The 253,304-nt window shown below is 36.9% G+C and overlaps 7 protein-coding genes across 14 annotated transcripts; 3 read left to right on the top strand and 4 right to left on the bottom strand.

Annotated features, from left to right (window-relative positions):
* Nucleotides 1-13,237: 13,237 nt before the first annotated feature.
* On the bottom strand, nt 13,238-33,526 carry LOC117339308 (ligand-dependent nuclear receptor corepressor-like protein). The gene is made up of 6 exons (XM_033900833.1): nt 33,404-33,526; nt 23,916-23,984; nt 22,819-22,898; nt 22,337-22,397; nt 19,067-19,253; nt 13,238-18,603 (listed from the first exon to the last, which is right to left on the bottom strand). The coding sequence occupies exons 1-6, from the start codon at nt 33,495-33,497 to the stop codon at nt 17,082-17,084; spliced, it is 2,013 nt and encodes a 670-aa protein (XP_033756724.1). The 5' UTR covers nt 33,498-33,526; the 3' UTR covers nt 13,238-17,081.
* Nucleotides 33,527-33,544: 18 nt separating this feature from the next.
* LOC117339310 (MORN repeat-containing protein 4-like) lies at nt 33,545-45,308 on the top strand. The gene is made up of 4 exons (XM_033900834.1): nt 33,545-33,708; nt 40,574-40,790; nt 41,660-41,769; nt 42,795-45,308. Exons 2-4 carry the CDS (start codon nt 40,615-40,617, stop codon nt 42,941-42,943), a joined length of 435 nt encoding a protein of 144 aa, XP_033756725.1. The 5' UTR covers nt 33,545-33,708; nt 40,574-40,614; the 3' UTR covers nt 42,944-45,308.
* On the bottom strand, nt 44,882-78,787 carry LOC117339307 (helicase POLQ-like). Of its 2 annotated transcripts, none has more exons than XM_033900831.1 (19): nt 78,505-78,787; nt 68,612-69,284; nt 66,718-67,717; nt 65,970-66,148; nt 65,234-65,434; nt 64,493-64,568; nt 63,425-63,522; nt 62,938-63,045; nt 61,476-61,630; nt 60,045-60,284; nt 58,453-58,594; nt 57,080-57,184; nt 56,514-56,736; nt 54,937-55,094; nt 54,445-54,543; nt 53,853-54,026; nt 52,271-52,384; nt 50,018-50,152; nt 44,882-47,304 (listed from the first exon to the last, which is right to left on the bottom strand). In XM_033900831.1, the coding sequence occupies exons 2-19, from the start codon at nt 69,218-69,220 to the stop codon at nt 47,146-47,148; spliced, it is 3,975 nt and encodes a 1,324-aa protein (XP_033756722.1). In that variant the 5' UTR covers nt 69,221-69,284; nt 78,505-78,787; the 3' UTR covers nt 44,882-47,145. The 2 variants fall into 2 exon arrangements, with proteins under 2 accessions (XP_033756722.1, XP_033756723.1); XM_033900832.1 differs by having other exon boundaries at nt 66,718-67,714.
* Nucleotides 78,788-79,002: 215 nt separating this feature from the next.
* On the top strand, nt 79,003-94,574 carry LOC117339362 (heparanase-like). Of its 2 annotated transcripts, XR_004535179.1 has the most exons (11): nt 79,003-79,276; nt 80,768-81,012; nt 81,607-81,780; nt 83,548-83,719; nt 85,122-85,172; nt 85,967-86,167; nt 87,110-87,224; nt 87,667-87,773; nt 88,750-88,887; nt 90,367-90,588; nt 92,591-94,574. XR_004535179.1 is itself a non-coding variant. In XM_033900905.1 (10 exons), the coding sequence occupies exons 1-10, from the start codon at nt 79,657-79,659 to the stop codon at nt 90,515-90,517; spliced, it is 1,407 nt and encodes a 468-aa protein (XP_033756796.1). In that variant the 5' UTR covers nt 79,577-79,656; the 3' UTR covers nt 90,518-90,572. The 2 variants fall into 2 exon arrangements, 1 of the variants encoding a protein (XP_033756796.1); XM_033900905.1 differs by lacking the exons at nt 79,003-79,276; nt 92,591-94,574 and adding an exon at nt 79,577-79,709 and having other exon boundaries at nt 90,367-90,572.
* A 5,212-nt stretch (nt 94,575-99,786) lies between these two features.
* LOC117339197 (leucine-rich repeat-containing protein 27-like) lies at nt 99,787-140,378 on the bottom strand. Of its 6 annotated transcripts, XM_033900652.1 has the most exons (14): nt 139,946-140,378; nt 137,025-137,217; nt 136,367-136,522; nt 134,444-134,696; nt 131,545-131,646; nt 125,657-125,815; nt 125,300-125,388; nt 123,081-123,163; nt 122,890-122,966; nt 121,779-121,905; nt 120,895-120,955; nt 118,421-118,447; nt 110,971-111,047; nt 101,220-101,454 (listed from the first exon to the last, which is right to left on the bottom strand). In XM_033900652.1, the coding sequence occupies exons 1-13, from the start codon at nt 140,240-140,242 to the stop codon at nt 110,989-110,991; spliced, it is 1,683 nt and encodes a 560-aa protein (XP_033756543.1). In that variant the 5' UTR covers nt 140,243-140,378; the 3' UTR covers nt 101,220-101,454; nt 110,971-110,988. The 6 variants fall into 6 exon arrangements, with proteins under 6 accessions (XP_033756544.1, XP_033756548.1, XP_033756543.1 ...); XM_033900654.1 differs by lacking the exon at nt 118,421-118,447; XM_033900658.1 differs by lacking the exon at nt 131,545-131,646.
* Nucleotides 140,379-225,730: 85,352 nt separating this feature from the next.
* Nucleotides 225,731-233,134, top strand: LOC117338961. Its single transcript, XM_033900325.1, has 7 exons — nt 225,731-225,748; nt 226,019-226,444; nt 226,786-227,430; nt 227,733-228,260; nt 228,537-229,067; nt 229,324-229,965; nt 233,099-233,134. Exons 1-7 carry the CDS (start codon nt 225,731-225,733, stop codon nt 233,132-233,134), a joined length of 2,826 nt encoding a protein of 941 aa, XP_033756216.1.
* Nucleotides 233,135-234,483: 1,349 nt separating this feature from the next.
* Nucleotides 234,484-239,919, bottom strand: LOC117339443 (zwei Ig domain protein zig-3-like). The gene is made up of 9 exons (XM_033901023.1): nt 239,768-239,919; nt 239,440-239,533; nt 238,356-238,395; nt 238,016-238,173; nt 237,236-237,434; nt 236,567-236,623; nt 236,181-236,341; nt 235,788-235,904; nt 234,484-235,483 (listed from the first exon to the last, which is right to left on the bottom strand). The coding sequence occupies exons 1-9, from the start codon at nt 239,902-239,904 to the stop codon at nt 235,475-235,477; spliced, it is 972 nt and encodes a 323-aa protein (XP_033756914.1). The 5' UTR covers nt 239,905-239,919; the 3' UTR covers nt 234,484-235,474.
* Nucleotides 239,920-253,304: the final 13,385 nt, after the last annotated feature.

Genomic DNA, 253,304 nt, shown 5'->3' with positions numbered 1-253,304 from the left:
GTCATCTAATCTTTTTTATCCATAGTCGACTCAATCTCTATAAATAAATGTGTTACTGCAGATGCAAAATTCATTTTCTGTTCAATTTTGCTGTAGTTATTGACAACTGGTCATTATTATTTTCTCTAATTATTCCACTCCTATATGGTGAAGTATATTTTTTAAGGAGATAAATTCAACATGTTTAAATCCACCAAATACTTTTGTACCAAATGTACTTGGTCAAGACAGGTTATGTATTAGGTATCAGTTATTTTCTGTATATAATATAATCAATTAAATATCCATGAATTTATATATAAATGTATCTATAGTGTGACTTGTTTAACTTAATTTGTATGACTTGACCTTTAGTACACTGGTAAATGACCAAGGGAAAACGTATTCGTGTAAAATTATTTAAATGGAATCTATTAAGAAATAAGCAAATTCGTAGGAATAATGTAGCCAAAATACAACTATTGACTAAGAAGAAGTACGTAAAACAACGGATAATTGAGCTTGTTTGGGAGAAGAAAAAAAAGTATCTGAACTGTATTCTTGTTAATCCCTGAATGGAATGTGATTAATAGTATGATTTTCCCCAGCCATTCGGTGTCTTTATAAGGTCTAATATTGTTTATTTTAACATTTTTAGTCTACCTGTTATTATTGATCACGTGTTATATTACTATACTAACCTTATCAATGGTGTATAAGTTGATGGATGATCCATAACATAAAATGTATAAAAAGTGTTTCACTTTGACATGTTTTTGTAGTGATTCTACTTTACTACTATGTTATAAAATATTGCATTATTTTAATTTAATGTGTTTTAGTTTTTGACCGAGAAAATGACAAAAATCGAATTAAATTAATTTAATTAAAAAGTGGAAACAATCTGACTATATATAAATAGCTTATGGTATATGCAAATCACCTATTGGACAAAGCAACATTCGCCCATGAATTTTTGAGTTTTAACTATAACTATTGAATATGATTATGCAATTAAGAAATGCATAAACATGTAGTTTATTGTCTTTTTGAACATCTTTAAAGACAAATAGTAATTGTGAGATCTTAGCGCTTGACTTTTGTAACTAAAAGACCAAATTATGCATGTTTCTTCTGAATATATATGTTGAAATTTGTTTATTTTTTCCATCTTTAGAATTAACTTTTGAATAAACCGAATGCTACTTAGAATCAGTGACTTAACTTTCAATGAAATGTTATAGATCGGAAGTAAATTTTGGTTGGTGTGATAATCAACAAAAGTCTAGTTTGGAGATTAAAATTTAATATTTCTTTTATTATTTTCCATACTAATACATTTTTGTTATCATTATGAACTAATCATTATCTGAATTGATTTTTGTGCATATCTTTGGACTGACCTATGTGATGATGACCTATGCTGTGCAATGGTTAATGAAAATGTGTCTTGTTCATTGATATTTTTCAGTGGAGATTTGTGGATAAATTAATCTCCTGATTGTTATTGAATTTGTACATATCTTTGGACTGACCTATGTGATGATGACCTATGCTGTGCAATGGTTAATGAAAATGTGTCTTGTTCAATGATAGTTTTTCAGTGGAGATTTGTGGAGAAATTGTACATATCTTTGGACTGACATATGTGATGATGACCTATGCTGTGCAATGGTTAATGAAAATGTGTCACGTTCAATTGCATTCCTTCTTCGAGATGTTAATTGTACTTTGTATATTATTATTGTACTAGATTACTCATATACACAATAGATCCGGATATTTGATTTTCTAAAATGTATGTGTGACAAAAAATAGACTCTTTCAAAGAACATAAAACATGATAATAATAATTGCAGGTAACAAATTCAGCAGAAAACAGAAAGATCATACTTTTCTTGAGCAGTGTGCGAAACAATTGCTTTCAAAATGTCAATTTCAATAGCAAGTAACGTTAAATTACATATATATGTACTCAAATCATTTTATATATTTGCTTGTATACTGGCTATTTTGCTTTTTCGACATAACCAGTTATGAAATCTTGCATCCAATAAAAGTTGGGTAGAACTTTTCTATTGTATCATTTTGATATTCCCAGTTTTCGCAGATTGTGATATTTGTTACAAATTCCCTGGTGGAAATATTTTTAATCTTACTCATATTTTTGTATTTGTAAAAAAAATAATTTTTTCTTCTGTTTCCATGAATACTGTTTTGTGCTCGTTTATTTTGAATGAAGCAATTTGAAACTTTAATATTACTGTTATAGTGTATATTTGCTGACAAATCAATTTCAAAATTATATTAAAAAAATTCAACGAACAAAATTATTGATATCACATTCACAACTAGCCGTACCGCGTGAACTTTTCTTCAGATATGACAATTTTAAGAATAAAGAAATATACAGAGTCGCCATTCTGTAATTACATGTATAATTTTTTTCTTTATAAATCTTCAAAACAAGGGGAAACCGGTGTTGTTGAGAATCACCATTTCAGCAGAAATGGTTAAATTATTATTTAGTTATTACAATTATCAGATGATTCCAACATTAGCAAAAATTCATGCCGAGATCAGGTGAGTTGTTGACTCTTGGGATGTATGTTCCTTTTAATGTTATGATCTCATTTTAGATTTTCTTGATTAATGAACAACCAAAACTGAGATCCAATGTTTCATTCTATGAAATTATCTGTTACAATTTTGGATACCTTTTGCAATAAAACTTCATTTCTAGATTTGGTGTCATTCTATATTTCAATAAATCTGTTAAAAGGAGTCTTTAGGTCTGCACATTGATAACACCCTTAGATGAAAATGAGATGCATACAATGTTGCCCATATAAGAACATCGTGAGCTATACTCTATTTGATTACATTCTCGAACAATTCACTCTTTAATGTAGAGGGAGGTGACCAAATCGTCACATATGGAATTCAAAACTGACTGTTATATACGGACTTTTTTTAATCACAAACATACTAACTTGAAAAAATATCAACCAATTAGGTCGATACATACATTTTGGTCAATGATAAGGTTATAATCGTCACAATATTAGCTGAGGTCGGGATATTAAACTATATTTTTTAGAAGGGTGAGTGTATGCCGAGGTGCAACGTCAATCGTCGGTCGCATCCGGCGTGAACTGTTCCCTTTAAACAACTTCAGCTCAATAACCGAGAGGCATATATACCTATTATTGGGTCTGAAGCATGGTCGGGAAAGGGCTAATGGGTTTATTTAAATAAATTACCATAGAATAAATTGACTCGTATCTATAGCAGATTCTTCTCAATAACCAAAAAACCCAAGATAACCTATATTGGACCTATAGCATGCTAAGGTAAAGGCTACAAATTGAATTCAGATCCTACATTAAGGTCATAGGGTCAAGTATGTAAAAATCTTTAAACAACTAATCAATAATCAAGAAGCCCAGGGACCAGACATGTGCATAAATGATCCAAATCAACTCTATGAAAAACATATTTATCACATTACTCACAAGTTCTGTCATGTCATAGAGTCGTAAGTATAGCAATACTGTTGAAAATACGCAAAACCAGTGAAATTTTAAATAGATGTTCGAAAAATTCCAAAATCAGTAAGGAATATTTTTCTTGAGATAAAATATCATTATCTGATGAAGAGATAACTGCATCCTGTTTTATTATAAACATTCTACTAATATCCTTAATGATATAAAATGGGGCAGTCCTCCCAACAGACAATGTTATCATCAATTCAATCCTTAAAAAAATAATTCCGATATAATAAAAAGAAAATTCCAATCCTAACCAAATATCGATAAAATGGGTGGCAAGATGTAAAACAAAATGTAGATTTGTCGTGAAAAATCGTGATAATTGGGACGAATCCTTGAATATCGAAGATAGGGGAAGTGGAGGATCGGATGTTGCTAGATGAAATTGGAAAAGCTACAAATACTTTGTTGTAAAATAACTAGATACTGTTGGTGTAGCACGTATCTGCCAGAAATTTGGCGAAATACATGACAAAGTCAAATAAATATCATAATTACAAAGTTTTTCACTTTATTCATTCAGAAAATCAACATCCGATAGCTATGAATGAATCGCAAATTATGTGAGCCCCTTAAACTAAACCTAGCTTCAACCTGGTACATGTAATTGCGGCAATGATTTCAGTTTAAAATCTGTAAAACATCAATTTCACTGACAATACAGCATTGATGGTTGACCCTACTAGAACCTTCATACAAAATAACAGCATCACATCACCATTAACTAAGAAAAGCCAAACTCTGCAAAACATCTTAGGGCCGCGATAGCTCAGTCAGGTATAGAGCGTCGGATACGTTTTCCCAGGTAAAAATCAGAGGTGTGTGGTTCGATAATCCTTATCCGTGTCTGCGTTTCTCGAGAGGCTGAGAAACGGGCCGGTCACTGTCGTGGTTGTGTCTTTGGGCAAGACTCTTTACCCTTATTGCTCTGGATGGCATGCGACGGGCCTACCGTATGTTAATTGTTCTAGGAGGCCCCGCCTCAAAGAAACACACGTCTGAAGGCTTTTTGTAATAGATGAACTAATTGCAATTATAAATGCTTCCGACTGATTGTTGAATGGAACATAAAAATTGAAATGCAAATGATCACAATTGCTTCTTAATATTAAGATGTAACATACAAGCCGACGGTCCTACTTATTATAACAACAATAGTTATTTAAGAAATTTACTCAGCTATCAATATCAAAGTGCCAAGTGACTCAGAGATGTTTCACACAAAAGAAATGAATGAATAAATTGATATCAACATCAGTCATGCACATTGGATATCGTTTGTTAAAAGATCAACTTGACCTTGATATCTGAATCTTCAGCTTCAATTTTATAAGTTATTTTATTCAAATAATTTGCAATTAATCATATCGTGACAAAACATATGTATCGGTCATATAGCTAGAAATTAGATTGACTTTGTCCCCTGAAAAATAGTCTTGCATAATATACCCAAATATTTCATTTCTATCATATTGTCATATCCAAATAATTACAAGTAAAACTTTAGAATAGTTGACTTTTGATCATTTGACGTCAACATTTAATGAAGTGAATTTCATGGAAATTTGATCAATTTCACTCTTTTAGAAAAGAAAATATTTACCAGTGAAGAGATTCTCAGAGAAAATTTGTAATTGAGCTAGACCTTACATTTTGATTAGACTTTTTCTATCTAATGACTTGAAGCAGTTCACAGGTTTATAAGAAGTTGCCTGGACAAAATTCCCCCTCACCCAAAAAAACAAAGTATAGTGACCTGGTTACTATGGTAACCACAAAATTACAACATGATATAGATTATGCACATCTACAATGTATAAGGGTTATTGTCATAAAGTTTCGTTGAAATTCCCTCAGTAGTTTAGGAGGAGTAGCCGGTACATCTTGGTGTCTACAGACGGACAACCTGATTCCAGTATACCCACCTAGCTTAGTTGTGGGGGGTATAATAACACACTTCTACAAATTTTATCATGTGCCATAACAGTTGTGAAACAAGCGTAGTTATGGGATAAAAACTATTCAAAAAGTGCAGTACATGTATTATACCTAACCAAAATCTGGCTGAGGGTGTACAACTTAGAACAACGGATGTTGATATAGCCAATCGTCAAAATAAACATTGTTGCCTAAAAGGTTAGCATCTTCCAGTTTATTTTTTTATTTTGAAATATTCATAGGGAAGCAACAAAGAATAGCAACTAAACAAAGTAATTATAAAGAAAACTCCAACAAGGATAGTAACAATACCATATTTAATGGATACATAAGCAATAGAATCCGTGTCACAGGTCAAATCTCAAAGGCACTTCATGCATATACACAGTACCCATTAAAACTGTAGCGCACATTGATAAATACCCTAGCGTACAATGGACAGGTTACATGGTACAATAAATAAAAGTTATATTTATATATATATCTCCTTTTGGACATTGTACAAACATAACAAAACATACTGGATCACTCCAAGGCAACTAAAAATTCTATATTGAGAAGTAATTCATACCCACTACAGTTCAGTCTGTAACAGATGACAAGAGTTTTTTTTAATTAACTATCCCTATTTCCCTACCACAGTTATCAATAGTCCATAGATATCCTAAATAAACAAACTCAATATTTCGCAGGAATCATAAAATCATATTTGTGTCTGTGAAAAAAGTGAGCAAACACGTTGCCATTTTTGCAGGAAGCCATCTTGCTGTAAGTATATTGCAGATGTAATTTTCAATTTTTCAATATTGGAAACAAGTAAGCTTAAAGGATTAGCTTGTTACATTTCCTCTAAATCCCTTTGGAATAGTCTGCATTATTCAACCTAATAAACACACCTTCCTAAACCTAATTCTGCGTTGAAGCTTATCATTGTAACTGATTTTGTAAGTGGAGTGCTCTTATAAGAATATTAATTACTTACAATTTCATTTTACATAATTTGAAAATTTGTGCATTGTCGAGTTTGGAGCCTTGATAGATGTTCAGTTTAGGTCTGATTTAGTGGCTTTTCTGCAAATATTGTGAACTGACATGACCCAAGAAATACCATTTACTCCGGAATATTCAACTTATTCATTTTTCTGAATTCAAAAAACCAATAGCTCTATCACTTAATCCTTGAGCTATGTAAGTTTAACACAAATAAATAAATAAACTAAACAATTCTGCAAATTAGTCCCCCACTGGATGTGAAATCATATTCACAGAATACATAGATGATAAATTTCTAATAAACAAGCTTGTTCCAAGAGATGTAGGTCAAAAGTCAAAATGTAGGTCAGAGTTACCTACATGTGACATGTCACCTCACCTCAGTGAACTCAAGCCACATGAAGGAAGTTCAAGTGTCAAGTAGTGTAGGAGACAAAGACTGGACAATTATTTTTTATGTAGGTTAATGGTCAAAATGTAAGTCAGAATAACCTAATTTAGACACATGACACACCGCCTCACCTAGGTAAATCCATGAAGTATGAATTGCCAGTGTCAAGTTGTGTAGAAGATAGAACCTGGACAATCATTTTCTTTGATGTAGGTTAAATGTCAAAATGTAGGTCAGAGTGACAAAATTTTGACATATGACACATGTGTATGTGTAGGAGATAAATAGAGCCCAGACAAAATGATGTGTAGAAGTACAGAAGGACGGATGGACACAACGCAAAACTATAGTCCTCCTAGATCCCAGTGAGGGACTAATTATCAAACAATTAGTAATAGTATATCTAGTTGGACAATTTTGCTTGTAAATGAATCATTAACTGAACAAATCTGTGATGAAAATGATTGCCTATCAGTCGATTACAAGTTACAACATAAATCATTCCCATCCCTAAAATTAATTTCTCTTCTGCTGTACACCATTACCAAGTATCAACAAACAAAATCTAAAACACAAGTTTCTGGAATACCACTTATAAGAGTAAATGTACAAAAATATAACAAACAAAAAAAATGCAACAAAAATATCAACAAGAGAAAATGGAATGCTACATGAATCAACTGAAAACAATATCCACAATTAAAATATATAAAATAATAGAAATCTCTTAATTAGAAAAAATCTTACATAGATAGCCAGGAAACTCTGAAGTAATATTGCACCTTCTAAAAATTATATATACAAAACTATACATAGCCAGGAAACTCTGAAGTAATATTGCACCTTCGCAAAATATATACACTGTATATACATTGTACATACATTTGATATTCAATTACAAAGACTTTCATCTTTCACAAAAGTTTAAACCTGAATTTCTTAGCTAATGTGAATGATTTTTTTTTTCTTTACATACTTTTTATACTTTGTTTATCCAACATGCCACCTGATGTCATTTTCCAAATGTGGAAAATTGGTTGCATTTCAGGAGTGTGTGTCAATGGTATACTGAACTGTCAAATTCTGAGTTGTTGTCAATCGTATACTGAACTGTCTAATTCTGAGTTGTAATTTTGTTGCGGAATCTAAACTCCTATGGTTGTAATATAAATAGGCTTCACCTTTAACCTTCCGAAGGACAATCCTTTACGAACACTTTCAATAAAAAGCGCTGTTCAAGTTTTATTGTGCCAAGGTAGAAATCAAATGGAATAACCAGAGAACACCAACTAGGATTCGTCAATCTAATCAAAATCCGGTCTCTCAGTGCACTTCCATTTTTGTATTTTGTAACCTGGAGATCTGACAGAGCCCAAATTCGATGACATTTCATAATTAGCAAAGGTTATCAATTATTGGCCAAGAGGGCTTAGATTATGAATTAGTGACCAATCAGACTTTCTCTCCAACTCTTAGGTTATGAATTACTCGGTGTTTATAAAATTTAACCAGCTTATACATACATTTTCTTAGAAATATCTATTTCTGGTGCTGAAGTTCGTCACATTAGCTTCACTAACTACGTGTATATGCCTTTAACAACTTTGTTCAATCAATGCTTTTTGAAGTAATTTCAAAATCCTACTGTCTGAAATCCAGGAGTGCAAATTTGATTGGTTGGTGAATATTTAGCCTTAGGTGATCAGAATGGCAATGTCATCAGGACTTCTTCAGATCTCCTTGTGAAATACGATAAAGCATTGGAATGTGAGATAAGATTTTAACTGAATGTAGCAGTTATTGGAGTTCTGACTGAAAATTATGGGAAGCAATAAAGGTTAAAAAAAAACCTTGTAGTTTGACTGGAACCATTTTGTTATGCTGTTTACAACAAAATCATGGTCTGGCATGTCCTAAAAATATATTTAGGATTAACATACAAAACAGAATGAGAGGCTATCAAACACAGGACATTGACAGAAGTGAGCTATATTTGTTCACAACAAACAAAACTCTAACAAAATCTTTGTATTATAGTAAAATAATGTAAGTTGTAATGAAGACGTATAGATATGACAGAAAGAACTGCAATAGAAGATTCGGCAGTTTGTCATCCTTTGTGGTAAAAAATAGGAAGTTAAGAAGATGAAGAGCAATTAACCCTTGGAATTACTTATATCATTAAATAAGATGAAAGCTGATCTGCATGCATATGTAAACATGACATAATTCCTCCTTGTACAGAACTCTATATAATAAATATACCAGGTTTAAATTAGGGACACATATTGATCAGGTCATTAGCTGCAGAGTTATCTCCCTTACATAGATTAAACATACTTTTAATTTCAACTTTTCTAGACAGGGGATGTCTATTACAGAAGCATATATCCTTGGGTTTTAACAATCAATGAAAAAAGAGGACAAACCATGTACATGATTGACACATATACAATCATAAAGTTCTTTTAAGAATTACATTTTCCTTCTATTTTTTTTTTCATTTGAGGATGTTGCTAATAAAAGCAAATTAAAGTTTTATCTGTTCACTATTTTTCTTCAATGTTTACTTATTTTGAAACAGAAATATTTTGCACGTTCTAATGACATCACCTTCAACAACTTTTTCAAAAAAATACTTCAGTTAACGGCAACTTAATATGGTGATTGTAAAATATTATCTAGCACATAACTTTGTTGACCAATGCCATATCCTTGCCATTATACATTCTAAAAAAGACTTGAACAAGGTGAATATTTTCATTTAAAAAAACACAGAAATATCCTATATATGCATGAGGATTTAAAAAGACCATCAGAAAAAAAATAACTTCAGTATTATGGAGTTTTTAAAAAGTTTTGATCCACAGAACCCAGAATATTTTTCAATGAGATCTATCACACACAAACGCACATATATATCAAAACAATTCAACATTTACATAAAAACACCTATAACTGGACAATAACTACTCGAAACCTTAAAACCCACAAACTTTTCACCCAATTAGGAAAACAATGACACACTAATAAAGAGGACGGCTTTCTGAAGCATTTTCAAGACACCACATTGTACACATATGTAAACACCACACTATAACATTAACAGCTGTAACTCCAGTTCACCACAAGAATTACATTTCAATGTAAACACCATCTAGCTCATGCATTGTCATGAGTAACTAGGGTTGTTATTTTCTCCTAAAAACAGCTGGTATTTTTCATAGTGGTTATTATTAGATTGTTGCCAAATTAAATAAATATTTGGATCAAGGTGTTAATTTATCCCACATGAAAATTATAGTTATTTCAACATATTTCAAAATGAAATAAAATGCAGTTATCTTTTTATAATATATGTGATTTGAAAAAAAAAGAAAAGAAAAAACTATGACGATTTCATGTTGTTATTCAGTATAACATATTACTTTATGATACACTATGAATACAAATGTCTGGTACAGATATTTATGTCATGTGTTATCTCACATATTTTCCATTTTCTTTATGTAATTATGATTCTGTTTTAAGACTTAAATCACAAAACTTAGACATACCGTATTTGACCTAATAAGGGCGCAGGGCGCGGGTAATTGACAGTGGGGGCGCCCTTATTAAGATTAGTTATTCTGAAGTTTTATGAAACAGACTATACCTTATAGCAGAATACCCAAGGTTGTGGAAACGGTTAAATATTCAGTCATAAAAATATTCCAGATGAAGATATCTATTCATTATCATATATCACTTGAATACTCCTGTAAACTTGTAAACCATGCCAGCTGATCTTTAGACCAGAGAACGTGTGTTCCACCATTTATGTTCAAATGGAACTCTTTTGTGTTCTATTTATAGAAACAGGTGATTTCCCACATCATATTAGACATCGTTTTCTTTGATGAATTTTAGTAATTTTATCTTCATTCATGAGCAGTACGTCAAATTTGTGTAAAGCATAAGACTGACAGGCCAGTCATGAATATGCCAGTAAATACAAATATCCCAGAAATACAGAGAAAATTAAAATTCAATTATGCTATGTTTTGTTTATCATTTAGTAGCAGATCATATTTCCATACATATCTTCCAAAGTATTTAAAATGGTCTTAAAAATAAGTATGTATAAATCATGAGAAAAAGTTCATATTATACTGTATACTTTCCGAAGAGAATAGAAATTTAAACAAGTGATTATATTCTCATACCCTTAAAGACTGATACAAAAGATTTAAGTATTTGCAATTTGCTCTATCAAAATTATAATGACACTTTCAGGAAGAGAAAAAAAAATCTCTCTCCAACAACAGGAGGCAGCTATGTGAGACTTAATTTGTTATTATCTCAGACGGTGTAAATCATGTTTGAGTTAAAAATATTGATGCTAATTATCAATGTATGAATTATATATACATGCATTTAAAGAATGCTGTACAAATACATAAAATGTCTATCTGCAGTTTGACCAGAAGTTGCAAAATTTATAGAGATAATTCTGGCAGCGAAAAATTACATCTTCAACAAGGCGGGCACCCATGACTAGATATTTGTATAAGAATCATACAGTACTGGTCACATTGCACAATAATTAGACTCCATAAAACATCACTATTTTACACCTGCACATCTAGTAAGTAGTAAAAAATAAAAAATAGAACTGCATCGTATGTCAAGGTGACATTAAAGCTGTAGTTAATCTTTATTCTACCTAGAATGATTAGAGTTTGGAACTGGTTTATTCATGGTTTATATACATGTGTAGGTATTTGGTAATGGGGAGGAATATTTTAGACATTCAACACTTATTCATTTGAAATTTTAATATATATAGCAAATATAAAACTATCAATTAATTGTCTCTGCATAATATCAAAGGAATCAAACAAGGTCTGGGGTTAAAAAGGCAACTCCTATCATAATATTCAGGAGAGAAAACACCCAGAGAAACTTAAATTTCAAATATTAAGACATTATCTAAATCCTATTATATTATCATTATTATTAAGTGCTATAAAAAATGGATCTTTCTTTACTAATTCCTTAACTAATTTATATAGTTATTTTTTAACAATAAATAAGACCTCGTCCCCAAGTTTCCAGGGGTTACAGCAATGCTTTCACAAGTAATGTAAGTATAATTCTCAAGTCCCTAGAGGGGTGCTGATGTAACAGTGCGTATGATCAATTCAATTAAGTGCCACTGCGAGGGACTGAACCCTCGAATGCTTGATTACATGTCTTATGTTAAACCAATCAAGATTAAAGTAAGTCTCTCTAGCCAGTAGATGTATATTGTGGCCATAGTATTAGGGAGAAATATATCAAAACATTCATTTTCACTTTGTAGCAAAATTAATACCCCCACAAATGTTACCAACTATGCTGTATTACAATGAACTTGCTTGTGTTGTGACTGTATTACACTGAACTTGCTTGTGTTGTGACTGTATTACACTGAACTTGCTTGTATCCGTGACTGTATTACACTGAACTTGCTTGTGTCTGTAATGTATTACACTGAACTTGCTTGTATCCGTGACTGTATTATACTGAACTTGCTTGTGTCTGTTATGTATTACACTGAACTTGCTTGTGTCTGTTATGTATTACACTGAACTTGCTTGTGTCTGTTATGTATTACACTGAACTTGCTTGTGTTGTGACTGTATTACACTGAACTTGCTTGTGTCTGCAATGTATTACACTGAACTTGCTTGTGTCTGTTATGTATTACACTGAACTTGCTTGTGTCGTGACTGTATTACACTGAACTTGCTTGTGTCGTGACTGTATTACACTGAACTTGCTTGTGTCGTGACTGTATTACACTGAACTTGCTTGTGTCGTGACTGTATTACACTGAACTTGCTTGTGTCTGTTATGTATTACACTGAACTTGCATGTGTCTGTAATGTATTACACTGAACTTGCTTGTGTCGTGACTGTATTACACTGAACTTGCTTGTGTCGTGACTGTATTACACTGAACTTGCTTGTGTCTGTAATGTATTACACTGAACTTACTTGTGTCTGTTATGTATTACACTGAACTTGCTTGTGTCTGTTATGTATTACACTGAACTTGCTTGTGTTGTGACTGTATTACACTGAACTTACTTGTGTCTGTTATGTATTACACTGAACTTGCTTGTGTCTGTTATGTATTACACTGAACTTGCTTGTGTCGTGACTGTATTACACTGAACTTGCTTGTGTCGTGACTGACTGTATTACACTGAACTTGCTTGTGTCGTGACTGACTGTATTACACTGAACTTGCTTGTGTCGTGACTGACTGTATTACAATGAACTTGCTTGTGTCGTGACTGTATTACACTGAACTTGCTTGTATCCGTGACTGTATTACAATGAACTTGCTTGTGTTGTGACTGTATTACAATGAACTTGCTTGTGTCGTGACTGTATTACACTGAACTTGCTTGTGTTGTGACTGTATTACAATGAACTTGCTTGTATCCGTGACTGTATTACACTGAACTTGCTTGTGTCTTATGTATTACACTGAACTTGCTTGTGTCATGACTGTATTACACTGAACTTGCTTGTATCTGTTATGGCTGTATTATACAGAATGATGAAATGTTTGTGTGGTTGATAAAGAATAATAATAAAAAAAAACCTGCAAATTTAGGTGAAATGTTAAAACTACTGTTCCCTTTTATGAGTATAAGCAAAATGTTTATAATAAATGTTATCACTCTCTGAATTTTTCAATTCCAAAAAATTACATCAAGTTGTCAAGATTGATAGCAACTTTAAAATCCTATCAATTAGCACTATTACAAATTTAAAAGTAAACATAATACATAGAGATCCTTAAATATAATTAAATACTTGAGTAGAAATAAATACTTAAAGGTAGAATGAACCAGTTAAGAGACTAGAATGTAGTATTGCACAGGAAAATGATATAATAAATAAAAACATTAAAAAATCAATGTCAATCGGAATGTCAACTAAAAGTAATGTTGATAACGAAGATGTTTTAAAAACATGTAAATAGATTATAATTCATAATTTTAGTTCATTTCTCGGATTATAAATTTTGTATCTGATACAAACTCTCATGGGAATATATTGGTCTGCTTATCATAGTGCCTTAAATGTCTCTACATACTGTACACACAATCTCATAGAGATTATAATATACAAAACGTTAACATAAAAACAATATCCATCAAATACATAAATGTATAACATCTAAATTTAAGACGTCTGTAACAATTATGTCCTTCAAAGGAAAATATCTTGAAAATGTATCAATAAATAATACAAGCTTACAATTGTAACGGGTTGTAATACAGAAAATTATCATTCATTACTTCATGATGAGACATTCTGTCCAATAATTGAACACACATATACATAACAATCACAAATATATATATCCACATAAACCATGGATTTCTGTTAACATGTGCTGAAAAAACCGCAAAACACAATTCAGGATAATTATTGTTGGGAGGAATATCTTCTAACAAGAAATTGCTTAATCTTTCGCCTCTCTCCATTTTTGTGTGTGTGTTATTTCCCTAACATTTCTGGCAGAAATCCCAACTCACTGCCCCAACAACATCACTGGAGGAATTATCTCCCCTACACCACCTTACAAAATATATGTAGCACATATGGTTACTGCTAGTTGTCCTGATGAAAATTCAATTATATCACAATAAAAACCATTAATGAAGCGAGACACTGAACAAATATTTCAAAAAAACATCATAACATTCTAAATGTTGGCAAAGCAGTCTTATCGGTAATTTTCTTGTAAACCATATGTTGGACAGAAAGTATGGAATCAGGACTGTGTTACACCATGTACAACAAATACAATGTAGTAAGTACCGCATACATAGAACAAATTTTGTATTGTGTATCATAGTTCAGAGCTGTGCTGTACACGTACACTGTATATATAACATGTTGTATTTTTTGTGGTGTTTATTTTTAGAGACAGTACAATTATGAGTGGAAATCCATATCTTTAACCTTCGGATCAACAACACATAGTGTATATGATACATTGTGTTAATAATTGGATATATTACATAGTAACACAAATGACGAAGCGAGATAATTTTTTTTTTGATTACTTGTGTCCTGGTTATCTGGCCTTAAACAAATTTGCCTGAATAGCAAGAAATATTGACAGCTGTTACCACTGCTACAAGTCAAACATCCCTAAAATGTTTCAATGTTGCAGTGATAACCAGATATTTCTGACCACATTAATTGTCTATCAGATGATTTGAACATCTAGATCGCAATGTTTATTTTTTGGTACAATAATTACACAGAACTTTGTTGTACATGTATTACATTCCACATCGCTGTACCGTTGCACAGAACAGTATTCAACATCGCTGTACTGTTACACAGAGTTGTATTCAACATCGCTGTACTGTTACAGAGCTGTATTCAACATCGCTGTACTGTTACACAGAGCTGTATTCAACATAGCTGTACTGTTACACAGAGCTGTATTCAACATCGCTGTACTGTTACACAAAACAGTATTCAACATTGATGTTCTGTCACACAGAGCTGTATTCAACTTTGATGCATTGTTACAGAGCTGTATTCAACTTTGATGTATTGTTAAACAGAACAGTATTCAACTTTGATGTCTTGTTACACAGAACAGTATTCAACTTTGATGTCTTGTTACACAGAACAGTATTCAACTTTGATGTCTTGTTACACAGAAGTGTATTCAACGTTTATGTATTATATATATATATATATTATTACACAGAACAGTATTCAACTTTGATGTCTTGTTACACAGAGCTGTATTCAACTTTTATGTATTATATATATATATATATTATTTCACAGAGCTGTATTCAACTTTTATGTCTTGTTACAAAGAACAATATTTAAACTACATTCCACTTTGTTGTACATGTTACTAACAGAAAGGGACCATAATCATTATAAATTAAATCAATACAGCAGAAATCACACACAATGTAATTTCTCTGTAAACTGTGCTACATACCAAAATAACCAATAAACAAACTCCCATAAATGATAATTTCATAAAATAGTTAAACTCCCATAAATGATAATTTCATAAAATAGTTTTTATTAAGAACACAAACCTACCTGCTGCTACTAGAACATTTTCAACAGTTATGAATGCCTAGCATCCTAAAGAGATGCTAAAACATATCTCTGTATTAATATTTAATAATTTAAATCTTTGAGCATTGATAGGCAAGGTACACATATACAGCTGAAGGCTGATATTCCTGTAGACAGGTGATTGGACATGTCTTTACCAGTCAGTCACTTCCTTATTGATAATTAAGGAGTGTGAATGTCGGCAACCTTGATATCATTTCATCGTAACAAAAAAAAAAAATTCATATTGATATGACTCTGTAATGATTTAGGTGATGCAGTACTCCAGTTAATGTCATAACTACATACAAGATTTTATCTTCTCACATACTTCACAGGGTTACCTCGTGGTTGCTAGGGAAAAAATAAATTAATCTCCCACAGGGGGTTAAAGACAGCCGGCACGTGCTATATGATGCTGCTCACAATAACATAAAGTCATCATTTAACGTTGAGTAACCATGTCTTAAATGATGACGTCATTAATTTTGATGCACATCCCAAGGAGCATTGTAGATGGCGCAATAAAAATCTTTCAGGAAAGCTTAATTACATTTGCTTGCAAGTATGTGAGAAAAACGATCAAACATGGGTCTGTTCCGCCAACAAGAAAATCTCAATCCTCGTATAAGAGTTTGGCTGGCCAGCACTAGGCTTGTCAAGGGAACAGACCCATGTTAAATTCTGTTAGTCTCTCACTGTGATCTGCAGTACTAAAAAATCAGCTATGATGAACAGAACAAGGATCACTGATGTTAATATGGCCGACTTGTTTTTGAAGCTCATTAATTTACAGCAGTAGAACCTTGTTCTACATATATTTCGGTGTTCTGTACTTTCCAAGTAACCTTAAGTCAAAAATTGTAACAAATCATGTATCTCATAATCTATTATATCACCTGATGAAATGATATCAGACTACTGATTTCACACTGCTCCTGGAGAGAGATCAGGATCAATGCTAAGATAATTCATGATAAAAACTGACTAGAAAAGCACTCCATCATTGATTTTGGTGCTTGCGACAACTGGAAAAGACAAGTTCAAGGAGAGGATTAGCAGGATCTGAACAAATCTGCTTAATTGATAAAGAAGAAGCCTTCCCCTAGAGCTCCAACCCCTCTCTTACTGTAATTACTATCCTCAGGATAAGTATCTGACTTGCTCTGAACTTTGTGTTGAAGCTTACGCAGCAACTCTGAGGCGGGCGTGTTTAAGGCAAATCCTGAGGGGAATCCCAGCCCAGGGGAGGCATCCAAGTGAGAGGCACCCACTAAATATGAAGTGTACCAAGTTGGACAGCTTCCTTCTGATTTTTCTGGAGTTTCATGTTTTTTTGACACTTCCCCCTTGCTGTGAGTTGCTTTGCTGCCCTGTCCACCCCCTCTACTATTGGAGCTACCAGTGACTCCCACATCCGTAGAGGCAGAGGTCTTCTTCGTGGTGGTTGCTGCTGTCGCGGACGCTGCTTCCTTCTGCTGTTGTTGCTCCTTGATCTTCTTCTGACGCAAAAGGTGTCGTTCTTTCACCTTGTATTCCAGAGTGGAGTGTGGCACACCATAGTAGCTCCCTGCACGGTGCACACTCATCTCCCCTCGCTGTACAGCCTTCACTGCTTCCATAAGCAGCTGGCTGTTATACTTACGGTACTGGCCTCTTTTTGGGCGCGTCTTTTTGGCAGGAGTTCCTGTAGAATCCCCCAGTCCCTTCTTCTTGTCATTATCTTCTTTCTTTATTTGCTTGGCAGGAGAGGCACCGTTTGGCTGGAATGATGTCTGATGATGGCTCTTTCGTAAAACTAGGTCACCATGACCTAAGTCGCCTACTTGGTGGGACTTACATTTTACTTTTTCACTTATTGTTTTCATAATAATTTCTTTCAATGTATCACCAATAGAAGAGTTTTCCAACTTGTCAAGTGAACTAGTGAAGGCATGTTCCTGCTTGATCGGACTCCTAGTTGACTTGTAGGACGGAATGATGATATCATGGAAAGTTGGTGTGGGAGGTTCTGATCCTTCGTCAGTCCTCCCAGATGAAGGCCGCTTGATGCTACTTAATCCTTCAAGTTTGATCTCATCATGCCTCAAATCTCTCACCCTAGAGGCATTTCTCTCCATTTCTAATCTTTCCTCAGCTAGTTTGCGTATAATATCTTTCAAAATGGGCATTTTTAATTCATGTTCATACATCTCATAATACAGTTCTTCTCTCCCTGACAGATTATGTTTTTTACGGATGTTGTCTAATTTCCTTTCAGTATTATCATCTGTCTCACTTTTCTTGACCTCGTTCAAATCACATGTGGGTGGAGGAAGCTGAGGGAGAGCCAAGGGTAAAATATTGCCTTGTATAAGCTCTGACCATTTTATACCAGACTCCTGGCTATCTTCATCATCCAAAGCATCCTCATGTAATAATGTCAGTTTGTCTGCATCCATTTTGAATATTTTATTACGGAGCGTTGAGCGAGGAATCCCGTAGAGAGCAGAGGCCCGTCTAGTTCCTAATTTGCCATTTTGTATCTCAGATACAGCCTCTGTAAGTTCATCATCGGTGTAGTTCTTCTTACAGTTAGGAATGTTTTCTTTCTTGTGTTTGCTGGAAATTATAGAAAATATTATTAGTCATGTGAGAGGCCTATGAACCTGAATGGAGTAAAATTCAAAATAATGTATGAACTGAAGAGCTTAATCAAATTTTTAATGAATAAAAGCTCAGTGTTCCTAAATGTGACGTATATCAATGATTAAAGAAAGAGTTATTTATATCAAGCAAGACATCACAGATGATTATAATCCCCTCACTTATAAACTAATAATGTAATGCGTATTAAATACAAAATCAGTAGAACAAGGACATGCAAACTTTATTGAATTCTTCACCTCTTCACCTCATTTCCGCAGCATTTTAATGTAAACTTAATTTGTTTTGTTTTGTTTTTAATTTAAAAAAAGGTGTTTTGAAACTTTGTCTCAGGAGATTTAAAATAAAATCATTTAGATTTTATATTGTAGAAATAACAGCGATAACTGTCACAATAATCTTAAATTGACGCACTAACCTTGCTTGTGTCACCACATGCGGGATCTTTAGCTCTACCAGTGATGGCTGCTGTGGCACATTGGTGTCTGGTTCTGTGTTCTCTACATTCTGTGCTGATGATTTTAACTCTGCCAGAAGTTCTCGTCCCATGTTCTGGGTGTAAAACTGGGGACAGTACGGTAATATCTCTTGCAGATACCGCATACCTGTGAAGCAGAAAGATGACCATTATAATTACATATAATTAAGAACATGATGTATCACACTAGATGTAATTTAGAGAAGAGACCTGCCTCAATACCTTACTTCCACTCTGTCTATTTCTTAGATCCTTTCCAATTCAACGTTATCCACCTAATCATTTAATCAAATTTAATGGATATAAATGGACGCAGGCTTAAAGCATCCGAGTCCATATCAAGAAATATTTCACAAACACATAAACATAATTATATAACAGAATATCAATATTCGTATATTACATCCTTGAAGTGATCATCCACTAGTTTTTCAAACAGAACAATTGATTGAGAATTTACAACATGTATTGGGAGACTATTCCATGTATCAACCACTCTATATGTGAAAAAGTTTCGCCTCAGTTCTGCATTGCAGTAGGTTTTTTTACATCTTAGAATTGTTGCCCATAGTTCAATGGTTGATGTCGAAAGTTAATTAATTTGAGTTTACTGTTTTCAAAATTTTTAAATAATTGTTATCAAGTCCCCTCGCATCCTCCTGTACTTCATGATCAGTGTAGGGAGGTTTAACTTCTGTAATTGTTTTCTGTAGGATAGTTCCTTTAGCCCTCGTACAAGTTTTGTAGCTATACATTACACATTTTCTATCATATTTATAATTAATATCCTTCTGTTTGTAAGGGTTACATGCACACACCTGGTATTCCAAATATGGTCCGGCTAATGTGTCAATCAGTTGTTTAAACATGAATTCATAATTCATAATTTCGAATAATTCGAACAGGTTCGTCAATATTCATTTAATTTTGTTCGAACTAACCGGAGGTTTACCGTAATTTATTTCCTCCACCTCCAAAACCTGGCACGTCCTTAAATGACCCTGGCTGTTAATAGGACATTAAACAAAAAACAAACAAAAACAAACAAAATTCATATTCCTGGTGGCCAGAGCCTTTTACTGTTTTAGGTAGAGTACTTTACATTTGTTGGGATGAAATTTAAAATAACCAATCATCCAACCATTTCTGAAGTTAAATCCGTTTGAAGAGTGCTCACATTGTTGCCATCTATGATTTTGCGTTATAATTTTGTGTCATCTGCGAATAAAGGACACAGTGATATTGTATTCTCTAGCATATCGTTAATGTACAGAATAAAAAGAATGGGCTCTATTGTCACTTCCTCGTAGAATTCCGCTGAGCACGTCTGCGATTTCAATGTGAATCTATTAACTATGACTCTTTGGTGTCTATTACTCGGGATTTTCTATCCACTTAACAGTTTTATGACTGATTCCAAATTTGTACAACTTGTGTATGAGGCAACGATGGGGTACCTTGTCAAAAGCCTCCATAAAGTCCCTCTAAATTACATGTATTTCTCCTCCCGTATCCAGCATCTGTGTCCATTAATCCAGAACTAGTACTGTTAACATTTGAAGTGTTGTTGATCACCCTGGCAGAAACCCAAATTGATAGTTACTAAATAAGTTATTTATTTGCATATACAAATGTATATGTTGTACAATTCTGTCTTGAAGAGTGTTTCCATTGATTTAGCTACGATACTTTGAGACTGACTGGGCAGTAACTTCCTGGTTTGGACTTAGGACATTTCTTTTTGTAGATGGCTGTGATGTTTGCATCCTTCCAAGATTCTATCTCCAAGGATTTATAAATATTATCGATAATGGCTGTTTCAAAACATCTCTGAGTTCTTTTAATGCTTTTGGGTGAATTTTCATCTGGACTGCATAATTTGTTACTGTTCAATTTCAACAGAAGCTTCAGAATATTTTCTTCAGTGCAAGATTTATCCTGGAATAGTTGGCTAACTGTCCTCTGCTTGAGATTTGGTATTTCATTTGGTGGTTCCTTGATGTATCCTGGAATAGTTGGCTAACTGTCCTCTGCTTGAGATTTGGTATTTCACTTGGTGGTTCCTTGGTGTATTCTGGAATAGTTGGCTAACTGTCCTCTGCTTGAGATTTGGTATTTCACTTGGTGGTTCCTTGGTGAAAACGCTAGTAAAGAAATTTACAAGTACACCTGCCTTCTCTGCATCACCTGAAGCACTTTGTGCTGGGTCGCCATTTATTAACAATAGATGGGTGTTATTTAACTCCCAAGGCATGAAATAATCATTACAACTGTTGAACATTCAGTTTATACCAAACAAAGAATAAACTCTAAATGCATTTTGATTGGTTGACAGGGTGACCTTTGACCAGGACTATTTTTCAATAACGTGGTTAAATGCTTTTTGATTGGCTAATGCTTTAAGGCCTATTCACAAGGTCCCAGAAATGATAATGCACAAGATGCAGTTCGCATTTGTTTTTTTCATCATATTTCAAAAAATTTAAATAGATTTCTATCAATTTATTGCTTTTAAAATAATAAACTTGCTTATTACTTGTAATGATTTGTAATAAATTGTAATATGTCCACACATTTTCAAAATTATCTGTTTTGTATATAAGTTGGCGGCATTTCCCCTTAGGTCATATCCTTACACCACACCTGATATTGTGAAATGAAAACATGACATAAAACAGGTTAATTCATCCTCAAAATAGCTTTTCTGCTGTGGTCGAAAAAAGTCACATAAACTCGTTGTTGTATATGGTATTTCTTTTACCCGGAGTCTCATTAGTTATTTCTCCAAAGTTACAAAAAACGAGCTTTATAGCGAGTGTTTTTTGTAACTTTGGAGAAATAATTAATGAGACTCGAGTGAAAGAAATACCATGTACAATGACCACTTGTGTAACCTATGTATAACTTTTATAAAAATAAATATCAAGGTTATACATTTGACCTCTTAGCTTCAATTATCCTTATCTAATTAAACATTAGACCCAATTTGGTCCTTCTGTTCAAATTATAGGAAGGGTGGACATGGATGCCACTGAATAAGATTACACACTTTGTCCAATGGAGGCTTATGGTCTGTTCCAGGTAAGTTTGTCCAAATTGTGTGGAGATCAGGATTTTTTTGGGACGATATCAAGTTAATGCAATAGTAAGATAAAACTCTGGGAACTTCAGTCAGAATGGCCCATAGCACTGCCATAGATGATAACTCACTTGCATTGTCCTGGACCCCTTTTCCATTTTTTGCCTCATCAATAAGTTGTTCTACGGCTTCCTGTAATATAAAGGTAAAACATACCATCAAGTTATCTTTACCACTGGCACTTTCAAGGGGGATTTGCCAGCAGACACCTACTGGTAACACAATTGTCCTAATTCTAATAAATCTAATACACAATTGTCCTAATTCTAATAAATCTAAGTATACATTGCAAGTTTACAAAAGGAGGTTTATAAATGCATTTTTCTGAAACTTTCTAGTTTAAAAGTGTGTAACAACCTACATGGAAATTACAAAAAGTTGACAACTGTACATGTACACTGGCTACAAGAGCTGTAAGACTATACATGTAAATTTTCTCTCTGTACCACACTTCCATCTAAGCCAGAAACATGATTACCAATTATATGTAGTTGATCTGAAAATTGCTGCAAATCAAACAAAGTTTTAAACACTACTTTATAAATGTACTTACAAAGACAAGTTGTACCCTGCTTTCACAGAATGAACATTTTCTGTCCGGATCCCAGTCCTCTATTTCATTAGTTTCCAAGTCTGCAAAGATGTAAAGTTATAATATATCAATTAATAGAGACTGACATTGATCCATTTATCCTTGCACAATGGGCAACTGCAAGAGACCTAATGGGCCTGTATCACTCTCCTGCTTCTAAATCTAATGCAGCTTTGCTTACTATCAGCTGATCACGGCATTGTTCAAAATATGAGCATTGAGATATAACAGTATAATTGTTACTATATCAGCAATTTTTTTAAAGTGGGGTGACAGGTTGGCCTGTTGTCAGTATATATTGAGTGGGTGAGGTGTCCTGCTGGGTTTCTTCGGCAGTATACTTCAGTGAGATAGCACTATAAAGTTGACACTAAGTTCATGATGCTATTGCAAGAAGACAAACATGAACATACTGCAGTTTCCAAACACATCCACATACATCGCATCTTGCATACAGGGGAGGCTGTCCTTAAATGACCATAACTGTCGAAGGATGTTAAACAATACCAAAAGATTTTATTACATTTGACCCCTATGACATTCAAAGTACTTATGTCAAAGAAATTTCATCCAAGCATGCTAAAGGCCCAATATAATGTCTCTGGGCCCCTTAATGGTTATTGAGAAGAAGCTGTGTGTTTAGAGGGGAAAATTGACACCGGATGTATGTCAACCAGATGTCTGGATCACTGCTACACCGAAGCATAAAGAAAAGTTAATGCTACATGGATGATGTGATGCCATACTATAATACAACTAAACTTCTTCAAAACTCAACTGATAACTCAAAACCTCAACTTGACTCTAAGTGAAAATTCTTGGGGGTGGGAACCATATAATTTACAATTTTATTCATTTTTGGCCCAAGAATGGTTTCTGCAAAATTTCATAAAAATTGGTTCAGTGTGAAATGTGACCAAAAACTTTTTGATCATTGTCAACTGCAATCAACCACATACCTTTTCATCATAATCGATTGACTTAAAAGTTGTTTTCGACTATCTGAATATATCATGGGTGTGATCACTACTGGTATATGTAGGGAGTTAGGGACTTACCATTAAATGGCAATAACAACTCCTTGATATGAGTCTGGCCTCCCAATTCTTCTGCAATTCTTTCTAGACCTGAAAACACAAATTAAAACTATTAAAATGACACTATTTTTTCGATGAACTAAATTTTGTCTTTTTAAGATTAAATAGTAACAAAGCGTCGAGGATAGAGACACCAGATTTATATATATATATATATATAGAGATTGACAGGAATGAACAAGAGATCCAAGAAGGATCTTGGTGCCCTGTGTACTATTGAAAAATCTTTATGGTTCTTCCAAAGACTGATTTTTCTCTACTTTAATGATTCGATAACAAGGAGTTCTACCCTACATATGATATCTAAGAACTTTCTGTGAATTACAAATAGTGATACTTATTGGCGTACCGATGGATTAAAATTGAAAATTAATTTATTTGAAAAAATTACGGCGTTAATCAATTACGAGATTTCCGTAATTGATTCCAGATTTTCTGTCATCGCTGTTTGCTTATGATCAGTTGTGTACATGTGTTTAAACTTCAAATCATTATCAGACAACGCTTTGGCCATGTGCTTCAAAAATGGTGGAGGAGGTCAAGCTTCTCTGTACGGCCACCCAGGGTAAAAAAAGTCTGTCATTTGGTGATACTTTGCCTTCACTAAATGAAAGATGGACTGGCGATGTAAGAAAATTTTGACATGTCTAAAGCAGTATGGTGCTTATGCAGAAAAGTGTATGTAAACAAAAATAATTCCTTTTAAATGATAATTGAAGTCAGAAGTGCTAAACTGTTGAAAGCAAAAGTACAATCTTCACTTTTGTGTTGCTATTTAGGCCGAGGTGTTAGTGACAATGACTATGCTGGTGTCAGTTTGCATTCCATTTTTGTTCAGTTTAGCAAAATTTTACAATATTTCAGTATGGCAGGTTACTCAACGTCATTACAGCTGGTATATATATACTCCTGCACTTGGTAATGCAACACTAGCTGACGTCAAACCATTAACAATCTGTTTTCATCAAATATATAGATTTGACAGTGTACATGTTGAATGACACTGATTTGTGTAATGTCACATAAAGTTAGCTTTGTGTCTGTTAATTAACTGGATGTGAAATTTCGTGTGCAATTTCACAGTAATTCAAAGTTATATGAAAAAGGAAATTCTAAATACAGTCGAATCGGTCCAAACGACCATCTCTATTTAGCGACCCTCTGTTCTAAGCGACCATTTCAATTCCTCCCGAGCGTTTTCGCTATATATTTTAACTCTATTAAGCGACCCTCTCTTTACGCGACCAGCGACCACAATTTTTCGTTCCCGTGATAAAAAGAACTCTCCAATAAGCGACCAGAAGTCTCCAAAATGCCTTACATAACCATTTTCGCCTTAATAAAACCCAAGTATTTTTACTTTTCGTTCAAAAGGACGGGAGATGAGGCGAAGTGACCGTCTGGAATTCTGACGATTTTCAGACGTTTTATATACGATATATCAATTTGCATGCGAAATATAACAATGAAGGAATGCATAAACAGTTAACTTACTGTTAAATCGTGATTTGTTATCTTTTTTGAGACATTAAAACAGATATTTGCCAGTGAAAAAGTCGCCGTTTTTAAAGTAGGAAATGCAGGAACGTAAATAATAATCGGAGCGGAAATCCAGACCAAGATTTCAGGAATTAAAAAAATATATATAAATAATTTGAAAGTAATCTAATTAACCAATGAAATATATTTCTCATGTTAAATCGATGTATTTTGCTATGCTGAAAGAATTTCAAAAAATACATCAAGTGATGAAAAATTAGCACAGTAATAATTATTAAAAAAAAATACACAAAAAAAAAAAAAAAAAATTGTTTTATTCAAAGTGGTGGTTCATTTTTCATATATATTATAAATCATTATTGCCAATTATAAAGCGAATAAAAAGCTTATGAACATTTAATAAATTTAAGATACCATCTCTATTAAGAGACCACTCTCCATTAAGAGACCGTTTTTCAACTTCCCTTTAGTGGTCGCTTAATACAGATTCGACTGTATTTTGTACAAGCTTAAGTAATGCTGAATCAAAACGTACTCAAGGCTACCTCAAGGCTTTGTTGAACTTACTAATTCTCCAACAGACAACACTAGTAGTACTACAAACCTAATGTCACACTTAACTACTGGTCACAACAACACGATCGTGAAAGAAAAGTGTGGTAACCATGCACTAAAAGGCTCTAGTGAAGACTAAAATAACACTGTTCAGTGATGTTAATACCAAACCTTACATCACTCAGTAAAGAGTACAGTGAAGAACTAAATCTTATAAGATTATGCAGATTCTGGTTGTTTAAATGTTACCATTATGCTTGGTGGATAGCCTCGAGCTCTAATTCAGGGACCTTTAGTTGAGATTACAGGTAAAATCAATTTTACCTTAACTCATATAATCTGAGGTTGGTAAATTATAGTTTTTTCACATTTGACTATTCATTATATATAGCTAGCTATATATACATATAGGTACAAATTAAATTAAAGTGTCTTAAGCAGAACGACAATATAATCCATGTTAGATCAATTAAAGGGAAGAGTATCAGGAAATAATCTCAAAGCCACAATTGTCCTGTAACACGTGATATGGCTAGACCAGTATTGCCTGGAAGTTATCAAACTGTAACGGTGCAGTTCATTACCAAAAGACTGGGAAAACAAATCGGCTGTTCTGGAAACAAAAACAAACAAGAGGCCCAAAGGGCCTTAACGGTCACCTGAGATTTGAAATATTTCGGCCAACTAAATTGACCCTTTTTGGCCCCACCCATCAGTCCTAATAGGGGTCAGTCTATGAAGAGTATTTGATTCTAACATATAGTAGATAAGAAGATTTTTGAAATTTCACTCAATTTGACCCTTTTTGGCCCCGCCCACCAGCCCCTGGGGGTCAACCAGGGCCAACATGTACATAACATCAAACTGTAATCCCATGCTGATAATTTGAACCAAGTTAGAATGAATTCCAATACAAATCCAACAAATAATAGTCAAAAATGTGATTTCCTTATATAAACTATAGTAAAGTTTACCCCCTCCCCAGGGGCAAACGTGAGACCCCAGGGTCATGAAATTCACAATTTTGGTAAAGCACCTGAAGAGCCTTCCATCTATGAAGAGTATTTGATTCTACCATATCTGAGAGTAGGGAAGAAGATTTTTGAAATTTTAGTCAATTTGACCCTTTTTGTCCCCGCCCACCAGCCCCTGGGGGTCAACTAGGGCCAACATGTACATACCATCAAACTGTCATCCCATGCTGATAATTTGAACCAAGTTAGAATGAATTCCAATACAAATCCAACAAATAATAGTCAAAAATGTGATTTCCCTATATAAACTATAGTAAAGTTTACCCCCTACCCAGGGGCAAACGTGAGACCCCAGGGTCATGAAATTCACAATTTTGGTAAAGCACCTGAAGAGCCTTCCATCTATGAAGAGTATTTGATTCTAACATATCTGAGAGTAGAGAAGAAGATTTTTGAAATTTCAGTCAATTTGACCCTTTTTGTCCCCGCCCACCAGCCCCTGGGGGTCAACCAGGGCCAACATGTACATACCATCAAACTGTCATCCCATGCTGATAATTTGAACCAAGTTAGAATGAATTCCAATACAAATCCAACAAATAATAGTCAAAAATGTGATTTCCCTATATAAACTATAGTAAAGTTTACCCCCTCCCCAGGGGCAAACGTGAGACCCCAGGGTCATGCAATTCACAATTTTGGTAAAGCACCACAAGACCCTTTCATCTATAAAGAGTGTTTGACTCCACCATATCTGAGAGTAGAGAAGAAGATTTTTGAAGTTTTAGTCAATTTGACCCTTTTTGGCCCCACCCCTCAGGCCCCTGGGGGGTGGGGACCATATAATTCACAATTTTGGTTGACCTTCAGCCATAGAAACTTTCTGCCAAATTTCATTGAATTTTGTTACGTGGTTTTGGAGAAGAAGTCGAAAATGTAAAAAGTTTACGGACGCACGACGCACGACGACGGACAAAAGGCGATTAGAATAGGTCACTTGAGACTTCGTCTCAGGTGACCTAAAAATCTGAAGAGTCACACACAGCAGAGGCCATTACAGAAGCCTTAAAGCTTAGAGAAACTAAAACTACATGGCATTGCTAGTTTCAACAGCCACAATTAACTGACAACATAGCCAGTGAAAAAAAAAGCATTTGATATTCTTAAATGGCAGTGTTTTGGCTACTAATGGATATAGGATTAATTAATGTGTTAAAAACAGCCTTGGGTATTCCTGAATTATCGAAGATACTGCCTAAAGGAGAAAATTGGGACATTCTTTCAACAGTCAACTTGTGCATCTGATCTTCTCATGATCAGGGCACATCAGCTTAGTCAGTTAAACTTTAATGTTGCCCAAAAACTAATACAGGATTACCGAAAAGGATGAAACAGCACTGACTCTCTCTAAGCTAGAAAGACTCCTAGAACTGACCCCTGCCATTATGGCTGTTGTACATGATCCTAAAGCTGGGAAGGCCACAGCAGTAGCTATAAACATCTATTCCAATAAGTTTGAGCTACAGCAAGGGATTGGTTGAAAAAGTAACAGCAATTCTCAAGCCATTTGAAATTGCCACAAACATACTTTGTGCTGAGGATGTTCATACCCCAAATTGGGAATTCAAGATGAGGGTTGTTCACCGATACAAAAATTAAAATTTCTTCTTGCTGATCAGATTGAGAGATGTAGTCAAGACATGGATCTCATTCTTCTTGCCAATGCCCTGAATCCTTGTACTGTACAAAAGACATGGGATCAGTGAGATCTTGGTGTCCACCATTGAATAATCTTAATTGGTTCTATGCCAGACTCTGAACTTCTCTCTACTTTTCATTCTTTCTTGTTTAATTTTTGCTCTTAATAATCTGATAACACGATTGAGTAGAACCTATATTTGAAGGTTGAGAAACATCTATCCAGTACTTTTCAAGAAATAGTGATAACAAACTTCAATTCTCATAATCCATGCTGTCGGCAATTTTGTTTTTCTGATCAAAATTCTTAATTAAATTGGCACAATAAGGGACCAAGGGGAACCTACACATATAGTTTTGAGGAATATCTCTCCAGTACTTTTCAAAAAAGAGTGATAACAAACTTCAATTATCAAAATCCAAGATGGCCACCTGTCGGCCATTTTGTTTTTCTGATCAAAAATATTAATCGAATTGCCACAACTTAGACCAAGAGGAACATACAAATGAAATTTGAGGAATATCCCTCTGGTACTTTTCAAGGAATAGCGATAACAATTTTCCAATCTCAAAATTCAAGATGGCTACCTGTCCGCCATTTTGTTTTTATGATCAAGTCTAAATTAAATTGGTAAAACAAGTATAGGGACCAAGGGGAACCTAGACATGAAGTTTGAAGAATATTTCTCCAGTATTTTCAAGAAACAACAGAGATAACAAGAATTGTTTATGGATTGATGGACATATGACAGATGGATAACGGACCACAGACGCAGGGTGACTTGAATAGCTCACCGGTCTAATGATGAAGAACAGGATCAAGTAAACAGAGGACACACGTCCAGTATAGTTCAGTTACTGGTAAGAAGGAGAAAGACCAAGGTGATCTTGAAATAACACAACCACAGCCTGGTGAAGTTAGGGAACCTTCTCTCCTACAAATGATACCCATAGCAAATAATCTGAAACCACAGTTAAAAGTCTAACCTCAACATTGATATGGAATCTTGGTTGGATGATGTGATATTTACAGGGCAGAGTAAATGTCACAAGGTCTAGTGTTAGAATAAGAATGGTCAAACTTTGCTTCATCTCCAAAGGATCATCTACTATGCTGGACAAATGGAAAAGAAATTAACTTTTTTCCTAGATTGAATGTACAAGCAAGAAAAAGTCTAGCCATTGTAGACTGCCTCATCTGTACCCTCTGAAATGGTCTTCAGTCTGGCTGGAAGACTAGTTAACTGGAAAAAATAGGCAAGAATGTCCCCAGAAAATATTGACACACCATTTCTTAATAAAAACATGAAGAACTGTTCATGATTAGCTAGTAGTTATGAATTACATGTCCAGTTCAGAGAGGAAATGCTCCCGAATCTAAAGAATTGTTTCTGTTGTTATTGTTGTGAGTTTATTAACACTATAGCAGTGCGAGTTCTAAGTCCAATTCTGTTAGTAATTATGCTCTTTAGTTTTGATAGTTGAAATTAGCCATTTTCTGTAATAGTTTTGCCATTTCAAGTTCATTTAACATTTTGATCGAGTTAAAGTAGAAAATGTGTGTAAGACATAAATGTCCCCTCCCTGCTGCCATAATTCATGACGGGGGCATAAAAATCGTAATTGTTTCCTGCATTGATACAACTTACAACTGGTATGAAAATACAGAAGGTACAACAACATTATTTTGCATCTTTACTTAATGAAATAGCTAAACAATCTGATTATAATCAATAATCGATCGGAAGAACACATCTGATTATTCCCATCAATCTCATTCCCAACACTAGCAATAAACTTCAACTGTCAGCCATATTTTGTTTTCTGAATAAGACTTAAAAATCAAATTGGCACAACTAGGGACCAAGGGGAACCTACACATGAAGTTTAAGGAAAACCCTTCCTGTTGTTCTTCTCAAGAAATAGCAATAGCAAACTTCAATTGTCAAAATTAAAAATAACCACCTGGAGGTCATCAAGTTTACCAAATCAAATATGGGCACAACTAAGAATCAATGGGAACCTAAATCAGGATTGTGAAAAGTTTTTCAAGCCCTTTGCCTCCAGAAAGTAGAGCTCAGGAATCCACTTGCCCAAATGCAATTTCTATTTGCCCCATGCATGGCCAGCACAGGTAATAAAGGTGGCTTGATGTCTATTGTTTTGAATCTCAGCCGGTGCCCTATATATAGCTAGTTAGCACTGAGCTTAAGGCCTCTGGCAGAAATATTACTTAGGGACACTCATGACTTGAATTGTCCAGGTGTCAAATTTAAATTCCATCACATTGTCCACTATCAGGGTATACAGTTTACCAAAATGATTCGGGACAGAAAAAAATATTATGATACCCTGAATTCATGTTGGACTGTATCATAATAAATGAGATCTTTTAAAAATAAATTTATATGGAAAAAATTTGGTACATTAAAAAACATTCAATAAGTTGGATATTAATCTGATATTAAGTAAGTGGGATCCACTATATATACACATATTGTTATACTGTACATATTACATTTTTTATATAACAGCAATATTTACCAACTGAATTGGTCTGTCCTTTTCTTAAAAGCTAAATGTACAAATTTACCAGTTTTATTTAAATTTAATTCTTTAACATCATAATAATTGTACTAATTTATATATGCTTTGCTTTCTATAATATTTCTTAAAAAATCTTTGTTGTAAATCAGAATAAAACAGACATTACACACTATATGCGCATTAAGAAAATGGTAGTCATCTTTAATTTCTTCTAAATCACAACTTACTACAATTGCAAGTACACACTCTGTTTCGTCTAGCATTATGCTTTCTACCATTAAATAATATAAGTAATGTGACAAAAATCTAATTCTTGTATATACATACATCTTATATAATCTGTTCACTTCAGACTAATTATAGACATTGGTATAATTATTATGTGTATTACTAATTCTGGTAATTAAAATTCTATTTCATAAGTAACATGATCCACATCATTTCTATCCCATAGATAATCTTATCTTTTCTAGTTCATTATATTGTATGTTAATTATCCATTCGTCATTCGACCCCATTCTATGATCCAAATACAAACATGCTTTTAATACACAATTAGTAGTAAATTTCAATTTCAGGCAATACCTTAAAATGTTCAATTTCTTCTGGTAATGTTGTAAATATAATGAAAACCTGTCTAAGTGATATCTCACCTGTACATGTGTAGCCTTATATAAAGATAATACATTTAAAAAAAAAAATTTCAACATTTAAAGTGTTGACCAACTTTCAATCATATTATATATGAGCAACACTTTTAACTTACCGGTATCTAAATATAGAGAGACTATGATGATTCTGCAATCAAAACAGTATCAATATCGGTTTGGTAGAGACACCAGTAACACAAATTTATTTCTTAGTTTCCTACTTACTTTTTTTCTTCCAATAGGCCTAGGCCTATCTGAATTCTGCTTTTTCATCTAGGCATCCATAAAATTGAAATTACCAGTTTGGAAAATCCAAGCTAAGGCTATAAATTACATCTGATGATTTCACAAAAAAATATTAGGTAAGATATGTTACATTACATCAAATAACCGATCAAAGTTCTGACAATTTCAAGTTAAATCACATCTATTAGAAACAAATATATAAGATTGTCTCTTTTTACTCTTTTTGTCATTTTTCATTCTCTGAAACGTTGTAATATTTAAAATGTAAAACTTCTGCATTATTTGTAAAGTGTAACAGGGACACATAATATAAAAAAAACTTCCCTATTCATATTCAGTTTATACAGTAAGGGGAAAAAACAAAACGAGGAAATATTAATTTACAAAACATATCTTTAAAATAAAAAAAAAAATACATATATATGGAACAATGAACAAACTGATAGACAAACATTATACATTTTGCATCAAAGAGAATATTTATAGAGGTCACTGATACTGTGTATTAGGCTTCTGAACAGTACAGTCGCACTGCAATATCTGCATCCGCAACAAAATATTCACATAATTTGGCATGGAAACAGTTTACCTATCTTGTCCATATAGCAAGGCAATCAATATATTTACGGAGATTGACACTCATTAGCATATTGCTTCGGTTCCACAGAAGGTCACGACAGCCAAACTGCTCAACAACCGGCGTGCGACAATGAGTTTGTCATTCGATCAATAATTTTCAACAGCGTCCATTTTTGGCATTCTGTTTCTTCCCAAACGTGAACCATATGTTTTTTCCACTCATCGTATTCATTCATATATATCCTACCAATTTTAATGGACACAATTGAAAACATTACACAGGATATTCGTATCAAACCAGAATCAATATTTTAATTATTTTTTATGGTAATATACAGCGACGTCATCGATCACGAAATCAGGCTCCTCAGCGGGTACTGTATTTGGGATGCTGAATCAATTATCTCGATTTTTACCTGGACGAAAGCTCATTAAATGCCTTACCTTTACACCGAAATAGCTAACTATTGATAAACCTAGGCTAAAATAGAAGGTTTTAGTTTAAGATAAATCTAAAATGAAAGGAAAATAAATTAATTTTGATTGTCGCATTCGATGTAGGGGGAGTGCATAATTGACAGAATAGCTAAAAGGAACACAAATTTTGACAATGGATCCGACACTGTGTCACTGGATTTAAAGATTTAATCGCGACCAGTGGATGCTTTCAATTGACGTGAATGATCTAAAATATACTTACCGACTGCGATGGGAACTTTTTTACTCCAAGACAACAATTCTTTCTTGAAAGACTTTCTCTCTTGAACGCATCGTATATTCCCACAATCGACCATGTTGCATGTATACAATGCTACGTCATGACCTCAGGAAGCACACGTTCTTGTGACGTAGTACGCAGCACGGAAGAAAATAAACACCTGCAATCAACACCACACCCGTCACGACTCTACATAAATTCAGCCAACTACTTTGGGTGACACATATTTATATTAAGCAAATCGAATATAAAGACTGGAAAGACACTTTACCCTGAATATAATCAAGGTAAGAGAAGAAAAGTGGTACGTTGTCCTGAATGAATATGCTCTTTTCAGGTGCATGTACTACAGGTAGATTTCTATTGCAATTTTCATGTACTGGAGCACTGTCACTGTGCTCAGCAAATCTGACTATTAGTGTACTGCCTGTTCAGTGTTTAGTATTACCAATACAGGACATGTTACTGACAGATAACAGCTAGATACATGTATACTGTACTCATCAGGTAACGCAGGATACCCACCAGGTAACACGGAATACTCACCAGATAACTACGGATATTCACCAGGTAACACAGTATTCACCTGGTATAACACAGGATATTCATCAGGTAACACAGGATATTCACCAGGTAACACAGGATATCCATCAGGTAACACAGGATATTCACAGGTCTGGTAACACAGGATATTCACCAGGTAACACAGGATACAGACAGGTAACACATGCTACTCATCAGATAACACAGGATACCCACCAGATAACTACGAATATTCACGTGGTAACACAAGATAACCAACAGGTAACACTGGATATTCACCAGGTAACACAGTATTCACCTGGTTACACAGTATTCACCTGGTATAACACAGGATATTCACAGGTCTGGTAACACAGGATATTCACCAGGTAACACAGGATACAGACAGGTAACACATGCTACTCATCAGGTTACACAGGATACCCACCAGATAACTACGAATATTCACCAGGTAACACAAGATAACCAACAGGTAACACTGGATATTCACCAGGTAACACAGTATTCACCTGGTATAACACAGGATATTCATCGTATAACACAGGATATTCACGGGTCTGGTAACACAGGATATTCATCAGGTAACACAGGATATTCATCAGGTAACACAGGCTATTCTCCAGGTAACACAGGATATTCATCAGGTAACACAGGACATTCACCAGGTAACACAGGATATTCACCAGGTAACACAGTATTCACCTGGTATAACACAGGATATTCATTGGATAACACAGGATATTCATCAGGTAACACAGGATATTCATCAGGTCTGGTAACACAGGATATTCACCAGGTAACACAGGATATTCATCAGGTAACACAGGATATTCACCAGGTAACAGTATACTCACCAGGTAAAACAGGACACAGACAGGTATCATGGGGATACTTAACAGGTAACAAATGATATGCTTGCCAGGTAAAAAGGTATACTTACTCAACAGGTACAGTAACACAGAAATATTCCACCTGGTAACTCTGGCTACTCACTAGGTAACATAGGATATCACCAGGTACAATGTTACTCTGGATATTCACCAGGTTACATGGAATACTTATCAGGTAACACTGCATGGATACACTCCAGGTAACTTATGATACCTGCTAGGTAATATAACACAGGATCAATATTCATCAGGGCCCGTCAAACATGAAATCTGTGTTCAGTCGAACTGTCTTTAAATTCAACTTACATCATGAAATTGCAATTAAAAAGAAAATCAAAAGTAAATATCTCACTTAAGTCTTTCCTATACATGTATTCCTTCAAATGAATGAAAAGAATGAGTATTAATTAAGATATCAGATTTATCATAAAGTTTTTGAGCCTGAGCATAAAATGGGTATTTAAACATTACAGAGTGGAGTTTAATGAATACAGGTCCAGAAAAAATAAAATAACCTGGTATGTGTGTGTATCCAGTACTACTGGTCTGTCCTGGTGATCGTACCCTGTATGTGTGTATCCAGTACTACTGGTCTGTCCTGGTGATCGTACCCTGTATGTGTGTATCCAGTACTACTGGTCTGTCCTGGTGATCATACCCAGTATGTGTGTATCCAGTACTACTGGTCTGTCCTGGTGATCGTACCCTGTATGTGTGTATCCAGTACTACTGGTCTGTCCTGGTGATCATACCCAGTATGTGTGTATCCAGTACTACTGGTCTGTCCTGGTGATCGTACCCTGTATGTGTGTATCCAGTACTACTGGTCTGTCCTGGTGATCGTACCCTGTATGTGTTACACATATCTGGTGGGTACCCTGTGTTCCAAGTACCAGGTGGGTACCCTGTGTTACACCTACCTGGTGAGTACCCTGTATGTGTTACACATACCTGGTGAGTACCCTGTGTTACACATACCTGTTGAGTATTCTGTGTTACACATACCTGGTGAGTACCCTGTGTTACACATACCTGGTGAGTACCCTGTGTTACACATACCTGGTGGGTACCCTGTGTTACACATACCTGGTGTGTACCCTGTGTTACACATACCTGGTGAGTACCCTGTGTTACACATACCTGGTGGGTACCCTGTGTTACACATACCTGGTGGGTACCCTGTGTTACATATACCTGGTGGGTACCCTGTGTTACACCTACCTGGTGAGCACCCTGTGTTACACCTACCTGTTGAGTACCCTGTGTTACACACATACCTGGTGGGTACCCTGTGTTACACATACCTGGTGTGTACCCTGTGTTACACATACCTGGTGAGTACCCTGTGTTACACATACCTGGTGGGTACCCTGTGTTACACATACCTGGTGGGTACCCTGTGTTACACCTACCTGGTGGGTACCCTGTGTTACACCTACCTGGTGAGTACCCTGTGTTACACATACCTGGTGTGTACCCTGTGCTACACATAACTGGTGAGTACCCTGTGTTACACCTACCTGTTGAGTACCCTGTGTTACACACATACCTGGTGGGTACCCTGTGTTACACATACCTGGTGTGTACCCAGTGTTACACATACCTGGTGGGTACGTGGGTACCCTGTGTTACACACATACCTGGTGAGTACCCTGTGTTACACCTACCTGGTGAGTACCCTGTGTTACACACATACCTGGTGGGTACCATGTGTTACATATACCTGGTTGGTACCCTGTGTTACACCTACCTGGTGAGTACCCTGTGTTACACACATACCTGGTGTGTACCCTGTGTTACACATACCTCGTGGGTACCCTGTGTTACAGATACCTGGTGAGTACCCTGTGTTACACATACCTCGTGGGTACCCTGTGTTACACACATACCTGGTGGGTACCCTGTGCTACACACATACCTGGTGAGTACCCTGTGCTACACACATACCTGGTGGGTACCCTGTGTTACACACATACCTGGTGGGTACCCTGTGTTACATATACCTGGTGAGTACCCTGTGTTACACATACCTCGTGGGTACCCTGTGTTACACACATACCTGGTAGGTACCCTGTGCTACACACATACCTGGTGAGTACCCTGTGTTACACACATACCTGGTGGCTACCCTGTGTTACACACATACTAGGTGAGTACCCTGTGTTACACATACCTGGTGGGTACCCTGTGTTACACATACCTGTTGAGTACCCTGTGTTACACATACCTGGTGGGTACCCTGTGTTACACATACCTGGTGGGTACCCTGTGTTACACATACCTGGTGGGTACCCTGTGTTACACATACCTGGTGAGTACCCTGTGTTACACACATACCTGGTGGGTACCCTGTGTTACACACATACCTGGTGTGTACCCTGTGTTACACATACCTGGTGGGTACCCTGTGTTACACATACCTGGTGTGTACCCTGTGTTACACATACCTGGTGTGTACCCAGTGTTACACACATACCTGGTGTGTACCCTGTGTTACACATACCTGGTGGGTACCCTGTGTTACACACATACCTGGTGTGTACCCTGTGTTACACATACCTGGTGAGTACCCTGTGTTACACACATACCTGGTGTGTACCCTGTGTTACACATACCTGGTGTGTACCCTGTGTTACACACATACCTGGTGGGTACCCTGTGTTACACATACCTGGTGGGTACCCTGTGTTACATATACCTGGTGGGTACCCTGTGTTACATATACCTGGTGGGTACCCTGTGTTACATATACCTGGTGGGTACCCTGTGTTACATATACCTGGTGGGTACCCTGCGTTACATATACCTGGTGGGTACCCTGTGTTACACATACCTGGTGGGTACCCTGTGTTACACACATACCTGGTGAGTACCCTGTTACACATACCTGGTGAGTACCCTGTGTTACACACATACCTGGTGGGTACCCTGTGTTACACACATACCTGGTGGGTACCCTGTGTTACACACATACCTGGTGTGTACCCTGTGTTACACATACCTGGTGAGTACCCTGTGTTATACACATACCTGGTGGGTACCCTGTGTTACACATACCTGGTGGGTACCCTGTGTTACACATACCTGGTGGGTACCCTGTGTTACACATACCTGGTGGGTACCCTGTGTTACACATACCTGGTGTGTACCCTGTGTTACACATACCTGGTGAGTACCCTGTGTTACACATACCTCGTGGGTACCCTGTGTTACACATACCTGGTGTGTACCCTGTGTTACACATACCTGGTGGGTACCCTGTGTTACACACATACCTGGTGAGTACCCTGTGTTACACCTACCTGGTGAGTACCCTGTGTTACACATACCTGGTGGGTACCCTGTGTTACACATACCTGGTGAGTACCCTGTGTTACACATACCTCGTGGGTACCCTGTGTTACATATACCTGGTGGGTACCCTGTGTTACACATACCTGGTGTGTACCCTGTGTTACACATACCTGGTGGGTACCCTGTGTTACACATACCTGGTGAGTACCCTGTGTTACACCTACCTGGTGGGTACCCTGTGTTACACATACCTGGTGAGTACCCTGTGTTACACATACCTGGTGAGTACCCTATGTTACACATACCTGGTGAGTACCCTGTGTTACACATACCTGGTGTGTACCCTGTGTTACACATACCTGGTGGGTACTCTGTATTACAATTACCAGGTAGTTAGGCCATCAGTCCCCTCACAGGTGAAACTGGGGTGGGACTCAGTTTTCCTCTCTGTCTAGATGTGTATGTAACACCCAAAGCCAGTCAATGCTCTAGCAGCTTCATTCCTTGAGGGATTTTGTTCAATCTTTATACAATTACAAAGGACCATAATATCACAGACAAGTTCACGTGTCAGGGTTAGTGGGTCAAGGTCGCTATTACTACTTTAAGAAAATCCTTGATAGCGCTCTTGTGGCTTTATTCCATAAGAGATTTTGATAACATAACTTATCTTGCAAGTTAATGACTTTCAGGGTTGTTGGTTTCAGGTCAAAGTCACAGTTAAACTCATTGACAGCATTCTTGCAGCTTCATTTCTTCAGGGATTTTTATCAAAGTTCACACAATTACATAGGCCCATAATATCTGGGATAAATTTGAGTTTCGGAGTTTTTGGGTTAAGGTCAGTCAAGATCACTGTTACAGCTGTTTTTAAAAAGTCCTTGTCAATGCTCTAGCAGCTTCATCCTTGAGAGATATTAATAAAACTGTAGACACTTTATGATATTAAAGGACCATGATATCTTGAACAAATTTGAGTTTCAGGGTTGTAAGGTCATGGCCACCATTACCATTTTTAGAAAATCACACTTTCATTTTATATAATTCCTCAGTCAAAATACTAACATTACAATTTCTTGTATTATTGCATTAAATCAGCTACAAGCTTAATACTTTTTATTTTCCTAAATTAACACCAAATGATACCATCTTCATAAATGATTACAGTGTACTTAGCTAGTGGGGGTTGATAGAGACATGTATTGATTTTGCAATACTTAGTAAGCTTGTTTTGTCAGGCATTTGGTTTGGTTTTACATATTATAATTGTTTAACTTTCTATCATTACAGCTATAGTTAATTTAAGGAGAACATCCCCTTTGTGCCTGATGGATGCATATAGCGAGTGTTTTTATTTTTTCTCCTTGTGATAGTGCATTACTTATGGTGAATTGTCAGCAGGACATCCGCCTGGTCACATTACTCTGACAGTGGAAAAACCTGTTATCCTAAGTTTTTCAAAATGCTCAAGGATGTCTTATGCTAGATTAAACTGAAATGATCTCAGCTGCCTTAAGGAGAAGCTTTATTTAAAGATTAATTTCCATCATTGAATGGTGGGCTATTGTGTCTCTTCAATTGTGTGTCTGATCAGAGAGGAGGTTCTATAGATTAGCGCAATGCTATTCACTGTAACATGTAGTGAACAGAAAATACACCTGTTATGTTTTGTATCAATACACCCATGACTTATTGTACACAATTCATTTCTCTTTAAGATTTCAGATTTTTGCTAGGTCAAACTTATCTACAGCTTTACATTTTAAAATATTTCCGTCCAGGAAATCACTAGTTTCCTTTCATTGACTGAATATGTCAAAATATTTATGATGAATCGACCCCATGGTTGTTGACAATGATGACAGGACAGGAAGTACCGGTAACGGTTATTAATTGGCCAGGAAATGACCAGTCGCTGTTATCTATTTCATGTATCTTATACCTAAGTAATGTGGTACCAATTATATCCTAATAAATAATATTACACATCAGAATTTTTAGGCCATAGTTTTCAATAACAATATACAAAAGACCTTAATACCTGCTTGTCACACTCTTCAAATGAGAATTCTGTGTTACCTTTGAAATAAACGAATACAGTACATGAATTAAACAGTAAAACCTTATATCAAAGTCAGTTGGGCCATGAAATTTATTTTTGGGATATCCTGAGTTAACCCAAGCATATTTTATATAATATAGATTTGTTACTATTACTTAATTTTTACTTCTAGTTATGCAAAGTTTTCAAGCTATAAGAGTTTGAGAGAAATTTGACTGTAAATTATGTACAATGTGGTTTAAGCTTATAGACAAACAAGTTCCTATTCTCCATTTTAAGTTTTTATATTGTTGCAAACAGAAGTTCAAATAAAAGTATTAATAAATTCTGATATTCTTTTTCATTTTTGCTGTTACATTTCAGTTTGCACTTTTCCAAGATAAAGCTGATTTAATTAATCTACCATGAAAAGTTCCTACAAGTATCCTGATGGGAGTGAATACAACGGAGAATGGTCGGATGATGGACAGCGTCAAGGCTATGGTCACATGAAATTTCCAGATGGTGCACAGTATTTTGGGATGTTCGTGAATGGACTCTGTGAGGGGCTTGGTGTCATGGTGTTTTCAGACAATTCAAGGTAATTAATACATTACTCCTATACCAGACTGGTTGTATTTTTCGTAAGATATGCTTTAAAACAACCACAAAGAGAGAATGACATTGAATAGAATCATTTGCACTCATGGTGGGTGAAATATGGGGGATCTCAACTGAATGGGGAGGGTTCTTAAATTGATAAAACTCAAAACTTGCGAAGTGTTTGGCAGCTTAATTACCAAACCTAGATGTGGAGGTTCCCTCATCTTGTCCCAAGGGAGTGAATGATTTTTGTCTTACCTTATTAATAGGGAATCTCGCAGTGCTTGTGTCTACCCTAGGGGAGATAAAGAAGTCTCATTTTGGTCAAAGTGATACACCTGTCCAGGGTAAGAGAAAGAGTTACCTGTGCATACCAGGTACCTTTCTCAGTCTCAGCAGGTCTGCAAATGTAGTACCAATGGAAACATCTTGTCACAAGGAATGCACATTTCAAATATGCAAGCCTTATCTCATATGGTTAACATACTGTGGCTATAATTGGAAGTTTGAAGATTTTCTAAAAATAAGTCAGCAATTATAGTACCAATGGACTTGTCACTAGGTACACACATCAAATACCTAATCCTCAATAGTATTGACAAAACTATGAAAAACTTTAACATAGCTGTTATGGATGGTACAGCAATAGCTCCTCTGGACTTTGTCCCGGCAAGCTAAGGGTAACCAAGACAACGGATGATAGAAGGACTATTAAAGAAGATAGGTTAACAAGATCAAGTTTTAAGAAGATACTGATGGCAAATTGGAAGTATCCATCACAAGGTATTCATGTTTATTGACCAGTAAGAGTGAATTGCATAATAGTCACACTTATCGGGATGAATTACATTTTTATAATATTTACAGGTATGAAGGAGAGTTTCAGCAAGGAAAGTTCAATGGAATGGGAGCCTTCCTTCGGTGTGATGGGATGAAATTTGAAGGTCAATTTCAGGATGGCAAGATTCGTGGCCAAGGTGAGGCACAAAATAAATGAGTTCAGTGATATTGGAGTCATTGTCTCATGCCCAATAAATACATTCCAGGAATTTATGTCCACATCTATAAAATCAGAGTATAGCTATAATCGTAGTCATAGTGACCTACATTGTTGTGGATGGTCAAGTGGCTCAGTGATAACTTACTGGACTTTCACCTAGGTGGCCTGTAGGGTATATGGTTGTGAAAAAGTATGAGGTCAACTGCCCGACTACATGGGTTTTCTCAAGGTACTTTGGTTTCTTCCCAAAGTGTAAAAAATTTTGCATGATTCCATGTCGGCCATTAAAGCGATTAATATAATTCAACATTGATATAACTTTCCTCTTTGTCATATATATTTATGAGCCACTTTAGTGTTATTTTTATATTTTTAATGCAACATGATAATTCCTGCATGACTTTTATTACATGTATTTATTATAATGTCTACACAGTCTGTGATATTTATCATCACATAATTCTGTGATACGATTAATCATTCTGTGATAATCTAGTGTCTTAATCATGCGTCAACTCTTTATTTCAAGTTCACTTATTGTATGTTTCTTAACCATGCATGATATATTGTACATTTTATATTTCGACCACATGTCCTAGACTAATTGTGTAATTGAAAAAAAAGTGTTATTATTATATAATTGTAAAATAAATATATACAACTGTATCTACCTTCTACACTCAGTGTTATTACAGCATCTCAGAAAGGGCAGTGGGGCACAGTTAAAGGCATCCAAGCAAATTGAAAAAGGAATAATAATTAGTAAATTTAAAAGAAAAACAAAGAGAAGACATTTTGGTGAAATTAAATCAGAGAAGCAGCAATAAGACTGAAATCGAATTAGATCGTCACTGTACTAATTTATAAAAAGAAATAGGTTAGCTATATGACAAAAATAAAAAATGGCATACATTGTATATTTGGAAAAAATATTGGAAAAAATAGTTTGGTGCACTGTTGAAATGCAATATACATTTACTCAATCAGCGTTTTATTCTACAGGTATTGTCACTTTTCCTGATGGAACACATGGCCTCCCAAGAAATGAAGGTTTTTTCGATGGAAACAAAATGGTCCGACGAGAAAAATGTATGGCAGCTGTTCAGAAAGCAAGACAAGTTGCTGATCACGCTAAAGGTCAAAGTTCATAGGGATTTCGCATTTGACAATGTTATGCCGAGGTGCTATAATTTGAATGTCAAAATTGAAACAAAGTTGAAAAGGTTGTTTTTATTATTGAATTCCGTTCAAATTGTTCAGATGAATTTTGAATTATTGAATTCCATGTTCTTAGTTTGCAAACATTCACACTCAGTTTGTTAAATTTGTTAATGAACGAATTTGCTCTTATGCTTTTCATCAATAATGTATTTCACAAACTTGCCTCTCTGAACATACGTTTGTACTAATTTTTCCTGAATACTAGATTTCACAAAAGTAATGAAGTTTTCAGCTCTATAACTTTTATTGGCTTTTAGACTTCTTCATTACTACTGTACCATTTTGTTGAGATCACTGTTCAGTATTGTGCCTCATATTCTGATCGTAGTCGCTAAATAATTGGGGTTTTTTTTTTAGGAAAAAAACTTCGAAATACCACGCTTAAGTCAGTCAGTTTCTGAATGGTGATTGAAGTAAATACCATGTTTTAAATGACTGAATATCATTAATAGAAAGCAAGGTTTGAGATTTTGCAGAGAAACAACTTGCATCTGGCATTTCACAAAACAGTAGATTGTCTCCCTTTAATTGGTTCTCGAGCATATTGTATTATTTACTCCTAGAATTGTTTTTAAGAAAAAAAAGAGTATATATGTGTAAAGCATTGGTGTATTCAAAGATATAGTTGCAGAGAAAAAAGTATTGTTACAGTAATAAATGTTTGTATGAAATATAAGAGAAAGAGAGACATAAAAAGAATACATTGAATACATATTAATCTTTATACGCATTTCTTATGTTGATTTGTTATGTTCTATAACATTCCATATCAGACTATTAATTTTTTTTTACATTTTTATACATTGTTATTTTTTAGTATGTGATATTTCATGTCACTAGATCTCCCATTTATATAAATGTCAGTTAGAATGGTACAGATTTCACACATGATGAAATGATTACTTTTTGCTAACAATTAATGGAGACAAACATGTTTGATTGTTGGTCATTAAGATTCCATATTATTATCTGTATGTAAAACGGAGATATGTTGATGATATTTGTTAGCATAATAGAAAATTATGAACATTTGTATTCCTATTGTTTGTCGGTTATTTCTTCAATCTGATTAAAATACACATTATGTTATGAAGATCTCATTGTGGCCGGTAAGGGTCATGTTTCAGTTGACCCAAATGCTTACCAATGAATGGAATATTTTCAGCCAATCAAAAAGCATCTCTTGTAGCAAATTGAACAGGCTATCAAAACAGTATTGAAAATGTTAATTACTGTGTTTTGCTACTTCATTTCCTTCCAGGACATTGTCCGTTACAACATTGAAAAATTCAGACTACAATTACATTGCCCACTCAATACATTGCTTTGAAGTGGCTAAAGATTATCTTAGTCTGGTTGACATTTGGGACTCAAAGATACTATCTATTCAATAAGAACCAACCATGATGTTATTGAGGGAAACCAGATTCTAACAAAATTTTGCTGGTTTAATTAATATTGGTTAGTTGAAAAACCTACTGAACATGAATTCTTAGTGGCCAATGACAGATCTTCATATTTTAGTGCATAATGATGATCTGTATTTTAACCTGATTGTTATTTTTAACCCCACTGTTTTAGGTGTGTCCAAGGGTGATGACCCAATATTTTTGGGCATTTAATGTATCTCGACCCCTTGCTCAATGTCTTGTTGAGAAATCCTTGTTACATAAGGTTGAAATATCTTAAGGTAGAGTGTATCAGTACTATATGCTGTATATCATACAAACAAGATATACAAAAGAAAAATACCCTAAAAAATACACATCTCAGACTCGTTCCCATGCTCTTTGACTAATGCAGGAAATGTACAATTTGCTAAGCATCATGCTACCAAGCATGTTTTATAAAACATTTTACAAGTACATCATGTAATTTCGTAATGTTCAAACACCCTAAAAAGACTTACCTACAACTGTCTTTGAAATACAGACTAAAATCAGGAAAATAACTTGTGTAAGTCAGTGTAGCAAGTTACGAGACACTCTACCTTAAAAAGTTGTCAATTTGAAATACTGAGTATTTTAATGTGATGTTGCAAAAACTGAAATTGTGGAAATGTATATTATAGATGTTATAATATGTTTTTGTTTTAAACATGTACACCTATACATATATAACTTAATGAGTCTATATGTGAAAGTAATAAAATCTTGTTTACTGTGTAACAGTATTACACAAGTACATTTTTGTATTACATGCACTATTATATATATCTTAATACCTATATCTGTGAGAGTAAGAACAAAGTTTTTCTTTTATACCAATACAAAATAAATTAATAAAGACAAGGAACTTTACAAAATCTGTTGTTTCATTAATACATGATTTAGATACACCAAGATGTGTTTGGAGTTCGACATTGCATCAAAAGGCAGACAAGAAGGTAGATAAATACAATAAAAGTTCTTGTGCTGTACAAAATCTGAGTCAGATGACCAAAACGAAGGATTTTACATGCTTAATTTGATTGACCATTGTGACCTTGAAATCAAGTTAAAGAGATTTTCCTCCAAAAAACTTTCTGTCATAATATATAGAAAATAAATATATTAGAGGACTGTATTTTTATTGTTAACTTACAAAATTCATCTGAAAGTGACCTTGACACAATCATAAAGGACCATAATATCTTAGACAAGTTTGAATTTCAGGGTTTTGGGTCAAGGTCAAGGTCACATCACTATTTTTAGAAAATCCTTTGTCAGTGCTTTAGAGGATTCATCCCTGAGGAATTTTACCAGACTTCACACAATTTTCAAGGACCATAATACCTCGGACAAGTTTGAGTTTCAGGATTGTTGGGTCAAGATCAAAATGCACCATATTTCTAAATCATTACAAGCTAGTGGGGGCAGTAGGGGACATGTATTCCATTAGCAAATTCAATATTTGGTATGCTGGTTGATGAATTTAAGTTTTCAACTTTAATTTCTCATGGGACCTTCCTATCTGGTAAGCCAATAATCCTTGATAATTATCATCGTTATGGTACATGTATGACCCATCAAATCAAGAGGGAAGTTCAAGATCATTAACGTATGGAAATTTATATCAAAGAATCTAAGAGATATAATGCCCCATTGGTCTTAAGAAACACTTGCCATAAGTACTTTGTGCTACATGAGCTTATCAAATTAAGTATATTCTTGTTTGGAAGTTCTAATCTGACCAGAGTGACCTGGAATAAGCAGCAACAAGAATGCCCCACCTGTTTAGGGGCTTAGAGTATGGTCTGTAATCTGTGTGATAATGAAAGATTAATACAACAGTTCATTCTGGTCAGACTTTACCTCCAACAAATGAACAAAAAATAACAATATATTTAGTTTAACTATTTGACAGTACATGAATTGTTCCTTTCAAAGATAATAAACTATGCTCTATTATTACACTTTTATTCACAATAAGTGAATGAATATACTTAAAAATATATTTGTAACATATTTAAATACTTTATAGATTGTAACAGTCACAGCTAACAATTACTTGGTAACAAGTTCCCTAGAAATCTAGTAAAAAAGACGCTGTCCCAGGCCTCAAGGACAAGGTTGATTGTTGTCCGAGTCAGAGAGACCGTCGAGTAACTCTGATGTCCCAGTTAAAGAGACCTACGAGTCTGATGTCCCAATCAGGGAGACCGGTAAGTAAGTCTAATGTCCCAGTTAGAGAGACCAGCAAGTAAGTCTAATGTCGGAGTCAGAGAGACCGGTAAGTATCTAACAATGCTGCAGAATCCTTGGAGGATAACTTCAGTGAAGAATGGAAAGATACATTCCCATTGATGGGGTTATCCTGTGTGTCTGATGGTACTGCAGGATAACTCCTATTGCAGACGAGGATGATGCCACTGACCCCTAGCAGGATAAATCTGATGAAGGAAAAGACACAAATCCAGGACAAGGTGGTCCAGACAGAGGGACCGTCATGTTTGTCTGATGTTGCTACAGATCCTGGGAGGATAACTCTGGTAAAGGAAGAGAAGACACAAATCCAGGACAAGGTTGTCTAGTTTGTCAAGTCAGTGGGACTGTCAAGTACATTTGTATGTCTGATAATGTTGCAGATTCCTCAGTCTGAGAGTATCACTCTGGTAAAGAATGGGAAGACACTGATCCAGGGATAGGATTGTTTAGTTTGTCCAGTCAGTGAGACCAGCGAGTATGTCTGAAGATGCTACAGATCCCTGGGAGGATAAGTCTGGTGAAGGATGGGCAGACACAGTCTCAGGTACCATTACAAGATCCTCCACTTCCTGTCGAAGAGCTTCTGCTTTCTCATTCAGAAGCATCTGTAAACACATATATATGGAGCACTATACAATGACAGAATTCACAACATATAGAAATAGTGATAACAAGGGCTGTTTATGAACAACCACGGATGTAGGGCGATTTAAATACCCTCCATCTGATGATGGTGATAACAAGAATTTTGTTTATTAACAACCACGGATGTAGGGCGACTTGAATACCCACCATCTGATGATGGTGATAACTAGTGGTGCGCCGATCATCGATTATAATCGATTGACGAATCGAATGCACCTTCGATTTCGACCATCGATTTCCATTTTTCAAGAATCGATCATCGAACGCGCCCGAATCAAGGGAAGTCACTCTAATATTATAACCTTAGAATAAAGATGGCGGACGGCTGCCTCGTCGTCGACGACTCCGTTGCAATTGCCACTACAACGGATACTGATACAGAGCTTATAATTCGACCACCCGGGGTTGGAAAGGCAAAGTCAAAAGTATGGAATATATATGCATTCCGCAAAATAAAAAAAAGAATGGGGTCCTTCTAGAAAAAACCTTGACATGACGGTCGCTGTTTGCCGCCTTTGTAAGAAATGTTACAAAAATACAAGTAGCTACATTTCGGTATTTGATAGTATTAGATAGTGAAAGACTTATAAAATGACTCCATCTGTTTATTATTTTCGATAATAAGTAGCCCTGGAGGAATCATTTGGTTTCTTAATGATAAGTTTTAGCATATTTTATATATATCTTAGCTGAGTAATGAGGTATGTTTCTGCTAGGTATAAGGGAAACAGTCCAGCCACATTGCTCAATCCCTGCATACTTATATAATCTCGCAATAGGCAATACACAATCTACATTCTACAAAGAAGCACATTTTTATTTATATTTTGTAATTGCATACTGTAATATTAATAGATAAATTTATGGTTTACCACAATATTTGAAATTAACATTTATTCACTGAACTGTTAAGTTATGTTTCCAATTTATATTTTTGTTAAATCAAAGAAAGTGGATTTGTTAATTAGTTGTTACTTAATCTGTTGAATAAAACTTTGCTAGTTATAATATTTTTTCTCATAAATAGGTTTCTGAAACTTTCTTCGTCAGTTTTGGAAGTCCCAACTATTTGGCCATTGGTAGACAAATTAAAAGCGCTAATAATTGCATTTTCATGCATGATTAATAAAAAAAACCAAAAAAAACAACACTGGTAGTCTGGTACAATTACAATGTAAATATCCAATGCAAATAATGGCAATATCCATCAATGCATATTCAATGGGATATAAGCTCTATGGCATCGCATCATTGCTCTTTTGTAATTCTTGATTTTATATGTGTACCTGCTCATATTGTATTCTACTACTTTTGCATCTAGAATTCAACGAACAATAGTTACAAAGACCATGTAGAAAATGAAAATGTCACTTTATTAACAAAAGTATATAATCATGGACAATTTCATGTTTTATAAACAAATCTGTGAAATCCAGATACTTTTACTGGACTTCATTCTTCTTGGATCATTAATATCTATTTTTTAAGTCATAGCTGTTGACCAAAAGTACAGTTGTAACTGTCTTAATCATTCAATCATACATTCATGTGCACCATCAACTAAGAAATAGGAATAATTACACTTACAAAAGATAATTATTGATACACATTACATAACAAAATGATGATTAATAACTGAAACAAAACACTTGTGATTTAACCGATTATTAATCGGTTGACTACATCGGTTGTCCTATCCGATGCGATCCGATAATCGAAACAGATTTTCAACCGATATCCCATCACTAGTGATAACAAGAATTTTGTTTATGAACAACCACAGATGTAGGGCGACTTGAATACCCACCATCTGATGATGGTGATAACAAGAATTTTGTTTATTAACAACCACGGATGTAGGGTGACTTGAATACCCACCATCTGATGATGGTGATAACAACAATTTTGTTTATGAACAACCACAGATGTAGGGCGATTTAAATACCCTCCGTCTGATGATGGTGATAACAAGGGCTGTTTATGAACAACCACGGATGTAGGGCGATTTAAATACCCATCATCTGATGATGGTGATAACAAGAATTTTGTTTATGAACAAACACAGATGTAGGGCGACTTGAATACCCACCATCTGATGATGGTGATAACAAGGGCTGTTTATGAACAACCATGGATGTAGGGTGATTTGAATACCCACCATCTGATGATGGTGGGCTAATAAGGAACCATAAATATGTACATTTGCAGTATCAAAGTGGTCACACAACCAAACAGGAAAAATATTTGGTACAATAATTCCAGCTACTGTACTTTCATAGATACAATTTACACTATGAATAGACTGAGATGGATGGATAGACAGATTTCTACCCTGAAATATTTATTACATAGGAATCTAAAGGTAATAAAGGAAAGTGCTCATTGTAAATACAATATGTTTCTTGTAATACTAAATGAACATGTATTATAAATATTATTGAACATAGAAATATTATTTTAGAAAGCATTTTGTAGCCAAAGTGTGTTTTGCATTTAAGCCACCCTATAGCTTTTTGAAGCATTGAAATTAAAAAGGACTTATGACAAACTTATTTTCTGTTTTTGACAGTAATTCCATTCAATCTATATCAAAAGTCTCCATTTGATTGGAATATAAACCAATTTATGAAACAGACAGTACAATCTCTAAGACTATAACTAACAAGTACACACCTTTGCAGCAGTGACAATTTGTCGAGCTGTCTTGCGTGGAATTTGTTTGATGCTTTTGACAAGGTCATCTGGGTCAGCATTGGCCACTTGAGACAAGGTCCTATACCCAACACTGTACATCTGTTTAGCTCGCCCCTATACAGGAAATAGGCACAATATTAATAAACATGGGGTTTTGTTAAGATTTCTGTACAATTAATATCAATGTCAGTAATACAGATGGTAGAAACAATGAAAACTGTTCCAGTCAACAGAACAGCAATGCTGGTGACCGATTTATGTTCTGATTTGTCTAAATCTTGTTCTAAAATTGCTGATTTGCCTGAATCTTGTTCTTAAATTCTGATTTGTCTGAATCTTGTTCTTAAATTCTGATTAGTCTTAATTTTGTTCTAAAGTTTCTGATTAGTCTGAATCTTGTTCTAAAGTTTCTGATTCTGATTTGTCTGAATCTTGTTCTAAAATTTCTGATTTGTCTGAATCTTGTTCTAAAGTTTCTGATTAGTCTTAATTTTGTTCTAAAGTTTCTGATTCTGATTTGTCTGAATCTTGTTCTAAAATTTCTGATTTGTCTGAATCTTGTTCTAAAGTTTCTGATTTGTCTGAATCTTGTTCTAAAATTTCTGATTAGTCTTAATTTTGTTCTAAAATTTCTGATTCTGATTTGTCTGAATCTTGTTCTAAAATTTCTGGTATGTCTGAATCTTGTTCTAAAATTTCTGGTATGTCTGAATCTTGTTTTAAAGTTTCTGATTTGTCTGAATCTTGTTCTAAAGTTTTTGATTTGTCTGAATCTTGTTCTAAAATTTCTGATTTGTCTAAATCTTGTTCAAACGTTTCTGATTTGCCTGAATCTTGTTCTTAAATTCTGATTTGTCTGAATCTTGTTCTTAAATTCTGATTAGTCTTAATTTTGTTCTAAAGTTTCTGATTAGTCTGAATCTTGTTCTAAAGTTTCTGATTCTGATTTGTCTGAATCTTGTTCTAAAATTTCTGATTTGTCTGAATCTTGTTCTAAAGTTTCTGATTAGTCTTAATTTTGTTCTAAAGTTTCTGATTCTGATTTGTCTGAATCTTGTTCTAAAATTTCTGATTTGTCTGAATCTTGTTCTAAAGTTTCTGATTTGTCTGAATCTTGTTCTAAAATTTCTGATTAGTCTTAATTTTGTTCTAAAATTTCTGATTCTGATTTGTCTGAATCTTGTTCTAAAATTTCTGGTATGTCTGAATCTTGTTCTAAAATTTCTGGTATGTCTGAATCTTGTTTTAAAGTTTCTGATTTGTCTGAATCTTGTTCTAAAGTTTTTGATTTGTCTGAATCTTGTTCTAAAATTTCTGATTTGTCTAAATCTTGTTCAAACGTTTCTGATTTGCCTGAATCTTGTTCTTTAATTCTGATTTGTCTGAATCTTGTTCTAAAGTTTCTGATTAGTCTTAATTTTGTTCTAAAGTTTCTGATTAGTCTTAATTTTGTTCTAAAATTTCTGATTAGTCTTAATTTTGTTCTAAAATTTCTGATTCTGATTTGTCTGAATCTTGTTCTAAAATTTCTGGTATGTCTGAATCTTGTTCTAAAATTTCTGGTATGTCTGAATCTTGTTTTAAAGTTTCTGATTTGTCTGAATCTTGTTCTAAAGTTTTTGATTTGTCTGAATCTTGTTCTAAAATTTCTGATTTGTCTAAATCTTGTTCAAACGTTTCTGATTTGCCTGAATCTTGTTCTTTAATTCTGATTTGTCTGAATCTTGTTCTAAAGTTTCTGATTAGTCTTAATTTTGTTCTAAAGTTTCTGATTAGTCTTAATTTTGTTCTAAAATTTCTGATTCTGATTTGTCTTAATCTTCTAAAATTTTGTATTTGTCTGAATCAAACATACCAAGTATCGTTTGGATTCAATTAATAATTTCTGAAAATTAGCAGTAAAAACTGTTAACAAACTGATTATCAAAGGATGTCTAGACTCATTGAGATTATACTTGTAACTATTTCTAGCGCAAAATTTGAAAGCTTGTGAAACTAGAAAATGTCTGTAAGACATAAATGCCCCCGCTGCCACTTGACACCCCAAAACACAATTTAGTGAGGATCGCATCAGCAGTTCCTGAGATTAGCTATTTACATATTTACATTGCATCAGGATGGAATGCAACAGGTCGCAATGAAACAGACATAGTAACACTATATGCCCCCCCCCCCCCCCCCCTCCCCCCCTCAGGCGGGGGCATAAAAAAAAACCAGAAAGTGAAATTGTACCAGTTTAACTCCTGGGATCTCCATCAGTGGAATCAGCTCTGACGACACACAGTAAGCCAGGCGCTGTACAAAGTTACCAAACAGATCCTGATAGGGCCAAAACTCATCAAGTTCCTACAAGTAAATAAAACTAATGGTCAAAAGAAAATTACTAGAATCATAGAATATAACTTAAAGATTTAGGCAAAAAAAAAACATTACTAGGTCCTCAGGCCCTCCCACATCTCCTTATCCCTCATATACTTTTGTTGGTTGGATAAAAACAAATCTCCCTCATTATTCTTTCAGGGGAAAACGTAGTAAAAAGAATCACCAACAAATCTTTATCCTGTAATAGCCATTATACTATTTAACCATTAAATTAGAGCACATGTTCGTTAATGTGAAACAAAGGCAAAAACCATAACATCATGATAAATCATTGTTTTCCACTTTTTGATGCAGTTTATACTGGATAATGATTGGTTTGAAAAAGAAAAAAGGAAAAAAACATGCCCTCATCTTTTTTTCACCAATAAAATGGTAAAAGAAAATGAACTCCCTCTTTCATGTCTTTTAGAAAAATTGACCCAAGAACCACAAGTTTATGTAATTAATTCTATTTAGCCTTATGCCCATATTCCAGCAAATATTCTTCAAATAGGTGAAAAAAGCTAAGTATACTAAATTTTACAGAAAAAATAAGGACATTTTGCTTAACTTTTATTTATTCAGTACATGTACCTTTGAATAATCTTCATTTAAGTTATATGTACAGTGTATTTATCAATCTTCTTGTAACCCGAGTGTATAAATGCTCAATTGAAACAAGAAAATATGTTTTCAATTAGAAACCATCATATACCTACAACATATATTATTTAGTCTAAAGACTATAAGTGTAACACATTTTAACAAGTTTTCTGTACTAGAGTCAAGCAGCGCCCTATAACTATGTAGGGCATAGTTCAGAGTAAGCCTTAGTTCCCTATATCTTAACACCGGAAGGGGTATAGTAAGTCTTAGCCCCTATATCTTTACACTGGAGAGCCCAGAGTAAGCCATGTCAAAGGCTATGTATTTACATTGGAGAGCTCAGAGTAAATCTAAGGCTATGTATTTACATTGCAGAGCTCAGAGTAAATGTAAGGCTATGTATTTACATTGGAGAGCTCAGAGGAAGCCTTAGCCCCTAAAAATTAACAATGGAAAGCTCAGAGTAAGTCTTAGACACCTATGTATTTACACCGGAGAGCGTAGAGTAAGTCTTAGCCCCCTATATCTTTACACCGGAGAGCGTAGAGTAAGCCTTAGCCCCTATATTTTTAACACCAGAGAGCTCAGAGTAAGCCTTAGACACCTATGTATTTACACCGGAGAGCGTAGAGTAAGTCTTAGCCCCCTATATCTTTACACCGGAGAGCGTAGAGTAAGTCTTAGCCCCTATATTTTTACACAGGAGAGCTCAGAGTAAGCCTTAGACACCTATGTATTTACACTGGAGAGCACAGAGTAAGCCTAAGCCTCTGGACAGAGCTCATCAGCCTTTGTTTAACCTGACAATCATGGTACAATTGGACAGAGCTTATCAGCTTTTGTTTACCTGACAGAAGTGGTAGACACAGGAAGCAAAGCTAGCGGCACTGGACAGAAGGTTCTGTATAAACCCACGGGATTGCTGGAATTTCTCTGACACCTCCCAAACTGATTTTTGTTTCCAGAGTCCATACAGCATCAATGTCAGGTAGAATCGACTCACCACAAATTCATCCACCTTCTACAACAAACCAGACTATGAATTATAAAATGAAATAAAAGATTTTTTTTTTAACAATGGTTAACAAGCATGCAGGGTATTGCTGAAGCAGTACATGTGCCCAACTGGCCCCTGCTAAAAATGGTAACAGTGACTTTGACCCAAAAACCCTGAAACTGGAACTTGATCTGTAGCTACTCATACTGAAGTTATATACAAACTTTCACCAACATACCTTGAAGCATGGCTGATAAGTGACAGACAGGCAGATGGGGAGAAAACCTATATGCCCCGCCCCGCCCCGCCCCGCCCCGCCCCGCCCCGCCCCGCCCCGCCCCGCCCCGCCCCGCCCCGCCCCGCCCCGCCCCGCCCCGCCCCGCCCCACCCCACACCCAATCACATGTCAGACAAAGTGTTCTTGTGTTTGTGAATCCAGTACCTGTCTAGATTTCTGCCCAGAAGCTTTCCTGGCGATGTGTCCTTCTGGTACACCAATCAATGCTGCCATCTTCAACTCCACAGGGTTTAGTGTGCTCATCTAGAAAATTTAGAGGAGGACAAACAAAAAGATGACAACAAAAAATGCCTGTATAGTTTTAAAACACATATCCCTTTTATCCAGCAACTGTTGAAAATAATTGGAACATTTTGATAGACAATGAAGACATTTAATTTTTCATGAAAAGATGAAAATAAATGCATGATACTAGTATAATATATATAATAGTACCTGCATACCTCTAAGAATGTTTTGATTGACAATGAAGACATTTAATTTTTTATGAAAACATAAAAATAAAAGCATGATACTTGTATAATAACTAAATTATACATACCTCTTGGAAAAATATTTAATTTCTTGAAAAGATGCTAACAATAAATAGAAGACTTAGTCTAATATGTGAACAGGTATCTCTTTGTATCCTCATACCTCTTGGAAGTAGACAATCCAGGAGGGTGTGACCATGCTGACCATGTCGTAGGGCGTGACCAGGTAGAGAAGGTGGAGATGACTAGATAAGACCAGGGATTCCTCTCCCTGGTGGAGGTCGTTATACAGACGACCTGACCAATCCAAGTTCACTGATCCTAAAACAGAAACTTCTCATGTTAGATAAGCCCCCTCTCCCCCAGTGTATATCTTTTTTGTTGTTTACTGGTGTGTGAACTGTACTTTTTTACAGATATTTTGAATGACATGCATTAGCAGTGCAGTTCGATGTTAAATGTGTTACAGAAATTCTTGTAAAATATCTACCTAATGAGAGGACTCCAGGATTGTCAAACACGGACTAACTCTAGATTTTCTGAATTGATTTAATTCCAACAGCACTATATAATAGGCTGTATTTTCTACTGCATCCACCATGCATAGAATTTCTTTATTTCTGGATCCTCCCATTGGATAAATATTTTATGGAATAGCCCTTAAGCTTAAACATAAAATAGACATGGTTTAAATTAGTGTTTGCAGTACTGATACCTTTAACATTTCACCTTTATGATTGCAAAGGGGTGCTTTGGTGCCTATGAGAACTTGCACAAAAACCTGGTAAAACATTTAGATTTGACATAAATGTCTCAGTCCAAAATGTTTGAAAAAACCTTTTATCACAAAAGTTGACCACCACGGGAACCCTGAACCAAATAACAGTATCATAGTATTAAAGAGATTTACTGATGCTTTTCTGCACTTGCACAAACATTGAGAAATAAATGCGATGCCAATACTGACGATGACACCAACTCTGAGATGATAACATAAGATCTCCCTCTCTTCAAGAGAGCTAAAAATTATCTGCTGAAAATGACCATATTTAAATGACTTGATGAAAATGACAATATTTGTAGAACATCTATCTACTGGTAGTTATACATGGTTATCACAGAACACCACACATTTACCATAAATACTGTCAGTGTCTTATTTCTATGTAAACTGTACCTACTTCAGACTTGAATACATCCGATTCTAGCAATAAAGTTACTGGCTTATCATGATTTAAAACAATTTAACATACTGTCTAACAGTACATGGATTAGAAGTTTTAGACTTGATGGAAGGTTATAGTGCATAGTCTCATGATAGAGGAGATAGTATTTCTTTGTATCTAAATGTTAGTGGTAATAAAAGTTACTCACAAGACTAATATACATCTGACAAAATAAATCTAAGAAAAAGTACAGGGAATGGAGCTAACACCATGGTTTTTACTAGAGTGGATATGTATGTCTCCTATACTCTGCGACTGGATTCCCGGGGGTATGCAGGGCGGTTGAGTCCAGAGGATAAAATAGATAATATGATTGCTGCTTAACTGTCTCTATTTATTGAAAATTGTGCCCGCAATTTGTGTACTTTTACAATGCATATTCGTCCTGATGAAGCCTGCGTAGGGCAAAACATGTAGACAAGCAGCATAAAATAAATTTAAGAAACCATACTCTGTAGCTGTTGTGGTTGTTTACCCTGATCAAAGTTATCTGACGATGTACAGTACATCCTACCTTTAAAGGTGGCGCGACCAAGCATGGTGACTTCAAGATGATGATGGTCCTCATCAGTTTCCTGTGATGACACCCGTTTCTGTATGACTAGTCCGAGGTCAATAAGTTGTTGTAGTGACTGACGTGTCAGTTCTAAAATGTCACATGGTACATCTCGACTAGCCTGTACTGACAGTAATGTCTTTTCCATACAGGTGAAAACTTCTTCAGTGGTCTTGGTCATCTGGGAAAGAGAAATTACTGATTCAGCAAAAGTTAAGGGAATTTTACCCTGGTTGTTGAAATTTTCAATTTAAGACAGCAAACTCAACATTCTTTATCAGCACTGGGATACATATTGAAAAATTGTAATTTTCTGACATTAACAGCAAAAAGGAAATTTTCAAACCAAGTGAAAATATATTGCCTGTATCTATATATTTATAGTATCAATTCAGAAATACATATACTTACAGGTAAGTGAAGATCATTCAACAAAGGATAATTTTGTAATTATTAATAACAGTTATTATGCATCTGACAAAATGAATCTGAGGACAAAGTAGACTACAGTTTGACATACCTACCTGTAAACCAACTACTGACAGGATTAATCCTCGGATACCTTTGCCGTCGTCATGCATTAAACTACTGTGGCATACTTCCAGGGGAGCAGTTAGAAGCTGTCCGACCTTTAAATGTAAATAACGTAATATAGAATTCATATTCTATTCAAATATGTAATTGTCCTGCTTGACTGCTCACAAAGTAGCTCAACCCTCGGTCTTTGTAAATGTTGTTTCATTGTAAGAAAATACTAAAATTAAACAGTGTTGTTAATTACAAAATAGAAATGGATTTAACTACCTCGATTAATACTCACAACTTTTTAAACACTTCCTTTGAAAGTTGTAAGTGGGAAATGGAGATTTTTTTTTCGTGAATAGTGAAGAAATTGTTGTTTTTTAACTTCAAGATAATATGATATATTCTTTACTATTACATGATGTGATGATTTGCTATCAATTCTATAATTGGAAAACTGAAAAGAATAAATAAAAACATCATCGCAGTAAGGCCATAAAAAATGATTATGAATTAGTTCTCAGGCCCACCTGCATGAAAAAAAATGTAGCTGCATTACCGATTTTATTGCAAAAAATAAAAAAAAATAAATTGCCCTACTGCGCCCGTAAACTTGAAAAAAAAATGTGGAAAAATGGTTCCGCATTCCGGTTCGCGCTTTTTAATAGTCTTGCCGATATTTCAATTGTTTGAACGAAAAGCAGTTACAAGCGCTTAAGAGACCTAACTAACTAGTAGTTGATACAAATGGCTGATCATCTCCACACTGACAATGGCTTTGATATCCATGCACACACGGCATGCAGATTCAGAAAGGATCAACAATAATACTGCCATGGAATATACTTGGTGGATTTTCGGAAGCTTGTACAATGGCAGAACTATACACTTTGATAAAGGATGGGGACATGGATGTTTACTGACAAACTGAAAGAACGCCATGTTTCCTTTTTGTGGAAATTTGTTTCTTGTTCAAATTAATGAACACAGAAGTTGCTTCAAAATATTTCATATTGATGTGAATGAAATATGTTTTTTAAAAATCCCTCTCATCTGTTTTGAATCCAATGAAATGATTAAAAAAAAATACCTGCCTCCCATGTCGATTCTTTCAAAAATTGGCCTGAGAACGAAACTTATTAATCTTATATGGCCTAAAATAAACAAAAGATTTTGTTCGGCCAAAATGAGGCCAAAAATGTTGCCAAAGTTAGTGAGCAGTATATATTAATCTTGGTTTGGTGCTATTGAAATATTAACAGATACCTGAATGGCTGTCCCACTGAATAGCTGGTACATTACAATTTAATTGATTAATGGACATTTTGTTGTTCTTTTATAACAGTTGTGCCTGTATTAGTCAATCAATCAGTACCTTCTCAGTATCAGAGGATTTGGTGATGAGAATGCTCTCTCCTGACGAGTCGATACCAGCCCGACCAGCTCGTCCAACCATCTGTTTGTACTGACTACGACTGATGAATTGACTCCCAACATAGGGAGATCGCAATATCACCCTTTTTGAAATGAAATATTATAATATCATATTGAATCATTTAGTTTATGGTAATTCATTTTTTTATGTTCAAGATATTATTCTTATTACAGAGAATAGTCACATATGTATACAATGTATCATACAGTACATATGGAGCTTTGGGTTGTAGGGAATTCATGCTAAATATTAACTTCTTTTTCTAATCTCTACATAGATACTTCATACCTGTAACTATTTTTTCAAACTTTTGTGCATTTCTGCCATATACAGATACTCAGTGCTCCAGATAACTTTTTGACATGAGGGGTTTTCACTCCAACCCCCACAAAGCAAAGGGGTTTTTTACCCCTCATGTCACAAAGTGAAGAGTATTTCTTCAGTTTTCAACTTTTTAAACTATGTTCAAAAATACCGTATACATATTGGATTCAACAAGAGGAAACATACCAAAACAAAAAAGACCCGTAGTAAATTGGTGCCAAGGTTTTATTTACTTAATGTTAAATCTTCTGATTTGTTTTCGCATATGTCGTCATTATCATCAACATCTTCAGAGGTTGTTATATAATTACATTATGATTATCGCGATTTTTTGACGACTTTGAGTATCCATTGCACTAGCATGGTCTTCCGACATTTCATGACGCCTAAGCGCACTTCTCTGAATATTCGAACAGCCTCTAGTAAAAGCATTGTCTTTTTTACATTTTAAACACAACGAGCATTTTAAGTTCAGAACATTACATCCCTCTGAGTCCGACTGGCCCACAATCTCTACCTTCAACCATTCGTAACATTTAGTCCATGAATCGATCGTTCCTCGTTTTGACAACGTCCTGTGATGCTTTCTACCTCTTCCTTGAATAATTTTGTCTAATACTTCTCTGATGAATATTTCGGTATTACGATCTGGGCGTTTTTCTTTCTTCGAAAAGCCCATTTCAAACAACGATGACTGGTTTTTTGATAGCGCCATTGTTTGTAATCACGATCTTTAAAGCGCTTTCTATGAACGGTAAAAATACGCTAAGTTTACAAGCGTCTCTGTGACATGCTACACATACATTCTAAACAGTTGAAAAATAGAGCCGGTAACTGACGCAATTATCCGGATTTTATTACGTTAATGACGCAAGTTCATGTTTTTTTCTTGCGTTTTTTGCATAAAATAGCGCTAAAAACGCATTCACGCAGGCTATCTGGAGCACTGAGATACTCAGACAGCAGTTAAACATAAATCGAATGAGAAGATAAGGTTTGCATATAATTCAACATTAAACAGTACAAACTCTATTGGTTCACTGGATTTTCTGGAATGGAAATTTTGCCAAACTTCACCTGCAACCTTTCTGTAGGACTGCTTTGTAGTCGTTTCAAATGAACTTTTTCCATTGCGATATTGCAGCAAGGCACTTGTAGTGATAAGAGTAGTTTGGTCATATCTGGCAGTGTATTAATTTAGTTGTTACCTTTTTGCAGGTAGGTTGACTCCAGCTGCCAGTGTTGAGGTACAAGTGAGGAGACAAAGAGTTCCCTCAGAATATGCATCCTCTATGAGTCTACGCTCGTCTGATGTAAGGCCGCTGTGATGGTAAGCCACACCAAAGTGTAGAGTGTACTGGAGGACTGGACAAATCTTTCCTGCTCCATCATTATACAATTCCTTTAACAATGCTTTTCTCTCTATCTTCTTTACCTTGGACAACTCACTGTAACACATACCACTCAGAATATATCACAGAAAATGCATTGCAATCTAGAAAGACGCTAATGCTCTGATGGAAAGAAAAACACACAATTGAAATTTAAAACAAGGCGGGAAAGAGGCCCAAAGGGCCTGCATCACTCACTTGGCTATTTCAGTAATCATGGCAAAAAAGTCTCATTTAATTCATGTTACAAACATTTCTAATTTTTGAGCTGCTTCTCACAACAACATATATTTTCCCTATTGCACCCCCTCTCTAGGTCTCTCGGGAGCCACACTTCGCATTATAAAACAGTTAATCTTTTTTGTCTAATAATGCCCCAGACCAAATGTCATCAAAATCCATTCAGTCATTCAGGACTAGTAGCGATTTAAGGGATTTACCTCTTTTTCCCTTATTGGGCTCTATTCATCAGGCCCTCGGAGAGCTACCTCCTCTATTTATACAGCGTTGCATGTCCTTTGCCCAATAATGCTCCAGACCAAGTTTCATCAAAATCCATTCAGTCATTCATGCCTTGTTGCAATTTAAAGGATTCACCTCTATTTTCCCTATAAAGCCCTGTCCCTCTGGCCCCAAGGGAGCCACACCCTTCATTTATACAATATTGGATCACAGATGCCCTATAATGCTCCAATGATCAAATCTAAACAAAATTCATTGAAGCATTCATGACTAGTAGCAAGAGGGATCTTGTCACCCACCATTCAATGATTTTTTCTTTGGTCTTCTTTAATGATTTGACAACAAGGAGAACATACATATAAAATCTAAGAGGTCTAGGAAGAACTTTCTTTGAATTTGAAATAGCACTGCGAAACTTCAACTGTGAGCAATTTTGTTTTTCTGCATTAGATTCAAAATCAAATGGGCACAACCAGGGACCAAGGGGAACCCAAATAATTATGATGTTTAAGAAAAATTCTTCCAGTACTTCTTAAGAAATAGAAAAAACAGGGATTGTTTAAAAACAGACAGACCACAGACATAGAGCAACTTCAATAGCCGGCTATGATGACAGGCCATAAACAAGTGCAATCAATGATTGTGAAGCTCACCACCAGCTATGACGACAGGCTATTAACAACTATATAACATGAAGGAACATATGTTTCTATGTATTGTAGAGTATCAGGAAAATGAGGAAGTAAATCTGGAACACTCCTTATCCTCTTAGCTGTAAAAACTTACTGATGATGTTTGACCAGGAGTTTACACAACATCATGGCTACATTTTCGCAGTTCTTCTTGGTAGGACAGAAAAGAAGACAGGACTTCTCTGGAATCACCTCCAACACAAGTCCCAGTAGGTGGTCCCCGTCTACACGGGTCATGTCAGGGCTGTACTGGGTACATAATTACAATATATACTCAAATAGATCTGGACATGTTTGTGGTTTGTTGTTGCCATATAAATGAACCAATTAAATTACCTAGCTTTCCAATGTTATAAATCATCATAATTTATTCTAGGCAGTTATTAAGTATGTATAAGTGAAATTCAAGGTAACATAATATCAATGGTTGTTTTTGTCATTGAAGAAAGGGAATCATTTTGATATTTAAAGGAATGATTTCACTTTACTACTGTAACAGTATACAAAATACAAAACATACCCTGTACCTACTAAATAGATAATGAAAAACGACACAAAAATTATTTGCTACAGAATAAACAAATATGATAAAATAATTGCAATTGAATAACTAATATTTCTACAGGTATGTGATACTGGAACAGCAAAAATTATCTTGACCAGTTTTCAAACTTTCGGTAATTTCGCAACACGTTTCCATTGATAAATAATAGGTGATGAAATTTACAGATTTTTTAAAACTGTATAGAGAAAGGCATTACAAAATCAGGAACTTGATATACCGGTAAGTACAACATTTTATAAGCAAAACTTGGATGGTTTCATTTACACATCTAGAAATAACTGGTCATTTTATTACTTGTTTCTATGGTAACATAAACATTTTGACAGTAAAAACCTTTCATTATGTACAAGGCACTACTGCATAATACACAAACATATAAATTTAAATTAACATATCAAAGCTGCCATGATAGACAAGTATACCAGGTGTTGTTAAAGCAATACATGTCCCCTACTAGTCCCTGCTAAATATAGTAACAGTGACCTTGACCTTCAGCAAAAAAACCTGAAATTCAAACTTGTCCGAGATATTATGGTCCTTTATCATTGTGTGAAGTTTGATAAAAATCCCTCCATGAATGAAACCGCTAAAGTGCTGACAACCTTTGGAGTTACAATGTACACAGCTACAAGATGGATGGAGAGGAAACCTATAGCCTCCCCCCCCCCCCCCCCCCCCAATACCTGTCCCCTACTAGTCCCTGCTAAATATAGTGACCTTGACCTTCAGCAAAAAAACCTGAAATTCAAACTTGTCCGAGATATTATGGTCCTTTATCATTGTGTGAAGTTTGATAAAAAAAATCCCTCCATGAATGAAACCGCTAAAGTGCTGACAACCTTTGGAGTTACAATGTACACAGCTACAAGATGGATGGAGAGGAAACCTATAGCCCCCCCCCCCCCCCCCCCCCCCCCCCCCCCCCCCCCCCCCCCCCCCCCCCCAGTTTATTGGTAGGGGACTAATAACTGATCTATGAACATTTAATTACCTTGAACATAACAACCCTCTCATGTACTAGTTGGTCTTCTGGACATTTGGCTTTTGGGTTCACCTGGTAAATGTTATCTTGTAGTTTGGCATATTCTGTTAGTTCCACCTGAAAGGCATGAAAGAATTATCCATAAAAATACTTATTATTGCATTGGAGATGTTACAGCTGCCTTGATACAATAATTTACAAAACACTTTTATATTCTAAGATAAATATTGTGCCTGCAGCAATTCATCATTGTAATAAATGTTTGATATTTGAGTGCAAAGCATTTACATTTACAGTATACTGATCAGCACTAACTCCAACAAACAAATTGATCGATTACATGTTACAACAAAATGAAATTTACCAATATATTAGTGATTTTCATAATTGATCTACATCAAAATGAATTGAATTTATAAATATGAGCATTTGGAAAATAGATGTCTCTTCAAGTAAATATTTCTCTAGAACAACAAAGTTCAATATCTATACTCACTGGGCGAAAGTTGTTTGAGTAGACCTCAGCCCCAAGAAATGTTTGTAGATCAGATATGTTACTGAGGGTAGCACTCATCCCGACTATCTGGGTGTTCTCTAAACAGCAACAACACTTAGACAATGTACATTACTGAGGGTAGCACTCATCCCGACTATCTGGGTGTTCTCTAAACAGCAACAACACTTATATAATGTACATTACTGAGGGTAGCACTCATCCCGACTATCTGGGTGTTCTCTAAACAACAACAACACTTAGATAGACAATGTTACTGAGGGTAGCACTCGCCCTGTCTATCAAGTTGTTCTACGTTAATAACAACTCTTACAAAAAAGACCAAATAAGTATCAATCAATAAATTATTGTATGATATATATGAGACAATATACACATGTACAGCTATCAAACATCAGATCTACTTATAGATTTGTCATAATATAGTCAAACTTTGACACTTCTGTCAACACAATCTTGACATAAAAGTATCAAAGTGAAGAATGAAGAGAAAAAACTACATTTTACAACAATGTATTTATATAATTAATGTTTTAAAAAAAATATTTCTTAGATGTGTTAAAATACACTGTACTTGATTTAAAGAGAAGGAATGCATATACAGGTACATGTACATTCAAATTAGTTAGTTTTTGCTTGCTGGGTTTATCGCCCCATGAACGACCAGGTAAGATTCATTTTGAGATGAGGTCTCCTTGAAGTAGTTGGTGACTACTTCACTGAACAACAAACAGAAGACCCGTCACATGCCATCTACAGCAATTACGGTAAAGTGTCTTGCCAAAGGACACATCAACAACATCAAAGGCCTGCCGTTTCTCATCTTCCCGAGAAACACAAACCAACATGGGTAGGGAGACTCGAACCACACACCTTTGATCTTCACCTGAGGTTATGTGGCCAGCGCTCTACTTGGCTGAGATATCGCAGTCCCCAGAATACGTTAGGATTTAGCTTCAATATGGAGCTACAAATCAGTTACTCAATGATAAACATACCCAGAAAATGGTGTAATACCACCTTACTCCATGATGATGTATATCTACTTACTTCGAGTATAAATGACTTTGAGAAGCGTTGACTCTAAGGTTGCCCCTCGACTGCCTCCTTCACCAATCATATGTAACTGTCACAGAAGTCAGTGATTTAATAAGCGTGCATGAAGATGTGATTAAATACAGCACTTCCTTTTCGGACATGCATCACATTATTTTCCTAGAGCCCACAATATACAAAGGTTAATAACAATTTCTTTCAACCAGCATATAGATCTAGATAGTACATTATGAATATATACTTGTCAACCTGTCGCCAACAACACATTCAAACATTTCCAATATCTTGGATAATGCTTCCCTAAATCATTTCAATCAAGAACACGATGATGAGCACACACCACACAACTGACCTTAGGTTCCTATTGCGACTGTTTGAAAAAGTTTATTTAATTGTTTTGACTGCCATACAAATTATCATTTCAAGTGTTCAAATTAAAGATGCTACATTTCCCATATACAACAATTAACATTATCAATTGAAAACAAGAATAGGCTTTTGTCTATTTTTTTTTTTACAATACCAAAATTAAGGTACATAACTTAACACTATAACTGTCCAGCAATTTAATTGAAAGTGAACTTTCAGAGCTATATAAGCGATAATTTTATCTAGGGTCACTATTATTATTGCTTTCATTTGTTGGTTTGATAATCATTTCTATACAGTTGGTGTCATTTCACACAATTTATGACAAGCAGCATATACACTGTTAGCACTGAAGCATCTTCCTACCTCATCCACTACAACAAGCCCCAGACTGTCCATCCTGTTGTTCTCTATAAGACTGTTGACTAGTGAGTGGGCCTTCTCTATGGTGGCAATGTACAGTGACTGTCTCTTGCGGCGTTTGAGGGGTGGAAACTTCCCTTTACTACCGGCATATTCCTCAACAAGAAAATCCAGGTCAATTCCAAAAGGAGACAAGCCTCTGACCTGAGAGAGAAAAAAAAAACAAAAAACCATCATACAAAATTGGGATACATGTATTTTACTTACAATATCATGGCAAAAGCATTAATGCTTATTGTTTATATAGAAATGAAATCTTGCTGAATATTTGTGATCACATACAATAAAAGTGCTTCGTCTACTCTAATTCCAGATTTGTCAGTGTCAGACTTTATCAAGTCCACTCATACTAGTGGTAAGTTTTCTTTGCTAGAAAGAATTAAACACTGAATTGGTCTTGTTATATCAGCATAGAAAGCTATCTGGAGACATTACCTGGGTTAACAGTAAATACAATAATACTGTGCATTTGTTAAGTTCTTGTAACTAGGATGAAAATGACTATGTTTAAGATAATTCGAATAAAACACATATCCATATTTCAAATTTAGTTCTGCAACTATGTAAAGTTTGTCAGGTGAAGTCTCAATTAACAATATTAGCATTGCTCATTAGTTTTATTTAAAACTTTATATGTATGGTATATATTCATAATTTTTATAAACACAACTAGACCTACTTTTTCCTGTACAATAGAAACAAATGGCAGAATGAGGATGGCATCCCTTTTGTTACACAGCAGTTCCCTCATTATGAGAATCTCGGCCACCAGGGTCTTGCCACCACTTGTTGGTAAGGAGTATATCAGGTTCTTCCCCTCCAGTACAGCAGGCAGATTTAAACACTCATCCTGCCATGCTGTAATAACGACAACACATTTTTATTAGAAAAATGACATATTAATCCAACTTACTAAAAAAAAGGTCTGATTTGTATTATTGATATAGTACACTGTCATACGTACAGAGGCTTGATGCCCGTGTTTCAATTCATTTTCCTAAAACTGTAGAATGATGTTTATGCATATCTATACAAGTATGCCCAGTATTAGGTCTCTGAGCCTCTGTGGTTATTGAGAAGGAGTCTTTTAATGGAAAAATTAACTCCGGACAGCCAGACTAAAGGTCGTACAGACAACTGATGGTGCAGGCATATCCTCACTTGCACTTCAGGCAGATGATTTGAAAAAATTTATATTGTGACATAGAATGAACATTGATCATATCACATGTTATACACATGCATAACAGTCAGCAAGTGCTTATTCAATGAGATTACTGACTAGTTTGTAACTAATCCATACAGAACGTTCAGGCACCTCCTCATTAGATCTGTGAGTTTTAATGCTCCAGTGAATTATTGATAAAAGTTATTGACATAGAAAGAACTGAAACCACAAAAAATCCAATATATATGTTAAACCTTACCATAAAGACTGGTGATGCCTCTGTGCTGCTGTAAAAGTGTTTTAACATTAGAAGACAGGCCGTAGAAAGGACCAATATCATTGTCAGTGCCATCCCTTTCAATCTGTTCAGCCTTTGTTGTTGCCACAAAAACTTCCCCTTCTCGTCGCTGTTCCATTACTGCTCCAGGACTGTTTACCAGTTTAGCTGAAGCATTTTCCTGAAGTCTTCGCTTAATCCTATCTTTTAGTGAGCCCCCTAAACCCATAGAGGTTGGAGTTTTTATTGTGGAAGAAATTTCAGGTGTGGTTATAGCCACATGACCTTGATCTTTGGTCCCCAAAGGTGAGGTCATGCCAATGTGCTCTTGACCTGTAAAATATTTTGATTCTGACTGTCCCCGACTGTTTAATTTTGTAACTGTTCCTGCAGTTGTTTCTTGACAGTTTTCATTTTTATCACAGTTATCAGGCTTTGAATTCACTTGCACTAATTTGGATGTATCACAACTTTGTAAACACATTTTACTTTTTCTATTTTTCTCCAATACAAGTTGACTGGTTGGATTATTAGTCTTTTCCGTTATTGCACGTTTATCTGTTGTAATGTCTGCTTGTCTTTCCAAACTTTCTATCTGACTAAGAAAATCACTATCTGGTGCAAAGATGTCATCATCAGAAATATCCATATGCCTTATACAGTTTGTTTTTTTAGCCGTCTCTTGTGGCTGTGCCACAGTTGTATGACTTTCCATAGAGTGATCTCCCCTTTGGCCTTTATTTAAAGCCACATTTGAATTTCCTTTACACTTGTTGTATTTTTCAGTATGTGACAGATCCTGTGCTCGATCATAGTTATGTGTACCATTCCTGTTCACTACAGTTTTAAAGTTTAGAGCTGTATTCCCATCATTTTCATTGTCAGCAATATCAAGTCCAGCTAAAATATCATCACTGTTGTTCAGGATGTCTTCAGCTTCATTTAGTCTTGAAAACATCTCACTTTTCCCTGCACTTGTCTTCTTAAATAAGAAAAAGTTTCTAATAGTTTAACATTGTAATTTTGTACGGATCTAGAAAACATCAGTTTTAAAGAATTTTGCTAATGATAGAATGACAATTTACACTTATTTGAAGATATAAACACAAATCAGGTATTGTTTCTATCAGAATCTAAGGGCTATTCCAGAATTATCTGTGTGGGAGGGGTGGTAGCTAGGCACTTGTATCAAAATTTGATGGGTGGCCTGTGAAAAAAATGCCTTCCATCCCTCCTACACATAATTTTAGAACAACCCAAGTGGTTAACATGATCATGATGTGTCTGATTTATGTTCAGCCCCAATACATTCTTTGCTAATGTGGCTGATAAGATTGACATTTATTCAGACAAATTTCTGTGTGGTGACAACTATGAAACATGCTATCACTAGAACATGTCCATCCAATACCACCAAACTGGTAACAAGGTAGTGAGCACTGCTACATGTAAAACAAATCTTCGAATTTAATTTAAGTTTATATCAATCAAATTTGAAAATTTGAGAAACTCGGAGACCCAAAATTCAGAAAATATTCAATGCGACAATAATAATATACTCAATACACATTAAAAATGTTAAATATCAAAATATGCAACAATTAAAAAAATTCTTATCTTAAACCTGTTGTGCTTGCAGCAGTATTTTCACAAGAAGTGTACAATCATTATAGCTTGTGTCTGCTAATTGGGAAAATATACAAAATTGTGAAGAAATTCATAGCTTTTTCTTCGTATTTTTGGGGAAATTAGACACTTTTAGCTAGGGGAACAGTAGGATCAGTAGCTCAATTTCTGCAGTAAAAAGAATAACTATCATTTACTAGTAAATAACTCAATACATTATATATGTAACCTCCTTCAGATAATATCTTACCATTTTGAGATGTCTAACTGGAGTTGAGTGGAAGTGATGAAGGAAACTCCCTTTATTACTCGTCAAAGGGGAGCTAGCCATTTCTGTATGCTGTTTTAATGGAGATTTTTCTATATTCGAATGGACACTTCTAATTATCTCCTCATTAACAATAGCAGCAGAAATCTGTTTGCTGTGCTTCACCAAATCTACACCAGTTCTGTCATAACAGTTGTTGTCAGATTGGGACCTCTGACTGAAATCCACATCTAATCTTATTTTCTTTGGTACAGAAGAAATCAGGCAATCATTCAGATGATGACTTGTGCTTTTCTTTCCAACACTACATTGGTTACTTTTAACAAAAGAATTTGAAAACCAGATATCATTTTTATTGTTTGAGGTGTGGGTTATGTCTATTTTGCCAGCAATATCATTTCCAGCAGATACAGCATCAATTTGTGTCTGTGACAAAACAGTGACCTCTTTTTGAAAGTTTGTATTTGTAGGGTCTGATTTTGAACTTTCCTCTTGGTAAGTCAGCTGATCATAAGGGTTATGTGGAGTAAGAGTTCTTTTACGGGATCGTCCAACTTTCCTACATGGTCCACTGCTGTCATTTTCATTCATAACTTGTCTTCAAATTCTTATTTCATTTTACCAAACTCTTCTAGTAATAACCGGGTAAATGAACCTGTGAAAGTAAAAAAATATACATAGACTTATAATATCTAACATAATATACATGTATAATATTGTGATAAAATACAGGTTAAATACAGTATAAAGAATAAAACTCCATATATGTACTGTGCCATTCATTATAAATATAATTAGTTAGTGATTAAAGTCAAGTCAAGTAAATTTGACAACAAAGAAAACAATAATAACATAAGAAATAATCATAACAAACATGCACAATTAAATTATCACAAGCTAAATTAAAATACATTTAGACATCTTATATATATAGGAAAGCTAATCATTTGATAAAAAAAAAAGTCTGTGTCCAGAGTATACATCAACATATTTTAAAGTAATTTAAATATATGAGTCTGATTTACAACAGTTACAATTACAACATTGCACTGTTTTGTATGACCATCCTTTCCCTAAAATTTTCATGTTCAAAGAGTTTTTACGCATATGCAATATACCAAGGTGAGAGGAATGAATATCTTGAAATGTCCATATATGTATACATACTGTATATAAACACGTCAAGATCGTTGAGGGGTTGCATTGGTACCAGCCATACCACCTAATAAATTTGTCACACCCAAGAAACCAGGACACATTACCGTGCGGAACAACTTAATGACTACAAAACTAGTGTAAAAGAATTAAATCTTAAAGCAGTTATATCTGTATATACATCAGTATATTGGTAGCATGTATATATTACAGGAAGTAGGCTCTCATACGGGCACTTCAATCTAGGGTATACCAAAGTTAGGGAGTAAAACCCTTTTTCATTGGATCAAGACAGGTACCTTTTTGTGTAGGAGTTGGGTTTCCCTGGGTTGGGGTATAAAAGGCAGTGTCCCTTACAGTTCGAGAGAGTCGAAGGCTTCCATGTAGCCGTGACTTCACCTCCCCTCCCTTAAAAGCCTCCATTCGGCTGCTCCCCTCCTCCCTGAGGCTACTCTATAGGGTGAGTATTAGGTCCCACCCTAGGCTAACAGTAGTGTATACACCTGTAGTGGCTGGGGCAAACGCAGTGATAAGGTATGCGTGGTGTGTGTAGGGGCTAGCGCTAGCTGCAGGTACCTAGCTAGACTGGCGAGGGAAGCTGGGGAGGTCATTAATCAAATCTATACATAGGCAGGCAGGGCTTGTTAGAGGACACTACACTGTATAATAGGTATATCTGGACTATACAAATTGCTGTAGCATGTTATATACAAATGTACCCAAATAAATATACATTATATATTTACATGGCCTTTTAGTCTGTCATTGATTCCGTATGTTATTATAAAAATAACCAATTAAGGTACCAACAGAACCCTGGATCCCCCGAACCTGGGTTGTGACAGTGTGCACACGTGTGGGGAAATCCCTTACGCGTGTGACGGAAACGACGTTCTTTTACACTGGTGCTACGTGACCAGGATCCAGGGAAATCTATTGGGTATTCGTTTCTTTGGTAAGTTTATTTTTCTAAGAGCATTTACCTCATTGTTTTTTTATTAACTTTGATTTTTGAATCATGACAGATAGATTAATTGGCCTTACGGGTCCCAGTTCGTTTGGAAGTTATGTTGATAAGCGCCCATTCACACTGGCAACAGCATTTCCCCTAACAAACACAACATCATCTGTTGTCACCACAATGTCAACTAGAACTACAATGTCCCAGGGTAGGGGTGATATTTGGCATTCTCACAGGAGAGTTCCCTTACAAGGTTTCGGGGAAAACTGTAACTTAAACCCCTTTGCTGAAACATTTGAGGTTAGGGACAACAGTTATCAAGCACTAGGAATAGGGGCCAGGCCTAAGTTGAGTAACCCTCTGTCAAATGAAGGTAATTTTAGAGAAATACCTACAAAGTCAGTTAATTTTGAGGCTGTGGAACATGGCAATCGGGGTACATTTGATAATGACCTACATATGCAGGATGTCTTTGGTGTAGTTGACACCCCGTTACAAGGACAGGAATCGGTAGGGTTTGAGTGGGGTCCTATCATGCCGAGCGCTATCCAGACTAGTACACCAAAGGTTGTAGATAACCCTATAGGAAATGGCAATACCGGAAAGGTAGATGAATTTCATAAACTTCCGGATAGGCTTCCGTCAGTAGGAAATGTAACGCAGCCATTCTCTCGACAGAGGAAACAAAAAGACCCTCAGACCTATGATGGGTCGACAGACTTCAATGATTACATCATACATTTTGAGCAGGTTTCTAACTGGAACCATTGGGGTAACTATGAGAAAGCCCAGCAGCTAGCCATGAGTCTTAGAGGGGCGGCACAGAAAATTCTAGCTGACCTGACCATGTCCCAGTTAGGCAATTACGCGCAAATTAAGGATATTTTAGCGGAAAGGTTCGCGCCTCCCGGGAGAGAAAATGCCTATAGGTGTCAGCTGAAAAACAGATCTTACAAAGAGAAAGAAAGCATAAACTCATATGGATTAGAATTGAGACGGCTTGCTGCGCTGTCATTTCCGGATATGTCTCCGAAGGCTCGCGAAGTAAACATCATAGATCAGTTCATCCATGGGCTCCGAAGCCACGAAATGAAAAAGCATGTTCAGTTCAAACATCCAACTACTCTTGAGGCAGCTATAACGCTGGCTATTGAATTCGAGGCTTTTGAAAACGAACAGGCTTTGACCATCAAAAAGCCAAAAGCGTACGTTGACTCGATTGAACAAGCACCGGTTTTAGGTGTAAAACACGAGGCAAATAACATGCAAGATTTAGCTCAGTTGCTTTTGGACGGATTAAAGGACATCAAGGAAGAATTTCAGAAAGCAAATAGAGGCAGAAATTCCTCTGGCTTTAACCGACAAGGTCGTGGCCGTGGAAATGATAGGAATCGCGGGAACAGGCCTATGAATGGGACTTGTTTCAACTGTGGTGAGTCGGGACATTATGCGAGGTAGTGTCCAAATCCGAGACGGATAGAAAATAGACAAGAAGCGACCGAACAAAAAAACTAGAAGTGGTTGGACTCGTGCCCGAAAGTTCAACCACGCCTGACGCTTGTTTATTAGATAATTTTGATGTAGTGTCTAAAGGGCTTACCGAGATCAGGCTTAATTCAATTAAGGCCGGTTGTTTATTCCTTGATGCAATGATAGGGGATAGGAGTTGTAGATACTTAGTTGATTCTGGGTCAGTGGTCACAATCGTTACGGATGATTTTTACTTCTCACTTCCGGAAAGCCAAAGGCCAGAACTAAAGAGTAGCAACATCCTACTGTATTCTGCGTCTGGTGATACTCTGAAGGTGGCGGGGAAGGCTAGGTTTAGTTTTAAGGTGGGCAAAGTGGTATATAAGCATGAGGCTATAGTGGCGCACCTAGACCAGTTGTCGGGGATTATAGGGGTAGATTTCCTCTCTGAGCATGGTGGAGTTTTGGACTTCGTGGATAATGCTCTAAAGTTAGAAGGACAACGGGTAAACCTGGCGGTGGATGGGTACAATGAGTGTGCCCACGTGAGACTTAGCGAGGCAGTCTCTATTCCAGCTAGTTCAGAGGTTCACATTCGTGGATATTTAGATAGGCCAGTGGCCACCCCCGAGGGATTGGTGGAACCCAGTAAGTTTCTAGCGAATCAAGGATTGAGTATGGCAAGGACATTGGTTGCAACAGAAGGCAAAGAGACATGTTTCTCTGTCCTTAATCTTGGTAGGCAGGACATTAGGTTACACCAGAATACTGTTATTGGGGAATTCCAAGGAGTTGTCAAGGTATGTGAGGTGAGCGATAGTTGTAGTGAGCACTCAGAGTTACCTCCTCATTTGGTTCCATTAATTGATAAGCTTTCCCCAGAGTTGTCAGGAGTTGAGAAACAAGATGTCACCGAGTTAGTTATTGAGTTTCAGGATATCTTTTTAAGTCCACATGGAGGGTTTGGACAGACAGATTTGATAGAACATACCATAGACACATGTGATCAGGCGCCAATAAAAATTCCTGCCAGGCGTGTTTCGCCAGCACAGAAGGAAATCGTGGAGTCTGAACTAGACAAGATGTTGAAAGATGATATCATTCAGCCCAGTTCTTCCCCCTGGTCAGCCCCTGTTGTATTGTGTACCAAGAAAGATGGTAGTGTTAGGTTTTGTATTGACTATCGGCGGCTTAATGCGGCGACGAAAAAGGACGCCTTTCCTTTGCCGAAAATAGATGACGCATTAGACGCAATGGGAGGGTCACGTTGGTTCTCTACTTTAGATCTTGCTAGTGGATATTGGCAATGTAAAATGGACCCAAGACACAAAGAAAAGACGGCTTTTAGCACACATAAAGGTCTCTTCGAGTTCAATGTCCTTCCCTTTGGGCTTTGTAATGCCCCCGCGACATTCTCACGCTTAATGCAGTTAGTTTTAGGCGGTCTAAACTGGACAAAGTGTTTGTGTTATTTGGATGATGTCGTTGTGTTTGGACACACATTTGAGGTAGCTCTCAAGAATCTCAGAGAAGTTTTTGATTGTCTAAGGAAGGCTAATCTAAAATTAAAAACGAAGAAATGTAACCTATTTCAGACAGCAGTATCCTATTTGGGTCATGTCGTATCCGGCGAGGGAATAAGCTGTGATCCTGAAAAGGTCCGCGCTGTAAGCGATTGGCATGTACCGCAAAACGTGTCCGAAATTAGAAGCTTTCTAGGGATCACCGGGTACTACCGAAAGTTCATAAATCACTTCTCTGACATTTCTTCACCGCTGACACGTCTTGCGCGCAAAAACCAACGTTTTCTCTGGGATGACAACTGTCAAAAGTCGTTTGAGACCCTTAAGAGTGCGCTGACGTCCGCTCCCATCCTGAGCTACCCGACGTCCCAAGATAAGTTCATTTTAGATACAGACACATCTAATACCGCTGTCGGTGGGGTTTTCAGCCAAATACAAAATGGAGAGGAGAAGGTGATCGCCTATGCGAGTAAGACTTTAAATCGAGCACAACAGAACTACTGTACCACGCACAGAGTTGTTTGCAGTAGTGTGCTTTGTTAAGGAGTTTAAACACTACCTTTGGGGGAGACCATTCCTCCTCAGAACCGACCACGCGTCGCTAGTCTGGCTCAAGAACTTTAAAAGCGCTGAGGGTATACTAGCCCGCTGGCTGGCCGTAATCGACCTGTATGACCTAAAAGTCCAGCACCGACCTGGGCACAAACATGGCAATGCTGACGGGCTATCTCGTAAACCTTGTAGTAAATGTAAGAAGCTAGGGTGTCCCACTTGTAGTGATAGTGAGGGTGTAGATGAGTGTGTGTCTGACCCCTCCAAAGACCATGTTGATCAGCCTGTCGGGATTCAGATGGTCACTACTAGGGCCAAGAAGGATAACTCTAAGGTAAAAAGAGACAAAATACAGTGGGATGATAAGTCAGATACCAGGGACGATATATCTGATACAGAGGGTGACAAACTAGAGTTAGGAGCTTGGTTAGAAAGCTGGGGTCCAGAAAAATTAAAACAATGGCAACAGGAGGATCACAGTATAGGAAAGTTTTTGGCACTCAAAGAACGACATCGCAGAAAGCCCCCTAAAACCGAAGTAGAATTATTTCCCCCAGACGCCCGGAAACTATATCACATGTGGGAGGTATTAGACTTTGACCAAAATGGGGTACTTTGCCGTATAGATTCAGTGGATATCTCTGGGAATAGTATCTACAAGGTGGTTGCCCCCTTTTGTATTAGAGATGAAATATTACACCACCTCCATAACTCAGTAACCTCAGGGCACCTTGGACGAGATAGGACGATAGAGTTGGTGCAAAGGCGCTTTTATTGGCCTGGTCTTACCGACGATGTCAAAAACTGGTGTAGGGAATGCGAGTCGTGTGCCAAACGTAAACCTGGTCCTATAAAACACAAAGCTCCCCTTTGTCCCTCAGTACCGACTAGTGCCCCTATGGAAAGATTAGCAGTAGATATCCTGGGAGGTCTTCACACAACTAGCAATGGGAACAATTACATTATGGTAGTGGGAGATTATTTCTCAAAATGGGTAGAGGCTTTCCCTTTGGTTGACCACACTGCTCTAACCGTTGCCGATAAGCTCGTAACGGAAATATTTACCAGGTTTGGGATGCCCAGGTTCATACATTCTGACCAGGGAAGGGAATTTGAGAGTGAACTTTTTAGCGCTATTTGTGGAAAGATGGGTATTCACAAGACTCGAACCTCTACCTATAGGCCTCAGTCTGACGGGTTAGTGGAACGACTAAATAGGACGTTAATTCAGATGCTGTCGTCATTTGTTAATGATAATAAGGATGACTGGGATGACTACCTTCCTTTTGTACTTATGGCCTATAGAGCTACTAGACATAGCACTACGGCCTGTAGCCCAAATTTAGTTATGTTGGGTAGGGAAACATGTTGCCCCTTAGACCTGATGGTTGGGTTACCGCCCATATCCAAGGAGGATAGATGTCAAGTGGAGTATGTAGCATGGGTCCAAAGTGCTATGAGAACGGCATTTGAGTTTGTTCACAAGAACTTAGGCGAGGCAGCGAGTCGACAGAAGATGTACTACGACAGGTTATGCAAAGAAACCAGTTTTTCTGTGAATGACTTCGTCTGGAGATGGTACCCCCCAGCCATGGCTAACAAGTTAGGACAAGGATGGACCGGACCATATAAAGTAACAAAGAAAGTTACCGACATTAACTACCAAATACAGCGAGCTCCCGCTTCAAAGCCAATTATCGTACATGTAGACCATTTAAAACCTTATATGGGAAGGAATACTCCCTCAGAGTGGGCTGAAATGGTCGACGAGACATCCAATAGTTTAGGTGAGGATGAGTTTGAGACAGATGAAGAGTCCTGTGACCACAATGAAACATCAGAACTAGGCGATGTGGTATTTGAACCAGAAGGGAAAATAGCAAGACAAATTCGGTCAGGCCGGACCATTAAACCTCCAACCATTTACTCGCCATAGTTACAGTATCAAAGTACTTCGATTGAACTGACCGATGTGTATATTTGTTCACAGACAGCATGGAGTTTAGAGTGAATGAGGAGGAGGTAGCCTGTGTGGACGACGACCTGAGGCACTGGACACCCGGAATGGCATGTCCCGTGCCTAGTTGTGAGCAGCAGTTTACTCATTATTCCAGCATGAGAAGGCACTGGGGGAGGACTCACAAAAGGGAGGTTATTAAGTTTCCCTGTCCAAAGTGCAGTTTTCAACACCCCAATAGGGGTCAGGTGAAACGGCACCTGGTTCGTGTTCACCATGACAATACAACAGCCATTGGAGCAGGTGAGAGTAAAGCCAACCATCGATATGTCTCCCCGGAACATTACAAACTCCCGCTCAAGATGGTATCGGATGAAAGGGATGAGGAAAGAAGAAAGGCTGCTGAGGAGAGAAGACGCGGGCCTCCTCAGTTAACACAGGTTTCGCGAGTTAATGTTATTGTCGCACGGGACCAGGAGGTCATTATTGATGAGCAAGGACATGGTGCAATCCAGGACGATCCAGTGTGGCACCCCCGTTCTAAGGAGTCGCATCCCTATAATGTATATGAGGACTTCGACTTTGATGTGTTTTCTGCCATGTAATGTACATGTGTGAACGATTATAGACCTACATATTTTACGGAACGCCATTCCCATTTTTAAGTATGTTATTCCATTTTGATGGGAAGATTATCGCAAACCGCAGTGCAGCATACATGAATTAGAAGTTGTTGACATTTATAATAGTTCTATTTTGATACATTTATAGTTTTATGTTCGTTGATACGAGAATCTCGGAACAACAGTATGGACAGATTACTTTACTTCATAATGATTCCTGTTAAGTATGAGATTTCTTTGTTTTCTAGTCTTTAGAGTATTCCATATTATTGATGATATTTACTCATTTACACATTAGTCCCTCCATTTTTATATTGTTGGTATATTTTATAGATGTTATTGTGTTTGTGTAATTTGCAGGTTTTTGCTTGTGAAAATGTATGGGGCCATTGCATTGGCAAATGTTTCCAACGGATAACATTTGTTTTAAGGGGGGAGGAGTGTAAAAGAATTAAATCTTAAAGCAGTTATATCTGTATATACATCAGTATATTGGTAGCATGTATATATTACAGGAAGTAGGCTCTCATACGGGCACTTCAATCTAGGGTATACCAAAGTTAGGGAGTAAAACCCTTTTTCATTGGATCAAGACAGGTACTTTTTTGTGTAGGAGTTGGGTTTCCCTGGGTTGGGGTATAAAAGGCAGTGTCCCTTACAGTTCGAGAGAGTCGAAGGCTTCCATGTAGCCGTGACTTCACCTCCCCTCCCTTAAAAGCCTCCATTCGGCTGCTCCCCTCCTCCCTGAGGCTACTCTATAGGGTGAGTATTAGGTCCCACCCTAGGCTAACAGTAGTGTATACACCTGTAGTGGCTGGGGCAAACGCAGTGATAAGGTATGCGTGGTGTGTGTAGGGGCTAGCGCTAGCTGCAGGTACCTAGCTAGACTGGCGAGGGAAGCTGGGGAGGTCATCAATCAAATCTATACATAGGCAGGCAGGGCTTGTTAGAGGACACTACACTGTATAATAGGTATATCTGGACTATACAAATTGCTGTAGCATGTTATATACAAATGTACCCAAATAAATATACATTATATATTTACATGGCCTTTTAGTCTGTCATTGATTCCGTATGTTATTATAAAAATAACCAATTAAGGTACCAACAGAACCCTGGATCCCCCGAACCTGGGTTGTGACAGTGTGCACACGTGTGGGGAAATCCCTTACGCGTGTGACGGAAACGACGTTCTTTTACACTAGTAACATTGTCAATAGATCTGTATGTAACAACAACAGAGGCTGCCAACACAGATCAATATAAAAACTCATTTTTCCCCGCACAGTGATCGAATGGAACCATGCACCTGGACAATTTAGTGCAGTGTAAAAACATTGAGGCATTTAGAACTGCCCTTGAACAGCACGACTGAAAGAACCAGCGCTCTCTCTCACCCGCAGCAAGATTACCAGTTTTGGGATATAGCTGCGTAACTTATACAGATGGTTTTGACGCATTGCCGTGGTCGTACAGTTTTTAAGGTAGAATCTAGATTAGGAATTTTGGAAATTAATATTAAGGTTGGATCATAATTAACCAAGTAGAAATCTAATCTTGTTATCGGCATAAAAACAAAAGTTAATTAACAACATTCATTTATCAACCCGGCTGATCATGATCCAGCGTACTTTTTCTGTGATTCGAGTAACGTCGTCGCCTCGTTGATATCATAGATCAAGAGTTAGGCCTGCTGTACTGTACCGAGACGGCGGGCGCCAGCGGTCCTATTCATGAATCGAGCAGGAGTTTACATTTTGCAATAACCAATATGTCTAACTCATGGTTAATATTGTAGTAAACGTCCTTGTTAACATTTCCATAGCTTCAGTTGTATAAAACAAATCATAAATAATCACGATGTCTTCACACATTCACTGGGAAACATTTTCCTGCCATTTTCAAATTTCCTGCCATTCTTCATTTCATCGCTTACAGCATTTACAAATGTCAATGTCCAAAATATTGAAGCACACGATGACTTCCTCTTTAGAAACTAATAGTTGATAAAAAAAAAACCTATATTTGCAGTATTGGAATCACAAGATGTGTTGCATGAATATATGCTTTCAGCTTAAAGAAAGCTATTTTTATGTTCTTAAGCGGCTATGTTTTTGTTGTTGTTTCAAATGATGCAAATTTGCAATTGACTTTCCGTCTGACAGGGAAGATGTTGTTATGTTTTGGTTACTGTATGGTTTTTATTTTTCATGGATTTATCATTACTGAAGGAAGTATGATTCATCATGCTTTGGATGAAAAACTTTCTCAATCTGCAGTTGATATCCAAGTATCTTCAAGTGTTAGGTCTATTTACACTGTCGACAAAAACTTCTTGAGTGTAGCCCTGTCCCAGAATATACTGAACAACACACATTGTGTTAAAAAACACTTTAAATTCAGGTAACATTTAATTTCCATAAGGTTTAGCTATAAATTCAGGTATCATTGAATTATCATAAGATTTAGCCTAGCTTTAGTAGCTAATCACGAATTTTGTTGAATGAAACCTCTTGCGTTCCAGATGAGGATTTCGCTATTTTACTCAACGTTATATTAACCAATGAAATTGTATTTTACACAATTTGTGGCTACTGTTTACTTCCGTCACGAGCACTGCGTCGGTTCGAGGAGCCCAGTGGAAAGCGATGGAGCTATTTCATTTCCTCCCTTTTCTACTCTTTATCGTTTGTTTTAACAAAGGGACGTTGTGTAGTGATAATGTAGAACTCCTTATCCATTCAGATTCAGTTATACAAATAACTGGTTCACATTTTCTGAGCATGACTATTGATTCTAATGTTTCCCAGGCGAATTGGGGGAAGCTTGATTTTCGGTAATCACCTGATCACTGCTGACCATCTTCATTTCACTATATTCTTGTGCTATAATTGAGTAAACAAAGGAATTATTTGTTGATCGTTAGTAGATACAATATATTTATGAAAGCATTTTTGTAGCTTTTCTAAAAGAAATATATAATATTACAGATTTATATAGTAATATGAAAATATGCAATTTTCCTTGCGACATTTGAATTCTCAATTCAGTATACATTATGCTATTCTGACTACCTGAGAGTTACTCTGAACACTATGTATACCAGTGTAGGCGGCTGTCCATAGTGGCATTGATGAGGCAATGCCTGCAATGTTGGTGTCAGTCTGATCATAATTAGGGAAAGGACACTGGCTGATGAATCCGGGTAGTTTCGCCCTTAATCCTGTTCGCCCTAAAGGGTGAAATATTGTTTGGTATTTTCTTTTCATTTTAGTTGCTTCAAGTAACAAATACACTTTAAAAAAAAATATTAACACCTGACAAAAGCAATGAAAAAAATTTGTGGAAAAAAACTGGGGCCAACAGGATTTAGCACGAAACAACCCTTAGGGTGAACAGGATTAAGTGCAAAATGACCCATCACCCTGGCTGATAAACCATTAACTCATCTAACTCCCAATACATCACATTTAACTACACCACTGGCAAAAATACACACCAGACCTCAAAATCTGACCAACAATTATTAAACCATACTTTACATATATGTATCATCTGTACCACTGCCACCAATCCACAGACCAACAAACACCCAGCCCCTTGAGAATATAACCCGGACAACATCATTTGCAGACACATACCAAACTACATGGTCACCCTAATTCTAGAAGCACATCCTTTATCATCATCATCATACAGCATGGTTGAATGCTCATAAATGTGTGATTGGCTTGTAATGGTCAATTATAACTGGCTGAATTACACAACTGTCACACAGAAGCAAAACCATGCAGCTATGACATGCATGGTAAAAAAATTCCAAAGTTGCTGTATAATACTATACTCTTTACTAAAACCATGTACAAAGTATATACTTTTGCAACATTTTTTCAGATCTAAGAAGTTGCAAGCTATTGCTAAAGCTCTGTCTCCATGTTACCTGAGGATGGGTGGAAATAAGGCAGATTTCCTTATATTCTCTATCAATGAAACAGAGTCTATTAGTCCGGAGACACAGGAAGCCAAGCACATAAGGGGCCAGGGTGCTGTACATCAAGACAAACCCATCCAATTTGTTCCATTATTGAAGGATTTTGAATACGAGAAAAAAAAGAACTTTACAAATTTTACAATGACAGGTTTGTTTCAGGAATGTTTATTGCTTTATTTATCAGGCCACACTTTCATCAACACTCCATTAGGGTACCAAACTTAAAATTATCCATAGGAAAGCATTAATTATTGGATTAAAGAAAAGAATCTTAGCTAAAGGAACTCTCCTTAAATTCCTTAAATTGGTGCTCTTATGGGAAATTTTGAATTACGGAAGTTCCGTAAGTTAAGGAATGTTGATGAACCCAGACCCTGGTATTCATATTTAATCAACATTTGATGATTTATTGATAGATATCTAAAGTAATAGAAACTTTAAATTACACCAATATCTCTAAATGTTTGTATATAATATATATAAAACATTTTTTAAAAGAATTATACCACCACAAATTCTAGGGTTGTTGTTAAATAATATTACACGAATGGACTCCTTTTATATGACATACTGTTGATAGGAGTGTTGATTTGCTATATGTTTACATAATACATTGTACTTGTACAGATTACCTCATTCAGATTCAATAGATTACTTTCAAATATGGTTGTTTATTAGATTTATTTCTCATTAATATGATTATGGACAAAATATTTACAAGTTTACTAATTTTGTTTTGCAGCTAGTATGTGGGATGATATCAACCATTTCATGAACAAGGTGGGATGGGACTTTCTTTTCGATCTCAATGTCTTCCTTCGTAGTGATGGCCATTGGGATTCTGATAATGCTAAGCTGCTACTGAAATACACAGCATCAAAGGGATATCGTTTAGCAGGATGGGAACTTGGAAATGGTATGTTGAGGTTTTGTTTGGCTCAACTGGCCCAAAGGGTCGGTGAGCTTATGCTATGGCATGGTGTCCGGCATGCGTCTGTCACCTTTTCCTAACTATCTCTACAAATCATGAACAAGTTAGTAGATTTGACCATATTCTGATGCATCATAGAGTGATGGTGGATAAATATTTTATGAATTTTGGGACTGGCCCCTCAGAGGCCTTAGGGGTAGGCCATATTAGGAAATACCCTGGTACATCAAATTGATCAAAATCCTTTTTCTATAGGTATGAAAGGTTTGGTCCATATTCAGTTTGAAGAATCTTTGGGTGAAGGGGAACCAATTTTGTATGCACAGTGAGTGTGGGCCCTTCAAGGTCACTTGGTCAAATTTAAAGATCAAGGGCAAATTTATATCTTCACTAATAAGACAATTATGATGGCATTATAAAAACAAATACTTGGAATGAATTGATAAGTGGATGATGAAATGTCCAAGTTAAAGGTCAAGGTAACTTGGCCAAAAGGTTGTAGGTCAAGGTCAAATTTTCACTGATGAACATTTTGTCATGACAGTATGAAGAAAGTTGTTAGGGATATAAACAAGTTGATTTAGATCTTAAGGTCAAGGACAAATTTGATCTCTGATAATGACCCTGGGTTAAATCAAATAAATCAAACTTTACAAATGATTATTCTACTAGGGAAAAAATTTATCATTTAAAGAAATGTAGTAAGTCATTATAATATATTTAATAATTAGGATTCATGTTGGGCCATTTCATGATAAACAGGATATTTTTAATTTACTTTGATTTATATATAAAGAGAAAAAACAAAAGTATTATGATAAATTGGATTCACTGTACATGCTGTATGTTTATATATATTATACAGAATGTTCTTTTGGGGGTGTGTGGATATGGTGTATTGGTGTAAGCTGCAGCTGCAGGTATTTCTGGCTAGGAGTTTAGGTGCTGAAGATCGTGATATCAAATGGCCCAGTTAGAGCACGAGTCATAGAAATTGTATTATAAAGTACAAGCTTGCTTTTGGGAAGAAGAATAAATTTTGTTTAATGATGAGGCCAGGGAGCAGGGCCCTATAGGGAAAATTGAGGTAAATCATGTATATTGTTACTATTCCTGAACAACTGAATGAATTTTAATGAAATTTAGTCGGTATCATTGGGCAAAGGAGATCTAATGTTGTATAAACAGAGAATGTGGCTCCCTTCGGGCGGGGGCCTCGGTGGCCGAGTGGTTAATGTGTCCCGACACTTTAACACTAGCCCTCCACCTCTGGGTTGCGAGTTCGAAACCTACGTGGGGCAGTTGCCAGGTACTGACCGTAGGCCGGTGGTTTTTCTCCGGGTACTCCGGCTTTCCTCCACCTCCAAAACCTGACACGTCCTTAAATGACCCTGGCTGTTAATAGGACGTTAAACAAAAACAAACCAAAACCATCCCTTCGGGCAGGAGAGACGGGGCACAATAGTGAAAACACTACCAAAAAAAAATTCTAAAATCCTTTTTGAAGAATTGCAGGATTTGGTCCACATATAGTTTGAACCAGTGTTGGGAGAGGCAGCAAAAATAATTGTTATATAAACTAAATGAAAGTATTTTTCCATGATTACTGAAATAGCCTGGTGAACAATGCAGGCCCTCTGAGTCTCTTGTATATTATACTGTATGTTATATTTCAATTTCAATCGTTATTACAATGCTAGTTTTTACTGCTACACTAACAATGTCTTTATGTATAGATGTTTTGTGTTTTAGAACCAGATGATTTCCATGGATACGGATTTGACATTTCACCTACTCAACTTGCCAAAGACTATTCCACAATGAAAAACTTGCTGAAAATGTTGCCTGATTATGAGAATTTTCAAATCATGGGACCAAGTGTCACTCAGTTGTTACATGTACGATCACAGATATATTTCTCAGAGTAAGTCATAAAAATCAAATTTGAATTATCATATCCCATACCAAAATCAGCTACCCAGGAACACATGAGCTTCACATAAGAAACTACCCATAAAACTACTGATTCAGGACAGGATCTTCTCAATGTGTATTTTAATGGAGGTTTTTAATGGCTCACATGAGCTTTGCATTATAAAACTTGTTTGTGAGTTATCAAAAGCACATAAGCTTTCAAAAAGTAAACCTAATGCAAAAATATTTAAAAAGAATTGGTTGAAATTTACAAATACAACACAAGTTGCATATGGTTATTTTTAATTTTATATAATATTACATTGGATTTTCTTGGCATAAAATAGTATTTCCCTTGGAATTTCAAAGAGATATTGAAAAGTGATGGAATAACAACTTGATGTCACCTGGCTCCTTCCTAGTTTTTGTGTCACCTGAAAAAGGCGACATGTATAGGTATCACTATGTCTGCGTCGTCGACGTCCGCACAATGGTTTCTGTGCGATAACTTGAGTTCCCTTGGGCCAATCAAACTGAAACTTCATACAATGCTTCCTTACCAAAAGTACTTACTTGGGATTGCTTTTCATGTTCAAAGGTCAAGGTCACTGTTACTATTAATAGAAAATTGGTTTCCATGCAATAACTCAAGTTCCCTTGGGCCAATCAAACTCAAACTTTGTATAGTGTTTCTTTATCAAAACTGGTTGCTTGGGATTGCTTTTCAGGTTTATAGGTCAAAGGTCAAGGTCACTGTTACTATAAATAGAAAATTTGTTTCCATGTGATAACTTGAGTTTTCCTATTTTAGAGTTCACCTCAGCTAACCTAAACCTCATGTAGATCACCTCATGGCAGACAGGGAATTCCTTCACATACAATGCTAACGTCATTCGTATGTGCAGCATGCGTTTTGGTTAGATTTATCTATACGGGTATGACTGCCAGGATTTGATTTGATTAGTTCAAATACAGACCAGATATTTGACCAGGGCTGAAAACAGAACATGCTTCCTAGTTAACAGACAGACTAGAGATCGGCTGAGGAAACGTATAACGTTGAATATTTGATCATTTTTTGAAGCACTGTACCACTACATATTGATCATAGAGGTGACTAAAAGTTGACAGATGTTCAGGCGTAGTACTTAGTAAACTTAATCATGTAACAGCTGCTTTTCATCAGATTGGACTAAAAGTTGACCCTTCGTGGATTTTCTTCTGTGTCTTCTGTTATACATTGAAGCACTCAGTTCAAGATATTTGAAATGATGTGTTATAATTAACTGAAACACATTTAGGATATATATAAATATTTATTGAAATTGAATAAAATGATATGTCAGATTGATGTCAATGTTACTCTAAATTTCATATTACCTAATTATAAAGAACCTTTTCATCTGTTTCAGTTTTCTTCAGAATGGTGCAGGAAAAATTGTAACAGCTCCCACATTTCACCAGTGAGTAATAATCTTATCATCGTAAATAATACCTGAAAATAACTTATATATAATTATCATTGTTTTACTGTGAAAACCTGTGAAAAGATTTACTTCACTGCCCAAAGAGCTTATACTGTGGTTTTATTGTCCAAACATCTTAGAATCTGTAACCCTATCTAGTATTTTCACCTTGAAAGGGATCATATATGTAAAATTCTTTAAGAACTTCTTCTTCATTCCCAAATGGTCTTAAGGTCTGTATTCGACTTATGATGACTAAAATGAAGAGGTATTAAGCTTGCTAACAAACAAAATAGACCTAGCCCCAATTTTGAAACTAAGTTGAAGGTAATTTCCTCATATAAGTTATTGAAAGCTATTAGATTAGCATCAGAACGAACCTGTACGAAAGAATTTGACATACAGTATCTACTTTGAAGTTCATAAAAGTTAAGATTAATAGCAGATGAGCGATGCAGAACCTTTGATATCAGATTCATCAGGAATACACTTCATAGCAACACTAATTACCTGAATTATGTCATCTCTGGTATTTATCTTTTTAGTGAAAGTGCTCAGTATTAATTCTGAAATAAGTATTTTCGAAATATTTCGCCCATGTCTGTTAAATTTTGACAAAACCAGCTACATGTTGTATTTCATGATCAGGAATCAGAGACTTTCACCCTCGATTTTAAGAGGTATTGTCTATTACTTAAAACAACATTTAGATAATTTATATGAGATTTTTTGCCTCAGTGTCAGGTATTTTAACTGTCAAACTGAGTGTTTTCCTTACTGTTATTGACCAGTTACTACGTGGATGGAAGGATAGCCGCTATAGGGGATTTCCTCAGTCCACATGTTCTTGATGGCCTGGCACCTGAGATCATCACGGGTAACAAAATTGCAGCCCAGTATGCTCCTGGAAAGAGGGTATGGATTGGTGAAACAAGCTCTGCCTGGGGAGGGGGAGCCAGCGGACTTTCTGACAGATATGTTGCTGGATTCATGTAAGAAACATTTCATTTTTAAGGGGAGATAACTAGCATGTGTTATGTGTACTTATTAGTTTCAAAGACACAAAAAAAGCCACACTCTATACTCAAACTGAAATTAGAGAGCTGTGTGTAACACTCTATACTCCAACTGAAATTAGAGAGCCGTGTGTGACACTCTATACTCCAACTGAAATTAGAGAGTCGTGTGTAACACTCTATACTCAAACTGAAATTAGAGAGCTGTGTGTCACACTCTATACTCCAACTGAAATTAAAGAGCCATGTTTAACACTCTTATTACTCCACACTGCCTTTGGCGATAGCTTGTTACTTAAGCAATTTATTATTAAATTTTGTAGGTGGTTGGATAAGCTTGGTGTGGCTGCCAGCTTGTTACTTAAGCGATTTATTATTAAATTTTGTAGGTGGTTGGATAAGCTTGGTGTGGCTACCAGCTTGTTACTTAAGCAATTTATTATTAAATTTTGTAGGTGGTTGGATAAGCTTGGTGTGGCTGCCAGCTTGTTACTTAAGCAATTTATTATTAAATTTTGTAGGTGGTTGGATAAGCTTGGTGTGGCTACCAGCTTGTTACTTAAGCAATTTATTATTAAATTTTGTAGGTGGTTGGATAAGCTTGGTGTGGCTGCCAGCTTGTTACTTAAGCAATTTATTATTAAATTTTGTAGGTGGTTGGATAAGCTTGGTGTGGCTACCAGCTTGTTACTTGAGCGATTTATTATTAAATTTTGTAGGTGGTTGGATAAGCTTGGTGTGGCTGCCAGCTTGTTACTTGAGCGAATTTATTATTAAATTTTGTAGGTGGTTGGATAAGCTTGGTGTGGCTACCAGCTTGTTACTTGAACGATTTATTATTAAATTTTGTAGGTGGTTGGATAAGCTTGGTGTGGCTTCCAGCTTGTTACTTGAACGATTTATTATTAAATTTTGTAGGTGGTTGGATAAGCTTGGTGTGGCTGCCAGTCAAGGAATTGAGGTGGTAATACGCCAGGCATTCTACGGTGCTAATTATGGATTGATTGACTGGCAAACCTTGGAGCCGAATCCTGTAAGTACATCTGCTGCTATTTCTGTTCACATGTCGATATAAATCAGTCCTGTAGGTTTTAGGTCGTTACAGAAGAATTTTCCAGTTACGTATCACATTATAATAATATGAGGTGCCTGATTTTAACGTTTTATTCACTAATCTCTTGTTAAAGAATGCCAAATTTCATCTGATCCCTGCATTGTGACCAACAATTATAATTCCTTCATCAATTATGTTCTACCATATTTCGGTTTTCAAATTGTGACACAGAGAAATTATTTGGATTTTGATAAAAAAAACATATTAATATTTCTTTAAATAGATCTTTCTCTGATTTCAATTCTGAAGTTACCATTGGTTGGGATCAGTATTGAGATTGCTGTGAGGAGTCCATCATGGATTTAAGCCTTGATTATTGCTGTACTTCACAAACAAATCTTTCATAAATCTTTGGTTTTAGGATTATTGGTTATCTGTGCTCTACAAGAAACTTGTGGGTTCCAAAGTGTTGCAGACTGAGAGCTCTGACAAAACGAGACACTTGCGAGCTTATGCTCACTGTTCTACGTATGTATAATGTATAATAGTATAATAGTTGTCATATTTGGACGTATACACTGCCATCCATGAAAAACTATACGCACTCTTTTGACTTGTATAATATTGTTGATATAATAATGCACATTTAGATTCTTTTAATTATTACTTTGCAATTTCTTGAACTTTATTCATTTGTCAGTGACAATAGCAAGGTCTTCAGATAATAACAAATCTCCATGACGTTCTGGGGATGGACAAGGGAGGGTCCTATTATCCAAGATATTTAACAAGAGAGCCATACAAAATGTATATGTCACCTGAGTTCTGATATATATACTGAGAGATGATGCTTTGCTTTAAAAACGAATAATTAACACATCTCAGCCCTGTGACCTTGAAAGTGGATCAAGATTTTTCATTTGAACAAACTAAAAAATCTTATCCAGACGTGCTAATGGTATATGCCATGACTCTCTGTCTCTTGGTTATGAGAAGAATTTTTGTTATGTTAACACACCATAAAAAAGTAGGTAAATGTCATTAATTTAAACAGATTTAGTAGCCCTAATTATCTCTGCATGTTACTGGCCCCATTATATGATCTTAGGTCTCTTGGTTATTTAGAAGTTGTTGAAAGATTTTAACAAGTTTGACCCCTGTGACCTTGAAAGTAGGTCAAAGTCAGCGCATCATTTATTTGAACAAACTTGCTAGTTCTGTAGTCCTTCCTCCGAGCATGCTATTGACCCAGAATCATGGGAAGAAGCCAAAAATATAAATTGTTTATGATTGGACAATGGACAAAAGTTAATTGAGTGTTTTATACTTTATACTGTAATTTTTATCCTTAAATTTTCATTATTTGAATGGATTTTGAACTATTTTCGACATGAAAATAATTTGGAAAATTTTTCAAATTTTCTTTGTTGGGTTTCATAATCGCCTTTTATCTCTTTATTATTGACTATAATGATGAAAGTTGATAAATTATTTTTTATTTCAGAGACAAATTTCCTGCTGGAAGTGTAACTGTTTACATATTAAATCTCTGGTCTACAGCGGTAAATGTCACATCTAGTCTGTTTGGGAATCAAGAAATTCAGAAGTTTCTTCTTCACTCCAATGGGGATCTACGGTCTCAGTAAGTCTGTACACATTAATTTATGCGTACTTAACATATCATACATGATGTGTTGTTATGAACAAAGATTCCCTTTATCTCACTCTCCTACCAAAGTAATTTTATATAAAACTATAAAAATATGTATACATGTATTAAAATTGTATGTTTTAAAAGATATGTCCAAAGAATACTCTCATGATAAGCACACCAGTGAATAGTATTTTTGAATAGTAATTTAGTAACAGATACTCCACAGTAAATATAAAACTGCATCAAACAGCTGCTTTGTCCTTCTACGACCAAAAGTTCTGAATTTCACGAAAAAAGTCGGGTACAGTAAACCTCCGGTTAGTTCGAACAAAATTAGATAAATATTGACAAACCTGTTCGAATTATTCGAAATTATGCTTCAAAAAACAAGCGTGGTCAGAACATCAACATGTCTGCTTTTAAATATGCCCAGTCGTATTATCTACCAAACATATTTGATACCTGCAAAATTATCCATCACTAATTGGGACACCTGTGGATTGTATTGACTGGATATGAATGCTTATCACGTAACTCAGCACGACTGGGCGGTCGATCCTTTCAAGTTTAATGCAAGCAACACCTCGCTTGGCCTGCTTACCTAGCGTGAAGTCGCAGGTTTTCAGGTAATACCTTAATTGGCAATAATTAAGAGATGTCCAGTCACAATTAAATAATCAAAATGCTAAGTTAACACTATATTTGAAAATACACGGATTATTTCTTAGTTTGTCATACAGCGCGAATACAAATATCGCATGTTATTTATACATTGTCAGGGCCTAAAATTGCAATCAGCTGTCTCATGCATGGTGTATTATGCAATGTAAAACTTGAATTAACCCTAAAATATGTGCCATATATTAAATCACAGACCAACTCCAATGATCACACATACAATCTAATAACTTAAACGTGCCTGTTGATCAAATTTAAGTCTTGGCATTTTTTCTGGGGCGGTCGTCAGGGCTGGTTAGTTGTGAGCTTTCAATGGAGTTTGCAGAAAAAAATCTTACTTTACGTTCTTTATTTGACAAGTTCTAACTATCCGAAATAGTGTCAGTTATAAACAAGCAGAGTTCAAACTATTACTAGCTAAAAAATATTGTTTTTCTAGTGAAAATGTGTGTTCGAACTATCCGCGTGTTCAAACTAACCGGAGGTTTACTGTAAATCAAAATGGCTATAAACAAAAGTTTAATACAGAATCAGAGGTGCATAAACCCTATAACTTAATCCATTTCATAATCTTCGGATGTCAAAAGCAATAACTCTAATGTGTTTTGAACCAGAGCCACTGTTCCAAGGTTTCAAATTTTTATTTCGTTTTTGATTTTGAAAAATTTAAGTGGTATGAATGTTGGAACGTAATATGAACCAACCAATTTTGAAATGTGTAAAAAAAAAAATGACTGGAGCTACAAAGTTTAAACTATTTGTATGTTTATAGTTTGAATATTCTTTCAGAGATGTTTATCTGAACGGAAAACTACTGCATATGGAAGGTGATTCTTTGCCAGACTTTATACCTACCTCTGTCCGTGCTCCAGTGTCCTGGCCTGCTCAGACTTTTGGATTTCTGGTTTTGCCCAATGCGAAAGCAAAAGCCTGTATGTGATGAGTCTGAAGAATGGGAGTAGGAGTTATGAATACATGCATTCCTTATGGAGTAATGAAGGCGCCAATTGTGTTGTATGTATAGAGTCATGGGGAAATTACCTATTTAAAGTTACATTAAACAAAATGTGTCATAATAACTTTGGTTTTCCTTTGAGACGCTATCCAAATGTTGTGGGCTACTCTGAATGCTAATGGTTAATGTCATTTAACTTCCATTCTTGCCATATGTTTTCGTTAATGTCATTTAACTTCCAATATGTATTTACATTCTGTGTGACAGTCTCCCATTACTCCTGTGTTAAACCAGATGGTATTGATCACCGTATAAATGCAGCCCAGATCACATGACGTCACTTCCGTCAGCATCAAAAAATGTTTGGCAATGTGTTGCGGGTGAATCAAACCTAACAAGGATTTCGACTTAGAACAATCGCATAAATATGACGTCATTTTGGTGCTTTGTTGATCATAGTCACACTGAGGCTTTGTATTACACATGAATTTGAATGCAAGCCAAGCACTACAATGAAATTGATTTCACATGTGCCGTTCTTTCAATTGAACAAACAGGGGAATAGCTGAACTTAAACCCCAGATTTAGCAAAGAGAAAGTGAAGCCTAACGGGCGTCATTCTATTTATTGCCAATAAATACAATGTACCAAGCGTTTAATTGTTAATTCTTGCCATATGTTTTCTGAATGATGAGAATGCAGCTGGATAACATATGTAATTACATGTATTTGAATCAGCTTTGTCTGGATTCCAAAGAATCTCCAATACTGTACAGGTGTGATATGATATATCACAGTGACTGTTAAAAGTACAAATTTGAAAGTACCGAGTTATAACTTTACATCCTCACTGGGTTATTACTGTACACCCTAACAGTTATTACTGTATACACTGGGTTATTACTGTATACACTGGGTTATTACTGTATACACTGGGTTATTACTGTATACACTGGTTATTACTGTATACACTGGGTTATTACTGTATACACTGGTTATTACTGTATACACTGGGTTATTACTGTATACACTGGGTTATTACTGTATACACTTGAGTTATTACTGTATACACTGGGTTATTACTGTATACACTGGGTTATTACTGTATACACTGAGTTATTACTGTATACACAGGGTTATTACTGTATACACTGAGTTATTACTGTATACACTGAGTTATTACTGTATACACTGGGTTATTACTGTATACACTGGGTTATTACTGTATACACTGGGTTATTACTGTATACACTGAGTTATTACTGTATACACTGAGTTATTACTGTATACACTGGGTTATTACTGTATACACTGGGTTATTACTGTACACCCTAACAGTTATTACTGTATACACTGGGTTATTACTGTATACACTGTGTTATTACTGTATACACTGGGTTATTACTGTACACCCTAACAGTTATTACTGTATACACTGGGTTATTACTGTATACACTGGGTTATTACTGTACACCCTAACAGTTATTACTGTATACACAAACTGGGTTATTACTGTATACACTGGGTTATTACTGTATACACTGGGTTATTACTGTATACACTGGGTTATTACTGTACACCCTAACAGTTATTACTGTACACACAAACTGGGTTATTACTGTATACACAAACTGGGTTATTACTGTATACACAAACTGGGTTATTACTGTATACACAAACTGGGTTATTACTGTATACACTGGGTTATTACTGTATACACAGGGTTATTACTGTACACCCTAACAGTTATTACTGTATACACTGGGTTATTACTGTACACCCTAACAGTTATTACTGTATACACAAACTGGGTTATTACTGTATACACTGAGTAATAACTGTATACACTGGGTTATTACTGTATACACTGAGTTATTACTGTATACACTGGGTTATCACTGTATACACTGGGTTATTACTGTATACACTGAGTTATTACTGTATACACTGGGTTATTACTGTATACACTGGGTTATTACTGTATACACTGGGTTATTACTGTAAACACTGGGTTATTACTGTATACAATAATTGGTTTATCACAGTATACAATAATTGGTTTATCACTGTATACAATAATAGGTTTATCACTGTATACAATAATTGGTTTATCACTGTATACAATAATTGGGTTATCACTGTATACAATAATTGGGTTATCACTGTATACAATAATTGGTTTATTACTGCACTAATACCCAGGTTATTACACTACACACATTTGCACGTTTTGTTCTTGGTTAGGCAATTGACCAAAAAGTTACAATTGTGTGACATGTTTATTTATAATTGTTGTCATAATATATTTATTATGCTACAAGATCTGTTTGTGGTATTTCAAAATGTGTGCAATCATTTTATGAAAGTTTAATTTGAGTTCGATAGCAATTGTATTATCAGTATGATGTTTTTATAATCTATTACTTGTTATATAAAATAGATGTAATTAAAATCAACACACCATTGTCTTACCTGGTACATAGTGCTCATTTTCTAGTTTTATCATATATCAGGGAATGTTTTTTGATATATTGAGTAAAAGTGGGTGTACCAATTGCTAGTTATTTTATGACAGGTCTACTAGACCTGGATTTGACAGTGTTAAGTGACAGGTCCACTAGATCTGGATTTGATAGTGTTTAGTGACAGGTCCACTAGATCTGGATTCGACAGTGTTTAGTGACAGTTCCACAAGATCTGGATTTTACAGTGTTTAGTAACAGTTCTACTAGATCTGGATTTGACAGTGTTTAGTGACGGTTCCACTAGACCTGGATTTGACAGTGTTTAGTAACAGTTCCACTAGATTTGGATTGGACAGTGTTTAGTGACAGGTCCACTAGATCTGGATTTGACAGTGTTAAGTGACAGGTCCACTAGATCTGGATTTGACAGTGTTAAGTGACAGGTCCACTAGATCTGGATTTGACAGTGTTTAGTGACTGATCCACAAGATCTGGATTTGACAGTGTTTAGTGACATTTCCACTAGACCTGGATTTGACAGTGTTTAGTGACAGTTCCACAAGATCTGGATTTGATAGTGTTTAGTGACAGTTCCACTAGATCTGGATTCGACAGTGTTTAGTGACAGGTCCAGTAGACCTGGATTTGACAGTGTTTAGTGACAGTTCCACTAGATCTGGATTTGATAGTGTTCAACATATATAGTGATTTGATATAGCTGTTGTGTGTTCAATTTCTCAAAACAGAAATGCTAGTTCTGAAAATGTTATTGAAATATATTTTTTTACATTTTTATATAGAGATACTCTTGATGCTATGTGAATACCTTGTCTAAATAGGATGAATGTAAGGATATACCCAATATATACTGCATAGTCAGCATATTGTTATATTCTGTTGTATGAGTGAAAATATATCGGGTTTTACGAAAGACTGTAATTTTTTGGGAAAAAATTACATTAATTTTTTTCAATGAGAATAAAAAACTATTAATCCAACTGCATAAAAAATGAGAATAAAAAACTATTAACACAACTGCATCAAAAAGTGGTTAATAGCATGTTGTTATAGTTACTGTATTACAGGGCTTTTTGGGGCCATTAATGGCCCCTATTCCCAATTGAAATTATTTCATATTCAAGCCAAATTCCCAAAATTTGCAGTGTACTCCTGAAAAAATCTTTTCCAATTCACCAATTTTCTTCCCAAAATGAGACCAAAATCGCCTTTCTAACAAACTAGTGAGAAAAAGGCGTGTATTATATGATATTCTACCATTGTTCAGTTTGCATCTAGTCTGAATTCACCGATTTTTTCTGTGTGCAGTCTACCCACAAAAAATAGGCACATTAAAATGCAATGGATAGAAGCGTTATTGTGATTTTCAACACTTTATCACAAAAGGATGATATTTTATAGTAATTGGTAAGTTTTGATGATATTTTACAGTAATCAGTAAGTTTTGATAATATTTTACAGTAATTGGTAAATTTTGATGATATTTTTACTGTAATATTTTATTACCTTCTTGATGAACAAAATCATGCATTTACAAATAAATGATATCCTAGAAAGAATTATATGTTTGCAGTCTTTTGTAAGCTGGGGTGAGGGAACGGCATACATTTGGGATCTTATCTTTCTTCCTAATGCCTACCTTGACACTGCCTCACTTTTGTCTTTAGTTAAGCGTCCATCCCTGTTAGGAAGGCTTTGGGGTCCATACCCAGCAAAGACATACCAGAGTCTATATCAAGAGTACAGTGGAGCGGAAAAATATACTGGTATGCTTGTTAGATGCATTATAGTGTTATAAGATTATACAACATTGCATTAAAATACAATTTATATCACCTTACACTGTATATTAAATGGTTACGAGATAGCATATAACCCTCACCTTTCACTACAAAGTCAATGTTTTATTCTCTAACAGTTTGAGAAAAAACAAGTAATCATGAGTCGGGCTCCAATTCAATAAACACAACTTAATATCATGATTACTGCCTACCAAATTTTTAAAAAATTGGTAGAAAACTGTAGATCTCCAGCTAAAATTAAATACTGAAACAAACGAACTTTTGTAAAAACAGTCTAATCAAACTGCTGTTCAGGGAAAGGCAATTAAATTATAATGCATAGTAAGTTTCAAAGAAAACAGTAAAAAAATGTAGGAAATATCCACACAAACAAAAGTTTACACTGGACGAACAGATGGACAATGCCATACCATAATACTCTCGTCAAAGGTAGGTGTATAAAATGGTAGTTGCTACTCCTGCTTAAAGTTCAGCAAATTGGGTGGTTTGCCCATTGTCAGTATAATGACATCGGATGGAGTGTCCTGGAGGATACGTAAGGCAGTATGCTTCAGTGAGGTTGCACTATAAAGTCGGTATCAGTTAAACAAATTAAGGAGACAAATATGTACATACAGCAGCCTCACAAAACACAATCATTCACTACACACGTGCACAGGGCAGGCCTTCATGACCTTAGCTGTTGATAGGACGTTAAAACATACAAGCCATTGACCAGTCAATAGAGCATCTCCAGGGTGTGTGGTTCAATCTATAACTGGAACACTTCTCCTTGGGCAAGATACTTTCTCTAATTTCGCTGTATAGCTTGTAACAGGTGTCCTGTGTTTTGTTCTGTTAAGTATCCAACAGCTAGTACAAGGTGTCCCTGCCTTAATATGATAATTGATATTGACAGCAGGATAAGCTTGGCAAACAACAATATCATTGTTAAGTTCGTTTTGAGAAATAAAACTCCCCAAGGATAACAGAAATTCATTTATTTGCAGTTTGGAAACTGCATATTATGTTATAGGTTCCTTCAAAGAAATCCAGGACACATGTTAGCCGAGATGATTCATACAAATTTTCCACTCATTAGTCTGATTAAATGTTACCTAATAGGTATGCGACATCTTGCAACGATCAATGTTAAGATGTAATTCTCAAGACCACCTTCATCTAAGGTCTATTGTCTCTTGGTTTGTCAGAGCTCCTGTGGTCCTCGCGTGGTTGAACATTGTGAATGGACTGGTCAGAAAAATCACAAATGATAGGTGGCCATCTTGGAATTTGACATCCAGAAATAAACAATAAGGACAGAAGACCAGACGACATATCAGTAGGGAGATCTTCAACAGATTTAATAGTTTACATTTCAACATATTAGGTATGTCGTCCTCAGATCCAGAAATAAAGTTTGTTGTCCATATTTTGCAAAGAAGATAAATGTTTCTCAGATTTTGCATTTAGGTTCCTCTTATTTCTTATCCATGTAGGTTCAATGTTAATATGAAGGTTTCTGATGTTGTATCAGCCTTAACTAGAATTGTCGCCAGGATGGCTGACTAATACCCCCGCAATCTGCACGAGTCAATGGTGAATTGGAACTGTTAATTAGAGGCTAACTAAGATAACCCAGTAATATAGTGACTAGTTGCCATAGCAACCATAATTTTGAAAAAAAAAGAAAGTGGCATGCACATCTACACATGGTCCTCTATATTTGTGTGAAGTTTCATTGAAATCGGCCTTCGGTTTAGGAGGAGTTGTCCGGACAAACTTAAAGTTATGGTTCTTATCAGAAAACCTGTTTATAGTGACCAGTTGCCATGGCAACCATAATTTTGAAGAAAAAAAAGAGTGGCATGCACATCTACACATGGTCCTCTATATTTGTGTGAAGTTTCATTGAAATCGCCCTTTCGGTTTAGGAGGAGTTGTCCGGACAAACTTAAATTTATGGTTCTTATCGGAAAACCTGTTTATAGTGACCAGTTGCCATAGTAACTATAATTTTGAGAAAAATAAAGTGGCATGCACATCTACACATGATTATTAATATTTGTGTGAAGTTTCATCGGAATTGGCCCATCGGTTTAGGAGGAGTTGTCCGGACAAAATGCGTCTACAGACAGACAGACAACCTGATTCCAGTATCCCCCCCTAACTTCGTTGCGGGGGGTATAACAAGAGATCTCACAGGGATCTTGGCAACCACCATTGAATGATCTTTATTGGTCCTTTAAACAACTTGTTCTTTTCTATACTTTTCCGTCCTTTCCTTTCGACATTGGGCAATTTGAATAGCCCACAAATAAGATGGTGGTCTAAAAATCTGAAGTTGGCCAAAATCATATTTTTAAAAGGCCATTAAAACATCAGAAATCTTTGGATTACCGTTCGTATAGGACCAATCAAAAAACCATTATAGCTACATTTTGTCTCTTGAGGTTGATCATGATATCTCAAGAATTATACAAGACAACTATAATAAACACGGAGGATAAGAAAATTAAGTTTCTTTTTGAATCACTTTCATTTGATGGTTGACAGATTAACTGAAGGTCATTACTATGTCCAGGGTAAGGTCATATCTTCCGTCTCCGCAAAAACAAAACAAACCAAAACTCACTTTTTCTGTAACTGTTTTTATTTCTCTCTTACAATATCCTTTGTAAAAGTCAGATATAAATTATTTGATAGTTATGAAAAAAATCTATGAACTAATTCAGTATCACTGGGGTCTATGTTGAAAGGCAGATCATGTGACTTTCAATTTACAAGTGCGTGACTTTTTAAGGTATTGCCTCGCTAAAATGAAGGGGGGGGGGGGGGGGGGGGGGGGGGGGGATAGGGGTATAAACAAGAGGTCGTGTTACCAAATATTACAGCTAGTGAGAACAGCTTTGATAGCAGTGTAATGTAACAATCTTCTCCACAGATTGTAATAGTATATCATACTTGCAATATTTCTGCAGTTGAACAAAAATATATTTCTATTAGGCAGGCTTTTCTATGCAGTGAGTGTTGCACTGTAACTAAATTTTAGCAAAAGGCAAGATGTACAGCAAATTTTGCTCATTTCAAATTTAAAGTAAAACATCAATGAATATATTTCTCTTTCATTGCATTACAATATGTATTAATCACATGACATACTGTACTAGACAGGGCATTGAAGCTGTACTTTTCTTCAACAGTGTGACACTATAAATCTAATCATATCAACTTTTAAATCAAAAGTGTAGTGAAGTTACTAGCATTAGTGTCAAGAGTCAACCTTAATACAAAAATATAAATTTACAAACAAATTAGGTATAAAGTGTCATGTTTTAGGAATGAGATCTAGAATTACACAATGTAAAATATATAATAATTTTAGGCTATCATTCATTCAGGAAGTCAAAATAGAATCCACTTTTTTCAGAACTGGTATCATGATGTACAACTTCAATCAAATTATTTTGAAGACTTTTGATTTTAGTGTGGTTATATATGAACAAGTACTGATTAGAATGAAGACTGTCAGATTTACAGTAAGTTACATAGTCAGGCACTCAGAATCTAAACTATTAAACAGTTTGTTACTCACACATTATAACTCAGACTTCTAACATACTTAGAATAATCAATTCAGCAGGATTTCAATATACACATTTTTGTTGTGTTTAATTCACAATCCACACTTGTTCACCTCCTCAAAATAAATACTTCCTTGTCAACACCCATACATTCTCAACTGAGTAGCTTACACACAGAATACAATTCATGTTAAAGTTGGATAAAAATTCCCCAGTTTCACATTTTACTCTCTGTACTTTACAAGTACTATGATACTAGCAATGGAATATAAAATAAACATATCACATTTAACAATAAGGATTTTTTGTAAGTTTAAGATTGACAACTTTACAATGGCAATTCGCTATTTGATATTTATTGTGCAGATGGATTGTTTGAGAATTTTAGGAAACATTTCATAATGAGAAAAAAACATGTAAAAGTGAAACTGACTACTAAAATTTTAAAAATTATGTGAAAATGCAATATGTATGACACAACTACATATAGATATACTACCTACACAACTGTTCTTGATGACAAAATACTGTACAAAGACATCATTTGATTATTAATGGGCAGGCAACATGATAGCATGTTGGAAATTCTGCTGTACATATATATACAGCAATAACTGTATGGATGGTCTTGGCCATGGTTTAATTTTCAGATAAATATGGTAAGTTTGCCTTTCACTTTAATATATGCCAAAATACAGAAACTAAAAGGGGGAAGTTATTTATATCAGCCAAAAGTATAAATATAGAGGTTACACAACGAGTGGTTGTTGGATATGGAATTTATTTCACACAAGTAAGTTATTTTTTTAAAGTTACAAAAGACACGAGCTTTAGAATAAATTTCGTATCCAACAATTTTGAGTCGTGTGACCTGTTTCTACCACAATAATATCGGCTTGAATCAAAGGGAAACGTGGCCAAGTATAATTTCGCATATGCAAATAAAGTGTACCGGTGACGTCCGGGACCCGGTGATGTGACGTCATTAGATTATTGATGACGTCAATAACAATTGCAGCTTGGGTCAAAGTTCACTGTGTTAGCCAATCGAAAATGCGTACAGAGTTTATACCACGTGTGATATAAACAGATTGTTAATCAACAGCTGTAATGATTAACTGATGGTCTGAGAGTTGAATAACACAGGGTATAGAAATCAGCATAATCAACTAAATAATTAATTATATTTGTATAATGCATTTATCATGACATTTTGTTTCTCAGTAATCCAAATATCATTTTCGTACATAATAACATTGATAAATTTATATACAAACACTTTATTTTTATTAAGTTATTGAATTGTTGTTTTCATACCACTGGTCATCGTAACCCACGATACCGACTCTCACTGGTCATCGTAACCCACGATACCGACTCTCACTGGTCATCGTAACCCACGATACCGACTCTCACTGGTCATCGTAACCCACGATACCGACTCTCACTGGTCATCGTAACCCATGATGCCGACTCTCATTGGTCATCGTAACCCACGATGCCGACTCTCACTGGTCATCATAATCCATGATGCCGACTCTCACTGGTCATCGTAACCCATGATGCCGACTCTCACTGGTCATCGTAACACATGATACCAACTCTCACTGGTCATCATAATCCACGATGCCGACTCTCACTGGTCCGTGTCTGGGGAATGCACTAACAATGACCACAGGAAAATCACTAAATAAAATCACCAAATATACCATCCCTAACACTGTACAGCATTGTAGTGATAAACAAACTCTATAATGATTGATACAGTCTCTAGATTAAATATTGAAATTTTAAATTGGCAGTGATAATTATTTAAACTGATGAATAAAATTTCACTAAAAATACTGTTACCACAGTATTAATCTAAAACAATTATTTGGTATAAGAACATTTGGTAATTTAAATACTGATGGCAAGAAAATCTAATAAAAAAAACTTGACAAGTTTCATCACAATCATTTACAACTGAAATTCTGTCTCACTATTATATAGAACATAGTCTTTCAATCAAACTGACACTTTTTAATGCTATTTATTGTTGAAAATAAAGTAAATATCTATCTGTATTATAAATCTCTAAATATCAGGAAATAATATCTGTTTGTGTTGTTTTTATTTTATTTTTATCAACTTCAAACTCAAGATTTAAAATTTTAGACAATTAAACAATTTGATAATTATGTACAAATACATAGAATAAAAAAAAGATCTATTTTTGGCTAATTGTTTACAATACTGAACTTTCATATTCAATATAAACAGCGAATCTCTCCGATTCATGCTTCCAATACATTTTAGATTGTGCAATGTACATGTATATAGTTATTAAGGCTATACAAGAATGATTACATTGAAAAAATCTGCAGCAGGAAACTTTTGAAAAATCAAGTTACAAAGTGTTACTAACAGTAAATTAACAAATAAACATACCACTTCAGACATCACAAAAACGAAAACAAGAACATTTTTTTTTAAAGACAGCAAATATCACTGCTATGTTGGGTTTTTTATTCTATAAATTATGTTAATTTCATACATAAGCTTATGTACATTATTTTCTAAAAAAAAGAATATGCAGGTATAGACCTGCAAGTCTTTGGCCCAGAATTCAAATCAACTCTAAAATTGCCAAAGTTAAGAATTCCAAAATCCTTCTTTATTTTTTCATTATTTGCAGTATATTATTTTTTAGATCAAATGATATATTGAAACCTGTATAAAACTAAGTATCACTGGTGGATGTCGGATAGCTCAACTAACGCAAAAAATCAGAGAATAAGATGTACAATGTAAGATTGTCCGCCATTTATCAGCTGTTATCTTCCCTTTCCATGCTGGCCCTGACTAAATTACTCTCATTCAAGGATTATATCCAAGGGTTGTTTTTCCTTGATATTTTAGCACCTGGACATTATCCATGAAAACCAATAGAATCATCTTCACTGATGAGGTAACTGAGGGACGGCCGTGTTCCGTTTGGCAGTGTAACCCGTCGTTAGGTCCCCTGTAAAAGCTCGGAACCGGTACTCCAATTTTTTCCTGGATAAAGACAGCTCTTTGTGAAGATCCTCAGCCTGAAAATATATACAAACAACACTTGAAAAAAATGGTCAATTTAGTTGAGGTTATACAAGGCGCAGCAGCATCCCTGTGAAGTAAATCTAGACAAAAGGTCCAGAATAATGACAATATCCCTATTTCCAATTTTCTTGTTGAAATTGTTATATGTTAGTGATGTTTCGGGAAATTGCATACAATATTTCAAACAGAAGTGAGATGATTAACTGATGCATTGGTGAATCAAAATGTATGGCTTTGTATAGATGCATTATCTCAGACAGTTAAAGGTACTGAAATACATGTACCAACAACTTAACCACTATTGGTTGTTTTATTTAATCAAATATTAAAAATATATAACCAATGCAAAACCCAATACATTTGTACTTGTAGCAATGTGAAGCGTGATGTGAAGCATGTTGTTGATCCTGTGTAATAAACATAGTGCACTTAGTCAAATATTTCATATATCATAATGGTGACCTTGAAAATAGGCCAAGGTCATTTGTATGCAGAATCATAATAGCACTCAATCCATGTAACCTGCAGAAAAAAAATTAAATGGGTCTAATGGAAATTAAAAAGGAGATTGATTGTACATTGAAGTTTTTCACATCTCTGACACCTGTGAACCAGACAACAGGTCAAGATCATTGGTATTATGTTTTAGAACTTAGAACAAGATTCACTAATTACTTTTTAACTATTTGGCCCCAGTGACATTGAAAATAGATATAGGTCATTTTTATGAGGAAACTTTATTCCACTATGTCCTAGGTACCTGCTTGCAAATATCAGAGCTCTGGGTCTGCTGCAACTTGGAAGATTCTGGAAGTTTTAAACAAATTCAACCCTGTGACCTTGAAAATAGGACAAGGTCAACGGTGTGAGGAAATTTCATAGCTCTCTGTAGCAGGAACCTACCGACCAAAGATGAGTACCCTGCATCTTTTAGAATTTAAGAATATGATTAAAAAAATGAATCTTTAACTTTTTTACCCCTGTGACCTTGAAAAAAGGACAAGGTCAACGGTGTGAGGAAATTTCATAGCACTCTATAGCAGGAACCAACTGACCAAAGATGAGTGCCCTGCATTCTTTTAGAACTTAAGAATAAGACTAAAATTTTTTTTTTATTTTTGACCCCTGTGACCTTGAAAATAGGACAAGATCAATGGTGTGAGGAAATTTCATAGCACTCTATAGCAGGAATCTACCAACCAAAGATAGTGCCCTGCATCTTTTAGAACTTAATTAGCATATTTCACCCCTGTGACCTTGTTTATGAAGTGAAGTGATACAAAAACATTTCTCATACTTATGGTAACAAGAGGCCCAGGGGCCTTAACGGTCATCTGACTCTAACTTAAAAACCTTATATAATTGTAGTATGTATTCTCTGTAGCAAGTATATAGTGGCGCCGTTTGCCATGGTGGCCATCTTGGATTTCTGACCGACCCAATAAATAACAACACTTGGTAAGGACCATCTCAGGATCATTTCTGGTTACAGTTACAGCTGAATTCCATTGGGGGAATTTGAGAAGAAGTTTAAAATAGGCATTGTTCAGGAAAACCATGATTGCACAATCATGTTACAAATGGCCACCATGGCTGCCAAGTCAATGATTTTACAAGGCGGAAAAATATTAACACTTTGTTGGCACTCCTTCCTTAAAATCCTCACCAATTTCCAACTCAATGGCACCAGTGGAACTGGAGAAGAAGTTTAAAATGTTTTTTCAAGATGGTTGCCATGGTGGCCATCTTGGATTTCTGGCTGACCCGATAAATAACAACACTTGGTAAGGGCCATCTCAGGATAATTTCTGGTAAGTTAGGGCTGAATCCCACTGATGGAATTTGAGAAGAAGTTTGAAATAGGTGTTGTTCAGGAAAACCATGATTGCGCAATCATGTTACAAAATGGCCCCCATTGCTGCCATTTCAAAGTTTTTACGAGGCCGAAAAAATAACAACACTATGTTGGCTCGCCTTCCTTGACATCCTCACCCATTTCCAACTCAATGGCACCAATGGAACTGGAGAAGAAGTTTAAAATGTGTTTTTCAAGATAGCGGCCACGGCGGCCATCTTGTATTTCAGACCAACCCGAAAAATAACAACACTTGGTCGGCATCATATCAGGATCATTTCAGGCAAGTTTCAGCCCAATAGCACTGGTGGAACTGGAGAAGAAGTTTAAAATGTGTTTTTCAAGATGGCGGCTATGGCGGCCATCTTGGATTTCAGACTAACCCAAAAAATAACAACACTTGGTCGGCATCATATCAGGATCATTTCAGGCAAGTTTCAGCCCAATAGCACTGGTGGAACTGGAGAAGAAGTTTAAAATGTGTTTTTCAAGATGGCGGCTATGGCGGCCATCTTGGATTTCGGATCGACCCGAAAAATAACAACACTTGGTCGGCATCATATCAGGATCATTTCAGGCAAGTTTCAGCTTAATAGCACTGGTGGAACTGGAGAAGAAGTTTAAAATGTGTTTTTCAAGATGGCGGCTATGGCGGCCATCTTGGATTTCGGACTGACCCGAAAAATAACAACACTTTGTCAGGATCATATCAGGATCATTTCAGGCAAGTTTCAGTTTAATAGCACTGGTGGAACTGGAGAAGAAGTTTAAAATGTGTTTTTCAAGATGGCGGCTATGGCGGCCATCTTGGATTTTGGACCGACCCGAAAAATAACAACACTTGGTCAGGACCATCTCAGGATCATTTCAGGCAAGTTTCAGCTCAATAGCACTGGTGGAACATGAGAAGAAGTTTAAAATGTGTTTTCAAAATGGCGGCTATGGCGGCCATCTTGGATTTCGGACCTACCCGAAAAATAACAACACTTGGTCGGCATCATATCAGGATCATTTCAGGCAAGTTTCAGCTCAATCCCACTGGTGGAACTTGAGAAGAAGTTTGAAATGTGAAAAGTTTACACACGACGCACGGCGCACGGCGCAAGGCGCACGACGACGGACGAAGCATGATGACTATAGGTCATCCTGACCCTTCGGGTCAGATGACCTAAAAATTCAATTGGAAAATAAAAGTTTAAATTTTAACAGAATTCTTCAAGATCACTGAAAACAATATATATTATATAAAAACATCCAATACTAAATATCAGTCTCTGCACTCTTCAAGGATAACACTCATACAATAAAATCTACATGCAAACTTCATTCCATGCAATTTCATAATCTGCATTTCTCACATGATAGCAAAATGCACGTAAAACACCAAACATAATTCTATATCTAATTTTGATATGCCAAATTTTATCACTATCTAGAATTATCATTACTACAATATCTTTTTAGATAATCAGTGATGGCCATTTCAAATTTTCTTACTTGTTTACCGTTCTTTAAAGATTTTTACTCCTATACATAATGTATATATTTACCTACATAGAAATTACAAACAGATCAGGTATTGTTTGCACTTATTTACAGTTGATATTTCAATTCCTGAAATAAAGTTTTGTTTTCAATCAGAAAACATACATACACCTGAATGTTATTTCAGTTTTATATGCCAACTATTGCAGAGCTCTGATGACAATATCAAATCAGTGATTGTTTCTGTGATACTTACCGGTATGCTTTCGCAATCAATTATTCAAAGCAACAAAAACAAACATAATGAATGTTGATAGTAAACAATGGGAAAATGTAGAATGACACATAAATATCCAAGTGATGAAAATTAAATGTTTTACACGATGATCTTATAAATATCAGTCGAATACTTCATCATGATATTATATAAACAAGGATATATCTATGAACTGACTTTTTCTGATAAAACGGCCAATTTCAATCATACACTTAATCCACTGGACTTCAATAACTTTAATTGACTGGTGATAACTTGCTGCTCGACTGGTTTCACCCCCAGCGGTAACCTTGTCAGTGGGTCAAGTTCAGAGGGTTTAATTCATTACCTGGATATTTACTTGAACAAACTTTATAGCCTTTCATAGTTCTATTTCTGCTTCCTGCTACCCAAACATCATGAGTCGAGGCCTAATTTTTCTTGAGAAATCACATGCAGATTTTAATATATTTCGACTCCATGACCTTGACAGTGGGTCAAGAAAATTTATTTAAACTTCTGATCCCAATACGCTTGATAAAATATTACGACTCTAGACCTGTTGGTTCTACCAGGGGCTGTCATAGCTCAGTCGGTTAGAGTGTCGGCCATGTTAGACCTCGGGTGAAGATCCATGGTGCGTGGTTCGACACTCTCTACCCGTGTTAGAGTTGGTGGTTCTCTGGAAGATAAGAAATGGGCCGGTCTGTGCTGTCAATGCTTTACCCTACATGCTCTAAATGGCATCCGACAGGCCAAGTTCATATAATGTTCATTGATGTGATCACCAACTACTACAAGGAGACCCCACTTAAAATGACCCAGGCTTTCGTTAGGCAATCAACCCAGCAAACAAACAAATGGACGGTTCTTGAGAAGGTTTAAAGGCTTTGATGTATTTGGACTCTTACAACTTGCAATGAACAATCATTTCCTAATGTAAGCACCAGCGAGCTATATCTGTAAATGTAGTTTGTTCAGCTACAACCATGTTCATGTAATACAGTATAGTTTGGAATATATTCGGAACTTAGAAATAGGTTGATAAATTTTATAGAGAAATTTAAAGAACATGGCTAAATCAAACTTGGGCAAGTTAAATAATTCCATCCTGAATGCAACATAAAGTCAGAAATCATTTCAGCAATTACAACTTTTATCAATAAATTAACATTGCAATTACCAAACTAAACACGATGAAACAAGAATTCCTATGAGGTGTTATGAGTTACTCAGCTCCTTAATTAAGTAAGATTAAAATCAGCTAAGTAAATATGAGTGATGACAACTTTACCATCTTCTGTGTTACCTTGTCATGAAAAAATTTAGTCCTAGTATTACACTTCCAGAACAGAAACTAGCAAGCATATAACTTAATATAGGTAATATAACAAATTTTAACACATGATTTCATTAACATCCAAAATAAAATGAACAACATGTACGGTATATGAAGAGGAAAGAGCTAGCTATTATCAAAAACTAGGAGTACTGATTTTAGCCATGCCATATAGATAGGAAGACAATCTATCTGATATTAATAGGAGGGGTCTGGAGCTATATATATACTGTATTTCATCAGCAGGTTTTTTTTACATATAAAAACCTTAGATATATATTACAAAATACTATTGTATGATATATAAAGGTAGAAATCTAGCTAATAGATACAGAAAATGTATCAATTAATCTAGCCATTACTGATGTCAGAGCATGACCTTTCTGTCTGTAGAATGGAAAGAAGTGAGAATTGTAGTTGATTTGATAGAGGGGACTGGTACACTAAATAGATGTTAGTAGTAGATTTAATACAGCTGTACCAGGGTAGTATACTGTTATGATAGAGCTTATGGAGACTACATTAAATTCACAAAGAAAGGGAGGCTACTAGCTACAGATGGTGGTGTCTAGCAGTTTACAGGAAGAAATAGAGTGAATTAGTACTTACGACCCGTGAGCCCCCGCCACCGTGGTGGAATGATGGGAGGCGGGGGGCTTATTACTAGCGGTGCGTGTTCTTAGATAGAGAATTTGTGGTCTGTAGTCTCCCTGTGAGTATAAAGTTAGTGCATTTGTCGACAGAATCAATAGAATGGTGGAAAATCATTGACTGAGAACTGCTACATATCAGCAATGATCAAAAGATTATAGAAGTTAATACAGTGACGAACACCTCAACACCGACTTGTGTTAGTTTTTTTCTCTATACTTTGCAAAGAGTTTCCAGGGTGCTTTTCCTGATACAGTATTTAAGTCTAGGTTAGTAAAATTGTTACAAGTTAAAGGGTTATGATAAGAATTTTCTTCCATAATATGTGAAATGGTTTAAGATTTGAAAACCAGAGTTTCAGAAAATTGTTACAAAAACTATTTGAAAAGAGACAGAATTAATTGTGAATGTGATGATGACAAAAGTAGAAAGCTATTATTTCAATCCTCACAAATGCTTTAATCATATTTATAAACAATATGATATTGCTGTATTTAACATTCTGAAAACATTGTGTAGATTTATGATTACAACAGCCCTGTATGGCCATATTGTTTTACTGTCGAAATCAGTCTGAAAATGGAACATAATACATAATATATAGTGTACAGAAGAAAAATGAAATAGTACTGGAAAATATCAGGTACCAAGAAAATTGTTGAAGTCAGAAAAAGAAAAGATACTGTATAAGAGAGAAAACCAGGTACAGAAATCGAAATTAGGCATGATATCTCCTATATACAAACAGATATATTATTGTGAAATGATACAAACATTATGTTAATTATCTTTCTGTTGAAGGATTTATCTGAAGTTCCTAACTGATCTGATCAAGGTGACCTTGAAAACATGTCAGTGTCATTTATTTACAAAGATATTGATACTGATTAGATCAGTGTAACACTTCACTTCTAACAGTGACATGCACCTGGTACAACCTCATTATCCTGGAGACGAACTTCATAAATATCATGAAATTACACAATGAACCCAATAATTTGATATTCAGGGGTCAAGATCATTCCTTTGAATAAACTTGATGGCCCTCGATCTTCCCAAAAAATGCTATACAGGAAAATTCAGTTGTAAGTTATACAACAACAATGGACTCTTAAACTACACAAACTGATAATTTTGCACTTCATACCAATGAGCTAATATATTAGTACATAATGTATTCCTTGTTGTTTCAATTTTTTTGATATTTTATGAAAATCAATACACTGTATATTTAAACCTTTAAGTCAAAATATACATTATTTATATGATAACAAAAGTCAACAAAGTCACAACAGAATCCGAAGTGTCCTGAAAATGATGTTTGCAAATGGCTGTTTTAATTTATAGTACTCATGATGTAACTTTATTTGAGTGAATATCTAAGTCATTTTCTTGCATTAAAGAGTCCAAACTTTTAAATGATATGAGATCGGACTGTCATTACCAATGTAATGAATGTTGCCATGGGTACAAAGGAAAACAAGATATATAGCTGAAAACTCCTCCTCTCTGGGAAAATACTGATTCTCAAAAAAAAACAACCAAATGCAGCAAAGTGTTCATCAATGTGCCGTGACTGGTGGAGTTTATTTGGTCATGATTCCATCAACATTCCTTCACTTCCTTAATAACAGAAAATTTTCCAAAGAAAATCATTATTGAATTTTTAAAAAAAATACCTTAGCTAAGGAACTTTTTTGAAATTATGTCATGCTTTCCTTTTAAAAATTGGAGTTAAGAAATTTTCTTTCATTAACAAACGTTGATGAAACCATAATCTGGCAATTGTGACGTAGTATTAAATATTGAGTGTGCCATTACCATTATGATATTTATATGACAATTAGCCCATCCATGTCTATATACAACTGTATATACATATGTACTGGTAAATTGCAGTTCAGTGAACAAATTCTAACAAATGCAATCTGAATGTCATGTAATAAACCCATCACCTATGAGTATGCCGAGATTTTATTATCTATATTTCTCACCCAATACATTCTGTAAAATCATATTGTTTTTGATTAATTTATTTACTTACCAATTACGTTCTGGTTTTTTTTTTTTGAATTTTTTTGAATTTTTTTTATTTTCTTCCATACATATGCATACATGTAGCAATACATAATATTGGTGTGTATTTAATTGCAGCAATTACAATTTTTCATATGCTTAATAAAATTCGCTTATCGATACATGAAGTAAAAAAAAAAAAAAAAAAAAAAAACGTTCTGTTTTATTAAATGTCAGTTTACTTAAAATTAGTAGTTTGTTATAAAACTTTTATTTCTTAGAAAAACTTAAGATTATGATATATATACAAAGGATAATTGCTACATTATTTACATGCTTTATATAATGTAAAGCGTTACAAGAAAAGCGATGTCGGACAAGTTAATTGTAACCTTCTATAGCAACCAGTTGATATTTTGATCCAAGGCTGCGGGTGAGGGGTAAGTAAAAATGGTAATATTTATACAGATGCTGTTTAATATACATTTTTATAAAATGCATGCACATACATGTAGTTTTAAATATGAAGCAGAGAATAAATTTATATTTCAGAGAATAAAAGTCACCAAAATAGGTATACATGTAGAAAAATTAAATAAGTATTGTCAAATAAATGGTATTCATGTCAGGAATCTGGTAATTAGAATATCTGTAGATAGCTTGGTTATGTTACTTTAGCTTTTAATGCAGTTGATAAAAGTATGTGAATTTAACGCATCTTCAAAATATTTTTCAATCATGTCAGCGTGAATGCTATTATAATGACTGATACCACTCATATATCCCACCCTGCTCTGAACTACCAAGTACTGATTAGCAACCAGCAACAAGTATATAACTATATACACAGGAATATCTTTGTTTCATTCTATTCATAAAGCTCAGTATAGAGTATTGATGGAACGCAATTGATGATGTTGGAATCAGCAAGAGAAACAGCCTATCATATAAGGTACTTCTACTGTCTGCACCTTCGAAAAAATCTATTTAATTCCGCTAACAAGAATACCTCGGAGTCAAACAATATACGCCAACCCAAACCCAAAAATTTAGTGAATACAAATATCAGGGTATTGAAATGCAAGATTAAATGTTAAATCAAAATGTCATTAAGAAAGTACAATTTCATGGTTGAAAACTGAGGGGGAGGATCTACAAAGATAAACATGTAAGGGCAATAACTTTTGCAAAAAAAAAGGCGGGCAGGAAAAAACAACATTATATCATTAGTATAATACCTACCAAATTTCAAAGAGATCAATCGAAAAATATACTAGATCACAGTTATTTAAATATTATATATATAGATATCTACGTGTGGTCTTCTCTAGATATCTCCGACATAAAACAATACTATATAAGGTATTGTACAGACATGGAGACTGATGAAAAAGGGAATCATTATTCATAATGTCTAGAGGGATCCTTTATGTCGCAGAAAATGGCCACAAAATTAAATATTTTTTATTGGTGTCTTAACTTTCGCTATTATTGAAGTTTCAAATATACTGTTGAAATTCTAGCAATTAAAAATGTGAAAAAAAATTCTATCAATTTTTTTTGTTTACTGTCTGAGTTAAGTTATATTATCTGATTGTTTTTTTTACAATACTGTTTTTGTTCTCCTATATGGTTGTACATAGCCTTCCACCCATTATAACTGGATTGTAAGTAAGACAACAGGAATAATTAGCTACACGAAAACTTACAGAAAGGTGAAGGAAATTCTTTATATCTATACATTTATTACGTGATTTAACCCTGCCCAACTTTGTACGATTTCAGTGATATATTAGGAAGATGCGTAGTGAGGTGTCAACGTTATCCTCTCCGAGTATAAACAACCACAACCAGTGACATGTCAGTGGACGGTTAAAGGGAGATAAATATCGACCCACAAATCCTACCTCGGGACCATACACTGATCACAAGTCAGACATAACAAGATCCGGATGTTGTCGGACAGGCTCAGACTGAGCATCATCTGTAGATAACACACAACTAGCATTACCACACAAATCTACAGTAAACAACAGTAATAATATCAAATATTACATATGCATAGCGATAGTTAGGTAATAAAAATCAATTAGATAAAAATTTCCCAAGTTGTTTAATAAATGAAACTTTTCATTTTTAAAATATCAAATGTTATGAAATGCAAGTTATATTATGTATCAAATTTTTAGCAAAAAACATTGATATATATGGTTTACATTGTACCTGAAACATTTAAATCTTATAATAATCAGACTAAAGCTACAATTCACACATTGGCATTGCAATGTTTACTTATGCATTATAATTAATATTCATATAATTATAGATACAATAACGATAGTACCACAAAATAGATATCACTTACTTGATTAAAAAAAAATCAGTTTGACAATGAAATTGATAAACATTTGTTAGTAAAAATATATATTAGGAGTCTTAAAAGTGATTAACTTTTGCTTTAGATACACAAGGAGAAAATTTAAAGGAACAATTGTTATCAAAGATGTGAAACGTTTAAGTTGCATACTGAATGGCCACAAGCCAACACCTTATAGAATCTGTAATTATAACAATTTCCAACATAAAAACAGTTCTAGCCAAATCAAGGGAAACCATGGAACCGTCAGGTATCTAAATATCAAGGATCAAATCTAGTAAAACCTCCAAAATCCTCACAACAGCAATACTTCGACAAATACTTCTAGATTTGACTTATGGCCTTGCTGCCACTTTAGATGAAAACAAAGTCTTATTCAAGAAACAGCTCTAATTTGTCTCACAAAGGTCAGGACTAATAACTCACTCTGACCTCCACTTCATACATTGGCATTATCAAGATATCCTCAAAAAGTACTAACATAATAAACTTTAGTCTCTAGTAATGACTTTGAGCTAAATGCAAAGTCTGGCCAAAATGTCAGACATCTGACATCACAGACAAACGAAGAGAAAAGGCCAACATAGGCCATGTCCCATCCAATAATTAGAGGTTAGAAACTAAATATGGCGCACATCTGATACTTTGCTCAAGGCTAACTAGTATAAACAATACTTAGCTTTAATAGCTGCAATACTAGTCCAATATTCTAAGGTGTGGAACACTAGCCAAGCCAGAACAACTCACCAATAAGTTGATCAACATCAGTAAAAGCCTCCGGTAATACCACCTTTACATGTAACCTTGGCTGACCATTCAAATCTTCAGCCAAAATCAGACAAGGCAAATTTATTAGCATTTTAGAAATAATATAGAATGAGTTAAAATTCCACACAGGAAAAAAATTACAATTGTAGCTGAAATACACATCCAAATCAACTTTGTTTACAACTAGCCTGTCAGCATGGCTGTCACTGACAAATGTTACGACACTTGAGATTCGAGTAAGGGACAAAACCCTGGTCATTGTTCATTCTTTTAAACCTTTCCTCAAAGCATACTTAGTTATTTAAGACACAAACCATGTCCCTGTTCTGCTTATCAATTCTGATATCTCCACCTTAAGGTCTGGAGAACAATAACTCACATAAATTAAAAGTACATATGGACTACAGGTCTGAGTATCAAATCTATCAATACAACAGACCCTTGGTAATTTAATGAATTGAAAACCGTCCGACCTTATACCAAGTTTGTAACAAGGTAAATGAGACTTGTTATTGCTCTTAAATCAGACAATGAACATCTGGAAAGCTGCATGCTACACCATCAATGATAATTCCCAACAAAATGTATTCCATATAGATCTTTATTATAAAAAAAGATAATTTACAATGACCACTATCCTTTATTGAATTTATTGCATATCCTTATCTTTTAATACTTAAAAACTCATTTAAACTTTCGACAGATGATTCAGACACCAAGTTCAGTGCACCTAAGGCTCTGCTATATCACAAACCAGTTTCCTTCTCAACCATCCCAAGAAGTTCTTCACTCTGCCTCCCAGAGGATCCTCCCAGAGGGTCCCCACTCTGCCTCCCAGAGGGTCCTCCAGAGGGTCCTCCCAGAGGGTCCCCACTCTGCCTCCCACAGGGTCCTCCCAGAGGGTCCTCCCAGAGGGTCCCCACTCTGCCTCCCAGAGGGTCCCCACTCTGCCTCCCAGAGGGTCCCCACTCTGCCTCCCACAGGGTCCTCCCAGAGGGTCCCCACTCTGCCTCCCAGAGGGTCCCCACTCTGCCTCCCACAGGGTCCTCCCAGAGGGTCCCCACTCTGCCTCCCAGAGGGTCCTCCCAGAGGGTCCCCACTCTGCAATCGCAGAAGGTACTCAATCTGCCTTCCCAAGGGTTTCCTATTCTGCCATCCTAAGAGGTTCCCCCTTTGCCATCCCAAGAGGTTCCCACTTTGTCATCCCAAGAGGTTCCCACTTTGTCATCCCAAGAGGTTCCCACTTTGCCATATCAAGAGGTTCCCACTTTGCCATATCAAGGGATTCCCACTTTGCCATCCCAAGAGGTTCCCACTTTGCCATATCAAGAGGTTCCCACTTTGCCATATCAAGAGGTTCCCACTTTGCCATCCCAAGAGGTTCCCACTTTGCCATATCAAGAGGTCCCCACTTTGCCATATCAAGAGATCCCCAGTTTGCCATATCAAGGGATTCCCACTTTGCCATCCCAAGAGGTTCCCACTTTGCCATATCAAGAGGTTCCCACTTTGCCATATCAAGAGATCCCCACTTTGCCATCCCAAGAGGTTCCCCCTTTGCCATCCCAAGAGGTTCCCACTTTGTCATCCCAAGAGGTTCCCACTTTGCCATCCCAAGAGGTTCCCACTTTGCCATCCCAAGAGGTTCCCACTTTGCCATATCAAGAGGTTCCCACTTTGCCATATCAAGGGATTCCCACTTTGCCATCCCAAGAGGTTCCCACTTTGCCATATCAAGAGGTTCCCACTTTGCCATCCCAAGAGGTTCCCACTTTGCCATATCAAGAGGTCCCCACTTTGCCATATCAAGAGATCCCCAGTTTGCCATATCAAGGGATTCCCACTTTGCCATCCCAAGAGGTTCCCACTTTGCCATATCAAGAGGTTCCCACTTTGCCATATCAAGAGATCCCCACTTTGCCATCCCAAGAGGTTCCCACTTTGCCATCCCAAGAGGTTCCCACTTTGTCATATCAAGAGATTCCCACTTGCAATAGCAAGAGAGTCCACTTTGCCATTCCAAGAGTTTCCCACTTTACATCCCTCCCACTTTGCCATCTCAAGAGATCCCACTTTGCCATATCCAAGAGATTCCCACTTTGCCACAAGGTTTCCCACTTTCCATCCCAAGATGTCCCACTTTGCCATCCAGAGGATCCCACGTTTCCATATTAAGAGATTCCCAACTTTTGCCATCCCAAAGAAGAGTCCCCACTTTGCCATCCCAAGAGATTCCCACTTTGCCATATCAAAAGAGATTCCCACTTTGCCATCCCAAGATATTCCCACTTTGCCATCCCAAGAGGTTCCCACTTTCTCATATTAAGAGATTCCCACTTTGCCATCCCAAGAGATTCCCACTTTGCCATCCCAAGATATTCCCACTTTGCCATCCCAAGAGTTTCCTTCTCTGCTATCCCAAGAGATCCCCTGTACTCTGCCACCCAAAATAGGTTCCAACTACCGGCTATCCCAAGAGATTCCTGCTCTTCCATCCCAAGAGGTTCCCACATGTGAAAAGTCCTGTTGGAGACGACGATTCCAAGCAAAACACTCACAAGTTCAAAAGTCAATTGGAGTTGTTGCGACGAAAAGTAAACAAGTAGGAGAAATATAATGATGAAAAAAAATACTGCTGCTACAAATAGTCACGCTGCTGGAAAATGAATGCAGGGGGCGCTACCCCTCTAACGTAATTCCATTGGTCAAAAACATCACATGATCAAAGGCGCGAGGTTAGAAATAGATACTTATTAACATAGAGACTGTGACAGGGTTTTTTAATGTTGTGTATGAACAAATATTTAGTAAACCAAATATACATTATATAGTCTCTATATATATAGTTTATATCACCGGTATGTATAGGTTTCCATATTATATCAGTATGAAGTATTTGCCATCTATTTAGTAGGTACAATACTCCCTATATTGTCATTATAAACGATAGCCTCACACAGCAGTGTAATATTTTTAATTACTGTATGTTAACATATAACCATACTTAAATATCCGTAAATGCCAATCAAGAGTATTGATAAGAATACTTTCATCCAACCTCACGGAACTCAACTTTAGGCAATTTAAAGTAAGGATTTAAATCTGTTTGGTTTAAATGTTTCTTGTGTTTGTTTCTTGATACAATAGATTTCACTGTGGTTTTGGCCTGCACTTTATCCATATCTAATTTATGAGCCAACTTCTTAGCATGCTGGAGTCTTTTTCCATTTTTCTTTTTTGACTTCAAATCAGGCAACTTCATTTTCATTCCTTCCCCTGGAAAAATCCCAAAAAGGTTTCTTCAGATTTCAGATCCTCCCAGGGTGTGGAAACATGTATAATCATTTTCATCTACAATTCACAGCTACTTTTTCATAAGATACTATAAAAATTGTTTAAAAATTACTTAAAAACTTTCTGAAATAATTTACAAAATTAAAGATCTTTCTTGATACATTTCAAAATTTTAAGAAAAAAGTATAATTTTATATGAAAAAATAAGAATAGATTTTAATATCTTACTTTTTCTCCTGTAGTGATGTTATCAGGAATACAGGTAACAGTGCGGTCAGACCAAAGGTACGTGTTGTAACACATTTCTGCAGTGTTAGTTATAAATGATCACAGTCACACAGGTGTTGAATATGTGTGATCACAAAACGTGTACAGAAAGTTCAGACACTGACTAACGTATTGAAATAACGATAAATCTACTGATGAATTAAAGAGTCCAACATGAAGCTTTTGGCCTGGAGTAGAAGTAACCAAGGTCATTAACTTGGTTCTTTGTCTTTGCAGTTATTTTAGATTGATGACATCATATACGTACAATAACATAGGTTGTCCAAAACGTTAAATTTATGACTCCAAATCCAAGGGGAGACAATTCCCACATGAAATTGATCCACTGTCTGGGATTTCATTTCAATTTGTTACTTGTTTATCAGTTTTTGCCAATTATCATCAACAATAGCATTTCTGTACAAAACAGACAACATACTGATGAAGTAGGTTGTAATCTGCTAATACAATATTATTTCTGTAAGAAAAACCTCCAAAAAACCTTCAACTACCAGTAGGTATATGAAGTGACAATATAATAATATTGTACTTTGAAAAGAGACACAGTTATTCAGAACATGTCTCTATCAGAGAGTCTCCACTCCCGTGCAACTTAGTGTCATTGTTCAACAAATTTCTATAAATAGTGACAGTGACCTTGACCTTTACTTCAAAACCCTGACAAACACTCATCCAATGTATGCTAAAACATGATCTTTGTATAAATTTGACAGCATCAATTGTTTGTTTGACAATCCTTTTAACATTAGTATAATGCCTACTTATGTCTGCCCTGCAGGTAGCGCCTAAGAATTGTACCTGCTCTCCCTGACACATGATCGTAAGAAGCAACTTAATTTGGGATCTTATCTTTTCTCTTCTTTCTAGTACTGGTAACATTATTCGTCCTATTGACTCCTTCACATCTTCAGCATCCCTATAAGAAAGGCTTTGGGTTCTGTCCCCTGGCCGAGACATACCAGAATCTATAACAATTACTGTATGTAGTCGCTACTTCTGCTTAATGCTCAGCATTTTAGGAGTTGGATGACTGGTTTGCCCATTGTCAGTATAATGTGACGTGGTGGGGTGTCCTGCTGGGTGTCTTTGGTAATATCCTTCAGTGAGATAACACTATAAAGTTGGAATCGGTTCCACGCTATCACAAGGAGACAAAACATGAGCATAATATTGGCAAACTCCAAAAACACACAGGCACCACAACATGCATCTCATAAACGGGAGCCAGTCCTTAAATGACCTTAGCTGTTGATCGGACATTAAACTAAACTAAACAAACCTACTACTGGTGACCTTCGAACCCAGCATTACACGAACTCATCTGTGAGGTATTGTCATATTTGACATTAGGATACTATGAAGTTTAATTGATGTGCCGAAAGAAATGATGTTAGAGTAATGATATCTAGAAATAATGACCTTGACCTTGGACCCCTGGAAAATGAAAGGTATTAAATTGTGATATGTATCTATTATTGTGACACATTTTGTTTGAATAGACACAGTTCAGAATATATACACAGTCCCCACCCACATAAATTTCATACAAATTTGACAATTTGAGGAACCAGACTGACTATACCTGACCAATTATATTTCAATACTTTATTTTTATTGTCTGATCTTACTCCATATACATTGCATTACAGATGTAGATTATTTTGGGTCTTTATTTCAAAGGCTATTTTAACTCCTAAAAGCACCAAAGCTGATATCTAACCAACAGGTCTGAACTGAATATGATTAATGTTATAGAACTGACAGTGAAACTGAGACTTTACAAAGTGAACATATATCATTAAATATTTAGTGACAGTGAATGGTTTAATAGAAAAATTAATAGGTATGATTTCATATTGCAACTCTTCTTTTCCTACAACATACATCTATCTGGAAACTCCATGACATTGATATGTGGCAGAAAGATTGTATAGAACTTCTAATTATTAGGACAGTACATATTCAATGATTATAAATTGTTCTAGTGATGGACGAATGATAATTGAAAGATGTTTGATAAGTTTCATCAAATGAAAACCAACAGTTTAGAGCCTACAGCCCAAACAGTGAAGCACACATTGAAAAACAAACCAACCTTCTCCTGAAGTCATTTTTTCACAGGTAAACAAGACATTCATTAGCCAGTTTGGTGTTACCATAGCCAGGTAAACAAGAGATTCATTAGCCAGTTTGGTGTTACCATTGCCAGGTAAACAAGAGATTCATAGTTTGGTGTTACCATTGCCAGGTAAACAAGAGATTCATTAGCCAGTTTGGTGTTACCATTGCCAGGTAAACAAGAGATTCATTAGCCAGTTTGGTGTTACCATTGCCAGGTAAACAAGAGATTCATTAGCCAGTTTGGTGTTACTATAGCCAGGTAAACGAGATTCATTAGCCAGTTTGGTGTTACCGTTGCCAGGTAAACGAGATTCATTAGCCAGTTTGGTGTTACCATTGCCAGGTAAACGAGATTCATTAGCCAGTTTGGTGTTACCATAGCCAGGTAAATGAAACTAGGATTGAGGAATAAGACAGGACATATATCCTAGTAGACTCAGAACAACTTTATCTGATGTTTCAAAGAATGACAGAAGGAATGAAGAGAAGATCTGTGATTGTCTACTAACTTGATTGAAGCCCTTTCTTACGCTTTCCTGAAAATGATAGAGTATTCTACCTGACTGGAATAGTAACATGATGTTGTACAACGATATATCAAATGAGAATTATATGGGAAATGTGTTTTGATCTTCCATACATTACAAATAATCCTAGTTAAATAAGTATAAATAAAAATCTTATCTTAAAGAAAATATTCTTAATTTCCATCCAAACAATATACATGTATATATATCAACTGTGTTGTGTAAGAATGTTGTATTTTACATTGTAATACAGTGTTTGTATACCTGTTACATAATTATAATTATGCATATGCAGGTATAAGCCATAAAATTTGTTTATCTGAATAATTTGCCATTACAGCAAAAACATTGGCCGACAGATTTCTAGTAAGGCTGAACTTTATTATAGATGTTCTTTTTCTATTTCATCCTCTGTCCTAATTTCATGAACGATTTATCCTCTGAAAGCACACATATATAATCTCACTTCAATTGCGAATTCTTAGCATATATTTTCTTGAACCAGTAAGCAACAAATACCAGAAACAACACAAGCCAAAGAACACAAGACTTCCACCAAGCAAATAGGTAGTTATTGGGAAATTATTTTTTACTAAAATTTTCTTCTAGAAATGTAACAGTTTTGAGGTTCCAAGTTCAAATATTTCCACAAAAAATCACCAAATAAAGAGAGACCTAAATATTCACTTTTTGATGTTAGTAAATCGTTTAACTTCATTAGTTTATCATTTTATAAAAGTTCAGTTTTTGCAAGATTAACTATTTTTTGTGAATCAGAAAACTTTTTTTGTGACAGGAACATTTCTAATACAAAAAATGAAAACATTTTCAGCAGAATAATGTAACAAATAAACAGGTTTTGTTGATATAAGATGACAAATCCTTTTCAATGGATTTCTGAGATTAATGCTGTTAATGTTAAAATATCAATTAGTAATCCTATACCCCTACCCCTCGATTAATGTTCTTTATCATCGATACAATGTCATTATTACATTGTTTCCCTCACAGCTACAAACTACACAGACATAACCTTCTGTAATACAATGGTACATTTCATGTATATATATATGTATGATGGACTACTACACAAGTTTAACTGTCAGGTTTATCATCTAGATTAATGTTATAAGAATAGCTAGCTTAAGAAAGCATGCAGGAATTATCATGATAAATATCTGAGTTTTAAGAAAACGTTAATCTGATTTACATGGTATATATGATGATGAAATGAAAGTTTACACAGAAATGAATGAAAATAGAAATGAATTTGATACAACTGCAAAGTCATGCATTTAGAAAAAATTTACTGCAGTCAGAAGGAAAAGAAACAATTAATTACTAAGACCATGCTTAGATCTAGTCACAGGAAAGTCACCTCTGAAGACAAAGCATGCAAAGATAAAAGGTCCACAAAATATCCGAGTAACAGCGCTGTTAAAACTCATCTTAATAAGAGAACCATAGACTGTTACAAAATCAGTTCCTAGTCTCAAGTTATTCCATAGATAAAACAACTTGCTGCCACGTGCATGAAATTAAAATTTAAGTAACCAGAGATTTCTGTAAGAAAATATAAAATTCTCCCGGAAAAATATTTAAACTGATCTTGAATCTTAATAAAAAATGTACAATAAAATGAAAAACAAAATATTTTTTAATCAGCTATTTCAATTTTCTTTAAATTACAGTAAAAGCCCACTTACTCGAACTCACCATCACTCGAATACCCCCTAGAAACTTTTCACTTGGTCCCAACTGCATCCTTATATATTCTTTTTAGGTAAACTTTTGCATTTTTGGACATGCATGTCATTTCTAGCAATTGGATGACTACAGCCTAGATCTAAGTAAAATAATTAAATGTTTCAAATTTTTTGAATGTCTTCCTTTTCCATACTACATTTACTGTTATTTAAATCATTATGAATCAAGACAATTGGTGAAGTTTACTGTTAGACTACTAGGTACACTTTATATTGTACTTGGCAGCATAATTTACATTCAGATTATGTTTGTTGTAAATATATGGTCAGTTCCTTACCATCTAGGACTAACCTATCACAACTCAAATATTTCATATTCCTCAAACTATAGACATTATCCCTTGGAGTTCAAGTTAGCGCTGCTTTACTGTAATTAGGATTATAATTCAAATTTCTCTTAATTTTTCACAGAAGTCTCTGTTTATATTAGGATGAAACAGTGGTAGATCCTGGGTACCATCACATGTCCAGCTCAGATCATGGGAATTTCTTAACCATTGTGATCATTTGTTTTATGGATTTGGATGAACAAATATCAAATGTACTAGATCCCCCATGGATCCGCCACTGTGACAAATCTTTCTAAGAAATAAAAAGTTAAAAATAATTATGGAGTTTCTGTGGTTAACAACAACTGATTAACAACTAGCAAGCAAAGATATCTAAGTACAACAAGGAACGACTTTAAACCTGTGGTCCAGGTCTTCAGTTCCTGGTAACGCTTCATCAAGTCTTTCTGAAGTGATTTTACCTAGACAGAGACAAACAAATCTCAACAATATTCGTAAAAAATCAGTAAAACTCAGGGTATTTTCTTCATATCTTTTTTTTTCATATGGATGTTCAAACTGAAATAAAAACAAAATTTCCTCTTTCTTTTTTCCAAATATCCCTGGGGTCATCAATGTGTACCTCCAGTTTTTAATCAGTCCATTTGTTTATAACCTAGAGGATCTGGATTTAAATAATCATTTTACAATCATATTTTCATTTTTCATTGAACTGTTTATCAGTTTTGTATATGTTAAAGACAAGAAATAAGGAAAATCACATTACAACTATAAAACTTACTGAACATTATATATATGACACAGATATATAAGTATAGGCAATGGCTTGCAATTCAATACCAGCATATGACATACCGCTGAAAATAGATCACCGATTCTTACAAAATATACCCACGGTTTTCATTGTAGTGACTGAATCTTCCAATCCATATTACAAAATAAGATATTTCAACTAACATTTCTGCATATACATTGTATACATTTATAGAAAACAAATTGTAATTTTTAATATGACACTATTCAATTGTAATACAATGTACTATTTTATAATAATACTCTACTTTTGACAATGAAAACATAATAAACTTATTGGATCTTTGTGTTGGGTTTTTTTAACATAAAAACTAAATACAAATATACTGAATCGACAAAACAAAACTCCTATTCATAGTGTCAATTGTGGTTTTAAATATGTTTATGCAATCTGAAATAAAATAACAACCGACATTCATTAATTTATTAACTACTATAATACTCCCACACTATCATAACATATACACATACCACATCTAGTTCTCGTTTGGCAGCCTCCATTTCTTCCTGGGGTGTCCCCTTAGGCTGTTTCCGTCGCTCATGCATTTGTGAAGTGTGTTGTTTGATTCGCCTCTCTAATTCTCGAATACGAGCCGCTCTAAAAAACCGGGAATACCAATGCTTTCTTAGATGTGTTTTACAAGATAGGTACCAATTATCATCTGATGTTATAAAATTAAGGTATGTTATCATACAAGATACCAATTATCATCTGATGTTATTAAACTTAGGTATGTTATACAGGATAGATACCAATTATCATCTGATGTTATTAACTTAGGTATGTTATACAGGATAGATACCAATTATCATCTGATGTTATTAACTTAGGTATGTTATCATACAGGATAGATACCAATTATCATCTGATGTTATTAACTTAGGTGTGTTATCATACAGGATAGATACCAATTATCATCTGATGTTATTAACTTAGGTGTGTTATCATACAGGATAGATACCAATTATCATCTGATGTTATCAAACTTAGGTGTGTTATCATACAGGATAGATACCAATTATCATCTGATGTTATTAAACTTAGGTGTGTTATCATACAGGATAGATACCAGTTATCATCTGATGTTATCAAACTTAGGTATGTTATACAGGATAGATACCAATTATCATCTGATGTTATTAACTTAGGTATGTTATCATACAGGATAGATACCAATTATCATCTGATGTTATGATCAAACTTAGGTATGTTATACATGATAGATACCAATTATCATCTGATGTTATTAACTTAGGTATGTTATACAGGATAGATACCAATTATCATCTGATGTTATTAACTTAGGTATGTTATACAGGATAGATACCAATTATCATCTGATGTTATTAAACTTAGGTATGTTATCATACAGGATAGATACCAATTATCATCTGATGTTATTAAACTTAGGTATGTTATCATACAGGATACCAATTATCATCTGATGTTATTAAACTTAGGTATGTTATCATACAGAATAGATACCAATTATCATCTGAGGTTCTAAAATGTTTTTAAAATCATCCATACAGATGCATATAATTTTAAGTATCACATATGAATTATATGAAATAAACTCACTTTTCATCCTCAATTTTCTGTCTGCTGGTAGGAGATAAGGTTCTCCTAATTCGCTCATGAGCATTTTTAACATCTTGCTGTAAGTAAAGATACCAAAGGTCTACAAATGTTTAACAAAATAAATACAAGCTTTCAAAATATGAATACTTATTTGCCACAAAAACCAATCTACATTTGGAATATAGTCTTACTTTAATTCTCTCTTCATTAGTTGGTATCTTCATATGGTTTTTATCAACATCAAAAGGAGCTTTTTCCACAGGGTCAACAAAATCTGAAAATAGACATAACAATATTTACTTCTCATTTGTACTATGAGAAGAGGAGGAAATGAGGTAATTATTCATTATTTCATTAAATCTGTTTTAAAAGTGATTTTCTATATGAATTAATGCTTTCATTTCATGCATGATGTTAAAGAATAACTTGGAAACCATTGATTGTTTCAACCTTATTGCAGTGATTAATTCCTCCTGGGAGGTACACCTATGGATTTATGATAGCTGAAATTCCCCAGGGTAAAATCTATATCTGTTCAGTGATTTTTTTTACCTTTATTTTTTGGGGAATGGGGCCAGGCCCTTTGAAGAAATTTAGAATAGCCAAAGGAAACATTTACTCAATAATTAGTAATGAGAAAGCTACAATATTAAATGTACAACATGAGGTGGATTATCAAGTGACTGGATTTTGGTGCACTTGAACAGAACACAATTGGTCACAGTTTTTAATGGGAATTTTTGTATTACAATTCTTTTGAAGTTTTGAAAAATCTAAATATCACAGATCAAAATTTGATGGGAATATTAATCCAAACATGTAAATTCAAAGTGCACTTGTATTTCTAATTAGTATGAACAAAATCTGTCAAAAAACTTGGGATAAAGCACTTTATTACATTTTTACCAATGACATATCAAAAATTATTCATTCTATAAAAGTGATATTTTTCACTAGTGAAAAAGAGAAATATATCATATTTTTCACTAGTGAAAAATATCACTTTTGCTGATTTGACCAATCAAATTAATGATAAGAAAATACCAAAATAATTGACCAATCAGAAAGCCCGACATATATGTCAGCACCTGGACAGGGGAAACTACTTTTTTTGTTTACATATTATCGCTGTAGGCCTAGTTAGCATACGGGGTAGGGTTTTCGTTGATAAAAAATGTAATAAACAGAATATCTAACAGTGTCTTCAGTAATACCAAATATATTTCACTCGTGTGGCTAATATTTTGATATTTTTCACTCGTGCTACGCACTCGTGAAAAATATCAAAATATTAGCCCCACTCGTAAAATATATTTGGTATTACTGAAGACACTGTTAGATATCCTCTATTTATTGATTTAGTCAATCAGACATTATAGTAATGGTTAGCCATGTTGGATTTGGATATACAAGTAATGTGTTATTTACCAGATTCACTACCCAGAATCAGGTCACAGGACTTAATCCAGCAAAGGTAATCACTGTCAATCAGAAGTGACCCAAATAACCAGATGCAGATATGTAGGATTTAGTTCCTAGTTCCTAGTGATATGAGGTCAATATGTTACCATATATATAAACCATTTAAATGTACCATCAACATCACCACACACAGGTCAGCAAGATTTCTATAGTACATTCATAGCTACATTATGTTTTTCTGTTTTTAATGATAATGACCCTGATTTTGACTTTGAATACTTGTTGAATGGATTGTGACCCTGACCTTGCCTTTTGTAACTCATTATCATACGATGACCCTGACCTTGCCTTTTGTAACTCATTATCATAAAATGACCCTGACCTTGCCTTTTGAACTCATTATTATACCATGACCTTTACCTTGCCTTTTGAACTCATTATTATACCATGACCCTGACCTTGCCTTTTGTAACTCATTATCATACGATGACCCTGACCTTGCCTTTTGTAACTCATTATCATAAAATGACCCTGACCTTGCCTTTTGAACTCATTATCATACGATGACCCTGACCTTGCCTTTTGTAACTCATTATTATACAATGACCCTGACCTTGCCTTTTGAAACTCATTATCATAAAATGACCCTGACCTTGCCTTTTGTAACTCACTATTAAACAGTGTTTCTGCTCTTCAGACTTTTTTTGCAAATCTACGAAATTTAACATTCAGCTATTCTGATTCTGAGATAATCTTTGGAAATTAAAATATTTGCGAGACAGACAAATAAAAAACCATTTTTACTATAATCATGGCGGCCTCTCCATCTCTAGTTAGTCAGTTACTGGTTTACAAACCTACATGACTTTCCCCATTGCCAGGTTTGTCTCACCGACTTTACTAAATACTGAAATACTGTTTTACAAAACTCATATTTTTAGTCCAAAATGTCATGTTTCTAAACATCAGATTAACAAACTTCCTTTACCCTTGGTTCCACGACGTAAACTGTCAAAATATCGCTTTTGTTGTAGTTTCTTTGTTTCATGGCGCCACTCTTTCAATAATTCTTCATCTCTGAAAAAGAAAATTGTGTTTAAATTTGAATTTCAGTATAACTGATAGTTGACTATGGAATCATGAATATCAAAATTAATATTAGATATTATACTACTGTGACATCACAAGCACAGGGACAGGAAGTAAAATATGATTATGTTAGATTTCGATATATCAGACTGATAAAAAGCTGTTTTCACAAATGTTAACATAAATACAGTAAAACCAACAGCTTCCTGTTATCATCAGGGTATGACATTGTAGTCGGATGTTTTCCTCCGCTTACTTTCTCCTTTGTATAATGGCATCTGTTTTCTCACGAAGTTCTTTCACTTTGGCAATTTTGCGTTCCTCATTCATTTTAAATGTTATGTACTCGGAAGGCGGCGGTTCCGGGTAGGGATTGACCTTCCACGACAGTACACTATTGGAGGCCGAGGTTCGTCTGTAAAACATATATCCATCATTAGAAGAAGACAATATCATATAACTCATTAATTTACAATGAAATCATCAAACTCATCATACCTGTCTTTTCGACAATGTCCACAAATTTTAGAGTTACTGTAATGTCAATTATAAAACTTGTGAATTATGTGAAACCCAGAGTATAACTGTGGCACTGTTGATACTGACATGCTTGTGCTACGGTTTGGATTTGACCTGTCAGCATTATAAAGTCTGGCTGATATGAACAGTATCATTAAGTAATAAATAGTCATCATCTTATGGGCTTATAAATATAAACATATATACATGTATAGTAATATTTTTAAAAACATAATAAAGGCAACATGCATATTTTTTGTGTGTATTCAGTAAGCACCCCCTGACAAGAATGTGAATAAACAATCAAGAATTAAATGTAATCATATATGCCTGTCCCTCTTTGTCTATTTCCTTTATAATGTAATGGTTTAAGTAACAAAACTCCAAAATTCACTAAAATTTCAGTATATTTTCCAATATATAATATAACTATCAGTCTTTCACAGCTTTCTAGAAATATAACATTCTGACAACAGAAATACTGAACTTTCATTTTTAACTCCACAAACTGCTTCTAACATAGACCAGGTTTTACCAAACTGATCAACCTGTATCTACGTTTTGTTACTTAACTACTTGTTAAAGTGATCCAGTATCTGTACCTACATTTTGTAACTGAACTAAAAGTGATCCAGTATCTGTACCTACATTTTGTAACTGAACTAAAAGTGATCCAGTATCTGTACCTACATTTTGTAACTGAACTAAAAGTGATCCAGTATCTGTACCAACATTTTGTAACTGAACTAAAAGTGATCCAGTATCTGTACCTACATTTTGTAACTGAACTAAAAGTGATCCAGTATCTGTACCTACATTTTGTAACTGAACTAAAAGTGATCCAGTATCTGTACCTACATTTTGTAACTGAACTAAAAGTGATCCAGTATCTGTACCTACATTTTGTAACTGAACTAAAAGTGATTCAGTATCTGTACCTACATTTTGTAACTGAACTAAAAGTGATCCAGTATCTGTACCTACATTTTGTAACTGAACTAAAAGTGATCCAGTATCTGTACCAACATTTTGTAACTGAACTAAAAGTGATCCAGTATCTGTACCTACATTTTGTAACTGAACTAAAAGTGATCCAGTATATATCTGTACCTACATTTTGTAACTGAACTAAAAGTGATCCAGTATCTGTACCTACATTTTGTAACTGAACTAAAAGTGATCCAGTATCTGTACCTACATTTTGTAACTGAACTAAAAGTGATCCAGTATCTGTACCTACATTTTGTAACTGAACTAAAAGTGATCCAGTATCTGTACCTACATTTTGTAACTGAACTAAAAGTGATCCAGTATCTGTACCTACATTTTGTAACTGAACTAAAAGTGATCCAGTATCTGTACCTACATTTTGTAACTGAACTAAAAGTGATCCAGTATCTGAACCTACATTTTGTAACTGAACTAAAAGTGATCCAGTATCTGTACCTACATTTTGTAACTGAACTAAAAGTGATCCAGTATCTGTACCTACAGTTTGTAACTGAACTAAAAGTGATCCAGTATCTGTACCTACATTTTGTAACTGAACTAAAAGTGATCCAGTATCTGTACCAACATTTTGTAACTGAACTAAAAGTGATCCAGTATCTGTACCTACATTTTGTAACTGAACTAAAAGTGATCCAGTATCTGTACCTACATTTTGTAACTGAACTAAAAGTGATCCAGTATCTGTACCTACATTTTGTAACTGAACTAAAAGTGATCCAGTATCTGTACCTACATTTTGTAACTGAACTAATATATATAAGTGAAGCCTAACATTTATCCAAAAATCTTTAACATTGTACATCATCATATCTCTTTGAGAAGATACATCAATATACACACAGGTAACATTACATATATCAGCTGTACAATAAATCTGTCACCACCCTCAACCTCCTGTCACCCGATACTTATACAGACAATACATTTGTATGTCACCCGATACTTATACAGACAATACATATGTATGTCACCCGATACTTATACAGACAATACATTTGTATGTCACCCGATACTTATACAGACAATACATATGTATGTCACCCGATACTTATACAGACAATACATATGTATGTCACCCGATACTTATACAGACAATACATATGTATGTCACCCGATACTTATACAGACAATACATATGTATGTCACCCGATACTTATACAGACAATACATATGTATGTCACCCGATACTTATACAGACAATACATATGTATGTCACCTCGATACTTATACAGACAATACATATGTATGTCACCCGATACTTATACAGACAATACATATGTATGTCACCCGATACTTATACAGACAATACATATGTATGTCACCCGATACTTATACAGACAATACATATGTATGTCACCCGATACTTATACAGACAATACATATGTATGTCACCCGATACTTATACAGACAATACATATGTATGTCACTCGATACTTATACAGACAATACATTTGTACAACAATTCCTGTTACTTAGGTCTGTACACACAAAAGCAGCACACCCACCATCTTAAATCAATATTTTAAAACAATATGACACCGGACAAATTGTTATGCAAGACAATAACTTGTGCTATTAAATTATGTAGGAATCCATCTCTGAATTATTTCCCTTCAATTTAGAAGCTGTAGTGGATACTTGAACAGTTTAAATATCATAATTTTTAATATCCGAGGACAAATTACATCAGAGAAAATTTTGGAATTCTAAAACATACATGAGATCTATTTACTCCACTGTTCACTGGAATCAGTGTTTCATTTATGTTGGTGATCAAAAAATCTCTGGTAAAGTTCTATATAATTAGAGTACTTCTGAATCAGGCCATGTTCCAGCAATCATTGTTTAGGTTTTGGCAAATAACTTTGACTTATATATATATATATATCTGCCAAAAAAGAAAAATAGGGAGGGGGATTCTTTGGTGGACAACTTCCTGATACAAAGACCTAAACTATTCATGTATGATACAACTGTTCATGTCCTGTATAGACTAGTTAAGGTGAAATATTTCTGAGAGATCCTAGTACTGAAGTACCATATACATGTACATGTACATACACCCAATACCCACAGATATAGCCTGCTTACCCACCGGCTTTTACAGGTGCAGACCTGAAACGTTTACATGATTGATTCACCAAAGGAGAACAATACTACTATAACAATTTAACACCAGTATTATAAAATTCCTATCGTATCAATAATACTATAACAATTTAACACCAGTATTATAAAATTCCTATCGTATCACAAACAAAATGTAATAACTGAATGACATGATGGCTGGGGACTGAATCCCAGCTTATTAATTAGATTAAATAAATTGTAACCTGAAAATGGATGGGATCCCAACCCCAAAATGCTTATTGCTGAGCATGAAGAGATGACTACAATTATGCTATTATGAAATATGACATGCCCTCTCATCCATGGTCCTGCAGCCAGTCTCTGGCCGAGTCTGGGAATTTGGTTCCCATGCAGGTCTGACACAGGTATAATCTTAGAAAAATTTGAGATTCTACATCCTATAACCAATCAAATGTACAAATAACATATATAACAGTACTTCATCGCAATAATGTCACAAACATAAAGTATATTAATGATTTATACATTGATATTACTTATCTCACATTTTATGTACATGGTGCTTCATCTTTATAAAAAACATTATTTATATTCATATGACAAATAGTTCATATCAATTCCTTTATTGTGTTACAATGACATTATCTCTGATAAAACATCGAAATATTACAAAAACTGAAATTAATGTTAAAAACATGATTCGCCCCTTAATTTGATTTAATATTCATTCTAGGCAAAACACTTCAGTTCATGCAGCAGCAATAGTTAGTGATGGCCATGAAAATGGGCTTATATAAATAATCATGAAAATGTTTTTGATAATGGGAATATATATGATACAAGCTCATTTAACTCTGAAAACATATAGCAGAGATACTGTACAAACTTGTCAGCTCCAAACCATTGACATTAGTAAAACCTGCAGTCATCGTCTACCTTACATGCATGCATTTGTTTCATTTCCATGCATTACTGAAACCCTATCTAGTAAGAAAAAGATTTTAAAATTAGAAACCTACTCTGATTGAAATCTGAAAATTACACTGTGATGCATACTAGCAGAGTTAATTAGGCTAGAAAACTAGGAATTATTAAACACTAAGTTATGTAAATGTAGAAATTATATACATGTTTAATTGTGAATGTAAAAGAACTAAAAACTGCCTACAGGCTTACCTTGTTTGCTAGATATATTATATTTGACTTTGTGGGACAGAATAGAGTTATATAATGGTATATTATATCAAAGAAACTACAAATGATAACACATTTTTCACTGAGAAGATAACTTCTTATATATTTGGATTAAACACTTTTAATATGAAATATAATTATTTTGTAATCAATAATATATTATCCCACTTACTCTAAGTTAATTGAAAAACACCTGATGGGTTAAGTTATAATTATAAAACATCAAAACAACACCAAATAACCAGCAGATGTTGTCCATTCATCTTACACAGAATTTAATTTGGCCCTCATTCGTCTGCTACCTCTATATGAACTGCGGTCACTTAAAAGGGGCAGTCTAAAATACAACAACATACATTGACTTCTGGGGTCTGCATGTCTGTTAGTTGAATCGATGATTAAATCAAAATACTCTTTTAACCTCTTAGACTTAAATTGCTATTTAATTCTTCAACCAGTAGTACACATCTTACAAGGTGACAATCCGCATATACATTATATATGTTAGCATCACTCAGTATGGGTCAGGATATAGTTCACATAGTTTGAAATAATTTGAAGTCTATCCTTCCGAACTTATAGATAACTGTCCAATAGGAACAGGACAAGATAAATCATAAATAATGAAAATGCTTTCAAAGGACAGCATACATATATTTTCTATTTTCTCTATATCTTGATGAAGCTAAATCTACAGGTATTCATGATGATCACATACCCGGTTCTTTAGATCTATACTCTTGAGGTCCTGTTGGTGTAGTCTACAGGTAATTACAGTAGGGGTTCGTTAAGAGTACCTGTTGGTATTGTCTACAGGTAATTACAGTAGGGGTCTGTTAGAGTACCTGTTGGTATTGTCTACAGATAATTACAGTAGGGGTTCGTTAAGAGTACCTGTTGCTATTGTCTACAGGTAATTACAGTAGGGGTCTGTTAGAGTACCTGTTGGTATTGTCTACAGGTAATTACAGTAGGGGTTCGTTAAGAGTACCTGTTGGTATTGTCTACAGGTAATTACAGTAGGGGTCTGTTAGAGTACCTGTTGGTATTGTCTACAGATAATTACAGTAGGGGTTCGTTAAGAGTACCTGTTGGTATTGTCTACAGGTAATTACAGTAGGGGTCTGTTAGCGTACCTGTTGGTATTGTCTACAGGTAATTACAGTAGGGGTTCGTTAGAGTACCTGTTGGTATTGTCTACAGGTAATTACAGTAGGAGTTCATTAGAGTAATGGTTGGTATTGTCTACAGGTAATCACAGTAGGGGTTCATTTGAGTACCTGTTGGTATTGTCTACAGGTAATTACAGTAGGGGTTCGTTAAGAGTACCTGTTGATGCAGTGTCTACAGGAAACAAAGCTGTGAGTACGTCTGATGATGTTATTACTGAACTGGGGGTAGGCTGTTAGATCCTTCCGGACTAGTTGGTAACTACATGAAGGACAAGTCACAGGAAAACAAGAGAATGAAAGACAGGAGAAAAAGAAGGAAGAAAATGAAAAATAAATATAAAGAAAACATAATCCTGAAGAAGAAAAAAATAGTATAAAAGTATAATGTTAAAAACTCCTTTTGACTCCTTACTGTTCAAATTAGATATGAACAGAAGCTAAAGAGTGAAGTATGAAAGGGTGATACTCATTTTGAAAAAGTTTTTATAACAACACAACTTGAGGAAATACAGTCCTCCACCAGATGTTTATACACCAATTTGTGTTGTAACTCATTCTGCACACCAATTGTTTGACAGATACACTGCATTCATATTGCAGTTGATCATGATATTAATTTAATGTGAGTTAATCCAGAAACATCACTGATCTCTTACTAATGATATAAAAAGTATAATGTAAGTGAACCCCAAGTAAGATGAACTTATGCCAAGTGAGAAGTTCCAGTGACAAGAAGAGCAGTATATATAGGTCAGGCCAAAACAATGTATTCTTTTAAATTTTAATGTAGGTCAAAAATTAAAATGTAAGTGAGAGTGACCTAATTTGATACATGACACACTGCTTAACCTAAGTGAACCCATGACCCAAGCATAAAGCTTCAGTGACAGTTAGTATAGGAAATAGAGCCAGACAAACTTTTGCTTTGATATAGCTATATATAGGTCAAAGGTCAAAATGACCTACTTTTGGTACATGACACACTGCCTCATCTAGGTGAGCCCATGACCCAAGCATGAGATTCCTGTGACAAATAGTGTTGGACATAGAGCCAGGACAAAGTTTTTATCTGATGTAGGTCAAAGGTCAAAACATAAGTCTGTGACCACCGTAAGAGAACTAAAAATTATCACATTCAAGAAGAAGAGTTGCAGTTAAAAATCATTTAAAAAAAAACCTAAAATAAGTATAAAGAGTAGAAAAAATACCAACAAAATTATATCTGTTAACTATTACACAGCTAGTTAGGACTACTGTCTATAACCAAATGTGACGACAGACTGTAATCAGAGTACCTGTTGGTATTGTCTACAGGTAATTACAGTAGGGGTTCATTAAGAGTACCTGTTGGTATTGTCTACAGGTAATTACAGTAGGGGTTCATTAAGAGTACCTGTTGGTATTGTCTACAGGTAATTACAGTAGGGGTTCATTAAGAGTACCTGTTGATGCAGTGTCTACAGGAAACAAAGCTGTGAGTGCGTCTGATGATGTTATTACTGAACTGGGGGTAGGCTGTTAGATCCTACCGGACTAGTTGGTAACTACATGAAGGACAAGTCACAGGAAAACAAGAGAATGAAAGAAAGACAGGAGAAAAAGAAGGAAGAAAATGAAAAATAAATATAAAGAAAACATAATCCTGAAGAAAAAATTAGTATAAAAATATAATGTTAAAAACTCCTTTTGACTCCTTACTGTTCAAATTAGATATGAACAGAAGCTAAAGAGTGAAGTATGAAAGGGTGATACTCATTTTGAAAAAGTTTTTATAACAACACAACTTGAGGAAATACAGTCCTCCACCAGATGTTTATACACCAATTTGTGTTGTAACTCTTTCTGCACACCAATTGTTTGACAGATACACTGCATTCATATTGCAGTTGATCATGATATTAATTTAATGTGAGTTAATCCAGAAACATCACTGATCTCTTACTAACGATATAAAAAGTCTAATGTAAGTGAACCCCAAGTAAGATGAACTTATGCCAAGTGAGACGTTTCAGTGACAAGAAGAGCAATATAGGCCAGCCCAAAACAATGTTTTCTTTTAAATTTTAATGTAGGTCAAAAATCAAAATGTAGGTGAGAGTGACCTAATTTGATACATGACACACTGCTTAACCTAAGTGAACCCATGACCCAAGCATAAAGCTTCAGTGACAGTTAGTATAGGAAATAGAGCCAGACAAACTTTTGCTTTGATATAGCTATATATAGGTCAAAGGTCAAAATGACCTACTTTTGGTACATGACACACTGCCTCATCTAGGTGAGCCCATGACCCAAGCATGAGATTCCTGTGACAAATAGTGTTGGACATAGAGCCAGGACAAAGTTTTTATCTGATGTAGGTCAAAGGTCAAAACATAAGTCTGTGACCACCGGAAGAGAACTAAAAATTATCACATTCAAGAAGAAGAGTTGCAGTTAAAAATCATTTAAAAAAAAAAAAAAATAAGTATAAAGAGTAGAAAAAATACCAACAAAATGTATCTGTTAACTATTACACAGCTAGTTAGGACTACTGTCTATAACCAAATGTGACGACAGACTGTAATCAGTAATCAGCAGTATATTAATTACAACGCCTGTATACCTATACCATCATGCTAGGTTTCAAAATGAATAAAAAAAATATTGACACTATTATTACCGCAACCATTTCCTTTGATAGCCAAGGCCAAGTTCTTGCCTGAAATGGTACATATATATATACCACAGAACTTCTTAATGTTCAAGGACTACCCCATTTATTCACTAGGAAAATGTGTAAGTTAGTCTTTAACAGGCACAGTAACTGTAACCTGAACATTAATTGCTCCAACATTCATGTATCCTAAGTGCTTGCTTTAGAATGCTAAATAGAAACAAAAACCTGTATATTTCAAGTGTGTGATTGCATGTAGACATGGCGATAGTGACAGATGACAGAATACCAATGAAAAATACACCCCACAACTGGGGATCTTTTAAAGTTGATAATCAATTACCACTGTAATATTTACACTGTAATTAGTGACAATCTACAAGATGTATTTAATAAATACCTGTCCACTGTCCCAGCTGCTCCAGCCTTCTTCAGCTTCTCCTTTTTCTCCTGTTTCATCTCTGTGTAGCTGACTGGACGATGCAGCTCTGCGGAATGTGGTACCACACCAAACATATCGGATGACTTTGTGGTTGTACTTTTAGTATCCTCCATTTTGCCAATGTGTTTACGTCGTGCATAGTTCCGCAGATCATCTTCGTCCTGCCAGTCGTCAGAACTAGAAGTTGATTCATTTTCAGCACCATTGTCACCTACAGCAAAATTCTTAAATATGTCATATACCAAAGAAATATAAAAAAAAACTTTCTCTGGCAAAGTGTGAAGTGTGAAATTAAGATATTCATATCAATATTTCAACCAATCAAGGTGTTAAAAAACTAAGCATTGTGTTGATATTTAGGGCATGTAAAATAAATTGTACATTCAGCATGGATAGGTTATCTCCTACCATGGTACTTGTCCTCCAGTAAGCCCAGGGGTCAACCCACAAACTGGGATTACTGCGGTCAGAACATTGATATATGTGTTGCCATTTCTACTGTATTAAAGGGCTCAGCTTATTACCAGACATTGAAGTACTGTCAAATCTGTCGAAAACCATAATCAATCATTACTTAAAATTGGTTGTCTGCAACCAACTGATGATCAGATAATAATTGCATCGGAACTTCCTCTTTATTATTTCTACTTTACATAGATTATAGTAGTACTGGTCAAATGCTACTGTAACTAGCTTTCTTTGTAATGAGACCATCTAGTAGTGTTTACCACGGCCAGAATAGAAATTGGGAAGGCTTACATTTTTTGGACACTGTTTTAATTGTGACAAAGTTGTCAAGCATTTATTTATTTATTTTTTTGTCATTGGTCCTTCTGTTTTCTTTAAGAAACCAAAATGTTGCCAAACTACTGACTTGATTTCCAACCCTGGTAGGTCAAATATCCTCGGTAGGTCTAATTTGGCCAACATCTTGATTTTCATAAAACGAAAGTACCAACATATATATGAGCCACGGGCAGCTTAACTACAATATCACTAAATCCGGAATTTTGACAAAAGTAAAATCATCACATCATTCTGAACATATTCACATCATGTTTTTAAAAGTTTTTCAAAATCTTATTCCACTTATAAATTATAAATTCACTGAAAGCAGTATTGATATTATGGGAACAATTTCCTGATTCACACTGCCTGACTATGGTCTGTGAAATGCTTGGGTTTGTTACATGCTTAAGAATGCTGGATATATAGCAAAAATCTTTGAAGTACAGCAATGAAAAATAAATTAAAGTAAATTCTGTTGTACTTATTGCTGAACTGATCATGAGATTCTAAAATCGATTGTTGTGAATCAGAAGGGTTACCAAGTGATTTTCATTTACAAATCAATCATCGTGTCATCACTATGGCATTGACTTACTGATAGAACTAGATATAGATATATGGCAGTCATGGTCATGCCAGAGGTATTTTAGTACAAGCTATATTAATAGAACTACCTAACTGCAATTGGATTGGGTGGGCTTATTAACAGGCATTGGCTTACTGACAGAAAATATGTATACAGTATAATCAAATATTAATGGATGTCACCACCGTCATGTCAAGTAATCTAAAAGTAACAGTTCAAGACTACCAAAGAAACTGTTGAGAGAAAAGTGGAATAAAAAGTTATTTTTGATCAGAGGAAATGAACACTTAAATGAGTGTGTGATTCACACATAACTTGTCTTAATAAAATGGATAAAAAAAATGATATAAGAATTTATCTGTGCAAAACCTATTTGGTTTTATTAAGATATATGTCAGAAGAATTTTTATCTGGTCTAATCAAGGACGAACTATTCCAATACGGAGGAGAAAACCTAATGATAACATTTGGTCCTGTAAATTATGTGATGAAGAAACACTACACACCACTTCCCCCATTCGTCATCTTTCCTGTTGACTTAGCATGTAGCATTTCTCGTAGAAACTGTAGGATAGCCGTGGTTCCTTTCTCCATCACTTCCTTTGGAGGAAACTCGATAGGGTTATTACTAATATTTAAGCCATTCAAACTTTTTATGAGACCTGTAAATAAAATAAAAATTAAGTTCTCATAATTTTCAATTATGTTTATATGACAGGCAAATGTTTTCAATTGCATTTTTATAAATGGTTATCATTTTAAAATAAAAATTTAAGAAGGAAGCGTTAAACCAGTAGTTAATTATTTTGAATCCACTCTTACACAGTTTTGAGAGTAACCTAGTTACTATATTATACTTATTGTAGTAGAGTTTAATTTCTCATACAGGTCCACTTTTCTACAGACAGATTTTGAACATTCTTCTATCCATCAGTACAGCAGAGCATAAACTTAGTGTCAGATTACGGGACAAACACATCCTCTATACTAATTTGTATACCATTATGGTTGTAAGCCATGTTACAGGAAAACTGCAGGTTTCAGATTTGCAAATTGTTCAGTTGTGTTTAACCAATATGTACTGCTGAGTATCATTTTTACTTTTAATTTTATTTTTTTTTTATTTTTTTATAAAAATATTTATAATAAACAATCATGACTTACCTAACTCTAAGGGTAAACTGCGAAGGCTATTACTCTCCAGGAGAAGAGAGCGTAGATGTTGATGGCGTCCTGTGTATACGCTAGGAAGGCGAAGGAGGTTATTCCGCCGTACATCCAACCACACAAGATTTGGCAACTTGTCAAAGAAGTCATCAGGTAAAGCTGATAATCCATTACCCTCCAAGTACAGGTACTGTACAGGCAAACAAAACTAAAACTTAATGAATGTGATTTATATTTCAAAAGAACACTGTAGATAGATGTGTGTCATGTTTTCAGTAAAATTAGATAGGTACATGTACCTAGTAGTAGTACCAGTCAAATCTTCTGATGTGGGTCAGATTCACAAAGATACCTGTACACAATTTTTGATAAAATATTTTGACAAAGATGACCATAGTGGATACAACTCATAATGAAAATATGCATGCTTAATCAGAATTAATGGATTTGAAATAAAGGAAATCTTATCACGGCAAAACCACTAAGATTCTTTATAATACTTCAGTATACATGGGAATAAAAACGATTTATGGATGCATGCAGCAGTGATGACCAAGAAAGATGGAGCAAGCCAACAAGAAAATTGCATCTCCACTTTTAGTTAGTCACGATATCCTTGACATCGGAATATGCATTCATGTACAGGTAAAATGGGAGAAATTGTTGTGATTGTTGAATCAAATTTTGGGAGGTTTCTAGCATAATGGACCCAAGAAAAGTGGCAATTTCTTTTTTACAGATCATCACTATTCAAGTGTCCAAAATAATTATTTTTTAGGGGGTGGCAAAAACCCACAAAATTTGTCAAAAGCTTAAAACTTAACTGGATTTTATACACAAAAATTCAAAATATCAGCAAAAGAGGTGTCTATACGGACGGAATAGAACACCTATACGGGACTAATCACTATAAATGGAAGTTTTGGGGTAAATAAATAGCCTATCTCATTTATCCATATATTTTTTTAAAGTACAGATGCCGGACAGAAGTATTCTGACAAACGCGTCGTAATATTTGCCACTAAATTTCGTGCGGCGCATAAAAATCCGGATAAATCCGGTTCGGAGGCTTGGTTTGCGTAATACTACACATCACCGGAAAGATGACGTCACGCGGAATGTTGTGGCGGTAAAAATAAATTGTGTCGTCTGCTGACGGAATCGCAGGAATTCACGGAAGTAACATGGGTCGTCGTGGCATCAGGCTTAAGAAAAGCGGTCGTAGCGATGATAGAAGGTGGGATAAAACAAACAATTGTTGCAGATAAGTTAGAAATACCAAAATCTACAGTTTCTGATATTTGGAAGCGATATGTGAGACGAGGAAACACTGAAAATACACATCGATGTGGAAGGACGCCATATTTGACAGATCGCGTCCAGAGAAGGCTCTTGAAAGTTGTTCGTGGAAATAGGAGAAAATCGTTGGATAAAGTAACAGCCGAATTAAATGACTACAGGAACATTGTAAATGATGTACAGGTTAGTAGTAAAACAATTAACCGGAATTTAAAAAATTAGGGATACCGTAGAAGGGTAGTAAAGAAAACTATGGTTGTTCGTGAAGTCAATCTGAGAAAACGTGTGTCATTTTGTTTTGAGAAAAGAAATCTGACTGTAGAAAACTATTGGTAAGATGTTATTTGTTCTGATGAAAGTCAAATCGTGATCGGCAACGACAACAGAATTTTTATATGGAGGCGAAAAGACGGAGGCATACCGGCCAACCTGCATCTGTCCGCGGTCACACCGAAAACTTTCCGTGATGATTTAGGGGTGTATTACCCATAATGGAGTTGGTACTGTTTGCAGTGTAAATGGAACCATCAATGCCCTAAAGTATATTGAAATTTTGGAAGAAAATCTGTGGCCAGTTTTAGCGAGACATTTTGCAAACCAAAACTATATTTTTCAACAGGACAATGCTCCAGTTCACAAGGCTCGTGTTGTGTTTGAATATTTTACAAACCACGATATTCCCGTTCTAGAATGGCCCCCACAAAGTCCTGATTTAAATATCATCGAAAATGTGTGGTTAAAACTAAAAATATGGCTAAAGGCAGTGGTCAACAACATCACTAATCAAACAGAGCTTTTTGACACAATAAAAACCATCTGGCAAAGCATTGATGTAGAATACATTCAAGGCTTATACCGATCGATTCCCGCCCGTCTGAAGGAAGTACGGAAGTCCAAGGGTCAGATCACCAAATATTAGGTCAGTATCACAACACATATCAGTTTTATAAAGAGTTTTATTTTTCTAGCGAGATGTGCACATCGACGTTACGGCGGCCATTTCGTCCGAATACTCTGTAGGTGTAATATCACAACCAATTTTATTGTATTTTCACCAAAATCTTAGCGACACCAGAAATGTCGAAAACTTCTACATTTTCATATTAGTAGACATGGTGTCACAGGGCCAGAGGAAATTGGGTTATCCCTGGCTAAATGCAACCTTTGTACGAGATATGCGGTATGTGTCTATATGTCAGAGAGGAAATGTGCGTGTCTAGTTAAATAGTATACTGGTATGGGAATGGAAGCGTGGTTTACTTCAACTTACTTCTTGGTAGGCCTTCTGTATGATTTTTCAGAAGAGGATCATACTGTACGTTAGCCCGAGTTTTCATATAGTAGTGCGCTCTGGCCCTACACCAAACATGGGGGTCGAACGATTTACCCAAAAACATGGTGACACTGAGAGGGCCAGAGAAAACTCGGGCTAACTGTACGTATTTGGAATGTAAGCTGTGGATATATATCTGAGCATCCATGTGAATACATTACAAAATATTTTATCATCACATAGGCTACTATGAACCAATGTAATTAAAATTATGAAACTGTTATATGCTGTCATATAAAGGGGTATGACAGAAAACCGGTATCTATAGACTCCACCATTTATATACCTCCAAATGAGAGAGTTCCAAAAGTTCATGTGGAATCTGCAGTAATCCCTTATGACACAAATCCAGCGTATTTGATCCTAGTGCCTTTGTTGTTTCAATAGTCTTTAGTATAATATCTTCCTCTCTTTTTGTTTTTGCAAGACCTCTTTCTGTCGGCGTGCCAGCACCAGACGCTCTCGACCCTGCCCCGATCCTACCGAGCTCGCTCGATGTCGAATTTGCCGAATCTTCTGAATCCTCACCATCCGACTGTATATTATCGTCAAAGTCCGGAGAAATTGTTATCTCCTGCTCCATTTTGACGGTATTCCAGTTATTGTCTGCCACAATAATTAATAATATTTTACATTTTTAACAAGGACTGCAATCTGTCGGCACATGGACGGATAGCATTCCAAAACAAACATGGCGGCTTCAACAATCCAATCACTATGACGATGTTTATCACGTGGTCACGCATTTATGTTGCGCGCGAAAATTAATTTCGTGAAGCCAAAGATCTATTCATAAACAACCTTAATTAAGTCATGATGATGGTATTAGGTATTGGGACTGATCAACCACATAGTATTAATTTAATCCACCTGATTTTGTGCAAGTATCACAACTCTGCACTAAAAAACTTTTTAAATAGACAATGTACATGTAGGTTCCAGACAGCATATGGACATGTAAACACAGCTAGGCTAACTGTACATGTACAGTAGGATATATTTTGAAAACTTACACCCACTTTAAGTTCTATATATAACGCTGTAACATAGCGGTAACTGTTTTAAAACCTTTTCTACGCAAACAAAAGGATATATGTGACGCCAAAAGTTGATGCCTACATGACAATCACTGTCGGAAATGGCATGTGTAGGTTTTCACCTTACCAAAGAAGCGCCACCCACTCACTTTGTTCTGAAATATTCAGAAACATCAAGAACCCGGATTGCGAGATTACTGAATTATTAAATTATTGGTTGTGCCGTCGACGTGTTGGATAAGTATTGCCATTTTGGGCCAAATCTCTGAAAGAGACTTAATTAATGAACGTCAGAAAAATATGATATATATATGGTTTAATTAATACTTTCAAAATACCCTTGAAAGCAACTATAATGTACAAATAAGTAAGAGAAAAAGATATAAGATGTGAAATTTTCCAAGAGTTTGTTACACAACTAACATTTTCTATTTATTACTAAAATTAAAAGTGACTGCAACAATTCTTGGTTCATATCTAAAAAAAAAAAAAACAAACAAACAAATGTAAATCGAGCGGTCTTGATCTAATTCATATATTACTATAACTACATTGTATTGATGTTGATCTCTTGGGTAATACACCATTATGTAACGTAATTAGCTTGTCATAAGTTGACTCTACATGTAGGTGAATGATATCTATCACGCGACCATGTACGTTAAAGATACTGAAATCACCTGGTAATATAACTGGAGACCAAGATGTCAGAACTGTGTAAACCGTTCTACCCACGCCATTGTACAAGTGTGTAGAAATCTAACAACATTCCATCATCAGTGAAACCATGGACTGTAAATATGATAAAACATTTTATTGAAAATGTACTCACATTAAGCTACAGTCAGTTCTGGAAAGGCCATCCAAAAAAAATCCAACCATCATTTCTTCAGCGACTGAGAGATGTCTATTAGCTAATTAATTAAGGAGGCGTATGTTTATATATAGGGGAAACTGTGCCTCCCTGTTTTATCCACATTTTATCTATTGTTATTTATAAACTCTACATAATACTAGACAGAACAGTTTGTGTGTATATATATAATATCTACATGAGGTGTAATATTATTGTGAAATAATTATTTGAAAAACAAATTAATCAATGCGCAACCGGCATATAACCATGCATGGATATGTAATCATTACTCTTTAAAGAAATTACGAATAAGTTTCATCAATAAGGTAAACTAAGCTTTAAACGACAATGAAACTGTGATTCTGGTTCGGTAAGTTGGTACACGATCGCTTGAAATTCTGATTGGCTAATTAAGGTCACGCGGCTCCCCGTAAAACTGTATCGACGTGTTCGTGGTAAAATATTTTGTAATAAAAACGGGCCTCAGATTTATTTTCAATGAATTTTCTTATTATTTTTCTTGTATAATAAAACTATTAATTATGGGCTATTGCTTTGTATATTATATTACCTTGTCCTCGATTAATATTTTTTCTCTGGTTAATAAGACCATGCGCTAACCTTATCAAGAGGCTATAATTGTATGAAATAACAGAACCATGGGACATGTAATGAAGCTCGTTATTTCAAAACTATTGTTGTGAATTCGCTAAGAAAACCTAAATGACAGTGGTCACTTGGACGTTTTCTGTCGACATTAATCGGCAATGCGAGCTTAATCCTACCATAGTTTTTTTCGGTTCCTAAACGACGGCTTATTAAGAAAACACACGGCCACTCTTCCATGTTGATTTAGTGGGTATTTTAGCAATAAAGTGGAAGCCATTACAATGTTTAGGTCAAATGATGTATTATTTAAGCGTTGTTTTTTTTTGCAGAATTACTCGAATTAGAATTACGGGTTTCCTCCCTTGGAATGGATAAAGCTCGATCTACACTGCCGTAGAGCTAATTTAACCAAACTATTACATCGGTTTACTGATGTACGTATCAATAACTTATACGTTACTAATAAGTTATATCAATAATCAATTAGTAATAACATCACTAATTTAAAATAATGATTTCACATTTTGTAGATAAGTGCCCAGTCGGTTATTTTCTAAAGTTTATGAAGCATGGTCATAAGCTCTAGATAAAGTGTTGTATTTATATGGTCATACCGCCCAACGCAAGAGAAAAAATAAGCCAAAAACATACAAATGATTTTTCGAGATTAATAATTTCAAAGATATTATCTTTCTTAAGAGTCGCAAGCATTTCTAGTTATAAATTGAATAATATAATGCTTAATATCTATTTTATAAAGACCTACATAGTTGTTTTATTCTATCAACAAAATTTCTCACTTTTGCAAAACTTCCCTGCTAGTCAGCCATCCTCAGGCAGAAATCAAACGAGATAGCTAAGTAACAATATAAATCAGAGACTATTAGATTGTTTTTATATTAACGAAAATCCTTAAAATACACTCCCAACATGACACTAATACATAAGCTAAAAAGTGTATAATTTTTCAGAATAAATAATGTCTTTGATATCATCCTTCTTGAGAGATGAGTAAACGGAGGGAACTTGGAATGAACTAACGTTACTTCAGCACATTTCAGCCCTCGGTCCTTTCATGTTTGTAATATTTGTTAGCGATCTTCTAGACATCGTACAATCGTATATGTAACTCTTTGCAGACGATATAAAGATGTTTCAAAAAACAATATGAAAACAAAACAAAAACAAAACTTAAAAGAAAACTAGGAATCAATGCAATGAGCTTCAGGACGGCTTAATTGCCATGTCTGACTGCATGGAGTGATTCAGGCACTCGGGAAAGGAAACAACAACATATTGGAATGATAAAACTACAGTATCTATAGACTCTGATCTGGACAAATCTATTATCGCATTCCTAAGAGAATATTCCGATTGATGGGCATGCAGTCATACGCCCCCAACTGGACTAATATAACCCAATATGGGCTCCATACAGATGTTATTGGAAACGCATAAACATGATAGGGAGAATACAACACAGAGCGACAAAATTCCTCCCCAGTATAAATAATCTCAACTCAAAATCGGCGAGTAAGGGGAGACATGAGTTATGACAGATATTAAATGAGATATAAAACAGGGGATTCTATAATTACGTTGTTTTATCGGAGGAAACTTCGCAAAACACAATAGCGAAAGAGGCCACTCCAAAATATATATCACACACTGTATTCCGGCCCACTGTTTCACGACCCATTGAATCCCGGCCAACTGTAGTCAGGCCCAATGTATTACGGCCCACTGTATTCCGGTCAACTTTATCCCACTCCGCTGTATTTCCGGCCTACTGTATTCTGGCCCTCTGTATCTCGGCCCACTGTATTACGGCCCGCTGTATTACGGCCCACTGTATCTCGGCCCACTGTATTCCGGCCTACTGTATTCCGGCCCACTGTATCCGGCCCATTGTATTACGGCCCGCTGTATTACGGCCCACTGTATCTCGGCCCACTGTATTCCGGCCTACTGTATTCCGGCCCACTGTATCCGGCCCATTGTATCCCGGCACACTGTATTCCGGCACACTGTATCACAGCCCGCTGTTACCCGGTCCACTGTATCCCGGCCCATTGTATCCCAGTCCACTCTATCACAGCCCACTGTATTCTGGCCCACTGTATTCCGGTCCACTGTATTCCGGTCCACTGTATCACAGCCCACTGTATTCTGGCCCACTGTATTCCGGTCCACTCTATCACAGCCCACTGTATTCTGGCCCACTGTATTCCGGTCCACTGTATTCTGGCCCACTGTATTCCGGCCCATGTATTCCGGCCCTGTTTCCCGATCCACTGTATTCCGGCCAACTGATTTCCGGTCCACTGTATCACAGCCGACTGTATATTCCGGCCCACTGTTTCTCGGCCCACTGTTTCTTGGCCCACTCTATCCCAGCTCACTGTATACTGGTCAACTGTTTATCAGCCCACTGTATCAAGGCCAACTGCATCCCGGCCCACTGTTTCCCGGCCCTTTTAGAACGACATAATGTTTCTTGTTTTGTAGAGGTATAATCATTTTTTATATCGTTCTTGACAATTTGGAAGTTTTTCAATTTAACATAAGACACATAATTGAATAATCTCATTTTATTTACCTAATGTCTATCTAGACGAAACTTATTACCTAAACAACCCTAAGCAAAGCTAGCCATTCGGATATACTCTTTGCTGTTGTTGAATTACAATTGCATGGTTTCTTTGGAGACGAGCTGAGAGAAAATATAGCCTCATTATAGAACAGTCAAGGCCGGGAAAGTATTTAACCGAAAGTCTGCAGCTTACTGACGAGAAGTCAATTGTCTTGTCATTTGTAAATGTCAAACCTGTCTTTTATTGAGATGTTTCTGAATTCAGTCGAGGAGTAAGTGTCTTCTCTTTTCGGCGTCAAATCTGGGTTACTTAATCAGTAGAACGGAACTTTTTGATAAATCTGACCACTTTAATCTTACAGGAGTAAAGATACGACCTCTCATGATAATGCTGATTTTCGCTACTAAGAAAGTGTCATGTGTCTAGGCTATACAAGAAATTTGTTAAAAATCAATAAGCGTTATAAAACAATTCTCGGTAATACTGATTATTAAAAGTGGTGACGTGTTACTATGATTAATAATCAAACTATGGATGCTATTAGAAAGTAAGGGTTCTTTCTTAATATACACTAGCCGCAATTGAATTTCTTTTATTTGAAAATACCAGTCAATTATCGTAACATAATTATATAAATGTCATCCATGATGGCCATTATACACATAAACAGCATTTCCTTCGGGTTTGATTCATAAAAGCATCCGGAGAGAAATCTGTTATTTACATTGTAAACTGCTTATGTAAACAAGGCACTAAAACGGGACACTCCTATGTTTCCGAGACGCCCGTGATAGTAATGCCTCTCGGCACATGCTCGTTCCAGGCAATTGTGGTTCCCCGAAGAGTTAAGACTATATCGTAATTGTAAACAAACATGTATATATCAAATAAACGACCATTTTCTTCAATAATATCTCCAATTTGCAGGCAAAATTGATACTCATACAGTTGGCGTGCTAAAATCTGTGACGTCAATACCTATGAAATCTGGCGCTTGCTTGGAATTCGTTTTTCTCTAAACAAGGAGGAACTCAGACAACGAATTATTAGCCTGTCAAATAACGTTTATACGATTAATCTAGAGTAAATACCACATCATGCCCAATGCTCTGGAGATGGGGTCATCCATATGACATACTCTTTTGGGAAATCAAATAAAGGATGGTAAAATCGATCGCTAGTATTTCCTGAGAGCAGTGGTGCGTCGATGGTCACTTGTATCATTAGTGATTATTTCTGTACTTAATTCGTGTTATTGGTCAGCAGTGTTCAGTTATCACGCGATGTCTAATCAAAAGAAATATCAGTGGGGCTCGATGTGAGAATGTTTGCTGGTCTTTAGAACTGTCTACTATTCCGGTGCATAATACAGTGCCAAACGCACGTCATTTACACGTACTCAAGTTATTTACATAATTTACGTCTATTTCAGTATTTTCTAGGTAGGGATAAAAACCCATGGGGCCCACAGAACGATTTTCAATAATCTGCCGTTAAATATACATTACTTAGCAGTTGTATGCATTGAATAGCTAAAGTCTCTTACCACTAAAATCTGGAATATTACTTAGAAATAAGCTAAGGGAATTGAAAGTTCCATCGGTGGAATATTGCCTGGTGATGGAGGCAAATATTTTATTTTCTGTAAAACTCGTCAACCCATTGACGGTTCCGCTACTGTCAACGATAGGGAAATATGGTGTGTGTATAGCATGATGGCTTGATAAAACGTGTTACAAATATCTGGATACACAGTAACAGGACAAACGAAATCAAGACGATTCAAAATCGTTAAAACGAGAACAATATAATTAAAAGAAAACAAGAACGTGTGTTTCTGAAGGGCAAGATTCTTCTGCTTCTTCTTCTTATAAACCCCTCATGTGAACCTGGAGTAAGGTCGCTACTTATACACCCCTCATGTAAACCTGGTGTCACTACTTATACACCCCTCATGTAAACCTGGAGTCACTACTTATACACCCCTCATGTAAACCTGGAGTCACTACTTATACACCCCTCATGTAAACCTGGAGTAAGGCCGCTACTTATACACACCTCATGTAAACCCGGAGTCACTACTTATATACCCCTCATGTAAACCTGGAGTAAGGTCGCTACTTATACACCCCTCATGTAAACCTGGATTAAGGTCGCTACTTATACACCCCTCATGTAAACCCGGAGTCACTACTTATATACCCCTCATGTAAACCTGGAGTAAGGTCACTACTTATACACCCCTCATGTAAACCTGGAGTAAGGTCGCTACTTATACACCCCTCATGTAAACCTGGAGTAAGGTCACTACTTATACACCCCTCATGTAAACCTGGAGTCACTACTTATACACCCCTCATGTAAACCTGGAGTAAGGCCGCTACTTATACACCCCTCATGTAAACCCGGAGTCACTACTTATATACCCCTCATGTAAACCTGGAGTCACTACTTATACACCCCTAATGTAAACCTGGAGTAAGGTCGCTACTTATACACCCCTCATGTAAACCTGGTGTCACTACTTATACACCCCTCATGTAAACCTGGAGTCACTACTTATACACCCCTCATGTAAACCTGGAGTAAGGTCACTACTTATACACCCCTCATGTAAACCTGGAGTAAGGTCACTACTTATACACCCCTCATGTAAACCTGGAGTCACTACTTATACACCCCTCATGTAAACCTGGAGTAAGGTCACTACTTATACACCCCTCATGTAAACCTTGAGTCACTACTTATACACCTCTCATGTCAACCTGGAGTAACTTCACTACTTATACACCACTCATGTAAACCTTGAGTCACCACTTATACACCCCTCATGTAAACCTGGAGTAAGGTCACTACTTATACACCCCTCATGTAAACCTGGAGTCACTACTCATACACCCCTCATGTAAACCTGGAGTAAGTTCACTACTTATACACCCCTCATGTAAACCTTGAGTCACTACTTATACACCCCTCATGTCAACCTGGAGTAAGTTCACTACTTATACACCCCTCATGTAAACCTGGAGTCACCACTTATACACCCCTCATGTAAACCTGGAGTAAGGTCACTACTTATACACCCCTCATGTAAACCTGGAGTCACTACTTATACACCCCTCATGTAAACCTGGAGTCAATACTTATACACCCCTCATGTAAACCTGGAGTCACTACTTATACACCCCTCATGTAAACCTGGAGTAAGGTCACTACTTATACACCCCTCATGTAAACCTGGAGTAAGGTCACTACTTATACACCCCTCATGTAAACCTGGTGTCACTACTTATACACCCCTAATGTAAACCTGGAGTCACTACTTATACACCCCTCATGTAAACCTGGAGTTACTACTTATACACCCCTCATGTAAACCTGGAGTCACTACTTATACACCCCTCATGTAAACCTGGAGTTACTACTTATACACCCCTAATGTAAACCTGGAGTCACTACTTATACACCCCTCATGTAAACCTGGAGTCACTACTGATACACCCCTCATGTAAACCTGGAGTAAGGTCACTACTTATACACCTCTCATGTAAACCTGGAGTAAGGTCACTACTTATACACCCCTCATGTAAACCTTGAGTCACTACTTATACACCCATCATGTAAACCTGGAGTCACTACTTATACACCCCTCATGTAAACCTGGAGTCACTACTTATACACCCCTCATGTAAACCTGGAGTTACTACTTATACACCCCTCATGTAAACCTGGAGTCACTACTTATACACCCATCATGTTAACCTGGAGTCACTACTTATACACCCCTCATGTAAACCTGGAGTCACTACTTATACACCCCTCATGTAAACCTGGAGTAAGGTCACCACTTATACACCCCTCATGTAAACCTCGAGTCACTACTTATACACCCCTCATGTAAACCTGGAGTCACTACTTATACACCCCTCATGTAAACCTGGAGTAAGGTCACTATACTTATACACCCCTCATGTAAACCTGGAGTAAGGTCGCTACTTATACACCCCTCATGTAAACCTGGAGTAAGGTCACTACTTATACACCCCTCATGTAAACCTGGAGTAAGGTCACTACTTATACACCCCTCATGTCAACCTGGAGTCACTACTTATACACCCCTCATATAAACCTGGGGTCACTACTTATACACCCCTCATGTAAACCTGGACTCACTACTTATACACCCCTCATGTAAACCTGGAGTCACTACTTATACACCCCTCATGTAAACCTGGAGTCACTACTTATACACCCCTCATGTAAACCTGGAGTCACTACTCATACACCCCTCATGTAAACCTGGAGTCACTACTTATACACCCCTCATGTAAACCTGGAGTCACTACTTATACACCCCTCATGTAAACCTGGAGTCACTACTCATACACCCCTCATGTAAACCTGGAGTCACTACTTATACACCCCTCATGTAAACCTGGTGTCACTAATTATACACCCCTCATGTAAACCTGGAGTCACTAATTATACACCCCTCATGTAAACCTGGAGTCACTACTTATACACCCCTCATGTAAACCTGGAGTCACTACTTATACACCCCTCATGTAAACCTGGTGTCACTACTTATACACCCCTCATGTAAACCTGGAGTCACTACTTATACACCCCTCATGTAAACCTGGAGTCACTACTTATACACCCCTCATGTAAACCTGGAGTCACTACTTATACACCCCTCATGTAAACCTGGAGTAAGGTCACTACTTATACACCCCTCATGTAACCTGGAGTCACTACTTATACACCCCTCATGTAAACCTGGAGTCACTACTTATACACCCCTCATGTAAACCTGGAGTCACTACTTATACACCCCTCATGTAAACCTGGAGTAAGGTCACTACTTATACACCCCTCATGTAAACCTGGTGTCACTACTTATACACCCCTCATGTAAACCTGGAGTCACTACTTATACACCCCTCATGTAAACCTGGAGTAAGGTCACTACTTATACACCCCTCATGTAAACCTGGAGTCACTACTTATACACCCCTCATGTAAACCTGGAGTCACTACTTATACACCCCTCATGTAAACCTGGAGTAAGGTCACTACTTATACACCCCTCATGTAAACCTGGAGTAAGGTCACTACTTATACACCCCTCATGTAAACCTGGAGTCACTACTTATACACCCCTCATGTAAACCTGGAGTCACTACTTATACACCCCTCATGTCAACCCGGAGTCACTACTTATACACCCCTCATGTAAACCTGGATTAAGGTCACTACTTATACACCCCTCATGTAAACCTGGAGTAAGGTCACTACTTATACACCCCTCATGTAAACCTGGATTAAGGTCACTACTTATACACCCCTCATGTAAACATGGAGTCACTACTTATACACCCCTCATGTAAACCTGGATTAAGGTCACTACTTATACACCCCTCATGTAAACCTGGAGTCACTACTTATACACCCCTCATGTAAACCTGGAGTCACTACTTATACACCCCTCATGTAAACCTGGTGTCACTACTTATACACCCCTCATGTAAACCTGGAGTCACTACTTATACACCCCTCATGTAAACCTGGAGTCACTACTTATACACCCCTCATGTAAACCTGGTGTCACTAATTATACACCCCTCATGTAAACCTGGAGTCACTACTTATACACCCCTCATGTAAACCTGGAGTAAGGTCACTACTTATACACCCCTCATGTCAACCTGGAGTCACTACTTATACACCCCTCATGTAAACCTGGTGTCACTACTTATACACCCCTCATGTAAACCTGGAGTCACTACTTATACACCCCTCATGTAAACCTGGAGTAAGGTCACTACTTATACACCCCTCATGTAAACCTGGTGTCACTACTTATACACCCCTCATATAAACCTGGAGTCACTACTTATACACCCCTCATGTAAACCTGAGTAAGTCACTACTTATACACCCCTCATGTAACCTGGAGTAAGGTCACTACTTATACACCCCTCATGTAAACCTGGAGTCACTACTTATACACCCCTCATGTAAACCTGGAGTCACTACTTATACACCCCTCATGTAAACCTGGAGTAAGTCACTACTTATACACCCCTCATGTAAACCTGGAATAAGGGTCATTACTATATACCCGCTCATGTAACACCTGAGAGTCACTATTTACGGCCCCTCAATTTAACCTGAGTGAGTCACTACTTAGACAACACCCCATGTAAACCTGGAGTCACTACGTATACAACAACCTCAATGTAAACCGGAGTAAGGTCACTACTTAATAACACCCCTCATGTAAACTCTGGAGATCACTAAGTATAACACCCCTCATGTAAACCTGGAGTAAGGTCACTACTTATACAATCACCCCTCATGTAAACCTGGAGTCACTACTTATACACCCCTCATGTAAACCTGGAGTCACTACTTATACACCCCCCTCATGTAAACCTGGAGTAAGGTCACTACTTATACACCCCTCATGTAAACCTGGAGTCCACTACTTATACACCCCTCATGTAAACCTGGAGTCACTACTTATACACCCCTCATGTAAACCTGGAGTCACTACTCATACACCCCTCATGTAACCTGGAGTCACTACTTATACACCCCTCATGTAACCCTGGAGTCCCCTAGATACCCCACCTAGAAAACCCGGGTAATACTTAACACCCCTCATTTTAAACCCCTGGAGCCCACTACTTAAAACCACCTCATGAAAACCGGGAAAAGGTTACACTTATACACCCCTAAAAAACCCGGGGTGGTCACAAATTATCCCCCCCCTCTTTTAAAAAACCGGGAGTCACTACTTATACACCCCTCATGTAAACCTGGAGTAAGGTCACAAATTTATCCCCCCTCAGAAAAAACCTGGAGTAACCTACTTATCACCCCCCCCTGAAAACCCTGGAGTCCACACTTATACACCCCCCCCAGGAAAACCTGGACCCCAAAATTAAAACCCTAATGTAAACCTGGAGAAAGGTTTCACTTTTATACCCCCCTCTTGAAAACCCCGGGAAAAAATTATTTATACCCCCCTCAGGAAAACCGGAGCCCCTTTACTTATACCCTTGTAAACCCCGGATTTCACAAACTTAACCCCCCTCAGGAAAACCTGGAAGGTCACTACTTATACACCCCTCATGTAAACCTGGAGTAGGTCACTACTTATACACCCCTCATGTAAACCTGGATAAGGTCACTACTTATACACCCCTCATGTAAACCTGGAGTCACTACTTATACACCCCTCATGTAAACCTGGAGTAAGGTCACTACTTATACACCCCTCATGTAAACCTGGAGTCACTACTTATACACCCCTCATGTAAACCTGGAGTCACTACTTATACACCCCTCATGTAAACCTGGAGTCACTACTTATACACCCCTCATGTAAACCTGGAGTCACTACTTATACACCCCTCATGTAAACCTGGAGTCACTACTTATACACCCCTCATGTAAACCTGGAGTCACTACTTATACACCCTCATGTAAACCTGGAGTCACTACTTATACACCCCTCATGTAAACCTGGAGTGAGGTCACTACTTATACACCCCTCATGTAAACCTGGAGTCACTACTTATACACCCCTCATGTAAACCTGGAGTAAGGTCACTACTTATACACCCCTCATGTAAACCTGGAGTAAGGTCACTACTTATACACCCCTCATGTAAACCTGGAGTAAGGTCACTACTTATACACCCCTCATGTAAACCTGGAGTCACTACGTATACACACCTCATGTAAACCTGGAGTAAGGTCACTACTTATACACCCCTCATGTAAACCTGGAGTCACTACTTATACACCCCTCATGTAAACCTGGAGTCACTACGTATACACACCTCATGTAAACCTGGAGTAAGGTCACTACTTATACACCCCTCATGTAAACCTGGAGTCACTACTTATACACCCCTCATGTAAACCTGGAGTAAGGTCACTACTTATACACCCCTCATGTAAACCTGGAGTAAGGTCACTACTTATACACCCCTCATGTAAACCTGGAGTCACTACTTATACACCCCTCATGTAAACCTGGAGTCACTACTTATACACCCTCATGTAAACCTGGAGTAAGGTCACTACTTATACACCCCTCATGTAAACCTGGAGTCACTACTTATACACCCCTCATGTAAACCTGGAGTCACTACTTATACACCCCTCATGTAAACCTGAGTAAGGTCACTACTTATACACCCCTCATGTAAACCTGGGAGTCACTACTTATACAACCCCTCATGTAAACCTGGAGTCACTACTTATACACCCCTCATGTAAACCTGGAGTCACTACTTATACACCCCTCATGTAAACCTGGAGTCACTACTTATACACCCCTCATGTAAACCTGGAGTCACTACTTATACACCCCTCATGTAAACCTGGAATAAGGTCACTACTTATACACCCCTCATGTAAACCTGGAGTCACTACTTATACACCCCTCATGTAAACCTGGAGTCACTACTTATACACCCCTCATGTAAACCTGGAGTCACTACTTATACACCCCTCATGTAAACCTGGAGTAAGGTCACTACTTATACACCCTCATGTAAACCTGGAGTCACTACTTATACACCCCTCATGTAAACCTGGAGTCACTACTTATACACCCCTCATGTAAACCTGGAGTCACTACTTATACACCCCTCATGTAAACCTGGAGTAAGGTCACTACTTATACACCCCTCATGTAAACCTGGTGTCACTACTTATACACCCCTCATGTAAACCTGGAGTCACTACTTATACACCCCTCATGTAAACCTGGAGTCACTACTTATACACCCCTCATGTAAACCTGGAGTCACTACTTATACACCCCTCATGTAAACCTGGAGTCACTACTTATACACCCCTCATGTAAACCTGGAGTCACTACTTATACACCCCTCATGTAAACCTGGAGTCACTACTTATACACCCCTCATGTAAACCTGGAGTCACTACTTATACACCCCTCATGTAACCTGGAGTAAGGTCACTACTTATACACCCCTCATGTAAACCTGGTGTCACTACTTATACACCCCTCATGTAAACCTGGAGTAAGGTCACTACTTATACACCCCTCATGTAAACCTGGAGTCACTACTTATACACCCCTCATGTAAACCTGGAGTAAGGTCACTACTTATACACCCCTCATGTAAACCTGGAGTCACTACTTATACACCCCTCATGTAAACCTGGAGTAAGGTCACTACTTATACACCCCTCATGTAAACCTGGAGTCACTACTTATACACCCCTCATGTAAACCTGGAGTCACTACTTATACACCCCTCATGTAAACCTGGAGTCACTACTTATACACCCCTCATGTAAACCTGGAGTAAGGTCACTACTTATACACCCCTCATGTAAACCTGGAGTCACTACTTATACACCCCTCATGTAAACCTGGAGTAAGGTCACTACTTATACACCCCTCATGTAAACCTGGAGTAAGGTCACTACTTATACACCCCTCATGTAAACATGGAGTCACTACTTATACACCCCTCATGTAAACCTGGAGTAAGGTCACTACTTATACACCCCTCATGTAAACCTGGAGTCACTACTTATACACCCCTCATGTAAACCTGGAGTAAATTCACCCCCCCCCCCCACCCCCCCCAAAACCCAACACAACCCCCAAAAACCCCAAAAAATTAACAAACCCCCCGGGGGGGGGGGTTGGGGGGGGGGGGGGGGGCCCTTTTTTAAACCCCGGGGGGGGAGTTCTTTCCCCTCGGGGGGGGGGGGGGGGTTCCCTTTTTAAACCCCTTGGGGTTGGGGGGGGGGGGGGGGGGGGGGGGTTTTCGGGGGGGGGGGGGGGTTTTTCCCCCCTTTGGGGGGGGGGGGGGTGGGGGGGGGGCCCCTCTTTCCCCTTTTAAAATTCCCTTGGGGGGGGGGGGGAAATTTTTTGGGGGGGGGGGGGGCCCAATTAATCCCTGGGGGGGTTTTGGGGGGGGGGGGGGGGGTTTTAAGGGGGTTGGGGGGGGGGCCCTTTTCCCCTCGGGGGGGGGTTTTGGGGGGGGGGGGGGGGGGGGGGGGGGGGGGGGGGGGGGGCCGGGGGGGCCTTTTTGGGGGGGGTTGGGGGGGGGTTTTTTTGGGGGGGGGGGGGGCCTGGGGGGGGTTCCCCAAAGGGGGGGGGGGGGGGGGGGGGGGGGGGGGGGGGTTTTTCCCCTTGGGGGGGGGGGGGGGGGGGGGGGGGGGGGGGGGGGGGGGGGGGGGGGGGGGGGTTTGGGGGGGGGGGGGGGGGGGGGGGGGGGGGGGTCCTTGGTTGGTGGGGGGGGGGGGGGGGGGGGGGGGGGGGGGGGGGGGGGGGGGGGGTTTTTTTTGGGGGGGGGGTGGGGGGGGGGGGGGGGGGGGGGGGGGGGGGGGGGGTTTCCCCTCCCGGGGGGGGGGGGGTCGGGGGGGGGGGGGGGGTTTTGTTTTTTTTTTGTTTTTTTGGTTTTTTTTTTTTAAAAAAAACTACACCAAACCCCCAACAAAACAAAAAAAAACCCCAAAAAACCAACTTATACCCCCTCATGAAAACCTGGAGTAAGGGCCCTTTTAAAAAACCCCCATGTAAAACCGGGGAAAATTTTCCCCCTTTAAACCTTGGGTAACAAACCCTCATGAAAACCGGGTACTCTTATCCCCCCCAGGGTAAACCTGGAGAAAAGGCCTACTTATACCCCCCCCTCAAAAAACCCCGGAGTCACTACTTATCACCCCTCATGAAAACCTGGAGTAACCTACTTTACACCCCTCTTTGAAAACCGGGGAATTCACAAATTATCCACCCCTCATGTAAACCTGGAGAAAAGGTCACTATTATACACCCCTCAAAAAAAACCGGGAGTCACTCCTTAAAAACCCTCATTTGGTAAAAACCCTAGTAAGGGTCCCTTTTTACACCCCTTTGAAAACCCGGGGTTCACTCCTAACACCCTCATGAAAACCTGGAGTCCACTACTTATACCCCCTCGGAAAACCCCTGGATTTCACTACTTATAAAACCCTCATGTAATACCTGGAGTTCACTACTTATACACCCTCATGTAAACCTGGAATAAGGTCACTTACTTATACACCCCTCATGTAAACCTGGAGTCCCTACTTATACACCCCCTCATGTAAACCTGGAGTGAAGGTCACTACTTATACACCCCTCATGTAAACCTTGAGTCACTACTTATACAACCCTCATGTAAACCTGGAGTAAGGTCACTAATATACACCCCTCATGTAAACCTTGAGTCACTACTTATACACACCTCATGTAAACCTGAGTAGTCACTACTTATACATCCCTCATGTAAACCTGGAGTCACTTACTTATACACCCCTCATGTAAACCTGAGTAGGTCACTACGTTATACACCCCTCATGTAAACCTGGTAGGTCACTACTTATACACCCTCATGTAAACCTGGAGTTACTACTTATACACCCCCTCATGTAAACCTGAGAAGGTCACTACTTATACACCCCTCATGTAAACCTGGGTAAGGTCACTACTTATACACCCCTCATGTAAACCTGGTGTCACTACTTATACACCCCTCATGTAACCTGGAGTCACTACTTATACACCCCTCATGTAAACCTGGAGTCACTACTTATACACCCCTCATGTAAACCTGGAGTAAGGTCACTACTTATACACCCTCATGTAAACATGGTGTCACTACTTATACACCCCTCATGTAAACCTGGAGTCACTACTTATACACCCCTCATGTAAACCTGGAGTCACTACTTATACACCCCTCATGTAAACCTGGAGTCACTACTTATACACCCTCATGTAAACCTGGAGTCACTACTTATACACACCTCATGTAAACCTGGAGTAAGGTCACTACTTATACACCCCTCATGTAAACCTGGAGTCACTACTTATACACACCTCATGTAAACCTGGAGTCAGTTCACTACTTATACACCCCTCATGTAAACCTGGAGTCACACTATACACCCTCATGTAAACCTGGAGTAAGTCACTACTTATACACCCCTCATGTAAACCTGGAGTCACTACTTATACACCCCTCATGTAAACCTGGAGTCACTACTTATACACCCCTCATGTAAACCTGGAGTAAGGTCGCTACTTATACACCCCTCATGTAAACCTGGAGTCACTACTTATACACACCCTCATGTAAACCTGGAGTAAGGTCACTACTTATACACCCCTCATGTAAACCTGGAGGAGTCACTACTTATACACCCCTCATGTAAACCTGGAGTAGTTCAACTACTTATACACCCCTCATGTAAACCTAGAGTCACTACTTATACACCCCTCATGTAAACCTGGACTAAGGTCACTACTTATACACCCCTCATGTAAACCTGGAGTCACTACTTATACACCCCTCATGTAAACCTGGAGTAAGGTCACTACTTATACACCCCTCATGTAAACATGGAGTAAGGTCACTACTTCTATACACCCCTCATGTAAACCTGGAGTCACTACTTATACACCCCTCATGTAAACCTGGAGTAAGGTCACTACTTATACACCCCTCATGTAAACCTGGAGTCACTACTGATACACCCCTCATGTAAACCTGGAGTAAGGTCGCTACTTATACACCCTCATGTAAACCTGGAGTAAGGTCACTACTTATACACCCCTCATGTAAACCTGGAGTCACTACTTGTACAACCCTCATGTAAACCTGGAGTCACTACTTATACACCCCTCATGTAAACCTGGAGTAAGGTCACTACTTATACACCCCTCATGTAAACCTGGAGTCACTACTTATACACCCCTCATGTAAACCTTGAGTCACTACTTATACACCCCTCATGTAAACCTGGAGTAAGGTCACTACTTATACACCCCTCATGTAAATCTGGAGTAAGGTCACTACTTATACACCCCTCATTTAAACCTGGAGTCACTACTTGTACAACCCTCATGTAAACCTGGAGTAAGGTCGCTACTTATACACCCCTCATGTAAACCTGGTGTCACTACTTATACACCCCTCATGTAAACCTGGAGTCACTACTTATACACCCCTCATGTAAACCTGGAGTAAGGTCACTACTTATACACCCCTCATGTAAACCTGGAGTTACTACTTATACACCCCTCATGTAAACCTGGATTAAGGTCACTACTTATACACCCCTCATGTAAACCTGGAGTCCCTACTTATACACCCCTCATGTAAACCTGGAGTAAGGTCACTACTTATACACCCCTCATGTAAACCTTGAGTCACTACTTATACACCCCTCATGTAAACCTGGAGTAAGGTCACTACTTATACACCCCTCATGTAAACCTTGAGTCACTACTTATACACCCCTCATGTAAACCTGGAGTCCCTACTTATACACCCTCATGTAAACCTGGAGTCACTACTTATACACCCCTCATGTAAACCTTGAGTCACTACTTATACACCCCTCATGTAAACCTGGAGTCACTACTTATACACCCCTCATGTAAACCTGGAGTACTACTTATACACCCTCATGTAAACCTGGAAAAAACCAACTTTTTACACCCCTCATGAAAACCCCTTGGTATCACTTTTATACACCCCAGGAAAACCTGGGAGTCAACTTTCCCCCCTCATGAACCGGGTCACTACTTTTACCAACCCTCATGTAAAAAACCTGGGGGTTCACTACTTAAACCCCTCATGAAAACCTGGGTCACAATTTATACCCCCTCAGGAAAAACCCTTTAAAAGGCCCTTTATTTAAAACCCCCCCTCAGGGAAAACCTAAAAAAGGTCCAAATTAACCCCCTCAAAAAAACCTGGAGTAGGTACATTATCCCCCCCCTGTAAACCTGGGTCAAAACTTTTTACACCCCTTTTAAAACCCTGGAGAAAGGGGTCACATTTATACACCCCCCATTTAACCTTGGGGGCATACGTATACACCCTAAATGTAAACCGGGAAAGGTCCAAATTTACCCCCCTCTTTAAAACCTGGAGTCACTACGTATACACACCTCATGTAAACCTGGGAAAGGTTCACTAACTTATACACACCTCATGTAAACCTGGAGTCACTACTTATACACCCATCATGTAAACCTGGAGTCACTACTTATACACCCATCATGTAAACCTGGAGTAAGGTCACTACTTATACACCCCTCATGTAAACCTGGAGTCACTACTTATACACCCCTCATGTAAACCTGGAGTAAGGTCGCTGCTTATACACCCCTCATGTAAACCTGGAGTCACTACTTATACACCCCTCATGTAAACCTGGAGTAAGGTCACTACTTATACACCCCTCATGTAAACCTGGAGTAAGGTCGCTACTTATACACCCCTCATGTAAACCTGGAGTAAGGTCGCTACTTATACACCCCTCATGTAAACCTGGTGTCACTACTTATACACCCCTCATGTAAACCTGGTGTCACTACTTATACACCCTCATGTAAACCTGGTGTCACTACTTATACACCCCTCATGTAAACCTGGATTAAGGTCACTACTTATACACCCCTCATGTAAACCTGGAGTCCCTACTTATACACCCCTCATGTAAACCTGGAGTCCCTACTTATACAACCCTCATGTAAACCTGGAGTTACTACTTATACACCCCTCATGTAAACCTGGAGTCACTACTTATACACCCCTCATGTAAACCTGAAGTCACTACTTATACACCCCTCATGTAAACCTCGGTCACTACTATACACCCCTCATGTAACCTGGAGTCACTACTTATACACCCATCAGGTAAACCGGAGTAAGGTCACTACTATACACCCCTCATGTAAACCTGGAGTCACTACTTATACACCCATCATGTAAAACCTGGAGTCACTAATTATACACCCTCATTGTAAACCTGGAGTCACTACTTATACACCCCTCATTTACAACCTGGAGTCACTACTTATACACCCCTCATGTAAACCTGGAGTCACTACTTATACACCCCTCATGTAAACCTGGAGTCACTACTTATACACCCCTCATGTAAACCTGGAGTAAGGTCACTACTTTACACCCATCATGTAAACCTGGAGTCACTACTTATACACCCTTCATGTAAGCCTGGAGTAAGGTCACTACTATACACCCCCTCATGTAACCTGGAGTCACTACTATACCACCCCTCATGTAAACCTGGATTAAGGTCACTACTTATACACCCCTCATGTAAACCTGGATTAAGGTCACTACTTATACACCCCTCATGTAAACCTGGATTAAGGTCACTACTTATACACCCCTCATGTAAACCTTGAGTCACTACTTATACACCCCTCATGTAAACCTGGAGTAAGGTCGCTACTTATACACCCCTCATGTAAACCTGGAGTCACTACTTATACACCCCTCATGTAAACCTGGAGTAAGGTCACTACTTATACACCCCTCATGTAAACCTGGAGTTACTACTTATACACCCGTCATGTAAACCTGGAGTCACTACTTATACACCCATCATGTTAACCTGGAGTCACTACTTATACACCCCTCATGTAAACCTGGAGTCACTACTTATACACCCCTCATGTAAACCTGGAGTAAGGTAACTACTTAATACAGAGAGCCGAAGTAATCACAACAGGACCATCAGCTATTTGGATAAACATTGTGTAAATGGCCGAGGTGAGCGGCTCATCAGAGTTTTTTTTTTTTTTTTTTGATAATTTTAATAAACCCCACACAGCTATAAACTGATGTTTTTATTTGTTTTTTTTTCAAAATCAATTTTATTCAACAAGCATGTATATATATATAAACAAATGTCCTCACGCAGGAGGGCTTTCACTCATCAGACATCCTATCTCTCACTCATCAGAGATCCTATCCCCTCACACATTCTTTTCATATTTTACATACATGTACTGTACACTCTGATACATTTTCGTTCAATCTAAATTATATACACACAATATCACTTAAAATCTATACTAACACACATTTTTTCTTCTACTACTTTGGTCTACTATAATCGGTATATTATAAATAAAAACTATCCAGTGGTTAGCCCAAATTTTGGTTATCGACTATTTTGGCCTTTATACAATACTCAATATTTACTTCCGGTTTGTCGTAGCACGTTGTTTGTATAAACTGATGTTAATAATTTTATTAAAATCATACTTGTAGTTTCCGTTCCTCCACAAAAGTATAGTGTTTTTTTACTGTATCATAGAGTATCGTGGAGGAGCGGAAATTACAAGTCAAATCTTAATTAGATTGTGATGTAAACGATGTTGATTTTAAGTATTTGCAGATATACCAGATCGAAAAGCCAGAAATCACTGAAGCGGAAATCTAGGTCAGAGGAACTTATATAAGACATATAATGGCAGTTTGGTATCTACTGTTGAATCAATAATAACTTTTTTGAATATCAGACTATATTTTTTGGATCAGAACCTGAAGATACCATGCGCACGTCAGAAGGAGGGGGTATCAGTACAGACGGACTGATGTTCTTCAACATTTGTAATGATGTATCTTCCCGTGTCTCAACAGAAGGCTGCTACCCCATTACAACGTACTATATGACAAGACTAGGCAGACTTGCACGCGACACTTCCTGTATCGAAGATTAAAAGGTCGTAATTTTATGACACCTTACCATAACTTAGTACAAGACACTGATATCCCAAAAGGTAGGTTACATAAAAATGACAAATGAATGTGACAATGAATATGAATTAAGGGCAATATCCTGTTCACATGCTTCAAGCACGAGAAACTAACCCAAATATAGTATACACAGACATTGCATGATTGCCCATATGGTGGATGTAGGTAAAAGGTGGTGCGAGGCAATCAAGGGCCATAACTCTGTATATAGTGTTGCATGTGGCACGAATCTTGTAAGCGACATACTGCACTGTTAGAATAGACATTCAATGTGACAGACAGAGTGAAAACCGTTTGTCCATTTTAGGGACAATGACGTGACACTAGTACCATATATAGTACTGTATATATAACCAGTTGTTACGAGTCCCTGGTATAGCTGTCTTTGGTGTCTCTTTTATCTGTCCATTGCATGTGAGTTTGATTAAGTGCTGTGATGTTAATTGCCTCGATATGTAACACCTGTGACTGTCACTCTTTCTGTAAATACTGTAGGAATGTTTTCACCAATACTTATTCTTGCTGTTCAGAGACAACTACAAATTAACTGTTGTAGTTATCCGCCAGGAAAGACATCTATGTATTACGCATCAGCATATTGAATTATGTCGATATTATAAACACTCATTACATTTGGTACATACCCGGGTTTGTGTGAGTGTGTGTGTTTGTACTTTTTGTTTTTTGTTTGTAAAGCAAAACAATAATTTTTTCTCACATTTTTATTTTAAGGTAGCTTTTCGCGGCAAAAACACACACCAATACAACAAAAACAAAAATAAAAATACCCCCCCTTAATAGGCACAGCATTTACAACAGCCCCTTTTTTTATCCGTTAAGAACAGATATACGATTTCTAGGCATAAGAAAGGATCTCTCACAGCTAATTACAGTATTGTGAAAACGATATAGCGATATACATTACATACTGGTACATTAGAGTATTAGTATGCCTTAGTAATGCTTTAGTCTGGAACGACGTCTTTAGATTTACTGATAAAATACTTGGCAATGTTTGACACAAAAGTTTGCCAAAGAGACAAATCTTTTCCAGAAGAATACTTCTATTCAAAGCAACGTTTAAGCTATCATGATATATTCGGAATACCTGATAGATAGTTATCAACTGAAGGCTGACAAGGTTATGGTGGAACAAAGGTCATATACACTTTTAAACCATCAAAATAAGGAAGGGCGGTCCATGTCTATATCAGGCGAATCGGACCTTAAAATAGTTACGGGAGCAATCGGTCACTAGTATGAATAGCGGGGAATGATCATGTGATCTGTAACAAATGTATACAGGCGATAGGATTCTAGTAAGAACAGCAGGTGTATTCTAAAATACAAAGGAGAAAAAAAGACAATAAATCTCGAACGTGTCCTGCTGTCAGTTCATCAATAAAATATTACCTTTTGGAGTTAAGAGTCCAGAAACACGATAACTGTTATTCATATATACATCTTCTTTACTTGTACATCGGTAGTGTCACGCCTGTATACACTAATTAACCTCAAGTCTTAATATACCATAAACAGATGAACTATCAAAAGTAGATACACGTTTCAATTTGGTATAATTAATTATTTATAAATTATGGACTTTCGTCGAGGGGAATACTTGGTTATATAAACGCGAGGTATTGTATTAACCCATACAAAACTGAGGTTAATATCTCTAGTGTATAGTGACTAAATGAACAAAACACAGACAATGTCATATATATTATCTCGCGTTTCTAAAACCACGTAATCCTCTCGACAAAACCCCATAATTGATAATTAATTATACCAATGACTTTGAAACGTTTGTCTACTTTGTGATGATTCAAGACACAATTTGCGCTCATAGATCGTTCAGTGGAAATCTTTAAGAACGGGTAGTACAATGCCATGTGTAGATATCTTAATCCTACAAAGATGTACCTCTAAAGATATTTCTACATGTAGTGGTATATTCGATCAAAAATATGGCGTGAATTATATTGATTATGTCATATTTCGGATAATCAATATTAACTTGAAAAATATTAAAGTTTGGATGTTTTTGCGATTACACTGGTATGTGCATGCATTTAATTGTTTTTGTTGACGTTGTACTATATTTAATGACTTTTTTTATTGACGTTGTGCTATATTTAACGACTGTTTTTGTTGACGCTGTGCTATATTTGATAACTGATTATGTTGACGCTGTGCTATATTTGCTGGTTTTGTTGACGCTGTGCTATATTTGATAACTGTTTTTGATGACGTTGTGCTATATTTGATAACTGATTATGTTAACACTGTGCTTTATTTGGTAACATTTTGTTGACGTGCTATATTTGATAACTGTTTTTGATGACGCTGTGCTATATTTGATAACTGTTTTTGTTGATACTGTGCTTTATTTGATAACATTTTGATTAAAGGATATGAAGGCCGGTTTGACCTGGTCACAAAACACCACTGCAACAGGTTCATTCACACTTTAGACAACATTTAATGTAATACACCAGAAGTCTACTATATAGGTCAACACTATCAACTTCCTTGTGCATTATTGTGGACGTGCTATATATAGCCATACTAAGTCATACAAACAATGTTTTGATTGTAAATAAAGAATATTGCATTCGACTCCATGTTCCTTCAAAGATAACTGCACATTTAAGGATTGAATCTTGATTTGGTCGATTTCATGGGGTCACGAATTGAGTTGCTCTTGAGACAAATTTAATGAACTGCGAAGCAGTTCATGTTGAATTTGTCTCAAGAGCAACTCAATTCATGACCCTATGAAATCGACCAAATCAAGATTCAATCCTTATATGTCAATTGTTGTTTTTTTTTCGAATAAAAAAGTCGGTCTAGATATTAATAACTCGAAGCATGTGCAAGTTACAATGCGGAAAATCCCGAGGAGTTCCGGATTGTGCATGTCTAGTCGGTCGAGTAAAATAGTCCGCAATTTTAGGATTAAAAACAGCATTATTTTGTCAAAATAGAAGTATTTAGCATATCTGGTCTTTCATAAAGTACAATAATACATTATCAACTTGATAATTTTAATAAGTATTCCATGTTTATAACAACAATGTAGAAAAAGTGAAATCGTTCCGCGGAAGGATTTTAATTATGTATTCATACGCACTGATCAGTGTTAATCTGGTCAAATTCATGAGCAAATGAAACAGATTAAGTTTGGTAGTTTAATTGAGTCCAACTTTAGTAGAAATTGAAATATTACACTATGAATGTTAAATTCACTAAATTACCATAAGTTCGTTAATCATGACGTTTCTATTAAATATACTATCATATTTACGTGTAGGTATTGGGCAATGTTGTAACGGTAAAACAGAATTCAGGTTTATCTATATATAGATGTTCCTTTGTTGCCAATACAAACCTGTGGAGTTTGGAGTTTCCTGAATGGACGTAATTTTCCAGAAACAAACCCTGGTCAATTGGACATAAATGGCATGTTGTCTGGCCGACAGTGGCGTGCGTCTTTATACAAGATAATCATTCAGTAAACCTCTACTCTGTAATAAGTCTCGGGAGACAGGCATTGTAATGTTGATTGAGATGTGGCTGGTGGTGTATGTCACTTTGACCACCAGCATCACTATAAAATACATTATACCACCAGAAATAGGCATTATGTCCAGAGTCCCTAAGAAACTTGGTTTATTTGTAGAAACGTAAACTGTATCACTCGCCTGTCCGGATTCGTATTCACCAATTGAGAGCATCACATGTTATCAAGAAGGCCCATTCATGGTAAATCTAACGATTCCATTAAAAGGGAAATACTCCTGAATTCTCAGGTCTGTTTGATAAAAACATGAGAGCGATTTACTTATTTGGACAAAACTCTTTTAATAAGCCGTTGATTTGTCATATTTGAAAGGATTTTGGTCAGATGTAATATTCTGTCTTTCATCAATAGTAATAATCTTACTTAGTAGTAAACGACGATCACGTGCTACAACCAATAAGTAACAAAAGGTGCTTATGCCATACAGTTTCTCCGATTGTACAGCCTTGTCTCTAATGTACAGTTTTTTATTGTTTCTGTGAAAGGCTTTGTCTCTCGACCACGACCACGACCACTCTCCATTCGATCTCTTTTATTCCATGTAGGTACAACCGAAGGTATAGAGGGACAATCGTTTATAAAATTCACAAATCAAGTGCAAAATCGATAACATATATATGGATGGAGTTACCCAGTAATTATTCCAAGTTAACTCTTCTGTTAGGACCAGTTAATTCCAATAAGCTCTAAGTATAATCACTTAATGCAAGCTGGGTGTCTATTTTTGAACGCACGTAAAAGTTATCCTCTTCGCAGAAAATTGTATTATCAGCACTTTCTATAACAAAATGTATTGATTTGTATTATGATAGTGGCACGTTTCAGACTATACACTAAACCTTCATATAATCTTGAAACGTGTGCAAATATCCAAAAGCACGAAATTGATTAAACAACAGAGCTAAATGCTATGGTTTAAATTTCGATTGTAATGATGTGTCCTAGAAGAACGAAATACCTGTATGATGCAGTCTTATATCAATCCTTTGCCACATACTGCATCTATTTCAAAATTCACCTAGCTGTCCTTTGTAAAAGAAATCTTAAATTATTTTTTTAGATAATTAGTGTAATCCTTCGTAGATAATAAGTGTAAAATCGAAAGAGAGAGAGAATCAGGCGAGATCGTGCGTGGGCGGGTAGACTGTCGAACACTTGCCCACAGGAATTCGAAAACAAATAAATGTTGGACTCTGTAAAAAGAATGAAGCCTCATATAAAATTTATCATTGATGTTTGCCTGAGTTGTAATTACCATACAACTGCTTCCGTTGACCACATACATCACTGTAACAAAAGCCCCCATGACCTCTCCCAGACCACAGGCGCTTGCATAGAAAATATGACTTTCAAATTTTTTTTTGATATGACAGTGGTATGTGTAATCTGTTAAGCTGAAGGTTGGCAACTACGCCACGAGCGAAACGGCACCCCATCTCACTTCAATCGACTAAAAAACACATTTATTCAAACTGACACGGTGCACACTATATGCCACCGTCATCAGGAAACATTCATCTTTAACCTACCGTGCCACTCAATACGAATTGTTACATCCAAAACACAATAATCCATGGTTTGGTTTGGTTTCGTTTGTTTTGTTTTGTTTAACGTCCTATTAACAGCCAGGGTCATTAAGGACCTGCCAGGTTTTGGAGGTGGAAGAAAGCCGGAGTACCCGGAGAAAAACCACCGGCCTACAGTCAGTACCTGGCAACTGCCCCACGTAGGTTTCGAACTCGCAACCCAGAGGTGGAGGGCTAGTGATAAAGTGTCAGGACACCTTAACCACTCGGCCACCGCGCGGCAATAATCCGTGAAAACATCGTCGAATTCCTCGCTCAGAACGCCATTTTCCAAACGGCTCCCTCAGCCTGTCCAGATTCTTCATTTACATACGGGGTTCAAAGGTCATGCGATTATATAATCGACTGTCACCAGGTGCACTTTTTGGGGTCATCTCGGCATACTTTATTTTACAGGTGCATGCACAGGACGTCGTTTGCGATATCACGGACTAATAAGATAAAATGCTTTAATGCCATGCAGTGATGAGATCGTCCTTTCCTTTTCTTCAACTGCATCATTTCGGTAGTTGTTATACTTCGTTTTCAATCAAAAAGATTGCATATAACGGTGCTCAATAACTTGTTCAAGACTGGGCCGGAACATTATACGTATACCATGAACAAGCAGTATCAGTTGAAATTTTTCGAAGTTAAAATTTGGATGGGGTAATAGTAATAGGTGATAGTTGTTTGATATTTTGATTTTTTATTGTACTTGCCATCTATTTAGGGCTATGCCTATCTTCAATTTAAAAAAATGGACCCCTACATGACTAGTTAAAAATACATATACCACACACAATACCGGTAAGAATAAGAGGTTGTTCTGGGTATTCTGGCGTTAGCCCTAAAATACTATAAAAGTCTGGCGTTGACACAAAATAACCACTACTGCCCCTCAAGTATTCTGTTTTCTTTCTCATTTCAATTCAGTTTCATTATTCTGTAAGCACTTCAGCCAGCTTGATTATTATTAGAGTAGCGTTTGATGCTTACACACTCCATTAATCAGGTAATTCATCAATAACTTAAATTGTATATATGCGAGCGATGTAAAGTGGAATTAATGGATAATCAGTATTACAAAGAATACTTTACAATGTGTTAAAATGTGTTAAACTATTTGACATTGTCACTGGCGGATTTTAAAGCCTTGTCACTGGCGGATTTTAAAGCCCCCCCCCCCCCCCCCCCCCCCCCCCCCTAAAATTGTCAAAGTAAGGGTATCTTAAAAAAATTCCCGTATCAATCAGCGAAATAATAATATGAAATCATTAAAAAACATCTCTCATATACTTGTTTTTATAAAACACACCAGGTATGGATCTATCGTGAAATACACTAGATTGCAGGATTTTGCATTTACCTGCTATTTTTTGCAGGGGGAGTACCCGCGGACACCCCCCCCCCCCCCCCCCCCCCCCCCCTTTCATTTCGCACGCCCCCTAATTGAAAATCCTGTGTCCGCCCCTGATTGTAGACACTAAGGGGCAAACTGATATCGAGTGTATTAAAATCGAAATCAAGTAAGAAAGTAATACTGTTTCGAAAATTTGAATAAAAAGGGGTTTAAAACAAAATGACTGAAGGAACTCCTCAATATTTCGACAATCATACAGCGATAGATGTACTCATCAAATTTGGATTGAACTTGAAGAACTTCTGACAAACATTAAATCTAACATTGTGGGAAATGAAAATAAATTGATGATGGATCATCGATCACAACGTACAAATCGTTTGGCAGGTCTGAAGTATGATTTGCGTATTTGACGACGACATGATATTTGTAAAATGTGCAGAAATAAATGAACAGGTCTGAAGTAAGCAATGTTGGTATACATGTATACGTTCCAGTAACCTGATGACAGTCTTATTCGTGATTCACTTATCTTTTTGTTCGTCCAGATTTCAGTAAACTGACAAAAGTTAATCAATAAATAAGCATTTTGTTCTACCTTTGTGACAAAAGTATGCGAATCCATTTCCCTTTTACCATTTTTTTAAAATTTCAAGTATAAAATGTCTAGGCCTACTACGTGAATGTGATTGCAGAATAGGTATTCTTGACTTCTTTTGCTTTTCCTGTGTACTAGCGGATTCAGAGGGGGAGGGAGGGGTCCAGGGGTCAGGATCCGAGGGAAAATTGTTTATAGCCTTAAAAAACCGTTCATTATATAGAAAACGATACGATAGTGACGTTCTGTGTGAATCAAATGATGGCGCTCGCATTACCACTAAATTACTGGACCCCCATCCCCCCCCCCTTTCCAATTCCTGGATCCGCGCCTGCTGTGTACTGTCATATACGGTGCATGGTAGTCTTACGTTCAAAATAATGAATAATCTATCATTATAAATCATCATTCATTGACAAAACTCTTCAAATAATCGTAAATTAGACGAAACTCTTCAGCGAGCCGAAGCATTTTCCGGACAAAATCCATGCGGAGATGACCCCCAAAAGTACACCTGACGACTGATGATCATATAATCGCATGACCTTTGAACCCCGTATGTAAATGAAGAATCTGGACAGGCTGAGGGAGCCGTTTGAAAAATGGCGTTCTGAGCGAGAAATTCGGCGATGTTTTCACGGATTATTGTGTTTTGGATGTAACAATTCGTATTGAGTGGCACGGTAGGTTAAAGATGAATGTTTCCTGATGACGGTGGCATATAGTGTGCACCGTGTCAGTTTGAATAAATGTGTTTTTTAGTCGATTGAAGTGAGATGGGGTGCCGTTTCGCTCGTGGCGTAGTTGCCAACCTTCAGCTCAACAGATTGCACATACCACTGTCATATCAAAAAAAAAAAAATTGAAAGTCATATTTTCTCATCTTCGCTAGCCAAGGCTTCTGATTACGTTACACTCCACGAACCCTTGGCGGATATAATCGTGTTCAAACCGTCGCGCCCTGGAATCCCAGGGCACCCAATCAAATCGCGTTTTACATTCTGGCTTGGTTTCGCAGTAAACAAAAAATGCGGCACCCAGTACAGAGCTACATTGCCGACTATGTCATGGCATTTTACCTAAATACAAAAATCACAATCTTTGGGGGAACATTCGCAGTGTTTGATCAATTCATATAAGTCATTGATCACATATCTCATCGAAATGACACCAAACCTCGATGTGTGTTTGTAAACATCACCGATGAAGTAAATCGGTAACGCTTGTTTTGATTGGTCGAAAATTTCATGCGTGAAGGGTGGTAATTTCGAATCACCGCTAGAGGGCCAGAACTGACGCCTATATCTGCCAAGGGTTCGTGGAGTGTAACGTAATCGGAAGCCTTGGCTAACGAAGATGTATTTTCTATGCAAGCGCCTGTGTCCCAGACCAGCGCTGTTGCAGGCGATCTCGCGTTAATTTGAGTTTAAACGAGATTATGACAAATGCCATAACATATTCCATCAAGATTGAGAGTCTCGCTCAGACAATATTCACAGCTGAAGTCTGATTCGATTACAAATAGATAGGTTTGATGCCTCTGATCGTGTCCTGATGTTACCGATAGCGCCAGAACCAGAAGATAGATGCGTTTCCGAGATTTTAAGTAGTTATATGTGTCGTCAAACAACTGCACATTGTATTATTAATCACGCGGTTTTTGTTCAAGGAACAGATATTAAATCAACCCTCATCTTTATAGATGGATTTTCTCAATAGAAATTATATAATTTCACCACAGGTTATTAGAATCAATTGCACAAAGTCGACCATGATAATAGATACCCATTCTAAGATGGCCTAAAACCACGATTGTATCGTGTGTAACTAGACTACTTGTAGCATAAGTTAAATCACTGTCAATAAAGATGCCAATCTTAGGTTTCTAACCAGCTTTCATCTATATGTATAAAACTAATACTAACACAGTTACCGAATGGATATCACGTCCTTGTTCATACTCTGTAGGAGTTTTATCATTGTCCTTGCGGAAAGAAGCTTGTAAAATAGCTTTAACAGATACTCCCTAATCATATAACGCAAATATTTCAGACCTTTGATTTGATGTTTGAAATCAATAACTATTTATATGACAGATAATGGAAATGAAACCTTAATAGATTCTCTCTGATTGATTATTTGATTATATGTATCCTTAAAATCAATAAGGTAGTGGTGATGTGCTCTGTCAATGATAGACTACCGACCGAGATGTTGTATCACGCGTGTGCAATAATATTGCAATCAGCTGTTTTATAAAAACCGTCTGCCTTTTCTCATCAGTGGTTATGGTGATGTCAGCTATGGTTTATAGACGGAACAGTACGCATGCAGTGTAATCCAAAGAAGAATTTGATAAGGTTTCTAAATGATAATGGGGAAAACAAGTGTTAAGTAGCTAGTGGTGGATTAAGGCGGGGTTCCTGAACTATTTCTGGGTTTGGCACTTTCTTGGGTATTTAGCAGTGGAACTAAACAGCATCATCATACTCTCGTTATTTGAATATTACTATTTGTACATGCCACTACATAGTATGATAGATTCAATATACCAATATTATAATAACAGCTTTCTGGTACAGGATTACACCTCTAAACCACACTCAAACATAAATGTTGTGTTCTAATTCAAAAAGTTCATTGTAACGACACTTTTAATAGTTAAAATACCTTATCTGAAATTATGTAATAAATCAACATTTCCCCAGGTGTTCATCTAGCTCATTGTCCATTTTTACTACCCATCTTATTTCTGGTCAATGTCGGGTCTCTGTAGAATATTCTAACTCGTCAAATCGTCAAACAAAGTTTTTTTCTCAATTGTTTATATTTCGAAACATATAAAGTTATTCCTGTCGAATCTAATTGCGTGTCTATGATTGATACCTGGTATTTATTACCTGTCATGATCTAGTGTAGAGACAAAAACCATTCGACACCCACTAGGTGACAAGTCAGCCACGCTACTTACACTATGTACCTGACCTGTGTTCAATAGACTAAATCGCCACGTGGCAAATGTACTTGTACGGGTCCCATAACCACATTTTCTTCGATGGCCTCACATATATTTCTTCCTTAGGTGTTACAGGATAAAGATACAGGAAACTATATATAATGTCGCATGAATATCAACAATGAACATTAGCTCATGCGAGCTATTATTGCGAAATGATACAAGTAACAAAAGGTCTGATCACAGATAAACAGAATAAGATTAAAATTAGCTTAAGACAGGAGGTTATTTATATATACATTTTGTATATATATATGTTTTCATTTAAAAACATTCTACAGAATTAAAAGATAAAGAACAAGAACTAGACAAAAGACAGTTTTCATATGTTGAAATAGATTATCACAGCATTGTATGACCAGGTGATTGAGGGAGCCCCTACAACGAGCTCTCTGATTCTAAAGGTTGTAAAATAGTTATTACATAACATATAACAATAACATAAAGTTGTTCCCCCTAAAGGTGATATTCAGGTGTTGCTCTCTCTAGTCCGTTATGCCAAGGTGGGATTAAACACAAAGTTAAGATATTGACTTATTCGATGATTTTTAACTTATTTTTATTCAAATTTTATTATTAGAAGATTTGCAGGCTCATTCCATGTTTTTCTTAGAAATCCGTTTCGTCCTATCTAGATGAAATATATGAATATTTACTCACATTTAAAAACACAGATGAATGAGTGTGTATTGGGCTCGTCATACAAAAAGACAATACAATTACATCACAAATGAAGGAGGAACAGTACGCGGTGTTTAACTCGTGCACACCAGGTCTCGAACTCACGATCTAATACACCAAATTGCTTAGCTAGTAATATATGTTATTCTTTACCTTTTAGATACGCTCACGTGCAAATAACTAAAGATGAAGAATCCGGAAACTGGAGAACGACCTTTGCTTTACAGCCATCGCCCGAAGAATCAACCGGAAATGATTGTGACACTTCGTCTGCAAACAATGAGGGGAGTTGACAGGAGAGGAAGTGAACGTTGCTAGTTCCTGTCGGAGGGTTTGGTATGACTCTTTAACGTCCCGGAAGTTCGTGTTATTAGGTGATCTAAAAGTGTAGTCGCTATTGACAACACGTCTGAAACATATATTTGTGGTGTTGAGATCGGAGAAGCCATTACTACATTACCGAACACAGATTTTCAACCAATCGGCTGCCACAAAAATATTAAGGAATTGTCAGAATGGTGTCCTCAAGCACAGACCAGATTATATGTGATGGTGGTTTGAATGAGCTACAAGGCAGATTGTCTGGATGATTAATTTCTTCTCTTAAGTGGTTTAACAGTCTTTTCTCTAGTTTACCAATCAACTGAATAGCTGAAAGTTGACGGACAAATATACTTTTTTATTCTAAAAGATTTATTTTTGATAAACTATTAACCTTACGAACATTCGATAATCAGGTGACTTGGAATCTTTCGGTAATATTTCTTCACTACATGGCTGGTCGTCTATCAGCAACCAAGGGTTGGCCATATCTCTATAAACGAATTTCATCCCTGCATTAATATGAAGTACTGTCTAAAATAAATAAATAAAAGAATAAAGAAATACATTTCAGCAAAATCAAGAAGAAACTCGACATAGATTTTCATCTCTGTAACAACTGTTGAGTGCTATCTGGACGGAACTTCTATTTACTGCAGTAAATGGGACTTGCCTTGGATTTCGATTTTCTTCATCGCTTTGTAGAAATTTAAAATACACGACTCCAACCATCGTTAGATAAGTTCTTATCTTTAGGTAAAGGATATAACCTAGTTGAAGTCGAATAGTTCTTTACAAAAACTTCTAGTTATTCTTACAAGTCGTGGCCAGTCTCCATACGACCTTTTGATTGAGAACGTGACATGGACGTGACGTATTATCTTGAGTGATTACTTGAAACTGATTTAATTTAGCTGTGTAACACGGAATTCAGATTTGTAACACTATTTTTCATTGGTTTGTTTGCAAGGTTATCAAATTGAGACAAAAAAAATCACATTTTGTTGACGTCATAACTAAATATCTACTTTATATCTATATAAAAAAAATGCTTTTTATGGCGATCTGTCAAGTGAAGACCTAATACGTTTTCATTAATATCAGTATTTTTGTGATTTCATTAGTAAGATAATGTTGTGGTTTTATTAATGTGAACAGCGCTATGATACAACCGAGATATATAAGTATACATTTTTTCTTGCTTTTTATATAGAGTATCATATTATAGTCATCAATATATATATAATAAAAAAAATACAGACTTTGCCGCAAAGCCTTTCTGCCCTCTCAGGCTTCTTCAGGCAGCCTGAGAGGGCATTTTTGTTATTTTTTATACATTCACTTTCGCAAGGACAGATTTCAATTTATTATATGTGTCAAGTAGTAATAACGACAGTACAGACAAGTAAATTGTCGAATTTTCGAGGCAATCTGCCCCTTTATCAAGACACAGGTAAATTACATACGATCACATATAGACATAGAACATGGACCAGACTTTACACAAATATAGTAGGTATAAACAACAAAAAATATCGTAATGTTGTAAAAACGATCCCCCTCGGCCGATACTTAATTCACCGAGGGCCTATTATGATTAATTAGGAAACATCTTAGGTGCTGTACAGATGCTAAAAGTAAATAAATAAATAAATAAATAATATAACTTAGGCCTAAAGGTTTAACAAGCGCTGTGCTATGTCGTGAATGTTTTTGTTATTGTTTTATATATATATATATAAATACAACAAAAAATGTATGTAAAACATACAAATAAGGATATGTGTTTACGCTCAACAGGAGCAGATGTACTTTTGAATTTATAAATGTTGTTAAACTCGAGGAAGACGATGAAGTATCAAGGTCAGTTCATGAGTACACTAAATCAAAGTCAGACACCGGTCAGCCATTCTGGTGTCTAATTCCGGACAGTTATATCAATGTCCTGTCACATCTAAACAATTTGAATTTCAGAAGCATAGCTAAGAATGTTGTCACTGGACAATCATTAGATTGTTATTTATTGATTGATGAAGAAGTCATCCGTTAAAAATAATATAACCGTTTAATTGATATAAGGGATAAGTTAATTCATGGTAATTATAAACCTCCGTGCTGTCTACACTAATCAACTGAATCATGTTTGCGTAGTAAACAAGACATCAATCACGTATGAATGATCACATTTATTATAGTATCAACTTATAGATCTGTTATCCTGTTCCAAAAACAGCCTACATATCTAATTATAAATTAACTATTGTCCAATATTGCTATATCGATACATGGTTAGTTAAGGTGATCAGATAAAATCGACCTCTCATTGACCTCAGTAAATCCCCAAATTTGTGTCCAGTCTACCCATTAACAAAATGGGTAAAGTTAAAGTTGTATTCATCGTGCAGCTTTATCTTGCCTGTGACTGGTTTCGTTTCTCCGACGAACCGCCAAACTTAAAATTTCTTAGCCATATTAGCAGGAGATGGCGTGATGTTGATACTTATTTTCCTATTTAAATGGCTTATTTTTCGCTGTAAGAGAGTACGGGTGCACTTATCGACGGACCGAATATATGTAAACAGTGTTGTTATATCGATAAGTTGTATGACGGATAAAATCTTGCCGTTACTCTAGTGTTATATGAATATGAATCGGAACATCCGATAATTGTTATCATGATATGATATTCAAAACCATTCGTGTTACTCCCATAAAGAATCTTACGAAACTTTTTCCACAGGTGTTGAAATGTTTCTATGACGTTAAATAGGCATTGACTCCGCTCCTCATTCTATTGTTTCCTTGCCTAAATGTAATCACTAAACTCCTCCTTTGTGGACAGGAAGGATACAATGTATTCTCTGAAATTAATAATATTCTACCTACCTCTGGTATAATCTATTGGAAAACGGTTTAACTCTAGACGAAACAACAACCAGTAGGTATTCAGTCTGGAATTCCTTGTGCTGGTTTTTGAGCTACCAATTTTCAAAGCCGGGTGTACGATTCACATAATACCCATGGAACTATTAAAACAGGAAATGATTACTGAGTTAGATGTATATACTGAACTTCCTTTTAGAACTAATTATTACATGATCAGGTAAAGAATGTGTGGTGGGGTGGTAATTGGTAACACACTTGCCTTTCACCTGGACGTAAAAACGGCAGGGAGTCAGCTGCCCGACTACGTGTGCTCTGTCCGGATACTCCGGTTTCCTCCCAAAGTAAGGCCCCTCGCCTGAATCCGTCCGGACAAACAAGAGTCATTGATAAAAATTGATAAATAAATAAAGTTTACATTTTTTATGTGTTAAGAATTTGATTTTAATTTTGGTAAAACCGTAACGAATCACATGTTATCGAAAAGAAGGTTGGATACCAAAAGTTCTACCTTGTAATGAAAAAAAACCCCATTAAACTAACAGGCTGGTTTACATGAATACCTTTAAAAAAGATCGGAACTGTTCGTGGTTCGATAGATTTTCTCTAAAATCAATTCTATGGTATTTTGAATCAGTCTAGCATTGCGCAGGTATTGTTATAGAAATCAAACAGCGGGGAAGTTTAATAAGATTTTTAAATATGTCTTACCGTGACCTTTCAAAAGCGAGGAAGTACTTAATCAATTTGCAAAGATTCAATTACAACTGTAAGAAATTTTCAGGAATGATTTTGGTTCATTATTTCCTAGATAAACGGAAATCGGTTAAAAATCAACATTGCCATGTACATCAGTTTGTTTCATCAGATCGAGATGTGTTTTTTTTCTATAAATATGGTGTGACTTATGTTGTTAGGTTGAGAGACTTAATTTCTATCTAAGTAGGGGAGGAGGAGGAGGAGAGGAGGAGGAGGAGGGCCACATCAGTATCAAGTGCTCTATGTTGTGGGTGACCAGTCAGATACACAATAACACGGCCGATTACTAATTATACCTTCAACACTTAGTGTGTACTTCCGTGACGTATTAATTGATTACCGCCAACACGATTTCGTACTACAATATATACCACTTAATTGATTATTCCAATTATTACCTCCTAAGTTGGCAAGTCGATTTATTTATCTGACGGGTCACAGTTATCAATGATATAAAGAGCCTGGATACATTAGGGACGGCTAACATATGTTACGACTCTAGTATTTTTCAGCCAAGGGACATAACTCGAACCTTTCTCACACGCTCAACTAAAGGTCAAAGTAAGACGGTGTCAAATGAGACAATAGGAAGAAGAAACTGGCTGAAAAAGAAGAGAAAAGATAAGATCTCGCATTTGGTCGCCTCCTACAATCATTATATGAGGACATCAGGTACAATTACGACCTACCAGCTGGGCAGACTCAATAGTATATAAATAGAGGAAGGATACGTATAAACCTGTAATAAGGGGTACTTACCTCCGTAGAGGGGTATAGAAATGTGGAGAAGCTGTTAATAAGGGGTACGTACGTCCGTACAGGGAACTGTTGGACGTTTTTATAGCGTTATCACACTGTAATTGTGGACGTTTTATAGCGTTATCACACTGTAATGAAATACCTGAACAAAGTAGAATGACACCTCATCCGTTCACATTATACTGACGGCATGACACCTCACCCGGTCACATTATACTGACGACATGATACCTCACTCGGCCACATTATACTGACGACATGACACCTCACCCGGTCACATTATACTGATGACATGACACCTCACCCGGTCACATTATACTGACGACATGACACCTCACCCGGTCACATTATACTGACATGATACCTCACCCGGTCACATTATACTGACATGACACCTCCCCCGGTCACATTATACTGACATGACACCTCACCCGGTCACATTATACTGACATGACACCTCACCCGGTCACATTATACTGACATGATACATCACCCGGTCACATTATACTGACGGCATGACACCTCACCCGGTCACATTATACTGACATGACACCTCACCCGGTCACATTATACTGACATGACACCTCCCCCGGTCACATTATACTGACAAGACACCTCACCCGGTCACATAATACTGACATGATACCTCACCCGGTCACATTATACATTTAACCAGTCCTACAGTCCTACAGTCCTACAGTCCTACAGACACCTCAATATAGAGAAAACAGAATGCTAACTAACTTGTTGAGTATGTTGACTACTCGATGAAACAGTTTGCATCTCACGTTTTCACGGCTTTCTTTGGTTTCCATTGTTAATTATATAATGTATCGAATATCAGTTCCGGTTTTGCCCTCTTGTATTTTCAGTTATGCTTTTTTTCGCCTGATTGTATTTCCGGTTCGGTATATTAATTTTTTCGTCTATAATCAGTTTATATTAAATGTTCCATTCAAAATGAACACACAAATATATATATATATATATATATACTATTGCTTTATAAGGAAGCATATTGCGAAAATTACCTCGTCATTACAATTACATTGATATATTGATCATTATCACATAATTATGCTTTTACGTTTCTTATTGGCTCATCTGATACCACGTGATGTTAACTAGCAAGTTGGTTGACTGGTTATTTCTACAGACTTTTTAGTATAAGGGCCCCCTTACGGCCTCTTCATGATGGTTGAGATTCTCTGATGACTTTTTGGTATGTTGGTATACACGCGATCTTACGGCTTCATCATGCTGAATGAGATTCCCTGATGACTTTTTGGTAAAAGCGCCACCTGACGGCCTCTTTTGGCTGGTTGAGATTCTCTGATGATTTGTTTTGATATAAGCGCCACCTTGCGGCCTCTTAGGATGGTTGAGATTCTCTGGTGATTTCTTTTGATATAAGCGCCACCTTGCGGCCTCTTAGGATGGTTGAGATTCTCTGGTGATTTCTTTTGATATAAGCGCCAACTTGCGGTCTCTTCATCCTGTTGAGATTCTCTGATGACTTACTGGTATAAACGCCACCTTACGGCCTCTTCATCCTGGTTGATATTCTTTGATGATTTTCTGATATAAGCGCCACCTTACGGCCTCTTCATCCTGGTTGAGATTCTCTGATGACTTTCTGGTATATATTAAGCGCCACCTTACGGCCTCTTCATGCTGGCTAAGATTCTCTGATGACTTTCTGGTATAAGCGCCACCTGACGGCCTCTTCATCCTGGTTGAGATTCTCCGATGACTTTCTGATATAAGCGCCACCTGACGGCCTCTTCATCCTGGTTGAGATTCTCTGATGACTTTCTGGTATATATTAAGCGCCCCCTTACGGCCTCTTCATAATTGCTAAGATTATCTTATGAATTTTTGGCATAAGCGTCACCTTACGGCCTCTTCATCCTGGTTGAGATTCCCTGGTGAATTTTTGATATAAGCGCCACCTTAAGGCCTCTTCAGGCTGGCTGAGATTATCTGATGACTTTTTGGTACATTATACCTTTCACTCTTCATACTGTGTTTTCGGTTCTGCCAGCAGAGAATAGAGCTTTCATAGACATTTAATTGCAAACACTTCAAAAAAATTGTATGCGAAATAATATTGAAATGTATGAAAATGGTTTAGTCTTTTCCTATCACAAAAAATGTCACTTGGAAACAATATCGACCGCATTGATAGTTCACAATAACAAGTTTCTGATATTAACCTTGGGCACAATACCTTGAAATAAAAGTATAATACTCCTGATGGCAAACATCTTCAAGTTTATTTTGAAATATGACCACGGTCATTGTTCAATCGTCAATGCTCATCGAGCTTTTAGATGATGTAACTCTCGCACCAATCCGGAGGTTATTTGTCCAATGAAATCGTTGATGTAATATGCCAGCAGCAATGACGACAATGTTGGCGATTAGTCATAGACCTTATTGACAGGAACTAGAGACAACGAGTGGGCGATTTTACCATCAACACTTTAAAGGACCTGTTGATGTGGAAATGTATGTCAGTTCACCAAGTAAACAATTGCCACAACAACCTTTTAGAATCCTATTAATTTCCTTTTGTCCCGATTAAATTTGCTAATGTTATTAACAGTATCCCCTCACAAGTATTAATGTCACAGCCATTGTCATGAGTTAGGGGTATTATGAAGTATTTGAATTTGCCTTATCCTTCCTTGTTTTTAGATTTTGAAACCCTTCCAGTTTCAGTATATTTCGCACCAGTTTTGAAGATGATGAATCCGCATCTCACCAAAGAAATTATGTTCAATTATAAATTTTCGCGTTTCATTACTTGCCAGTTGTTGAATTGTGAACAAAAAGTTACAATATTTTCCAAAAATAAACACAAAAGTTCTTAATCTCTCAATTGTTCAGCCCTTAACGTAAAACCTTACAACCATTAACCATCTCTTACGGATCTGACGATTGTAAACAAAGCAGTCCACCAAGTTTTAAAAATACACGGAGTAATTTTCGTCAACAACACGTCTTTGCCACTAGTTTTAAGGCAATGAATCAATCCCATCCCACTTCACAAATATCACACCAGCTTTTAAGATTGTGAACGAGATGTACAAATCTAACACCAGATTTCTGCTAAGTCGTTCCAGTCAATCTCAAGAAGTCACCATCCCCTACTAGTTCTCAGTATATAGCATCTATTTAAACGATATTTTAAATCATAAGTAAGTTATTCTTTTGAATGGTTGTCGCATATTATTTTCAAATAAATGTTATCAATGATACGCAAAGATTGGATTCGATTCAACACCTTTGTCTGGTCTGCGTATCATTTATAATGGCAAATTAGCGTGTCCTTGACTTACCTTACATACAACGGTGTTAATGTACACACAGTGCCAATTTTTAATCTGAACATATTTGAATAGCTATAATGTTATCGCTAAAAATACATTTTAGAACAACATTGTATTTTATGTTGGTTATTTTCAAGCTGTCAGGAAATATGTTTCCCTTAAAGCGACTATAACTGTAGATTTCATATTCCTTAAACGGTCATTTCTTCATCGAAATAGTGAAATAGGTTTAAGATATAGCGACACGCGAGCCTATACAGAAAATGTTCCGTAAACATATGATTGGGGTTTTGAGACCCTGTTCACCTCGATAGATATTTATTTACAATAATTACTACACGGAGAAAGCCGAGTGGAGTCACGTGAGTGATAGTGACGAGTCCGCGTCGTAGGAAACTGCCGAGGTTAGCCGAATGGAGTCCACGCAGCGTTGTGCTACATTCTTGTAGGACCTACCGATTGTGAGGTTATCGTTTTGCACTGAGATTGATGTATTTAAATAAACATAAATGCGGACACTTTTGATTTTTGTAATTAAGGAAAAGTCTTACTTTTATGATACATTATTTTAAAGTATGATAGTCAAATGATTTTTTCCAACACGGATTTTTACAGTCATTTAATCTTTAAATTTATGTGAAGTTCCAAATATGACATTATGTTGTTTAAGTGGTTTTCGATTGCGGGCGGAGAAATTGCAGACTGATGAAGAATGTTGGAGAGTTTTATCGATATCATAATCTTATGTTTTGTTTTATTGTTTTTACATATATCAGTAAGATGATATAACTGGTTAAGTTTACACTCTAAAATCTGCTAGTCACTCCTGACCGATATATGCGTTTTGTCTTGGCGCTCATTACAATTACAACTGACCTCTATGATAATGTAACCCGCACAATATATCTATTGTCGTAAAACAAACGTAAATGTCATACACATATCATAAGTATTACATCAAATTTGTTATCAAAGGAAGATTTAGCCAACTAACAACACTGAAATCATTCAGGTAACAAGGACATAAAATTGTCCATTGTTGGTAATAAGACTACCTGTAATCAATGTTCAATATGGTCAGTTTTATTGTGATAAATAAAGCTACGTTTGATAGAGTACATGAGTTGCTGACCCCGTCGAGATTTTAAAACAAGCCACACGTGCTTACATGGAAACGGAACCTAGTAATATCTTATATTGGGAAATATGAGCTCCATTTTTCCATGTATCAAACTCACCTGGCCCTTCAGTGAAGGTTTATGTACTGATACACCTCATATCTATCCGTAACGGGAAACGCTTCATTCGAAACACAACTGATAGTTCAATATATGATTTATTAGATGACGATTGTTCACGTACAATTTATATATGGCTTGATCGTTTGTGTTGGTCATATATAGCCTATCTTAACTATCACTCGACAACCTGGATTCCGGGCTCGTTCTGTCTAACTCTTCGTTTTTTGAGGTGTACTCGCAACAACCAGTGTCATATCGGGACGGGTGTCAAGGAGATACCTAGAATAAGAAAACAAAACACATCAGTAAAGACAGAGTAGTTAGGAAAGAAAGACATAAGATCCCAAGTGTTGCAATGGAAGCAGAAGATGTATTATGATCTCTGTCCCCTAACTAGAAGACACCGGATCTCTTCGTCTTCACATCACTCTTCGGGTTTCTGTTATCATGTCGACTGCAGACTAACGTTTGGCGTCTCACATCTACTGTCTAATGTCTCACGTCTTATGCATGTCTCACGCCTAACGTCTCAATTCTACTGTCTCACGTCTAACGTCTCAATTCTACGGTCTCACGCCTAACGTCTCAATTCTACTGTATCACGCCTAACGTCTCAATTCTACTGTCTCACGCCTAACGTCTCAATTCTACTGTCTCACACCTAACGTCTCAATTCTACGGTCTCACGTCTAACGTCTCAATTCTACTCTCTCACACCTAACGTCTCAATTCTACTATCTCACGCCTAACGTCTCAATTCTACGGTCTGACGTATAACGTCTCAATTCTACGGTCTCATGCCTAACGTCTCAATTCTACGGTCTCACGCCTAACGTCTCAATTCTACGGTCTCACGTCTAACGTCTCAATTCTACGGTCTCACACCTAACGTCTCAATTCTACTGTCTCACGCCTTACGTTTCAATTCTACTGTCTCACGCCTAACGTCTCAATTCTACGGTCTGACGTATAACGTCTCAAGTCTACGGTCTCACGTCTAACGTCTCAATTCTACTGTCTCACACCTAACGTCTCAATTCTACTGCCTCACGTCTAACGTCTCGATTCTACTGCCTCACACCTAACGTCTCAATTCTACTGCCGCACGTCTAACGTCTCAATTCTACTGCCTCACGTCTAACGTCTCAATTATACTGTCTCACGTCCAAAGTCGAACGTCTCATATCTAGCGTCTAATGTCTTACATGCAGGTGTATCGTATCGACACAACAATGGTTATCCTGCAGGCCCCACTTTACTGGAATTCTAGCCAGACCAGTCCATATTAACCAACGCACCGACAGCACTTTATAAATTAAAATTATAAAAATATGGTAATAACAAATATAGACAAAGAATAATTGAACCATTAACATTGACATTGACAACAGTCACATATCCATGCAGCGACAAATGCCATGTTCCCCTCGTAATACTGATCTGTGCTTTCAGATCCTGCTCATTTTGGAAGAATAAAAAATGTTGAAATGAAAAAAAGATTTCTTGAACTATATCATTATTAATCTTAACAATCTAAAAACCAAAAGTTGATCTCCATCTATCAGCTGTCAGCGTTAAAAAGTAATGGCGATGAAACAGTCAGCATACTAGTATTGATGTCTTTTCTGGCGTATAACAAGGACGATCTCTTCATGTCTGGAGGAGTTATTACATGGCGATGTCCTCAGTAAGAAGACACGGGGTAAAACGTCCAATCCGAAATTAAGAATAATAAAATAAGTCATATTGCATATGACATGCACACAAAAGACGTGATTTACTAGTATGGTTCCATTACCATTGGTGAAATGTCCTACTTACCAACAACCACCAATCCGTTTGTCCTACTTACCAACAACTACAATCCGTTTGTCCTACTTACCAACAACCACCAATCCGTTTATCCTACTTACCAACAACCATCCATCCGTTTGTCCTACTTACCAACAACCACCAATCCGTTTGTCCTTCTTACCAACAACCGCCAATCATACCAACAACCACCAACACTCTCTAACACTGCCCCGCTGTTCTCTAAAACTCCCCTTTCTTTCTTTCTCTATCACTTCCCACTGTTTCTCTAACTCTAAAAAAAGGGAAAACAATCTTGGACATGCAACATATACTGTATACTATAATACAAAAGTCAAACATCAATTGTTTTCAAGGCTCTCCATTTGTTCATATTTACCCCTCGTGTTATCGACTTTGAATTCGAATTACGGTTTGGCTTTAATGTCGGTACTCCCCGTTGTATGTCATGTGTTCTTAATGAGAACTAGGGCGATGACACCGGTACCACTAGGCATATCAACAAGTACAAAACATCGAGCACGCCTGACTTTGTATCGCACAAGGACATAAAACATTCCCTAACGAGATCATGATGTCAGCCGTGATTTAGGTTCATCTGCCTGACAATGTTACACAGTAGACAAATGATTTCTCTGCTTTCCTCCCACGGGAGTATCCTGCGCCTTTTATTTCGGGCGAACAAGAATACTTCCCCAGAATTATTTGCACCATGAATAACATATGTTTATAAATATATAATCAATGAATGTTCGAATATCGCAAACATTTAAGAAATTGTTTTTAAACATACTTATAGAATTGTTACCGATAGTATTTATATCATATCGATAGCCATTCTATTATATGTAATTGAAAGTTCATCTGATATAATAACAAGAGATTTTATCTTACACAAGTACAATACATTTTTACTAATTTAATAACAATAGGAAGTTTATCTTATACAAGAACAATATATTTTTTCTGATATAAAAACAATAGAAACTTAATCTTATACAAGATCAATAGATTTTATCTGAAATAACACCAATAGAAATTAGACATACGCCAGGAAATCTACTATTGAAATAATAATAACTTATATATCATAATCTTATAACAATAATAATGCATTTTATCTATGTTATGAATATCAAAATTTAATCTTATATAACAACAAGACATTTTATCCGATACTAGTGACAGGTTTGTCCTTTAACCAGTACCATAGTAAATATAAACTACACCATACAAATATTAACCGTATTTAATGCGATAGGATAATTTACAATGCCATTGCACATGATCATACCATAGCAACAGAAATAGTTTTGATTCGGTAGCAAGATAAAAAAAAAACCAGTTGAATAAAATACGTGCAGAGAAAGTCTCATTAACAGAGCTTTTAATCTAAAGGAACTGCTTTTCATTGGATTATGAATCAATTCAATCAACATAAATATATATATAAAAAAAAAAACAAAAAAAAAAAACCCATTAATATCTTAATATCTGTAACCCTTAATGTGGTTAGCAGGTGGGATGGAAGCGTATCATCGTATTAGAGTACTACAATCAAAAGTACACTAATGATACCCACCTGATATTTCTGAATAATTTATCACTACAGATACCATAGATAGATACATGAATATACACGTGAATCCATAATGTTCAATCGATAGTCAATCCCGTGTAATTATGTATATTTAATCTGGGTGAAATTTACGTTTATTTCATATTGATGTATTTTTTAAACATTCATCAGTCAGAAAAATATTCTAACGCCTTCTTATTAATATCAGTGAAGGATCGTCACCGATCTATCTCGACAGACCCACTGCCTTTGGTATTACAGCGCCGTTTTATTGTATATTTGAGAACATATGTATATCGTGTTACGTAGTGCGTAAGTAAATTGATCAGTACTGTTATAAAGTACATCGTGTGAGGTCAGTAAGTCATCACCACCGCCTACACATCTCACCCTTGTATAGTGGTACAACCTCTACTTTCTAATGTTATCACTTCTTCAGACATTCCAATCTTCATTAAAGTAACCTAATTTCTAATTATTATTTTTGAATTGAGCACATATACCACGTACAATATTAAATAACTATTTCCTACTCTGCAACACAAAAACAGTCATTGAAATGTAACGGTCTTATTTAAAACGCGTATACAACTTTTCTATGAAGCATATTAAAATATCCTTTCATACTGATTTCTCTTCCGATCCGTTAAGTCCTTCGTTAAATAACATGTTGTACTAATTTCTTCGATTTTTTTCTCGATTAAAAGAACTGATATGAATGCAACATCAAAAATATTTACTATTGGAAGGTATTGTTGTGTATCGTATGAATCATGAATGTAATGTTCCTATTATTGCCGTCAATGATCATAACTGAGTATAACACAGGCATGTAAATGCGCAATTTTAAATCCAAATTGATGCTTTGAGAGCAGGAATATTTACACAGGGAGTAAGAACATTCGTGTCGGTAGGTTATTTTCTCTACATCGACGACAACTGCCATACATCTATGTGAAATGCTAATAATGTCACGTTTTCTAACGACTAAACGAAGGACACAGCACATTTCTATACCAATTGAGGGTTAGATACAATAGAGTTAGAAACAGTAGAGAGTTAGATACAGTAGAGAGTTAGATACAGTAGAGAGTTAGATACAGTAGAGAGAGTTAGATACAGTAGAGAGTTAGATATAGTAGGGAGAGTTAGATACAGTAGGGAGAGTAAGATACAGTAGAGAGAGTAAGATACAGTAGAGAGAGTTAGATACAGTAGAGAGAGTTAGATACAGTAGAGAGAGTAAGATACAGTAGAGAGTTAGATACAGTAGAGAGTAAGATACAGTAGATAGTTAAATACAGTAGGGAGAGTTAGATATAGTAGAGAGTAAGATACAGTAGAGAGAGTAAGATACAGTAGAGAGAGTCAGATGCAGTAGAGAGAGTAAGATACAGTAGAGAGAGTTAGATACAGTAGAGAGAGTTAGATACAGTAGAGAGAGTTAAATACAGTAGAGAGTTAGATACAGTAGATAGTTAAATACAGTAGGTAGAGTAAGATATAGTAGAGAGTTAGATACAGTAGAGAGAGTTAGATACAGTAGAGAGAGTTAGATGCAGTAGAGAGAGTTAGATACAGTAGAGAGAGTTAGATACAGTAGAGAGAGTTAGATGCAGTAGAGAGAGTTAGATACAGCAGAGAGTAAGATACAGCAGAGAGTTAGATACAGTAGATAGTTAAATACAGTAGGGAGAGTTAGATGCAGTAGACAGTTAGATGCAGTAGAGAGAGTTAGATATTGTAGAGAGTTAGATACAGTAGCGAGTTAGACACAATAGATAGAGTTAGATGCAGTAGAGAGAGTTAGATACAATAGAGAGAGTTAGATGCAGTAGAGAGAGTTAGATACAGTAGAGAGTTAGATACAGTAGAGAGTTAGATACAGTAGAGAGTAAGATACAGTAGATAGTTAAATACAGTAGGGAGAGTTAGATACAGTAGAGCGAGTTAGATATAGTAGAGAGTTAGATGCAGTAGAGAGAGTTAAATATAGTAGAGAGTTAGATACAGTAGAGAGAGTTAGATACAGTAGAGAGAGTAAGATACAGTAGAGAGAGTTAGATACAGTAGAGAGAGTTAGATACAGTAGGGAGAGTTAGATACAGTATAGAGAGTAAGATACAGTAGAGAGAGTAAGATATAGTAGAGAGAGTTAGATACAGTAGAGAGTTAGATATAGTAGAGAGAGTTAGATACAGTAGAGAGAGTAAGATCTAGTAGAGAGTAAGATACTGTAGAGAGAGTAAGATACAGTAGAGAGAGTAAGATACAGTAGAGAGAGTTAGATACAGTAGAGAGAGTTAAATACAGTAGAGAGAGTTAGATACAGTAGAGAGAGTTAGATACAGTAGAGAGTTAGATACAGTAGAGAGAGTTAGATACAGTAGAGAGAGTTAGATACAGTAGAGAGTTAGATACAGTAGAGCGAGTTAGATATAGTAGAGAGTTAGATGCAGTAGAGAGAGTTAAATATAGTAGAGAGTTAGATACAGTAGAGAGAGTTAGACACAGTAGAGAGTAAGATACAGTAGAGAGAGTTAGACACAGTAGAGAGTAAGATACAGTAGAGAGTAAGATACAGTAGAGAGAGTTAGATACAGTAGAGAGAGTAAGATACAGTAGAGAGAGTTAGATACAGTAGAGAGAGTTAGATACAGTAGGGAGAGTTAGATACAGTATAGAGAGTAAGATACAGTAGAGAGAGTAAGATATAGTAGAGAGAGTTAGATACAGTAGAGAGTTAGATATAGTAGAGAGAGTTAGATACAGTAGAGAGAGTAAGATCTAGTAGAGAGTAAGATACTGTAGAGAGAGTAAGATACAGTAGAGAGAGTAAGATACAGTAGAGAGAGTTAGATACAGTAGAGAGAGTTAGATACAGTAGAGAGAGTTAGATACAGTAGAGAGAGTTAGATACAGTAGAGAGTTAGATACAGTAGAGAGAGTTAGATACAGTAGAGAGAGTTAGATACAGTAGAGAGTTAGATACAGTAGAGAGAGTTAGATACAGTAGAGAGAGTTAGATACAGTAGAGAGAGTTAGATACAGTAGAGCGTTAGATACAGTAGATAGTTAAATACAGTAGGGAGAGTTAGATATAGTAGAGAGTAAGATACAGTAGAGAGAGTAAGATACAGTAGAGAGAGTCAGATGCAGTAGAGAGAGTTAGATACAGTAGAGAGAGTTAGATACAGTAGAGAGAGTTAGATACAGTAGAGAGTTAGATACAGCAAAGAGTTAGATACAGCAGAGAGTTAGATACAGTAGGGAGAGTTAGATGCAGTAGAGAGTTAGATGCAGTAGAGAGAGTTAGATATTGTAGAGAGTTAGATACAGTAGCGAGTTAGACACAATAGATAGAGTTAGATGCAGTAGAGAGAGTTAGATACAGTAGAGAGAGTTAGATGCAGTAGAGAGAGTTAGATACAGCAGAGAGTAAGATACAGCAGAGAGTTAGATACAGTAGATAGTTAAATACAGTAGGGAGAGTTAGATGCAGTAGAGAGTTAGATGCAGTAGAGAGAGTTAGATACAGTAGAGAGAGTTAAATACAGTAGAGAGAGTTAGATACAGTAGAGAGAGTTAGATACAGTAGAGAGTTAGATACAGTAGAGAGAGTTAGATACAGTAGAGAGAGTTAGATACAGTAGAGAGTTAGATACAGTAGAGCGAGTTAGATATAGTAGAGAGTTAGATGCAGTAGAGAGAGTTAAATATAGTAGAGAGTTAGATACAGTAGAGAGAGTTAGACACAGTAGAGAGTAAGATACAGTAGAGAGAGTTAGACACAGTAGAGAGTAAGATACAGTAGAGAGTAAGATACAGTAGAGAGAGTTAGATACAGTAGAGAGAGTAAGATACAGTAGAGAGAGTTAGATACAGTAGAGAGAGTTAGATACAGTAGGGAGAGTTAGATACAGTATAGAGAGTAAGATACAGTAGAGAGAGTAAGATATAGTAGAGAGAGTTAGATACAGTAGAGAGTTAGATATAGTAGAGAGAGTTAGATACAGTAGAGAGAGTAAGATCTAGTAGAGAGTAAGATACTGTAGAGAGAGTAAGATACAGTAGAGAGAGTAAGATACAGTAGAGAGAGTTAGATACAGTAGAGAGAGTTAAATACAGTAGAGAGAGTTAGATACAGTAGAGAGAGTTAGATACAGTAGAGAGTTAGATACAGTAGAGAGAGTTAGATACAGTAGAGAGAGTTAGATACAGTAGAGAGTTAGATACAGTAGAGAGAGTTAGATACAGTAGAGAGAGTTAGATACAGTAGAGAGAGTTAGATACAGTAGAGCGTTAGATACAGTAGATAGTTAAATACAGTAGGGAGAGTTAGATATAGTAGAGAGTAAGATACAGTAGAGAGAGTAAGATACAGTAGAGAGAGTCAGATGCAGTAGAGAGAGTTAGATACAGTAGAGAGAGTTAGATACAGTAGAGAGAGTTAGATACAGTAGAGAGTTAGATACAGCAAAGAGTTAGATACAGCAGAGAGTTAGATACAGTAGGGAGAGTTAGATGCAGTAGAGAGTTAGATGCAGTAGAGAGAGTTAGATATTGTAGAGAGTTAGATACAGTAGCGAGTTAGACACAATAGATAGAGTTAGATGCAGTAGAGAGAGTTAGATACAGTAGAGAGAGTTAGATGCAGTAGAGAGAGTTAGATACAGCAGAGAGTAAGATACAGCAGAGAGTTAGATACAGTAGATAGTTAAATACAGTAGGGAGAGTTAGATGCAGTAGAGAGTTAGATGCAGTAGAGAGAGTTAGATATTGTAGAGAGTTAGATACAGTAGCGAGTTAGACACAATAGATAGAGTTAGATGCAGTAGAGAGAGTTAGATACAATAGAGAGAGTTAGATGCAGTAGAGAGAGTTAGATACAGTAGAGAGAGTTAGATACAGCAGAGAGTAAGATACAGCAGAGAGTTAGATACAGTAGATAGTTAAATACAGTAGGGAGAGTTAGATGCAGTAGAGAGTTAGATGCAGTAGAGAGAGTTAGATATTGTAGAGAGTTAGATACAGTAGCGAGTTAGACACAATAGATAGAGTTAGATGCAGTAGAGAGAGTTAGATACAATAGAGAGAGTTAGATGCAGTAGAGAGAGTTAGATACAGTAGAGAGTTAGATACAGTAGAGAGTTAGATACAGTAGAGAGTAAGATACAGTAGATAGTTAAATACAGTAGGGAGAGTTAGATACAGTAGAGCGAGTTAGATATAGTAGAGAGTTAGATGCAGTAGAGAGAGTTAGATATAGTAGAGAGTTAGATACAGTAGAGAGAGTTAGACACAGTAGAGAGTAAGATACAGTAGAGAGAGTTAGACACAGTAGAGAGTAAGATACAGTAGAGAGTAAGATACAGTAGAGAGAGTTAGATACAGTAGAGAGAGTAAGATACAGTAGAGAGAGTTAGATACAGTAGAGAGAGTTAGATACAGTATAGAGAGTAAGATACAGTAGAGAGAGTAAGATATAGTAGAGAGAGTTAGATACAGTAGAGAGTTAGATATAGTAGAGAGAGTTAGATACAGTAGAGAGAGTAAGATCTAGTAGAGAGTAAGATACTGTAGAGAGAGTAAGATACAGTAGAGAGAGTAAGATACAGTAGAGAGAGTTAGATACAGTAGAGAGAGTTAAATACAGTAGAGAGAGTTAGATACAGTAGAGAGAGTTAGATACAGTAGAGAGTTAGATACAGTAGAGAGAGTTAGATACAGTAGAGAGAGTTAGATACAGTAGAGAGTTAGATACAGTAGAGAGAGTTAGATACAGTAGAGAGAGTTAGATACAGTAGAGAGAGTTAGATACAGTAGAGAGTTAGATACAGTAGATAGTTAAATACAGTAGGGAGAGTTAGATATAGCAGAGAGTAAGATACAGTAGAGAGAGTCAGATGCAGTAGAGAGAGTTAGATACAGTAGAGAGAGTTAGATACAGTAGAGAGAGTTAGATACAGTAGAGAGTTAGATACAGCAAAGAGTTAGATACAGCAGAGAGTTAGATACAGTAGGGAGAGTTAGATGCAGTAGAGAGTTAGATGCAGTAGAGAGAGTTAGATATTGTAGAGAGTTAGATACAGTAGCGAGTTAGACACAATAGATAGAGTTAGATGCAGTAGAGAGAGTTAGATACAGTAGAGAGAGTTAGATGCAGTAGAGAGAGTTAGATACAGTAGAGAGAGTTAGATGCAGTAGAGAGAGTTAGATACAGTAGAGAGAGTTAGATGCAGTAGAGCCAAACATCATTTAAACTACATCATACGGCTGGTATGTCCTTCTAGGATGTTGCTTAAGTAATCATAGGATGCGACCAAACCAGAAACGGATCAAAAAGGATATAAACATTTAGATGGGAGGTGCACAAGACTTTAAATTTCAATACATTTCAATACAATAAGAGCTGGACAGTAAAATAACCAGAAGTATTAACATGCATCGAATAAGTCAAGCTTAAAATAGAACATTTAAAATTATAATCCGTTACTATGAGATCACGATGGCAGAAATAATACTCTCCCATAAAATTCACCAACCTGCATCTATCAGACTCTCCAGATCCATTGTAACCACTTTAGACTGGGGAACTGAGGACATCACTACATATACTGGATTATTTGTTTGTATACGGGCTTGATTCTGGTAACCGCCAGGGATGTATGCGGACGGATACCAAGAAGATGGAAAAAAGCAGGAAAGAAAGAGAAAGGATAAAGGGTATAGGAAATACGGGATCAGCGACATTCTTTAAAGAAAGGAAATAACTTAACAGTTTACCATAGAAATACATTAAAAGTTTGGGGAGAGCACCACCTTAACTAAGATCTTTTTCCTTCAATACCATAATGCTATCCTATGGAAAATCTTAAATTAAGGACTGAAGTCGAGCCAGAAATATTTCGGTATGCCAATGTCCCTCAGCTGAAGCACCGGAGCAAATCGCCGAATCTTGGGGGAGCCCACCCTTAGTCGTTTCCTACGATCAACACGCTGTTAGATACATACGGACATTAAAATTACACTATTACGATGTTCATTCGCCTCCCCAACCATCAGCATCTGTTCATGTACCTTTTTTCTGTATGAACGTTAATTTTCCGAATTCTTTTATTAAATTCTACACTATGGCTTTCTGATATGTCAAAGAAGGACGAAGGAATTTTATTATAGTTTAATATCGAATATTTGACACAAACTATATCTAGTATATATCTGACGGATATAGACAATATCCTGGTGTGGTCTGTTGTGCAATCATGATCTTTGCTTCCTTAAGATACAAACGAGAATTCAGTGACACAATTTGACTTAATTAATTCGTGTGTGTTGGGCGTTGTATCGTTCAATTCCCAATTGTCCATCAAAGCTAATTGCCATTGCCTTGTTTACCATAAGTGTATTTGAACAATCCTTTGTGTCAGTAAGTTCAATCACTCAGCACGATCTGGCGAAATCTCGTGACACGCGTTGTTTGTACCTCACACAATTCCAATCAGAGTTAATCAGTAGTATTATAAAGTTACATGGACATTTTAGTCAAAGTATCTCAATTAAGAGAATTCAATCGTTATAATTACAACATTTCACCTCTACAATTTCCGATTAATTGCCTCACAGTTGATTGGTATAAAACGGCATGAACCAATTGCTGCTAGGTAGAATCAATAACGTTAAGTAACATCATTGCTACGTGTCAATCTGTTGTAAGAGCCCAGATTGATCAGGTTAGTCCAGAGTCTATGTAGAGTCAATACCGTGGATTGATTCGCTTTAACTTTCGTTAGGACGTCGACAGTATCTTGTTACTTTTAACTATCATTTGTAAAACAAAAGACGGCATTCTTTCAATCTAATTAATCAAATTAAGTAAAAGATGACATTTAACATGAATTTTTACAACATCTGATGATGGCGTGCATTTATTAAAAATCATAAAGTATGCGCATATTTGGTGTTTGATTTTAGAATTATAACAAAAACATCAACAAAAGAATAATTATCGATCTATGAACACACTATTCAATGTAATATACGCCCGATCCTCACCATTAATATAAAACGCATTTTGGGATTCAACCTATATTTAGTGTAGCGTTATGTATAGATTTTGATGAAGCTCCGTAAATAAACGTAACAATGTAATATGGTGTGATTGAAAAGTCAAATGTGGAGGGCAACACGCTTTTGTACAGCAAACAGATGTAATTTTAAGTACATTACAATTCGTATAAGCTACCATCTATAAACAACCATTTGCATATGAATTGCCATGTTTGTAATCAACAACACACAAAGCCATAAAACAATACATATACAATTGTATATATTAACTTTAGTCATACTTCGATATGATTTTGCATTTATAGATACGTTAAATCATAGTAAGAATACATCGTGATTCAGCCACGATAAGGTGACACGTGGCCAATACATGTCACGTTCAGCGCAATCCTAGTTAATGAGGACAGTGCGAGAAATTCACGTTTAACGGAAATCCTCCAGCAACTCAGATTCAGTAATTAAACATGATTGGATATAAACTTGCTTTTCGGATTTATAATTGTTGTACTTATAACAAAATAATACCAGCAACTGTCCAATGCCCTACACTTTTCGCAAACGTAAACATTAAACGAACAAACGACCGAAAATCTGTTTATGTATAATCCGGAATTCTGTTATCCAAAAAGCAATGATATTAAATTGTGTTTGAATTGAATTGCATACGAATATGGTATTTGCCCGGACATTATGACACACTGACCGACAAACTAATGGGTATTGACAACATACAGTGTCATCCGTTAGTGGCGTGTCGTTGGATGAGTATTAAATAATCCAGTCAGGAGTTAGTAACCCGGACGTGTACATGAACATGTTAGCAATAATTTTAAGCAATACGTTTTTTTTTCTGTTTAGAAAAATCAATAAGGTATACATGTGTATGTATATGCAAATTAGTATCGTAAGTGGTTATCGAGAGCATTTAACCACAGTGCTTTCAAAACGAATGAAATAGAACTGACAAGTAGCATAAGACCAAGTGATCTGGATGAGCAAACGCCTTCTGTGTCCTCGATCACAGACACCCATGTAAATAAAACAAAGAAAACCGACATGGAAACAAAACAGTGACTCTAAACCACAAGTGATCAAGCCACAGGGGCTTGGCACGATTTTCCAAATGACGGTCCATATATATATGGACCGTCATTTGGAAAATCGTGCCAAGCCCCTGTGGATCAAGCGAGGGAAAATGCGAACAAACTACAGATTTACATGGAAAACATTTTAAAAAGTATACTGAGAATGTAAGCAGTTGTTTTGGTGGAGTATGTGTTCCGCTTAACAGACGAATCTCGCCTTGTAACGTAATATAGGAAAGTCTTAAAACGAGAACAGGGCTGTGACAGTGACAACGGAACCATCAGACATGCCAACTAGCTACGGAAACGTCCAGTACCTAGTGGTGATCACATCTAACGGGTCAGCAATAGGCCAGTGATAGTTATGTCTTAGAGACAGACGCTCCTAACAATTATTTTTAAAAACCACATTGCCTTCGTTAACCAATCACTGTCAATCTTAACACATTCGACATGATTCGGCGGTATTTTCACGATCAACTGGTTGAAATTATTTGTCATCCGTTGCGGTAGATTTGACATTTATATTGATTTGTCATTGATGAAGACAAAGATAGGCTCCGGAGCAGTGTTACTGTCAGTCTGTATTCGGAGGAAGTGTGATTATCTTAAACCACCAAGTAGTCATGTCTATTCCCCCGTATAAACGTTTTATCAAGAACAGATCCCTGTTTTACTACTGTAACACTGTCCGATTGAGACAACGCAATTAAGGGATTTACATGAGGCGTTCTTACAATATATCCTACAGCATGTTCAAACGTTCCCTGATCATATATTTTTTACTGTAAACATGATTAGGGATTTATATAAGGCGGTCTTACAATATATCTTACGGCATGTTCAAACGTTCCCTGTTGACCTAGACTTTTTATTGTAAGCATTATAAGGTATAAACTAGTCACCTTTCATAGAGATTGGGAGTTACATCTGTAGATGAAGTAGAACAAAAAATAACCAGTATCAACTTTGTTTCGTTCATGAACTGTTATATTTTACAGTTAAATTGAAGACAATTGGATTCGGAGTTTTATTCATTATATATATAAAAAAAAATCAATTAAACTGCACCATACAGCTGCTTCGTCCCTTCTAAGACTTGTCAGTGATGTCAAGGGCTTGAAATGTTGATCAAATAAGGCAACTGAGGATCTCAGAAAATAAATGTCAAAATCTAAATAGGGAGCTGAAATAGACCCATAACCCAATAAATGTCTTAATTCTCAATATTTGATTAGAAACTTTGTCACTATTGAAATGAATTCAAACGTGACTACATCAGATCAGCTATGTGCTGTGCTCATTCCAGACAGTAAATTTTAAAATAGGCCTATATGTTTATCTATTTTTAAATTGAGCATTTATAAACAATATGAACATTGACATAAGGTATCAACAACACAAATTGTCTCCACAACAACAATACCAACGTGTCATCCATTGCAGAATACAAGCTACAACGTGTGTGGATGATATTTTAAACTGCAAAAAATGTAGTAGTTGACAGGTTGATACAACAGTAGCCGATTTTCACGTGAAGGCTAGGAGTTTTTTGTGGATTGTATATCACGGGGCCTATTAAAACAAGATGCTAAAGACATGCAACTACCAGCATACATTAGATATTGTCCGATTTTTCTCAATTTTCATTGGCTAAAACATGAGAGAGCGCCAGAGCGCACTACTATATGAAAACGTGGAATTCTCCGACACCGTTTGGTGTCGCTAAGAATTTGCTGCAAATTCAATGAAATCGGTTGTGACATAACACCTAAGCTACATTATATGGATAAATGAGATATTTATTTACCCCCAGAACACCCATTTAGTCCCATCTAGGTGTTTTATTTCGTCCGTATAGACCCTCGCGTTATGCTAGTCAAAATTTCCGAAACTGTTGCCGATTTATAGTGCTACCTCTCTGAAGCATACTGCCCAACGGGACACCTCACCAGATCACATTAAACTGACAACAGGCGAACCAGTCGTCCCATTTCCAAAATGCTCAGAACTAAGCAGGGGTAGCAGCTACCATTTTTGAAGACATTGGTATGATTTGACCAGGGGACACAAACCAAAGCCTTCCTCACAGGGGCTTACGTTGAACTAAAGGCTAAAAGTGAGGCATTGTCAAGGGAGACATTAAGAAGAAAGTTGTTTAGAAAGAAGTGAAATATACTATCCCAAATTTAGTCGCCTCTTACGATCATGCAATGGGGCAGCAGGTACAATTCTTACGCCCTACCTGCAGTGTAGAAGCGAAACCCAAACCTGGAGACGGTCGGTCCGCACGAAGAGGATCAAGTAAGTGAATAAATAATGATTGTCCTCATTGTAAATTCCCTGTTATTAAGGTAAATATAATGCAACTTCACCCGTTTACAAACAAGTTTCATATTTAATATAAAGATTAAGGACATTTGATTTGGTTAATATGATGTAATACCAACCTGGTAGAATCTACAATTTTGACCTCGGGCTTCGTCCTCAGTCAATATTTGATTCTACCAGGTCGGTATAACATCGTATTAACCTCACGAAAAGTCCATACTTTATTTTTATCTAAAAAATAATTTGGAAAAGGATTCTTTTTTCTAGAATACGATGATAATAATGTCAACACCAAATAGCATGCTAGCACCCTATTCCATTAGCCTGCAATACATTTATAAATATTCGAACTATAGTTACATCCCGAAAACTGAATGACGTAGACTACGAATCTATTTAAATTATGATGAAGTAATGATTACGGATAGTAAGATCCTTGAGACGAAGCCATTTTGATTGCGAAACGTTGCCATCGCCATGACTACAGCATGACGGCGTCCCGTCCACGCGATATATACCATCTACATTCCTTAAATCACAGGCTTCTATGTAGTCTATATCGTGTCATTGTCGTGGAAATGTAAATATATACTATATATAAACACATAAATAACTTCAATGTGCATTTTCAATATTTAAACATAACGCGCCTAGAATGACAACACGACCAATAGACAAAACAAAAGGAATACGGTAAACGGGGGAATTAGATGAGCACGAATGACACACACAGTGGAATGACACGCATGTTAGCCATGGAGTTCGATAACGACACAGTTTAATAGGGTTGTACAGAGTCGCATGGATAAATATCACCGTTTGATATGGACCTCCAAAACTGCTCTCGTATTCTTCATCCAAGTTCTGATCATTTCCATTGTTTTCCACTCCTTGGTGGTCCTAAAATATTAAAAGAAAACAAATATAAACAAGAAACAAACAGTAAGTAATGTGGTCAGACGTCGATAACTAGCAGCATAGAGAAAAATATCACTACATATAGTCGTGATGAATAATTTCAAATGCCACATGCAGTGCAGGAAGCGATCCAGGGACCCGATTTCACCTCTGGGCTGTTTGTGGATTGCTGATACTGTACCTATTGTGTCAGTCTTCTCGACTTTAACCTCATTGTTAGTATTCATCATAGTTAAGTTTCATGGGGCCCCGGTGGCCGAGTGGTTAAGGTGTCCCGACACTTTATCACTAACCCTCCACCTCTGGGTTACGAGTTCGAAACCTACGTGGGGCAGTTGCAAGGTACTGACCGTAGGCCGGTGGATTTCCTCCAGGTACTCTGGCTTTCCTCCTTAAATGACCCAGGCTGTTAATAGGACGTTAAACAAAAACAAACAAACAAACAAACCGTGTCAACACTGGCGTGTCATCGCTGTAACTTGCATACAGACTGGCTGGCAATATTTACAAACTGACAATATATCATTACACTTAAGTATAAACACAAAATCGGAACACGATGTCCTCAGGAGGGTGAATAAACAAGGGAGGATTTTTGAAATTTATCACTTTTTAGGTACCCCGGTAATTAAAACAACGGAAACCAAGAAAAATGGAAAAGGTCATCAATCGTAAATTACTGGAACTCGTGTACAATATGGATCACATTTCGATCGCTTCGTCATGATTTTTTTTACCAAAGTGTATAGTCCAGTCATACTTATTTTACATAGTATAATAAATCGTGTTGGTGTCTTTTGCAAAAACATGTTTTTTAAAAATAAATTGTATTTTTGTACATTATGGTTTGAAATACACAATATAAATACACGTTTCGTGGGATTTCACGAGCTACTAAAAAAAGTATTTATTAATGCAAATAAATTTAAACGATTTCAATATTCAATCGAACAGTGCTAAATCTACACAACCCCGGGTCATGGAGTATGACAATGCATATCAATGCGATATCAATGAGTTTTGTTTAGGCGTTCAAAATTTGGATATCGACCTGAAATTAACATATTTTTCTAATGAAACAGGAATAATGGGAACCGTTGCGCTTGATTTGCAACTTCATATGCTTATTAGGTAGAGACTTTAAAACGAAGTCACTAGCTGAGAGTGAATTAATAGTGTATATTATTGGCTTCTTCCGGATGAAATCAGGACACACTCCTATTTTTATTAGTATCTTCCCTAGTGTAATCTACTTTGACGAGCCACTCCGTTTCTTCCACGAAGAATTCCCTGGACTTCTGGTTTAAATACCTTAGCTTGAAATAAATTGGCTGTAACTGTCGCGTTAATGGTACAAAGTGCCGACATCATATCTAAATGTCGAATTATGACGGCTAAGCGAAATACAAATACGACAAAATAAGATTGATGGATCTCAGGGACACGGGTACGTCAGTCTCTTATGTATTAAATCAAACTGATGGAACACTAAAACCTCGCAATGGAAAATCGGCCCCGGAAATCCGCTCATCTTATAGTTATCAGTATAAATATATACTCTAAATAAATCGCGAAGCGGTTTATAACGAGAGAAACTCCAGGTTTTTTTGTGTCGTGGCTCCATAACATAAAAATATATTCAAATTAATTCTTATAATTTATCCACTGTACACAATCCCTTTGAAAAATTCACCTTTGTTAATGCACTCTTTTCACTTCGAAGTCATTACGTTGTTGTATTAGCCAATTAAAAGCGATGTAACAAACAAGGCTGTCATTATTTACGTTATTAGTTCATTACACAATTTTAAGTCAATGGAAATGCTTGTAACAAGTGAGATTAAGTTATATATACATACCATGGGATAATGGCGTTGATTCTATTGTCGGATAGTCAGGGTGGGTCAGGTTGTTATTATGTACGTTATACGTATTATTACATTAATGCTTAAAGGCAAAATTAACTTTTGTAAACCTTCTAGTATAAATTTATACCTTAATTAAAATATCTTAAAGGCATAATGCAGATCTAGCAAGACTACTTCGTGTATCCTAACTCTTAAAAATATGTTTTTGATAAAGACTTTATTTTTATTCTTTTCATCTCCTGCTCAGAATGCTAAATAAAAGTTTTCTGAAAATGACAATTGCATTAATATAGCTAAACAAAAGAAACCTGATTACCTAAACAATGTTATAGATTGATTGAATTACATTTTTTTGACTTGATATGACTGAGAGAATAATAACCTTGATATCATGATAGTTCTCAATTTTAAGAGAAATTAAACATCAACAATGCTCGTTAATAAAAGGTCGTATGTAATCATATTAGCCCATCCCCTTCAGAAATAGATGTTAATAGAATAAAATAGAACGACTTAGCAATATAAGATAGCCCTTAATTTTATTAAACAAATTCATGACGCAATCAGATTATATTGCCAATCACCATTTGGTCTTGATGTCTAGATCAAATGGTAATGCATCTATCAACGAAATTAATCGACCAATTAAAACGGATACAATGACGTCAATGATCAACGTAAACATTGCTTACCTAATGTTATATATACTCCTGAATGTTTTCTTGACACGAATGTTCAAGACTAAAGCAAGATGTAGGGAGTTATACTGCGACCAATCAGCTCAGAGTTACAGCCTTTGTAGGTTGTTGTGGAAATCAAAATGGTTTTAAAACACCGAGTATTGTAGTGTAATGAATCTAAACGTGTACTGATCGTGCATTTGGTGGTTCCATTTAATTAATTACCATATTAATAGTTTGACTTGTATCTTCGACTGGCTTTCGAGTGGTTTTTGTGGTTCGCGTTTTGGGGGTTTTGAATATGGAATGAGAATATATATATATGATGCCACACCAACAGTAGCCATAGACATCATCATCACGTGACATTTGCTGTTGCGATGATGTAAAACCACAACAGACAAACAACCAAGTTAATGAAGCATTAACGTGCTTATTGCCTTTTACCCGAATCGGAAACCAATATAATATTTAATGTTTCACTCTCTGGCGTATACGAATAAAATCATAACAACAGTATATCCAAGAGCCGCTGGAATGTTGAATCGGATGAACAGCTCATAACATCCTTTCATTTGGGAACCTGAATGTATGTGTGGTATTGCTGGTTGACTACGCTGTTTCAATGGGTACGAATTCTGTTTCTCAATTAATATTGTTGCAGCTTGGTGGCAATGCCTACATTATTTCAGATGATACTGAAACGGTACTGGATATGTGGACTAACACGAGGACCTTTATGACTAACAATTAGTGATAATTAGACTAACACGAGGACCTTTATGACTAACAATTAGTGATTATTAGCTTATATCTATATTGACGGCGCTTACTTTACAGTTTTACCTTATTTATTGAATGCTGAGGTTAAGTTCAAAACGTGATTCATGATAATAATTTCAACACGAATAAATAGTCACCATGCTTTCAGTAATTTCTCGTGTAAACGACATTTAAGCATGACTTGTTTTGTTTTTTTTACATTAATATTACGATCGCATCTATACCAACCTATGAGCTGATACGAAACTAACAAATTTCAGGGACATACATGTACTGCAGTGCAAATATACATTTAAAACAGATGGAAATCCAACGAAGAATCTGACATAGACTCCAAATAATCTGACATAGACTCCAAATAACCAAACAATCTGACATAGAAACCAAACAATCTGACATGGAAACCAAACAATCTGACATAGAAACCAAATAATCTGACATAGAAACCAAATAATCTGACATAGAAACCAAACAATCTGATATAGACTCCAAATAATCTGATATAGAAACCAAATAATCTGACATGGAAACCAAACTATCTGACATAGAAACCAAACAATCTGACATAGAAACCAAACAATCTGACATAGAAACCAAACAATATGACATAGCAACCAAACAATCCGACATAGAAACCAAACAATCTGACATAGAAACCAAACAATCTGACTAAAGCCAGAGTCACACTGTGCCGGTATTGACCACAGTGTATCATTGATGTCCATGGTTCTATCAATCTAATTAAAATCTTGATGTTCATCATCACTACGTTACATGAACACCTAACGACATCGGATAAGGGGTCACGTCAGGATGACCTTTGTTACCTCAATATTTCACTTTCATGTCGAATTGACAATTTTTATTCGTCACATCATGCATCTGAAGCTAACCATTTCGGTACAGTATTTATATAGCTATATGCTTCGTTGGACGAAATGACCTGAAACAGATTGACAGATTATGCAAGCCACGCACTCTAGTCATGCTATTTCGGACATACGGAATCCACTTCCAAGATTCTGTAAGTAGTAATTTGATTGGTTAATCCAAAACGTCATCCTGACGTGACCCCTTATGCAATGTCGTTAGATGTCACGTAGTGAGAATGGGCATCTATATTTCAATTAGATTGTGGTTCTATACACAGGGGGTAGGCGCGGACCTACGTCACAAAAAAATAATTGTCAGATAAAAATATAGCCTCTCCCGAGTATGACCCGTCCCACGACTACATATGTCAAGATCAACAGTAGATCACGATGTTACTACAGTACTGGTGCGTATAACACGGACATCAGCGGTTTCAATACGACTGTACTACGGCTAATGCCGGTAACTCTGCGGTAACCACTACGATTCATTACGAATCAGTACGGAGGTATATCTCGATAGCAGTACGGTACCACTACGATATAACGACAGTTTGGTACGGTATGCTACGGTTCTAGTATGAAAACTACGGTTGTGTACGGCGGTACAGCCGTGCTTCGCCGTAAAGCTTCCGTGAGTCACCAGAACACTACGGTCATTTCCGGTTAGCCAATGATCCGTGTACGGTAGTCCTATGATGCTCCTACGGTGACACTACGGTGGTCCTACGGAGGTCCTACGATGGTCCTACGATGACACTACGGTGGTCCTACGGTGACACTACGGTGACACTACGGTGGTCCTACGGTGGTCCTACGATGGTCCTACGGTGACACTACGGTGGTCCTACGGTGACACTACGGTGACACTGCGGTGGTCCTACGGTGGTCTTACGGTGACACTACGGTGGTCTTACGGTGACACTACGGTGACACTACGATGGTCCTACGGTGGTCCTCCGGTGACACTACGGTGACACTACGGTGGTCCTACGGTGACACTACGGTGCTCTTACGGTAACACTACGGTGACACTACGATGGTCCTACGGTGGTCTTACGGTGACACTACTGTGGTTCTACGGTGGTCTTACGGTGACACTACTGTGGTTCTACGGTGGCCCTACGGTAGTCCTACGGAGGTCCTACGATGGTCCTACGGTGACACTACGGTAGTCCTACGGAGGTCCTACGATGGTCCTACGGTGACACTACGGTGGTCCTACGGTGGTCTTACGGTGACACTACGGTGGTACTACGGTGACCCTACGGTGACACTACGGTGGTCCTACGGTGACACTACGGTGACACTACGGGGGTTCTACGGTGGCCCTACGGTGACACTACGGTGGTCCTACGGTGACACTACGGTGACACTACGGTGGCCCTACGGTGACACTACGGTGACACTACGGTGGTACTACGGTGACCCTACGGTGACACTACGGTGGTCCTACGGTGGTCCTACGGTGACACTACGGGGGTTCTACGGTGGCCCTACGGTGACACTACGGTGGCCCTACGGTGACACTACGGTGGTCCTACGGTGACACTACGGTGTCAGCATGATTCGACTACGGTTTACCAAGGAAGTTTAATACAGAAACGAACTACCGTAGCAAGCGGCGGTCCAGCACGGACGAACACGGATCGATCCGATTTTAGTACGAACCGTTGTGACAGTGTGACTGAGGCTAAGGTGGGATTTGTTGTCTAAACTACCAAAAGTCAATACATTGAAAGTGGATCTCCGGTCTCTAATAAATTGACACGAATCGCTATTCCACCCTTGGGACATCGATAAGTTAGATACATTTGATTATGATATCATGGTGGAGTTTGATCGTCCCTTTCCCTACTACTGTGTGGTCATTGTTTGTCTATCGACCCTGTCTGACCCTTATCTTTACTGTCAATCAGGTTTTGTCATGTCTCGTTGGATTACTGTGGGTCGGGGAAAACCAATCCCATCAGAGTGACGCATGCACAGATATGTAAAAGGGTCCCGACAATCACCAGAAAACAATATTTTCAAAAGATAAAGATGCTTAGAATTTCAACAAACATTACAAACACGGAAATGGCCGCACATAATTATAGCATTATCCCACTTGAGACCCAGGCGTTTTTGCGCTGTTAAACGTGATATATTTATGCTTTCATTTTTATTTAGAACTAAATCGGTGATTTCTTTGGTCAGATGCCATTATTTTTTTTTTTATTTTTTTTTGCCTTTTTTTTCGTAACTATCTTGCACTACCAATAAAATCTAATGGGCAAGTTTCTAGAATGTTCAATATTTTCTTTCAGTTCAGTTACGTTTTGTCTTTCAATTGTATAAAACGCGATTTAAAAGCAATAATGCAACTATGACCAAATTATTGTGTTATGGATTTGGAATGCATTACACATATTTTGAGTGTTATTGATTATCACAAGCTCGTATTGTTGTCACAACTTTACTCTCAAAATGTAGCATGTTTATTTGTTTTACCTCTGACTGCATTGGTTAAATGCAAGCTTATCTTTTCTAGTTTGTCATTTTAAACAAAAAGTGTTACCATGATGTACCAAAGGCGAAAGTACAGTATATACAAGTTTCTGCGAATGACTTTTGGAAAAGGAAACAAGGAAATGCTACAACGAAAAACAAAGTTTTGTGTCGTACATTATTTTATGATGACTTTTCCGTTCTTTTTTTCTCAGTCGTAATATCCCGTTCCGGATTCTAAATAAAGGGTAAAGAAAACAAAATGTCGGTGACATACATTCCAACTTATACAACGTAAAGCGATTACCTAATATTACAACAAGACAAGTCCACGTTGCTACGTTACACAATTTATTTTTGTTTTTGTTTTAGAAGGTATTTTGTCTGTTGTGTCCTGCCCACACGTTTTTGACGTCGGTTTAGACAATACTACGTCAGACTACATCAGTCTATGTTTATCAACGTCTAGCCTATTGTCTACCGGCTTTCACATAGGTCATTGATGGGCCATCGATTTGCGAAGCATTTTATTTAATAATGGGAAATGATGCTCCTGTCGATCTAGTACAAACGTACAGAGCCAGACATATATGTAATATCGACATTGTACTCAAATGATCACCGGTGTATGTACATGTAATACAATGTATCTATAAACATTATACTCCGACGAGTACCAGTGTATGTACATGTAATGCAATGTATCTATCAACATTATACTCCGACGAGTACTCGTGTATGTACATGTAATACAATGTATCTATCGACATTATACTCCGACGAGTACCCGTGTATGTACAGTGTAATACAATGTATCTATCGACATTATACTCCGACGAGTAACCGTGTATGTACAGTGTAATACAATGTATCTATCGACATTATACTCCGACGAGTACCCGTGTATGTACAGTGTAATACAATGTATCTATCGACATTATACTCCGACGAGTACCCGTGTATGTACAGTGTAATACAATGTATCTATCGACATTATACTCCGACGAGTACCCGTGTATGTACAGTGTTATACAATGTATCTATCGACATTATACTCCGACGAGTACCCGTGTATGTACAGTGTAATACAATGTATCTATCTATCAACATTATACTCCGACGAGTACCCGTGTATGTACAGTGTAATACAATGTATCTATCTATCAACATTATACTCCGACGAGTACCCGTGTATGTACAGTGTAATACACTGTATCTATCGACATTATACTGCGACGAGTACCCGTGTATGTACAGTGTAATACAATGTATCTATCGACATTATACTCCGACGAGTACCCGTGTATGTACAGTGTAATACAATGTATCTATCGACATTATACTCCGACGAGTACCCGTGTATGTACAGTGTTATACAATGTATCTATCGACATTATACTCCGACGAGTACCCGTGTATGTACAGTGTAATACAATGTATCTATCTATCAACATTATACTCCGACGGGTACCCGTGTATGTACAGTGTAATACAATGTATCTATCTATCAACATTATACTCCGACGAGTACCCGTGTATGTACAGTGTAATACAATGTATCTATCGACATTATACTCCGACGAGTACCCGTGTATGTACAGTGTAATACAATGTATCTATCGACATTATACTCCGACGAGTACTCGTGTATGTACAGTGTAATACAATGTATCTATCAACATTATACTCCGACGAGTACCCGTGTATGTACAGTGTAATACAATGTATCTATCAACATTATACTCCGACCAGTACCCGTGTATGTACAGTATAATACAATGTATCTATCAACATTATACTCCGACGAGTAACCGTGTATGTACATGTAATACAATGTATCCATCAACATTATACTCCGACGAGTACTCGTGTATGTACAGTGTAATACAATGTATCTATCGACATTATACTCCGACGAGTAACCGTGTATGTACAGTGTAATACAATGTATCTATCGACATTATACTCCGACGAGTACCCGTGTATGTACATGTAATACAATGTATCTATCAACATTATACTCCGACGAGTACCCGTGTATGTACAGTGTAATACAATGTATCTATCAACATTATACTCCGACGAGTACTCGTGTATGTACAGTGTAATACAATGTAACTATCGACATTATACTCCGATGAGTACCCGTGTATGTACAGTGTAATACAATGTATCTATCGACATTATACTCCGATGAGTACCCGTGTATGTACAGTGTAATACAATGTATCTATCGACATTATACTCCGATGAGTACCCGTGTATGTACAGTGTAATACAATGTATCTATCGACATTATACTCCGACGAGTTCTCGTGTATGTACAGTATAATACAATGTATCTATCGACATTATACTCCGACGAGTACTCGTGTACGTACAGTGTAATACAATGTATCTATCGACATTATACTCCGACGAGTACCCGTGTATGTACAGTGTAATACAATGTATCTATCGACATTATACTCCGACGAGTACTCGTGTATGTACAGTGTAATACAATGTATCTATCAACATTATACTCCGACGAGTACTCATGTATGTACATGTAGTACAATGTATCTATCGGCATTATACTCCGACGAGTACTCGTGTATGTACAGTGTAATACAATGTATCTATCGATATTATACTCCGACGAGTACCGGTGTATGTACAGTGTAATACAATGTATCTATCGACATTATACTCCGACGAGTACCCGTTTATGTACAGTGTAATACAATGTATATATCGACATTATACTCCGACGAGTACTCGTGTATGTACATGTAGTACAATGTATCTATCGACATTATACTCCGACGAGTACTCGTGTATGTACAGTGTAATACAATGTATCTATCGACATTATACTCCGATGAGTACCCGTGTATGTACAGTGTAATACAATGTATCTATCGACATTATACTCCGACGAGTACCCGTGTATGTAGAGTGTAATACAATGTATCTATCGACATTATCCTCCGACGAGTACTCGTGTATGTAGTGTAATACAATGTATCTATCGACATTATACTCCGACGAGTACTCGTGTATGTACAGTGTAATACAATGTATCTATCGACATTATACTCCGACGAGTACTCGTGTATGTACAGTGTAATACAATGTATCTATCGACATTATACTCCGACGAGTACCCGTGTATGTACAGTGTAATACAATGTATCTATCAACATTATACTCCGACGAGTACCCGTGTATGTACAGTGTAATACAATGTATCTATCGACATTATACTCCGACGAGTACCCGTGTATGTACAGTGTAATACAATGTATCTATCGACATTATACTCCGACGAGTACCCGTGTATGTACAGTGTAATACAATGTATCTATCAACATTATACTCCGACGAGTACCCGTGTATGTACAGTGTAATACAATGTATCTATCAACATTATACTCCGACGAGTACCCGTGTATGTACAGTGTAATACACTGTATCTATCGACATTATACTGCGACGAGTACCCGTGTATGTACAGTGTAATACAATGTATCTATCGACATTATACTGCGACGAGTACCCGTGTATGTACAGTGTAATACACTGTATCTATCGACATTATACTCCGACGAGTAACCGTGTATGTACAGTGTAATACAATGTATCTATCAACATGATACTCCGACGAGTACTCGTGTATGTACAGTGTAATACAATGTATCTATCAACATTATACTCCGACGAGTACTCGTGTATGTACAGTGTAATACAATGTATCTATCGATATTATACTCCGACGAGTACTCGTGTATGTAGTGTAATACAATGTATCTATCAACATTATACTCCGACGAGTACCCGTGTATGTACATGTAATACAATGTATCTATCGACATTATACTCCGACGAGTACTCGTGTATGTACAGTGTAATACAATGTATCTATCGACATTATACTCCGACGAGTACCCGTGTATGTAGAGTGTAATACAATGTATCTATCAACATTATACTCCGACCAGTACCCGTGTATGTACAGTGTAATACAATGTAACTATCAACATTATACTCCGACGAGTACCCGTGTATGTAGTGTAATACAATGTATCTATCGACATTATACTCCGACGAGTACCCGTGTATGTACAGTGTAATACAATGTATCTATCAACATTATACTCCGACCAGTACCCGTGTATGTACAGTGTAATACAATGTATCTATCTATCAACATTATACTCCGACGAGTACCGGTGTATGTACAGTGTAATACAATGTATCTATTGACATTACACTCCGACGAGTACTCGTGTATGTACAGTGTAATACAATGCATCTATCGAAATTTTACCCCGATGGGTCCCGGTGTATCGGCAGTATACCCTAAAGTGTTCTATGTAGTATACAAGTATACAGCACAAAATAGGTCCCTGAAGAATCTGGGATTTTCTGGTATATCTTCTATTTTTGGGATATTTATTATCAAGCTTTTGATTGATTGATCAATTGGTCTAACAAGGACGTAAACATACATTAAACAAGAATGTACAGTCTTAAAGAGTGTACAATGAATGGCATTCTAGATTTTATTACAAATCACATTTACTGTCTTACACTTGATGATTGAATGCTACCATTTCAAACAGACTCGTGAGAGCCAATTTAACGTTACGAGTATGACATGTTTATTCGATACAATTTCTGCATCGCTTGTATTTGATTATTTCCATACAATAGAACTATACCATAAAATATAATGTGTTTTGCAGCCAGTTCGTTTGATATCGTGATGTTTAGCTTATTATTTTGAAACATTTGAGCTTGAGTTTTAAGTGTTTTCATTCTGTAAAGGTCCTTTAATCTGGTCTTGTATAATATACATACAATACAATACAATACAATACAATACAAATATAATACCATACCATACAAATACAATACAACACAATACAAATACAGTACAATTCAAATACATGTCAGATACAAATATAATACCATACAATACAAATATAGTACAGTACAATACAAATAGAATACCATACCATACAAATGCAATACAAATACATGTCAGATACAAATATAATACAAATACAATACAAACACAATACCATACAAATACAACACAATACAAATACATGTCAGATTCAAATAAAATACAAATACAATACAAACACAATACCAATACAAATACAATACAAATTCAACACAATACAAATACAGTACAATACAAATACATGTCAGATACAAAATTATAATACCATACCATACAAATACAAATACAATACAAACACAATACCATACAAATACAATACAAATACAACACAATACAAATACATGTCAGATACAAATATAATACAAATACAATACAAATACAACACAATACAAATACATGTCAGATTCAAATAAAATACAAATAAAATTCAAACACAATGCAATACCATACACATACAAAAAATACAATAAAATAAATACACTGAAGAGACCAAAATAGATCCACTGTCCCAATAGTAACACTTGGGATCGTAAATCTTTCCTTTCCTTCCTCATTACTGTCATTCTTTGATCTGGTTTCTTCTATAGGTGTCTCCTTGGTACCCGTCCTCATATGACCTTGGTTGTTGAGGACGTTAAACCCCTAAAACAAACACAATACATATAGAGAAAAATGAAGTAAACTGTACCATACATGTTTCATACTTCTGTGATTATAGTAATTTGTAATATTCGATAATTTACAAAAGCTCATGTGTATATTATGAACCGTGTCAGTATTCAAATCATTTATTAAAGACTAGAACACTAGATTGACATTTCAGGCCATGTGTGCTTGTGAACAGGATAACCATCCGTCAGTCTTTCATGAATTACACATTGTTGCTTGTAGATCAAACCACTAATAATTTGCCCTAAATCCATGATTACTTGTAAAACAGATTAATGAGTTATATTTGTCAGAAACATTGTCTAATATTTGAATCCATTATCTATGAATACCAATTTAATGGAATTAAAGTCTGTCCGTTAGTCCCCGAGAGTGTCTCCAACCTGCAATATCAAAGTATTGTTCAAAAGACAATATATAAACACTCTTCAAATCTAACTGAGAGTTAGATACAATAGAGGCAAACTGAATTAAACTGCTCCATGAGCTGTTTCGTCCTTTCGTCAATAATTCAATAATTTGCGCAATTTACAATATTCGATTTACATAATTAACAATAATGGGTTTCAAAAGGGAGCGTACATGTCTATACTGAACCGTATTACTATTCAAATGAGCTAAAATGCGACAAGCAGGTTACGATTAACCTCGGTACTGAAAAATCTATAGGCGGTGTCTGCCACCTGGAATCTCAAAGGATTTTACAAAAGGCACACGGGATAATAATGACTAGATATAGTGCGGAAAAGCATTTATTACAATACAGGGGCTAGCACTAAAGTAAAGACCAAAGAAAGGATCCCAAATTTAGTTGCCTCTTATGATGTAATGGGGACGACATGTACAATTGTTTGTTTGGGTAAATGTCTCATCGACGGCGGTGATCACTTAGGGCCATGGCGATTCATGTACTACCTTCATGAATAAACAATAAACATGTGGGTGGCGACGACAAAATGTGATAAAAATGTTCATTTTTAAAAACATTCGTATTATATATTTTGGTCATTCAAATAAAAATGAAAAGAGATATCGAAAAGAGGATGTTAACTTTGTATATATAACGTCAAAGGAAGTATGATAAAAGGACATCAATGTATACAGAAAATATCGATGTCTCTCAAACAGCTAAATAATGCTTCCGAATCCACGGAATTGAAAAGTTTTCATATCCGGGATTTGAAAGTAGTTATCACAAATATGCTTAAAATCAAAACATTCTATAGAAAATGCTTCCCGTTTGAATTGAGTGTCACATGACACGTTGGTTGATCACCTCGTCTTAAAAGGAACAGAGGCACAGAGCCGGAAGAGGACAACTTCCTCTCTACGAATCTTTCCGACTGGGAATGTTTTAAGTTTCGGTTGTACTTTGAAAAGATTGTTGCTCGTCTCGAAAGACCAGAGTTGCTGCCATTTACTTTGAATGGCAGTACAAATGACATGTTTGAAAGATGTATATGGTAGTTTGGGATTTGATTGTTGGATATTTTAAGCATGTTTTGCTTCTCGGTCAACAAGTTCGTTGCCTTATTTTCGATATGGCTCGGATCCAAAGTGAAGTTATTTTGCATTTTTTAAGATTCGAGGTATTCGGAAGACAAGGTTTTGTACGAGCACGTTTTTAGGATCTCGTAATTGTAAACTCTAAAGGACAGACAGAGAATCAAAACAAATCATTGCCGTTACAATGCGGTGCTCATCGATATGGTCAAAGGCCAAACCGATGGCACATGCTATGGGAAAAGATTGAGGCGCCGTCTGGTAGTCGATCTGAAGTACAAGAATAAGCAGTAACGCACGCTGTAGTCACTGTCTCACCTTCGTTGTGACCATCTGTATAAATGTGTGTGTGAGAAGGGTAATTCGAAATGCATTCCCGAAAGGAGGATTTGTGTTCTTCGGGCATTACACAGGATTAACCTCTCTCATGTAACGTAAATTTGAAATCAGGTGTATAAATACTTTCAAGACTATAAAGTTAGCAGTCCGAACATACAAAATGCTCGACATATATAATTTATATTATTAGATTCATATTTAACGGTACATTCCACTCGGGTCTTTTTTATATTCCAGTTCCGTTTGTCCTTTGTTTTACTGATTCCAATGTGTAATTGCACAAGAAGCTGCAAAATCAATTCCGATAGGTGTTAATTGATAAATATAGGTAATATGGGTATTTATTTCTCCGATTGCAGTAAAAACGATATTAAGGATTTTTCGACTTGAGTGATTTAGGTTAACAGAATATCAATTATGACGATATCAATTCTGTTCTAGACGTGGTCATTCAAAAACACTGTATACATTCTGACTGAGATCCTGTGCAATGGTCTTGATCGAGTGTATTTCAAAACATTTGCATTAATGTCCTACGCTATAGGTTAAGTACGAAAAGCGTCCGAGTTTGTTGATTGTACTTATTTATAAAAATAACCAAACCCATAATGATTTATTCACAAAGGATCAAGATTTTCACTTATATTGATAACCTCATTCGCTACCAATCTGTGACCTTGATGAAAAAAAGTGTGGTAAGTATTATCTGAATTAAAACAAAATAAATAACTAGATAGAAAACAGTTGTTCCTAAACAAAATATACAGCCAATCGCTTCACAAACGCACACACATTAAAGTTACAAATAAAGTCATGTTACTTTGAGTAATGACGAAGTTATTTGCTATCTTAACGAGCCCTGGTTATCAGCAGCTACTAGTGGGAAACGAATGTTCCGATCGGTCGACACCAGAGGAACTCAATAAGACTAGGATTATCTAGCAATCCCAACAAGCAGTGGACTTGTGTGGGAGTCGTTGATTATCACGTGATCTTTAATCGGAAGTCGTATGTTGGTCTATGTCGGAGGTTGATACTTAGACCACAGAGAATACCGACATAATAACCACATCGTGATTCTAACTCAGAATCGATAAAACCACAACAAGGGCAAAAGTATGAACAAAAGATCGAAATTACAAGATTACATTTTGAATACAGAAAAAATTTTGTCACTAACAAGTCAAAAAATGAATAAATAAATAAACCCAAACTATCCAAAAAAGAAAGAAAAAAACCAGGCAATACAAATTTGATATTTGCCCCTTTTGTTCATGCTAATATTATATATGAAATTGACCTGTGGATTATTATTTATTCAATCAATAGCAATGAATTGCAAATGTTCAGTGGTTTATCCCATAGTCATAAATCAAGTTCACTAAAGCATTGTCTCTATTTATAAAACAGCTTGGTGGGTAAGATGAAGAATCGAAACCTTCATACAATGCCGCGTTTGTGTAAAACAATAGTACAGGATGACCGCACTAGCTTAATGGACATGCGGCTAGAGCAAAACGATGGGCTAGACTGGATTAAGAGACAACTCGATGCAATAAAATGACCTGCATCCACGAAGCAGCGGTAGCAATATCACATGAATCAGCAAACCAAGAGTTTTTGTCGTGAGGTCATGACGGAATAATTATTGGTTAGCTGTATGCTACATTCAATGTTTTCTTGCGTAAAGCAACTTTCGTGAAAATATATAAATACACTATATAGAGTACACGATCACCGAAAGCACAGAACCGCGTTGTGGTATGAATTTTTAAATGAATTAATATCTATGATGATCTCAAAAGCTAATTGCCTTGATGCAATTGATAAATCGGTACTAATACCATGGGAGCGACTCTGCATTGATTTATCTTCATAACGTCGGACAGCCAATTATTTGAACGTCCTAAGGGAGAGGCTTGTATATTTGGTGTGCGCAATGCCGTATATCACTCATTTATTAATACTTTCTCTCTCGTACTTGAAGCGTTCGCCTTAACATCATTGGGTATATGAAAGAAATATAGCCAATTACGGTTCCATTGGCATGTCAAATAATGTAGAGGAAACTAGAACACTAAGAATTCGGTGAGCTGCCGGTAGATCTCACTAGCTATCTCTGTGACGGTCATTCCATGCATTATAATGACGAATATTGTCCAAGTATGTTGATAAATCGGGAAACAAACTGAGAGTGCAACTGAATATCAAATGTGGGTTGGATATATGACGGACAACATAGAAATATACTGACTGTATTGGTGACAAGGGGTTCACTATTGTTATATATATTCTTCTTATCAGTTTTCCAGCCTGCTGAATAAGTAACCTAACTATGATAATTATCTTCTTTTCAGTGCAATTTTAGATTTTAGACTGGGTGACTTTTTGAAAATAGGAATGCACTTATAAATCCGGTATGCACTTATAAATACAGATATGCAAAAGCGACCGAACTCCTAATTCAAAATCGATTACACTATTTGCATAGACACTCCAGACAAAGAACACGGACTATAAAACCGAGACAACAAAACAAGCAGGCATATCAGAAAGCATCGAGCATAGCATAGGCTGTAACGTTGAGAAAAATAACAGACTATTAAGTAACAGAACTCCTTAAATGATAATGTACTTTTCAAACGTTTTCCGTTTTTTACTACATATTATATTAAACGCTTTAATGACCTTTATAATGGGGACAGGTTGATTTGGTTTGGTTTGTTTTTGTTTAACGTCCTATTAACAGCCAGGGTCATTTAAGGACGTGCCAGGTTTTGGAGGTGGAGGAAAGCCGGAGTAACCGGAGAAAAACCACCGGCCTACGGTCAGTACCTGGCAACTGCCCCAAGTAGGTTTCGAACTCGCAACCCAGTGGTGGAGGGCTAGTGATAAAGTGTCGGTACACCTTAACCACTTAAAAAACTTGATACACCGGGAAATATAAAACCTCAAATACAATCTAACTCGCATGATAAAATCTGTACAGCTCCAATTTGAATAATTGCATCAATCAAATGAACGAAATACCGATATTCGTTACCTCGACTCATTATACCTATAGGAAAGTAAACGAATGAATGTTATTAGCCCAAGATCTACTGCTATGAAGGCTGATCGGCAGGGGGAGATTTTCAGTTTTCTTAGAGTGTCAAAAGTTAACGAGTAGGATTGACCTGACCGAATACAGACTATTTCTCACAGACACTCACCCCGCTATTTTGTTATCAGAAACGAAAATGGCTGCCCTAGCTGAGATTGCCTATGTTGGATAAATGATGGACATCGGAAACAAATGCCACTGGTAAAAACCTCCGAATACATTTGTGATATAACCAAGCGACCTTAACAGATTAGAGATTACTGAATATTTCCTGAACGGATATCAGGGCCCGGGGATCAATTTTTCCCGATTTGGATATCGGGGAGATCCGAAATCGTGACAGTTCATTTAGACGTTTCTGCGCTTAACATCTCAGGTCTTGTGTCCTTTTTCAAAATGTGGTTTGGTCTTTAGAATACACATTTCATTAAAATGATTAGAAACATAATTTAAATCAGATGGAGTGTTCAATGTAGTTTTAGAACACCTTAAATTAAAGCGAGTTGGCAAAATATAAAGCCTATGGATTCAACCACCCCTGATTATGATGACGTAATAAAGACTGCCAAGAATGTTCATATGATGGGCTTGTATATTGAAAAATATTATACAGAAGTCATGTAAAGGTAGATATTCATCGCTGATTCTTAAATTACTTTTCCTTAAGGCACCAGCCGCTGTGGTCAATGATTACTAAGGACAGATATTAAAGGCTGAATTAACCACCGGTCTGTTTGTGCGACCTCGCACCAAGATATGACAATCTGTTTCCGTAAATGATTATCACGTATTGGAAGATATATTTTAGCGCATTGGTTGTACTTCCGATGAAAGCATTGTGGACAATTAGGCGACACACGGCCTCGTATTGACCCCTTGAACACCACTAGCATTAAGTATCATGTTTGTAGAAATTACCGAGTAGGACGTGCGTTATACATTAACAAGGCGTAGCAATTTGATGGGGAAACAGTTATTGCACTTGTGATAGTATGTAATCAAGTCAGCTATTGCTAAACTGCGGTAAACATCGAGTATGATGAATTGATACTCAATCACCGATCTACATTTCTAGTCATGCGGGATGTATCGAAAGGCATGTTCATATACTTTTTGCCAGGTTTGTTAGGAAATATGACGGAAAACACTTGTTTCGGTGTTTCCTGCTTCGCCTCCGGTACCAAAATCCATTCCACATTTTGGTATTTGGGTATTATCGGTTAACTTCCTAAATTAATGTGAACAATATCCAATCCTTAAGAACGATAGCCACTCCTCCTCCCAGAGGTTGACATTCCACGATAATGTTAAATCCTACACTTAACCAAAATATTCTTTCTTAATTTTCGAAACTAGAGTAAAAATACAATACCTGTATCTACTTGTTGTTCAAAGACAAACACAATTTAGCCGCGGTAATCGTTATTAGCAATGCTGTTGATTTATGCCGGATGCAAAAGGTGGCATCAGACTTCAAGTACATTCAAAGAATTAAGAACACAACAAAACATCTGGATGCTTCAATTCGCAACGTATTAGATATACTAATTATCGTTTGGTTTATGCTGCGTTAAATAAGTATATGGGAATAACATGTCATGAAAACAGCCAAATCTCTATGTTCCATAATTTCAAACATTTGTTACATTTTTAATCGAACATAGGCATAATAAATAAATCACTGTAATGCTGACATGTTGTATGTCACGCTACGCAGATGTGTCATTTCAGTGTGGTGGCACTTCAATAACGGCCGTAAGTTCCCCCAAACACCGTCCTGAAATGACCTTACTATGTTAATAGGACACAAAAACTTTCTTTCCACAATATAATTCCCCTTTCTAAATTCTCGGTTACTTTTACTTCATTCATGTTGCTTCTTTCAAGTCTTCTTTTCAGTTCATTTATTCATCCTGTGCAACACTTTGTTTGTCTTTAGTTATATTATCAGTCCAGTCTAATTCCGGTAAATAAATCTGATATTGCAGATTTATAGCACCATTAGAATTATTGTAAAAAGCAATAATAACATCAATAATCTGTATGGTTTAATGACAAGCTGAAAATGAATAATTCTTCTTGTTGCTATGAATAATTCATAGAAATAAGGAAATGTTTCTTAATTTGAAATTAACCTTCCTACGTATATTTTGTCTTATTTATATGGTGTTATAGAGGTCACTTTTTGTTTCAGAAAACATGCATTTTTGTATACGAGATTCCTTCATATTGCCCTTTCACTAACGGAATCCTAGTGATTCCAGTCTCCAACCGTCCCTGTCTCAGTTAATCTGTGATAGTCTCGTCCATCTCACCAGTCCATAAAAATAAGTCGATTTGATGGACGTCAGCCTTGGACTTCCTGTCAATGTTGGCAACGTCTCCTCCTGTGACCTTGCGACATAATAGGGTTCCATGATTGTTATTTTTTTCACGGTATAAAAAGATTAACCACCCACCATTCTCTTGATTTTGAGATTATTTCTGAAGGTGATTTCCTCTGTTCTATCACAAGGCTACTAGTGTATTTAATACGAGCAGAAAACACGTAAACAATTATATTACGACCCCCCACGTAGACATCCATTAGGAAATTTGTTTGTTACGACCATTATCGTTTAAACTAAAACTGCAAAATGTTCGCCAGCTTTTTGAATCCGGGATATGGTGTCAATAAATTCTCCATCTCAGGAAGTGATCAATGGAGACTTCATCACGAGTGACAAAACTTTCAGCTTCAGTTAACAAATAAACTATCTGGTTGTACTTTTCTTAAGTTATTTTTTTCAATTTATGCTGATGCAATTCTGTGGTCTGAACGATCGTCCAATTTTAAACTTTGTAAATTTATTTCATTCTCTCATTTTATTGATTTTCAGTTTGAGTTTTAATTTCGCTTGTAGACCGGTTTTCTGTTTCATGGTTTTGCTGTTGCACAAAGAATATGCAAAATACAAAATGACATCGATTGCTTGTTTGTTTCAACAGAAATCCTCTAGGGTAAATCCGATAACAACATTTTGTCATTCAAAGATTAATAAATATCATCATAATATATACATACAGTAAAGGTGACATTGAAGAATTTTGAAGGGTTTTGTTACGCATTTTGAAACTAACTAACACACTTGAAAATTATACAATGGATGTTATTATTCCTCTACCGGGAACCGGGGGCATCAAAAGTAAGCCACTCTGACCTTTGACCTACACCAAAGAAAATGTTTGATGAATCTTCTACACTGCACGGTTTTACATGTTTTATTTACCAAAAGTAGGTCACTCTGACCTCAATTTTGGCCTACTTATCAGCTTCCTACTTAGGGCATGGTTTCATTTTATTTTGGGCAAGTGTGCGCAATTGACCTTCTGATTTAACTTACTAAAATCATTGGTATTCCTGAATTGATGAACACTTACCATTTCCATTAATATAACCAATCTAATTAAAATCTAGATAGTCATTCCCACTACGTTCATGATACATATTGAGAATGACCATCTAGATTTTAATTAGATTGTAATATCACCAATTGCAATTATTGAATACGTTGGATCTGTCAAACATTCAGTGTGTGGAATTAGTTTCTACAGGGATTCATGTTTTGTGTATTCTTGGCATATGATTTCACATCCAGCGGGGGACTGTAATTCACTGAATGTTTTGCTTTAATGGGGTTAAAGTTGAGCTATTTTCAACGGTAAAATAGTACCTGAAACTCAAATCAATACAGAAATATAGGATGCGTTCCATAGTTCCCACAGCAACATTTTCTTCTGAAAACCTTCAGTGAAACTGCAAAAAAATTGAATAATCGTAAAAACTGCTATAAAATACCTATGTCCATTAAAGGTCATAGTGGACAGATTTGACCCAGTGACCTTCAGGAAGTGCATGTCTGGCATCAAACGAGACAACCTAGATAATACAGAATAGGACGCAGAGCATGCACATAGAGGCTCAGCATATAGTGGGTTGTCTGACACGATGAATACACTGTGTTGTGTGACTGTGTATACATATCCTTACTCACACGCAACTCTGACAATGTCATATCTCTGTCAGCGCACTTCATCAAGTATTCCATATAAGACATTTCTTTTTATTTCTGCGCTGTGTGTATAAATATCGACTGTATGTTATATAGATACTTGACATGCAAACCTTCTTGTCATGAATACGGCCATCACACTCAAGGGACAATACCAGCCTGATGAAATGCTGGGGAAAATTCCACGTCTGACTTTGACGTTTCATTGAAAAGTGAAATTATTCGTAGCAGGAAGCTAATTGACTACATCATCCAAACCATCGCTCTCCTGTTGTGTTGTAAATGGGCAGAGAGTAGATCACCGACCTTCCTCACATACCATAAAGCTAGAATTTGTCTTTGGCTTTGACATCTGCTGTTATTTTTGGACCAAATTTCGACGGTTTTCTTTTGGGAACGTCACGGCATGATTTATCAATGAAATGCTTTGACCTTTTCAAACTGTCTAAACAGCATAAAAAGAACGACCTAATACAGATTCCTTATAAGGTTAATTATATTAAGCCTCGGAGAAATGATTTAACTTCCCAACTGAATAATCCAATAACACAAAATTGGTCACAATACCGTATCTATAATTAATTCAAATTTAAAATTACTTTCACGTCTGTCTTCGGTACAATCCTTTACACGATAGCTGATATAAGTATTTTTTAAAGTACATTTTCGGGTTAAAAGTTATTATATTCGTTGTTTATTTTGTTATTATGTAACTTGTCTAACTCTGCTGTTAAATTAATTATAAAAAATATTGATTGCAACATTTTATCAGTATTATTATTACATGTAATTAAAAAAAAAAATGTATTACTGCAGCGATAAAAAATAAAATGTTGACCAATCAGAACGATTTTTCTAATCTTCGCATTGAAGTATACATGTACTTAGCGATAAGTTTTCTTCTTATTCGCTTAAAACTTTACGTCTACATTTCAAAATCCTAATGTCAAGACCACATCTAACGGGGTTGTGTTTTAGATAAAGCATCACATAATTTGTTCATGTTTGCAATGCTATCATTGCTTTATGGTCACCAAACCTACGCGCACCAGGCCTTATTTACATCAGATTCCAAAAAACTGTGATTTTTGGTAATATGAACAGTCCTACTCCAGTAATATGGATGTACTCTAAACAGCTTTAGGGTAAAGATAATGTAATGTTTCCATTGTGCACTACTTCACCCTATTCAGGATTACATTGTGATAAAAGGTTTCTTTTCCAAGAAATACGAACAGTATCACAAGTACAATGTATATGTTTTTAGTTGTGAGCTACACTGATTTTTATGGTGAAGATCAAACATACGTCCTGCCGGTAAGACGTAAGAATTGTACCTGCCGGAGAAGAAAGTTCTAACATGATGTTTCGGATTTCTTTATGTGGTTGGGTAGAGGTCGCCCCGCCCCTTCTTTAACATATATGCTTTGGAAGAGGTTAGCAAGTATAAATATCTGCTTTTTCTTTGCACGTAGTTAATTTCTTTGATTTATTTTCGTTTGGATTATCGTATAGATCTCCGATTTCTACTTTTGTCTTTGATTTTTAGTTGATATAGTTCCATATCATTTTGGATCCGTTTTTTGCTTTTTCTGCCATGTGTTTTTCCTAATGCTTGCGTAACTTTCACGCCATCGTTTTGACCTATTTTCACGCCTTGTTGTATTTTACACCAGGGTCCGATGTAGACACCATTTGTTTTGAAAGCCGGTTTATCAGTTTTATTTTTGTAAATGTTGGAAATGTGTGTTTGTTGTTTTTGTATGTTTTGATTAATTTTGTTGATACATTCTTATTCACAATATCCTGTATTTTCATCTTGAATATTTGTCAACAGCTAAGGTAATTTAAGAACGGCCTCCCGTGTATGCGACATGCATGCGTGTAGTAAGTGCTTCGTGCGTTTTGGGAGGCTGTGGTATGATAGTCAGGAACTTTGGCCGATTAGTTGTGCTACCACACTTAGGATACTGCTGAGTGCACTAAGCAGGAGTAACCAACTACCATTTTAAAGACTCGTGTATGTCTCGGCTAGGGGACAGAACCCAGATTCTTCCTCACAGGGGCGAACGCTCAACTGAATGCCAAAAGTGAGGCATTGTCAAGGAAAACATTTGAAAAAGAAAGTTGTTAAAAAAGAAGAGAAAATATAAGATCACGAATTTAGTCGCCTCTCACGATGGGAAAATCAGTGGAGTTTGATGAGCTTTGTATGCAGTAATATATTGACAAGATCTTTTACGATTTCGAATATAGAAAAGATCTGACAGTAACTTGCCCTTTATAATATTGTTATTGGAACTTTTGAACACGATAACTGGAGTAAATGTCTTCTAAGTTTGATCAAACTTTGTATACTGCTATATATCGACAAGGTCATGAACGAGTTCAATAAAGAGTTATTGCCCTTTATATAATTTTATTATTGGACCTTGTAAACACGACAACTGGATTAAAAAATCAACCGAGTTTGCTGAAACTTTTGCAGCCACATATCGACAAGATCTCACACGAGTTCGAAAATGGAGTTTATTCAACAGTAACACATAGTTCACAGAGATTTGCCCTTTGTAATAACATTATTATTAACAGTCTTTTAGCTCACCTGGCCCAAAGGGTAAATCTTTTTCAAACGCTTATTGTCCTGAACAACTAAATTGATTTTGACGAAATTTGGTCTGGATTTTTTTGTGGCAGTGATGTTGAACACTTTGGCGGAAGAAAGGGGCACAATAGGGGAAATATGGCAAATGAAATCAGAGTATTTTGCCGTAATTAATGAAATATCAAGGTGAGCAGCGAAGGCCCTCAGGGCCTCTTGTTTTATTCAATATACAACAACATCACCTTTAAATAGATTACAAATGGGATGGGAAAACAAGCTTAAAGCTGATATTAATTCCTTTCCACGAATATATTCATAATTAAACATGTTAAATCTAATAAACCAATGCGAAGTGACAGTGGAGGCATCAGCCATATAAACTAGCAGTGAACGCACAGGGAAATATAATACTTTGTAACGAGAACATGATATCGACCATCAAATAAAACAAAAACCGTGGCATTCACAAACTTCTTTATCTTGAAACCCTGTGCTGATAGACTTTTCGACAACAGTCACGAAAATCGTGATGCCGGGAACAATACTATTCTATTTACACGTACAGGGAGTGATTTCAATATATCGAAATAGACAGCAGCTAAGAAATTACACAAATAGAAGGGATTAAAATGACAATAAACAAGTGCTAATTAAAATGATTAATATCTTTAGGAAAGCAAATGACAACTATTTATTAGAAGTTATTGACATTGCCAACAAAGACGGCTAAACAATCATGACTTTCATTGGTAATAAGTACTCCTATAACAAAAGAGGCCGCTGGTCGGCTCTTTTTCTATCGGATATTATTTTGCCGACTGCGACCTCTTATTTCCGAAGCACTAATTCTTTGATGCACATCCGGGGCTAGGAATGAGAGACCCAGTCCCCACACCCGGGGTATTTATCCAAGGGCTAGGGATGAGAACCCCTGTCCCCACAACCGGGGTATTTATCTAAGGGCTAGGGATGAGAGACATTGTCCCCACAACCGGGGTATTTATCCAAGGGCTAGGGATGAGAGACCGAGTCCCAACACCCGTGATATCTATCTAAGGGCTAGGAATGAGAGACCCAGTCCCCACACCCGGGGTATTTATCCAAGGGCTAGGAATGAGAGACCCAGTCCCCACACCCGGGGTATTTATCTAAGGGCTAGGGATGAGAGACCCAGTCCCCACACCCGGGGTATTTATCTAAGGGATAGGGATGAGTACCCCTGTCCACACACCCGGGGTATTTATTCAAGGGCTAGGAATGAGAGACCCAGTCCCCACACCCGGGGTATTTATCTAAGGGCTAGGGATGAGAGACCCAGTCCCCACACCCGGGGTATTTATCCAAGGGCTAGGAATGAGAGACCCAGTCCCCACACCCGGGGTATTTATCTAAGGGCTAGGGATGAGAGACCGTGTCGCCACACCCGGGGTATTTATCTAAGGGCTAGGGATGAGAGACCCTGTCCCCACACCCGGGGTATTTATCTAAGGGCTAGGGATGAGAGACCCAGTCCCCACACCCGGGGTATTTATCTAAGGGCTACGGATGAGAGACCCCGTCCCCACACCCGGGGTATTTATCTAAGGGCTAGGGATGAGAGACCCAGTCCCCACACCCGGGGTATTTATCTAAGGGCTAGGGATGAGAGACCTTGTCGCCACACCCGGGGTATTTATCTAAGGGCTAGGGATGAGAGACCTTGTCCACACACCCGGGGTATTTGTCCAAGGGCTAGGAATGAGAGACCCAGTTCCCACACCCGGGGTATTTATCTAAGGGCTAGGGATGAGATACCCTGTCCCCACACCCGGGGTATTTATCCAAGGGCTAGGGATGAGAGACCCTGTCCCCACACCCGGGGTATTTATCCAAGGGCTAGGGATGAGAAACCCTGTCCCCACACTCGGGGTATTTATCTAAGGGCTAGGGATGAGAGACCTTGTCGCCACACCCGGGGTATTTATCTAAGGGCTAGGGATGAGAGATCCTGTCCCCACACCCGGGGTATTTATCTAAGGGCTAGGGATGAGAGACCCAGTCCCCATACCCGGGGTATTTATCTAAGGGCTAGGGATGAGAGACCCTGTCTCCACACCCGGAGTATTTATCTAAGGGCTAGGGATGAGAAACCCTGTCGCCACACTCGGGGTATTTATCTAAGGGCTAGGGATGAGAGACCCTGTCGCCACACTCGGGGTATTTATCTAAGGGCTAGGGATGAGAGACCTTGTCGCCACACCCGGGGTATTTATCAAAGAGCTAGGAATTAGAGACCATGTCGCCACACCCGGGGTATTTATCTAAGGGCTAGGAATGAGAGGCCCTGTCCACACACCCGAGGTATTTATCCAAGGGCTAAGGATGAGATGCCCTGTCCCCACACCCGGGGTATTTACCCAAGGGCAAGGGATGAGATGCCCTGTCACCACACCCGGGGTATTTATCTAAGAGCTAGGGATGAGAGACCCTGTCCCCACACCCGGGGTATTTATCTAAGGGCTAGGGATGAGAGACCCAGTCCCCACACCCGGGGTATTTATCTAAGGGCTACGGATGAGAGACCCCGTCCCCACACCCGGGGTATTTATCTAAGGGCTAGGGATGAGAGACCCAGTCCCCACACCCGGGGTATTTATCTAAGGGCTAGGGATGAGAGACCTTGTCGCCACACCCGGGGTATTTATCTAAGGGCTAGGGATGAGAGACCTTGTCCACACACCCGGGGTATTTGTCCAAGGGCTAGGAATGAGAGACCCAGTCCCCACACCCGGGGTATTTATCTAAGGGCTAGGGATGAGATACCCTGTCCCCACACCCGGGGTATTTATCCAAGGGCTAGGGATGAGAGACCCTGTCCCCACACCCGGGGTATTTATCCAAGGGCTAGGGATGAGAAACCCTGTCCCCACACTCGGGGTATTTATCTAAGGGCTAGGGATGAGAGACCTTGTCGCCACACCCGGGGTATTTATCTAAGGGCTAGGGATGAGAGATCCTGTCCCCACACCCGGGGTATTTATCTAAGGGCTAGGGATGAGAGACCCAGTCCCCATACCCGGGGTATTTATCTAAGGGCTAGGGATGAGAGACCCTGTCTCCACACCCGGAGTATTTATCTAAGGGCTAGGGATGAGAAACCCTGTCGCCACACTCGGGGTATTTATCTAAGGGCTAGGGATGAGAGACCCTGTCGCCACACTCGGGGTATTTATCTAAGGGCTATAGGGATGAGAGACCTTGTCGCCACACCCGGGGTATTTATCAAAGAGCTAGGAATTAGAGACCATGTCGCCACACCCGGGGTATTTATCTAAGGGCTAGGAATGAGAGGCCCTGTCCACACACCCGAGGTATTTATCCAAGGGCTAAGGATGAGATGCCCTGTCCCCACACCCGGGGTATTTACCCAAGGGCTAGGGATGAGATGCCCTGTCACCACACCCGGGGTATTTATCTAAGGGCTAGGGATGAGAGACCTTGTCCCCACACCCGGGGTATTTATCTAAGGGCTAGGGATGAGAGACCTTGTCGCCACACCCGGGGTATTTATCTAAGGGCTAGGGATGAGAGACCTTGTCGCCACACCCGGGGTATTTATCTAAGGGCTAGGGATGAGAGACATTGTCCCCACACCCGGGGTATTTATCCAAGGGCTAGGGATGAGAGACCCAGTCCCCACACCCGGGGTATTTATCTAAGGGCTAGGGATGAGAGACATTGTCCCCACACCCGGGGTATTTATCCAAGGGCTAGGGATGAGAGACCCAGTCCCCAAACCCGGGGTATTTATCCAAGGGCTAGGGATGAGAGTCCCTGTCACTACACCCGGGGTATTTATCTAAGGGCTAGGGATGAGAAACTTTGTCCCCAGACCTGGGGTATGTATCCAAGGGCAAGGAATGAGAGTCCCTGTCACTACACCCGGGGTATTTATCTAAGGGCTAGGGATGAGATACCCTGTCCCCACACCCGGGGTATTTATCCAAGGGCTAGGGATGAGAAACCCTGTCCCCACACCCGGGGTATTTATCTAAGGGCTAGGGATGAGATACCCTGTCCCCACACCCGGGGTATTTATCTAAGGGCAAGGAATGAGAGCCCCTGTCCCTACACCCGGGGTATTTATCTAAGGGCTAGGGATGAGAGACCTTGTCGCCACACCCGGGGTATTTATCTAAGGGCTAGGAATGAGAGACCCAGTCCCCACACCCGGGGTATTTATCCAAGGGCAAGGAATGAGAGCCCCTGTTCCTACACCCGGGGTATTTATCTAAGGGCTAGGGATGAGAGACCTTGTCCCCACACCGGGGTATTTATCTAAGGGCTATGGATGAGAGACCCTGTCGCCACACCCGGGGTATTTATCTAAGGGCTAGGGATGAGAGACCCTGTCCCACACCCGGTGTATTTATCCAAGGTCTTTGATGAGGCCCTGAGCACAGGAACATGATAATTTGCATGTTTATACCTGTTTCGGTTAGAGAGTATTATTTAACACTTTAGTTGTTTAGACAAAGACTTGGTTATATAGTATAGTGGGAAATGTCGACCCTTACACCGGTAACTATTAACTCCACCTGCCACCTGACACACCTATTCACTTTTTTTGGTATTACATCAGACATTGGCTTTGATACAAGTCCCTGTGCGTTCAAGGTAACGTTTTGAAGAGATTATGTTTCAATAGAACACCATAACATGTATGATGTAATCGCTTTAAACTGTGTCTAAGAATAGAACATAACTATTGGCTAAGTCCAAGATAATACCAAGAATGTACGAAAATAACTTCTATTTATATATCCCTGCTAATACACGTTGTTCTTCTAGACAGAGTCCTCCACCAGATCAGTGTTCGATCTCCTGGACAGAACCCTCCACCAGATCAGTGTTCGATCTCCTGGACAGAGCCCTCCACTAGATCAGTGTTCGATCTCCTGGACAGAGCCCTCCACCAGATCTGTGTTCGATCTGGACAGAGCCCTTCACCAGATCAGTGTTCGATCTCCTGGACAGAGCCCTCCACCAGATCTGTGTTCGATCTCCTGGACAGAACCCTCCACCAGATCAGTTTTCAATCTCCTGGACAGAGCCCTCCACCAGATCAGTGTTCGATCTCCTGGACAGAGCCCTCCACCAGATCTGTGTTCGATCTCCTGGACAGAGCCCTCCACCAGATCTGTGTTCGATCTCCTGGACAGAGCCCTCCACCAGATCAGTGTTCAATCTCTGGACAGAGCCCTTAACCAGATCTGTGTTCGATCTCCTGGACAGAACCTCCCACCAGATCTGTGTTCGATTTCTGGACAGAGCCCTCCGGCAGATTTGTGTTCGATCTCCTGGACAGAGCCCTCCACCAGATCTGTGTTCGATCTCCTGGACAGAGCCCTCCACTAGACCAGTGTTCGATCTCCTGGACAGAACCCTCCACCAGATCAGTATTCAATCTCCTGGACAGAACCCTCCACCAGATCAGTGTTCGATCTGGACAGAGCCCTCCACAAAATATGTGTTTGATCTGGACAGAGCCCTCCACCAGATCTGTGTTCGTTCTCCTGGACAGAGCCCTCCATCAGATCTGTGTTTGATCTGGACAGAGCCCTCCACCAGATCTGTGTTTGATCAGGACAGAGCCCTCCACCAGATCTGTGTTCGATCTCCTGGACAGAACCCTCCACCAGATCTGTGTTCGATCTCCTGGACAGAACCCTCCACCAGATCAGTATTCAATCTCCTGGATAGAGCCCTCCACCAGATCAGTGTTCGATCTCCTGGACAGAGCCCTCCACCAGACCAGTGTTCGATCTCCTGGACAGAGCCCTCCACCAGACCAGTGTTCAATCTCCTGGATAGAGCCCTCGACCAGATCTGTGTTCAATCTCCTGGACAGAACCCTCAACCAGATCAGTGTTCGATCTCCTGGAAAGAACCCTCCACCAGATCAGTGTTCGATCTCCTGGACAGAGCCCTCCACTAGATCTGTGTTCGATCTCCTGGACAGAACCCTTCACCAGATCAGTGTTCAATCTCCTCTACAGAGCCCTCCACCAGATCAGTGTTCAATCTCCTGGATAGAGCCCTCCACCAGATTAGTGTTCGATCTCCTGGACAGAGCCCTCCACCAGATCAGTGTTCGATCTCCTGGACAGAACCCTCCACCAGATCAGTGTTTGATCTGCTGGACAGGGCCCTCCACTAGATCAGTGTTCGATCTCCTGGACAGAGCCCTCCACCAGATCAGTGTTTGATCTCCTGGACAGAGCCCTCAACCAGATCTGTGTTCGATCTCCTGGACAGAACCCTCCACCAGATTTGTGTTCGATCTCCTGGACAGAACCCTCCACCAGATCAGTGTTTGATCAGGACAGAGCCCTCCACCAGATCAGTGTTCGATCTCCTGGAAAGAGCCCTCCACCAGATCTGTGTTTGATCTGGACAGAGCCCTCCACCAGATCAGTGTTTGATCTGGCCAGAGCCCTCCACCAGATCTGTGTTTGATCTGGGCAGAGCCCTCCACCAGATCTGTGTTTGATCTCCTGGACAGAGCCCTCCACCAGATCTGTGTTTGATCTGGACAGAGCCCTCCACCAGATCTGTGTTTGATCTGGACAGAACCCTCCGCCAGATCTGTATTCAATCTCCTGGACAGAGCCCTCCACCAGATCAGTGTTCGATCTCCTGGACAGAGCCCTCCACCAAATTTGTGTTCGATCTCCTGGACAGAGCCCTCCACCAGATCTGTGTTCGATCCCCTGGAAAGAACCCCTCACCAGATCAGTGTTCGATCTCCTGGAAAGAACCCTCCACCAGATCTGTGTTTCCTCTGGACAGAGCCCTCCACCAGACCAGTGTTCAATCTCCTGGACAGAGCCCTCCACCAGATCAGTGTTCGATCTCCTGGACAGAACCCCTCACCAGATCAGTGTTTGATCTCCTGGAAAGAGCCCTCCACCAGATCAGTGTTCGATCTCCTGGACAGAGCCCTCCACTAGATCTGTGTTCGATCTCCTGGACAGAACCCTCCACCAGATCAGTGTTCAATCTCCTGGACAGAGCCCTCCACCAGATCAGTGTTCAATCTCCTGGATAGAGCCCTCCACCAGATCTGTGTTCGATCTCCTGGACAGAGCCCTCCACCAGATCTGTGTTCGATCTCCTGGATAGAGCCCTCGACCAGATCTGTGTTCGATCTCCTCTACAGAACCCTCCACCAGACCAGTGTTCGATCTCCTGGACAGAGCCCTCCACCAGACCAGTGTTCAATCTCCTGGACAGAGCCCTCCACAGATCTGTGTTCAATCTCCTGGACAGAGCCTTCCACTAGACCAGTTTTCGATCTACTGGACAGAGCCCTCCACCAGATCTGTGTTTGATCTGGACAGAGCCCTTCACCAGATCAGTGTTCGATCTCCTGGACAGAGCCCTCCACCAGATCTGTGTTCGATCTCATGGACAGAGCCCTCCACCAGATCTGTGTTCGATCTCCTGGACAGAGCCCTCCACCAGACCAGTATTCAATCTCCTGGATAGAGCCCTCCACCAGATTAGTGTTCGATCTCCTGGACAGAGCCCTCCACCAGATCAGTGTTCGATCTCCTGGACAGAACCCTCCACCAGATCAGTGTTTGATCTCCTGGACAGAGCCCTCCACCAGATCAGTGTTCGATCTCCTGGACAGAGCCCTCCACCAGATCAGTGTTTGATCTCCTGGACAGAGCCCTCCACCAGATCTGTGTTCGATCTCCTGGACAGAGCCCTCCACCAGATTTGTGTTCGATCTCCTGGACAGAACCCTCCACCAGATCAGTGTTTGATCAGGACAGAGCCCTCCACCAGATCAGTGTTCGATCTCCTGGAAAGAGCCCTCCACCAGATCTGTGTTTGATCTGGACAGAGCCCTCCACCAGATCAGTGTTTGATCTGGCCAGAGCCCTCCACCAGATCAGTGTTTGATCTGGCCAGAGCCCTCCACCAGATCTGTGTTTGATCTGGGCAGAGCCCTCCACCAGATCTGTGTTTGATCTCCTGGACAGAGCCCTCCACCAGATCTGTGTTTGATCTGGACAGAGCCCTCCAACAGATCTGTGTTTGATCTGGACAGAGCCCTCCACCAGATCTGTGTTTGATCTGGACAGAACCCTCCACCAGATCTGTATTCAATCTCCTGGACAGAGCCCTCCACCAGATCAGTGTTCGATCTCCTGGACAGAGCCCTCTACCAGATTTGTGTTCGATCTCCTGGACAGAGCCCTCCACCAGATCTGTGTTCGATCTCCTGGACAGAACCCCTCACCAGATCAGTGTTCGATCTCCTGGAAAGAACCCTCCACCAGATCTGTGTTTCCTCTGGACAGAGCCCTCCACCAGACCAGTGTTCAATCTCCTGGACAGAGCCCTCCACCAGATCAGTGTTCGATCTCCTGGACAGAACCCCTCACCAGATCAGTGTTCGATCTCCTGGAAAGAACCCTCCACCAGATCAGTGTTCGATCTCCTGGACAGAGCCCTCCACTAGATCTGTGTTCGATCTCCTGGACAGAACCCTTCACCAGATCAGTGTTCAATCTCCTGGACAGAGCCCTCCACCAGATCAGTGTTCAATCTCCTGGATAGAGCCCTCCACCAGATCTGTGTTCGGTCTCCTGGACAGAGCCCTCCACCAGATCTGTGTTCGATCTCCTGGACAGAGCCCTCCACCAGATCTGTGTTTGATCTCCTGGACAGAGCCTTCCACCAGATCTGTGTTTGATCTGGACAGAGCCCTCCACCAGATCAGTGTTCGATCTCCTAGACACATGTCTGACAGATTTATATTCTGTACAGCTGTTCAAAGACTCGATCTTACTGCATATATTAAAATGATATCATATTATATACGTTGTAAAAGATCTCGAAATACAAGTAAAGATATGATCAAACTCTCGTCCCAACACTGGAGTATGACAATGAATGTACCTGACGGTATCCGGGGAAACAATGTGAATTTAGTCTCAAATGTGATAATAAATTTCAATTGTTCACCCGCTTGTTATAACGTCAAAACGAACTAAAACTAAATTGCGACGAAAAACTCTTGTATACAGTTGATTGGGAGAAATCTTGTGGCTGTAGTCGAAATGTAAAGACAGATTGCGGCAAAGTATCTCCGCTTGAGTCATGGAGGCCTGCAGGCCGATTCAATAATGCATGTTCGAAAGTGGCTTTTCTTCTTTATGCTTTATGATATGTATATCATACATTAAAAAATATGTATCATATTATAAATGTAATATACGATATTATACAAATATAGCATTTTAATGAGGTCGATACATGGTTATATCAACCTATTTTTTCTTAGGTCGATATAACATGTATCGACCGAATTTTAAATGCTATAATTGCTTTATTATTTTTCTTGATTTTGTGAAAGAAAAACTTTATATCGGGCGATATAGACTTAAAAGTTAGTTCAAAGTAATTGTCATTTGGTTTCTAGATATTAATTCCAAAAAGATAACTGAATAAACCAATATGAATTAGACAATAATATTCAATTGTAAACAATTAGATCCTGTTATAATCACAATACGATACATTTCATAGTGTTTAATTAGCTTAACAAGAGCTAAAGTTCACCAGAGTTTTGAAATCATCCATCATGCTTATGCTTATATCTGGATACCGCTTCTATAGGCCAACAATGTTGATTTCTTATAAAGTTGCACTTTCCTGTCACGCATCTCAAGATAATAAGCTGACAGTGCGTTATCCAATTCTGCCAGTGAATATGCCTCAAAGTTGTCCTGGATGCTCCTGGCTGTAAGGTATTGTCGAAAAAGCTTCACATCTGTATGTATTGGTAGCTCGCTTTGTGTTAAGAGCGTCGGCATTTTCACGAATATTGTTGATATCGTCTTCAGACAGTTTGGGGAAACGGTTAACGTTGTCGTCTGCCATCTTCACTCTATTCAGGGCGCTCAAACGCTTGTATCAATAACCTACGTACAATACGTTTTAAGCGCTCGTGTGATCTAGATGCTTTCTAAAAATAATCGTGTAATTTAGTTTTTTTATAAACTTTTCCCGGAAACATCAGTCAATATAGCTTTTTACAGGTGGTCGCGTGACCTCTTTTCAGCCAATCAGAAGAGGCAAAAAGTCAAGAAAAATAATAAATAGATATTATTGGATTTCCGCTGGAGATCATATCTATACAAGAGTGCACCAGAATATTGGAATTTATAACATGTCGACTGTAAAATATTAATACAATACAATTTTGACCTTTATATAACCTTTATTGTTGACCCAATAAAATATTTGATATAATAAATACTATATCAAATATAATATATGATATTTTAAATACACTTTAAAAGATGTTTTATATACTATATGAGATATGTAAAAAAAAAAAGAACTCTTTTAAGAACGAATATGTCGTCCAATTCCACGTGGAATACGCGAGTTCTAATGCCCTAATGTGCTCATTGTCATCAACATTAATAGTTATATCACGTGTATCTACACGGGATAGAATAGCTGACATGTAATTGTATATAGCTTATCCGTTGCCAAGATGACTGTTCATTGACGTCATTGCAGATCATTTTGGAGTTGTCATGGTTTTCTGAACTGTAGTTATTGAGCGTTAACAGACTTGACCGAATTCACAAAAACTCAAATTTGCATGTTTTTTCTTGGTTGATGTTGACAATTATTTATACCTTAAGCGTATCCCGACGTTGAAAGTATCTTATAGACTGAGTGTATCTTATAGACCGAGTGTATCTTATAGACTGAGTGTATCTTAGAGACTGAATGTATCTTATAGACCGAGTGTATCTTACAGACTGAGTGTTTCTTGTAGACTGAGTGTATCTTATAGACCGAGTGTATCTTATAGACCGAGTGTAACTTATAGACCGAGTGTATCTTATCTTATAGACCGAGTGTATCTTATAGACCGAGTGTAACTTATAGACCGAGTGTATCTTATCTTATAGACCGAGTGTATCTTATAGACCGAGTGCATCTTATAGACTGAGTGTATCTTATAGACCGAGTGTATCTTATAGAACGAGTGTATCTTATAGACCGAGTGTATCTTATAGACCGACTGTATCTTATTGACCGAGTGTATCTTATAGACCGAGTGTATCTTATAGACCGAGTGCATCTTATAGACTGAGTGTATCTTACAGACCGAGTGTATCTTATAGACTGAGTGTATCTTACAGACCGAGTGTATCTTATAGACTGAGTGTATCTTACAGACTGAGTGTATCTTATAGACTGAGTGTATCTTATAGACTGAGTGTATCTTATAGATTGAGTGTATCTTATATACTGAGTGTATCTTATAGACTGAGTGTATCTTATAGACTGAGTGTATCTTACAGACTGAGTGTATCTTATAGACCGAGTGTATCTTATAGACCGAGTGTATCTTATAGACTGAGTGTATCTTACAGACTGAGTGTATCTTATAGACCGAGTGTATCTTATAGACCGAGTGTATCTTATAGACTGAGTGTATCTTACAGACCGAGTGTATCTTATAGACTGAGTGTATCTTACAGACTGAGTGTATCTTACAGACCGAGTGTATCTTATAGACTGAGTGTATCTTATAGACTGAGTGTATCTTATAGACTGAGTGTATCTTATAGACTGAGTGTATCTTATAGACTGAGTGTATCTTACAGACTGGGTGTATCTTACAGACTGGGTGTATCTTACAGACCGAGTGTATCTTATAGACCGAGTGTATCTGATTGACCGAGTGTATCTTATAGACCGAGTGTATCTTATAGACCGAGTGTATCTTATAGACTGAGTGTATCTTATAGACTGAGTGTATCTTATAGACCGAGTGTATCTTATAGACTGAGTGTATCTTATAGACCGAGTGTAATTTTATTTCAGACGGATATGGCAGAACGACAACAGTACAAGTCGTGAGGGAATCACGCGGATTAGGCCTAACACAGGTACACGGAAGTAAAATAGATCGTATTTCAAGATAATTCCCGTAGACATATTGTGTTTAGTCGAACATATTAGGGTTCAATACTGTGGAAAAAAACAACATTGTCTTCATCATTACCTGCTGATCCCGGCTACGGTCACGAATGAAGTACTGCTCATGAAAATTATTCAAACCTGGAATTACTTGATGTATTGTGTTATTTAAATATTTCAAATATAACAAAACGTATAAGAACGCTGAAACAGCAATATGTGTCCCACGTAATCAGGTAGTGCAGCCACAACGCCGTACTGGGTCTTCAATCGGGTTACTGCAACCTCTTAGGCTCTATTATACATTTAACTTCTACAATAAATACTTCAACCAGCAAAATATGTCTTTCTGGGGCAAATCTCAGTTACTCTTCCATATATGGACATCAAACTTAGGAAATAAGTACAACATGCAATTGTACGAGGCCTGGTGTGTCCTATATCAAAATTAGGTCATTGCGTCCTCAGGTTAACCTTTTCCCCTTGATTTTAGGTACGTGTTCTAAAATCAGCTTGACACATGGTTTCGCAACATACATGTATATATCGGCCACTGTTTTATATATGATCCTGTGAAGGCTGTCCGTCACGTTATAAAGTAGGTTCTCTGTCACCTCTACTTGAACTTTGACCCTGACCTTAATTTCATAACTCTTTCCTATTACAGATTTGCTCTGTAGTAAAACAAACTGTCGAACTGTTGAATGTTTGTTAATACATGTACTTGTATTCTTATTTTAGAAAACATTTGAATCCCCAAGACAATGTAATGGTTTTTATTGTTGTTTTACAACAATCAATAAACAAATTATATCAACTGGTACAAATCATTCCGGTTGTCCCAGTGCGTTGACAGACGACAGACTCAGCGCGAGGACATAAGGTAACCATCTCAGTCACGTGTTACGATATACGTCTGTGAGTTTAGCCATATCTCCTTTCTAAATCGTGGCATATTCTTGTTTCCATTAAAATGGGAGCAATTCTTATTATTAACGAAGCCAAGATAGCTACTCATCAAAGCATTCGACAAGTCAACGAATTATACTATTAAGAGTCGATAATTTGAAGTTTTGACATGGAGAAATAGGTGAGAAATCTCCCAGTCGATGCTGACAGATTTGAGTGACAGGCTTCCAATGTTTTAGTTATAGATAGCTGACTAAGTAGACAACTGGTCAGGTTGGTTAAAGGACACTGCCATAGGTAAGTTCTATGAGGAATAAAGGTTTGTAAGGCAGCATACAAATCCAAACAATGGAACAAAGAATCACCAAAGACAAATTTAGTAAATTGAAACATTTATTTACACATAACTTGATAAATAGTCAATAAATTGAGCATTTACTGGAATTTGAAACACAATAAATTAAATATTTATTTCAATAAATAAATTCATTTGTACAGGAAATGGCACAATACAATGTGAGCACAATACGACTGGTAGACATGATATGTCTCACTTTCATGATACTGATTAAATTATGCGGTCAATGCACCTCCCCACTTTTAAGTTATCTGGGCCCATCTTGACTTCCCTTTTGGATTTCCACATAGTTTGGCCCCAACACCAAGGACGTGTCCTAGAAGGACGATGGTGCAGTATATCCATAATTCAGTATAAACTAATCTATTGCTTAACTGATTTGAAGTTACTTAACACCTTACTCTATTCCTAAACTCTGATATGAAGTTACTTAAAACGTTACTCTATTCCTTAACCCCGGATTTGAAGTTACTTTCTTAACTTGTGTTTCTATACATTCCTCCTTAAGAACATAACTCTTCGGACTTTCTTGATCCCTCTACGACGGAAACTAAAAGTCCTCGTCGACCACCTGGAATTCTTTTCTGATATTTAATGAGATGCACAAACATACTGCAATGATCCACGACATACAATGAAATTGATGGGAATGACTTAATAAAACACAGAACACAAACAGTTCATTGCACATTTTCCAAAATAAAAAAAAATGCCTTTGATTCAATGGTGTGTCTAGGAGCTCCTTCCCTCCTCTCCTGACTAGATCAGCATTGTTAGCTTTATAATATCATCTTGCGTATCTCCTTCCTACCTCTTGTAAACGAGAATCTTCTCCATGGCACCTTGTTGGTTTTAAATAGTAGTTAGATGTCAGTGACACAACGTTAACGAATGCACATCACAGTAAGAGAGAGACAGTTCGTCACCAAGGTAACCACGTGCAATATGAACGTATATTACCGCCGTCACCGTGGCCGTACATGTATATCGTCATTAAGGGTAGAAGGCTTCACTCATTTGGTCTGTCAATGAGAAAGAAGGTTATGGTCAAGAAACAATAGCATATGTATATCTTATGGAGAGGACATTGATAAGTTGTGATAATCTGTAACCCATACTTCCGTATTGTTTATGCAAAATCCAAAGCCATAGAAATATTTTTAATAAGTTGTAAAGCTTCGAGTAAATGAAACAAAAACATTAGCTTTTCCTCTGATTCTGCAACTGTTATAGACTACAATAGTCTTTAGTATCTGTTAAGTTATTGGGTTAATAAAAAATGTATCTACCTCAAGAGATGTTAATAATAGTATAATGAAGACTTACCGGATATACAAATGTCGATTTCATATCTGTCCCGGAATCATTTTCGGCTATACAGGCAAACACGCCCATATGACGCCATTGGACATCTCGGATCAGAAGATCGCCATTTGGTAAAAGCTGTCAATACAAGTAAGCATATAAGTAAAACATTGATCCGGGTGTATCATCACAATGTATATGTTAACTACTTAATGTGATTCATTGGATAATGTCACAACAGATATTTGTCTAAAGCATCTTTTGGGGCAAAATAAGCAAACTGACTAAAGCCGAGTTCTCATAATTACCACTAAAATCTGTATTGGTAGGATATTTGTCTGAAGCATTTGTGACAGTGTAATTTTTCACAATGCATTAACTTTATAACAAAAGGAAATAAAGAGCGATTCTTACCTCGTATCCCAAATTGTCATCTGTGATTATCTCACGATTCGGGGTCTTCCACATAATTCGAGGTGTTGGATATCCCTCCGCACGACAAAACAATTGAATTGCAGCGCCACTTTTCTCTACTCGGTTACTCGTCCACAAGAACACACGTGCTGGCATTTTGTCTGTAACAATGGAGCGGGACATTTAGTTTGTGACATTTAATTGTAAGGTTCATACGAAATGATATCAAATTATCAAGTGATCCAGAGTGGATTATCTGTGTCTTTTATTGATTCAAAGAACATTTGATTATCAATTGGCTTCAAACGTTATATAACTATTTTGGATGATCGTAGCATTTATACGATTTATTCAAAGTTTACTGAAAACCTATAAATATTGCTTACCAGTTAATGTTCTTTTGATGAGACAACTGCTGTCTTCTCCGTCATCTAGCATTCTATCTGTAAAAAACAATAACATACTTAGTCTATAACAGTAATACTGTGTATACTAACACATTAATTCGATTACGTCATAATTCTGATGCAATATTGTTGACCGTGATTGGCTAGTTATGTTGAGGACCGTGATGCAATGCGGCGCCATGCCCCAGGCGATTAACAATTTTTCCAAAAAGCTAGGACAGTTATCAACAGCATTATTTAGAATTAAGGAGTTGGAGTAAGATAGGAGGGTATGTAGAAGTTCGCGTAAGAGACAGAATTAACAACTGTTAATCTACTGTGGAATTTCTCTCATACGCATGTCCCTCTGATTTTATCGATTTCCGACAATAACCAAACAACAGCGCCGCCGTGCGGTGGAATAACAGAACAATGGCTAACAATCCTGTTTGAACATTCGGATCTATCTGATTTATCAATCACATTTCTGTTGCAATTAATTTCCATAGTTGTACCTCTACAGATGGTGTTAGTACATACTGCTGGTAACCAATCACTGCGAACAATGTATGCTAGCGAGCCAATCAACGTCGACAGACTATTTATATCCATGTGCAATACCCACACTATGATACAGCGACCAATTGTTATAATCGTAGGTGTACCTACCTACGGAGAGGGTTGTAGTACTTGTTATCCTCCTTGTGGGTGTGTCCGCCACGCATGAGTAGTCACCCTCCATATCCGGTGTGATACAGTCAAGATAAAGCAAGGCTTTGGTAAAACTTCTCCTCAATAATGGACGGCCACTCTTATCAACGACATCTTCGTAAAACGCCTCGTCGTTTGTATTTGAAAGCATGTCACCCTGCAATGACAGAATGGCGGTGTTGATTGATAAAACAATGGTCAGTTTGAGGCTTATCACACTTTCCAATGTAATATTAGAACATCCCGATAATGTACAACACGTCGTAGGGGTATTCGATGACCTTTATCAAGACAACGTCCGGTCAGCTTCCGATCAAAGGGATAATTGATGTAACTTCTGATTTATATATCGATTACAGCGAGGAGATTTAAAATGACAAATGTTGTGGTAAATATTCCAAGGTCCCCGCAAATGAAGTGCGATTTTGTTTTACAATAGATTAGGTCCGTATTTATCTATCAAAAATCCCACTGATAACACATATTTTTTATTCGAATATATAAAGAAATTCAACAGAATATAAGAATTAAGACTAGATGTTATCTTCTACGTCGGTGTTGGAGAGGACATGCATTTTCATTTTTTTTTTCAAACTTTGATTTATCTCATTAAAAATTGCCGCGTTCTAATTTAGAGACCATAACAGTGATATTTCTCCCTGCAGGAAGACTGTAAACTTGGATATGAAGTAAGTTCATGGTTAAATATCAGTCAGATAAAAAGGAAGTTTTAATTACCTGTTCTATCCTGTGCTGTCCATCTTTCACCCAATGTATGGTAGGGGGAGGGGCACCGCCAACTTGACACGTTAACACAGCACTTTTGTCCAATACGATCGTTTTACGAGGTAATTCACCATTCTTCTTGAAGAATAAATCCTGACCTAATCTCCGTGCTGAATTAAAAGAAAATATATTTATTGTAAAACGCGAATGTAAAAATACAAAGCACTTAACCATTACCAAACGGTTATAATTAATTGTATTACATTCTGATGTGACTAAGATATACATTTAGACTGGGAGATGTTCTGTGAGGTTTAATTTCGCATAATTGTATCTTCTTTGTTATACTTACATGATTGTCGCTTTGAAGTTCCGTAGGGAGTTCGCGCTTCCTGCAACGAAAAAAAGGTATACAATGTCACTTTCTAAAATGCTTACTGGTACCTGCTAATGCGGTTTTGAAACGCTTTTAATTACACCATCATGACTTATGTCGTGCGGTGCTTAACTGATTTTAACACTTAATTTGAATAAAATGTCCATTAATTAAATAATAAATAGTCTAATAGTTGCGTCATTTTTCTTTTGGCTGTTCGCCAATTCGTTCGGTTTTTCTCTCGTGACCCGAATAGTTTGGCACAGTGCCAAGTAGGGCAGTGAGGCAATGTGCCATACAATGTTCAGATCACCGCGTTTATGAATGGAAGTGTATTACAACTCTTCACTACTGCGTGGAATGCGGGCCCTGGGGCTACAAGGTATGCGTCACTTATGACCAGTAGACCGTAGCATGGGAGTGTCGCTCTGGGTGACCCCGTACATGTGCGACATCGGGACCTCCACGTGTGTGTAGACATAGTACAACCCTAAATACACGTTACCTAGAGAAACCCATTCATAAAAGACACGCATTATGTCATAACTCCGAAATGCGCTCGATTAATCCCTCTTTGAAAAAAAAACTAACAGGAAAATTGAGTATGGTGTTGATGATTTCCTCCACATCTCCTATACGTTTCTTCAAGCTCTCCTGTATTTTACTAGATTAGATTACTAGATTAGATAGCCCCTTCAAGCTCTCCTGTATTTTACTAGATTAGATAGCCCCTAAGTGTTTATTTAGTTGATAATGTCCACGATTTTTATTATCTAACCTACTAATATAAGCCTTTCTTTCCCGTTAGTTTTAAACTTTAAAACTACGACATCGACGGTTACAAAAAACAATTTGAAAGGTCTCGCATTTTATCATTAAATGAATATAACATTAAGTATCGCCTACTTTTTTTTACCTTCAAACGCAGACCTATACGCGAAATATACATAGACTTTACTTGAGATTCTGGAGGCGGGAGCAGTCCGTTTTGTATTAACCATTGAATATTTCGAGAATATTCTTGGCTCAAAGCGAGATAGAATATGCTTGTCATACTTACTAGGTATCTGCCCGCTGACAGGGACAAACACAGCAATAGGGAGACTAGATATCCCAAAAACGTCACACTGCTGCCCATTCCTCGTATAAATAATCTGTAACACAAATATAAGACAAAAATATTAGTATTTAGTATATTGAACAATATAGCGAAAATAATATTTTGCGTAAAATTCATATTTCTTAATGTTATTATTACGATAATCAATTAAAAATTCCAATTTAGATTTCATCATACAACTATTGTTAGTAAATTAAATGCATTTTAATAATCAACATTTATTTTCAGATATTAACAGTATATAAAAATGTTTTAGAAAATTTCTTACCTCAAATTGAAAATCTCCAAAAATTGTAAAAGAATAATATCCGAGTATGTAGTGTAGCTGTAATAAGGTTGTCCGTAATGTAGCACTAGTATATGTATTTCACTGCACAACCGTTCTGTCCTAAACGTAATGTCCATTTAGCTCTCCTTCTGTCCATTTATACCTTGTGATGACGTCAACAAGTTGCGAAGCGGCCTGCGATTCGCTGATGTATATACATGGGTGTATTCTACGTACTGGGAGGCCGCGCCCCTAGGTGTTCAGATACGATCAATAGTTACGCTTTGTCTGGACACGGACACTTTACAGCTTTATAGGGATTTTGTGCTAAGTCCTAGTTTGAGATTATTTTTTTGGATTACCAAAATATATAGATTTGTCTTAAAGAACATATCGTGGAATCTTCACTAATGTTTCAATAAGTATAGAACTGATACATTGAACGTTTCCACCACCTCAGGGGAAACATTCTAATTACTCTTTTACTCCGCACTAAACAGAAAGGGACCACTGGATATTTTTCAATTCCTCCATTAGTTTGGATATTTTTATTTATTTGTTTCGGCGGTTTTAATATTAGTACGTGCACATCGGCATATATACAAAATGTGTGTTCGTCTTACATTTCATTACCACTACCGGGGTGTCCTAGATCAACACTATAGTTTACTGTCGTGTGTCTTTGACATTATTTCATTAACAATACATTTTTATCTGATCCGGTTGAAAAGAATTCTTTAAACGTATTAAGTAATCATGGATTCATTATTCTTAGCACGTATTCTTCGGATGACGTCACATTGACAACTTGACACAAGTCACGCAGCCATACTAGGTGCCAAGTTATATTTTTTAATATGTTGATTTAGAAATCGGTTTCAATATCTTTTTTTAAGTTTATAAAAGTCCAAAAAGTTCAATCAATCTGATAATTTTTGAAATGGAATTGCATCTTGATGGTTATTTTCCAAAACCAAATTACATAATAAGATAATGTAATTTTTTTGTAAATTATATGTATATAGCAAGTTATTTTAAGCTTAATTATTAATATGACAGCATTGGTTTTATTTAAGTTGTAAAACAAAAGAAACTTGTCCTGGATATTGCAGCAATGTGTAGATAATTATAATATGTAAGGCTATCACGTGTATATACTGTTGGTAAGGCGCGCCATTCACTGTCCCGTTGGGGAAAGTTCTCGCCCATTGATTACGTCAAATCTATTTCTGTCTGGATAGAGACGTTGGGCATGGTAATTCCACGATAATGGGGTGTTAAAGATCGCCGGAGGTACGAAAGTTGATACTACTACGTCGAGCTGGCCCATTCATGAGCTACAAATGTGTAGAGTATCTGCGACTTCCGTGTCTGTAGGCAGGTGTGAGGTCAGCGAGGTCACGATTTCACCAGTCATACGAAATCGTCAGCGTGTAGAAATCAGGGACGTACAATACTACTACATTCTTACACAATGGACATGCTATGTTATATATTGATAATGCAATTTCGAATGAATCAAGACATGCTTGGGATCATGATAATATTTTTTTAATACAAATGAAGTGAAACGAATGTTAAAGCTGCTTAGGTCATAACAATTAAAAATATTTTCCGATAGGACAACTTTTTAAAAGTCTCACATGTATGTATCCATACACATCTGATATACATTTATAAACCGACCGCGACGGTCATGGTAACTGATATACACAGGACACATCCATTGATGGTTACATGTATATTACGGCCATCAAAGAACAACCTATATATCTACTGGAAAACCCGTACGAAGAAATCCCCACAAGCATTTATCACCGGAAATAATGTACGGAATATATATGAGGAATTGTCACCTTCAATACCCGCATCACTTTGTCTTGATTTTGTAAAATTAATATCATGTACGTTTGAAAACTGGAGGTTGTTGTTCAACAGAACTAAATAAAACTTGCACCAGTCTTTAAATTCGATCCGTTTAACTACTCGTAAGGAAGACAAGCCGCGGAAGACGAGATATTGATTTAATGTATAGTTGCTATCTTTAACTGTCAATCATAATATGCTAACAGTTATTGACAGCAGAGAGCGTAAAATAAAATCTGACAATGCTAGAATCTAAAACAACCACTTTTAAACGGCCTATACCATCTATTGACCAGACAATGCGATATATCTATAGTATTATTACGTGGCCAATGTAATGTATTTCACAGACAATACGATAAACCCAGTACTACCCGACTTATGCAATATATTAACCAGAAACTGCTATCTATCCACTACTACACGGCGTATACAATGTATAACACAGACAATACAATATATTACACAGACAATATAATGTATTACACAGACAGTACAATGTATTACGCAGACAATATAATGTATTACACAGACAATATAATGTATTATACAGACAATACAATGTATTATACAGACAATACAATGTATTACACAGACAATACAATATATTACACAGACAATATAATGTATTATACAGACAATACAATGTATTATACAGACAATACATTATATTACACAGACAATACAATATATTGCACAGACAATACAATATATTACAGACAATACAATATATTACACAGACAATACAATATATTACACAGACAATACAATATATCTTACAGACAATACAATATATTACACAGACAATATAATGTATTACACAGACAATATAATGTATTACACAGACAATACAATATAATACACAGACAATATAATGTATTATACAGACAATACAATATATTACACAGACAATATAATGTATTACACAGACAATACAATATATTACACAGACAATATAATGTATTATACAGACAATACAATATATTACACAGACAATACAATATATTACACAGACAATATAATGTATTACACAGACAATACAAAATATATTACACAGACAATACGACATACCCACTTACTACAAGACCTATACAATATATAGCACAGACAATATAATGTCCTCTACTACACGACATATACCATATATAACACAGACAATATAATGTCCTCTACTACACGGCATATACAATATATAACACAGACAATATAATGTCCTCTACTACATGGCATATACAATATATAACACAGACAATATAATGTCCTCTACTACACGGCGTATACAATATATAACACAGACAATATAATGTCCTCTGATACACGGCATATACAATATATAACACAGACAATATAATGTCCTCTACTACACGGCGTGTACAATATATAACACAGACAATATAATGTCCTCTGCTACACGGCATATACAATATATAACACAGACAATACGATATACCCACTATAACACAGACAATGCGATATATCAACTACTATACGGTCTATACAATATATTTCACAGATAATTCGATAAACCAACTACTACCCGGCCTATACAATATATTACACAGACAATATAATGTCCATTATTACACGACCTATACAATATATAACACAGACAATAATATTTGTACACTGATCAACTACTACAGAGCTCATACAATATATTACACTGAACAACTACTAAATAGTTCAAATAATTTGTTGTAAAAATCAACTACTAAATAGCTCGTACAATATATTACACTGATCAGCTACTAAATAGCTCATCCGTAGTTTTACTATTGATAGCTGTATTGTCGTTGGTGTCCGTATTTTTACTATTGATAGCCGTATTGCCATTGATGTCCGTAGTTTTACTATTGATAGCCGTATTGCCATTGGTGTCCGTATTTTTACTACTGATAGCCGTATTGTCATTGATGTCCGTAGTTTTACTATTGATAGCCGTATTGTCATTGGTGTCCGTATTTTTACTATTGATAGCCGTATTGTCATTGGTGTCCGTATTTTTACTATTGATAGCCGTATTGTTATTAACGCGTTTTGTATTTCGCTAAATCGTTACAGTGACATTTCGCATAAGTAGAATCTAGTTAGGCTGAGAGAAAAATGCACCGTTTTAATCATTTTGATATATCTCATCCTCGAGACAAAGAGAAGAAACGTCTTCTTAATGATCGCGAACGCGAGGCAGTGTCGTGGTACCGTAGACATTGGACGGAATTAGAACACTCTCTCTGTAATTATAACGGTAGTGTCACTATACCTTATTGTACAAAGGATTATACAAAAGAAGAAGAAAAAAAGATATATATTAATAGATAGAGTAGAGCTCAAATTGAATTAAATTGTATCCTACATCTCTGTCTTCCTTCTTTGTCTCGTGAGGGATGCTAAGGGACTTAAGAATTAATACCTAGAGTACGCATGAAAAACTCAAAATAAGTAGGAAGGACTGTCAAAATCTGGATGGGGATGTGTTCCATGATTCAAGAAATTTGGTTTGGAATAATCGGTACAAATATGTTTGGACCTCGGACTTCTGGTGATTTTGTATCATTGGCAATGCAATCCAAATGTGCTTTGAGTTCCTGTTACATTCTTCAAACAAATGGAACGGCAAAACTTGAAATTGTTCCCTTGTAATTTATCAACAATATGAATTATATAACCATTCCCAATACTTAATACATGTTTAACACACAGGGTATCATCACCAACAAATCAAACTCCGAAAAACATAAGTCAGGTAAAACGATGACCATCACGAACTGTCAGTCATTGTAGATTACTTGTCTATATTTAATATTTGTCGAGATTAACAGAGGTTAGTGGACACTCCTTTAATATCTTGTTTATCGTTAAACGCATGATATCTGAGCTATGAGATTGGACACTAATCTGGCATATTGAAGTTCATTACCCCATATGGATATGTGTCCACTGTCTGGAGGTGGATTAATGACGGCGTTGCAAAAAATGTCTGCCCACGTATTGGATTGGGGTCAGATATATCATCTACGATAATCGAAGACGGTTTGGGCGAGAAGCTTCGTGGAGATATTTACTCAACAGCTCGTTTTGATGCGATGAATGAGGGAATATTATGACGGAATAACATGCCAATGTACATGTGACATTGTAGTAAGATAACGCTAAAATCATCAACCAACGACGAAGAAGCTTCTCAATAAGTTCTAGAATTCAATGTATTACGGCGATTTCTCGTGAATGGCAGCCATGGCATTGAAAGACTTGTGAACAGGAGCATTGTCTTTATATCGAAAAACACACATTGAGTGAACTTTCCGCGGCGCTTAAGTTTAATATTTACCCGTAACTGCCTCAGAAGTGAAGCATAGCATGTGTCATTCCTTGTTTGTCCCTTGTCAAGATAATCTATCAGCAGAATACCATCTACATCCCAGAAAACCGAAGCCATAACCTTCCCAGTTGATGGAACAGCCTTTGCTTTCTTTGGCGGGGGAGAGCCAAGGCAAGGTGCTGCCATTGTTTTGATTATTGTTTGGCCTTGAGGTTAAATGATGGACCCATGTTCATCCATAGTGACAAATCTCTGAAGTTGGCAGAATCTTCCTCAAAAAGGTTAAGATTAGCACGCGATAATGTCCGCCTAATGTGCTTCTGATCATTTCGGTCAGAATCGAATGTACTATTTCCTGTAAATGCCAACTCTACTGGCTATATATCTTTCTATAACTCGTCTGTAAGTCATAACAATTTCATGAAATGTATTGACCATTTCTGGGGTTGCAACATTGACAGGGCTTCCAGGACGGGGGTCATCCTCAAGGCTCTGTCGGCCGCGCTTAAAGTCCACCACCCACCTTTTCACTGTAGCCTATGAAGGGCAATCTTTCCCTAGTGTTGCTACCATATCATTATGGATATCCTTAGGTGTTCAACATTTTTATGCACTATTGGATCACCGCCCTTTCGCTGAGTTTGTCCATTTTACAAAAGCCATTTGTCATGTTTACTTTAGAGTACTACCTCGTCGATATAAACTAGTATAAAAAAAGTAGGACTTAAAAAGAGCATTATTGAGAACCTCTTTCAATACGAGGCTCACAACATATATATAATTATGTCCGTGAAGAATAATTTAAGCCATTTGATTATGACAATTTTTTCAGTTGATCGAATGAAATAATTGAACAAAAGAGACAAGATGTTAGTTTCAGTAAAAATGAATTAAACTTCAATGGGCACACGTTTCCTCCTTCAATGTCTCGTCAGTGATGTTAAGGGCATAAAGTCGGGATACCAATAAGTCAACCAAGGACAATAGAACGGGTCGAAAGCTGTGTCAAAATGATGTACATATTTTTGTAGATTGAAATAATGCTTTTTGGATGACAAGGGAGCATGGAAACAGTTATTGCTTATCGCTTAATATAACTCCAGGTAGGTTTTGTCATATTTCTTCTACACCTTTTTGAAATAACTGTAAATTATATATTGTAAAAGTGCAGACGGTAACAAAATATTTTGCGGTATTTAAGACCTACGTGTAGGATTAAGATAAGGAAAGTTGGACCTTTATAATGGCAAAGTCACTTTTCCATAATGCATTGTTGCCAATCTTCACAACATTTTGTGCTATAAATAAATCGTTTTCATTGTGATCAACTTGTTCAGCCCTGAAGTGTTAAACAGGTAGTTTCGAAAGCAACAGTTTCCACGGATTTATACAAAATCGATTTTCAAATGGAACAATCTCCGGATAGAAGTAAATTACAGCTAATGGTTTCTTTTCTGGTATGTCTTCATCACCCACGCCGTTTTTAAATTTCTCGATTGAACGCCTCGCACTTATAGATTTGACTGGCGCTTGTCACAGATCCGCCGGGAGAGGTCTGCAGTTTAATTTTTATCAGGTTCAGATCAATACTGATTTCCAGGCCAGTTTGTCCACAGACTTCGTTACATTCTATTTACTGTACAGAATATTAAATACATTTGATTCGTGATAGACTTGGATCAAGTATTATATCAATCAATCAATTTTTAAAACCTGACCAAAGACTAAATTAGCGGATGGGTGGATAAATGAATGAAAGAATGAATTAATGAATTTTTATTCCCGTTTTTACCGTTGGTACTTACCTGTACAGGCTGTCCTAGATATTGACCTTGTGGACCACGTGTATGGAGATGTTTTGGTCAAGCAGGTTGTCTTATACACATATCAACGTGGATCCCCTACCTGATTTCCTATTTCCCCAGTAAAGGAGTTAAAACAACCGAAGTCCTATTGCATACATGATTGACAGGTTTGTATCTGTCCACGGACATTCTAACATACCTGTCTATTATTTCAATTAATCCAAGATACTATACTGCAGTATGCTATTTCAAAGGAAATATATTTGCACCTCCCCCATTTTTTTAAATCTTAATCTTTTCTAAAATGTTTATCGACAAACCAAAGCGCATGATTTTATCTTTCCACAGTTAACAATTTTGACACTCTTTCATGTTTTAGTATGAGTGTGTATTTGTGCCAATTTTGATTTTAATGTGTATTCTGAAGAAAAAACAAAGAAAACATATGATATCGATTTCAATGCTCCAAAGACCCGTTTCCAGCAGCATTTTGGGGAAAGGTTTTGTTGAATAGGGTGACCGATTTGTATTACTACGTCGGACATTCGTATTACTATAAGCTCGACAGCTGCCGATGTTTGGTAGCGTGGGAGGAAATCGAAAGGCTTGTATAAGGTGTAACGCATGACCGAACACAAGACGAGATATAGCAAGCCGCATAACACTATACATGCACTCGTTGCCCTTACGTCAACACTTTCTGTCATTCGTTGTGTTTTACGTAACTTCCGGTAAAGTTTGCTACGCAAAGGTAATTAGCCAATTAAACGTTGACAAATTATTCAGACCTGATGCAAATTATGCAACATGAAGGCACTTCACTTAATATTGCCTGCTAGAATTATAAATAATGAATTGATATTTCGGAATTGAAAAATGGCGTCCGACAGGGAAAATCTATTAGCAGATTAATCCATCGCCACTGAAGGAAAATCTTACGGTCAGGGGTTTCACCGCATGGTTGACGGTCGTTATTTGTACAGAGAATGACTCATTTACTCTGGTCATCCTCTGACGTAATAATTCATGCAATTGGATATTATACGCATGCGCTGAAAGCTAAAACTCCGACCGAATATCAACAGAAATAAAACGATTCTCATTGTGGTTAAAGTTACTCCTTCTTTTCTTTCTGATTAAATATTAGACTTTTTAACAAAAAAATAATTGAATGCTTATTCGTATTTTGTTTTTAATGAACCTCTCCAGTCACATGAGAGTTGGAATAAAACAAGAAGCGAAATTTGAAAGAATGACGTACATTTCCAGTCTCATTATTTCAAAAAAAGTAACATTAACGAATGTGAAATGACATTGTTTGGAATATTTCAGAAGGAAGGCAAAGTGATCATAATTCGATATCTGCGCACCACGATAAATGAAGAATTTTGAGAGTACCATATACATTCAACGCGGTACTCATGATTCCATCTATTCCACATTGAAGGTAAAATCAGGAATTTGTTCTATATTCAATGTCGTACCCAGAAAAATGCGAGGAATCATGAGGTGACGTGTAATGATATTTTTTGTTACATTATAGAGTTTAGGTGGGATAGTTCTGGTCACAGACAGGTATGTTGCTTACAGTTTTAGTCATAAATGAGATTGATTTATTGGATCTTTCGATTGAAACACACGTGGTTCTAAGATTAAATTGATGAAGCCTTAAGATAACTAACATGTTACACCGTTTTAATACATTAAATACAAAAGCTTGTCGACACAGGGACAATCATACCAATGTGACCATGTTGGAGTAATGCGTCACAGTAGAAGATGATTGGACGAGTATGTAAAACAGATTAGTGATGCAACACCAGGTACATAGTATCCAGGACGTCAAAGCGGTGTTTAGTTACAATGCATCGCAGGTGTAAGTAATCAAACACCCAGGTAACTTAGATTCTCCTGTATTACATCAAATCGTACGGTCCCCTTTTCGAACGTTGTCATTCGTCAACGTATCGCATGGTTGAAGTCCGTTATTGACTTTTGTTTATAATATAAACTGTCAAAACAGAAAAAAACAAGGACAAGGATCTGACGACGTTCAATACACGAGGTTAACATTATGCCATATTCATTTCAAATAGAAATGTGGCCACAGATCGAACAGTGGTCTAAATACACACCTCTTTGGTCATGGAGTGACGGTCATTCATGTTGTTCAAAGTGCTTTAAATAATGTATTGATATCAATGTTCAATATATATTCAATAGTCTCCTATTGAACTTTGAATTCCAGAATCTCTCTCTCGATATATAAACATCTTTTTGTACACATTGTTATAACAAATCCAGTAGTATAGGATGTTTGGACTGGATACTGCCTTTGGTAACATAGTCCATAGTTCTCAACGTCGTTATGAACATCTGCCTGCTTCTTAAGTGACGTATTTTTTTATAAACTGATCACAGGCATATAATAGTATCATAACTATGATTTAAGATGTTAGTCTCCATATGTATAAGGCTGTAGATAATACCTTCTCAACCCTGTCCTCAACTGATTGTTAGCGTCCTGTCTACTCCTAATCTGACTTACATTACAAACACACTCATTTCAATTACCCAACTCGACCTTACTCTAAGTTGATAGTCTGAACAGGTAAACGTCGTGTATGTATTTATTTCCATCGCTGATGTTAGTGAATTCCTATCTTGTTCATTTACATGATTTTGAAATAGTATTCAAATCCTATTGGATTGATAGGTTTTACTTTGTCCCCATTTAGAATTTAATCTGTGCCTTAGTGGAGTACCTTGGTTCACCATTTTGTCATATCCTGAATACTAAGTAGTATTCAGACCAAGTTGTAATGCAATAATTATTCAATACAGTACAAATTGTTGTATATAAATATACACTTGTATTTCTTTTCCAAATTGGATGGTTTTTGAACACCATAATGCCACACGCAACCGAATATATTTTATCTATAAAGATTCTAGTTTTTCAATTGCATGAATTTGGCCGAAACTTATACTGTCTCAATGAAACAACAAACGGATTACGTCACAAAGGCCATCACCACTATGTAGACTCATAAACGGTAATAAAAAGCTAAACCTGTCATAAAGAATGTCATTTTACAAAGAAAACATTTCCACAAAGTTCAATAGCCCGCCGAAAAACCTGTTAAATACATCATACCTAAGGGACAAATTGTTGTCTGCTTACCTGTTACATATGTGAATTGATAAACATTTTATCATAGATATTCCTTTAAAAAGAACAATATATGTGTCAATATCCACATTTAAAACAACAACAATCGAAAGAAAATTACGTCTTACACATCATTTATGAAATAGTATGACAAATAAGTGATAGAAATCCTCACACAAAGCTAAGCTACAACAGCATTTTTTAGTATGGGGTATTTTATACAAATGGTCATAATCTAAAGGATCACCACTAAATTCGTGTGATTTTCCTCTGCTGTTCACCAGCGGATTATGAAGATGTTTGAAATACATCAGCTCACAGAATGTATGAGATATACTAATTTTACCAATTTCATGTACATCAATACAGAATCGACAAAAACAAGTAGTAAATGAAACAGGATTCTACAGTATTTTTATCAACGATACCGCATTTTTCACGGTTTACATCTAATGTGTTTTAAAGCTTCTAAGTCTAGAGTAGTCGTGAACACTACAATTTATCATAAATGAGATGCTCATTGCTATTTTAAAGGTGTTTTCGCCTGTTTGCCTTGATCCAATTTCGGAATACAAGGACTGAGGAGGGGATGTCTACAATGGCTGGATAGCTGTGAAACACTCTACACATATGTTCTGGAATTGTCTTGTTGGAAAAACCGTTGTATAATCTTCACGCTATATCGTTACGCATGGGAAGTCTCTGCTCAGACGACGGCAGTGGTGCCAGTGCTCTGCGGTCGCATACCTAAACGGTTAAAAAACGGATTAATGCGGGTTTTCCCGTTGCCCTGCATTACGGAACACTACGAAATGTAATACCACATGGCTAAAGAAAATGACTGCATAAACAGTATTTATGGAAATGGCAGAGTGATGTATGCATTTCGTCAAAAAATTGTTTTAGAGAATTAAAACAAAAGATTCATTTTAGAAATATTCTTAATGATTAGGATCAAGTTACATTTTTAAATTTAGGACTAACAATCACAAATGTATTGTCGAAACAGGAAGTTGGCCATGATATCGATTATAATGAAAGAAAATGTCTATATCATTTGGTGACGAATTTCATTACTTGCTTGGATGTGCGTCACTGTCAGTATATAGGAATTCATATATAGAAACTATTTTTGTTTGAGAATAGAATATAATTAAGTTCTGTAAATTAATGAATACTACTCATATAAACACATCGAGGAGCTTTTGGCTTTCATTAGAATAATTAGTAACAATATTCGTCGCCCTTGTTACAAATATACATTTAATATGAACTCTGTACTGCCGACTACGAGTCGCTATATATATTGTACATATGTTTCGCTATATATTGTATTGTGAATGGGAATAAAGTTGAAATTAATCGATAGGCTGTCTCCTTTCGAGTTTCAGATTATTTTACAAATACCTTCCAACGCTTGGTCTTGCGGTTTCCCTAAAATATCTTTGTTTCAGATCACCAGCTGGGCCCATCAATCATGCTTAGAAGATTTTACCCTGATGACACGGATATATAGAAAAAAAATAGAGAAAAACAACAACTTATGATAGCACTCCCCTGCCAAAAATTTAAACATCAAAGTGTCATTTTCGACTTATTGTATTGTTCACATCATGGTTCGGGCATATGTTTGCAGAAAATTAAGAATATCAACACCTATGAATCAGTCAGTAAGTGTCAGTATAGCATATACAAATGTATAATAAACACAAGGAAACATACCCCAGTTGCCAACTGACCATTTGAATACATACATTTATTTGAGTATATGTATCACTGTGCACGTGTTTCAACAGACTCGGTCCGTGATGTGACTTATCTTGCCTTATGTTAACCTCCAGAATCGTATTTATGATATTTGTTTGTATATTTTTAATTGATAATGAATTTAATTCAGTTGGCTCTACTGAATCTACCCCACAGTTTATATCGAATGACGTCAATATCCTTTGTACATTCCTTTACGTAATGTCTATTCCCAGGTGGTCTTTATTTGATAAACTTGTACAATTATTGACACGTACTATATCTAACCAAGACACCTGTATCACATCAGTAATAATTGTATGTCTTGTCAGATTGCATTGCTCATTGAAATAAATGCCTTTGTTATATACATGTATATACATGTGACATTGTATAGCGCTCAGGAAACTGATATGTATATATAACACCCTAGATAAGAGTTGGACGTTTCGTAAAGAAATATGTTCATACCGTGTTCGTTACGACTAGTAAATACCAATTTCAATTGTTCTTTTATATGTTTTGTGGCGCCAACCCTCCTCATAAACAACAAGAGCTTCATTTTTTTGTATAAGATTTGCTTTTCTTGGTCAACATAAACTTTAATACCACTGCTAACAGATATAGTGAATGTCGAATAATGAATATTTGCACCATACATCTGTTCCGTCCTTCTAGGTCCCGTCAGTTATATCAGAGACACCATACAGCGGTTCCGTCCTTCTAGGTCCCGTCAGTGATATCAGAGAAACCATGCAGCTGTTCCGTCCTTCTAGGTCCCGTCAGTTATATCAGAGACACCATACAGCTGTTTCGTCCTTCTAGGTCCCGTCAGTGATATCATAGACATCATACAGCTGTTCCGTCCTTCTAGGTCTCGTCAGTGATATCAGAGACACCATACAGCTGTTTCGTCCTTCTAGGTCTCGTCAGTGATATCAGGGACATCATACAGCTGTTTCGTCCTTCTAGGTCTCGTCAGTGATATCAGAGACACCATACAGCTGTTTCGTCCTTCTAGGTCTCGTCAGTGATATCAGAGACACCATACAGCTGTTCCGTCCTTCTAGGTCCCGTCAGTTATATCAGAGACACCATACAGCTGTTCCGTCCTTCTAGGTCCCGTCAGTTATATCAGAGACACCATACAGCTGTTTCGTCCTTCTAGGTCCCGTCAGTGATATCAGGGACATCATACAGCTGTTTCGTCCTTCTAGGTCCCGTCAGTGATGGACATTTATCTTTAAAACGGAACACACATAATGATATCGTCACGTTTCCAACCTTGTGGTGCCGGTTAATACTTCACTATACACAGGATTTAACCCTGCCAGTGATTGGTGGAGGTTTTATAACCAATGTTTTGTCTTACGTAAAACAGGGATTTCGTCCTTATTAGTGACTTTTTTCATTGTCTGATCGATGTCAGTTTTACGCGCAGCGCTATCAACAGGTAACTGCGCCATAAACATATAAATGTTATGATATTTACATGTATATCTTCTATCAACACTTTCTATGTTATCTCACCGGTGGCAAAAGTTCACCCGATTTAAAAAAGCAGTTTAATATATAAAGGTTTAGTTCATTTTATGTTCATGTACATCAGAAGTGAAAACGTTTTATGAT

Source organism: Pecten maximus, chromosome 12 (genome assembly GCF_902652985.1).
Source record: "Pecten maximus chromosome 12, xPecMax1.1, whole genome shotgun sequence".
Classification (NCBI taxonomy): domain Eukaryota; kingdom Metazoa; phylum Mollusca; class Bivalvia; order Pectinida; family Pectinidae; genus Pecten; species Pecten maximus.
This window is presented reverse-complemented; position numbering and strand designations above follow the sequence as displayed.

Bases quoted from the DNA above. Each gene is read 5' to 3' on its own strand.
- LOC117339308 (XM_033900833.1), bottom strand. From the start codon at position 33,497: ATGGTCGATTGTGGGAATATACGATGCGTTCAAGAGAGAAAGTCTTTC. The intron at 23,985-33,403 runs GTAAGTATATTT...TTGTGTTTTCAG, and splicing joins AAAAGTTCCCATCGCAGTCG to GTCTAGAAAGAATTGCAGAA. The intron at 22,398-22,818 runs GTAAGTACATTT...TTTATATTACAG, and splicing joins GCAGGGTACAACTTGTCTTT to GAAGCCGTAGAACAACTTAT.
- LOC117339310 (XM_033900834.1), top strand. From the start codon at position 40,615: ATGAAAAGTTCCTACAAGTATCCTGATGGGAGTGAATACAACGGAGAA. The intron at 40,791-41,659 runs GTAATTAATACA...TAATATTTACAG, and splicing joins GTGTTTTCAGACAATTCAAG to GTATGAAGGAGAGTTTCAGC. The intron at 41,770-42,794 runs GTGAGGCACAAA...TTTATTCTACAG, and splicing joins TGGCAAGATTCGTGGCCAAG to GTATTGTCACTTTTCCTGAT.
- LOC117339307 (XM_033900831.1), bottom strand. From the start codon at position 69,220: ATGAATGAAAATGACAGCAGTGGACCATGTAGGAAAGTTGGACGATCC. The intron at 63,523-64,492 runs GTAAGTAGATAT...GTTGCTGTTTAG, and splicing joins CAAAGTCATTTATACTCGAA to AGAACACCCAGATAGTCGGG. The intron at 52,385-53,852 runs GTAAACAAAAGC...ATTTACTTGTAG, and splicing joins GTGTCTACCACTTCTGTCAG to GAACTTGATGAGTTTTGGCC.
- LOC117339362 (XM_033900905.1), top strand. From the start codon at position 79,657: ATGACTATTGATTCTAATGTTTCCCAGGCGAATTGGGGGAAGCTTGAT. The intron at 79,710-80,767 runs GTAATCACCTGA...ACATTTTTTCAG, and splicing joins TGGGGGAAGCTTGATTTTCG to ATCTAAGAAGTTGCAAGCTA. The intron at 81,781-83,547 runs GTATGTTGAGGT...TTTGTGTTTTAG, and splicing joins AGGATGGGAACTTGGAAATG to AACCAGATGATTTCCATGGA.
- LOC117339197 (XM_033900652.1), bottom strand. From the start codon at position 140,242: ATGGAGCAGGAGATAACAATTTCTCCGGACTTTGACGATAATATACAG. The intron at 123,164-125,299 runs GTAAAGGAAGTT...GTCTATTTTCAG, and splicing joins TTTACGTCGTGGAACCAAGG to ATTTTGTTGACCCTGTGGAA. The intron at 122,967-123,080 runs GTAAGACTATAT...CTTTACTTACAG, and splicing joins CTAATGAAGAGAGAATTAAA to CAAGATGTTAAAAATGCTCA.
- LOC117338961 (XM_033900325.1), top strand. The intron at 229,068-229,323 runs GTTTGATCTGGA...TGATCTGGACAG, and splicing joins GAGCCCTCCACCAGATCTGT to AACCCTCCACCAGATCTGTA. The intron at 229,966-233,098 runs GTTCGATCTCCT...ATTTTATTTCAG, and splicing joins GAGCCCTCCACCAGATCAGT to ACGGATATGGCAGAACGACA.
- LOC117339443 (XM_033901023.1), bottom strand. From the start codon at position 239,904: ATGGACATTACGTTTAGGACAGAACGGTTGTGCAGTGAAATACATATA. The intron at 239,534-239,767 runs GTAAGAAATTTT...TTTGTGTTACAG, and splicing joins TTGGAGATTTTCAATTTGAG to ATTATTTATACGAGGAATGG. The intron at 238,396-239,439 runs GTAAGTATGACA...TTTTCGTTGCAG, and splicing joins TGTCAGCGGGCAGATACCTA to GAAGCGCGAACTCCCTACGG.